At 53.5% G+C, this 261,360-nt stretch overlaps 2 protein-coding genes across 4 annotated transcripts; both read right to left on the bottom strand.

Annotated features, from left to right (window-relative positions):
* Positions 1-21,238: 21,238 nt before the first annotated feature.
* On the bottom strand, positions 21,239-45,057 carry SREK1 (splicing regulatory glutamic acid and lysine rich protein 1). Its single transcript, XM_029059977.1, has 13 exons — positions 44,836-45,057; positions 38,711-38,844; positions 32,507-32,622; positions 31,370-31,564; positions 31,062-31,240; positions 29,607-29,737; positions 28,959-29,073; positions 27,411-27,530; positions 26,016-26,237; positions 25,071-25,238; positions 24,102-24,197; positions 22,859-23,003; positions 21,239-22,685 (listed from the first exon to the last, which is right to left on the bottom strand). The coding sequence occupies exons 1-13, from the start codon at positions 44,988-44,990 to the stop codon at positions 22,515-22,517; spliced, it is 1,947 nt and encodes a 648-aa protein (XP_028915810.1). The 5' UTR covers positions 44,991-45,057; the 3' UTR covers positions 21,239-22,514.
* Positions 45,058-48,491: 3,434 nt separating this feature from the next.
* Positions 48,492-198,005, bottom strand: ERBIN (erbb2 interacting protein). 3 transcript variants are annotated; one of them, XM_029058874.2, is made up of 28 exons: positions 197,592-198,005; positions 143,513-143,609; positions 126,732-126,782; positions 125,767-125,964; positions 124,026-124,143; positions 112,316-112,394; positions 109,177-109,266; positions 106,026-106,082; positions 101,589-101,652; positions 98,889-98,963; positions 96,850-96,994; positions 95,218-95,290; positions 91,124-91,253; positions 90,428-90,543; positions 88,233-88,302; positions 86,093-86,192; positions 80,317-80,438; positions 79,616-79,786; positions 77,840-78,022; positions 74,366-74,480; positions 73,337-73,523; positions 70,062-71,625; positions 63,335-63,481; positions 61,365-61,487; positions 59,079-59,288; positions 56,675-56,767; positions 55,467-55,541; positions 48,492-51,956 (listed from the first exon to the last, which is right to left on the bottom strand). In XM_029058874.2, exons 4-28 carry the CDS (start codon positions 125,953-125,955, stop codon positions 51,849-51,851), a joined length of 4,404 nt encoding a protein of 1,467 aa, XP_028914707.1. In that variant the 5' UTR covers positions 125,956-125,964; positions 126,732-126,782; positions 143,513-143,609; positions 197,592-198,005; the 3' UTR covers positions 48,492-51,848. The 3 variants fall into 3 exon arrangements, with proteins under 3 accessions (XP_028914707.1, XP_028914713.1, XP_028914718.1); XM_029058880.2 differs by lacking the exon at positions 197,592-198,005 and adding an exon at positions 176,005-176,093; XM_029058885.2 differs by lacking the exon at positions 63,335-63,481 and having other exon boundaries at positions 197,592-198,003.
* Between the last annotated feature and the right edge of the window lie 63,355 nt (positions 198,006-261,360).

Below are 261,360 nucleotides of genomic sequence, written 5' to 3'. Positions count from 1 at the left end.
CTAGAGGGGGAGACGGGCATTAATAATAATAATGTTGGTATTTGTTAAACGCTTACCGGGTGCCGAGCGCCGTTCTAAGCGCTGGGGGAGATACGGGGTCATCGGGTGGTCCCACGTGGGGCTCACACACTTTTAATCCCCATTCTCCAGATGAGGGAACTGAGGCCCGGAGAAGCGAAGTGACTCGCCCACAGTCGCACAGCTGACGAGCGGCAGAGCCGGGGGTCGAACCCGTGACCTCTGACTCCGAAGCCTGGGCTCTTTCCACTGAGCCGCGCTGCTTCTCCGATAAACTGTGGTATTTGTTAAGCGCTTACGATGTGCAAAGCACTGGTCTAAGCGCTGGGGGATACAAGGTGATGAGTTCGTCCCACGTGGGGCTCACAGTTTTAATCCCCGTTTGACAGATGAGGTCACTGAGGCACAGAGAAGTGAAGGGACTTGCCCAAGGGGTCACACGGCTGACTAGCGGCGGAGCCGGGACTAGAACCCGTGATCTCTGACTCCCGAGCCCGCGCTCTTTCCACTGAGCCACGCTGTGACTTGCCCAAGGTGCTCTGAGTGAATAATTTAGAATTTAATAGGTCATTTATAAGGAAGTGTAATTTAGCATTCATTCAGTTATATTTCTTGAGCTCTTACTGTGTGTACTGGAATGATGATTATTATTATGGTATTTGTCAATAATGATAATGTTGGTATCTGTTAAGCGCTCACTACGCGCCGAGCACCGTTCTAAGCGCTGGGGGAGACACAGGGGCATCAGGTGGTCCCACGTGGGGCTCACGGTCTTCATCCCCATTTGACAGATGAGGGAACTGAGGCCCAGAGAAGTGAATAATAATAATGTTGGTATCTGTTAAGCGCTTACTACGCGCCGAGCGCCGTTCTAAGCGCTGGGGGAGATCCAGGGTCATCGGGTCGTCCCACGTGAGGCTCACGGTCTTCATCCCCATTTGACAGATGAGGGAACTGAGGCCCAGAGAAGTGACTTGCCCACGGTCCCACAAGCACATACTACGTGCCAGGCACTGTACTAAGCGCTGGGATAGAAGCAAACCGGGTTGGACACAGTCCCCGTCCCACGTGGGGCTCACGGTCCCGCTCCCCGCTTTACAGATGAGGCAACTGAGGCCCAGAGAGGGGACGCGATTTGCCCGAGGTTGCACAGCAGACAAGCGGCAGAGCCGGGATTCGACTTTGACCTTCGGCCTTCCGGCCCCGTTCTCTCTCCACTACGCCGGGCTGATTCTTCTCCACCGTGCCATTCATTCATTCAATCGTATTTATTGAGCGCTCACTCTGTGCAGAGCACTGGACTAAGCGCTTGGAATGGACAATTCGGCAACAGAGAGAGACCATCCCCGCCCGATGACGGGCTCCCGGTCTAACCATGCTACTTCACTTCTCTGTGCCTCAGTTCCCTCATCTTTTTAATGGGGGTTAAGACTGTGAGCCCCACGTGGGACAAGCTGATTCTCCCGTGTCTCCCCCAGCGCTTAGAACAGTGCTCTGCACATAGTAAGCGCTTAACAGATACCAACATTATTATTATTATTCCCTCATCTGTCAAATGGGGATTAACTGTGAGCCTCCCGTGGGACGACCCGATGGCCCTGTATCTCCCCCAGCGCTTAGAACGGTGCTCGGCGCACAGTAAGCGCTTAACAGATACCGACATTATTATTATTATTATTACTTCACGCTGTGCTAAGCGCTTGGGAGAATACAATACAACAATAAACAGATACATTCCTTTCCCACAATGAGAAGGGGAGACAGACATTAATAAGATGGATGAACGAATGAATTAATAGGAATAAAGAAGTAATTTATAATAAAGTTATATATCGTATGAGAGGCAGCGGGGCTCAGTGGAAAGAGCCCGGGCTTGGGAGTCAGAGGTCGTGGGTTCTAATCCCGGCTCTGCCACTTATCAGCTCTGTGACTCTGGGCACGTCACTTCACTTCTCTGGGCCTCATTTACCGCGTCTGTAAAATGGGGATGAAGACTGTGAGTCCCACGTGGGACAACCTGATTAACTAGTATCTACCCCAGGGCTAAGAGCAGTGCTTGGCACATAGTAAGCACTTAAGAAAACCCATCATTATTATTATTACTATTATCATTAATAATAATGAATAAAATAAGTAATTGAGCCAGTTGTTAGACTGTGAGCCCGTTGTTAGACTTTGAGCCCGTCGTGGGGCCGGGATGGTCTCCATCTGTTGCCGAATTGTCCATTCCAAGCGCTTAGTACAGTGCTCTGCCCACAGTAGGCGCTCAATAAATACGCCTGACTGAATGAATAAATATTTTCTCCTCATCTCTCAGAAGGCGCACCCCCAGGGTTGGATCTGATTCTCTTGTGTCTACCCCAGTGCTTGGCACAAAGGAAACTCTTCATCATAACATTCTTATGGTATTTCTCAACCGACTGCATTTACGGAGCACCCGCCGCGTGCACAACACTCCGCGAAGTGCTTGGGAGAGGACAGTGGAACACGTAAGTGTGTGTGCTGAGCCATAAGACCGTTGGTAGTGGGAATGAAGGATTCAAGGCCGTCGGTGATGGGGACGAAGGATATTATCGCGCTCTGCCTGGGGCTCTGCCGGGAGCCTCGTGGAAGATCAGTCCCTGCTCGTCGGATTGAAGAATTTCCTCAAATCCCCGACGGGTTTAGAAAAAGGCAGAGCCACTTGTCAGCTGTGCGACTGCGGGCGAGTCACTTCACTTCTCTGTGCCTCCGTTCCCTCATCCGTAAAATGGGGATTAACCGTGAGCCTCGCGTGGGACGACCCGATGACCCCGTATCTCCCCCAGCGCTTAGAACGGTGCTCGGCGCATAGTAAGCGCTTTAACCAACACCAACATTATTTTTATTATTATTTGTTATAATAATATAATATAATATAATTAATAATAATAATATAATTATTATTATATTATATTATATTATTATATTGTATTATATTATATATTATATATAATATAATATATAATATAATATAATATATAATATAATATAATATATAATAAAATATTAATATTATATTATTATTAATTATAATATAATAATATAATAAAAATAATGATATTTATTATTATTATTATTTGGCCGATCTCCGGCCATCTCTGAGGATATGGGATGAGAGGCTCTGTCTTTCTCTTTGGAAATCCAGCCTGCCTGTGTCTCCCTTCCGACCCAGCCTACGGCCCGAGGGACTTGAAAATCTGCCCTGCCCTGAACGCTCGATTTGGATGACACTAATTGGTTTGATTAATGGGTTTTTTTTCATGGTATTTAAGCGCTTACTGGGTGCCTGGCCTTGTACCGGGTGCTGAGGCGGGTAGAAGATAATCAGGCTGGACCCAGTCCCCATCCCACATGGGGTTCGCTCTCTTAGTCCCCATTTTACAGATGAGGAAACCGAGACACAAAGGAGTTACATTTTAGGGATTTTTTTTTTTAAATGCCATTTAACGGTGTTTTAGCGCAGGAGTAGATTCGAGCTGGCCGCGGTCCCCGTCCCACACGAGACCCACGGTTTTAATCCCCATTTTACAGATGAGGCCCAGAGAAATGAAGTGACTCGCCCAAGGTCCCACAGCAGGCGAGTGGGGGAGTCGGGATTAGAACCCAGGTCCTTCTGGCTCCCGGGCCTGTGCTCTATCCACTAGGCCATGTTGTCCTTGCCCAAAGTCACACAGCTGATATTTGCCCTGTAGCCTCTAAGCTCAGTGGGGGCAGCGATCGTGTCTGCCAACTCTGGTCTGTCGCACTCTCCCAAACGCTTAGTACAGTGCTCCAGTTCCCTCATCTGTCAAATGGGGATGAAGACTGGGAGCCACATGAGGGACAACCTGATGACCCCGTATCTCCCCCAGCGCTTAGAACGGTGCTCTGCACGTAGTAAGCGCTTAACGGATACCAAAGTTATTGTTTCTCTCTGTCTCCCGTGCTAGGTTGTAAGCTCCTTGAGGGTAGTCATCGTGCCTTCTTACCCTGTTGCGCTTTTCCAAGCACTGCAACTGTGAGCTTCGTGTGGGACGGAGACTGACCTGAACACCTTGTATCTACCCCACCATTTAGTAGTAGTTGAAGTATTTATTGAGTAGTTGCTGTGTGCAGAGCATTCTACAAAGTGCTGAGACAATTAACTGGTGGGAATAGACACGGTCCTGTCCCTCGTCGTGCTCACGATAGAACATAATTATATGATTATCGTCATATTTATTATATATTTTTATCTTTATATAATGTTAGATATTGTTATCATGTATCATTATCACAGTTATTATAATTCTATCCATTGCTATTCTCGTCTGTCCGTCTCCCCGATTAGACCGTAAGCCCGTCTGAGGGCAGGGACTGTCTCTATCGGTTGCCGATTTGTACATCCCAAGCGCTTGGTACAGTGCTCTGCACATAGTGAGCGCTCAATAAATACTATTGAATGAATGAATGCTCTAGACGCGGTTAACACCCAATAAATACCGCTGATCGATGTGGTAGAGCTGGGATTAAAACTCAGGGCCTCTGATTCCCAAACCTGTGTTCTGCCGCGATGGAAAAATTCAAGAAACTGCTCCTACCGTACGAGTAGGTTCCTTTGAGAGGGAACACGTCTACCAGCTCTGTTCTAGCGTCCTTTCCCAGAGCTTAGCACAGTGCTCCGCACACTTGTCTTGCCCTATGCCGTCGGGTCGTTTCCGGCCCACGGCGACACCACGGACGCGTCTCTCCATCCGCGGTCGTCCCGGTAGTGGATCCACGGAGTTTTCTTGGTCGAGATCCGGCGGCGGTTGACCGCCGCCTCTTTCCGCGCGGTAGACTCGAGTCTCCACCCTCGACTCCGGCACGGGGGAGTCTTGCACAGAGTAAGAGCTCAATAAATGCCACTGATGACGATAGAACGCGATCCAGCCGGGTGGGAAGAATGGGGAGGGCGTGCGGGGCCGGTCAAGGTGCGTTTCTGCTACATTTCTCCATTTCTGACTGCCCTGGACCCAACGGGACTTCGTGTGTCTTTGTGTGTTTGCAATTTTACAGAAAAAGAGGAACAGGCGATGAAGCCTTCTCCTGTCTGCCAGTGAGCCCGAGCGCCTCGTGTTTGCCACGCTTTGGAGAGTGCATCAGGAGTCATTCGTTCATTCGATCGTATTGAGCGCTCACTGGGTGCAGAGCGCTGTACTAAGCGCTTGGAAAGTACAATTCGGCAACAGGTAGAGACAGTCTCAAGGGTCCACTTCCCATTCTCTTCCTTCTCCTGAGTTTCTTTTCTTCTTTTTTTCTCCTGTGCCCTAAATTCTTATACGACCCCCACCTGACACGTCCCCCGTTTTGCGGTGGCAAAGAAGTGGGGCAATTATGCAAGTATAATTGAGAAGCGCTTAGTACAGTGCTCTGCACATGGTAAGCGCTCAATAAATGCTACTGAATGAATGAATGAATGAATAAGCGCTCAATAAATACGATTGAATGAGAAGCCACACGGCCTGGAGGAAAGAGCCCAGGCCTGGGAGTCAGAGGGCCCGGGTTCTAATCCCGACTCCACCGCTTGTCTGTGGTGGGACCTTGGGCAAGTCACTTCACTTTCATTCATTCATTCAATAGTATTCATTGAGCGCTTACTATGTGCAGAGCACTGGACTTAGCGCTTGGAACGAACAAGTCGGCAACAGATAGAGACGGTCCCTGCCGTCTGACGGGCTTACTCTCTGCGCCTCAGTTATTTCATCTGTAAAATGGGGCTCAAGACTGCGAACCCCCCAACCTGGTTAGTTTCTACATAAGCCAGCGCTTGGTTCAGTGTCCGGCACATAGTAAGTGTTTCGCAAATACCATAATAAAATTGATGTCCGCTTTCGATCAGTAGCCCTTACTGAATGCCTACCGTGTCTGCTTTCGGGAGACTAGCTAGAAGCTTCGGCAGGGTGACCGGTAGGGATGTCACCAGGCAAGCTGGAGTCCGTAGGCGATGCCCGGCACGGTGGTCGCCCCACGGGAGGTGTGGGGCCCGGCGTTCCGCCCGGCGCGGCGCTCCGTCCACAGACGGGGCCCGGCCCGGCCCCGTGGTTGCTGACGGTGTTGATGGCCCCGGGTCCGCGGTTCATTAATGCGTCCCCGGTGGGAGAGCCCCCCGTGAGCCCCCTCAGTCTTCCCCGGGTACAGACAGAAAGGGTTTCAGAACCGTGTAGTCCCCCGGGCTCGGTGGGGACGGACACCCGGCCGGTAACGCTCCCCCCCGGGCCCCCCTTTCCAGATGCCCTCTGCTTAGGCGTCGAATGCCACTGAAACCCAAGCTTCCCCTGCTCAGAATCCTTCCCCCGTCAGCTGGGCATGCTGCACTCCAAGGAGGCTGACCCCCCGGCCGGGCCCTGGGCCAGCAGAGGTCACGCCGAGCGAGATATGTCCAGATCTGTGATTTCGTTCATTTACCTATTATTATTATTATTGTTGTTGTATTGTTAAGCACTTACTATGTGCCAAACACTCTTATAATAATAATGATGGTATTTATTATGTGCTGACTTCATGCCAAGCACTGTTCTGAGCGCTGGGGTAGGTATAAGGTGATAATGATGTTGGTATTTGTTGAGCGCTTACTATGGGCAGAGCACTGTTCTAAGCGCTGGGGGAGATGCGGAGTAATCAGGTTGTCCCACGGGAGGCTCACGGTTCATCCCCATTTGACAGATGAGGGAACCGAGGCCCAGAGAAGCGAAGTGACTCGCCCACAGTCACACGGCTGACAAGTGGCAGAGCGGGGAGTCGAACCCATGACCTCTGACTCCGAAGCCCGGGCTCTTTCCACTGAGCCCCGCTGCTTCCCCAGCGTGATCCGGTTGTCCCACGTGGGGCTCACAGTCTTCATCCCCATTTTACAGATGAGGTAACTGAGGCACAGAGAAGTGAAGTAATAATAATAATGGTATTTGTTAAGCGCTTACTATGTGCAAAGCACTGTTCTAAGTGCTGGGGGTGATACCAGGTGATCAGGTGGTCCCACGTGGGGCTCACAGTCTTCATCCCCATTTTACAGACGAGGGAACTGAGGCATAGAAAAGTGAAGTGACTTGCCCAAAGTCCCACAGCTGACAAGCGGAGGAGCCGGGATTAGAACCCATGACCACTGACTCACAAGCCCGGGCTCTTTCCACTGAGCCACACTGACTTGCCCAAGGTGACACAGCAGACAAGCGGTGCAGCCGGGATTAGAACCCACATCCTCTGACTCCCAAGCCTGTCTCTTGCCACTAAGCCCCACTGCTTCTCTATTTCTATTAATGTCTGCCTCCCCCTCTAGACTGTAAGCTCATTGTGGGCAGAGAATGTGTCTGTTTTACCGTTCTGTTGTACTCTCCCAAGCGCTTAGTACAGTGCTCTGCACACAGTAAGTGCTCAATAAATAAGATTGACTGTCTACGTAGTTATTGTATTGATTAAGCATTTCCTCTGTGCCAAGTACCGTATCAAGTGCTGGGGGAGGCACAAGATAATCCACAGTCCCCGTCCCGGACGGGGCTCGCAATCTATTAATAATAATAGCCGTATTTAAGCGCTTACTATGTGCCAAGCACTGTTCTAAACACTGGGTCGGATTCAAAGTACTTAGTCGGTGTTCACTGGATATCATTCTCGGCCCTTAGCCGTGGGCTAGTTGGTGTTTACTAGCCCACTGGTTGGACACGGTCCCGTCCCACATGGGACTCACAGTCGTAATCCCCATTTGACAGAGGAGGTCACTGAGGCCCAGAGAAGTGACCTGCCCCAGGTCACATAGCAGACATGGGGCAGAACCGGGATTAGAACCCACGTCCTCTGACTCCCAAGCCCGGGCTCTTTCCGAGGGTCGGGTACCTTATCCCCATTTGACCGATGATAATAATGTTATAATAATAATGTTGGTATTTGTTAAGCGCTTACTATGTGCAGAGCACTGTTCTAAGCGCCGGGGTAGACACAGGGGAATCAGGTTGTCCCACTTGGGGCTCACAGTCTTCATCCCCATTTTACAGATGAGGGAACTGAGGCACAGAGAAGTTAAGTGACTCGCCCACAGTCACACAGCTGACAAGTGGCAGAGCTGGGATTCGAACTCATGAGCCCTGACTCCAAAGCCCGTGCTCTTTCCACAGCGCCACGCTGCTTCTCCAACCACGGAGGCCGAGAGAGGTGAGGTGACTGGTCACACAGCAGGCCGGGGCAGAGCAGGGATAATAATAATAATAATAATAATGTCGGTATTTGTTAAGCGCTTACTATGTGCAGAGCACTGTTCTAGGCGCTGGGGGAGATACAGGGTCATCAGGTTGTCCCACGTGAGGCTCACAGTCTTAATCCCCATTTTACAGATGAGGGAACTGAGGCCCAGAGAAGTGAAGTGACTTGCCCACAGTCACACAGCTGCCAATAATAATAATAATAATGTTGGTATTTATTAAGCGCTTACTATGTGCAGAGCACTGTTCTAAGCACTGGGGGAGATACAGGGTAATCGGGTTGTCCCACGTGAGGCTCACAATCTTAATCCCCATTTTACAGATGAGGGAACTGAGGCACCGAGAAGTGAAGTGACTTGCCCACAGTCCCACGGCTGCCAAGTGGGCAGAGCCGGGATTCGAACCCATGACCTCTGACCTCCAAGCCCGGGCTCTTTCCACTGAGCCACGCTGCTTCAGATGAGATGAGAATTAGAATCACCGGGTCACCAGTCTCCTTGTCGGGCCAGGGGTTGCCCCGACTCCTTTGTTTCCAATTTATGGCGCCTAGGAGTTCACGTGCATTTAGAAGCCGTAATGAAAGTTTATATGAATGAAATAGGAAAACGAATAAGCTGTCTTGGCCAATCTTCTCCAGCCGAGATCAGCAATTACTCCTGATAAAGCAATCAAGGGCTTGAATGAGAAAAGCTTTCGCTTAATGCAGTTAAATATGAATTTTCAGCTTCAAAGACTCTTCCCAGCAGCTGCCTTTCCTCGTCTCAAAAAAAAAAAAAAAGATGTTTTCAAAGTCATCCCCAGTCATTTTGATAAGTTACATCTTCCTGTCATTCCAGCACATTTAATGTAAAATTAGACTTATGGGCAAATAGAGGGAAAATTTATAAGACAGCAAAATCATCCTGACACCGTGCAGAGCCCCGCTGGATTTAATAATGAATTCCTCGTGAAGGGCTCCATTTAGAAGAGGATCAGCAAGGATCACGTTCGGGCCCTCGGTGACCCGTATGACCCATCGGAACCCAGCTGCTGCTGGGTGCAGGACACTGTGCTAAGCGCTTGGGAGACGACGGTAGCGTTTGGAGCCGTGATCCCGGATCTCAAGGAGTTTACAATCTAGAGGGGAAGACAGACATCAACTCGCTCCCTTTGCTCCTCCCCCGGCTCCCAGGCCCACAGCGCTTATGTATTACTCCCTTCCCCTCCCCTCAGCACTGTGCTCATCTGCTCATTTGTCTATATTTTTATTACCTTATTTATTTTGCTAATGAGATGTCCATCCCCTCGATTCTATTTATTGCTATTGTTTTTGTCCGTCTCCCCCGATTAGACTTTGAGCCCATCAGTGGGCAGGGATGGTCTCTATCTGTTGCCGAATTGTCCGTTCCGAGCGCTTAGTACAGTGCTCTGCACATAGAAAGCGCTCCATAAATACTATTGAATGAATGAATGAATATCTATCGTTTTATTTATTTGTACTGATGTCAGTCTCCCCCTCCTCGAGACTGTCAGCTCGTTGTGGGCAGGGAATGTCACCGTTTACTGTTGTATGGTACTTTCCCAAGCGCTTAGTACAGTCCTCTGCAACAGAGTAAGCCCTTGAATAAATACCATTAGATGAACGAATGCGTGAACTAATTTACAGATTGATAGATAAGGAAGAGGGGATGTGCACGCAAGTTAATAAATAAGTAAACCTAAGCCTCAGGCCTGCTCATTAATCCCCCTGCCTCTTGTTCGTTCATTCGTTCGTTCATTCGATCGTATTTATTGAGCGCTTACTGTGTACGGAGCACTGTACTAAGCGCTTAGAAAGTGCAATTCAGCAACAGATAAAGACAAATCCTTCCAACAACGGGCTCGCGGTCTAGAAGCAGGGAGAAAGACAGCGAAATAAATAAATAGGCTCTTGTTTCTCCCCACTCCAGTTCATACCTCACTCTGTTCCCCAGATAATTTTTCTACGAAAATGTTCGGTCCACGTCTCCCCATTCCTCACGAACTTCCTAATTTTTCGACAAAAACGTTCAGTCTACGTCTTCCCATTCCTCATGAACCTCCTAATTTTTCGACAGAAACGTTCCGTCCACATCTCCCCACTCCTCACAGACATCCAGTGGCTGCCCATCCACTTCCGCAGCCAACGGAAACTCCTTACCATCCGGTCTTAGAAGCGCTCAGTAAATACCACTGATGGAGCGGTTCGCCCTCTCCTACCTACCCGAAGCAGCACGGGCTAGTGGTTGAAACCCAGGCCTGGGAGTCAGACGGGCCCGAGTTCTAATTCCGGCTCCGCCAGCCGTCCATCAGTCAATCAATCGTATTTATTGAGCACTTGAGCGGGACATGGTGCTAAGCACTTGGGTGAGTACCACACAATTATGACAGACACATTCCCTCTCCACAACGAGTTTACAGCTTCTGTGTGATCTCGGGGAGACGCGGACCGAACGATTTTGTCGAAAAATTAGGAGGTTCGTGAGGAATGGGGAGAGACGTGGACCGAACATTTTTGTCGAAAAATTAGGAGGTTCGTGAGGAATGGGGAGAGACGTGGACCGAACATTTCTGTAGAAAAATAAGGAGGTTCGTGAGGAATGGGGAGACGTGGACTGAACATTTTTGTAGAAAAATGATCTGGGCAACAGAGTGAGGTATGAACTGGAGTGGGGAGAAACAACTTAACTTCTCTCTGCCCCGATTACCCAATCTGTAAAATGGGGGTTAAGACCGTGAGCCCCATGTGGGACAGGGACTTTGTCCAGTCTGATTACCTCGTATCTACCCCAGGGGTCAGGCCAGTGCTTGGCACATGGTAAACACTTAACAAATACCATTTAACAAAAAATACCATAAAAAAATAAATCTCTTACTACAGCCCAGTTGACACGCAGCTCCTCTAGAGCCACTGCGCCCGGATCTCCTCTGTCTCACCGCCTACCCCTTGCTCACGACGTCCTTCTGGCCTGCAATTCCCTCTCCTTCCATATACATCAGACCATCACCATCCCCATCTTTAAACCCTTATCAGGTCACATCTCCTCCAAGAAGCCTTCCCTGATTTAGGTTTCTTTCCCTGACTCTCTCTCTCTCTCTCTGTGTCATCTTTCCACTTAGATCTGTACCCCTGGGTCACTTCCCCCGAACCTCAGCCCCACTGCTCTTACGTACATAGCTGTCATTTATTTATATTAATGTCTGTCTCCCCTTCTAGATTGCAACTTCCTTGTGGACAGGGAACGTGTCTACCAACTCTGTTGTATTGCCCTCTCCCAACCGCTTAGTGCAGTGCCCTGCACGCAGTTAGCACTCAATAAATAGGATCGAATGAATTCATAAATCGACGAAACCCACTTGCTGGCCCCAGTGGTTTAGCCGCCACCCCCCCACCCGGGGAATGACCACTGTTTCTGAGAGCAAAATGATTCGGCTCACTCTAATAAATAATGGTAATAATAATGTCGGTATTTGTTAAACGCTTACTATGTGCAGAGCACTGTTCTAAGCACTGGGGGAGATACAGGGGAATCGGGTCGTCCCACGTGAGGCTCGCGGTTAATCCCCATTTTCCAGATGAGGTAACCGAGGCCCAGAGAGGTGAAGTGACCTGCCCACAGTCACACAGCTGACAAGTGGCGGAGTCGGGATTAGAACCCACGTCCTCTGACTCCCAAGCCCGGGCTCTTTCCACTGAGCCAAGCGGCTTCTCTAAGCACAGCTACTAACCCCAGAGCGGGCTCCGGCCCGAGGGGGCTTCGTAGACAAGAAAACAAACCTCCCTGAAGAAGAGAAGAAGTTTAGGTAAAAGTGCGGCCAGAAGTAAGTGAATTTTCGACGAGGAGAGAGTGGACACGTTTGTTATAGTCAGTGATCGTATTCACTGAGCGCTTACTGTGTGCAGAGCACTGTCCTAAGCGCTTGGGAGAGGACGATACAATAATAGACACATTATTGTGCCCCAAACGAGCCTACGGTCTAGAAGGCTGACTTCGGTCAGATATTTGACCACAAACACCCGCCTTCCGTATAATGTCGTCACCTATCCCGGGCACGTGGATAATATAATCGGCTCCTGGCCTAGTGGAAAGAGCACGGGCCCGGGAGTCGCAAGTCCTGGGTTCTAATCTAATCCCGGCTCCACCAGTTACCGGCTGTGCGGCCTCGTGCAGGTCACTCGGCTTCTCCGTGCCTCGATTCCTCAGCTACGTCATGGAGATCCAATCCCCGTTCCCCCTCCCGCTTGGACTGTGAGCACCACGTGGGACGGGGACTGCGTCGGATCCCATTATCTCGTATCAGGCCCGGCGTTTAGTATAGTGCTTGGCACACAGTAAGCCCTTAATAAACACCATTGTGATCGTCATTTTCCTACGGGAAGTCACTCATCGTCCTCGGGCTCCCTGAACCTGGAACGCCACCCACGCTTGCTCCGGTCCCGGGGATGCCCGTCCTCACGGCTTCGCTTCCATCTTGGGCAGAGGGGAGCTGGGGCCTTTCCTTACCGCCCTGCCCCCCTCTCCAGCCCACTCGCTTACCGCCCTGAGCTGGCCCGGACACCGGACGTCGTCGTTCTGGAAGTTGGGCCCGAGGGCAGACTAAGAGGTCTCCCAGTGGAGAGGTTTCACCGAAGACTCTGACGCAGAGAGCTCCTGGGGAGAAAAGAAGCTGAAAGATGGCTACATTTCTGGGAAATGGGCTAAAGGAGCGGGATTTATATGGCTCGGCTAAAAGGACCTTCGGAATTCGTGCCTGATGCCAGGAGAGCAATCCTCTGAGACCCGCTGAGGCCGAAAACAGAGCGCCGGGCTCAGGGTGGAAAAATCTCAGCGGCCAAATTCTCCATCCTGACCGTCTGCCTCTTCCTCGTGAGCAAACCTCTTGGGACATAATAATGTTGGTATTTGTTAAGCGCTTACTATGTGCAGAGCACCTTTCTAAGCGCCGGAGTAGATACAGGGTCATCAGGTTGTCCCACGTGAGGCTCCCAGTCTTCATCCCCATTTTCCAGATGAGGGAACCGAGGCACAGAGAAGTAAAGTGACTTGCCCACAGTCACACAGCCGACAGGTGGCAGAGCGGGGATTAGAACCCAGGACCTTGTGACTCCCAGGCCCGGGCTCTATCCACTAGGCCATGCCGCTTCTCTGTGCAGCAGGCAGGCGGGTCTGCGGCGGGGGGCGTGAGCAGCCCAAAGCCGAGGGCAGGCCCGGAGAGTGGGTAAGCCGGGTCTGGACCGGGCTTCCACCACGGGCCCCAACACGTGTCACCTGGACCTGGGCCTCCACCACGCGGCTAAACACGTGTGACGTGGGCCCAGGCCCCCACCACGAGCCGGGACACGTGAAACCCTCCGGCGGCAGGAGCGAAGGAGGCCGGGAGGGGCTCCGGGAGCTCAGAAGAGGTCAGCGAGGCCGGGAGGGGCCGTCGGGCCGTGGTAACCCAATCCCCCTCCGACCTCCCAGATGGATAGACGAGGATCCTCTAGTCCTCCGGCCACGAGACCGCTTCGTGGCCACGACGCTCTCTGGACCTCCGGCGGGGAAGGGGTTGGGGAAGCCCGGAGCTCGCGAGCCTCTTCGTGCTTTCCCCTCCGGCTACAGAGCTCCGCCAGGCCACGGGGACCGATCCGGTTGGCTTACTGCAGGAGGTTTATAAACACGTGCGTGTAGAAGCGATACTTCTATATCGGGGGGGGGGGGGGGGGGGAGCCGGAGGGACCGAGAAACAATTTGGAAGCGCGGCCCGTCTTTCCAATCAGCTACCACGGCAGCTGGTGTTGACGGCAATTCGGCCATCTGTTTTTCTCAGCCGTAAGGGATCGCGACGTTCCCCCGAACACGCGTGCACACGCGCACCTACACCTGATCCAGCCTGACCGAAGTCCCGGTAGCCACCGTGACTAGAAGCCTGGCTTGGGCCCGGGACGCCGCCCTAGTCACCGTCCCGGCAACGTTTCAGGAAGGCCTTCCGAGCCGCAGAGACGTTTCCTCTGAAAATAATAGAATATTTCATTCAAGTTTCCCCTCCTGCTAATCTCAGCCTTCCTGCTTCTCTCCGGGGAACCCGAGTGACTCGTTCCGAAGGAAAACACGCCCTGCTCCTGGTCGACCGAATCAAAGGCCGTTTGTCTCAGGTGACTGAAGAGGGATTAGGCTGGAAGGGGACTAAGAGCCGTCATGAAATTGTTGGCAGATGTCAGCGACCGGGGGGGGGGTTAAGTACAGTCCCCACTATCACCAGCACATGGACAAGAGCTCGTTGTGGCAGGGACTGTGTCTATCATCTCTTTTGTACGCTCCCCAGCGCTCACTACAGTGCTCTGCACACAGTACGTGTTCAATAAATACCAGTGATCGATTGAAGAAGGACAGGAAGCAAGTTTCCTGAATTCGGGTGCCGTCGGAGGAGGGAGAGGTCCGAGCCCCTGCCTCAGTTAGGGTGGACCGAAAGGAAAAATCATCAGAGAAGGAAAAGAGCAAGGAACCTGTCTGCTGCGTGACCTTGGGCAAGTCACTTAACTCCTCACCACTGACTTTAAAGCCCTCAATCACCTTTTATTATCATCATTATTATCATGGTATCTGTTAAGCACTTACTGTGTCCTCAGGTGGCTACAAATTGGGTTGGACGCAGTCCCTGTCCCACGTAGAGCTCACAGTCTCATTCATTCAATAGTATTTATTGAGCGCTTACTATGTGCAGAGCACTGTACTGAGCGCTTGGAAGGGACAGATCGGTAACAGACAGAGACGGCCCCCGCCCTTCGACGGGCTTACGGTCTCATCGGGGGAGAGGGACGGACAAAAACAATAGCGATAAATAGAATCGAGGGGATGACCGTGTCATTAAAACAATAGCAAATAAATAGAATCGAGGTGATGTACATCTCATTAACAAAATAAATAGGGTAATGACAAAATAAATAGGGTAATGACAAAGTTAAGTAGGGTAATGGCAAAATAAATAGGGTAATGGCAAAATAAATAGGGTAATAGTCTCATTCCCCAATTTACAGATGAGGAAACTGAGGCAGAGAGAAGTGAAATGACTTGCCCCAGGTCACACAGCAGATAAGTGGCAGTGTCGGCATTAGAACCCAGGACCTTCTGATTCCCAGACTTGCGCTCTACCCATCAAGCCACGCCGCTTCTCATCTTGCCCCCTCCTACCTCAGCTCGCTACTCTCCTACTCGAGCCCAGCCCGCACGCTTCGCTCCTCTAATGCCGACCTTCGCCCTGGGCCTCCGTCTCATCTATCGCACCCACCACCTCCCACCACCTGCCTCCGGCCTGGATTGAGTTGTCTTATTTTTTGCCCTTCCGTCTCCCCCGATCAATAATGTTGGTATCTGTTAAGCGCTTACTATGTGCCGAGCACTGTTCTAAGCGCTGGGGTAGACACAGGGGAATCAGGTTGTCCCCCGTGGGGCTCACGGTCTTCATCCCCATTTTCCAGATGAGGGAACTGAGGCCCAGAGAAGTGAAGCGACTTGCCCACGGTCACACGGCCGACAGGTGGCAGAGCTGGGATTCGAACTCATGGGCCCTGACTCCAAAGCCCGTGATCTTTCCACTGAGCCACGCTGCTTCTCGTGATCAGACCGTGAGCCCGTCGTTGGGCAGGGACCGTCTCTATCTGTTGCCGATTTGTCCATTCCAAGAGCTTAGTACGGCGCTCTGCACATAGTCAGCGCTCAATAAATACCATTGAATGAATGAATAAAGTACACCAGCTCTCCTCTCACGGTTGCGAGCCTGTCCGGATGGAACCCGGCAGGAGTTCGGAGGAAATGGCGGTGGGAAGCAGGGGGTGGGGGCGTTGAAAAGAGCTTCCCTCCGTGCAAGGGGAGGGGGACGGGTGCGAACCCCGCATTCTAGGAGAACCAATGTGCTTCCGGAGAAGCAGTGTGGCCTTGAGGCTAGAGCGCGGCCTGGGACTCGGAAGGTCGTGGGTTCTAATCCCGGACTCCGCCACTCCTCTGTTGTGTGACCTTGGGCAAGTCGTTTTGCTCCTTTGTGCCTCAGTTTCCTCATCTGTAATATGGGGATTCATAATAATAATAATAATGGCATTTGTTAAGCACTTACTATGTGCTGAGCATTGTTCTAAGCGCTGGGGTAGATACAAGGCAATCAGGTTGTCCCACGTGGGGCTCCATCCCCTTTTCACAAATTAACACTGCAAGTCCTACGTGGGACAGGGACTGTGTCCAATCTGATTATCTTGCATCTACCCCAGCGCTTAGAAGGGCGTCTGGCACATAGTAAGCGCTTAACAAATGTCATTATGATGATGATGCTCTCACGCTGTGAAAGCAGCGTGGCTCAGTTGAAAGAACCCGGGCTTGGGAGTCGGAGGTCATGGGTTCCAATCCCTACTCCGCCACTTGTCTGCTGTGTGACTTTGGGCAAGTCACCTACCTTCTCTGGGCCTCAGTCACCTCCTCTGTAAGGCTCAGTGGAAAGAGCCCGGGCTTGGGAGTCAGAGGTCATGGGTTCTAATCCCGACTCTGCCGCTTGCCCTCTGTGTGACTGTGAGCAAGTCACTTCACTTCTCTGGGCCTCAGTTACCTCAGCTGGAAAATGGGGATTAAAACTGTGAGCCCCATGTAGGGCATCCTGATCACCTTGTAACCCCCAGCCCCCAGTGTTTAGAACAGTGCTTTGCACATAGTAAGCGCTTAACAAATACCACCAGTATTTTTATTATTTGTACATATTTATCATTCAATTCATTTTATTAATGATGTGTATATATCTACAATTCTATTCATTTATATCGACGCTATTGATGCCTGTCTACTTGTTTTGTTGTCTGTCTCCCCCCTTCTAGACTTTGAGCCCGCTGTTGGGCAGGGATTGTCTCTATCTGTGGCCGAATTGGACTTTCCAAATGCTTAGTACAGTGCTCTGCACACAGTACGCGCTCAATAAATATGATTAGAGAAGCAGCGTGGCTCAGTGGAAAGAGCACGGGCATGGGACTCAGAGGTCATGGATTCGAATCCCGGCTCCGGCACTTGTCAGCTGTGTGACTGTGGGCAAGCCACTTCACTTCTCGGTGCCTCGGTTCCCTCGTCTGTCAAATGGGGATGAAGACTGTGAGCCTCACGAGGGACAACCCCGATGACCCTGTATCTCCCCCAGCGCTTAGAACAGTGCCCCGCACATGGTAAGCGCTTAACAAATACCGACGTTATTATTATTATGATTAAAGGAATCTCTCTGGCCGCTCATTCTCAGTCTCTTTCGTGGGCTCCTCCTCTGCCTCCCACCCCCTAACTCTGGGGGTCCCTCAAGGTTCAGTTCTGGGTCCCCTTCTAGGCTCCATCTACACCCACTCCCTTAGAGAACTCACTCGCTCCCATGACTTCAACAACCACCTGTACACAGATAAGAATAATACTAATAATTATAGTATTTGTTAAGCGCTTACTATCTGCCAGGCACTGTACTAAATGCCGGGATGGATACAAGCAAATGGGGTGGGATATAGTTCTTTGTCCCACATGGGGGTCACAGTCTCAATCCCCATTTTATAGATGAGGGAACTGAGGCCCAGAGAAGCAGCGTGGCTCAGTGGAAAGAGCACGGGCTTTGGAGTCAGGGCTCATGAGTTCGAATCCCAGCTCTGCCACTTGTCGGCTGTGTGACTGTGGGCGAGTCGCTTAACTTCTCTGGGCCTCAGTTCCCTCATCTGTAAAATGGGGATGAAGACTGGGAGCCCCACGTGGGACAACCTGATTCCCCTATGTCTACCCCAGCGCTTAGAACAGTGCTCGGCACATAGTAAGCGCTTAACAAATACCAACATTATTAACATTATTATAAGTGCAGTGATTTGCCCAAGGGCACGCAGCAGACAAGTGGCGGATGATTCCCAAATCTACACCTCCAGCCGTGACCTCTCTCCTTCTCTGGAGTCTCGCATTTCCTCCTCCTGCCTTCAAGACATCTCTACTTGGATGCCCTGCCTTCACCTCAAACTTAGGTCTGAAACAGAACCCTTATCTTCCCACCCAAACCCTGTCCTCCCCCTGACTTTCCCATCACCTTAGACGGCACCACCATCCGTCCTGTCTCTCGAGCCCAGAACCCTGGCGTTATCCTCGACTCCTCGTTCTCATTCAACCCACATATTTAATCTATCACTAAACCCTGCCGGTCCCACCTTCATTACATGGCTCAAATCCACCTTTTTCTCTCCATCCAAACACCTCTCCCTTCCCACCTTGATCAGCCTCCTCGCTGACCTCCTTGCCTCCTGTCTCTCCCCGCCCCGGTGGGTACTTCACTCTGCGTCCCCGGATCGTCTTTCTACGAAAACATTCGGTCCATCGGAACGATGATCCCGAAGGCAGAGGGAGATAGACTGAGCGCTTGAGAGGCCCTTCCACCGGTAGTTGCCCTCTCCCTCCCTCACCCCACCACCCGACCCGCTCCTGCTTCGGCCTTGGGGGGGGGGGGGTTTGAGTAAGGAGGGAGTTCAGGCCTTAGCAGCTTATTTTGGAGGAGCGGCACGTTACACGGAAAAGAATTCAGGGAGGTGTGGACAACGTCCTCCAGGCGAGCTCATAGTAGGCCGGTTCTCCCCCTGTAGTTGGGGTGATAACTGGGGGGTACAGCGGGGTCAGGGAAGAGTATTTTTAGGTAGAAGGGCGGATTTGGAAGCGGAGGGGAAACTTCGGAGAGCAAATGGGTCAAGATGGCAGTCGGGGAGGGAAGGAACAAGTGTTTTAATATAATAAGAAGGGATGGGGTGGGAGGGGCGGTGCGAAAGGAGACGGGAGATCTCGAGAGACGACCGGGAAGGATGAGGGGAGGGAGGAGATCTCACCTGATGGTTTCGGTTTTGTCCATACAGTAGATGGCGGTGTCACCGGGGGGCGAGGGATGGGCGAGGCAGGAGCCCTGGGAGAGATAAAAGTCAGAAATACTTGACGCCATTAATGCCATCTGTGACCCTTGGCACTCACGGGCAGAGTTTCGGGTTGTTGGTTGCCGGCTACGGTTGCGTCAGCCGCACCTTCCCTCTCAACTCTTCTATCTATTGCACGTCTCCCCTCAGGAGAGTGTAAGCTCCTCGAGGGTGAGGTCTTTGATGATGATGACGGTATTTAAGTGCTTACTACGCGTCCTGCACCGGTTCAAATGCTGAGGTAGATGATGATAATTACGGTATTGGTTAAGTGCTTACTATGTGGCCACTGTATTAAGCGCTGGGGTGGATGGAAGCAAATGGGGTTGAACACAGTCCCTGTTCCGCATGGGGCCGAGTCTCAATCCCCATTTTACAGATGAGGGAGCCGAGGTCCAGAGAAGTGAAGGTCACCCAGCGGACGAGTGGCGGAGCCGGGATTAGAACCCATGACGGGGACATGGGACCGTGACCTTCTGATTCCCAGGCCCGTGCTATTCCATCGCCTGGAGCCTTTTGATGAAACGCCCGTCATTTTAAAATCCGCCACCATCTCCTGAACAGGGGGAGCCGCGGGGGGCATGTTAAGACAAGTTCTATTTAAAAAAAAACTAATGAGTGGAAGTGCGGCCGCATCATCAGACATTTCTGGACTGGTATATGGACCACTGGCTATTGGTTCAGCCCACACCTCCATCCCTTGGCCAGAAAAGGGGTGGGCCCCCCTCTGTCACCTTCATTCATTCAATCCTACTTATTGAGTGCCTACTGTATGCAGAGCACTGTACTAAGTGCTTGGGAAGTACAATTAGCATCCCACAGCCCCGGGATCCAGCACCCAACAGGCCGCTCCGCCAACTCTCGCCAACAAAGGGAGGGAGAGAGAATCGGGGGTCTGGAGTTCCTTCCCTTGAAGCCCACTCCTCGGGAACGAATCGGTCAGTGATGCAGCTGGGTTGGAATCGCCACCCGAAAGCGGAGGAATGGGATGAGAATCTGAGCCTGGCGGGGCAGAGGGCCTTGCTTTCCCAGGGAACAGAGAGGTGCGACGCGGCGCGCCCAGGGCCCGAGCCTGATGGGAGAAACCGGACGCCAAGGGAACGCGGGCCGGGATCGGAGAAGCCGAGATCGGAGGCGACCCACGTAGAGCCAAAAGCAGGGAAGAAGGGGCGGCGGAAGCCCCCACGGGCCCTGCTCGGGGTCAGCGGAAGAGGCCAGTCTACCACCTGCGCAGCGGCAACCCCTGATTTTTTTTGGAGGGCGCAGGGGACGCGCAGGGGAAGACCGGGACCCGGCCCGGAGGCTCCCGGCTCTGACGCCCGCGGACGTTCAGGTTGGGCCTCGGAAAAAGCCGGGAGCTAAATCTGGGCTTCCGTCTTCCCGCGTCGCCCCAAGAGGAATTCCTTCCGGGCAGGAGGAGTCGCTTCCTGTCGGCTCAGTGGGCGCTCGCCGGCCGAGAACCCCGCCGTCTCCCCGTGTCGCCCATCGAGGGGGCAGGGGGTCGTTACCGGCCTCGCCCCGGACCGGCAGCTTGCTGCCCTCCGTTCCGGACAACCCAGACTTTACGGCCAAACGGGACGCGACATGGAACCGGCCCATCTCCAAACCATTTCCGGTTCCTGTCTGAGGGCGCTCTCTCTCCCAAAGAGCTCCGCCACTCTGAACAGAGACGCCGTGCCCGCCGCCAGCCAAGCTGCCGCTTCCAGAGCAACGCGGCCTTTCTCCGAGGGCCCCGTCTCCGCCCGCTCCGGGAGGGGGGAGTGGACGGCCAGGAGTCCGTCGCGGAGACCCCGCCGCCGGCCGGACCCTCAAGGACCCTCGACCAGCGGAGTGGAGTCGTGACGGCGCGTCCCCGGGGAGGAAGCCTGGCTGGGGCTGCGAGTTCCGGGCCCCGCTCCCGCTGTCCGGTGGCGGCGGGCCCTCATTTCTGCAAAGGACCCTTCCCGCCTTTCCCTCGAACAACCCAACTCCAAAAGAGAGCGGCGACCTGAACCGAATGGAATCGGCGAACCCTCGGTCCGCCCTCCCCGACGGGGGGGGGGGGGGCCCACAGAACGCGGATGCGCTGCCGAAGCAAAGAGAAAGGCTTCCCTCTAAAATATTCCAACTTTATTGGGGAAACGATACTAAAAATAACAAGGATTCCAGCAGCCTCCGGTGAGGCAGGGCTGCTTCCAGACTCCAGACGGCGTCGGCCACGCTCCCTTACGCCGTCGCCAGACGGAACACGCCGGAGCCGACCGACCGCCTCTGCTTTACACGGTAAAGCGTTTACGAGGGCCCGGCCGGCGGCCTCCACGTCCCCGGCCCGTGCGGCGAACCGGCCCTCGGACGGCGGGCCCTCGTCACCCCGGAGACACCCCCCTCCGCCTTCCCGCCCCGCTCCCCCGGCCCTTCCGACTCCTAGAGGGAAATCTTCTCCGGAGGTAAGGCAACTGAGTAGTTTGACTGCATTTAAATCGTATTAAGGACAAAGGGCCCTCGAATTAGAACTGAGCTCAATTTCAGGGGCAGGCCTGATCTTCCAGGAAGATCGGACACCGAGAACAGCTGCGACCAGGCCAGCTTTGCCCCTGCCGTGCCGTCCCCTTCCTCGTCCCCTTCCTCGGTGATCTTTTGCCCCTTCGGGAATGACCGGTTTGGACCCTTCGAACTGCCCCGCGGCTCCGGTTTCTGCTGCCCCAGATGTACCGAGCAGGGGCTCCGTATCCTCTGCCTTCACTTAAATCAAAGACCGGTCCTTCGCCCGCCCCTTCTAGGACCGGGGGTGGGGTGGAACGGGAGGCGGGAACGATCCCCCCGCCCCCGACTCGAACCGTATCTTTGTCTGCGTCTCCGTTCATCACGGCCGCTGCCCTGGTTCGGGGCGGAGCGGCACAACTCCGGGGCCGAGGATCCGACGGGGCGCCTTTTCCGGAAGCGGGCCGTCTGTGGCGGCGTGGACGCACGGGGCACGCTGGCTGCAACGCTGAAGGGACGGGGGAGGGAGGGGGGAAGAGGAGCGGGGGGGAGGGTGGTTTACGCACTTGTCACGGACAACGGACGGCGTTGTGTATTTCGAGCACATCATCCAACGATATACACCAGTTAAAAAAAGGAAAACCATACAAAACCCGCCCACCAGCGGTCCTGTGCTAGCCTCCGTCGTGTGCTCTCTCTCTCTGTGTGTCTCCGGCTGGGTGGGCAGCGGTTGGGGGCCGAGGCCGGTCAGCCGCCGGGGAACCGGCTGCGGTCGGGCCCGCCGGCCGGCGCCCCCGCTCTCGGCCGCATCTCTCGCGGAGAGCAGAAGGCTCTGGCCGCCCCTCCCCGCGGTCCCTCCCCCCCCCGTCCCTCCCCGGTTCAGTTCGGGGTGCGGCCGGGAGCCGGCCCTATACAGCGTTCGTGGTCCCCGATGGGCTCTCTTGGCTGGACTGGCAGTTGCCGTTCTGCTGCTGCGTCTGGACCTCGTCGGGCCCGGGGGTCTGGGGGCGGTCGGCTTCTGTGCCCACGGCCGGAGGCGGGGGAGGCGGGGGCGGCGGCTCCTTGCTGTGGTCTCGCTCCTGCCGACGAGGTCAGAGGTTACGCTCTGCCCCGCTCCGCCCCCCCCCCCCCCCGAGCTCATCACGGACAACCGGAGCCCGGGCCGGGCCCTCCCGGCTCCATCCCACCTCCGCGGGGGAAGACGAGGCCGCCGAGGGTCGGCCGGGCCCCGGCCGCCCTTCCCCCTCCTCACCTTGAGCGGGGCCGTGCTCTTCTCCGCCTTCTCTTTCCGCTCCTTCTCTCTGCCGCTCTTCTTCTTCGACGCCGCCGAGCCGTCCCGCTCTCTCCGGTCGCTGCTTTGGTCCTTTTCTTTCTCCCTCTTTTTTTCCTTTTTGTTTCTGTTTCGTAAAACGGACCACAATGGGGTAGGGTTAACGTCCCATTTCTTTCCCTTCTTGCCTTCGCGGCGCGCTGCTCTGACTCAAAATCCCAGTCCCCCGGCAGAGAGAGAGCCGATCTCTGCCGGGCAGGGGAGCGAGTCCGTCCAGGAGAGCCTCTGGGAGGGAAGTCTCGGCGGGAAGAGAATCGTTTCCGTCCAAAACCGGCTTGGGAGGTGGGCCCCGGATCAATCCCCATATGGGACCGATGTTAATTACGGCGGGGGGCAGGAGAGAAATACGACAACACAAACCGCTCAGTACCGGGTCCTTGGAAAATGGTCTGGGGGGGGGTCTCATCAATGTGGAACCTGTCCTAACCTGGTACTCCAAAGGCTCGAATCATTCCAGAGAGCCAAAAACTCTGGCCCGGGCTGGCTTTCTAAGTGGCCAAACACAACATAATCGTGGAACCGAGGAAAGTGATACGGTGTGATTCGAAAAAAAAAATAAGTAATGCCAAATAAATCCAAAGGAGGACTTTTGGATGGGGCAAGCGAGCTACATTCGAACGGCTCGCAGGCCGAGGCGGGCCCAGACGACAGCCAGTGGTCGGCGGGGCGAGCTCCCCGGGGGAACGGGAAGGGGACGGAGGCGCGCTCTGGGTGGAGCCCGCGGGACAGCAGGCGGCGGGAACGCCGGCCAGGCGGGAGAAGCAGCACGGCCTAGTGGACGGAGCCAGGGCCTGGGAGTCACAAGGACCTGGGTTCTAATCCCGGCTCCGCCACCCGTCTGCCGCATGACCTCGGGCAGGCCACTGCACTTCTTTAGACTTCAGCTATCTCACCCGTACAACGGAAATTAGGAATGTGAGTCCCGTGTGGGACGGGGACCGTGTCCAGCTTGATTAGCCCGAATCTATCCCAGCGTCCGGCACAAAGTCAGCACCTAACAAATTCCTTTAAAGAAAAAATGAGTTGTATCGGCTCAGTCTGAGAGCCAACCTGGCACGGACAGCTGACTCTCCGATCCGGATTTCCTCGGCCCCACCCCTAACCCGGCCACCGGCTCTGCCCGTCACCTCCATCGCGCCCACCCCGCCCGCCCGTCCCTCCTTACCTGCGTGGAGACGGCGATCTGGAAGACTTCCTCCTTACAGTTTTGGATGCCTTAGGGGACCTGGAGGCGCTCCTGCTCTTCCTCCGCCGCCGTTCTCTGCGAACCGAAGACCACAGCGTCCCAGGCTTGCCCCCAAACCCGCCCCCCGGGGTTCTGAGGTCGGCTGCCCTCTTCCTCCTCCTCATCTCCCCGACGCCGTGGAAGGCTGGGGACCCGGACTCTGGAGAGCCCCCCCGCCGCCATCGAGGAATGCCGTTTGGAGGCGGACAAAGACGGAGGTCTTCCCCTCGGCGCTCGTCGTTTCCGACCGGAGAACCCGGGCCCAGGGAGGCTCGTCTTGCTCAGATCCACCCAAGAGACTCGGGCCTTCTCTCCCTGACCCCAGCCCTTCCCCGCCTCCTCCGCCAACTTGAGCTACGGGGGCCACCCTCCCAACTCTTGTCCCAGAATCAGGCCAGGGCCATCCAGGGCCACGCTCCAGGCTGAAGCCACTGGACCTGGGGTTCCCCCGGTCCCAAACCACCCCCGCTCCCCTCGACAAAGATGGACTAGCAGAAGCAAACGTGGACAGACGTGAGGGTGTAGAGGGCTGTGGCCAGCCCAACGCCTAATCTAGATTCGCTTCTTTACAGGGTCCCCGCTGAACTTCCGGAAAAGCTCACACGATTTCTCAAATGCTCCTGGGCAGAAAGAGGAGCCAAGGAGCGTCGGGCCCTCTCCCCTGGCCCTGGGGATGTTACCATCCTCACGTATCCTAACGGCAACCAGGGGAAGGCAGCACGCTGGGTGACCTGAAGCACGCTGCCTAACCTCTCTGGGCCTCGGTTTCCTCATCTGTAGAATGGGGATGAGATCCTCCACTCCGCCTCTCTCAACTGGACACGAGTCCCCGGACACACTGAGACATTCAGAGAAAGGGCGGCTGTGGGAATCCTGGCCCGGGACTTTTCGGACCAGAGCCGGGCTGACCTGCTGGCACTCCGGGATCGCCGCGCGGCGTTGTGGCTTTTGGGAGGCGTCCGCGACTTCTTCTCCTTCTTTCTCTTGTCGTCTCGCTCTCTCGATTTTTCCTTTTCTCTTTCCTTCTCTTTGTCGAGCTCCTTGTCCTTCTCTTTGTCACGCTCCTTTTCCTGCTCTCTTTCTTTGTCCTTTTCCTTCTCTCTCTCCCGGTCTCGTTCTCGATCTTTATTCTTCGCCCGCTCCTTTTCTTTGTCTTTATCTCTTTCCTTCTCTTTGTCTTTCTCTCTCTCCTTTTCCTTGTCCCGCTCTTTCTCCCTGTCTTTCTCCCTCTCTTTCTCCTTGTCCCGCTCCTTCTCCCTGTCTTTATCCCTCTCTTTCTCCTTGTCCCGCTCCTTCTCCCTGTCTTTTTCTCGTTCCCTCTCCCTGTCCTTTTCTCGCTCCTTCTCCTTGTTCCTTTCCCGCTCCTTCTCCTTGGACCTATCCCGCTCTTTCTCCTTGTCTCTATCTCGCTCCTTCTCCTTGTCCCTTTCTCGCTCCTTCTCCTTGTCCCTATCCCGCTCCTTCTCCTTGTCCCTGTCCCGCTCCTTGTCCCTATCCCGCTCCTTCTCCTTGTCCCTGTCCCGCTCCTTCTCCTTGTCCCTTTCTCGCTCCTTCTCCTTGTCCCTATCCCGCTCCTTCTCCTTGTCCCTATCCCGTTCCTTCTCCTTGTCCCTATCCCGTTCCTTCTCCTTGTCCCTATCCCGCTCCTTGTCCCTATCCCGTTCCTTCTCCTTGTCCCTATCCCGCTCCTTCTCCTTGTCCCTATCCCGCTCCTTCTCCTTGTCCCTATCCCGCTCCTTCTCCTTGTCCCTATCCCGCTCCTTCTCCTTGTCCCTATCCCGCTCCTTCTCCTTGTCCCTATCTCGCTCCTTCTCCTTGTCCCTATCTCGCTCCTTCTCCTTGTCCCTATCTCGCTCCTTCTCCTTGTCCCTATCTCGCTCCTTCTCCTTGTCCCTTTCTCGCTCCTTCTCCTTGTCTCTATCCCGCTCCTTCTCCTTGTCCCTTTCTCGCTCCTTCTCCTTGTCCCTGTCTCGTTCCTTATCCCTTTCTCGCTCCTTCTCCTTGTCCCGATCTTTTTCTTTCACCTTTTCTTTTTCCTTGATCTTGTCACGATTTTCTTTGTCTTTTTTCTTGTCCCTACGGGAAACACATTTTACACAGTCACCCAAGGTTTCTGACAAAAAGCAGAGGCTCGGACACAGATCCGTGCGCAAACCGCCGCGGTCAAGAGCCTCAGCGGGACACTCGGCCACCCAACCGACCCCACCCGCGGCCCCCGAGTGCCGGGTGGGTCATCACTAAAAACCAAAGTAAGTGTACGGCCCCAGCCTGGGTTGGGTGCTCGTCTAACACTGTGCAGTTTCTCAGGCGATGAGACAAAGGGGATGATGAACTGGGGAAGTTTCGCAGGGCCACTGTGGGAGGTGGGGGTGGGGTGAGGCTGCCTCCCCAGGGGCAAAATGGGCAGATTCCCAACCCCGAAGCCAGTCCAGGGTCAGGGCGCCGGTTCACACGTTGGTGTCCCAATGAAAGGTTTTCCCGGTTGTCCTTCTGGGCCCAGCGAGAGAAAGCGGCCATGCCGGTCTACGTTAGCAGCGAGGCCCAGGGCAAGAGCCCGGACCCGGGAACCAGGAGGCCTGGGTTCTAGTTCCCACTCTGCCATCCGCCTGCGATCTGAGGCGAGTCAGTTAACTCGTCTGTCATACGGGGATGACATCCCCAATTCTCCCTCCCCCTTCGACGGTGAGCCCCATGCCGGACGGGGGCTGTGTCCAATCTTTTCTTTAAAAGTATCTGTTAAGCACTTACTGCGCGCCAGGCACTGTTCTAAGTGCTGGGGTAGATACACCCTAATCACGTTGGACACAGTCTCTGTCCCACAAGGGGCTCACAGTCTTAATCCCCATTTTACAGATGAGCTAACAGGTCCAGAGAAGTGAAGCGACTTACCCAAAGTCTCACAGCAGACAAGTGGCGGAGCTGAGATTAGAACCCAGATCCCTTCTGACTCCCAGGTCCGTGATCCATCCAGTAGGCCACGCTGCTTCTCTGATTATTTTCTATCTACCCCGGCACTCGGTGGAGCGCTCAATCCTTAGAAGGCGCTTAACGGTAACGTTCTCCTTCTCCTACCTGCTGTCGTCACCATCATCCCAGTGTCCCGAGGAACAGCGGGACAGTGACCCATCGGTGGGGAACACCGGGCCACCGCCAACGTCCCTTCGGTCCAGCTAGCCCGGGCCCCGTCCGATGCCCAAAGGACCCCTCATCCACCGAAAGCACGGGCATCCGCCCTCCCGCCGGGCTCACCGGGACCGAGAGCGAGACCGCGACCGCCGCCTCTCGTTGGATTTGGAGCGCTTCTTGGGGGGGCTCTTGGACCGCCGTCGATCCTTCTGTCGGGAGTGGGACCGTGTGTGGGAGCTGCTCCTGCGGCAGAAAACAGCAGAACACAAACGTGGGGCCTCGGGGCTTTGCAAACCCCTGCCCAAGTGAGAGATTCACACCGAACCACCACCCTCCCCTTCTGTGGCGTGTTTGAAAAATCAACTCAAGATCTTATTCGGCAGTTGGGGGGGTCAAAGGCTCCCTCCACGCCTAGGGGGGCAACCAGGAAAGGAGAAACCCCAGGCCGGTTCTCTCTGAAGTCGGCCCGTTGACCAAAGGGCCGGTGCTGAGCCCCTGCAACGTGGATCCAACCCGCTGACGGCCCCAGTGCGATGCCCAGGGAAGCCCGGGGTGACCCATTTCCCTCTTCGGCCTCACGCTGCTCCGGGGACCCGTGGGAAGCTCTCGGGACCGGGCTGCCTCCCGAGGGGACCCCGGAGACCCCGACACTTCCCCTCGCCCAGGGGTTCCTGGGCTCCAGCTGGCCAACAGTCAGCCTGAGCGGGCCAGCTGAATTTCAGGCCACCTTTGCGCACGTAGAGCCCTCACACCGGCAGTGGGCACGGGAGACAGCTGGGAGCCCCCACGGCTGCCGAGAACCGGGCAAGTTAAGTGGGCTCGGCCATCGCCCTACATTATTTTCAACGGGTCGAGGCTTCCCCTCCACCACCGCTTGGACTTCTGGGGGCCGCCTCCTCTCCTCCTGCTATTGCCCAGGCTTTTTTCGAAGCCCAGCCGGTCCCAGAGACCCAGGAGCGCTGCCCGACGTCACCCAACGAGAACCCTGGGACCAAGGAGACGATGGGCTCGCTTGACCCGTCTCCAGATAGCCAGAGGGAAGGATTATGGACAGGCTTCACTGAGGGCTGGGAGCTCAAGCCACCCTTCCTGAAAAGGTCAGTCCTCTACCCTCGCCCCCCATGACCTCCGCAGCCTTCCCAAGAGCTGGGCAGCTGTGCTGGCCACTGGATGGTATTCCTTGAGTGTCCCTGTGGGTAGGATCCTGCACTGAACACAAATCAGAGGTACGGCCCCATCTCCAGCCCACCCGGAACTTTGATTTTCTCCGGGAAGGAGGACCACAGAGTCTTTACCGATAAGACCGGTCGGAATGACTAAAAGCCTGACTGAATAGACCGGGATGCCGAAATGCTGAGGTCAGAGCGTATGAATAAAGGCAGCTGGAGGTGGCGGCCCGTCTTCCCGGCCAAACTCTCACCAGCCCCAGGTGCCCAAGAGTCACCTCCGACACAAACGCGGCTAGAGGTGCCCAAGTTGGACCCTCCGAGTAGAACTAGAGGCGCGATCGGCTGAACGGCCCCTCCTTTATTCCCGCGATGCTGTCTGTGAACGTTTCTGCGTCGTTTCACCCGGTTTGGGGAGGCAGCTCCTTGTGGGCATGGAAGGAGCCCCAGGTGCTCAGTACAGTCCAGAGCCGACGGCCCGGTCCGGGTTGGGGGTCCCGCTTACCTGCGGGTGGAGTGGGATCTTTTCCTCCGTGCCCGGGACTTGGAGCTAGAGCGGGATTTGGAACGCGTGTGCGAGCGAGATCGGCCGCCTTTCCTCTCGCTGTTCTTCCCGGACTCTGAGAGGAAAAAAACCCTGGCACGTCAGGGTGGTCCACCCCGGCCCCCAGAACCACCTGGCCGCCCCCTGGGGTACCCGGGCCACCTCAGATCATTCTCCTCCCCGGCAGGGTGGGGATCGGATCCGATCGCTGGTCTCCCTCCCTCCCTCCCTCCGGGTCTCGCCCGATTTCCTTCTCTCGTCTCAACCCCAGCGCCCTGGGACCCAAGAAACCACCGATATCCAAACCACCCGTCATCGAAACCACCCTAACGGACATTTCCGGTGGGCTCAGATCCCTGGAGAGTTGCTTTCCCGGTTTTGTGCAACCGGTGGGCATTCGGGTTCGGTCAGTGCCTGAGGTCCTCAGGAATCAGAGTCTCAAAACCCCTTTGCGTTTCGAGAGTCCGCACAAATAGCTCTTGGGTCCGGCGAGACATCGGGCAAGAGCCAGATCCCACTCCCAGGAGCTCGACAAGTTGACCGCATCGACGCCCGGTGCCCTCTGGGTTGGTGGCCGGCCTGGGGGAGGGGAGTCCCCCCGCACCTCACCTGGCTCGATGGCTGCGGAGATGAAGGATTGGGCCTCGCGCACTCTCTTCATCACCTCCTCCAGCTCCTTGGCGGCCGCCTGTGGCGTCAGCTCCGGGGGCTTGACGATGGCGTTGTTGGAGTGGTTGATTCTGGGCGGGCGGTGGAGAATCTGGTCGGCGGGCGGCCGCGCCCCAGGCGGGCCGAGCCACCCAATTCCTGGCACCCCAGGTCTCCCCCAGAGGAAAGGGCCATTTCCCGAAGCCAAACAGCAAGTGGCAGAAACGGCGAGAAGCAAACCCCTGGCGGCTGACGGGGCCCGAGGCAAGAGGCGGGGCAGCGAATCAGGCTGCAGCCTGGAGAAACCCGGATGCAACCTGGAACCCCGCTCTCCCGTCCAGCCGAGAAGCGTGGAAGAGTTCCTTCCCCCGGCCCGAGAAGGATGCACGCGTCTTACGGGCCCCCCGACCGATTAAGGCCGTGATTTTTTCCTTCTCCCGGCCACAGTCGGAGAGACTGTCCGAGCCGCGTGCGTGCGTACAGATTTGAACGGCGGGGCCGGGAGCTGACTGCCGGCCTTACGGCCGGCCCGGGGGACAGTGCCGAGTGAGGCAGCCGAGAGGAATGGGACACGACGCAATGGATAACTCCAGGCCAGTCTCCTCCCCTCTTCAAAGCTCTACTGAGAGCTCACCTCCTCCGGGAGGCCTTCCCACGCCGAGCCCCCCCCTTTCTCTCTGCTCCCCCTCTCTTCCCCTCCCCCCACCCTCTGCTCTTCCCCCTTTCCCTCCCCTCAGCGTGGTGCTCATCTGTATATATCATTTATCCTATTTATTTTGTTAATGAGGTGGATAACTCCTCGATTCTATTTATCTTGATGATGTTATCTTGTTCTGTTCTGTTTGGCTTTACCATCTGTCTCCCCCGTTTAGACTGTGAGCCCTTCACTGGGCAGGGGCGGTCTCATCTGTTGCCCAACTGTACGCTCCAAGCGCTCAGTACAGTGCCCTGCACATAGTAAGCGCTCAATAAACACTACTGAATGAACGGACAAATCCACCCCCCCCCCCGAGTCTCCACCGGCCGGCGCCCGGGAAGTGGACCAGTGTCGGGCGTCGCCATCACCCAGGCCTGGGAGCCCGCCCACTGAGCCCACCCAGGGAAGCCCGGCGGCGGGTTTCCGGTTCAAACGGGGGGGGGGGGGGGCGGAGGCTGGAATGCAAGAAATCCCACCTAGAATTCTCCTCTTGTAGCCTGGAAGCCTTAAGGGCGGGCATCCTCCACCACCTCCCCAACCCCTAACCGCCATTCAGGTTACACCCGCTGTACGGCCTTCAAACTCTCTGCCGTGCTGGCCCGGGGCCTTTCCGAGTCCTACGTACTTCCTGCAAAGTCCCCGCCGCCACCCCACACGTCCAGGCTGAGGGCCTAGCGAGCCCAGCGCGAGGGAGCGGGGCGACACCGACGGGTTCTTACTTGAGCGGCCGGTCTCCGAACATGACGCCGTTGAAGGCCAGGGCTCGGGGCACGGAGTTCTGGTCGGCAAACTCCACAAACGCAAAGCGGGTCGGCTGGGTCTCGTCCCCGGCCATCCGCACGAACTTCACCTCTCCCACTTGCTTAAAGAACTCGAGCAGCTGATCGGCCGTGGTCGTCTACGCGGGGAGGGAGAGAGAGGCGGGGGGAGGCGGAGGTGCGTTTACCCGGCAGCGCCGGCCGGGGAGGGCGGACGCGAGGGCGCGGGAGGGGAGAGGGCGGAGGCGGGGGCCGCTCCCGGTCATTACCTGGGAATTCAGGTTGCCAACGTAGACGGTCCTCCTGATCTCGTCGATTTTGGAAGGGTCCACGTTCCCCATCAGCGGCGGCTGGGGGATCTCTCCAAGGTTGGCGATGTTGGGATCCAACGAGGCCGCGGCCGCCGCCGCCGCCGCGGCCGCCGCCGCCGGGATGGCTCCCAAGCTGCTCAGCGAGACGCTGAGCTGGAGGAGGCAGGCCACACATGCACACAAACGCAGACGCGGCCCCGTCACTCACGGGCACCACCTCGCCCGGCCCCTAAGTCGCCGCCTCGCTTAGGGCCAGCGGTCCCGCCCGGCCCACGCCACTGCTCTGTTCGTTTCGGAGCCCCCGGGGCGCGCCCGGCCCCGACCCTCCCGAGGCCGGGACCCCGGCTGAAGGGGCTCCGGGACGCCGCTCTCCCCACCTCCCGCGCGAGCGTTCCCAACGGTGGCTACCTGGCCCTCGGAGGGGATCGTCAGAGAGAGAAAAAGCCCGTTCTGCCCACTCTCAGCTGGCAGGAGGGAACGAGGAAAAGCCCGATTCGGGAGGGACCTCATCTTGGACCCCCACCACGGTCTCAAAGGGCGCGGAGGGGACCCTGGGCCAAGAACCGGGAGGCTGAAATCAGACCTCGGGCCCGAGCCCCATGGGGAGGCGGTAAGGAGGCTGAGGCACGGCTGACTCCTCCAGAGCCTGCAGCTGACCCCTGGGCTACTGACCCTACAACTCCCCGAATCCCCGGGGGTGGGGAGGACACGGGACAGGGACGACCTCCTCGGGTACGGCTCCCCTTCCCTCCCAGGACTCAGGCGGGAGCCGTGTCCAATCTGCCCGGGCTCGGAGCAGGGAAGGGATCCTCCCTCCCGACATCTCAGGAAGCGGAGCGGAGGCAGCCGCAAGGCGGGAGGAGGGAGGCGTCGGGACTGCGAACGCTACCGCGTTCGCCCAAGCGGTCGCCAGGAAGCGCGCTCCACGAATATTACCGCCCGAGCAAGGACGAGGACCGCTCCCGCGCATGCAGGCGTCAAAAAACTTACAGAGAAGCTCCCCGGCGGCCGGGTGTGGCGACAGAGGGGTCCACGGCCCGTCGCGCTCGAGCAGACCCCCGCGGGCCCCTCTCTCCGGCCCCGGGGGCCACTCACCGTCGTCAGGGGGTTCGGCGTCGGGATGGGAAGCAGCCCGGCCCCGGGCATCAGGCTGGTCACGGTGGGGGCGGGAGCCAGCAGGGACAGGGCCTTGGACTCCTCGGGGATCTTCCCTGCAGAGGCAAGAGGGCCGGGTCAGCGCGGGCGGAGGCCCCGCGTCCACTTTTACTCTAGCCGTTTTACCGCTACCCTCGCTCTTAAAAAATAATAACCACAAATGAATCTATCTACCGGACCCTTACAAAGAAACAAACGAGAACTTAAGTCTTTCCTTCTACCTTGCTCGACTAGGAAAAATAAAAGTGAGCAAAAACTTCAAAGACTAACAATCTCATGAATGGATTAATACTTTAAAAACGGAATAATGCAGACAAGTATTGAACGCTTTGAGCTATGGGTCACCTGTACGGGAAACTTAATGTTCATGAACCAAACGATACCAAGCATGGACGCGTTCCCAGGACGGTGTGTTCGCGGTGATCGAAAGTTGTGTTACACAAGACAACCGTTCGTGTTGGCTGCATCACTAATAGCACACAGAACATCAGATACAGAAAAGAAGAACATTTTTTAAAGTTTAATCCCCAGAAATGGCAAATCACCAAATTAGTTTCTTTTTAAAAAGGAAAGAAAGATTACCAAAAATAAAAATAAAAAAAACCAAAACAAAAGAGAAAAGGGAAAAAAAAAAAACCAAATATGAGCCAATCGAAATTCTGCCCTGGAAGCAGCGGCCTGGTCCTGCCGTGGGAGCTGTCTGCTGGTGGCGTGAGCCCCGGAGGGGCCTCCTCTTCCCGCCCCCCGCCCCCGGCCGCCCCCCGCCCCCGACGAGAAGCTGGTGCTCGGGACCCCGGTGGGGAGTCCCGAGGGAGAGTCCGGTGCGGGGACGGGGTGGAAGGGGTGACAGGGGCAGGGAGGGAAAGGGAAGCCTAAAAAATTAAAAGTTTGAAAGTGACGGGAAGACCGGGGGGAGCGCGCGGGGCCCGCAGCCAGCTCCCAGCCCCCGGGCCCCGGGGGGACTGGACGGCTTGGTAAGAGGGCAGGGGACGACCACGGAATGAAAATGTTCTCGTTACGGGGAAACGCCTTCGAAACTTTCATTTTCTGGGTTTAGAAGGAAAGAAAACAACAACAACAAAAAAACTCCCCCCGGTTTTCCTAAGGCGGGATTTCTGTTTGAGGTGCTGAATGGGGAACGTTCGCGAGCAGTCCGCTCCACGGTGACTTCCCATTTCGGACAAGCCGGAGGTGACCTCCTGACCGAGGGCGGCTGGAGACTCCTCTCGACGACTCCCTCCCCCCGGCGCCAGGCACTCGAGGCCAGGGCCTGGGTGCTCCATCCCCCACCCCCGGGGAAAGACTGATCGTTCAAGGAGTCTGTCCCGGAGGGCTCGTCCGAGCCCTCCGCCGACCCCGACCGGCCGAGGGGATGTACGCTCCGAGACGAGAGACGCTCCGGGCTGAAACGGGCCCCGCGGAGCGTGTTTCTGCCACCATCGTCCTGGATTTTCGGGCTACGGTCCGCCCGGGGTCGGGGGGGACGGCCCAGGTGGTCAAAAATCTCCCCGACTGGACGCCGGCCAACGCCTGACCTCCGGCGGGTGGCGGTTTTGAGTGACTGCCCCCGTGGTGGAATTCGAGCTTCCTTGGAAACCGATATTTCCACTTTTAAGTCCAACTGGGATCACTCTTCTGCTCGAGAGGAGAGTGGCAGAGAAGCGGCGGGGCAGGCCGCCGGCTCCCGCCCCGAAACGGAACGTGCCACGGAGTCGAGCCAACGGTGGTGACTCTGGGCAGCGAGGCGGAGTCCGTCCTCCTCTGCCCGGCCCCAGACTTGGCCGGGCGGCAGCCCTTGCCAGCGGAAGGCGGCACTGCGGACCCCGCGAGTCCGAGGGCGGGCAATCCAGCCCTCGAGGCCCAGGCGGGGCAAAGCCCGATTCAGCCCCCGTGGAGAACCGCTCCATCCCGGGAGGAAAGGGGGGCGGGGGAGGCCCTGCCTTCCGACCGCCCTCGAAGCCCTGACTGCGTTCGGGCCCACCGAAAATCGCCAATGCTAGAAAACTCCCCCCGGCAGGAAGTTCCACTTTTCTGGCGGTTGTTTCCGCAGGGTCGGCGGCCAGCAAAAACAAGGCGCACGGGCCTCGGGGGCCCGCGGCACGTCCGAACCGTGTCCGTTTACGGACTCAAACGACCCGCCGCTATCGGATACGACCGACCACTGAGTGATGAGTGTCAGCGATGTACTTGGAGTGGGCAGCCAGAAGAGGAAGAGGGTCTTGGCACGGATCAAGAAGGAAACCGGATCTTTTTCCCTTCTTAAGAATCCCTCATCCCTAGTTGAGAGATGGGGGGGGATGCGGGGGAGGGTCGGAATGGTTGCAGTAATAAACCAGGATGGTCCTGGAGGTTCCGCTGCCCTAAAGTCACTCCTCTCCTATTTCTTCCCCATGACATATGGGATTGGGGGGGGGGGGGGGACCCCCAAAAACCAAACACGCTTCCGTGACTCAGTTCCCAAGAAGCGGGACCGGAAAGTCGGCTCTGAAAACGTTTAAGTGGGCAAGAGGGAAAGAGAAATGGAAATCGGGGAATTGGCACGCCCTGCGCTCCTCGGGGCAGCGAGGGAAGACAGCCTGGGCCGCAAAATAAGAGTAAGGTCCTGCCAGCGTCTGGAATCCATTTACGCAAACACGCTGCACTCGGAAGACTTCTCAAGTCCTAAAGCCACACGGAAACACACTCGCGCGCGCACGCTCCCCTGCAACGTCACCGGCGCTCCCCACTCTTTCGGAGCACCCCGTCCAACTCCGCTGGGCCAAGGGGGTGCCCGAGCGGAAGGCCGCAGTGACCCCACGGTTCGCCCGAGCCGGCTCCCGCCCGCGGCCTCCGGGAGGACCGGCCCCCGACGCCCCGTCCGCTCCTAACCCGCTCTTTTCGGGCCCGGAGAGCCCGGGCGCGAAGAGGGGGTCGCGGTCGGTGGCCTGCAGCCGTGCGGGGGATCCCTACTGGTCTGGGAGGGAGAGGGTGAGAGGGAGGAGGGGGGGATTCCCGGGCCCCGCCGGCCGGCTCGTTACGGGAGATGCGGTGGTGGAGCGCGCTTCACCGAGAACGGGAGGCGTCTCGGGGACCCTCGTCGCCGCCGCAGCGCTGCCAGCCCGGGGCCGTCCGTCGGCCGGGAGGCGCCGATCGAGCCCGGCCCGGACCGAGCCCCGCGGCTCGAAATCCGAGTCCTGCGTCCAGTCGACGTCCGTGCGCCCGCCGGCCGCCTTCCATGTCCGCTTAGGCGAGACATCGCGGGCCCTTCGGGCGACGCCACGTGCCCGGAACCGGAAAAGCCGGGTCCCAGGTTTAGAGCGAGAGAGAGCGAATGAAACAAAAAAAACAAAAACCAAAAAAAACAAAAAACAAAAAGAAAAAAAGAAAAAAAAAAGGGACAAAAGAAAGGCAAAGAAACGAAAGGAAAACAATAAAAACAGAGACAGGGCGTCCATCTTCAGCGGGCCAGACTCCGATCGCATTTCCCCCATGAAGGCTTCACGGGACGGCACGTTTAGTGGCAGGGCAAACAGTGCCTGGCTCAGGCACGTGAAACGGGTCTGCCTTGGCAAGGCTAGTCATCTAATAATGCACAGATATCACACAGAGAAAACATACAAAACCAAATTAATAGGCAAAATCCAGCTCCCAGAAGAAAAGCGGGGGGGGACGGGGAGGGGCGCAGAGTTCGGATGGGCGGGACCCGGTCTCGGCCGTCTCGCGGAGAGGTCGGGGAGGCGGGCGGGTTCCTCCCCTCCGGCCGCTCGTCCGGACCTCGGCGGGCGGCGGCGGCGAGCCACGGGCGCCTCGGGAACCAACCCAGGGCTCTCGGGGCCCAGCCGTGCTCGCGGGGGGGGGGAGTCGAGGGGACGCCCCCCACCCCCCAAGGGTCCACTCTCTGCGCGCGCGTTGCCCGCGTCTGCGGATGGCTCGTTCGGCCGACCGCGCAGAGATGAGGACCCTGTGGTCGACGGGCACGTGGGGCCCGCCGGGACCTAGGCCACCTCTACCGGTCGGCCTTCCCGGCCACGGTCCCGGGAAGGGGCGGGGGCCGTGGGCCGGGAGCTGAGGCCGGGGGGGTGGGGGGGGGGATGGTCTGCCGTGCCGTGGGCACGCTCCCCGACCGTTTGTTCCGGTTCTCTGCGGACTCGGTCTCCCCGGGGCCCAACGGGAAACACCTCTAGGCGCCCGGGATCGCGTCCCCTCGCACCCACGATGACCAGACACCGAGGGGACGCCGGGAGAGGGCGGTGCCGTCGGTCCCACCGGCGCGCCGACGGCGGGCGCCGAGGGTCGGGCCTGCACCCGCCCCGCCCCCCGCCGTCAGAGCGGAAGCTCCTCGCGGGCAGGGCACCCGCCCCGTGCCTCCGTGGCCCGAGCGTGTGGTGAAACAGCTCTGTCGCCACCACCGGCGCTCTTCCCTCCGATCCAGCCGTGCGAGATGGCGCTAAGGACCACGGCTTTGGGCCGCTGGGAGGGCGGGGACGGGACGGGGACGGATTCTTTCAGGGTGAAGAGGAGCTGGGACCCGTTCCCGGTGAGCCCCACATTCTCGCCCGGGGGCCTCTTCGGAGGGTGCGGTGTTTTCTTCCTCCGTCCCAGGCCCGGTTCAGCCCCCCCGCTTGAGTGGCGGGGCTTCATCTCCCGCCCCCGCCCCTCGGCGTCCCACCCCCCCGTCGTTCGGGCCGGGAGAGCCGTTCCGCAAAGGGGTATCCGGGCACTCGGGGATCTGGTTCTCCCCGCGGTGGCCGGGGCGGTCTGCTACACACTTTGAAGCTTACCAGATATAAGCCCAGAAGGCAGAACCCAAGGGTTCCAACTATACCCGAAGGGCTCTATTGAACCAACTCAATCAGACTTCTGATATCTGTGACATCATAGAATGGTGTGTCCTGGAGCAAGTATAAAAATCTGACAGGGTCATTAGACATTCATGGAGCCAAAAGTAATTATTTCTCGTTCGCATTAAAAAAAATAAAATAAAATAAAAAAGAAGTTACATCATTTCCGTGCCATGCTCCCTTAATACAGATAAGTCATTCACTCAACACTTCAGGAACAGCGGGTGCCGTCTTTCGCCCCAGAGGCCGGTGGATTTTTCTAAGGTGGCCGGGGCAGTTCTGATGGGTGCGTTTGTGTGTACGTGTGTGTACACGTACAGTCCAAGCCCTTTGGCGGGGTACGTTCAGATGCGTACCCACACATACGCACAAACCCACACATACACCCAGCCCGATTTTTGGTCAAAGACTCGAAAAGTTACGGTCACAGAAGAACTGCAGTTTGGGGTTCGATTCGCTACGCGTAATTACAAGGAAGAATCACAAGTCCCGGGGAATCCTCCTCCTCTCGAGCTATATAAAAGCAACACATAAGCCCTCGGTGAACGCTAACTTTACGACTTTCGACTCTGATAACATCCACGGGTGAACTTTTGGGAGAACGCTCTTTAGGAGAAACTTTTCGACTACAGAGCAAGCCTGTGGAAAACGAAAAGGGCACTGGGGTTTGGTACGGTTTCAACGGGCCTACTGAATAAGAAACATTCTCCCCGTCACGACAGGCGGTAGAGGGGTCTGGACAAAGAGCTGTGAGGTGACAAATCCGCATCTGTCGGAACTATGAACGCAGACGACTCCGGAAATCCCAAACTGGCAAAGCGCGCGCACTCTGCTCTTTTTCTCCGAGGGTTTCAGCCCTGAGACCTGGAAGCCCGAGAGAGGGGGAGGCTTTCCCACCCGAGTACCCAAAAGAAACTCAGTGGGAGAGGAGATAACCTTTACTGGCCCCGGGTTCCTAGCTCTCTTATTCTTTCAGATCTCTCTCTTGCCGCATCTCTCTCGCTCTCTCCCAGTTTCTCTCCGCTACCTGCACGGCGGTGACCGAGATCTACGTGCGTCGCCTGGCGGTGGCTCGCTTTAAACTTCCAGAGCCGTACATCTAAACGCACTCTAAGACGAGGACTGGAAAAGTGAAAATTCAATTTATTATCTGGGTGGGGCGGGGGCAGGCAGTTGTACCCTTCTCTAACCCTCCGGTCTACCCTGCGGGGGACCCGGGGAAACAGCACCGGCCGCTTGCCAATTTTGGGGGAAGCCCGAGGGCGCTAACACACAGGACGGACGGAGACCAACACACACAAAGGAACGTCGGAGATATACCAACCTTCTGCACAGGGCACAACTATCAGAGCTCTGTCAATAAAAACCGTATTAGTTAGATGCTGGGCCACACCAACACTCGATGGGTCGCGAAACTTAACATAACATACTTTGGAGGAAAAAGCAAGAGGCGCGTTGCTGAAAGATAAAAGAGAAAAGACATTAGTCGCACGAATAAGTTTGGGGGTCCGCTTTCCCAGGGTCGGGGCCGGGGGTGGGGGCGATGGGCTGGGTCCCCGGGGCCCGCGGCCGGAGCCGGTGGCTGCCACCCGGGTCTCCCCGGGAATTTCCCACCCTCCGCCCCCGACTCGTCCCAACTGCCCCGTCCGACGCGCGGCCGGCCCGCCCCGGGGGCGGCTGTTTCGGGGAGGGGGTGAGCGTCCGCAGAAACCGGGCAGCGGGCTTCATCGCCGGCCAACAACAGACGGCAGGCGGGGGGCCAAATGGCGCCCACCCCCGCCCCCCGTCTCCGCTAAAACAACCGGACGATACTCAACAGGGAACGGCATTCGAGCGGACGAGGATCTCGGGCTCGTTTTATAAAAGGCCTGACTGGGGGAGCTCCGTTTACAATCTACCTCCCGGCATTTCCTCCGAGGAGGGTCGTTTTGCAGACCCGCTGTACCTCAGCAATAAACGCATTCCTGTGAAAGGCAGGAAATGTCACTGCCTCCACCGTGAGACTCCATGGGGAAAAAGAGGCTTCATGCTTTTGGAGGGGATTAAAGAGGCCTTCGTCTGCAGCGCTGTGGTTCTAACGTTAATTTAGACTTCTTCCCTTCCAGGATGAATGAATGTTTTTAAGGGTTAAAAAAAAAAAAAAGGTACCTCTCACTGAATGGCGAGCGTACGTGTTCTCTAACCCCTATGTGAGGTAAAAAAAAAATCCATTTAAAAATCTGGGATCATTTTGGAATTGAATCAAAGGCATTACGTGGCTTTGTAATAGGGCGATAAGGATCTTCTGTTTCCTACAATTTTTTTTTTAAGGTATTTGTTAAGCGCTATGTGCCGGGCACTGTACTGAGCGCTGGGGTAGATACAAGCTAATCAGGTCGGGCCCGGTCCGTGTCCCCCGCGGGGTTCTCGGCCCTAATCCCCATTTTACAGATGAGGTAACTGAGGCCCAGACAGGTGAAGTGACTTAACCAAAATCACATAACAGAGGAGTTGGCAGCAGAACTCGGGTCTTTTGACGCCCAGGCCTGAGCTCTACCCACCAGGCCACGCCGCTGCAGGAGGACAGTGTGAAATTGGGGTAGCCTTTCATTTCTGGGGGGGGTGGAGGAAGGGGGAGGTCTAAGCAAGACAGTGCGAGCAGTCTCCACACCTGACTCCGGAATATCGTTGAACACCGAATTCTTCCTTTCAGAAGATAAACAACGTTATCTGGGTGGAGGCGATAGAGGCCTATTTTCCCAGGGATTGACAAATTCGTGCCTGCACGGTTTCATGGCACGAAGCAGATATAAAACACGCAAGCAAACGACAGCACCGAGGGGATTAGGGGTTTCGTCGAAAACTCTACGTAAAGACTAAGGGTGAATACACCGAACGCCATAAACGCTCAATGGGAATGCGAGAGTTTAGGGACTAAAAGCCAAATTTGTTGCCTTTCCCTCTGATGGAAGGTCAGGAGTTGCAAACCACGATACCAAGAGGAAATAAAAGGTGGTCTGACGAATAATCACGGCACACACTAAGGAATAATAATACTGAGGCTGGTAGTCGTTGAGCGCTTACTATGGGTCGAGCACTCTTCTAAGTGCTGGGGTAGATACAAGCTACTCAGTCCCTGTCCCACTTGGGGCTCCAAATTTTAATCCCCATTTTAATAATGTTGGTATTTGTTAAGCGCTTACTATGCGCAGAGCACCGTTCTAAGCGCTGGGGGAGATACAGGGTGATCGGGTCGTCCCACGTGAGGCTCACGGTCTTCACCCCCATTTTCCAGATGAGGGAACTGAGGCCCCGAGAAGTGAAGCGACTCGCCCACAGTCACCCAGCTGACAAGTGGCAGAGCCGGGATTCGAACCCATGACCTCTGACCCCCAAGCCCGGGCCCTTGCCACTGAGCTATGCTGCGAGGTCACTGAGGCACAGAGAAGTGAAGTGACTTGTCCGAGGTCACTCAGCGGACAAGTGGCGGGGCCGGGATCGGAACCCAAGTTCTTCTGACTCCCAGGCCCGGGCTCGACCCGCCGGGCCGCGCTCCTTCCCCTAAGGGCTCCCTATTGACCAAGCACTGAGGCCGAAGCAGGATCAACAGGTGGGGAAACGTCTGGCTCCCCGGGACCCCGAGGGAGAAGGAAGCTCATCTCCCCATTCTCCAGAGGAGAAAAAGGAGGCCCAGCAAGGTCCCGAGCGACTTGCCCGAGGTCAGGAAAAGTTGGAATTGGAAGCCGGGTGTTCTCACACCGGGTCGTGTGTTCCCTCCGCTCGCCCCCGCCGCCTCTGAACAGAGACTCCTGACCATTTTACCTCCCGTGACATCTTACTTCCTCAGTGGACGGTCACCTCTCCTCGTCCCCTAAGTAAAATCCAGTAGGGCAAAGATGACTTAAAATCAGGGCTGCCTGGGAGGCCATTTTGGAAATCCTCCCCCCCCAGACAGGGAAGCCGCTTCTCCCAACAGGCCATTTTTAAACAAATGAAACCCGAGACGACCCTCTAAACTGTCTTTTCATCGCAAGGCAATTCGCTTGGCAGCCTGTCCCGTTCGTAAAGGCGGAGGCTTCCCTGAGAGGCCGAGAGGAGAGAGCGCTTCCTCCTGTTGTCGTGTTTATTTATTTTTTTTTTGACTACGTTGGCTTTAATTCCGGGACGACTGTTCCTTCCTCTCCCACCTCCTGGGGCTCTGCGAGAGGGGAGGAATCGGGATGCAATACGATCTGGGAGTGACGCCCTCGTAAAGAGAACCGGCTTGAAGACGGTGAGGTGCGGTCACCTCCGCCGGCCCCAAACCCGCCCGGGGCCTGGGGATTCGGCCGGCACGGAGCTTCCCGTGGAGTCTTCCCGCCGGGGAAGGGCTTTCCGCTCTGCTTCCCGCCAGTCGGGCAGAGGGATGCCGGGGGAGGGACCGGGAGATACCGATAAAGGAAGGCAACTGTTGGGAAGTGACTGGGGAGAGGGGCTTCCTTGGCCCACCCCCACTTCCCCACCCCGCCCCGACACCCGTGTGTGCGAGAGCCGGTGTGCCCCGGCCCGCCGGCTTGGGTGTAAAAGCGCCTGTGCATTCCACTCGGCGTAATAATGATGTGGGTATTTGTTAAGCGCTTACGACGCGCCGAGCACCGTTCTAAGCGCTGGGGGAGATACGGGGTCATCGGGTTGTCCCACGTGAGGCTCACGGTTAATCCCCCTTTTACAGATGAGGCGTACTCTCTCTGTGCGCCGGCCACTCCACTTCCACTCCCAGTTTGTGTATTTGTGGGCACCCCACTTCCAGCCCACCTCCGGGGGTGCGCGCCAAGATCCGCACGCACATCCTTCCCGCCCATCCGAACGGCTACCACGTCGGGACGGTCGCTCATCCTCTCCCGACTGGACGTCTGCGGCGGCCTCCTTTCCGACCTCCCAACTTTCCGTCTCTCCCGCTTCAGTCTATCCTTCCCTCTGCTGCCGGATGATCTTTCTACGGAAAGGCTCTGGGCACGTCACTCCCCTCCTCAAAAACCTCCAGTGGTTGTCAATCGACCTCCATATCGAGCAAAAATGCCTCACTGTTGGCTTCCAGGCCGTCCATCCCCCGGCCCCCTCCTACCTCCCTTCCCTTCTCTCCTTCTCCATCGCAGCCCGCGCGCTCCGCTCCTCTGCCCCCGCTCACCTCCTCGCCGTCCCCCGTCCTCGCCCGTCCCCCCGCCGTCCCGGAACGCCCTCCCTCCTCACCTCCGCCCAACTCACTCTCTTCCCCTCTTCAAAGCCCACCTGAGAGCTCACCTCCTCCGGGAGGCCTTCCCACCCTGAGCCCTCCCTTTCCGTCCGCTCCTCCTCCCCTCCACATTCCCCTTCCTCCCTCTGCTCTACCCCCTCCCCCCCCTCACAGCACTTGTGTATTTTTGTACATCTCTATAATTCTATTTATTTACCTGAACGCCTGTTTACTTGATGCATATACATCTATAATTCTATTTATTTACACTGATGCCACTGATGCCCGTTTACCTGTTTCGATGTCTGTCTTCCCCCTTCTGGACTTCGAGTCCCACGTGGGCAGGGACGGTCTCTCTTTACTGCTGACGTGTACTTTCCAAGCGCTTAGTACAGTGCTCTGCCCCCGGTAAGCGCTCGGTAAATAAGACTGAATAAATGAATGCTTTGTGCATTCCACTTCCACAATGCCAGTGTGTGCTCGTTGCATTCCACTTTCGTTCATTCGATCGTATTTATTGAGCGCTTACTGCGTGCAGAGCCCTGTACTAAGCACTTGGAAGGTACATTTCGGCAAGAGAGAGGGACCATCTCTACCCAGCAACGGGCTCACAGCCTAGAAGGGGGAGACACACCACAAAACAAGTAGATGGGCATCGATATCATCACAGTATATAGAACCATAGAGAAATAGACATCATTAGTAAAACAGACAATACATATGGGCAAATATGCACAGTGCCGTGAGGTGGGGAAGGGGGTAGAGCAGAGGGAGGGAGTGAATGGGGAGGGCTCAGTGTGGGAAGGCCTCCCGGAGGAGGTGAGCTCTCAGTAGGGCTCTGAAGAGGGGAAGAGACTGAGTTGGGCGGCGGTGAGGAGGGAGGCCGTTCCGGGACGGCGGGGGGACGTGGCCCGGGGGTCGACGGCGGGACGGGCGGGAACGGGGGACGGCGAGGAGGTGGGCGGGGGGAAGAGGAGCGGAGCGTGCGGGGTGGGCTTGCGGAAGGAGAGAAGGGAGGACAGGTAGGAAGGGGCGAGGGGATGGAGAGTTCTGAATAATAATAATAATGTTGGTATCTGTTCAGCGCTTACTATGTGCCCAGCACTAAGCACTGAGGTAGATATAGGGTCATCAGGTTGTCCCACTTGAGGCTCCCAGTCTTCATCCCCATTTCCCAGATGAGGTCACTGAGGCCCAGAGAAGTGAAGTGACTTGCCCAAAGTCACACAGCTGACAGGTGGCGGGGCCGGGATTGAGACTCACGACCTCTGACTCCTAAACCCGGGCTCTTTCCGCTGAGCCGCCCTGCTTCTCTCTTTCGAAGCCAAAAGCCACCTGCACTCCCAGTCTGCCTGGGTGCTCGTGCACTCCACCTGCACCCCTCGGGTCTGTGTGAGTGTGAGCTGGTGCATTCCACCCGCACCCCTCGGGTCTGTGTGAGTGTGAGCTGGTGCATTCCACCCGCACCCCTTGGGTCTGTGTGTGAGCTGGTGCATTCCCCCTGCACCCCTCAGGTCTGTGTGAGTGTGAGCTGGTGCATTCCACCCGCCCCCCCTCGGTTCTGTGTGAGTGTGTGCGCGTGCATTCCACCTACACCCCTCGGGTCTGTGTGAGTGTATGTTCGTGCATTCCACCCACACCCCTCGAGGCTGTGTGAATGCACAGCCCGTGCACTCCCAGTCTAGGCGTGTGCTCCTGCTGGTGCACTCCAAACCCACCCCCGGCGTGGGTGCGGGCCTCCCCCAGCCCGGGGGCCAAGCGCTTAGCACAGTGCAGGGCACCCACTAAGCGCTCGATACAGAGGACCGGAGAAATGCACCAAATAGGCGGGGAGGGCGGCCTCCGGGCAAGTCACGTGACCGGGGGGGGGGGGCCCTCAAGCGCCAGTTCAACGCGGCGGCCGCTAGGGGGGGCGCGCGCTCGCTACCGCCCCGGAGGAGTCACGTGACGGGGGCCGCCCGGGCCACTTGAACTTGGCGGCCGCTAGGGGGCGTTCGCCACCGCCCCCGGGGAGTCACGTGACGGGGGCCGCTCGGGCCAATCGAACGCGGTGGCCGCTAGGGGGCGCGCGCACCGCCCCCCGGGGGAGTCACGTGACGGGGGCCGCACGCGCCAATCGACCCCGGCGGCCGGGGAGGGGGAGTCACGTGACGGGCGCCTTGGCGCGCGAGCTCAACATGGCGGACGGGGAAGGGGGGGGCGCGCGCACGCGTGCGGGCCCGGAGGGGGGAGGGGCAGGGCCGGCGGGGGGGCCTTACTCCGGGGGGTAGAGCCGCAGCTCTTCGATGTCTCCCAGGAAGGTGAAGAGGGTCCGCATCTGGTCGCTGGTCACCGCCGCGGACAGGTTGGTCACCTGGATCACCGCCGTGGGCGTCAGGCCGAAGCCCAGGCCCAGCCCGAAGCCGCTATTCATCCCGGGGCCGCTGGAGGAGGAGGAGGAGCCGGAGCCGCCGCCGCCGCCGCCGCCTTCCCGCTCCCTGACGTCGCCGACGGAGCCCGGGGGGCAGGGGGGGGAGGGGAGCCGGGGGAGAGGGGGCTGGCGCGCAGGCGCCGGCGTCAGCGCGCAGGCGCGACGGCGCCGGCCGCTCTAGCCGCCCGCCGACTCTATGGTCCCCGCCGCGCTCTCCTCCCGCTCCTCCCCCCGGCTCGTCGCCACGGCAACCGGCGCCGGTCACGTGGTCCGGAGCCGCGCGCCCGAGGGCGGGAAAGAGGGGGAGGGGTGGGTGTGAAGAGAAGGCCCAAGAAAGATGGCGGCGGCCCGGGCCTGAGAGGTCCTCCCAGGCCCCTCCTTTATTAGTCATAATCACAATAAATAATCATAATAATGAGGGCATTTGTTAAACCCTTACTCTGCGCCAAGCACTGTTCTAAGCGCTGGGGGGGATCCAAGGTCATCGGGTTGTCCCACGTGGGGCTCCCAGGCGTTATCCCCCTTTGACAGATGAGGAAACTGAGGCACAGAGAAGCGAAGGGGCTTGCCCAAAGTCACACAGCAGACAGGTGGCGGAGGCGGGATTAGAATCCACGACCTCTGACTCCCAAGCCCCGGGCTCTTGCCACCGAGCCACGCTGCTTCTCTAGGGCGGCGGCCCGGGGGGCCTGGGAGGCGCTCACAAGCCCGTCGGTTATTGGTTGTAATAATAAATAATCATAATAATGAGGGTATTTGTTAAACATCTACTCTGCGCCAAGCACTGGGGGGGGGATACAAGGTGATCAGGTTGTCCCACGTGGGGCTCACAGTCTTCATCCCCATTTGACAGATGAGGGAACTGAGGCCCAGAGAAGTGATGTGGCTTGCCCAAAGTCGCACAGCTGACAAGAGAGAAGCTCAGTAAATACGATTGAAGGAAGGCAGGATTAGAACCCAAGACCTCTGACTCGCAGGCCCGGGCCCGCTCCTCTGAGCCACGCTGCTTCTCTGTGTGTGAGGGGAAGGAACAATAATAATGGCAGGAGCAGTGTGGCCTGGTGGATAGAGCCCAGGCCTGGGAGTCAGAAGGTCGTGGGTTATTAATCATAATAATATTAAATATTAATTATTAGAGAAGCAGCGTGGCTCAGTGGAAAGAGCCAGGGCTTGAGAGACAGAGGGCATGGGTTATTAACCATCATATTCATTATTAATATTATTAGAGAAGCAGCGTGGCTCAGTGGAAAGAGGCAGGGCTTGGGAGTCAGAGGGCGTGGGTTCAAATCCCAGCTCCGCCGCTTGTCAGCTGTGTGGCTCTGGGCAAGTCACTTCACTTCTCAGGGCCTCAGTGACCTCATCTGGAAAATGGGCATGAAGACTGTGAGCCCCACGTGGGGCAACCTGATCACCTTGTATCCTCCCCAGCGCTTAGAACAGTGCTTTGCACATAGTAAGCACTTAAAAATTGCCACTATTATTATTATTGTTATTGGCAGAGCTGGGACTAGACTCCCAGACCCACGCTCGTTACACCGAGCCCCACTCCCCCACCGTTTAGTCTGATGATGATCAATAAATATTTCTCAGCTCATTAGACCAAATCCACTAGACACAGGAAGTGCTCAGTAAATACCACTGATGGAGGCAGGGGCCGCGTCCGGCCGATTATCTAGATCTACCCCCAGCATTATCACCGTGCTTTGGCCCAGCGGAAGCACTTAATAAATATCGTTATTACTATAGAGCAAGGGCCTGGGAGTCAGAAGGTCATGGGTTCTAATCCCGGCTCCACTTGTCCGCGGTGTGACCTTGGGCGAGTCACTTCACGTCTCTGGGCCTCGGTTCCCTCATCTGTAAGATGGAGATTGAAACTGTGGTGGGGCAGGGACTGTGTCCAATCCCATTTGCTTGTATCCACCAGTGCTCAGTACGGGGCCTGGCACATAGTAAGCGCTTACTACTACTATTATTCTTCTTAATAATACCGGGGGGTACCAGGGGGCTGAACCACGGCAAGTTTGCATCCTGTCAGTAAACCTCACCAAAGCTAAAGTTTGGCCCATGAAGGGTGGGTGACTGGGCCCAGGTCGGGAACCCAGCGAGGCCCCCGTCACCGTCTTAGCAAATACCGTAGAAAAGAGAAAGGATTTGGCGGGGCTTCGTGACCACATTTCTAGGAATTGGGTCTCTGACCCCCGGCAACCTCTTCTCCCTCCGTCATGAAGGGAGGGTCTCCCGGTGCCCTCGGTGGGGCCGGGTGGCATCTTCTGGGGCCGGGGTTTCGCCCCAGGGGTCACCCGTCGCCCCTCTCCCTCACCTGCAACGGAGGGTCCCCCTCTAGCGAGAACACCACCGAGGAGGGCGATTCCCCGGGCGGGCCGTCCGAGCCCCCGGCCGCGTTTCATCGGTGCCACCTGCCATCGCCGCCCCTCAAGGTGAAAACGTGCCTCCACTCGGAACCGCTTGCCGGGGCCGGGATTAGAACCCACGACCTTCTGACTCGCCCGCTCTCGACCACGGCAACGCCTGTGCCGCCCGCCAGCAGTCAACCGACTCCGTGGCTTCTGGGCTTCGCGTGGGCCTTGGCTAAGAGCCACGCCGATTCCGGTTCTCATCCCCGCTCCGCCGCTTGCCGGCTGTGTGACTCTGGGCGAGTCACTTCACTTCTCCGGGCCTCAGTTCCCTCATCTGGAAAATGGGGATGAAAACCGTGAGCCCCACGTGGGACAACCTGATCACCTTGTATCCCCCCCAGCGCTTCGAGCAGGGCTTGGCACATAGTAAGCGCTTAACAAGTACCACCGTTTTTATTCTAATCCCGCTTCCACCACTCATCTGCTGTGTGCCAGTCACTTCACTGGGCCTCAGTCACCTCAGCTGTAAAATGGGGATTGAGATCGGGAGCGCCATTTGGGACAGGGACTGTGTCCAACCTACGCTTGTACCCACCCCCGCGCTTAGTACAGTGCCTAGCACACAGATATCACAATTAAGCAGCGTGGCTCAGTGGAAAGAGCATGGGCTTGGGAGTCAGAGGTCGTGGGTTCTAATCCCGGCTCCGCCACTTGTCAGCTGTGTGACTGTGGGCAAGTCACTTCACTTCTCTGTGCCTCAGTTACCTCATCTGTAAAAGGGGGATTAACTGTGAGCCTCACATGGGACGACCCGATGACCTTGTATCTACCCCGGCGCTTAGAACGGTGCTCTGCAAATAGTAAGCGCTTAACAAATACCAACATTATTATTATCATTTGGCCAACTCCCTTTCCTCCCAGCAACCTAGACTTCCGTCCATCTTTCAGCCTAAGGGAGACCCCCCAGCCTCCTTCTCTCTCCCCCCACCCTCCCACCCCCCTACGAGGCTTGCAAAGTGAAGGCGAACGCACTTTCCAGAAACCGCTCCCGAAACGCAAGGTGGGGTGGGGAAATCTTCAGTGAAACTGATGGGGGGGGCTACGTGGGCGCACGCCCACCGCCCGCTTGTCAAAACGAAGCCACAGAGTCTTAAACGGCATTAGTTTATTACCTATCCTCCAGGGGTTACTTCGGAAAGACTCTAATTATATACAAAAATTTGGAATGTTGAATAAATGCTGATCGATAAAAAAATTACATAGCTGTGGCCGCGGGATTTTTGAAAAATAAAAAGGAGTAACAGCAAATGAATTATCCAAGGCTTGATTCTGGGTTGCTTATTGCTATGTTCAGAGGATGCTTTCAAGTATATACACATTTGCAAAACTCCAGTCCAAAAAGTCAGAAAAGTATTTACATAATAAATACGTGGGGGATTTCATAATTTCTCTGTCGGTCGAACTGATTCTTTAACGAACTGGTCACGAAGCCGGAATCGGCGCAGACGCTTCCACAGGTTGAATAGGGGACTCGTTTCACTCGATTTTCACTAGTTTCAAAGCCAGGCCGGAAACGTGACGTAGCGCTATGAAGCGCTAAGCGAGTTCCGTCTGGATTTAAACCCTTCCGTCCCGTGCCCGTCGGGATGAGGTATCCGCAGTCTTTTCTCACTCGATCGGGGCTGGACGCCACGGAAACCTTCCCCCCCTTCCTCCCAAACTGGGATTCCAACCCAATACCGTCACCTCGTCCCCCGTTTTCACTTTACTGTAACCCTCTAGTCTCCCAACTCCTCGGCCCGCCCCCCTCCCCCCCCAGACGGCGTTGCCGATGGCCGGGAAGCAGGCCGTGGCGGCCACGGGGCGGGACGCCCCGCCGAGGATTTCCTAACCTACGCCTCCGCGCCAGTCCTTTCCCGGGACCCAACTCTGGGGACGGCTCCCCGGCGCATGGAAGCGCCCCGCACCTTCCCAGGGTGGGAGCCGGCCGACGGAGGGGCGTCGGAGCCTTCGTCGGGTTCGGTTCTACGGCCCCTCTCGGCCACTCTTCCCAGACCACACGATTCCATCGAGACCAGATCGGTAAAGAATCAGTTCTGCCCGGGGCATCTTTCCCTCCCTCAAATGACCACCCCGTCCCCACCGGGTGGGGAGGGGGCCATCTGGCCAAGTTCAATCAGAAGGGTCCCGAGGCGTCCCAGCGGATCCCGCCGATTCCCTTTTAAAAGGCCGACTGTGATTAAGAGCAATGAGGACGCGGCGAGGCTTAGCCGATGTCAAACGGAAGTTAGAGAATCTGAGGATATGGCGGACATTGAGATCTGCATCGCAGAAGCTGTGTTTGTCTTCTTTAGCGGTTGCTGCACACAGACGATAAGTGGTTTTTTTTTTTTTTTATCAAAATACGGCACATTTCCGCTAATATATCCAAAAGAAGAAAATCAATTCCTATGTAAATAGTACTGAAAAATCAACTAAAAGGAGTTAAAATATACAAAGAGGTTGTTAAAGGGTCTCAATTAAAACGACTCAAACTATACAGTCCAATAAGTCGTCGATAACATCTTTGAAAGAAGTGCAATAATCGAGTTTTCGTATCTCCAAAGTACTCCCCTTTGATTTCGGCTAGACGGGAAGGCGAATCGCTCAGTCAGCCTCCCGTCTCTCAGAAACCAAGCGGGTCGAAATCCTCTCCCTAGCCATATTTAAAAAAAAAAAAAAAAAAAAAAAAGCCACCTTTGTGGCCACCGGGGTCGATGGAGCTTGCCGGGGCAAAACCACCGATGCATATTCAACCCTAACGGGCCCGCGATGACTGAACGCTGCCCTCGCAGAGGTGAACCGTTAGCCCCAACGAAAAACAAAAGGCAAACGAAACGGTTCTCGGTCTTCTGGGGCACCTGGCCGCGATCTCAACACCAGGGCCGTCATCCGGCCTTACCCTCGCTCGTTGCCTCCCCTCCATTACAGGGGAGAAAGCGGAACGTGAAGTTCGGGTTTCTGGTCGACGAAACCGATAACCATCCGGTCGGGGCCTCGACCCGGCGACGGGGAAGCGGGGCAGCCGGGGAAACGTCGTCGTCCCGTGAGTGGAGCGAGAGCGGCACTCCAGTGATCCCCCTCAGGGTCTCGTTCGCATTTCGCCAACAGCCCTTTATCATCAAAAACCGAAGCAGGCTGGGCGGGTCTCGGCCATCGGTCCCCCTCCTGTCCGCTCCTCTTCTCGGGGACTCTCCGGTCCTGCCTCGCAGCTCCCCCGGACTCGCTTTGGTCACTAGCTCCACGCCAGCTGCTTCCGTCCGGTTGGACGCTCCGATGCCGGACCAAACCCGGACTTGCTCCGTTTGTTAGCTTTTCTGACCCGCCTTGCTCTGTTTGTTCTGCGGCTTGGCTTTGAGCCGAAAAATGGGCCTTTTTGGTTTTTTGGGGGGGAGGTTTGCGTTAAAAAAGAAAAAAAAGAGATAAATAACCTCGATACGGACGACTGATTTAAAAACAGACCACAGTTTGTACAAAATTGGGGTTTTCCATGGCAGTGGAGGATTGCCGGACACTGATCCACGGTACGGTTAATGAAAACGGGCTGGTGACTGGAAAAAAAAGAACAACAAAAAATAAAAAATAAAATCCTTCAGGGACAGCCGATCGTTATGGTAAAGTGTGTCCCGCGGAGCTCACAGAAATGTCAGGATAGTCTTTCCTTGAAAAAGGTCAGGAAGCTTTTATTGCATTGATCTGTCGGCAGAAGACAGATTACCAGATGCCGTTTTCTCTTTCTCGTCTCTTCCGGACTTCCCTAGGAAAACCCCGTTCTATCTGGCCAGGGATTTAAAAGAACAAAACCAAAAACAGACTCAAACCAGCACCACCTTCGCTTACCCATTCTTCTACTCACTGTGCGCCCAGCAACCCCAACGTCCCTCATCTCTGACACGCAACTACGGAAGGGGTTTCCGCAGAACCCTTTCGAATCGGGCGACTGAAAAATCAAGGCCAAACGGTCGCCGGCCGGACTGGCAGACCGACGGGCGGACGGACGGCCCCCGCCACCCGTTTCCCGGCCGGAGCTGAGGCTCCCCAAAAGCCTGGCCCGCAGTTCAGTCATGGGGGCGAATTATCCAAAAATAAACTGACATCTGTACAAAAAACGACCACGACACAGGTCAGTGCTTGTGGGCTGGGGGAACGGGGAAGGGGATGGGGCCGGGAGGGCAGGGGGAGATCCTCCAAGGCGATAGCAGTTAAAAAACACCCGGCAGGGTGGAGCCGTCCAGGACCTGGGGAGGTGGTGGGGTTCGGGGGCGGGGGGTTCCACGCGGCCATCCCGCGTGTTCACCACAGTGGTTCGTCCCCTCCGATCACGAGTTGCGGATCTCGCTGCTGTACAGATTTTGAGCATGATTTCCTCACGTTCCTTTTCAGATAGAAAAATAATTAAAATTATTCAGTTTCCCGTGAGGGGCGTGCAGAACGGCTGGCTGGCGTCTCCCCTTGCCCGCTTTACTTAGGAGGGGATCTCTCGGACGACGGTGAGCTCCACCGTGTTCTGGAAAGTTTTTAGCAAGGACACTGCTTGGCCGTGGTCTAGGTTGATGAAGCTGTAGCCATTGGCCTGGAAAAAAAGAACACGGCAGAATTGAGAGAGCGTGCCCCCGTTTCCCGTCACGGTCAAACGTCTCCGTGAGGGAAGACCCGCCTCTGAAGCTACGATAGTCACGGAAGCAGCCCTGGCGTAGCGGATAGAGCCCGGGCCTGGGGGTCAGAAGGTCGTGGGTTCTAATCCCGGCCCCGCCACCTGTCTGCTCTGTGACCTTGGGCAAGTCACTTCACTTCGCTGGGCCTCAGTTCCCTCATCTGGAATGTGGGGATTGAGACTGTGAGCCCCACGTGGGACAGGGACTGGATCCACCCCAGCGCTTAGGACAGTGCCTGGCACCTAATTAAGTGTTTAAGAATTACCATTATCATTATTCTCTGGGCCTCAGTGACCTCACCTGTAAAATGGGGATAGAGACTGTGAACCCCCTGTGGGACAGCGACTGCGTCCAACTCGATCTGCTTGCCTCCACCCCGGCGCTCAATACAGTGCCTAGCACAAAGTAAGTGCTTAACGAACACCCTAATTATTGAGAAGCAATGTGGCTTAGTGGGTGGAGCGAGGACCTGGGAGCCAGAAGGTCGTGGGTTCTAATCCCGGCCCCGCCATACGTCTGCTGCGTGACCTGGGGAAAGCCGCTTAACTTCTCTGGGCCTCGGTTACCTCACCTGTAAAATGGGGATTTAGACTGTGAACCCTATGTGGGAGAGGGATTGTGTCCAACCTAACAGGCAACTCCCCTAGCGCTTAGAACAGTGGTCGGCACACCGTACGAGCTTAACAAGTACCATCATTATTATTATTACTTAAAAAACTCCTTTTCTGCCAGAAATCCTGGAGTGAACTGACCCCTATCCCCCCCGCCAGTCCACCTCAAGTGTAAAAGTAAGATCGGCCGGATTAACCTGTAAGGGGTGAGAGTCCGAGAACGACCGGTGTCCGGCGGTTCATTCTCATTCCCTAAGAGGAGTCGGTTGAGGGAAGGAGGTATGAGCAGGGAGGGAAGAAAGGCTCTCCCACTTTAAACTCGATAAGGTGGTGGGCTGCTCGCTCGCCCAAGGCAAACGCCACAAACCGCCCATCTTTTAAAGCCCCTCCCGGAGGAACCCACCTGACTGTGGTCCACCTGAAGCCCGCTGCGCTCCCCCTGCCCAAATTCCATCGAGGCCAGTGACGTTCGCGGTTTGGAGAGGAACGGCAGGAGGGAGAGGGGTGATAACTGGAGGGAGCCTAGGGGGTCAAGGGAGGGTTTGGGACTTTTTTTAGGACTGGGGAGACATGGGGGCGTTCGAAAGCACTAAGAAACCACCGGAGAGCGAATAATAATAACGATGGCATTTGTTAAGCACTCACTATGTACCAAGCACTGTTCGAAGCGCTGTGGGGGATACAGGTAATCAGGTTGTCCCACTTGAGGCTCACAGTCTTCATCCCCATTTTACCGATGAGGTAACTGAGGCCCAGAGAAGTGAAGTGACTCGCCCATGTCACACAGCTGACAAGCGGCGGAGCCGGGATGAGAACCCACGACCTCCGACTCCCAGGCCTGTGCTCTTTCCACTGAGCCACGCTGCTTCGCTAGCTGAAGTCGGGGGCAGGTGTTCTGATGAGGTGCGAAGGAATGGGGTCGGACGCGCAGGTGGAGGGATGCGGATTTTGAGTATCTTGAGAGTCTGCTGGGAAAGATGGGAGAGTTGAAGGAGGGTCTGGAGAGGGGAGGGTCTCGTTGGCCAATACTGCCTTCCGCTCTCAGTCTATCGAAAGGAAGCAGGGCCTTTCGTCTCCTCCCTAGGGCCCCCACCCCCGGCCCGCTCCGGACAGCGCTGGGCCAGAGAGAAAAGCCGCTCCCACGAGCTCTCGGATCCTTCCATCCCCTTCGAGGCTTTGAGCCCGTCTTGTGTATTGGTTTGGGTGCCGTTCTCATGCTCCATCCTCCCTGACGCGTCCGTCTCCAATCCGCCTCCCCACTTCATCGATCAATGGAATTTACTGAGCCTTTACCGTGTGCAGAGCAGGGTATTAAGCGCTTGGGAGGGGACATGAGAACTTAAACTCTTAGACTGTGAGTCCTCCCGAGGGTAAAGGGACGGTGGCTAATTCCCGCCAGGATATTCCTTCCCAGGGCTTAGTACAGTGCTCTGCGCACGCTTAGAAAATACTATCACCCCTCCTCCTCCTCAAGCTGTCGTCCCAGAGCACTCGATCCCTTCCAAAAGCCGGGAAGGGGAGTGGGGAGAGGGGTATCCGCTCACCAGGACTAACCACCCGAGACTACCTTGGCACTGGCCCTCCACCTTCCCTCCCACCCCGGCCATCTCATCAACAAATCCCCCGACGGTATTTACAATTACTGTGTGCAGAGCACTGTACTAAGTACTAAGAGTACAATATATCAGAGTTGGGAGCCACGTTCCCACAGTGAGCCCTCGCCTTCTGCTACACTGGACATCCGGCGCTCAGAACAGTGCTTTGCACATAGTAAGCGCTTAAATGCCATCATTATCATCGGTGCCAAAACGGGGGAGAGTGTGAGCGGGTGGGTGGGAGGGGAGGGGGAAGATTTTAGGGGGCTAGTGTGGGGCCGCACATCCCCCTGTGGTGGCGATTCATTAATTCAATCGTATTTATGGAGCACTTACTGTGTGCAGAGCACTAGCCTAAGCTCTTGGAAGGCACCATTCGGCAACAGATAGAGACGATCCCTGCCCAGCGACAGGCTCACGGTCTAAAAATCCTGGTTTGGTCGGGCACTGGTGACGTGACTGAGGTTGTTTTTTAATGGAATACAGTTTCACTACCCTGGTCGTTTCCACCTCGGGCTTGTAAGCGGCAGCAGGGTCTGGTGGATAGAGCCCGGGCCTGGGAGTCAACAGGACCTGGGTTCTAATCCCGGGCTCTGCCACTTGTCTGCTGTCTGACCCTGGGCAAGTCGCTTCACTTCTCCGGGCCTCAGTTCCCTCCTCTGTAAAATGGGGATTAAGACCGTGAGTCCCATGTGGGACAGGGACTGTGTCCAACCTGATTAGCCTGTATCTACCCCAGCGCTCAGTACAGGGCTGGACACATAGTAAGCGCTTAACAAAAACCATTAAAAAGAAGAAGAATGAATTCAACTGGCTAGCCCGCCGACAGGTAACGGGCAAACAAGCTTCCGACGAACCGCCGGCTACTGAGAGGAACGTTCCCCGATGGGCTCCGGGAGCACCATATTGGGCGGGAGGTGCTGGGGCCTCCAGCGGGTACTGGCCCCAGTGCCCCCGCCCGTCCCAGTGGAGAACCGCGGCGGGAGTCCCGGTCACTCGGCGGGGGAGGGCTCCTGGAGAGGCGAGTCGAGCCGGGTGGGCTGGAGGGTGCCCCCATCCCCGCCCCCCCCTCCCCCCAAACACCCCCTAGAGCTGGGGGAGCCAGCGCCGGGGCGGCGAGGCCCTCCGCAGTCGACGAGCAGAGGCTCCCGCTCAGAAACCCTCTGAAGAACCAAAGTGAGGATCAGAAGAACGTCATCGAGAGGCTGGGGTTTGGCTCTACCTGGATGATCTTATCTCCCGGCTGCAGGAGCTTCGAGGCTGGTCCTTCCGGCTGCACCCTGGTTACAAAGATTCCCTTGAACCACGGGAAAAAAAAAAGAGGAGATAGAAGTGAAAATGAGGCGTCAGATACTCAAGGAGCAAAGTGACCCAATCCTTTAAGTTTAGATGACGGATTACTGTGTCGTTCTCCTTGCTGCCTCCCATCGCTCCCCACTCCAGCCCAAACTTCACTCTGCTGCCCGGATCATTTTTCTACAAAAGCCTTCAGGACACGTTTCCTCACTCCTCAAGAACCTCCAGTGGTCGCCCATCCACCTTCTCACCAGATAGAAACTCCTCACCGTCGGCTTTAAAGCAGTCGATCCCCTTGCTCCTTCCTACCTCCCTTTGCTGCTCTCCTACCCGACCCCAGCCCTCACACTTCCCTCCTCTCATGCCAACCTACTTCACTGGACCTCGATCTCATCTATCTCGCTGCTGACGCCTCGCCCACGTCCTGCCCCTGGCCCGGAACGCCCTCCCTCTTCACATCCGACGGACGGTTACTCTCCTCACCTTCAAAGCCTTATTGGAAGCACATCTCCTCCAAGAGGCCTTCCCTTAGTAAGCCCTCATTTCCCCTTCTCCTACTCTCTTCTTCGTCACCCTGATATGCTCCCTTTATACATACACACACAAGCACACACACCCGCCCCACTGCACTTACGTACATGGCTGTATTTTATTAATATTAACGTCGATCTCCCCATCTAGGCCGTGAGCTCCCTGTGGACAGGGAATGTGCGTTATATCGCTGTAGCGTACTCTCCCAAGCGCTTAGTACAGTGCTCTGCACACAGTGAACACTCAATAAATATGACCGATTGACGGACGCCGGGGATCCTTGGGAGCACAGAGAAAGGCCACCTGTCCTTCCGGCTCTGCCGGCCCCTGCCGGCCCTACAGAATTCCCGTGGTCACCGAGCACCTGTAAGTGACCTGGACGGCCAATTCCCAGACAGAGGCAGCTTGGGAAATGAGAAGCAGTTGGGAAAACTGAATGAGAGGAGCTCCCCTCTCCCCGCACCCGGGAGGCGAGCTCCGCTGTGTTGAGGTATCTGACCTGGCCTCGGGGGATCTGTCCCCACGTTACCGCGCTACGGCTTTCATTTACGGACGCTCGGAAGGCGCGGCGGAGCCACGAGAACGGGAGACACACACACTCACATCGTCGTCGGGTCTGAACGGGTTTCCTCTCCCTCCGACGCCTCCTGATATACTGAATCCAAGCTCCGGATCCTTCTCGACTCGCACTCGAATCTGAGTTTCGGTGACAGTGAAAGAGACTGTTATCGACAGCGACCCTCCAGAGAGACGTACACCACAGCCAGGGCAAAAATCACTTGGTGACACCTGAATCTGGCTGACCAGGGTCGATTACTGACCATCGCCTCATCTTCGTCCCTCCCATTCCGTCGGTGAGCCCGGCGGTGGACAGAATCCACCCCACACGTGTCACAGTGCCCACACCTAACAAATACCATCCTTATTATTACAGATTACTTGGGGGTAAACCCTACTCCCTCCTACTTGAGACTGTAAGCCCCAAGTGGGTCAGGGACCGTGTCCAACCGGAATATCTTCTCTCTACTCTGGCTCTTAGGACACTGCCTGCCGCAGAACAAGTGCTTAACAAAAACCACAGTTATTATTTTAACCCAACAATACAAAACCTGCGGGGTCCTAAAATTCATCCCGGTACTGACATGCTGATGCGAAGATAAAGAGGCTAATAATATATCTAGTTAAGATGCCAGTGAATTAATGGCACAAATGGGTTCTAAAACGCCCAGCCTTTACATTAGAAGATAGTGATGTCCCCGAGGATCTTCTTAGAGTGATTCTTTTGTAAGCTGGTGTAAAAATAATTTTCAGGCCACTTAAGCAGGGACACAGATAGCTGAGGCACATAGAAATCTCCCCGCAGAGTCACTCCAAAACACACGTCGCCCTTCCACTCAGGGCATGGGGGGGGGCGCGACTTCCTCCTCAGTGTCCCTAGACGGTTCTGGAAAGGGAAGATCCTATCTTGGATGGGAATCCGTGTTTTCCAAAAGCGAAGAATTTTAGAAGCCAACGGCCTCCTCCCAGCTAGGAAGCTCGGGCGAGGAACTGAACTTGGAGATCTACTGAGTCTGCCCGGCACTTCCGGCCAGAAGTCGACCTTCCGAACGACGGCACTGCCTCGCCCTCACATCTTCCCCTGATGTCGCACCTCACCCCCGGTTGGTCCCGCTGACCGAGTGACAGCTTTTGAAGCTGGGGTCTAGCTGCGATTTCCAGACGTTCGTATCTTGAGGAGGAACTGGGGGATCGAACCCAACACCAAAATCTTTTTTCCGCTTGAGATCGTTTGGTGTACGGAGGTGTGATCGACCCCCTGCCTCCTCTATGCCCTCCCTCTCCTTTCCCTGAACCCCAGATCTGCCCACTGCTCCCTCTTGAAGCTAACGGGGAAAGAACACAGGCTCACAGAGAAGTACTGTGGCCTAGCAGATAGAGCAGCACGGAGCAGTGGACGGAGCACGGGCCTGGGAGTCAGATGATCACGGGTTCTGGTCACGGGTTCTAATCCCGGCTCCACCACTCCTCCGCCCTGTGACCTTGGGCAAGTCACTTCACTTCTCTGTGCCTCAGATGTCTCATCTTTAAAGTGGGGATCGAGACTGTGTCCAACCCCATTAGCCTGTATCCACCCCGGTGCTTGGTGCAGTGCCTCGCACATAGCAAGCGCTTAACAAATACCAAAATTATTATTAGAGATCACGGGCCCGGTAGTCCGGAGGACCTGGGTGCTAATTCCAGCTCCGCCACTTGTCTGCTGCGTGACCTGGGGCAAGTTACTTCACTTCTCTGGGCCTCGGTCATCTCATCTGTAAAATGGCGATTAGGACCGGGAGCCCCACGTGGGAGAGGGACCACATCCATCCAGGGGTAAATTCAGCTTCTACCCCAGCGCTTAGTACTGTGCCTGGCACAGAGTAAATGATTCACAAATCCACCCCCCCCCGCCCAAAATAAAAGTGCAAGCAGACTGAAGCATCAGTTATTTCCCGAGGGACTCAGGAAGAGGGGTGTTAAGAAAACCGACGAGAGAATCATCCATGCCTTCCCAGAATCCTGGTATTCTGGGGCAGTGAAAACCCTCCCCTCCCCCCAACCCTCTGCTCCTCCCGCTTCCCCTCCCCTCAGCACTGCGCTCATTTGTATATATTATTTATTACCCTATTTATTTTGTTAATGAGGTGTCCTTCCCCTTGATTCTATTAATCTTGATGATGATGTTTTGTTTTGTTCTGTTTCGCTTTGCTGTCCGTCTCCCCCGTTTAGACTGTGAGCCCGTCACTGGCAGGGATGGTCTCTATCTGTTGCCAAACTGTACAGTCCGAGCGCTTAGGACAGTGTTCCGCACATAGTAAGCGCTCAGTAAATACTACTGAATGAAGGAATGAATGAATGGAAAGCGTCTTCGCCATGCCCTCACTCAGACGGGAACCACCGGCTCAAGGCCATACATTTCCCCCTCCTCAGGCACCGCCTCCCCGTTCCCAGGCGTGGGCGTGATTCTTACCTCTTGCTTTGCCAGCTCGTGGCCCGGCCTCGGAGAACATGGGGGCTGCGTATACGGCGGCTGGTGGGCCACTTTCAGCATCAAGTAATCGATCAGCTGCTCTCTGGAGGGATGCCTTGCCACCGGTGCCGGAGGAGCGGGGTGATGGACTAGGCTGTAATTTGAGGGAGGCCTCGCGGGCTGGCACATCTGTCCATTCGATAAAGGCAACTAGAGGAAACGGAAAGGGTCCCAAAATGACCGGCGGTCGTCTCTGATTCATCCCTTGGGTTGCGGGCTTGAGTTACCGCTTCTAGAACATTACGATGTTCTCTGGGTTTTAGCATTATAAAAACATAACGCATGTGCCATTTAGCTATTCTCTTACATCTGGTAGCGAGCAAATGCATTTCTGGCTCTTTCTGGTTTTTAATTTTAGCAGAAAAGCTTTCAATCTCAGCAAATATTTTTTAAAGATACCCAGGTCTCACTGATCGAAACCCGATAAAAGGACTCTCCCATCTGCTAGGACTTCTGCTTCTCGTTCGATCACGTGAATGGGGCGATGCTTTTTTCTCCAATCCGTACTTATTAAACACACTTTTTCTCCTGACCTTAGTTTTTTCCCTCCAAACCAAGACTAAAGAAGAGATTTGCTTGGACAATTGTTTGATTTTCCCTATACTGACTGACTTTTTCTCTCTCCAGCTATTCCTCCCCAAACGGGCACAAGAATTTGGCAAAACTTTCAGCACAGTCATAGATGTAGTCAGAGTCAGATGCCAAACCAATTTCATATCCCTAAATATAGTGAACTTGCACTTCTAAAGTCCTTAACCTTTATTCTCTCGAGTCTGTTGGCCACAACTGAACAAATCGTTTCACGTGTCGGTCTCCGCTAAAGCTCAACGAACCACTCCGGGGACTAACCGGCCTTTCACTGAGAAGGAGCGGCGGATCGTGAGATGATTTGAAAAAACTAGTTTGATGCAAGCTGGGAGGCAATCAGCTCTACAAAAAATGTCACGGTAGATGATCCGTGCCCAATTGAGCCTTTCAGCGGGAACAGGCAACTTCTCGACAAAAAGCCCCGTGGGAGAGGCAGAGCAGGAGGCTCCTCTCGGACCCAACCTTCCCTGAAAACCCAAAAGCGACAGGAGGCAATAACGCAGGGTCCAAGTTCAGCTTCAGGAAGCCGGGAAGCTACCGGCTTAGGCTGAGGAAGCGCTACCGCCTCACCGGATTCCAGAACTAGGAAGAAAATCCCGAGGCTGTGGGCGAGGAACATGGATGACTCCGGAGAAGGCACGGTCGTCGGGCCTGCCTACGCTAAACCCCTTCTCCCTCACAGGTCTCGCTCTGCTGAAGGCTCCTTCCGACTGGCTTCCGTGGGCTGACACCTGGAGGATGGCCCGCCCCGGCTCAATTCGGGGCCCACCTCGGCACTAGGGGACGGCCCCCCGAGCTCCCCCTGAACACCGCCTCCTGCTAGAACCCGTTAAAGTCACCGCCTTTTCCTCACAGGCCCCGGCACCTTTCCGTCCAGTTAGCGAGTCTGTTTCAAAGACCCTCGCTGGCAGGTGAGTGAGGAAAGATCGATTTTCAAATCGGAAGCGTGTGATGCAAGGAAAGGCTGAGCGGGAGATCGTCGACAAACCCGGGAAGGGCGGAGAGAGAAGACAAATGAGTTTCGGGCCAGGGGCCTAGATTTTCATCCAAGCTTGATGTGGGCTACCGGTATACCCCAGTTTGGCTCTTCGGGCGGGAATCGTGGGCATTGAGCGACAGCTCACGGGAAGGGAGGGCAGGTGGGCGGGCAGATCTCTCCCCCGGCTATCGGTGCCGCTCGGCACGCCCCTCCGTCCAAGGCTCTCGGCAACTTCTAAGCTAGGAGAGACCCCGTGAATACCACCGCTTAGAGCCTCCACCTAAACGCTTAGTATCGTCCTCCGCACACGGGAAGCGCTCAACAAATACCACTGATTGATTCATCAGATCAAAGGCCCCGTAAGGTGAAAAGACCGCGGGGCTCAGATCCACGGCCGGTAGCTGCATTCCGTCCTAGCAGCCGTAGGTGCTCTGAGTTCATAATTATTCCTTCACCGATATCTTCCACCGCCTCATCTCTCATCCCCCTGCACTGAGTCCCTGGGGGCCTCGAGCTCCTTCCCACGCAGCCACTCAATTTCTGAAACCAAGTCCCCCGAGCAACGGAGAACTAGCCCTCAGAGCTAACCGCGCCCTTGCGTTTCCAAGGAGGAACAACCCGGGAAGGAGGGCGTGCTCACGGACACCCTCGATACCTACTTTCTTCAGGGCGTCTGCGGGAACCTCTTTGAGACTCAGGGGAGCAGAAGAGTAGCTCTGATGTCCTGAAATGAAGATGTCGTCCAGGGCCGATGGATCGCCTGGGCCGGGGGCCTGGGGATGCTGGAGAGAAGATGGGGAGAATAAAGAGTAAGCGTATGAGACGGTGGGCAAGAACCAACGACCTAGCGAGTGTCGGAAGGTGGCTCGGCGGCGGGCGGAGGGGCAGTGTGCCCATCACGTAACGCCGCGCTCCACGTTGGACGTCCCTACCCTCGGAACCCCAGCAAACGGCTAAGCCGACAAACGTTCTGCTCTGCAAAGGGTCTTCCGTGCGGCAGCCGTCAACTGCGCTTCTAACGGCAGCGACGAGGGATGGGCCTATTTCGATCGTTTTCTTTTGGCTCGGCTAATTTCAACGGTAACGCTGTTAAGCCGGAAACTGGTGTTTAAATAGAGAAGGTAAATCCTAATCATCAAGGCTAAGTCTTACCGGTTTTCGTTTCACGTAAAAGATAGACATGTGCTACTGTTAAAAATTGGAGGCGTCAGCCCAAGCCCTCGGTTCTGAGGCAGAAACGAACCTGATTTCATGGGCCGCGTTCAAAACCGGCAGACTTAACCTGAGACTGTAGGCGTTACCTAGATTCTACTAGGGTTGAACGAACACACGTCACCAAAATCATCTAGCGGACTATTTTCAAAACCCGTTCTCCTGTTCCAGATACTGATGTGACCGTTTTCAAACAGCCTCACTGTCGGGTTTGCATCTTTACACAGGAAGCTGTTTGAGAAGGTTTGGTTCTCTGATCTTTGCAGGACGCTGATCTGGTGGTAATTAGCGCCCCGCGACAAGAGCACAATAGGTTTGGGTTCGGAGCGTCTCCGCCCCGTGCGGTTCATCGACACCCCACCAAGGGAAAGGAGACCCAGTTCTTTGAAAGATCTCTCTGGTTCTAGTCGTTCCTAAACGGGGCGACTAAGATGGCCGAGGCGAGGTGAGAATTTGAGTTCAGCAGTGACTCTAGCTGTCCCGCTACTGATTCCCAGGTGGGTTTCCCTCCCCCAACCCACCCCCAGACAGGGCTGCTTCTTTTCTCCCGAGGCTCCAACTCTTCCCTCCCTGGTCCCCTTCCCCAAGATTCTTTCGAAATGCATCCACTCTGACCCAGCGGAGGAGTTGGGTAGGAGGGAGGGAGATGCCGACGTGTAAAAAGAATTTACGATAGCACTGTGCAAGGGCCAGGGTTCTGCCGAGCAGGCTCCTGTAAGGCTGAACACGAAACAGGAGGCGCGTCCACAACTGGACACCAGAGAATAGTTATATTAATAACAACGACCGTGGCGTTTCCTAAGCGCTTACTAGGTGTCAAGCACTGTACGAAGCGCTGGGGGTAGATTCAAGATAACCAGGTCCCACACGGGGCGCACAGTCTAAGTAGGGGGGACAACAGGTTGGACACCGTTTCAGTCCCACGTGGGGCTCCCCGTCGTAATCCCCATTTCGCAGATGAGGGAACCGAGGTCCCGAGAAGTGACGTGACTTGCCCGAGGTCACAGAGTAGACAAGCGGTGGAGCCAGGATGAAGAGTTCTTTCCATTAGGCCACACTGCTTCTGAGAAAAGCCCTCAGTCAACAGGGCAAGAAGGGCTTTCTCTGCAGAATCCCAAGACTCTTCCCGAGCCCCCCGAGAGAAAGGCAGCCTTCCAGCCTCTTTCTCATGGCCACGCAGAGTCGGACATGAAGAGCGTCATTCAAATTTCCTCCCATCCCGCAGCGGCCCGGGGTCGGAATCGAAAAGAGAACAGGGGATTCCTTGGAGAGTTCAAAATCAGGGTCTGTTTGGGTTTACTGGGGGGGAGTTTTGTCCCCAGAAAGGAAAGGAACAGCCCCGAAAGCCCGCTCGACATTTTCCTCCTTTTTCCTCCCTCCTGTGGACGTGCCCGGCCGGCCTACTGCAGGTACTCACACGAAAAACGTGCCCACCAGAACTTCTTCCGTCTGCACCACTCAAGGCAACGCTGCCCTGGCTGCCGTGCAGATCCCTAGAGCTGCCAGAGGGGAAGCTGCTGCTTACTGCAGCGTAATTGGAATTAAAGGACCTCGACAGCATGCTCTGAATAAAGAGGGACAGAGTGGACAGAGGTTAGTGCCGCATGCAACACCCACAGGACAGCTGTTATCTACATACACTCGCAGGCGTGTCTGCTCCCTGTCATGCCACGGTGATGTCATGCCCACGCAACCTGCCCAGTGCCACTGCAAAATCATTCCGGCCCGCATTTCTCCTGAGCAGACACGCGGTCACATGCGTTACACACACGGAGTACGTGGAAATAAGTCAGTTCGCACGTCTGGACACGAAAGAAAACCATACAGGCTTGTTGCTTAATTTACACCGCCGTTTTCTTCTCTCCTGACACATTTTGTAAATTATACTGTCAGAAAGCGGAAAGTTGACACAACACCGATCAATACACATGGAAATGCATTCTTCCCTCCAGTTCCCTTACTGCTTATGAAAATAACGACAAGATTTTTTTTATCATCTCTAATCATTTCTGTTCCAGTCGCACTGAAGGAAAATGTGTCGATCGACAGACGGGTTGAATCTCCCTTCCTCTCTCTCTCTCTCTCTCTCTCTCTCTCTCTTTCTCTATTTCCATCGCGTGAACAATTTTATTCCCCGGGCAGAGAACTGAATCTGAGAAGTGAAATTTTTGAAGTCCTGGAATTTGCCTACGGAAAAGTTGGGAGTTCTGGCTGAGGTTGCAGGAAGGGAGAGAGCACCGATTTCCCACTGGAAACTTTGATGGCGGTGAAAGTAGAGTTGGAGGAGAAGGCAGGGGGTAGGGGGTGGAGCACGCAGATAAAATTCCAGCTTGTCCCGGCAGCCGCAGAGACTTGGCTGGGTGAAACTTGGCTGGGTGAAACCGGCTACCCCTTCTGCAGGCAATCAACCCCTCTCCCGTTGAGAGCCGCCAAGCGTAGAGACTGGCAGTGGGGCGGCAAAAGTGAGTGGCAGAGGGCGGTGCCCAGGCTCTCGCCCTGCCAACCGACCACCGCCTCAGCGCTTGGGCGCTGACAACCCCTCGGCCCCCTCAGGACAGATCCATCTACAAGTCCCCGCTTCGTTCCCAGGTTTCAGCAGAAACAGTCTCCCTGACACCCTAAGCCCGCTGTGGGCAGGGAACGTCTCTACCAACTCCGTTGTAGTTTGATAATAATAATAATAATTAGGCTATTTGTTAAGCGCTCACTAGGTGCAGAGCACCGTTCTAAGCGCTGGGGAAGACACGGGGTTATCAGATTGTCCCACTTGGGGCTCACTTTTTTTAATCCCCATTTTTAAAGATGAGGGAACTGAGGCCCGGAGAAGTTAAGTGACTTCCCCAAGGTCACACGGCAGACAAGTGGCGACCTCTGACTCCCAAGCCCAGGCTCTTTCCACTAAGCCACGCCGCTTCTCTAAATTTACTCTCTTAAGCGTTTAGGACAGTGCCCTGCACACGGTAAGCACACGATAAATACCATTACTTGATCTGGGGGCTCGCCTAGTGAAGCAACTACTGATTCACTTAGCCATCTTTCCATTCCTCTTCTCCTGTTTGTTCGCCGAATCGTATTTATTGAGCGCTTACTGTGCGCAGCGCTCGGGAGAGGACAAAACAACAATAAGACACACATTCCCTGCCCACAACAAGCTTACGGTCTCAGGCGGGGGGGGGGGGGGGGGAGGGCGCAGACATTAATGCACAAAAAAATGACAGATATGTTAAGCGCTTACTATGTGCAGAGCACTGTTCTAAGCGCTGGGGTGGACACAGGGGAATCAGGTTGTCCCACGTGGGGCTCACGGTCTTAATCCCCATTTTACAGATGAGGTAACTGAGGCCCGGAGAAGTGAAGTGACTTGCCCACAGTCACACGGCTGACAAGTGGCAGAGCCGGGAATCGGACCCATGACCTCCGACCCCAAAGCCCGGGCTCCTTCCACTGAGCCACGCTGATGGTGTGGGGTCGGGAGGGGGAAGAAAAGATAATAATAATGTTGGTATTTGTTAAGCGCTTACTATGTGCCGAGCACTGTTCTAAGCGCTGGGGTAGACATAGGGGAATCAGGTTGTCCCACGTGGGGCTCACAGTCTTCATCCCCATTTTACAGATGAGGGAACTGAGGCACCGAGAAGTTAAGTGACTCGCCCACAGTCACACGGCCGACAAGTGGCAGAGCTGGGATTCGAACTCATGAGCCCTGACTCCAAAGCCCACGCTCTTTCCACTGAGCCACGCTGCTTCTCAGAGGGAAGAGGGAGCAAGTGAGGGCGATGCAGAAGAGAGTGGGAGAAGAAGAGGAAGGCGGGGGCTTAGTTAGACCTCCTGGAGGAGCTGGGCCCTCGGTAAGATTCATCTCCTCCCAGAGAAGCCTTTAATACCCGTAAAGAATTTAGTGGCTGTTTCCGTCTTTAGAGCCAAGCTCCTTGAGGGTAAGGATCGTGTCTTGAGCCTTCACTATGCCCTCCCCCGTGCTCAGTGTAGTATTCGTCCAAAACTCTCTTCCCCTCTGCAAAACCCTACTGAGAGCTCACCTCCTCCAGGAGGCCTTCCCCCACTGAGCCCTCCCTTTCCCTCCAGCCCTCCTCATTCCCCCTCCTCCCTCCCTCTGCTCTACCCCCTTCCCCTCCCCACAGCACTTGTGTCTATTTGTATATATTATTTCTCTATTTTATTAATGATGTGCATAGATCTATGATTCTGTTTATCATCTATTTTGATGGTATCGATGCCTACTTGTTTTGTTCTGCTGTCCGTGTCCCCCTTTTAGACTGCGAGCCCACTGTCGGGCAGGGATTGTCTCTATCTGTTGCCGAACGGTACAGTCCAAGCATTTAGTACAGTGCTCTGCACACAGTAAGCGCTCGATAAATACGACCGAACGAACAGATGCTCGATACATACGACTGATTCAAAAGGGCCGTCGACTAAACCTAAACTATCCTGGCTCAGGGGGCAAATTTCAATCCTCTAGGACAAGCTGAGCTGATTTTCACAACTGCACCATTAAGTGTCTCGCTCTTTCTAGATGACGGTCCTTCATACTTTTGCACTGTACTCTCCCATGCGCTTAATACTGTGCCCCACACTCAGTAAGCACTCAATAAATGATTGAATGAATGAATGACTATTCAAAGACGATCCCACTGACGGTGAAATTCAGATGTGGGATCCAGAGTCTGGGCCAGACTGGGCCCCTAAAAGGGCTGTCCCCTGGCGAGTTGCTATATTTCGTGTCTGTACGGCGCTAAGCGCTTAGTACAGCGCTTCGCACACAGTACGCCTTCAATCGATCCGATCGCACGAACGCATGTCTGTCGCACGGGTGCCGTCGAGTGTCTCGTGGCTCTTCAAAAGCACATCTACCGCCACCCTCTCGGAAAGATTCTGGAGCCCGACCCCGTGCCAGTGTCCTCCTTCGTGGACCTATGCGAAGATGGACTTCTGAATGCGTCCCCGCTCCGAAACGGAGTGGAACGGAACCCATGACACGTACGGGGTTACCGTTACCCCTTTCCTCGCTCTTACATACGCTCCTCGCTTCGAACCCCACCCTGGGGAAGGCTGCTGGCTCCAAGCCCGCCTTTCCTATGCTACACAGTCTTGGCCAGGTAACTCCATGTCCCGGGAAATATCACCGATAGACTGGCGGTCTCACTGGCACCTCCGTCTAGCTCAACAGGACCTCCAGATGGCCGGCGGGAATCTAGTCGGGAAACCCCGTCTGCGCATCGCTCGGCCGACAGTTCACACCGGAATCCTGGAAGGGACGCTGGGGGTGTAGGACGGAGGGGGAGAAGGGGACAAGACCTATAGTCCGGATGACGCTGAAATGAGGAACGTTCCCATCTAGCTCAATTCTTAAAGTTTCTTACAACGGACGCTATTTGGGGTCATTACGGGCCTCCGACATAGGCGCCGTTAGTAAACCAAAATGGCAATGGCCACCCTAATCCCTGCTCTGGATAACTCAGAAATTAGACGAAATTAAGCGACCTTAAAATCAGAGAAGCGGTGTGCCCTGGTGGAAGGAGCACGGGCCTGGGATTCAGAGGACCCGAGTGCTGGGATTCTGGCTCTGCCGCTTAGTAGCCGTGTGACTCTGAGCGGGTCACAACTTCTCCGGGCCTCAGTTTCCTCATCTGCACAAGGGGGATTCAACACCCGTTCTCCTTCGCCTTTAGACTGTGAGCCCCATCTGGGATGGAGATCGGCTCCGCCTCGATAATCCTGTAACTATCCCAGTGCCTTTGCACAATGCTGAGAAGAGGCAATTTTATTATCTCGAATGCAACACTTGGGGAAGGAATGAGAATGCATACCGCTATTAAATTTTACTGCACTTTCCCCGAGCGCTCGGTACAAAGCTTGGCCCACCGATCGATGGATTAATAGACAAAGAGGCCTTCCGACCTAATACAGGTCTCATCACCGGCAAAATGTATTGTGGGTTTCTGTTGACTGGTCTGGGCACTTCCCCTCACTCCAGCTCCTGACAAACACAAGCAAAGCCAGAAAAAGGGGAGAAATGCATACCAGAGAGGGATAGTTAATCACTCCTTAGGATGATTCTCCCAGGCCAGTGACAGGAGGATACATGTACCTACCCCAGGGCTCGGAAGAGCATCTGACACCTAATGAGTGCTTAACAAATACCATAAAAAAATTTAAAAAAACCCCCAAAGACGGCTCCTTCTCATTTTGGTCAAAGAGATCTGTTGAACCCCGCCCATCTGAAATGGAATTTTAGGTCCAGGCGGGAGCAGGTATCTATCCCGGGGCTCAACCCAGAATAAGTACTGAACGAATGCTATTACGACATTATTATTATTATTATTACTGTTACTGTAATTGGGGAACCACAAAAATGATCTTCAGGGGTGGAGAGGAGAGGAAAAACGGAATGGTAATTTGGTTTAAAGAAAATGTCTGAGTTCAGTTAGAGGTCAGGATAGGACTCGAAGGGGAACACGTCTACCAAGGCCGTAACGCCGTACTCTCCCAAGTGCGTGGTACGGGGCTCTACGCTCGTTAAGCAGTCGATAAATACGATCGATTGACTGACTGCACATTTTCTCAGTGTGCACGTGATTCTAATCGAGTACTACGGGGCTGCTCGTGAACAGGAGTGTGGTATTAACATTCATCAGCAGGGAGCCCTTTCCCATCGGAAGTAGAGCCAAATACTGAGTCTAAATATCGAGCGGGTCGAGTCTAAACACCCCGAGTGCTTTAAAGCACTCCATCACCTTGCCCACTCCCACCTCACCTCGCTACTCTTCTATTTCGACTCAACCCACATGCTTCGCTCCGCTAATGCCAACCTCCATCTCGTCCATCTCGCCCCCGACCCCTCGCACACGTCCTGCCCCCGGCCTGGAACCCCCTCCCTCTTCATATCCAACAGACAGTGACTCTCCCCACCTTCAAGTCTTTCTGAAGCCCCATCTCCTCCACGAGGCCTTCCCTGCCTAAGCCCTCCTTTGCTCTTCTCCCACTCCCTTCTGTGTCACCCTGACTCGCTCCCTTTATTCATCCCCTCCCAGCCCCACAGCACGTACGTACCCCAGCGCTCGGAACAGTGCCTGACACACAGCCGTACAGTAAGCGCTTAACAAGTACTATAATTATTATTATTTACGGTAACCTTATTTACAGTAATGTCTTTCTCCCCCTCTAGATTTGTAAGCTGGTTGGGGGCAGGGACTGTGTCTGTTACACTGTTACGCTGTCCTCTCCCAAGTGCTTGATACAGTGTTCTGCACACAGCACGTGCTCAATAAACACGACTGACTAAAAGGGACACCGATGACCTAAAACTCGGTATCCACTGAAATTACCCTATGGACTTGTCCCTGAAATTCTAAGCTGTAATTTCAAAAACGTTTGGAAACCACCGATCCCACAGTCCATGCGTTACAGCTCCTTTGCCACTTCTAAGGATGGGAAATCGAAGTGTGTGGAGAGACGAAATTAGAAGAGCTACAACTCACAAATGCCGCCCTTCTACGGAGTCGAGTGACCCAGAACGCATATGGAAATTAAAGAAATCAGCCATCAGGACCATTTTGGAGGGCCTGCTTCTGCTCAGCCCGCAGTGACGGAAAGCAGCGGATGGGAAAGCGGCTGACAGCGGGTCGGCAGTCCAGGCTGCCGAGACAAACCCCGAGCAGAGGTCCCGGGGGGTCGGGCCCCGGCCTCCAGGGACCCAGTGTCCGTGCGAGGAGCCTCGGGCGGGGGAGACGGCGGGGCCCTGGGATCACCTGGCCGGCGAGGACCGGGTGGGAGCCCCAGTTTCCCAGGATTGGGAGCGGCCCGGGGCAGGTGGACGGGGGGCGGAGGTCGGGGGGTATCCCAAGGACGGCGGGAATGGCGGCTTTCTCTATACGCTCACTCACTGCCCTCGTGTGAGTCTTTCCTTTTCTTTCCCCTCCCCTCCCCGAGCCAGTTCTGAAAAGTCAGGGTCTCCCCCGACCCCGTCCCCGCCGGTGACCCGGCCCCTCCCGCGCGGCCCTCCGGACGGGGAGCGCGACCCGACCTCCGCTCCTCCGGGCTCCAGGCTGTCGGCCCGGCTCGGAGGGGAACCCCGAGAGATCACTCGAAACGGGCGAGGCGGGAGAGCCGAGGCGAACCGCCGTTACCTTCTCTAATTTCTTGGCCTCGATGTGTCGCAGCACCTGTTCCCGCCAGTCGTGGGGGACTCTGTTCTTTCCCGGAGGGTCTAGGAGAGAATGCTCCGAGCCCACCCTGGCGTTGGGCCTTTTGGAGGGGCTAGTCCGCGAGTAGCTGAAGTCGCCGACCGACATAGTTCTCTCCGGGATCTCGCCGACGGAGGGCCGGGCGCTCTGCGGCCTGGGCGCGCCGGGCCCGTCGACGCTGTAGGTCCGGGCCGAGAGGGGTCGTTGGCAGGCCGGCGTGACGGGCGGGGCCCGCCCCATGGGGTGCAGTTCCCGGTAGGTCAGGTACTCCCCTTCGGGAATGGGGGCCCGCCGGGTGGGGTCCGGCTCCCCCGGGTTCCCCGACGCGGTCGAGGACACGCTGCCCTGCCTCTGCAGGGCGCTCCGGGGGGCCCTGGGCACCAGCCTGTCGCCCGGGGCGACCGCCCACGGCTCCCCGTGCCGGGGCGGCCCCGACCTCTGGTGCGCGGCGTAGGCGGCGCTGGCCCGCACGTTGTTGTGGTTGGAGAAGTTGAGGTTGGCGGCGTGCTTGGCGTAGCCGGGGCCGTCGGGGCCGTCGGAGCGGGGGAGGCGGGGAGGCGGCAGGCCGGCCGGCTCCGTCTGGGGATTCGGCCTGGGGTGCCAGAGGGCGTCCTTGCCCGGGGCGTGGCTGCTGTACTGGACGTTGTACTGGGGGGGCCCGTGGGGCGGTGCCCCGCCCGCTCCGGGGCCCCTCACCACGGCGGCCTCTTCGGGGTTGTGGTTCGAATCGAACCTGAACGCCGTCTTGGCGCAGGACGCCAGGTCGGAGGAGGAGGAGGAGGAGGAGCCCGGGAAGACCTGCAGGGGCCGGTCGCACAGAAGGGTGGCCGATCTGCTCCGCACGATGTTCTTGCCCTCGGTCCCGCCCGCCGCCGCCGCCGTCCCCGCCCTGGGGGCCGAGCCGGGCTGCTGGGGCCCGCCGTGGTCGCCGAGGATGTCGTAGATCCTCAGGGCCCCGGGCTCCATGTCGGTCACGCTGTGCGACTTGACGACCGAGCCGGGGGGCCCGCGGCGCCGCGGCGACAGGTCCTCGCTGCTTTTGGAAACGCCCGGGTCCGCGGAGGGCTCGGGGTCGAGGGCCGGGCCCCGCCGGGGGTCGGCCCTCCTCGCGGGTCGAGCCGACTCCTCGGGAAGCCCGTTCGCCTCGCTCCCGGAAGGCGGGTCGGGATATCGGTCGCCATTTTCTAAGGGGGCGGTCTCTCCTCCGGCGTTACTGTTTAAAAACCCCTTCCCGCACCCGACGCCCTGGGCCGCCTTGGCCCTTTCCGCCGCCTCGTCGTTATCGCACGTCTGAACGTTCATGTTGATCCGGTCTAACGCGATGGATTCTCCCGAGGGGGTCTTCAGGTCGACCCCTTGCTCGGTGAGGGTCAGCCTCTCCTCGATGTTCAAGTCCAATTCTGTCAGGCCGATGACTCTTCCCTCTCGCGTGTTGAACTTTTCTTCGGTTGAGCTATTGATGTCACTTCCGTTCTGGAAAAGACTATTGAAATTTTCATCTTCTTGCCTGAAAACAAAGCACTCGAATTAATGCAGAAACTCTCTCAGGGAGAAAAGCCCCACCCGGCCACAGCTCCTGAGTGAGCCCTAAGATCTCACGCCAAAACCCATACCCCGCACCCCTAAGCAGAGTAGTTCGCTCCACCGTCGGTGGTTACGGGCGTCGGGCAAAGCTTAGGTGACGGGAAGTTCTCCCGCTCTAGACTCCAAGCTCCTTGGGAGTGGGGAACGTGTTTACCGACGCTGTTACACCGCACTCTCCCAAGCACTCGGGGCGGTGCTCTGCACAGGGTCAGTGCTCGATAAATACCACTCGCTGACTGGAAAGTTACAAATGACTCCGAAACCACGGGTCTGGGAGTCGGAGGACCCGGTTCTAATCCCGGCACTGCCGCTTTAGCCCCAAGTCACTTCACTTCTCTGGGCCTCATTTCCCTCACCTGTAAAATGGGGATTAAGACTGTGAGCCCCCATATGGGACAGGGACTGTGTCCAACTTGATTAGCTTGGATCTCCCCCAGCGCTTAGGACGGTGCCTGGCACATAGTAAGCGCTTAAATGCTATAGGAAAAAAAAAGGTTCAGGGTCACTTCTAAACCAGTCATTTCTGAATCTCCACATTATCTTTGGGAGATGGGTTTTACCTATCCTACCATTTTCAGATGGGCCAGTGGTAGGACAGGACGTCAACCGGGATGTCTAAGACCCCGAGGAACAGCTGAAGGAGAGACCAGAGAACACCGAGTCTACGGTCGCCTCGGTCACCCCCGGCTTGTTAACCCAACTGCTCCCCCAAACCGCATCCGGAACAATTCTCTCCACGCTGAAGAGCTCCCGGCGGGTCCTTCCTTTGGAGTAGACAATGACGCGTCCCAGACTTCGGCTGTACTTCCCCCAGCTCACGGTATTGTATCGGACCCTGCGCTTAAGGAACCCCCTTATTGCTAAGAAGGATACTAGTAACTGTGGTACTTGGTAAGCGCTCACTGCGTGGCAAGCACTGGACTACGTGCCGGGATGGATACATGATAATCAGGTCCTTAAAGGGGGTTACAGTCGTAATTAGCAGTGGGGCTCAGTGGAAAGAGCCTGGGCTTCGGAGACAGAGGTCATGGGTTCGACTCCCGGCTCTGCCACTTGTCAGCTGTGGGACTGTGGGCGAGTCGCTTCACTTCTCTGGGCCTCGGTTCCCTCATCTGTCAAATGGGGATTAACTGTGAGCCTCACGTGGGACAACCTGACTACCCTGGATCTACCCCAGCGCTTAGAACAGTGCTCGGCACGTAGTAGGCGCTTAACAAATACCAACACTAATTAGGAGGGAGAACAGGTACTGAATCCCCATTTTGCAGACGAGAGAACTGAGGTACAGAGAAGTGAGGTGACTTGCCCAAGGTCACGGAGCAGGTAAGGGGCAGAGCCGGGATTAGAACCCAGGGCCTCTGACTCCCAGGCCACTGGGCCACGCTGCTTCTCTGAATCCTACCTAAATGAAACGGATTATCCGTGAGCCTTGGCGTGGACGTGCTAAGGATTCCTCCTCCGTCTTCCCCTCGTGCCCCTTGGCGTCTCCCGGGGGGAGACCCAATGAAATGCCGTGAGAGAAATATTACAAAATCGCTCCGTAAAAAGAGGTAACCGGTCCTGAAACGATGCCGCCGCCGCCGCCGGGGTTCGGCGGGGCCCTTTGCCTTCCCTTTGCCCGCCCGCTGGCGTACCTGATTTGGGAAATGAGAGCGCCGGGAGTTCTCCCCTTCACCGGAGAGCGCAGCGAAGCGTCGTGGCTACTGTCGGTGTTGAGAGAGACCGAGTCCGACATCCGAGAGGGGGAGGAACAATTGCTGTTGTTCTGATTGCTGTTGTGGGTGGCCTCATCTGATAACGAATCCGCATCTTGACTTTCATCTGAAACAGAGTCACATCCCAACAGCTCGCTAAAACTAGTGTCGAGGCTCGCTGGGCTACCGAGAGGGCCGTGCCGCTGCCGTGGCCGTCGTGAACGCTTCCTCTCCCACAGAAGGGCCCTGTTCCCCACAAGGAATCGCTTGGCCACGGTGGCGACGGCCGACGGCTGCGGCCTTCTGGCGGGCAGGCTGCTGGCTAACGCAGCTCCGAACCCAGCCGGGGGACAGAGCCGTTATTTTTTTATTTACACTAATGTCTTCCCCTCTAGACTGAAAGCTCGTCGTGGGCAGGGATCCTGTCCCTACCGACTCTGATATTCAGTACTCTCCCAAGCGCTTAGTCCAGTTCTCTGCCCGCAATCAACGCTCAACAAATACGACTGACTGGTCCATCCGAACGCACATCCAACACCCGGAGACAAGGCGGGACGTGATTTTGACCCTCACGCTGAAAAGCGGGGACCAAGGCCTTCCACTTCTACTGTGCTGCTGCGTAGACTACGCGACCCTCGGTAGGCATTCAATAAACGCTCCTGCTGCTGCTGATGGTAAAAAGGGGGAGGGTGACGGATGAAAGCTGGGGAGGCTACTGGATGTGTTTATCGATGCCGACGTAGGCGGGCAATCAGGCTTTTTCTTTCCACAGTGAGAAAGGAAATGGACCTCTTCCTAGATTAACTGCTGGGCGGACCCACAGGCCTGGGAAACACCGGTCGGGTCTAAATGGACATTTGTAAGTTAATGGTTTTCGTGCCGCTAACGCTCACTAGACGAGAGAACTCCGGCCGGACCGTTTCAGTTTCCACCGCCGCTATTTTCCATCCCCTGGCTTCACCGCCTCACCTTTCTTATTACTGCCGAGGGCTACGACTTTTGGCTGGTTCATGGACGTCTCGATCAGCGGCGGCCGCATCTCAGCCATTTTCATTTCTTCATCCGAAGAAAGTTCTTCGGATCCCTGTTAAAAGAGGGAAATGTATTCTGGCGTAAAACCCTCCCCGCCGCTAAACTCCCCCCACCTGGAAAGGAATGGATGCCACTCGGGAAGGAGGCAATCCCAAATTAAGTTCGAGTGAAATCGCATTAAGGTTGAGCGTGGAAACAACAACAAACCCCAACGTGACATACGGCAGAACCAAAGCTGCTCAAACTGAACAGAACAGTCAATGAACAGAGCTCACGGCTTTTAGAAACAGAGACTTTTTCCTGGCTCAGGCTGTGGGTTCGCCCGGCCGGGAAGCATCACGAACACCGCGTAAGCGAGTGCCGAAGCTGCAGTCCCAGGGCAGTATGGTCTCCTGGAAGAGAGAAGAGCGTGGGCCCGAGAATCGGGACACCCGGATTCTAATCCTAGCTTTCCGAAGCAGTTAATCAACAGATGGTATTTACGGAGCGCCGACTGTCTGCGGAACACAGCGGGGGCAGAGCACTTCACTAGCGCTCCCGTGGCTGGCTCTGTGATCTTGGGCAAGTCGCTTAGCCTCTCTGGTTCTCATAGAAAATGGGGATAAAAGAACCTAATAACCTTACAGGGATGCATGAGAATACCCTGAGTTTAGCTGATGTGAAGCACTTTGGAAAAAGAGAAGTACTGACTATCCTATAGACCGGGTATTATCATCATCATTGTTATTTTTAAAATGGCACCTGTTAAGCACTTACTATATTTCAAGCACTCTTCTAAGCACTGAGGTGGATCCGAGAAAATCAGGTCCCACACGGGGCTCACAGTCTAAATGGAAGATAGTAGGATTTAATCCCCATTTTGCAGAAGAGGGACCCGAGGCCCACAGAAGTGAAGTGACTTGTCCGAGGTCACTCGGGAAGCAAACGGCAGAGCCGGGATTAGAACCCAGGTCCGCTGACTCCCAAGCCTGGGTTCTCTCCTCTAGGCCACGCTGCTTATTACCATTACTGTCATTATTATTCCTCTGAAGAAAAATGATTCACTTTGTGCAAGGAAATAACTCCCGGTAACAAGGGCTTTAATGAGTTTCATGTCCAAGATCCAGAAGGCACTCCGACACGCCCGGATCTGCCCGGGAGCACATCTGTCACGACGTGCTTAGCCTTCGTCTGGCACCGAGGGCCTGTCTGGATTCGGTGCGGAGCCGAGCCGGACACCGACGGTACTCCGCGGTGAGAGCTTCCCTGAACGCAGGGGGCTCTGAGGGAACGCGATCCCCACCCGACTGAAGATGGGGGACAACTGGAAGACGCCGTTGGCTCTTTGCCTAAGAAGGAGAGGGAAGAAACCCACTCGGGCGAGTTTCGCCCTGGCCAACGGAGGACCCCCTGATCCTGAACCCAGAGGCCCTGGAAAAGCCCCCGTTAACCTCCGGCGCGGGGTGTGCTCCGAAGAGGCAGCCCACAGTCCAGGGAGGAGCCCAGGATGGAAGGAGAGAGGAAGATCTGGGGAAGAGGCGGACCCTTAAGGGGTCACCCCGGAGAGAAACTACAGAGGCCCAAGGTCGTGCACGTTGGGTGGAGACCCGGGGTGTGGAGGCCGGGTTGCTCTGTGCGCAGCAGAATCTAAGAGGGACGATCACACCGGGTGACGACAACTGCGCGCGTGACAACGCAGTGCGCGGGGAGGGTGTAGGAGGGGGCAGGAAGTTTGGGCCAGCTGTCTGCCCGTCTGCCTGCCCGGGGGGCGGAAGAGGAGGAAGGGGTGTCCGTTGTCGGTGAGGCCTTGACGGCCCCACTTCCCAAACCCCAGCTGTGACAGGGACAGCTGGGGGGGGGGGGGATTCAAACCCCGGGCTCAAAGAGCACCGGGCGGGCCGGAACCGGGACCCAGCGAATGAATCAGCTTTTAAAAGATGGGGGCGGGGAAAGATTTGCCGAAGGGCTTCAGTGAAAATGAAACGCTCTAAACAATCATTCTAGGGCTCTTCCCTCAAGCCCCCCAGGACAAAGTCAGAACGACCCGTAGGCTGCAGATGGTTCTAAACAAAGTCAAATACCTGACAGAGGTCAAAAGGTATCAAAGGGCGTGAAATAACTGCTCAAGGTAAGTGGCCGCAAGGCTGTTTGGAGAAAAGCCCCGTGAATGTTGTCGTTCTCCCTTTCTGAAGGACCGCCGGACGGCGGGCCCGGAAACACCCCCGGGGGCTCCTGCGAGGCTCCCGGACCTCTCCGCCTGGTCCGGTCAGGATGGCTGGATGGGCAGGAGAGAGGCGGGTAGACATCCAAGCCTTCCTGAGCTCATCGTAACTCCGTCGACCTGAAGACGTCTTCCATGGGAACACGGGCCGGGCTCCAGGCCTCTGGACAACATCCAGTTCCTGGCTGGGTTCATCACGACCCTTAGCAGGAAGCCGGTCGGGTCATTCGAGACCGCTCCTCGGCTGTAAAAATCTCCCCTCCCCCTCGGCCGGCGGACGGAGACGGGAGGCCGTGCGCGCAATTCAGCCGCCCTCTGTTTCACGGCCACGCGCCCTCCACCTCTGATCGTTCCGAGGGTGAAACACGGCCTTTATTTCGATTCTGAGCTCCGGTGCCCACGGTGAGCTGGACGAGAGGGGCGGACTCCAGGGTTAATAACTCCAAAGCACGAATCTAGGCTCTGTACCTAATTAACTGACCCTTTCTGTTCTTTAACCTATTTCTCGACAGAGATCAGCTCGGCGGGGTTTTAAGGCAATGCCATTCTCCGCGGTGCTCGGGTGGTTAGCCATAAGACTCGCTCCACTTCTGGCTGTGGACGCTGTCCTTGGCTACATCACTTCAGCTTTCTGAATCTCAGTTTCCTCATCTGTAACACGCAGGAGGTGGAGAATGTTATTTTGAGACAAAAAACCTCTGACCTCTTCAAAAGAAAGGGGCAGCATGATTTCACTTCTTAAGAAAAACATCACTCAAGGGCCCGCCAATTTCTGAAAAATGTAGCTCTGGCCAAAAGTTCAGGAAAGAGTGGCCCGGAGAGTCAAAAGAAATAAACACCACGGACCAGGCAGGGGTCGGCAAAGAAGAACCACAATCGAATCACTCGTCGAGAGTCCTTTCCCTTCCCCACCCCGCTCATTTGAGGTGTGAGAAATGCAGGACGCGGCTAGTCTTCAAATAATTTTCAACAGTTCTCCCTTCCTCTCAATTCTCCTAGCAGCCACGCATTTCCAGCCCAACCTGGAAAAACAGGTCCTTTGTTGAAAGTCGGCGCGTTCACCCCTAAAACCCGTTGCCACGTCAGCTGGGCGCCGCGAGCCTCTGGGCAATCTGTTTATTCATTAACAGGACATTTCCCACTCTGCCAAATGAGCCGCTGTGCTATTTCTCAGGCAAAAGCCACGTAACGCTAGAGAAACGGTCCCTTACCTCCACCGTGCCTTCTTGGCTGATGCTCGTTCTGGGGCTCCCGGGGGCTTTCGCGTTGGCATCGGTCTCCGGGTTTTCCGGGCTCTTTTCGGCTTCTGCTTCACTTGCCTTCTGCACACAGTTTCCCATCGGGTGCTGCTCCCTGTCTTCTGTTTGTCCTTTGACTGGGATCCCTTCTGAAGTCTAATAAGAGAAAAAAGCTCATGGAGAAATGTTTATGATAATAATAACGATGGTGACGATGGTTTGTTAGGTGCTACGTGCCAAGCACCGTTCTAAGCACTGGGGTAGGTATGAGTTGATCGGGACGGACGCAGTCCCTGGCCCACACGTTATCACGGTCTAAGGAGGATGGAGAACAGGTGTCGACTCCCCATTTTACAGCTGAGGAAAATGAGGCCCAGAAAAGTCAAGTGACTTGCCCAAGGTCACCCAGCAGGCCAAGCGACAGAGTCGGGATTAGAACCCTGCTCCCCTGACTCCCAGATCCGGGCTCTTTCCTCTAGGCCAGGCTGCTCCTGAGAGGCTCCCGGGAAGCACCATGGCCTAATAATGTTGGTATTTTTTTTTTGATATTTGTTAATCGCTACGCGCCGAGCACTGTTCTAAGTGCTGGGGTCGATACAAGATAATCAGGTTGTCCCACAAAGTGCTCACAGTCTTCATCCCCATTTTACAGACGAGGGGCCTGAGGCACAGAGAAGCTAAGTGACTTGCCCAAGGTCACACAGCTGGCAAGCGGCGGACTGGGGAATAGAACCCGTGACCTCTGACTCCCAAGCCCCGGCTCTTTCCACTGAGCCACGCTGCTTCTCTGACGCCCAGGCCTTGCGGGTAGAGCCCAGGCCTGGAAGTCAGAAGGTCATGGATTCTACTCCCGGCACCGCCATTTGCCTGCCATGGGGCCTTGGGCAAGCCACCTAACTTCTCTGCCCCTCAGTTACCTCATCTGTAAAACGGGGACTAAAAGTGTGAGCCCCATGAGGGACAGGGACTGCATCCTCCCCAGGGCTTAGTACAGTACTTGCCAACTAAAAAAACGCTTAACAAATTCCAAAATTATTAGTATTAAGCTTACTACACTTGGACAAAAATAAAAAAACCCCTTTTCAAACAAGTTTTACCCCAGGTTTATCCGATTATTTGGGTAGATCTCCAGGGGAAAATGAAGCCCCTGCTACTGTACTGCTATTGTTCTTGTCTATCCGTCTCCCCCAATTAGACCGTAAGCCCGTCAAAGGGCAGGGACTGTCTCTACCTGTCGCCGATCTGTACATTCCAAGCGCTTAGTACAGTGCTCTGCACATTAATGAATGAAGCCCTGGTGAGCCGGCGGGCCGGGGCGGAGGGGAAAGGGGTGCCACGTTTACGGGAGGAGGAGAGGAAGGTTTACAAAGTTTTGAGAAGCAGCGTGGCTCAGTGGAAAGAGCACGGGCTTTGGAGTCAGAGGTCATGGGTTCAAATCCCGGCTCGGCCACTCGTCAGCTGTGTGACTTTGGGCGAGTCACTTAGTTTCTCGGTGCCTCAGTTACCTCATCTGTAAAATGGGGATTAAGACTGTGAGCCCCAAGTGGGACAACCTGATTCCCCAGTGTCTACCCCAGCGCTCAGAACAGTGCTCGGCACATAGTAAGCGCTTAACAGATACCAACATTATTATTATTATTATTATTATCGAATCTGCAGGCAAAGGGGGAAAGGAGGCAGTCGTTTGAAGATCTGAGTCGGCTTTTGTCTGTCCTCTGTCTCAGCTGCGATCTGACGCGACTTTCTAACCTTTACACCTGCATCTTTTACTCCAACTTGCTGGTCTTCTGGTGCTTTTGAATCCTTCCCGGACTCTTCCGCTGTTTCCTCCTTTAATCTGTGGACGATGGTCTGAACTGTTTTGACCATGTTCTTGAGTTCGTCTGGGTAGGGGGTTGGATATCTCTTTAAGTTTCCCTCCTGTAACCAAAAAAAAAAAAAAGAGGAAAAAGATCAAAGTTACACTGGAGAGATGGTGGAAGAGTGATGAAAAGTCAGCCGTCAGTGGGACAGAATCAACTCGATTCATCTCGGTTCTTTGAGTTTGAGATCATAGGAAAAAGCAGGGAAGCCGGGCGAGCGCCTAAAAGAACGGCGGCTCCGCCGTCGACAAGGGGACGGGGGGTGGGCTCGGTGTCCCCTAAGCCGGTTCTGGTTTTTTGTTTTGTTTTTTAAACACTTCAGCAGCCGCGGCAGTTCACTCACGCATCACCGCTAGCCACACGGTGACAGATGTTCCGTCTCGGCAACGCGCCGATGTCATCACGTGGCTCCGCTTACTCGAAAGGTCTCCGTGCCCTTTGGGAACCTTTTTTGAAAAATCGGAGGCGGGGGACGACGGGGGGCTTGGGGGTCCAAGTGAGAGGCTCCCGGCCGCCGCCTGCGCGGACGCTCGGGAACCTGGGCCCCGCAAGAGACCGAGGCTCCCCCGGCGCGGAGGGAATACTGACCCTGGGAGGTGCCTCTCTTTCGTCTTTGTCCTCGTCACACTCGAACGCCACTTGAGCTCGTTGCTTCCTTTGTTCCTCCCACAGGGAAGGATTAAAGCTTTCGTTATCCGATACGAACATAACTACAGAGAAAAGGAAATTATTCAGGCAAATACTACGGACTGTAGTTCCAAGAAGCCATTTCCTACTCATCATTAATTCTTGAGGGCGTATCACTCATAAGCACCTGAAGAGTAAGGAACGGGAAGGGCCAGACAGGTTTTTCCTCCTCTCTCTCCCTCACCTCAAAGCCACTGGCCAGCACCATTGGGAAATTGCCTTATTTTCTTAACGTCGACCGCACCGACACCAATCGAGAAGGAAAATCCTTCCCGAATCCTCTCTCTCGGTCCCCGCATACCATTCCAAGAGGGGCTCTCTCATCCACCATCTGACCGTCACCGAACACGGCCGACGCTGGATTCGGCCAGGGGTCTGATTCAAGAATGACTCGACCAAGTTTGACTGATTTCTGCTAGGTCCGCAGACGGCCCGGGTAGCTGAAAACAGCCAACTCCCAAAGGCCGGAATTCATCATCGGTGGATGATTTTAACAGGCCCAGAGGAGGAAGGAGAGCAATTACGTTACAGCGTATACATAGCTAAAGGGGAACTGCACTGATTGCATAACCCATAAAAACCCAGGCATACTTTATTTGCCTGATGAGATGAATCAACGGGTGCGATGTAAATTACGTCCAGGCTCAAAAAATTTAAAAGAAAATTGCAAGTCCCCCATAAAATTCATCTTTGGAGAGTCCATTTCCAAAGAGAAATCAGATTTTTCCTCCTTCCCGAATAAGAACAAGAGACAGACGTTGAATAAATATCATAATGCTAATAACGTTGGTATTTGTTTAGCGCTTACTAGGCGCCAAGCACGGTTCTAAGCGCTGGGGTAGACACAGGGGAATCAGGTTGTCCCACGTGGGGCTCACAGTCTTAATCCCCATTTTACAGACGAGGTAACTGAGGCACCGAGAAGTGAAGCGACTCGCCCAAAGTCACACAGCCGACGAGTGGTCGAGCCGGCATTCGAACCCACGACCGCTGACTCCGAAGCCCGTACTCCTTCCACTGAGCCACGCCGCTTCTATGAAAATATGAAACCGTGGTAGCGAGTAGCTTGGACAGATACCCCAAGGGAACAAGGTCCAAGGGTGATAGGTGTGCCCCAAATAAGCTAGCTGAACCGACAAAATATACGGAATCAATGATATTCATTTATTCATTCATCCACTCACCCGACGCCCACACTGTGATAGCCACCCGGGACTGGCCCAGAGGAATTTCAGCCGATAGGCTTTTTTTTTTTTTAAAAGAAACCCGACAAGGGGCGTGTACTTAGCACCATTTGCCAAAAGGACCTTCTAGGACAAACAAAATTAAAACCAGATCCTGGAGGAGTTTGGGAGGGTACCAGCCACGCCAGACAGCCCTCGCCCACGCCCTGAGAGAAACCGGGCTGGGCGGACGGAAGCCCCACGGCAGGCACAGGAAGATGTGAAAACCCACGGAGAAACATTCATTCATTCATTAGTATTTACTGAGCGCTTACTATGTGCAGAGCACTGTACTGAGCCCTCGGAATGGACAAATCGGCAACAGATAGAGACAATCCCTGCCCAAAGACGGGCTCACAGTCTACCCCTGATGACCCTGCATCTCCCCCAGCGCTCGGAACAGTGCTCTGCACATAGTAGGCGCTTAACAAATCCCAACAATATTATGTACCTCAGTTACCTCATCTGTCAGATGGGGATTACGACTGTGAGCCCCATGCGGGACGGGGATTCTGTCGAACCCTATTTGCTGGTATTCACTCCGGTGCTTAGGACGGTGCCTGGCACAGAGAATCGCTTAGCAAATTTCACAATTATTATTCTTATTATATTTCTACGGTGGGGCTGGCCTCACTGAGGCCCGGTTGGCCTCTTCTGCGGCGAGCCGGCACCATCGCCAACCCAAAAATCACTGGGAGTTCCCAAGATGGGGAGGAGCGTCGGCTCTGCCCACGTCCCTCTTCTCACTGCCACTCGGCTCCCTCTCATCGAGACGCTACCCAGAGGGAGCAGAAAGGCCGGGCAAGGAGGGGAAACGGCGCCGACGGAATCCAACTCTGGCCGGCACGCAACCGGCTGCTCTTCTGGGTTCTGGCAGCACCCGCCAGAATTCAGTTGCCTCCTCCAATACTTCCAAGTTCAGCCTCTTTCGGCGGGTCGGGGGTGTGTGCCAAAACTCTTCCAGGTTGCCCGGGTCCCGCAGTTGGATGTGTTCCCCCCTGGGAAAATGTGTTTATGGTGTTTTGCGGAAGAAGGATTACACACCTTCGGGGGAGACCAATTAGAGATCTGATGGCACAATAATGAGAGAGTGAACTTCAAGAATAACTTCTTGGCCCAAAGCTGTCCACCGTACTCTTAGCTAGGACCCCTAGATGGTAAAATCATTCATTCAGTAGTATTTACTGAGCGCTTACTACGTGCAGAGCACTGTACCAAGCGCTTGGAATGGACGATTCGGCTTCAGATAGAGACGATCCCTGCCCAGTGACGGGCTTAAATCACTGCAGGCGGGGAATGTGTCTGTCGATTGTTATGCTGTACCCGCCCAAGTGGCTTTCACAGCGTAAGCGCTCAATAAATACCACCGAATGAAAGGTCTTATTCACTGTCCCGTCTCTGGGAAGTACAGAGGGGGAAGTATTACTGCCCCCCTCTCCCTCTGGATTGTAAACTCTTGGTGGGCAGGGAATATGTCTTACCGACTCTCTGTACTGGATTCTCTTGAGCGCTTAGTACAGTGCTCTGCACACAGTAAGCGCTCAACAAATACCACCGATTGATGAATTTAACTGAGGGGAAAAAGTGATTGACCCACGGAGAAGATCATCTGCCCCAAACGGCCCCAAATCCAACAATAATACCCCAAACATAAATTACGGGCGGACAGAACAGCACCGTCTCTCCGCCCCCTTACTGATATTAATCATAATAATGACGGCATTTGTTAAGCGCTTACTATGTGCCAAGCACTGTTCTAAGCGCTGATATTATTTTATTAACGAAGTGTATATCCCCTTGATTCTATTTATTGCTTTTTTTTGGTCCGTCTATCTCTCGCGACTAGACTGTAAGCCCGTCAACGGGCAGGGATTGTCTCTATCTGTTGCCAAATTGTCCATTCCAAGCGCTTGGTACAGTGCTCTGCACAGAGTAAGCGCTCAACAAATACTATGGAATGAATGAATAAATGAATGAATATTATTCCAGTGGGTACCAGAGCAGAGAGGACAATCTCATCCCGAGTTGTCTTTTCACACCAGAAGCTACTCAAAAGATAGACGGACAATACGGAGGCAACCGGAAAGAGGATAATCCCAAGAAAACTCTAAAAGAGGCAAAACGGAAATTCTCCTTAAGGTCGGACTCGCTGCTATCATTCACATGACCGGGGTTTGCCGGGGGCCGATTCTCTGACCAGAGCATTTGATTCCCCAGATGGAAGTTCTGAGAGTCAAATGAGTCTAAGGTGAGACTTATAATAATGTTGGTATCTGTTAAGCGCTCACTACGGGCAGAGCACCGTTCTAAGCGCTGGGGGAGATACAGGGTCATCAGGTTGTCCCACGTGAGGCTCGCAGTCGTCACCCCCATTTGACAGATGAGGTCACTGGGGCACAGAGAAGTGAAGTGACTTGCCCACAGTCACACAGCGGACAGGCAGAGCCGGGATTCGAACCCATGACCTCTGACTCCCAAGCCCGGGCTCTTTCCGCTGAGCCACGCTAGATCCCTATCACTAGACTAGAAAACCGATGAATGCCACCGTAGTGTCTTCTTCAGCGTTCGCTTCAACTTTCCTTGCTTGGAGAGCGGGGTAAATGAGATGGGGATTTAATGGGAGATTCTACAAGACAAAAGGAATCAGAAGAAACCATCCTTTTCCAGAACGTCTGATAAATCTGGTAACGTGAGAGAGGGTGCGACTGAAACCTGAAGAAAAAAAGACCTCGAAATGAGAGAGCAAGGCTCGGATTGAGCTTTCTCAAGCGGCAAGAATTAGGAAACACCGAAACCCCTCGGAGGGCACGTGAGGTCAGCCTCAATAGCCTGCCATCTTCCCTGCCTTCTCCTCTGAAATGAAGTTTCGCAACATTCAATGCCACGTCATCCTCCGCCCTCACCCAAGTGGGACTCGAACCTCGGCTCAAGGCCAAAGGCAGACGAGTCTGGCGGCGTTTTTGCTCAGTTCTCTTCCCCCCTCCCTTTGTGATCATCTGTTTCTCCCTTTCCAAACGGCGCTGGAGAGGGGAACTGTCCCCCTCAAAAAACTCCTGGCCTCGTGTGACCGAAAAAGCCCAAGTAGCTTTCCAACCTCCCCGGCACATGTCCGCGGCTGAATTACCCTTCTGTCACCTTGGCCAGGATGCTGTCGATCAATCAACAGCATTTATTCGACGCTTCCTGTACGCAGAGCGCTGTCCTAAAAGCGCCTGAGCGTCGGTAGACACGTTCCCTGCCCACGGCACGCTGACGGGCTAGAGGGGGAGAGAGCCGTTCATATGAGAGGGTCATTTAGGGATATGTACACTCCAGTGCTATGGGGCTGAGGGTGGGGTGAATACCGAATGCCCAAAGGACACAGATCTGAAGTCATCAGACGACGACCTAGGCGACGATCCCGCCTGTCCACAGCCCGACTGGATACGCGGCGGAAGACGTGGCGTCAGAAGAAACACCGCGCGTGGAGAGGCGGCAGCCGGAGGCGGCAGCCGTGGGACTCTTCTGTCCCGGGAGACTCTTCAAGAACCCGACCCCCGTGTTCTCAGAAAGCCCACTGTACTTCATGGCACTGCACGCGACGCAGAGCACTTTCACTTCCGTGTCCGTCCTCCCCTCTGGACTGTGAGCTCCTTGTGGGCAGGGATCGTTCTGACAAATTGCTCTTTGGGTTGTTGGTTTTTGGGTTTGTTTTTTTTCAATGGGATTTGTTAAGCGCTCACTATGTGCCAGGCACTGTACCACGCGCTGGGGAAGATACAATAATCAAGTTGGATTGTGAGCCTGCACAGGGCTCACCATCTTTATCCCCAGTTTACAGATGAGGTAACTTGAGGCCCCAGAGCAGTGAAGTGACTTGCTTAAGGCCACACAGCAGACAAGTGGTGGGGCCGGGATTAGAACCCAAGTCCTTCTGACTCCCGGGCCCGCGCTCTCCCCACTAGACCACGCTGCTTCTCGTCTTATCCTTCTTGTACTGTCCTCTCCCAAACGCTTAGTACAGTCCCCTCTGCTCAATCAATACCACCGACGGATCGATGTGGAACGTAAACATTTTGGAAGTTATATCACTGAACGGGGCCCGCTCTCTTCAAAGCTTCTCCCATCCCTGCTCAAAAGGGACCGTGCAAGGTTTCGCGGTCTGCTACGTTCCGCCTGGGACGCCGGTGCTTTCTCTGTGAGCCCCACGTGGGACAACCTGACTCCCCTGTGTCCACCCCAGCGCTTAGAACGGTGATCTGCACATAGTAAGCGCTTAACAAATACCAACATCATTAAACCAACGGCCTCTGACCCGACCAACCTTCTCCGGAAGTCGCTGTCGCGATCTCAACCAATTCATTTCTGGTGGACCCTCACAATTCCTTGCACGCTAGCCAAGTCTCTGAAATCCACCTAACGTTTCCTTCTTCGCTTTTCTCGGAGGGGAATAATCAGTTTGAATCGATCCTTACCCTCCTCGGTCCTCGGCTGCTGGGGGAACATGTAGTTAGTGAGCACGGTCTTCTGGGTCTCTGGATCGGTCTCTTTCTGAAGCGGTATCAGTGGTTTGGACTACGAAAAGAAAGGCGGTTACAAGGTGAGGGACAGCATTTAGTTGGCACTCGCTGGGCGCCAAGCACTGGGCGTAACTCTGGGATAGACTGAAGACCGGGCCCAGAGAAAGGGGGAGACGGGTATTACGGTGGCCAGAGAGGGGCAGTGACTTGCCCAGAGCCACCCAGCTGGCCAGTGGCAGAGCTCGGCCTAGAGAACCTGGGTCTCCCGACCGCCGCTTCCCTGCCCTTTCCACTGGCCACACTCTCTCCCAGGCAATTATTTTCAAATAACCTTCATCCCGACACACGGTCCGAGACTTCCCGGTCGAGGCAGATGCAACTGCTTGGAAATTTTTTTCCGCGCAGTAGGACCACGGACAGAGGGCCGACGAAACGCGCTGAACATTTTATCTTTATATTTGCCACCCGACGAAAGACAGCGTTCACAGAACCATAAAGCTGAAACATAAATCCGCCTTCATACGGGGCGCCTAAGGCAAAATGATAGAATACTGTACGGACTTTGGATTTCGTAACGTCTTTCTGACGGGAAGGGAAGGACTGGGCTGAGATCGGCCAAGATTAAAGTATATCCTTGAAACTAAAAACAAATTCTGACATTTATTTTAGGAATAGAACCAACTTCATTGTTCAGCCTCTGGCAAAACTATTTCATTATCCTCATGTTTTAGAGGGGAATTAATACCGCAGCCCCATTTAGCAGTGAGAACGTGTGGGTTAATCGTTACAAAGTACTTGGAAAATTCAAAGCGCCAAGTTAATGCTAAACATCTCTCTGATTTAATCGCCGACATCAAAACGCTTCATTCTGTGCCCTCTGAAACTACGTCGCCGCCCACCAGTAAAAACGCATCTATACGCCCACCCACGGCGAATAATCAGGACAAAATCCTTAAAGGGTGAGACCCTGGTATTAACCCCGTGTTAGGTTTGGGGAAACTGGGACCCGTTTTAACAAGCGTGCGTAAGGCCAGAGGGTGAATCGAAGGAAGAGGACTGGCGGTATTTTGTAACTGACTACAAATACTAGCTTCGGTCATTTCATGGAGAGAAGGAAAATACCAGGAGCCCGGAGGAAGACAGAAACACCCATCACGCCAGAGCGAGGGGAGGAGCGTGGACCGAAGGGAGACGGGAGGAAAATCAGGGAAGAACTTCGAGAAGAGGGGCAGTGAGTGAGGAGTCTCGAAGGGAGGCAGTGGAGATCCAAAGACAGATGTAGAAAGAAGAGGGAAATCACGCCCTTGACCCCTACAGAAGAGATCGACCAACCAGTGGCATTTACTGAGTCCGGTGCACTGCGCTAAGTGCTCGGGAAAGTACGCTACAACAGAGGTGGGTGACACGTTCTCTGCCTCCAAGGAGCTTACAGTCTAGAGGGAGAGACAGGCGACGACACAAATAAATAGAAATCTTCCAAGGAGGCCACCCCGGAAAGGAGAGGGAAAATGCCGGGGCCAAAAGGCCCCAGGTGGCCGGCTGCAGTCCAGGGCTCGTCTGGAAGTTGCCCGGGAAGGCTACTCTTTGAGGACAGTCGAGCAAAACCTAGCAAAATCAGAAATATGAACCTCATTTTCCCAGTTTCTCCAGGATCGTGTCGAGCGTGACTACATTAAAAGCTATGGCCGACTCAAGGCCTGGAACAGTACCATTCCTCCAATCCGACACTGGCGCGCGCACGCACGCCCCTTCCGCCCCCCCCCCCACGCCCACCCCCCGAGCTTTCATAAGAGGAAAGCAGACTGGACTGGATTTTTCTTCACCGAGTCACGGTTCTGTGGGCTGAAAGCTCCTCGTGGGCGGGGATCGTGCGCCCTGCACACGGCAAGCGCTCAGTCGACGCCGACTGATTGGCAATCGACTCTTTTGCGATAGGCTTCAGAATCTGCCCCCAAAAGCCAAGCGAGCTTGGAGTCTTCTGACCCCGTCAAAAAAGGGACATTCGGCTTCCCCTCAACTGCCTTCCGCAAAACTGACCGTGGACAGTTAAGTCGCGGCCATTCTCTCGAAATACGTTCAAAAGGAGAATACCCACCTGATTGTCGGAGAGCCACATGGCAGTCAGCTGCTGAAGCTTTGTAAAACTAAAGGGCAAATTCTTCAGCCTAGCGGAAAGAAACAAATGACAATTTACAATGGGAAAATGTAAATCGAGCGTGGGGGTTGAACCTCGGTGGTTTATTAGGCAACAATTATCCACTTGTAGTACATAAAAACTGCAGGACCCAGGAAGAGAATACGGTTCCAGAAGGAGTTACATCTGGAGAGACGGACGGGAGGAGGGCCGGGCCCCCACGCCGAGGAGCTCTGCCTGGGAGAAATGCAGGCGGCCCCTTGACGCTGTGAAGCAGCGTGATTTAGTGGACAGAACACGGGCCCGAGAGGCAGGTCCTGGGTTCTAATCCCGGCTCTGCCACGTCTGCTGTGTGACCTGGGCTAAGTCACTTAACTGCTCCTTGCCTCAGTCATCTCATCTGTAAAACGGGGCTTAAGAGAGTGAGCTCCACGTGGGACAGGGACCGGGTCCGACCCGATCAACTTAGAACGTTGCTTGGCACATAAAACACACAGGAGAAGCAGCGTGGCTCAGTGGAAAGAGCACGGGCTTTGGAGTCAGGGCTCATGAGTTCGAATCCCAGCTCTGCCACTTGTCGGCTGTGTGACTGTGGGCGAGTCGCTTAACTTCTCTGGGCCTCAGTTCCCTCATCTGTAAAATGGGGATGAAGACTGGGAGCCCCACGTGGGACAACCTGATTCCCCTATGTCTACCCCAGCGCTTAGAACAGTGCTCGGCACATAGTAAGCGCTTAACAAATACCAACATTATTAATAAACGCCATAATTATTATTATTTCTACTGGGCTGTCCTCTGCCTCCTAACCTCATTCTGAGTTTACAAGCCAACTGTTCTTTCGAATTGACTCTGGAGGCAGTTTTTGGTTTCCCAGCCTTGGAAAGTTAATGTGTTACGGCAAAGAACGTCACATGATCAATTATTTGAAAGGGCATTGGGATAAAATTCTATTTTGGGGTCTAAACTTTACAAGAGAACACCACCGCTTCGCACCACTCAGAAACAACTCATTTAAGAGCAGGGCATTATGTCCACATGTGACATTTTGGGGCGGCTACTACGTTGGGACATAACAAAAACATCAACTGAAATCAGTCTGGCCCCAAAAGATCAGGAAGCTGTTTTGGGGAAGCATGCCTGTCTTGCAGGCAGCAACTTTCCAATGCTCTCAGATTCAGACAGACTTTCTCGCCGTCCCGCCCTTCCCCTCGAAGGTCAGGGTGGAAGTGGGAAGCGGGGACGACGACAGCCAGGATGGTGGCCCCTTGGCGGAGGAGGGCTGGCTCTGAGAGTGCGGGGGGCCTGGTCGGAAAGGGCCAGTGAATGGCGGCCTAGGGGCCAAGCCAGTTCCTCTTCATGGACATGGAATGAGGATGGGGCCAAGGACACCAACCGGCTCCGGTGTCTTCCCGGCGGGATGACTGATGCCGCCGGGAAGGCTGACTCTGGACGCTGCTGGGTCCAGGCACCGATCCTGGGAGCCTCAACTTGCGCTGGCCCCCCAAAATGCCACGTGGGCCAATCAATCGTCGTATTTACTGAGCGCTTACTGCCTGCAGCGCAATGTACTGAGAGCCTGGGAGGAGACCAAACCAAATGGCTGTGGCTTTTCCAACAAGAAACACGAAATCCTGGGCGGGACGGGAGGAAGAGGGGAGAGGGAAGGGCCGGGCCCTGAGGAGATCCAACGGCCAGGGGGTGAGGGGACGCTCTGCCCGCACAGGTTTCCAGCTGTGGGGAGCGAAGCCTTGGTTTCGACCCACCGTTTTGGGGCTGAACTCCCAGCTCCGCTCAGCCCTGGTCTCCCAAACGTGGCAATTTTCAGTAGCACAGTGACATCACGCAGATCTGCCCTCAAAACGTCCAGAATCAGTCACGAATTTATACAGGGGCACTGGGATTTCTCCCTCCAAGCAATCTCAGAAAACCATCCCGTACCTACCATCAGAAACTTTTGACAGTTGCTGTCCGGGAAAATGAATCCTATTTTTAAACTTCTGCCCTATTGACCGAGGGGAAACTGAAGATGGGATTTCACATCACTTACACCTTTTGGGGGTGGGGGTGGGGGTGGGGGAGCAATTTCGATGATGAAAATGCTTAATTCCGCTCATCAGGGGTTAGCTAGACGAATTAAGAGGCTCGGCATCACGAACCTATTGTCGCTCAGATTGATGACTTTTAATTTCTGCATATCACCCATTTCCTCAGGAAGAGTCTCGAGTTTATTCGAATGGAGAAACAACACGGTTACATTCTTCCAGCTTCCAATCTGAAAGAGCCGATCAAAAATGATTTCAGTTTTCAGTGCGTGTGGGTAACTCGACCGTACCCTCCCGGCCACCTGGTACAGTGTTCTGCACAAGAGTGAGTGCTCAATAAACACCATTAATCGACTACTTGGCCAGGAAGATTTCATAATCGACACATACGACCTCTCCCCGATTTCGATGAAGAACTTCAAATTTAGAGCAGACTTTTCGGTCGTCTCTTTCGACATTTACTTTCCAACACCAATACCATCTAGCCGTATCTTCCGCTTAAAAAAAGAGCTCAAAGTGAAAAGACCTTAATGGCTGTAAAATTCCGGGCAGAAGAAAATACACCAGTAAAAAGAAAGATCAGTTCACAACTCCCAACCGGAATTGCACGGTCCAAGGGCAGTGCTCCAGGAATTACAAAAACCCACACAAAATCTTAGCCCAAAGCGGCACAGTCGCGCCCTCTAGACCGTGAGCTCCATGTGGGCAGGGAATGTGTCTGTCTGTTGTAGTACCGTACCCTCCCAACGCTCTGTACGGTGCTTTGCACACCGAAAGCGCTCAATAAATACGAATGGACGAATGGAGTACCTCCGGAGGCAACTGTTGTAAAAAATTGTGGTCAGCAGCGAAGGTCCTAATGTTAGTCAGCTGCCCAACGGATGGCGGAAAAGCTTCGATTTCATTGAAACTACAGTCCAATTCTTCTATTGAGATCAGCCTGGGAAGTGGAAAACGAAAAATCAAAGCGGGTTCGGAAGGAAGCTGACAACACGGTCGATCGCCCGCTCGCTCCCCGGGACCTACGCTCCGGCAGGTTCTCCGCTTCCCAAGCTTCCTTCAGAGTCGTCCGGCGGGCTTTCGTCCGAGGCACGTCCGCCCCGAATCCCACCTGCTGCTGCATTCATTTATTAATATTAAAGTCTCTCTCCCCTTCTAGGATGTAAGCTCAGTGTGGGCGGGGAAATGTGTCCGTTTATTGTTCCTTTGTACTCTCCCAAGTGCTTAGTACAGTGCTTTGAACACAGTAAGCTCTGAATAAGTACAACTGAATGAACGGGCACTCAATTTAAACGAAGGACACATCAAAGCTAACAAGGATTTCAAGACATTTGCCCAAATTCCCTTCAGGAATGATCGGTTCTCCTCGGGGGTGTCCCAGTCCTAGGGCTGTTTGGTCTTCGCAATTTGAGAGGGGACAAGGTGGGGTCAATCACCGATGATCTGGGACCACACAGATGATGTGGGAGAAGCACCGTGGCTTAGCGGGAAGAGCCTGGGCTTGAGAGTCAGAGGCCGTGGGTTCTAATCCCGACTCTGCCGCTTGTCTGCTGTGCGACCTTGGGTAAGCCACTTAATTTCTCCGTGTCGCCGTTACTTCATCGGTAAAACGGGGATTAAGACGGTGAGCCCCACGTGGGACGACCTGATTACCTTGTATCCTCCCAGCGCTTAGAACGGTGCTTTGCACGTAGTAAGCGCTTAACAAATGCCATCATTATTATTATCGTATCTACCCCAGCGCTTAGAACAGGGTTGGCGCATAGTAAGCGCTTTAACAAATACCATAATAATAATACTATGAACAATTCAACTCTCTTCCTGAAGTAAGCGAGCAGATACCTACACGGCCCACCTTCAACAGAAAATTCCCAATCGGCCCCCACGCTTTGGATTCTGTAGAGGACTGATTGTAAAGGGTCCCAGGGCGGTCCAGAAGGGTCCGGGAAATTCAGGGCCCTTCTGGGAGCGGAGGAGGAGGGTGCCATTTCACCAGCTTCGGTCCGAGACCAAACCAAATGGCTGTGGGCTTTCCAAAAAGCAACCCAAAACCCTCGGCGGGAAGGGGAGGAAGAGACGGGCTTGAGGAGATCCAGAGCTGAGGCGGGACCTCGAGGAGGGGAACGGACTACGGACTACGGACATGGGCTACGGACTTGGAGCGCGTCACGGGGCAGGTCGCTGTGCTCCATTCTCCTCTCTCCACGATGCCGGGCGCTGCTATGCCCCCGCTTCGCCGTTAGCCAGACCCTGAGCGGCTGCCCTTCCGGGGAGGGGACTGGGCTAGCTTGAGGGCGTGGCTGGGGCCACCGACCTCTAACCGGCCCGGGAGGGGGGGACGGCACCCAAGCCCTTCTGTTGAAGCGATGGAGGCAGGGGCACAGAGAGCCCAGGCTCCGGATTCTCCGGGCACCTGCCCCTCGGCTGCCACTAGATGCGTCCTTCGGATTTGGAATTTGCACTCACGCGAGGGGGCTAATTTGATACAGAGAGAGAGTGGGGAGGGAGGGTCGGGTGCCTCGTGGAAAGCTCACGGGACCGGGAATCAGGCGATCCAAGCTCGATCGCCGTGTGGGGCAGGGCCTACGTCTGATCTGATAACCGTACGTCTACCTCAGGGCTCAGCACGACACCCGACGCGGAGGAAGCGCCTATTATCATCGTTATTAAGAAGGGCCCTCGAGACCCACCCAAAGCCCTTCTATGTGTAGCGACTTGCTAGTATCTCATCTTCCGCCCCACGGCATCGATCATATTTACTGAGCGCTCACTCTGTGCAGAGCACTGTATTAACCGCTTGACGTACAGATGAGAAGCAGCGTGGCTCAGTGGAAAGAGCCCGGGCTTGGGAGGCAGAGATCATGGGTTCGAATCCCGGCTCTGCCACTTGGCAGCTGTGTGACTTGCCCACAGTTGAGTCACTTCACTTCTCTGTGCCTCAGTTCCCTCATCTGTAAAATGGGGATTAACTGTGAACCTCACGTGGGACAACCTGATGACCCTGCATCTACCCCAGCGCTTAGAACGGGGCTCTGCACATAGGAAGCGCTTAACAAATACCAACATTAATGAAGACTGATGTACAGATCCGTAATTTACGTACATTAACTGTCTCCCCCTCTAGACTGTAGGATTCCTGCGGGCAGGGAATGAGCTTAACAACTCTGACGTACTGTCCTCTCCCAAGTGCCCAATACAGTGCTCTGCACACAGTAAGGACTCGATAAACACCACTGATGGATGGACTTACACACCCTACTATTTAAACATTAACTACATACATCTCCATTTCCCCTTCTTCCTCCCATCTGGGATTTATTTTGCGTCTGTCTTCACTTAAATTCGACCGGTTGCTTCCAGCCCCCGCCAACCTGTGGGCGAAAGACCCGAGACTGCAGTGTCCCCGGACCCCGAGCCTGAGTCACACAAGGCACGAGGCCACCTCCTCTCACACAACCCGCGGCGGGCAGGCCACCGGGAGTAGCGTAATTCTAACTCCCGAGAACGAGAAATGACGGATACCCCTGAGCCGCTGGGTGCGGCCCATCTGCCGCAATCGTAAACGTTCGGAAGGCCGGGGGGATTTAATAGACGGTAAACCGAAAATGAAAGGCTCACCAGACGTTCGGAAACAGCCAACCTGAAAGTCTCTAAGGCATTTAAGGAAACGAAACCCACAACTCCACACTGTAGCAATTTACTTCAGCAAGTCTAGGATTACTTTGCTCTCTGGAGGTGCTTCGACTTTCTCAGGATGATATGGGTGATGTCATTCGAGGAAAGAGGCGAGTCTTCTAATCTATGAACTCAAATCTCACGCTGAGAAAGAGAGGACCGACTGATGGCTGACTGATTGATACAGGGAGGATCCTGCAAGTACCCAGTAGCCCGTGAGGTTTGACTTTCCAAATCAGATAAGGAAATTAGACGGCTTTTTCTCTAGCTCCTCTACTTGTATGGCCTATAATTATAACTGCCCTTAATTTACTAATTTAATGAGCAAGGATGACGAGCAAGACACCCGGGATCAAAATACACAGGCCGATTTTTCTACAGGCGCTTTGTCGGCAGAAACGAAACGAGTCGGGCTACTGGCGTCTACCACCCAACGCTTGCATTCTCCCCCAGATGTGATCTGAGATCAGAACAAAAATCAAACGGGGTTGGAACCGAGGCCGATTCCGTTCCTGATGGATTCCAGATGGGGAAAAATCGGCCGAACGAGGTCTCGGGATAAAGTGAGACTGTGCTGCCAGTGAAAAGGAGCTTGACTGAACTTGCAGGGACCTGACGACCTTCCTTCTGTTCCGCCCGGGATGCGGCCTAAGGCCCTCGGGGAAATATAGGGCCTAGCGTGGCCACGACTTCAACCTCTTCCTGGAAAACTAAGAGAGGAGTCAGGCGGTGCAAGAAGAACCCAGAGAGAGAGAGAGAGAGAGAGAGCTGAGGAACCCGAATCGCTCTCCTCGAAGAAGAGAAGATGGTCAAGCTGCCCACGGGGCTCTGAGAGGTTTTCACTGAAGAGAGCTGAGACCACCGGGTTTCCATCCCATGGCCAGAAAGGACAGGTGGGAACGGGCTCACCTCTCGTTGTGGGCGGGGAATGCTGTTGTACTGTACTCTCCCAAGCGCTTAGTACACTGCTTTGCACCCAGTAAGCGCTCAATAAATCCCACTGAATGAATGAATCGGAAACACCGTGAATGGCGACTACGGATAAGTAAAAGCTGGGCAGTAGCAGGCCATTCAACCCTGGACTGGATTCCCGAGGGACGTGGGTCCTTTGAATAGGACACAGGTTGCCACTCCCCTGCCTGAGGGCGATTGGGGAGTGTGAATCTCAACTGAATGCAGAGATAAAACCCAGGACTTATTAACAAAACACTACTTAACAAAATACTTACCCCCCTATGGAGTCCGGTAGGTACATTAACTGGTTTTCGTCAATTTTTAGTGTTGTCAATTTTTTTAATGAACCTGTTGTGGGCGGGGGGAGGGGGAGAAAGAATGAGAATAAGAGAACATGAGGTGGACTTCCATCTCAAAAAGAAAGTTGCACGTACGGGCAGCTTCCGAAAATCAGTGGTACTTTTCGCAGAGCCGAGCGGCCCTCTCTGTGTCACCAAGAACTAGCAGATACAAGACGCCCAGCGCCTTGTTGGGAGACCTTTCACACTTTAGTCATTCCAGGCACCAGCTGGCGCTTGCAGGGATCACGAAACCATTTGGGCCACCGTAGGATTCATGAAATGGTCGGGCGTCCGTCCGCTCTCCCCCGTTAGACCTTCTACCCTTACACGCTCCAAGAGCTCATCACAGGCCTCGACCCGTAACCGGCTCTTAACACGCTGACCGCCACAGAGGGTGTTTCACCCGTGCAGGGACAAACCTGAAAAACGGACTGGGAAGCTGGAAAGAGGGAAAGGAAGAAAAGCAGTCTTAGAGATCACCCGAGAAGCGGTGTGACCTGGTGGGAAAGAGCAAGGTCCTCGGAGTCGGAGCACCTGGGCTCCGATCCCGGCTCTGTCGCTTGTCCGCTGAGTCACTCAGGGGGAGTCATTGAACTTTTCTGTGCTTCGGTTCCCTCATCCGTAAAACGGGGATTAGGGCTATGAGCCTCAAGTGGAACACGGACTGACTGTGTCCAACCTGATTAGTTTGTCTCTGCCCCAGGACTTAGTACGGTGCCTGGCACATAGTAAACACTTAAATACCATAAAAAAAAAAAAAATCCACTTCTGTTAAAGTCCAAAGTCAGAGAGCTCTGACTACCTGAGGGCTCAAGATAAAAAGGACAGCGTGGACTTTTTACCCAGTAATTGAAGGCTTAACTGAGCTCACTGGAACAGACTTTACGTTTGTGACTTTCTTATGAAAGATGAGACTGCAATCTGGAGGGAAAGGGGAAGCTGCACCAAAAAAACCAAAAACCATAAAAAATAATCAACTAATCAACCCCTCCTCGGAACTCCTCCCTCGTTTCCTGGCTGCCGGCCAGGACCAGTCGCCGATGGGATATAGGGACCCAATCGATGAGCTCCCGCGGATGACCGCCTCCGCAGCGGGAGGGGCAGGGAAAGCCATCGGCCGAGCGAGCGCTGCCGTCAGCAGGACTTGCCCAAGCGTTGCCGCGGGGGGCTGGCACTGATGCTCAGGCTCCCTTGCCCGGGATGTGAAGGCCAGACGGCACGCCCGGCGATAAAAGGGAGCCCGACCCAGCGTAAATCGGAGCTCTCCGAAACAGGGCCGGTGGAAATCTCGTTCGCTCTGCTGAAGCGGGCCGGTCACTTTTACCTCGCACGCTGGGCTGACAGGTGAAAGAGTCTCTTCAGTTCAAACGGAACCAAGAGAAAGCCCGCCTGGTTCGAGCCAAAGGAATCACAATACCACAGTCCAAGCCCACGGCCTTTACGTTTCCAAACGTCTACAGCTAAAGAGGGGGGCTCTGAAGCCAAGATGTGTAGGCTACCTAGATTTCAGAGCTCTGAGCCACAGTAAGATAGATACCCCCGCGTTAATCAGAAGGCAGAACCAACCGATGGACTCCGGCAGTTGTTGAAGTGAATTGCTCGACAGTAGCAAATCCTGCAGGCTTTCACAGCCGGAAACACCTTCTTCAACCATTTCGATGCTGTTCTTAGAAACATCCAGGTACGTCAGCTGTTTCAAGTTTCCAAGGAACTGTAGGGAAGAAGCAGAGGTTAGGCTGATGTCATCTACCACAAACGCCTGCATCTTGGACCGGGAACTTCTCTAAAAGCCACACCCAGGTGGCTCCCGCTCTTTTTTTTGGTTTTTAATATTTGTTGAGCACTTACTATGTGCCAGGCACCGTACTAAGCGCTGGGGTAGAGACAAGCTAATCAGGTTGGACATGGTCCCCGACCCCCATGGGGCTTCACGGACTTAATCCCCATTCTACAGATGAAGAAAGTGAAGCACAGAGAAGCGGTTTGCCCGAGGTCACACAGCAGAAAAGGGGAAGGGCCGGGATTAGAACTCACGTCCTCTAACTCCCAGGCCCGGACTCTTTCCACTAAGCCACGCTGCTTCCCCGTTCCCAGGCAGCCTGGGGGGAGAGGGAGGACTGGCCCGAAGGACTGCCATGGGCCCCATCCACCCAGAAGGGTTCCGGGGTGGGGGTGGGGGGGACGCACATGACGACGACATCATCCTCAGATAGAGCTGGACCTTGGAGAAACTCCGCAACGACCCTGCGGAACCAAGGGCTCCTCCGATCACCAGGACTGCACTGGGTAATCCTCCGATTACCACGACCCCTCTGCTTGGTCTTGTACCCCGAGGACCCCGACCCTGGTTAGGATCGGGGGGTGGGGAGTGGAAGGGGATCCGTCGGGAGGGCCCCACGGCCAATGCGCGTCGGCTGATGTGGACAAGAAATTTTGGCAACACACCATCTGATCTCTCGGTTCTGGGGTGCAGGCTATAAACTGGATTTTTTTTTTTTGGTGGCCTCATAATAATAATGATCATAAGGATGGCGTCAAACACTTACTCTCAATCAGTGGTATTTACTGAGCACTTACTTACTCTCAATCAGTGGTATTTACTGAGCACTTACTGTGTGCAGAGCACTGTACTAAGGGCTTGGGCGAGTAATAATAACGTTGGTATTTGTTAAGCGCTTACTATAGTGCAAAGCACTGTTCTGAGCGCTGGGTTAGATACAGGGTAATCGGGTTGTCCCACGTGAGGCTCACAGTTAATCCCCATTTTAGAGATGAGGTAACTGAGGCACAGAGAAGTTCAGTGACTTGCCCAAAGTCACACTGCTGACAAGTGGCAGAGCCGGCATTCAAACTCATGACCTCTGACTCCCAAGCCCGGGCTCTTTCCAGTGAGCCACGCTGCTTCTCTACAATTCAACATAAGCCCACCACTGTGCTAGATGCTGGACAGAGGTAAAATAATCAGATTGGACGCGGTTCTTATTCCCCTTGGGGCTCACTCAGAGGGAGAGAGAGTAGGTACTTAATCTCCATTTTACAGACGAGGAAAAGTGACTCGTCCAAGGTCACGCAGCAGATAAGTGGGGGACCAGGGACCAGAATTCAAGTCTCCTGACTCCCAGCCCCCCGTTCTTTCCGTTGAGCCGCGCGGCTCTGCCGGAATGCTGAAGCACCCCAGGGGCGTGACTAGCTCACAAGGTAAGAACGACCGGAAAAATTACTTTTTGCCGAAGTACAGACAATCTGTGACGATGGTCTGAATGGCTATTCCATGTGCATTTTTAGATTAGATCGACGAAGCACAGAGGGAAGTCCGAGAACGGGGCCGAATCCAGGGTAACGTCATATGTAAGAACTCTTTCCGGCACAGAAAAACGAATATCTCAAGTTACACTAAAATGCCTTAAACGATGGCAAACAAAAGAGGACGGCAGGGGCAGTGTTTTCAGAAGCACAGCTGGGAAGGTAAAACGACTGTTTTACTTTAAAGTAATAAAATAGGGGGTCAAACTGGAGTGCTAAAGCATCTGTGTTTCTTTAGAGTAAAAACCCTCTAAGAAAGGTGAATGTTTAAGAGAGAATATTTAGTAACATAAGATACCTACCCCTGGGATAAAAGACAGTCTATTGCCATCCATCCAAAATTCTTTGAGCCCACTCAGTTGTTCAAGTACTTCAGGCTGTTTGAAAGTAAAACAAAAAACAGAGGGGACAAAAAGCCCGATTAAGATGCAGGTAACAGATAAATCACACCGAAAAAGCATCTCTTAAGCTGAATACTGAAGTGACATTTATTTTCAGAGGTTCGGAGAAAATGAATTGGAAAAAGAAGCGATTTGAATTCCTAAGGGAAAAATATGAGACTTCGTCAACCAGAATACGACTCTGTTGGCCCTACCACAACGAACTGCGGTTCCACGGGGCATTTCTATTAGGAAATCCGAAATACCTGACAAACCAAACGGTCCGGGCTAATTCCCGACACCTCGTAAAGGATGTGGGTGGCCAGGATCGACTTTTGACAGAAGAGACGACCAAAGGCTTGAGAGCCGACCGGCTGGTTGTCATCTGACAGCACTGCTTCCCAGTCACCGGCTCCGTCTCCTCCCTCCGGGTCCCGGCTCTGGGAGGGCGGCACTCTCATCCCCTCTTCTCTGCAGGCGTCGCTGGGGGCAGAGGCCTTCCCTGACTGCGCCCTCCTTTCCTCTTCTCCCGCTCCCTTCTGTCTCACCCCAACTTGCTCCCTTCATTCATCCCCCGTCACAGCACTTGCACATATCTGTAAAGTATTTATTTATATTAACGTTTGCCTCCACTTCCAGACTGTGATCTCACTGTGGGCAGGGGTGTGTCTGTTTACTGTCATAGAGTACTCTTCCAAGCTGTGTGACTGTGGGCAAGTCACTTAACTTCTCTGGGCCTCAGTTACCTCAGCTGTAAAATGGGGATTAACTGTGAGCCCCACGGGGGACAACACGATTCCCCTGTATCCACCCCGGCGCTCAGAACAGTGCTCTGCACACAGTAAGCGCTTAACAGATACCAACATTACATTACAAGCGCTCAGTACAGTGCTCGGCACACAGTAAGCGTGAAAAAAACGACTAAGGTCACAACCACCTAGGAGACGACCAGTTGCGTGCAAACGCCTGCCCTTGGCCCAGAAGTGGGGCCTGTCGGACGGGAGCTGAGAAAAGGTGGTCTGTACCTTGGCCCCGCCCAGTCAGTGAGGCTCTCCCGGGGTCTGTAGGGAAGGGGAGCAGGGCAGGGGGTCATCTCTGCTCCTCTCCACCCGGGACGTTACTCCTACACGCGATGAGCCGATTCCCTCCCCGCCCTCACCGCACAGGGAGACGGCAGGCTGTAAAACCCCGAGGAGGGGGACAGAGCCTCATCCCCGTCTCATCCTGTCACAGAGGGATGCTAGCCCGCTACCCAGTTGGGGTCCCTCTGGACTCCCCAGGGGCCTCCCGGAGGCCTACGAACTGGGGTACGGGGAAAGGGCACGAGCAGGCCAGCGCCGTTCCTCCACTGGATGAGGGAGAGCGCCTCTTTCCCTTTTTCAGGGGACCTATTAAGTGCTTACTAGGTGCCAGGCACTGCGCTAAGAACTGCGGTAGGTACGAGCGGATGGGGTTGGACACGATCCCTGTCCCACGTGGGGCTCACGGTCTTCAACCTCCTTTTACAGAAGAGGGAACTGAGGCCTAGAGAGGTGAAGTGACACATGGTGGAGCCAGGCTGAGAACCCAAGTCCTCTGACTCTCAGGCCCGTGCCCTTTCCACCAGGCAACCGCCCTGCTTCTCCCGGAGCCTGGGGCCGAGGGACTGGGACAACGGGCGCCTCGGTTGGGAGAGTCGGGCCGGATGACAACGTGGAGTGAGGTGGCCCTGGGGTTCGGCTCTCTCGACGGGCCTGGGGACGCACCCCCGGTTCGGCCGCTTCTTGTCCTCTTTTCAGAGTGATATCGCTGTCTCCCAAGACTCCGGAGCCGGGAGGGGCCTTTGTCCAGCCTGTAAGGGATGAGCTTGGACCCCCGAGGACCTGAACCAAGGCAGAAGCTTTCAGAAAGGCCGGCCTCTCTATGGCCATCCTCGAGATTTAGGCTTCTTCTGGGCATTCCGAGTAGCTGCTTGAGGGATATTCGGGACCGGGCTCCGTAGGTTCGGATCTGCCGTAATCCGGCTTCTCGCCAAGCGTCTTGGATGAAACACTGATCAGGAACAGGGGACCCTCCTACACGCTTTCTTGCTACAACACAACCCCCGCATTATAGGTGAGAGGGGCGACTATGACAAATGTAAAAACGATGTTCCGCTGGGCAACCACTTCTACCGTGGACTTACATGACCATACTTGGCAAAGAAAGGATTGGAGCTCAAAGATTCCCCAGAAAAGAATCGGCTACAACCACAGGCTCAGATTTTTAATGAGCAGGGCACGTACGCACGTGCGCTCTCTTTCTCTTTTTCTCTCCCCCTCTTTCCTTTCCTAAACAGTTCTTCCAGTGAAGAGTCTTTCGGTCATGGGTCTCTCGAAAAGGGGAGCTTGGGACGATTTTCCGGTGCAGTTCTCCCAAAGGGTAAAGGTTTTGTGAGGGGAAAGGAGGAGGATAGAAATCAGGCTATCATCATCATTATTTCAAAACACGTCCCCTAGATCAGAAAGCGGTCAGCGATGGTCGGAACTTCTTTAGAAACAGACTCTGAGCTGATTTTGCCATGTTCTTCTTGACTAAAAATACATTTCAAGGTAAAGGGGCGTGAGGAAAGATGCCAAATATGCTAGTTGGGCCCAAACTCACCACTTCTGAGAATTCATTACTTCCCAAATCCAGTCTCTCCAGTTGAGTCAGTCTGTTCATAGTTCTGTTCAAAAAAAAAAAAAAAACGGATGAGAATGGGACCGTCTTTCCAAGTTCATTACAGTAGGGAATGAAGACTTAATGTTCTAGAAATACCGCAGAGTGATTCTGTAGCACAGGGTGGGTTCTTATATGCCGTTTAATCGAACATTCACAATTACTGAACCCTCCAAGTCACATACATCAAGTTCCTGATAATTAAATTCAACCTGCATAAATTGTGGTCAGCGGGGGCCTTGCGCAAAATGCAATCGTATCTGTGGTGACTGTTGAGCAAAAAAGCGGAAGCGCCAAAGTGACAGTCTCCTCTCGGTTTGATCCACAGAAAGGAAGCTGGCTTAGGTTGCCGCTCGCGCTCACACACGACTGATCGTCTGCACGCTGTGAGACCCGGAACGACTTGGGCTCCCTCTGACAGAAGGGGTGGATCACACAACGCCTGCGGGAGGCCGGTGGGACACGGGGTACGTGAAATAGTCCCTCCACTTGAGCTATCCATCTCCCCCTCCCAATCAACTTCCATAATCCCCAGAAAAGAAGGCTGCCGGCTTTCCGTTTCAGACCGAAGCCGGACATCGATTCCATTCGGGGGAAGGGAAACAGAACGCGACCCTCTGGACTGAGTCGGTGACGTGAAGTTCTAAATCAGAGCGAAATAAGTCTCTCTCGCTCGCTTCCCCCACCTGATCTGACCAGGACCTCTCGGCAACTCCCCGGGCCGGAACAGCGAAGGAACCTGGTTGGCTCGACACTGAAATGATGCGAGAGCTGCCCTTTCATCTGCCTTAGTACACATGGGAACATCGATCCGCTTCCCATGAAACTGGTTCTTTCCCTGTGCCACAAATTGATGGTGCCACGGTGCCCACGCCCCAGGCCGTGGTGGGTACCGGCCCCCGGGGCGGTCAGCGGTCGGACCCGGTCTTCCAGCCTGGCTCATCCCTAGTCTCCGACAAGCCTCGAGAGTTTCCGGTCTGGGTGGGAAAGGCCCCCGGGGGGGTTGGTTCTGGGACCTATTGGCTTTTCGTCGCCTGGTTCCTCCCAGTCCTCCTCCCACCTTTCGACTTCTGCTCCTTTCACCCCCATCTTCAAAATGTGAAGTTGGCATCTCTGGCACCGCAGTACCTACTGTCCACAGTAGAATGTTTGTGGGAAATTGAAAAAAATAAAATAGAAATAATGATCAAGGTCAACAAGAGCATTTATTAAGGATCTACTGTAGGCCACGCTCCAATCACGTGCCAGGTCGGGGGGCTGGGGGCGGAGAGGTATCGAGCAGTAGAAACAGAAGCTGTGTTCCCTGTCCCTGCAGAGCTCCCAGAAGGCACCCCAGCCTTCCCACCCATCCCTGATAATAACAACATTGGTACTTGTTAAGCGCTTCCTCTGGGCAGAGCACTGTTCTAAGCGCTGGGGTAGATACAGGGGAATCAGGTTGTCCCCGTCAGGCTCACAGTCTTCATCCCCATTTGACAGGTGGGAACCGAGGCACCGAAAAGTGAAGTGACTTGCCCACAGGCACATAACTGACAAGTGGCAGAGCCGGGATTCGAACCCCTGACCTCTGACTCCCAAGCCCGGATTCTTTCCACTGAGCCACGCTGCTTCTCTAATCCCTGATCTCCCCCGAGGGTGGCGTCGGGATCTTCCTCACAATCCTGGGCGCCAGTTAAAACAGAGGGCAGGCCATATTGCTACCTGTGGGTATTACTGAGAAGCAGCGCGGCTCAGTGGAAAGAGCCCGGGCTGGGGAGTCAGAGGTCATGGGTTCGAATCCTGGATCTGCCACTCGTCAGCTGTGGGACTGTGGGCAAGTCACTTTACTTCTCTGGGTCTCGGGGACCTCATCTGTAAAATGGGGATTAAATGGAAGCCTCACGTGGGACAACCCGATTACCCCGTATCTCCCCCAGCGCGTAGAACGGTGATCTGCACATAGTAAGCGCTTAACAAATGCCAACATTATTATTATTATTTAGCAACTGTCAGCCAGGAAGGATGCCCTAGAAGCTAGGGGACTCTCCCGCTGCCTTACCTCCCTACGTCCGGCCCAGCCGGGGCACAACTAGGCTCAGATGTAACCACAAACACCAGCTCCCACGCCACGGGAGAAAAGTTGAATGACCGACAGGAAGAAGTCCTTCCTTACGGGAAGCCGAAATGGAAAAGGAAACCAGTACTAGTATGTTCGAAGCCCTTACCGCGTGCAGAGTACTGTGCTGGGCGCTGGGAAAGAACGCACAGTCGGGAATCACACAAGGTCCCCGCCCCTCGGAAAGGAGTTCGAGAGGAACCGGACCCAGACCTTCGGCGCGCTGTGGACGGGCAACGGGTCTACCGGCTCCGTGGCAGGGTGCTCTCCCAGTGCTCTGCACTCAGTAAGCGCTCAATAAATACCACTGATGAGGATGATATGCCGCTGACTGACTGACCGACCGGAAACCAGGAGGACCGAGCACCTAGACGTATTCCGAGGAAACCGAAGGGAACGGCGCAGATCGCAGCGCTACTAACCATTTGGGGGGAGCCCCTGGGAATTGGAAAACGCAATATTAAGGCCATCTTTTAAAGGAGAAAGGACGGGGCCCTAGTAAATTACATACAAGCCAATGGAAAAATTACAGACTAGTCCATGGAACCTAATAATAATAACAATAACAGTACTTGTTAAGCGCTTACTACGTGCCAAGCACCTTTCTAAGCGCCGGGGTAGATACAAGTTAATCAGGTTGGATCCGGTCCCTGTTCCACACTGGGCTCACACTCTTACTCCCCATTTTTTACAGTTGAGGCAACGGAGGCACAGAGAAGTTAAGTGACTAGCCCAAGGTCACACAGGAGACAAGTGCCGGAGCCGGGATTAGAACCCGTGACCTTCTGACTCCCGGGCCCGGGCTCTAGCCACTACACCCCGCTGCAACGTCAAAAGGTGGAAAGAGAGGAAACCGAATCACTCCATCTGCAACCTAGGGGAAGAGACGCTCCTACAAAGTAACTGACAAGGCTTTGGGATATCCAAGCTGTAGCTCCTTGTGGGAAAGGAGCCCGTCCACCAATTCTACCGCATTATTCTCTCCCAAGCGCCTAACGCGGTGCTCAGCCCACAGGAAGCGCTCCAGAAATAGCACCGCCTGAGGTTTAGGTGACTTTCGGTTCCAAGGACCGCGCCGATTACCGAGGATGAGTGCTTCCTGTCTCCCACGCAGCATCAGAGACCGTCAGAAAAAGAAACAGGAAGGCAGAGCCACGATAAACACGCGGGCCCTTGTCCAAAAACCGAGGCACGGAAGCGTCCCGCGACCCAACCGCCATCACCTGCCCGCGAAGACCGAGGATGTATGTGTACACCTGCTCGTAGGCAAAAGGGACGAAAAACCTGCGACCTTGAGAGCCTACTACTTTCATTCAGTCGTATTTCCTGAGCGTTTACTGTGTGCGGAGCACTGTACTAAGAGCTTGGTACTTCCTGAACTCGTCCTCTTAGGCCGTAAGCTCGTTGTGGGCAAGGAATGTGTCCGTTACACTGCTGTGCTGAACTTTCCCAGGCGCTTAGAACAGTGCCCTGCACAGGGTAAGCGCTGAATGAATACGACCGCTGAACTGCGCGCACAGTAAGAGCTCAATAAATACCATTAATTGACGGATTGATCGACTCGAAGAACGCACGTATCTTGCAATATGAGGTTTTATAATACTCGCCGGGAAGCTCGGGGGCCGGGGGAGAATGACCTAAGGGAAGGCGATCGTTTACGGTAATATAAACCTAGAGTGATTTCGGGAAGTCATACTGGGTAAGCCCATCAATGGGCAGGGACTGTCTCTATCTGTTGCCGAATTGTACATTCCAAGCGCTTAGTACAGTGCTCTGCACATAGAAAGCGCTCAATAAATACGCCTGGACGAATACTTGAATTAGAACCTTTTCTCATTGTTTGTCCTTCACTGCAAACGATCAACCACGAAAACTAACGCAGGCCCATGAGCTAAAGGGATGGGGGAAGTCGGGTTATGCCTAAAAGACAACGTATACAAACGAGAAATTATTTACTTATTCATTCGATCGTATTTATTGAGCGCTGTGTGCAGAGCACCGTACTAAGCGCTCGGGAGAGTACAATACAAGAATAAACAGACCCGTTCCCTGCCCACAACGAGCTTCTGAAGATATATGCTCACACGGCAGACCCGGAATATTGTAACTAGCAAAAGGGAAAAAAAAAATCTGGAGCACTGACAAGTAGGTAACAGAGCAATAGCTTAAAGCGGCCATTTTGCTGGAAGAAAATGTGACCAATGACTCTTTCATTTTAGCTGAAAAGTACTGTACAAAAATTACGTATTCTAAAAAAAATTCAAAATCATACAGCCGCTACTTACTTGGGTAACATTTTTAACTGGTTCTCTCTCAGTTCCAATATCTGGAGTTTAGTTAATCTGTAAAACACAAAGGATAATCCATCGGCGTAAAATAAAAATCAAGGAACTACATTTGCTTTGGAACAAAAGAACATCGTTTTCATTCTAAAGGACAAAGACCAGAGCAAATTGGGATAAGCTTTCACTCTGTGATTTATCATTCAAGTGAATCAGTGCCAAAATGAGTTTGATTACATATCTGTGACACGGGTGTGTGCGCACTGATCAAACAAATGGCACTTCCATTAGCCTGGCTGTGCAGGTGCGTCCTGGGTGTGTGACAGGATTCCAAGGAACACGATCCTTCCCTGGAATTTCTGACCTCGACGAAGGCTCTGTGAGCCTGGCCTTAACTGTGACTTTTGAAAACGGTGGTTACTTTTCCAACTCTCTGCGTTTACCTTGTCCTCCTCACTTGGGAGTTACTTAGCACACTGGTCCTCGCAGAACGTTACTCGGGGGATTTTATTCCTCTCCGGACAACTCAACAGGGGAAGTCAGCCTGACCCTCCCCGTTTGGGAAATGAAGACAACCCCTGGCCATAAGCAGCGCGGCTCAGTGGCGAGAGCCCGGGCTTGGGAGTCAGAGGTCATGGGTTCGAATCCCGGCTCCGCCACTTGTCAGCTGGCTGACTTCGGGCACGTCACTTCACTTCTGTGGCCCTCAGTTACCTCATCCGGAAAATGGGGACGAAGCCTGTGAGCCCCATGAGGGACAACCTGATCACCTTGTATCCCCTCGGTGCTTAGAACAGTGCTTTGCACATAGTAAGCACTTAACAAATACCAACATTATTATTATTATAAGGAAGGAGGAGTCCCCGGCCCCCTCCCTAGCAAATCCGTGACCCCCTCAGCCGGGGCTGAAATGCAGGGCTCCATTCCCCGGGTTCCGACTCCCTCTGCCTTTCCCGGTGGAAGTCTGGCCCCGCCGTGCCCTGGTTACGTACTTGGGCGTCTCCCTCCCTTGCCCGTCTCCCTCCATCCCCTTTAGATTCCTTAAAGACGGGGTCAGTCTCACACCACCGGCTCAGGGAGAAGGGCTACCGTGCGGGGAGGGGGAATCGAGCCCCGTTTCTGAGCCCATCCAGGGAGGCTGGAGGGGCACGTACGTTCATATCTGTAATCTATTCCTCTTAATGTCTGTCTCCCGCTCTAGACCGTGAGCTCATGGGCAGGAAATGTGTCTGTTTATCGTTATACTGTACTCTTCCAAGCGCTTAGCACAGTGCTCCGCACCCTGTAATCGCTCAATAAGTACGACCGAATGAATGAGTGGGTGGATCCAAAGCCCTTCTCAACCCACTTACGCACTCCGCTGCAGGCTAGTTGTCCACCGGTCAGTTTGCCATTTCTCAGGAGAAAATCTGTGCATTTTGAAACGTGACGTGCTGAAGTGTCTTAGCAGGAATGCCACAAAATAACTGTTCTCACGTAGACTTTCTCCTAAGGACATAACTCCAAATGGACGCGGGTGCCAAATATTTTGCCCAGACACTTCTATTCCGTACACTTAAAATCTGACCAGTCTGGCAGCTCTCGGTGTTTGTCAGTCAGCAAGCAAACCTCACGTGACTTCAGCGACACTATAATGCCTGTGCTGCCGAATCATAAAATTACACCAGGTCTCTGACTGTGGCTTGGACTCAAGAACTGCCTCAAACAAAATGACGGAAAAACAAACACGAAAAGACCCGAACAAAACAAAGAGAAAAAAAAAAAAACCACTGTATGTGTTCTGTCGTTTTTAGCCCCACTCCATCTGTAGGTGGATCTTCTAAACAGAGGGACTTCCTGAATCCTAAAAGAAACTATTTTCAGACTGAAGTTACCAGTAATTGTTCTTCTAAACCCTCAATATTCTTACGGGGAAACAAATCAATTAAAAACACAATTCTGATTAGTTTTCATACAAACACGTGGGAAAACATCACTTACTTGATGGTCTCTTGTCTCGGTAATAAGACTCTCATGTAGGTAACTTAAAGCATCAGACCCTCAAAGAGGAGAGGTTTGCCAGGGAACCAAAGGCAGATTTCTTATTATTTATTCTTATTAATGATAATCAGCAGTGTTAGGGTACTGGTTAAGTGCTTACTATGCGCCGAGCACTGTTCCAAGCGCTGGGGTAAATATGGGTTGGACACAGTGGGACTCACAGTCTAAGTATGCATGGAAAGGGTCAGTGCTTTTCCAAAATAGTCTTTTACCGTCATTTATTTGGACAAACCAGAATCTAAAATTTCTCCATTCGTTCATTCATTCAATCGTATTTAATGAGCGCTTACTATGTGCAGAGCACTGTACTAAGCGCTTGGAACGATTCAGCAACAGATAGAGACGATCCCTGCCCAATGACGGGCTCGCATTCAAGGAGCAATCTTTTCCGTGGCAAACCTTCTTCTCAACATTCCCTCCCCGCCGAGGGTCTACTTTTCGCTTGCATTTCTAAGGATAGAAAATGGTCCTGAGAAAAGGTAATTTACAAATGATGCCACGCTGATCGTTGGGAAAGTTCAGGGATAAGAATAGAAAAAGTTCAATGACAGGGACGGGGGGGGGGGGGGGGGGGGCGAGCTTCCCCGCAGTAAACGTTATTCTACAGATTCAAGATACAAATTTGAAAAGTTCAAAATGCAGAACTTCGGAAGGCCATTTAAATGGCAAAAGGGAAAAGGGGGGAGACAACTCAGCCCAAAAGGGCGAATTTCAGCAAGGTGGAAGGAGACTGCTAAGGAGTTCGATTCCCATCCCTGGCACAAACTCGGCCTTAACCTCCTTCTCTTTGCTGACCTTTAACTGAAGAGAGTAAGGTAATGTCAAATGAAGGACAATTTTCAAACACGAACACCGACCCGCTTCATTTATCTAACGAGCTCAGTAACTAGTTTATGTTTTGTATAAACAGTGTAAGTCGGACCACGTGGACTCTTTCTCTTTCACATACACTGCCTGCCTACTGTGCAAATGATCGTGTGGGTTTTTTTTTCTGTGCTGATTCAGTAGGTTCCAGGGTAACAAGAGGCCCTCCAGGTCTCTCTTTAGAAATGGTAGCCATCAAAATAAAAACAATGCTGACTTAGGTAAGTTAAAAAAAAAAAATTCAACTTACCTGCCAAAATTGGCTGGCAAGAACTCCAGAAATGCATCGTTTAGGTAGAGCTGGGTTAGGTTCAACAGTTGGGAAAATCCATCGGGAAGCCTACGAAAACAACACGTTTCACTCATCGAGTCACCCGTTTTTTTTCTTTTAGGAGCGACAGCGCGGTGAGAATGCCTTCTCTCTCTTCCAGCGACAGCAGGAGTCCAATGCAGTTCAGAGTATGGTCACTAATTATCCTAGTAGCCCTTCTGTGCAAAGACTTTCCGATAACTACATATTACCATTGCGTTCTATTATATTTAAAGACACCCTCTTTGCCTCTAGTTGTTTGTGAAGGGGCAAGGACACATTAGTTTTTACACGGTCCAGAAGAGCGACTAGTGTCATTATGAGATTACGTTGGTAGAAATGATATTAATGATGATAATAATAACAAAGAACAATTTAATTTGCCACATGCCAAGCACGGGACCAGGAGCTGGGGCAGATAGGCCTCTAGAATTTGTCTCCCAATTCTGCTATATTTTATGCACTCTCCCAAGCACTCACTGTCAGCACTCGACAACTATCGGCTGGTTCACACATACGACACAATCGGGTCGGACGCAGTTCCTGTCCCACGGGGACTCACAAGTCTGAGGGGGGATGGTGAGGGAGAAGAGGTAGTGAATCCCCATTATTCAGATGAGGAAACCGAGGCACAGAGCAGTCAAGTGACTTGCTCAAGGCCACAGACCAGGCAAGGGACAGCGCTGGGACTAGAACCCAGGCCCCCTGACTCCCGGGCCCGTGCTCTTCCCCTTAGACCCCGCCGTTTCTCAAGGGAGACAAGAAAAAGGGAAGATGAGGGAGATGACACTCTAAGCCACCTGCGCTAGTGGGTCTAAAAGGAATTGATTATTTGCCATTCAGTCTGGTTGGACGCATACTCTCACGGGCAGTGAAAACGAGAAGTAGGACGATCTGTAAAAGAACAAATATAGACTGGCTCGCTGCCTTCTGGCTGGAACGTGACAGCACAATCGGGGACCGCTTCACCCGACATCGCAAGTCCTTCCGGAAACGGGGCCGGGCGCCGAAAAAGCAGTCGAGCACCTGTCCGAGGAGTCACACGCAGCGAGCACGTCCATGGGAAACCGCCCTATCTTGGGGGTTCGTTCATGCATTCATTCGGTAGTATCTACTGAGCGCTCACTACGTGCAGAGCACTGTCTTAAGCGCTTGAAACGTACAATTCGGCAGCAGTTATTGACAATCCCTGCCCAATGACGGGCTCACAGTCTAAACGGGGGATCTCCCCCGTTGCGCTCTCCGAGCGCTGGAGGTGCAGAATTTATTCTGACAGCCACGGATTATCTATTTTATGAATTTAATAAATTCATTGAGTACAGTTCATTTATTCATATCCCCATCTGTCTCCCCCACAGATTATAAGCTCATTATGGGCAGGCAGCGGGTCTACCAACTCTGTTGGACTGTACTCTCCCAAGTGCTTAGTACAGTGCTTTGCACAAGGGGAGTACTCAGTAAATATCCCTGAGAGAGAGCACAGACCCGCACCCGCGCCCCTAGAATGGCAGGAAGGAGGTTGGCTTTGCTGAATTGCCCCACGACAATTCCATGACGAACACACGCCTACCGCTTAGGTACGGATGCGCACTGGAATCTCTGATTCTCCCTCCGGCTCGTGGTGCTTACTGGGCTCCACAGCTCGGGGCACCGAGGAGCGAATCACATTCTTTGGGCCAGAACCCCTGAAACCGGGCCCATTCCGCTATTTTCCATTCCAAAAACACCACTCAGAGGTGAACGTGCTGGGTAGACCGCCCGGAGCCCGACGGCCGTGCTCTTGGAAAGAGGCTCAAAAATCATTTCTCCGGAACCTAAGAATCAGGCTGTGGGCAGACTCTTCCCAAAACGATCTGCTGTCAAGTGTCTCAGGTCTTGCGCCTCAAATAGGTTTGGGAGACGAAGGTTTAGGGGAAGCTGGGCTCTCGTCGGCCCCCACCCCCGTCTCTGAGTCCTGTTTCTTCCGCCTCAAGGCCTCAGAGCGGGCGTTGTCCTTGACAAGCCCGGCCGCCACTAGCCCGGGGCTGTGCTCCTGGCAGGGGAAGCCCGTCGCAGAGGAGGAGGAGGAACTGGAGGAGGAGAGGAGGGGGAGGAGGAGGAGGAGGAGGAGGAGGAGGGGGCTCCACAGACTCGGCTTCCCGGGGAAAGCGCCGGCCTCTCCCTATTAGACACCCCCGGCGTTTCCAATTCCTCACCCCAGAGAAATGGACGGCCGGGCTCGAGACAAGCAGGGCTTGGCCAGGCAGGCCAGGAGTCCAGCAGGCCACTGTCAGAGGGCCGGGTCCTTCCGAACAGAAATCGTCTTCCCCGGCCCCTCCCCCAAGAGTCATTATTGCCCCCGCTGGGGGCTCGGCTGCCGGAGCCTTACTGGAACTCTCGTTGGCACTTACTGGGCAACTGGCTGATTTTCTTTCAATCCCACGCTATTCCCTCCCCCGAAACTGGCCCCTGGCAGAGTCCGCTGAAGTCCAGCTCATCCAACTCTGGCTGACGGGGTGATCTGCCAGGTCTCCCGATACATTTGAACCACGGCTTGCAAATTGGGTTCTCCTGACGGTGGGCGGCACGCCGAGGCTGTACCGCGTGGGGATCGAGCCCGTGACCGACTATCCTGTGCTTCCGTGGCTTCTACAAGGATCGTTTTTCTCCTGTTCTTCCCCTCTGGGGGACTAAAAAAAAACCCAACCAATTTCATTTTGTGATATTTAAAACATCTGTTCTGTAGTAAAGAAGAAACTAGAAATCTCGCTCGAAAGGATCGGAAAAAATCCCTGGATCGGCGACTCCGGTCTTGCCAAGAACGGCTCTACGAGAAAACCCAGCCCTTTGAGATGAGGCCTCCTTGCCGGGAGTGAACCAGACAACTTGGAAAGACACATGAACCCAGCCAGCCGACCCAGCCGGGGTGAGGGAACATTGTGGTTCCTGAACGTTACGGGAGAAACCGTCGACGCCGAAGGACGACCTCCGACACGGTGGCCAGGAGGAAGGAGAACGGTGACTGGACGGATGGCCTGCGGAATCACCGACGGCTGCCCGTAGCCATGAGGGAAGAAGGGACACCGGGAAGAGCACTTACTTTGAGATGGGGTTGACGCTGGCCTCGACAATCGTCAAAACTTTACAGTTCTTGATATTTTCTGGAAACTCCTGTATCCCTGGAAAATGAATATCGGAGAAGATGTTTACCGGTCTCTAAGACAGCTGCCGAGACTAAAGTGATGAACTGAAAGTCAACTGGCGCGTGCTTAAACGGACACCTAAACCAAGAGTGAAAAGGAGCGTACGAGAAAACTGACGCTTATCGTAATCTCCCCAAAAATTCACTGATTCTTCAGGGTTCGTGCTTTTATTTTTATCTCCTCTGGTAGGGCGTACACTCCTTGGGGGCACGAAATGTGTCACTCTGTTTTTCTGGACCGCACCTGGTACGGAGCCCCGCACCAAGTGGGTGCTGAATAAATGCTTCTACTGTTACTAAATACTAGATACTAAAAATACTACATAGCAGATGCTAAAAATTTGCACTCCAAAATGGCTAGAACTCCCAGAGGGGAAGGGAGGGAATGAGGTGGGGAGGGAGAGGGAGAGTGTGGGTGTGTAAGCTTGTTGTGGGCAGGGAATGCGTCTACCAACTCTGTTATGGTGTAGTCTCCCAAGCACCCAGAGCAGCGCTCCGCAAGCAGTAAGCGCTCAATAACTACAATGGACTGATTGTACGTGCGGTCATGGATGTGTGTGGTGGGGGGGGGGGCATTATTCCTAAAAACACGTACCTCCTTTTGATGCCATCGATATGGCGTCTGTTGAATTCACAGACATACATTATGGGGCAACCCATCACAAACGATCAAGCAAATATTTACAGCTCAAAAAGCACACGAGGCCTAACGAAACTGCTCGCGCCACAGAAATGAGAACAAACTAAGTAAACTATTCGCTTTGGGCCTACTAAAGTAATACTTAACGCACACAAAGGTGCATTTCACAAACTGCAGCCTAAGGGTCGAAGACAGAGTTGAATGCACCTCAAAGCGGTGAGGGGTTTAAAGTTCCCACACTTGGTAACCGTCGCTTAGTACAGTGCTCCGCGCATAGTCAGTGCTCAGAAAGTGTCATCGATTGACGGCTTGTACGTCTGGACAAGCGCTGATGCGAAACAACATCTCCAACCGCCTCGCTTTAAGAATGAATGGCCAATAAAAAAGGCTCCTTTTGTTCAGAACGCGACTTCGCACGCAAAGGTTCGACAACGGCGCTCCGCGTGGTAGAGTCATACGCGGCCGTGGGTGTCCGGACAAGCAGTTGCGCACCGTGTAATATCCGCCGGGGAGCTCAAACGATTCTGATAATTGCTGATCTGGCCCGGTGACTTGACCTCAATGGTTTGGCAGCAGAGAACCCTGAAGGAAGGCCCCCAAGTCGCGTGAGCCTCTCACCCCCCTTCCCAGCTTTCCCCTTCAGGGCGGCAACGGGCCAGGCCCAAGAGCAGGAGAAGCCACAAGGATCCCGAGCCACACGTCCACCACCAACTAGCCACGCAAGCTGGGCGACCGTGGCCTGGACGTCTGAGAGCCCGCTCCGGTCGCCCGCCCTGGGAAGCTGCCCGCGCCAGCGAGCCGGCCCAACAGGGGACGAGGGGAAAAAGAGGGCATCTCCCGCTCCGCTCGGAACCCTCGCTACTCCGGAGGCGGAGACCCCGGCCACCACCGCCCGCTAGTCCGGGGCACGGCATCTGCGCCGGCCTGGCTTTGGGAATCTCCCGCGCCCGTCGCACCGTGCTTCGACCCTGCGCGCCTACGCGGTTGGTCAGAAACCGCCGGACCGACAGGGACGAGAGAGCGAGACCGGCCCGGCTCGTTACACGAGGATGAAAACTCGTTCCCCTTCAGAGCGTCTCGGGCCTGAAGTCTTCACGCCCGGAACGCGGCAGGTGGCCCCACGACGGCCTGCCTCCGCCGAGCCTCTGCCGACCGCCCCCGCTCCTCCGCGCTGCACGTCAGCTAGTCGGCCGACTCGTTTGGAACGCTATTTAATACGGCGACGTTCACTACTTTTCAACGGGCCGCCCGCAGGTCGACCGTCTTCGATACGGCCCCCGCCCTCTCGGCCGCGGACGCCGGGGAGCGCGCCACCCCGATGCTACGAGGCCTCGCCGCAGTTCGGACGGCTCGCTCTCGATCCGCGATCGCAGTCGGCCCCCGGCCCCCCGACTCGGGTCTCCGAGGCCGGCCCGCCCCCCACCACCGTCTCTTAACTCGCCCATCCTCCCCACCCATCCACCCAATCTTCACCTCCCTGACCGGCTTCTTCCCGCCTTCGGCCTGGCCCCTTCCTATCTCGTCCACACTACAGCCAAAGATATCTTTCTCCCGTTTCATCCTGCTCCTAACTTTCCCCTTCCCAAAGGTTGAGGGGCTCCCAGTGCCTGCTCCAATCAAATCCCAGCTCCCGCCCAGGAACTTTAAAGCTGTTCCACGCCACGTCCCGTCCCCATCTGTCATCTTTTTCTCCGCGGCCCCTACCTCCACCCCTTCCCTCTCGGGGCCCCGGGAGGCCTCCGCCTTCTCTTCCTCTCCGCTTTACCGAACGGCATCCTTCCCCTCCACGAAGAATTCACCCGCTCCAGTGAGCCTTCCTCAAGTAATCCACGTCGCCGAATTCCACTAAGCGGCGTGGCTTCGTGGAAAGAGCCCGGGCTTGGGAGTCAGAAGTCGTGAGTTCTAATCCCGGCTGCGCCGCTTAGCAGCTGTGTGACCTCGGGCGAGTCACTTAACGTCTCTGTGCCTCAGTCACCTCATCTGTAAAATGGGGATTAAGACCGTCAGACCCATGTGGGACAACCGCATTCCCCTGTATCTACCCCAGTGCTCAGAACAGGGCTTGGGACGTAGCAAGCGCTTAACAGATATCGTCGTCATCATCATCATCAATATCCCTATACTCTTCCAAGCGCCTCGTACAGTGCTCCGCATACAGTCAGTGCTCGATAAATCCCACTGATCGACTCGAGTAACTCTTGGGAACAACAAAATGCTTTCATTTGAAGTGCTGCACAACCACTCCGGGTCTGCCCTGTCGAGACATCTCATCACAGTAGGTGTGCATCTGCTCACATGCCAACGGACGAGAGCTTCTGCGCCTTGAAGAAAATGCAGGAGCCAAACAAACTTACTCCAGATACGACCGACTTAAAAGTCGTTTCTACTGAAAAACAAAAAAAAATCTCATTTCCAGGTCCTTGCCTCATCTAACCCCGATGCGGGAGCTAACGCACGTAAACCCCGCGGTGCCTTAACGTGCTCATTATCAATTCACGTCTCACGAAAGAAGACATTACTTAGATTATTTAGATACCCAAATACCAGGATACCTAACTCCTCCCAGTAGCATTTACGGCAGGCGGGGAACTCGATGTCCTCCGAGGAAAGAACCGCGGGATTAAAGGTGACATTATGTGGGTGGTGAACTTTCCATCGTCGGTTCAGTGAGCGTTTACCCACCGGGCCTAGCAGCCGAGAGCTCGGTTGGCAGTAACTTCCAGACGAAGGAAAGAAAACTCCCCACCAGAAACAATCCCCGTACTGCAAAGGCCCATTTTCATGACGGCACTGAAGAGAGAGGTTGACTTTAAATGCATTTTCCCATCACGTGTAGATTTTGAGGTGATATTTTTCAGGCATGCTTTGGCCGGGAAAAAATGAAAAGCTCCCAGGAATATTCCGGGACCAAAGAGGTTTTTTTCATAGTATCTGTTGGGTGCTTACAGTGAGGCAGGCACTCCACTAAGCGCTGGGGTAGATATGAGCTAATCAGGTTGGACGCAGTCCGTGTCCGACGAGGGGCTCACGGTCTCAATCCTCGTTTTACAGATGAGCTAACCGAGACCCGGAGAAGTGAAGTGACTCGCCCACAGTCACACAGCTGACTGTGGTGGCAGGGCCGGGATTTGAACCCATGACTTCTGACTCCCAAGCCAGGGCTCTTTCCACCGAGCCACCCTGCTTCTCTGAGATCATCAGTCCGCACTGGCGATGTGCGATGCCCACCTTCCGCACAACGATCCACGTGGAGCCTGGGGAATCGGGGCACGGGGAGGAGGGCCGGTCCCCGCCCCCGGATCAGTTCTTGAATAATAATAATTGTGGTACTTGTTAAGCGCTTACTATGTGCCAAGCACTTTCCTAAAAGCGCCGGGGTAGATACAGGCTCATCAGATTGGACGCAGTCCCGGTCCCAAGTGGGGCTCACGGTCTCAATGCCCATTTTACAGATGAGGCACGGGGAAGTTAAGTGACTTGCCCAAGGTCACACCTCCGACTCCCAAGCCCACGCGCTCTCGCCACTAGGCCACGCTGCTGCCCGACACCTGAAACTCCGGAAGACGACCTCCTGCTCTCCGACTGCAACGACGACTATTCGGTTCCAGGTCCTTTCAGAAAAGCAGTGCCGTCAGACGACCGGATGGAAAATTTGCCCATCTGAATCTACGTCAACACGGCCCCGTTTCTCTCCCCCTTAGGAAAAAGGAAGGACAAACAGCTTCCTCTATCGGCTGTGAGAAAACTGGCTGCTAAAGTACTGGCAACTTCTTCTTGCCCTGCCTTTTCCCGGTCTCTGTTCCCTTTTTCTAACACTCTACAGCCTCTCCCCTCTCCTCGTCTCCCTTTCCTTCCAGCCCAAATGGATTCCTTTTGAATTTTGGGGGGGTACTAAGTAAGCGCTTACTCCGAGCGTCTCTATCTGTTGCCGAATTGTCCACTCCAAGCGCTTAGTCCAGTGCTCCGCACGTAGTAAGCGCTCAATAAATACTACTGAATGAATGAATGAGGCACTGTACCCGGTCCCTGTCCCACATAGAGCTCATAGTCCTAATCCCCATTTTACAGATGAAGTAACTGAAACCCAGAGAAGTGAAAAACAAAAATAAATACTAAATGGTGGCATTTGTTAAGCGCTTACTATGTGCAGAGCACTGTTCTAAGCGCTGGGGGATACGAGGTGATCGGATCGTCCCGCGGGGGGTTCAGAATTTTAATCCCCATTTTACAGAGGAGGTAACTCAGGGCCAGAAAAGTGAAGTGATTTACCCAAAGTCACGCAGCTGGCAAGCGGCGGAGTCGGGATTAGAACCCACGACCTCTGACTCCCAAGCCCGGGCTCTTTCCTCAGAGCCAGGCTGCTTCTCTTAAGTCAAATGACTTACCCAAGGTCACGCAGCAGAGAAGGGGCAGAGGTGGGATTAGAAGCCAGGCCCGTGCTCCTTCCACTAGGCCACGCTGCTTCTCCGTAGCGCTTCCCCGGGACCAAAAATTGACGAAATTTTTAACCCCCTACCATGTTTTTGGCTAAATCCTTCTCTGCCTCCTGATGCTTCCATCGGTCAATCATCGGTATTTACTGAGCGCTTACTGTGCCTTTATGGTCTGTCATTCCGAATTCCTCTAAATGTGCAGAGGAATTCCTAGCAGGGGCGCTTTCTTTATTTTGGATTAATAATGCTCAGTTCCAGCAGAGCGATGAGAAGCGGCATGGCGGAGTGGAAAGACCCCAGCCCTGGGAGTCAGAAGGTACTGGGTTCTAATCTTCACTCTGCCACTTGTCTGCTATGTGATCTTGGACAGGTCACTTCACTTCTCCGGGCCTCAGTTCCCTCATCTGTAAAACAGGGATTAAGAGTGTGAGCCCCGTGCGGGACAGGGACCGCGTCCAACCCAATTTGTTTATATCCACTCCAGTGCTTAGTTCAGTGCCTGGCACCTAAGTGAGCACTCAGCAAATACCAACATTAGCATTTTCATTGCTATCAGGGCGCCGCGTGACGACGGGCACTTTTTAATAAGCATCGTCCCTGCTCTCTGAAATCAAATATACCTTGCAAAGTCCGGATCCTTTTTTCCAACTATTTGTCTAAAAGTCTTACAAGTATTTGCTTTGTTCTGTTTTGCTTTGCTGTCCGTCTCCCCCGTTTAGACCGCGAGCCCGGTACCGGGCAGGGATGGTCTCTATCCGTTGCCGAACTGTACATTCCAAGCGCTCGGTACAGTGCTCTGCAAATAGTAAGCGTACGATACATACGACTGAATGAAGGAAGGAAAACGAACGACTATCACATGTCCCAACGCTTTCCGATCCGCCACGGCAGTACGCCGGGCAGCCAGCTCCGGACACCCACGGTCACTGGCCGGGGCAGGGAGGCCGACGTCTCTCTGCTGACTGGTTTTTATATCTGCTGACACCAAAGCAGAGGTTCGCACTTTCGACGTCAACGTGTCAAAAGCGCGATCTTGCCCCGGACTCGACTACCGGTTTAAGCGAGACGGGGTTTCTTTTCCCCCCGTGGGGCGCTCGGAAACTATAGCAGCGTCAATCAGCTGCGTGACCTCGAGCTTGTTCCTTTAACTCTCCCTGACTGTGAAACGGTAACATCGCTCGCTTCTCCTGGACGATGAACCCGTTCTTTGCTCCCGGCACCTTGCCGCTGGGGAGAAGAATAATAATAATAATAACGTTGGTATTTGTTAAGCGCTTACTATGTGCCGAGCACTGTTCTAAGCCCTGGGGAGATTCAGGGTCATCAGGATGTCCCTTGTGAGGCTCACAGTCTTAATCCCCGTTTTCCAGCTGAGGGAACTGAGGCACCGAGCAGCGAAGTGACTTGCCCGCAGTCACACAGCTGACGGGTGGGCGGAGCCGGGATCAGAACCCATCACCTCTGACTCCTGAGCCCGGGCTCTTTCCACTGAGCCACGCTGCTTCTCTGGGAAGGGGGAGAATGGGAGGAGAGGCTCACAGTTTTACAACTCTCGTGGTGGGAGAGTCGTTTGCGAGGTTTTATGACTGCCTGAATTGGGTGAAGTAGGCGTGAACACGTTTCTCAAGGAAAAAGGTCAGAGAATCTGGCTCCGGCAGGATCTCTGTAGAGAGGCCCGGGCGGAGAGGAGTCGCTAATAGGACAGAGTTGCCTGTCTCTCGGGCCGGAGTCCCGCGCTCATCCTGCAACCTGTCCGCCCTTGACCCACCCCCAACTCACCTCAAGATTCGAGCACCTGCCGACGTCACCTCCCGAAACGACAGCCCGCTAGGCTGCGAAGAAGCCACTGCCAAAGCCATCTTCCAACCTCAACCACGTGAGAGACGAGGCAGTTCTACGCACCGCATCGGAAGCTCTCTGCTACATAGGGCCACAGGCCGCACTGGCTACCAAAAAAGGGAGTCCGCTTGTTTTGGGGATTAATACCGTATTCACTCCGTTAGCTAGGAAGTTCCAGCCCCCCGCCCCAGATTTTGAGGAGGAAATTCAAGGTGATTTTGCCAAGCAGTGACAGTGGCATGCCCTGGGGTAGGAAAAATAATAATAATAATAATAATTACGGTATTTGTTAAGCGCTAACTACGTGCAGAGCACCGTTCTAAGCGCTGGGGTGGATACAGGGGGATCAGATTGTCCCACCTGGGGCTCACATTTTTTAGTCCCCATTTTTGCAGATGAGGTCACTGAGGCCCAGAGAAGTTAAGTGACTTGCCCAAGGTCACACAGCTGACTCCCAAGCCCGGGCTCTTTCCACTAAGCCACGCTACCTCTCAGGGGGGTCAGGACATTGGCGGGCATGGGACCACGAAGGTTTCTTCTCTGAAACGTGAGTCGCGCATGCCGGGGGAGACGGAATCTGTCACCAGCTGCGGTCGGTTCTATCGTCACCACATCCCTAGAATCCGCTCTCTCCTCTCCATCCCAACTGCTACCAGTCTGATCCCGGCACTCATCATCTCCTGCCTCGACTACCGCCATCAGCCTCCTCGCTGACCTCCTTTCGCTCCTCACTCCAGTCTTTATTTGACCCCGCCGCCCGGACCATTTTCCTAAAAAGTCAGTTAACCCATGTCTCCCCATTCCTCAGAGAAGCGGGGTGGCTCAGTGGAAAGAGCCCGGGCTTGCGAGTCAGAGGTCATGGCTTCGAATCCCGGCTCTGCCACTTGGCAGCTGTGTGACCGTGGGCAAGTCACTTCTCTGGGCCTCAGTTCCCTCATCTGGAAAATGGGGATTAACTGTGAGCCTCACGTGGGACAACCTGACGACCCTGGATCTACCCCAGGGCCTAGAACAGTGCTCTGCACCCAGTAAGCGCTTAACAAATACCAACGTTATTATTATTATTAAAAACCTCCGGTGGTTGTCCATTCAGCTCCACATCCAACAGAAAGTCCTAGCCATTGGCTTTAAGGCGCTAACTTCACTCTCCCCCGATCCTACCTTACGTCGCTGATCTACTTGTTTTGTTTTGCTCTGATGTCTGCCTCCCCGGTTTAGACTGTGAGCCCGTCACTGGGCAGGGATTGTCTCTATCTGTTGCCGAATTGTACATTCTAAGCGCTTAGTACAGTGCGCTGCACAGAGTAAGCGCCCAACAGATACGACCGAATGAATGAATATTACAACCCAGGCCGCACACCTGGCTCCTCTAATGCCGACCTAATAATAATAATAATGATGTTGGTATTTGTTAAGCGCTTACTTTGTGCAGAGCACTGTTCTAAGCGCTGGGATAGATGCAGGGTCATCAGGTTGTCCCACGGGAGGCTCACAGTTAATCCCCATTTTACAGATGAGGGAACCGAGGCACAGAGAAGTTAAGTGACTCGCCCACGGTCACACGGCCGACAGGTGGCCGAGCCGGGAATTGAACCCATGACCTCTGACTTCCAAGCCGGGGCTCTTTCCACCGAGCCACGCCGCTTCTCTGCACCTCGATCTCAGCTACCTCACCACCAGACACCTTGCCCCTCGTCCTTCCTCTGGTCTGGCATTCCCTCCCTCCCTCCCTCTCTGCATCCAACAGACCTCCACTCTCCCCACTTTCAAAGCCACCTTAAAATCACACCTCCAAGGAGGCGACTCTACTCGCTCTCCTTTCGAGGTCCCCAGTGCGTGTGGATCCGGTCCTTTTAAGCACCTGATATTCTTCCCCTCTCCAATGAATCGCCGCCTTACCGCGGCAGGAGGGCCAGCGTACGCTGACGAATTTTAGAGTTACGCTACACGGGGTTACCCGTAACGGAAAGGTCTAAGCCGAAGCATCAAAGTCGATTCACCTGTGCTGGGCAGCAGCGGGCTAGGAAAGAGTCAGAGGTGGATAACAATAATGATGCCGATGGCATTTGTTCAGCGCTTCCTACGTGCCAAGCACTGTTCTAAGCACTGGGGTAGATACAAGGCAATGAGGTTGTCCCACGTGGGGCTCACAGTCTTAATCCCCATTTTACACCTGAGGTAACTGAGGCACAGAGAAGTGAAGTGACTCGCCCTGGGTCACACAGCTGATAAGTGGCAGAGGCGGGATTAGAACCCACGACCTCGGACCCCCAAGCCCGGGCTCCTTCCACGGAACCACGCTGCTTCTCAAAACCTCGTTCAAAGACAACGGCGGAGACTCGAGACTTAAAGGCGCGGAAGGCGGCGACGGTAAACCGCTTCCGTACCCTTCCCGAGAAAACTCTACGGCTACGCATTCCAGAATGACTTTACGGCAGAAGACGGGACGTTCTGGAGAAGGTAGGTCCGTGGAGTCGCTATGGAGCGGAAGTGACTCGAAGGCATTTGACCAAGAGCAAGATTCCGCCCACCCTCGGCACCCAGGGGTGTAGCCTCACATCCGGCCATCTCTCTTACCTGTAATTTATTTTAACATTTGGCTGCCCACCGTAGTAGACTGCCAGCTCCTGGGGTAGGGATCGTGTCTACCAACTCTACTGTACTCTACTCTCCCAAGCAGTGCTCTGCGCAGAATAAGCATCCAATAAATACCATTAATCTAGTGGAGGGCTGCTTACAGACTCTCCCCAACCCCGGAAGGAACTGCTTACTGCAAAAGGAACCGCTTACTACGACACACCCCACAGAGAACGCGAGGAAGCATATCGGGAAGGCAGGAATCGTGTCTACCAACTCTACTGCCCGGCATTCTCCCAAGAGCTCAGTACAGTGCCCTACTGAGAGCTCACCTCCTCCGAGCGGCCTTCCCAGACTGAGCTTCCCCTTTTCCCTCTGCTCCCTCTCTGCCCTCCCCTTCACCTCCCCTCAGCCAAGCCCCCTTTCCCTCTGCTCCTTCCCCTCCCCTCAGCACTGTGCTCGTTTGTAGATATTTTTATTACCGTATTTATTTTGTTAATGAGGTGTCCACCCCCTGGATTCCATTTATCGTGATTACGTCGGCCTGCTTTTGTCCGTCCGTCTCCCCCGATGAGACCGTGAGCCCGTCGATGGGCAGGGATGGTCTCTATCTGTTGCCCAATTGTACACTCCAAGCGCTTAGTACGGCGCTCTGCACAGAGTAAGCACTCAATAAAAAAAAAAATACCTCGAATACAGTGGCCTACTGTAAGGGCAATCGTAACTGTAACGGTTAAGATTTCAAGGAATACCACTGACTGACTGCTTGTAGAACACCGAGCAAAAGTCCCAAGGCCTGGTTCTGACGAGATTTATGGCAACGGGAGGGACCTTCAACGCGTTTCCCCTCCTTGTTGAAGGTGGTCCATTTGGGAAAAGACAGTAAGCCTCCCTTACTGGCGATGGCTTACTTTTAAAGGACGATTCGGTGCATCCCCTCTCCTCTCGCCAACCACGATACATTGGGAGCTACTTGAAGGCAGAGAGAGAGAGAGAGAGAGAGAGAGACGTCGTCGTGCCACCTTTTCAGGATCGTTACTCAGCACCGACATTTAATAAACAAGTCACTCGATTACATCCAGTTCAAGTACGATCCCAGGGGAAGCCACGCTCGGCGGCCTCGACGCTTCCGGACGTCCCAAGACGAAGGCGAGACCACGCGCTTCGGTAAAAATTAACCAAGCTACCCTAGGCTGAAGCTTGAGAGCTTTACGAAAATACCGGCTGCAAAAAACGGGTTCGAGTCGCCCCGATGAACCTCTGATACGGCAAGAATTCATACAACTCCCCTCGACATCTCTTCACGTGAACCCTTGCTCTCTCCAGAGATGAGCCCACCGCCGGCACTCTGGGTCACCTTGTTCTCCGAGGTTTTGCTTATTCTGTAAATCTATTAAGGGGAAATGAAACATTACTTTCTTGCCCAACGTGCCTATCGTAGCAAGCTAAGGATTTATTATTTCCCTTTCTCCAGCAGTCCGTAGCAGAAGCTGAAGTTAATATTTGGTGGTGATAGGGGCACCGTCAGTGCTAATTAAAAGCAAACACCTTGATTTTGACTATTCCCCAGATTCAGAGGGCAGCACTTCATTCCAAAATTCAACCACCACCACCTATTTTCTTTACGGTCTCCGTTAGGCGCTTACTAAGTGCTGGGCACTGTACTGAGGGCTGGGCTAGACGCAAGCTAATTGGGTTGGAAACAGATCCCGTCCCCCATGGGGCTCACAGTCTCGATCCCCATTTTACAGATGAGGTAACTGAGCCACAGAGAAATGAAGGGACTCTCTCCCAAGGTCGCACCGCGGGCAAGTGGCGAAGCCGGGATGAGAACCCAGGTCCTCCTGACTCCTGGGCCCGGGTTCTCGGCCACTGCCATAAGCACTGTGGAATTTAAGTGACGGAAGGGTTGCTGCCTAAGAGGGAGGTCCCCAGAAATCTCCTTCAAGTGGATGATCCCTTCGATAAAGCGACCCGAAGACCATTATTCATCCTGGTCATCCGCATTACCCCTCTCGCTGCCCAACCTACGAGCTGCCGTCAGTAAAACGGACGTGCCTCGCCTCCGCCGTGTCCTTGACTCTGTCTAGCTGTAGAAATAAAAAATAAAAGAACTTACCATTCTTGCTGACATCCAGTTCCCTGAGATTAATGAGATTGGCAATGGATGCTGGCAATGTTGTTAAATCGTTGTCTGGCAGACTCAGTTTGTGCAGAGACTGACAGTTAAAAAGTTGCTAGTGAAAAAAATGGAGAAAGGAGCCGTGAGCGTCTTGGGCTTTGCTTCGTAAAAGACCGTTTCCATTCCTTTCCGACTCCTTATCTGCCCTCCGCCTCTGACTAGGTTATTAGCGATCTGACCACAGAGCTCATCCGGGCCCGGCGAAGAGACGGGCCGCGGCTCCCCCGTCGCCGGGCCGACGGCCACGGGGTGACTTCTTAGCCTCTCGAGCCCGGCAGCCCGAGTCCCGGGGTCGGAGGATCCCGGCCGGGCCGGCCGCGGGTCCGGAGCCCGGACAGAAGGGCCCGAGACCGCCACCCCGGGGGGGGGCGCATTTTCTTCTGTGCACGGGGGCTGACACCTCACCCGGGATCGGGCCTATCGGTAGCGTTTACAGAGGGCGGGGAGCAGAGTACCCACGCCAGCTCACATTCGGTGCGGACGCACATCTCTCGCATACGAACACACGTACGCACCGAGAGGACGGACGGGCCGGAGCCCGTACACCCATCCGCCCAGGGATCACACGGGGCAGAGGACCCGACCCTCCTTCACTTCCCTCTCCCCCCCCCCCCCCCCCCCCCCCCCCCCCCCCCGTGCCTTTAGAGCACCGGGAAAGCCGTGGAAGTTTCCGCGCTCGGGGCCGCTTTTCCGAGCACGGTAGTCCTCTGTCAATTTTGCTATTAGACCTCGCGGTCGTTGCCGTGCGTCGGCTCTAACCGCGCCTACTCATTCCGGCCGCTGACCCTTCCCGCCGAGCGAGGAGAAGTCAGAGACAAAGAGCCGACCGGGGGGCTCGAAGCCAACGGTCAGCAGTCTCTGCTTCCCGGGGAGAGGAAGGGGCAACCGCTGGAGGTTCTCGAAGAGCGGGGCGACGGTTGCACAACGATGTTTGGAAAAAATGGTCTGGGCAGCCGACTGACCCGTGGACGCGTCGTCGAGTCGGCACCTAAGAGCCCGGGCCGGTGTGGTCACCGTTTGGATAGAGAGGAAGGGATGGATCGCGTCCGGCTTCCTTCTCCAGCTCTTAGGACCCGGGTTTCCGCACTGCACGGGATGAAGATGGTCTACGAACCCAGGTCCTCTGGCTCCCGGGCCTTCTCCCCGCACGAAACGGGAGGCTGGTCTAATCCTCGACTAGCCTAAGTGGGACTCGATCCCGGCCTTCCGCCTCGGCCTGGCCGTGGGCAGCAGCTGGGGGTCTGAGGCATCACCCCGGCGTCCATCTAAGACAGGAGCCGCTGGGACCTTGGGCGTCTCCCCATCTCTCCCAAACTGGCCCGTATTCGGGCTTTGCTTCCGCTTCAGCTGGCCCTCTTCCCGTGCGACAAAACCGGTCCATTTGGAGTTCCGACATGGGCGCCCCATGACGCTCGGCTGGCACCACCCGCCCTGCCACCCCAGCAGATGAGCTGGCTCCCAAAAGTCTGCTTCCTTCCAGGTTCACTTCACCCCAGTCTACTGGAGCGCAGACTTTTTTCTTCGTTTTTGTCAAAGGTATCTGTCCGGTGCTTACTATGCGTCGACCACTGTTCTAAGCGGTGGGGCAGATAAAAACTAATCGGGTTGGGCGCAGTCCAGGTGCCATTTGGGGCTCACTGGCGAACCAACCGGTGGAAAGGGCCAGAAAGGCACCTACCTTGGGAAGCTCTTCGATCTGATTCGCATCCAAATAGAGTTCTTCTAAGGTCTTTTCGAAAGTGAAAATCTCCTTGGGCACCTGCTCCAGGCTGCAATGGGAGTAATCTAGAGTGGTGACCGTTTCTTCTTCCCCGCGCAGACAACGACACGGTACCAAGCGCACGAACAGGTTCCGCTTTGTCGTCATCTTCAGGCACTGCAAAAGCCAAAGCGAGCAGAACCGTAAACCCCGGCGGCGAAAAATCTCAAACGGGCAGGTAAGACATTCGGTAATTTCCGAGTCTTCGCAATCGGAACTTGTTAACAGCGGACGGCATCCCGTAGACGGGAAGAGAGAGTCCGCTCGGCTAGCCTTCGTTTCCATTTCATCCAGGTCTAACGTGTGGCGTCCGAAAAGAAATTCACAAGCTTTTCGCTCCTCGGACCGGCTGGCCTATAAAATCTGATGGGCGACCCGGATCCTCTGCTCCGCTAAGAGCGAAATGCCTAGAGGCAGGGGCTAGAACCGAGGAGCGCCCTAAATCCCCTCAGCTCTAAATTTCCACGATGCTCTGAACTCTTTTCTAGGTTTACGACGGGTTTCACTTCCTAAATACTAAAACCCCGCCTGCTACAAAACAACAGGCAAATAATACATCTGGAATTTGTCAACTGCGCTTCGAAAACTTGAAATTCTCCATCGGGCTTCCTTCCGTGGTATAGTCTTTCAGGCAGTGTGAGCGCCACCCCATCTGCGAATATTCACCTATGACTTAACCCTCTCCAAAGATATTGTTAACCTTAACATTTGGCCAGAAGAGCCCAGTGGAAAATACTTCGGATACGCGACGCGGGGAGTAACGGAGCGCCGATCTCCAAAGCGGACAGAGTTTTTCCATACCGATTAAGAGCCGAAACGCAGACCTGATCTGAACCAAAGCGCAGGCTCCGATCCTGAATTTGAGAGAAACTCAGGATACTCACCACCGGGCTGTGTTTCTCTCTCTGAGGCTTCTGTGCTGAATTCCCAACATTCTGCGGAAACAAAATGACATAGAAGTTTAAGAATTCGAAAAATCTCTATGAGCAGGTGTGCTTTTCTTTCACGAGGGAGCAGTCGAGATCCCTCTTTTTATCTCACGGCGAAGAGGAGAATCGAAAGACACCGATACAATTCACTGACGTTCACAGCCTCATCTAGAATTAGTGTCCGATTGGATGACGGGCCTTGAAAATAACAGAAGTACAACTTCATCATCTACTGCTGTTTGCCTGGGATTTCACCAGCCGATCAATGCCGGGCTACTTCTAACCTAATTTTTGCAAAGCGGAAGTGATGGGCTTAAAATCATCTTTAGAGCCTACAGATCGGGACCACAATATTCTAATAATAATAATAATAACGTTGGCATTTGTTAAGCGCTTACTATGTGCCGCGCACCGTTCTAAGCCCCGGGGGAGATACAGGATAATCAGGTCGTCCCCCCGTGAGACTCACAGTCTTCATCCCCATTTTACAGATGAGGTAACTGAGGCACAGAGAAGGAGGAGGCCAATGCCGCCGAGAACAGGTGGCTCAGGATGTGGAGGGCACGAGGAATGGCCACTAGGAACGACCGCTCCACAAAGAAAGCCATCGCCCTTAAGATGGGGGTGGAGAAAATGTGCTTTCACTTAGAAAAATGGAGGGCAACTGATGCAAATAAAAAAACCTGTCGGGACTGGGGATTTGGTGCGATGCTAATAAGGATAACGTTGGTATTTGTTAAGCCCTTACTATGTGCTGCGCAGTGTTCTAAGCGCTGGGGGAGATGCAGGGTCATCAGATCGTCCCTTGGGAGGCTCACGGTCTTCATTCCCACTTTACGGACGAGGGAACCGACGCCCAGAGAAGTGAAGTGACTCGCCCACAGTCCCACAGCTGACAAGTGGCAGAGCCGACAGTCGAACCCATGACCTCTGCCTCCCAAGCCCTGGCTCTCTCCACTGAGCCGCGCTGCTTCGTGCTGTACGATTTCAGCGTCCCTTGCCGGAAAAAGTGACCGGGATTCTGAAATTAACGGGGCCCACCAACCCCCAAGCTATCATTAACGCGGTGCACAGCTAATACGAAAGAACCGCGGAGCGCCAGCCGCCGTCGCAGAGCACAGTGACAACGGGCCGGCTTTCCGAGCGTGGAGCGGCACTGTTCTGTTCTGGAGATGACAGGCTTTCCGCTCTTATTTTTCGCACCTTTGAAGCGGAGGAGGACCGCTGTGTGCATAAAATGCGTCTGACGGGCTCATAGCAAGAGCTCACGCTGCCAAGGTCTCATTAATATTTTAGGAGTTATCTATAAGGGGTGAAACATATCTAACACACAAGTCTTAAAGCTTAGAAAATAGAGTTCATTCATTCATTCAATAGTATTTATTGAGCGCTTGCTATGTGCAGAGCACTGGACTAAGCGCTCGACGGTCCCCGCCCTCTGACGGGCTCACGGTCTGACCGGGGGAGACGGACAGACGAGAACGATAGCAGTAAATAGAATCGAGGGGGTGAACGTGTCATTAAAACAAATGCAAATGAATAGAATCAAGGCGATGTACATTTCGTTAACAAAATAAATAGGGTAACGAAAATATATACAGTTGCGACGGAGGCCCCCGATTGCCCCACCCACCGACCTCAGACTTGGAAAACATCGTTTCATCAGGATTTCGGTGGTCCCTGATTCCCCTCATGTAGAGAAGCGGCGTGGTTCGGTGGAAAGAGCCCGGGCTTGGGAGGCAGAAGTCACGGGTTCGAATCCCATCTCCGCCAACCTGTCTGCTGGGTGACCGCGGGCAAGTCGCCTCACATCTCTGGGCCTCAGTTCCCTCACTGTAAAACGGGGATTAAGACCGGGAGCCTCACGAGGGGCAACCCCGATGACCCTCTATCTCCCCCAGCCCTTAGAACAGTGCTCGGCACATAGTACGCGCTTCACCAACACGCACGTTATTATCAAATTCAAACTTCAGATCCCCGTTTCCAAATCCTTGACCGATCTGCCACGGCTCCCTCACCAGCACCAACAGCCTCCTGGCGGTTTCCCAGGCCCGTAACAGGAGGGTCCTTTCGCTAGACTCTTCAATCCTGCAATCGATCGGATCGGGGGTATTTACTGAGCACTTACTGCGTGCAGAGCGCCGTCCTAAGCGCTTCGGAGAGTCGGTGGACACGTTCCCCGCCCACAGTGGGCTCACGGTCTAAAGGGAATACCGACAGATCACCTTCCCCGCCCAGCCTTTCCCCCGATCCGTCTCCCCAGTACCACGGCCTCTTCCTAGCAGAATCTTTCCTCCGACCGCCGCAGTCTCATCGACCCCTCTCTCTTCGGCCCGCCCGGGGCTCCGAGGCCTTGGCATTTATTTACGCATCTCTCTTTCGGGAAGCAGCGCGGCTCAGCGGAAAGAGCCCGGGCTTGAGAGTCGGAGGTCACGGGTGGGAATCCCGGCTCCACCACCCGTCGGCTGTGGGACTGTGGGCGAGTCACTTCACTTCTCTGGGCCTCGGTTCCCCCGTCTGGAAAATGGGGACGAAGACCGTGAGCCTCACGTGGGACGACCTCATTCCCCTGTGTCTCCCCCAGCGCTCAGAAGGGTGCTCTGCACATTGTAAGCGTTTAACAGATACCGCCGTCATTATTTTCAGGTGTCCAGGTGTCACACTTAGGTCTTGGGTTTGCCGACATTCTAATCAACCACGGCCACAGAAGGCGGCCTTTTTGCTTCTCTCGCGGCCGTGCGTTTTCATCCTCTCCCTCTTCTTTCCCTTCGATTCCTTTATCTCCTCTATTTCCTTTCTGCTAACGTTTCGCCTTCCCTCTTGGTCTTTTCCCAGCTTTTCCTTCCGAGGAGCGGCACGACCCGGCGGGAAGGACACGGGCCCTGGGAGCCGGAGGACCTCGGCAAGTGACCTGCTCCGTGACCTCGGGCGAGTCGCTTCACTCGTCCGCGCCTCGGTCTCCTCACTTTCCCAATGGGGATTCGATGCCCGTCCTCTCTCCGCCTTTAGACCGTGAGCCCAACAAACCTGTATCCACACCGGGGGCTTTGGAACGGTGCTTGACACACGGTAAGCGCTCAACCAATACTGTAATACCAGCGGGGCTCGGTGGAAAGAGCACGGGCTTTGGGGGTGGTAGGTCACGGGTTCGAATCCCGGCTCTGCCACCTGTCAGCTGGGTGACCGGGGGCGAGTCACTTAACTTCTCTGGGCCTCGGTTCCCTCATCTGGAAAATGGGGGTGAAGACCGTGAGCCCCACGTGGGCCGACCTGAGTCCCGTGTCTACCCCAGCGCTCAGAACAGTGCTCGGCACAGGGTAACAGACAAATTAACAAACACCAACATTATTATTATAACGTCGAACCGTCCTCTCCCAAGTGCTCGGCACCCAGTGAGCGCTCGACACGTACCACCGAACGACTGATCCACCTGCCCTCGGCACCTTCCGCCCGCCCGCCCACCAGATTACGGGCCCGACGGGGGAAAAGACCTGGGCTCCGGACCTTCCGAAACACAACCTCATCCACTGCAGTTTATATCCGAGGAACCAACGGTGGGCTGACGTGGGATGCGGAATTCAAGAATTCGGGATCCAAGAGCCAACGCAACCTCTCGGCGAGCGGTGGCTAGCGGCAAATGAGAGCCGGGCCTAGGGCTTTACGAGCAGCCGGAGGCCCGAGCCAAGGAGGGACCCGTGCGCGCTGTGTAGAACGGGCCGTCACGAAGCACCTTGGGGCGGCTCAGCGGAAAGAGCCCGGGCTTGGGAGGCAGAGGTCATGGGTTCGAATCCCGGCCCCGCCCCTTGGCCGCTGGGTGACCGCGGGCGGGTCACTTCCCTGGGCCGCGGTGACCTCAGCTGTAAAATGGGGATTAACCGTGAGCCTCGTGTAGGACGACCTGAGTACCCCGTACCTCCCCCAGTGCTTAGAACGGTGCTCTGCACCTAGAAGCGGCGCGGCTCAGTGGGGAGAGCCCGGGTCTGGGAGGCAGAGGTCATGGGTTCGCATTCCGGCTCGGCCGCTTGGCAGCTTCACTTCTCTGAGCCTCAGTGACCTCCTCTGTCAAATGGGGATTCACTGGGACAACCCGATGACCCTGTATCTCCCCCAGCGCTTAGAACGGTGCTCTGCACACAGTAAGCGCTTAACAAATACCAACGTTATCATTATTATTATTATTACTGGTTTCGTTTTCCTGTCCGACTCCCTCTTCTAGACCGTGAGCCCCTTACCGGGTGGGGACTGTATCGGTCGCCGAACTGTACATCCAAGCGCTCGGTACAGCGCTCTGCCTGCAGCGAGCGCCCCATAGATATGGTTGAATGAACGAATGCCTGCTGTGTACCCTGGGCAAGCTGCTTCTTTCCTCTGGACCTCCAGGTACCTCATCTGTAAAATGGGGAATGAAATGGGAGTGAGCTCCGCGCGGGACAACCCGCGTCCAACCTGACTGCCTCGTATTTCTATCCCAGCGCCTAGTAACAGCGATAACAATGATGATACCGTAGTTGTTAAGCGCTTACTATGTGGGAAGCAGCGTGGCTCTGCGGAAAGAGCCCGGGCTTGGGAGTCCGAGGTCATGGGTTCGAATCTCCGCTCCGCCACTTGTCAGCTGTGTGACCGTGGGCGAGTCACTTCACTGGGCCTCAGTTCTTCATCTGTCAAATGGGGAGTCGGACAGGAAGACGAAACGAGTAATGATAATAATAATAATGATAATAATGTTGGTATTTGTTAAGCGCTTGCTATGTGCAGAGCACCGTTCTAAGCGCTGGGGTAGACGCAGGGAAATCAGGTCGTCCCACGTGGGGCTCACAGTCCTCATCCCCATTTTACAGACGAGGTAACGGAGGCACGGAGAAGTTAAATGACTCGCCCACAGTCACGCAGCCGACGAGTGGCCGAGCCGGAATGCGAACCCATGACCTCTGACTCCAAAGCCCGTGCTCTTTCCACTGCGTCACACCGCCTCAAATACCAACGTTACTATTACGTGCCAAGCACTGTTCTGAGTGCAGGGGTAGGTGCACGTTCAGCAGGTTGGATCCAGTCCCTGTCCCGCACGAGGCTCTCACGCTCAATCCCCGCAGGTTGTCCTACACGGAGCTCACCGTTTAAGTGGGGTCACCGAGGCGCAGGGAAGCGAAGGGACTCGCCCAGGGTCGCACAGCAGACAAGTGACCGAGCTGGGATTAGAACCCAGATCCTTCTGACGCCCAGGCCCGTGCTCTACCCGCTGAGCCACGTCACATCCCGGGACGGTGCTCGGCCCAAATCAAGTCCTTGACACCACAACTCTAACTGCTTGTCGCCAACCGTCGGGCGCATCGGGACCGTCGTGGATCCAAACCGTACGTGCGACATTTCGGGAGCCATTAAACGGCGGGGGCGGGAGGCGAACGGGGGATAGTCGAAGCCTATTTTTCTCAGCCCGACCATCGTTAGTTCTGCAGTGAAGGAAATCCGCTTGGCGCTTCGATGTGGCACGCTACGACTCAGGTTCATCACGCACCCCCGAAGGCTTATCGAGGCGAGGAGAAACGCTAACCGCACGTCGCTTCGAAATGCGCAAGATGTCCGCCGTTCAGTTGCGGCCACGCCAGCCGATGAGGCACGACCATCTGCTTCTTCGGACACCTGGCCACCTGGCATCGAAACGTTTCGTACTCCAATGAGGTTTATCTGCAGATTGAGCAAACTGCCCAACGGAACACTTTCTAAACGTCTCGCCGAGCGTTACCGAAACATCTCAATCAGAGAGGACGGTGAGCTCTTTCCTGATGAAATCACAGGGCTTCTGTAGTGCCCTCGGAAGATTTACAGGCTTTCGGGACGGTTCGGGGGCTGCAGTCCGCTCTGCCAGCCACCTCCTTGAAGACCCACGGGCTAAAAGACATAATCTTCACATCTCGTGCTCAGAGGAGCAGCGGGGCTCAGGGGCAAGAGCCCGGGCTCGGGAGTTCGAATCCCGGCTCCGCCGCTCGTCAGCTGTGTGACTGTGGGCGGGTCACTTCACTTCTCTGGGCCTCGGTGCCCTCATCCGGAAAACGGGGATGAAGACCGGGAGCCTCGCGTGGGACGACCCGATGACCCTGTATCTCCCCCAGCGCTTAGGACGGTGCTCTGCACATAGGAAGCGCTTAAATACCGACATTATTATTATGATCCCGGATCCGTCGCTCGCCAGCCGTGCGACTCTGGGCAAGTCGCTTCACTTCTCTGGGCCTCGGTTCCCTCAGCTGTAAGATGGGGATGAAGACTGGGGGCCCCACGGGGGACAACTTGATTACCCTGTACGTACCCCAGCGCTCAGGACGGTGCTCGGCACATAGTGAGTGCTTAACAAATACCAACGTTATCATCATCGTTAATTTAGAGGTGAAACTGATGTAGATGATGCCGGTAAAGTGCCTGGGCTACAGCAACTGATCTTGACCTTTCCCAGCTCCCAAATCGAGAGTGAACATGTTTCTACAGATGATATCATTTCTGGGCACCTAAGGCTCGTCAATTATTTCAGCTCTCTCGTCCTAAATCTATCTGCGCTCTCATCTGCCGTACCCTTGTTTCCGCCTCCCGACTGCACTCTCTGTAAATCATCTGAGCCTGCCGCCTCCCCCGTTAAATTGCAGGCCCCTAGAGGGAAGCTATCGTGCCTTTTTCTTAAAAATAATAGTAATAATAATGATAATAATAATGTTGGTATTTGTTAAGCGCTTACTTTGTGCAGAGCGCCGTCCTAAGCGCTGGGGGAGATACGGGGTCATCGGGTCGTCCCACGGGAGGCTCACGGTTAATCCCTATTTTACAGGTGAGGGCACTGAGGCCCAGAGAAGTGAAGTGACTCGCCCACGGTCCCACAGCTGACGAGTGGCGCCGCCGGAATTCGAACCCAGGACCTCTGCCTCCCGAGCCCGGGCTCTTTCCGCCGAGCCACGCTGCTTCTCCGCTTCTTCCGGGGTGCCCTCCAAATCAACCGGTGGTATTTACTGAGTGTGCGCTGAGTGCAGAGCACTCAACTAAGCGCTCAGGAGAGTACGACCCGGCAGAGTCCGTAGACACGTTCCCTGCCCGTGACGAGCTTACGAGAGCCCTCGGCCAACTCCGGGATGAATAAATAGCATCGATCAAAACCATCGACGACAGACACGGCCCCTTAAATAGGATTAACAGCTTACGTCACGAAAAGGAGCTGTATAAATATACACGCGCGTACACGGAACGATACGCTACGGAAAGTCTGGCAGACGCTGACTTGGGGCTCGCTTGAATCCAGACACTTCAGACACGATAATGATAGCGATGATGGCATCTCTTAAGCGCTCACTATGTGCGATGCACTGTTCTAAGCGCTGGGGGCGGGGATAGAAGGTGATCAGGTTGTCCCACGTGGGGTTCACGGTCTTAATCCGCATTTGACGGATGAGGGAGCTGAGGCCCACAGAAGTTAAGCCCACAGTCACACAGCTGACAAGTGGCGGAGGCGGGATTAGAGGGGCGGGGGTCGTGGGTTCGAATCCCGGCTGTGTGGCCGTGGGCGAGTCGCTTCACTTCTCTGGGCCTCGGTGACCTCATCTGGAAAATGGGGAATCAAGACTGCGAACCCCAAGTGGGCCGACCTGACGACCCTGTATCTACCCCAGCGTTCAGAACGGTGCTCGGCGCACAGTGAGCGCTTTACCAGTACCAACGCTATCATCGTTAAGTGGCTCGGATCTTCCTCGGCGCTCAGAACGGCGTTCGACGCGCAGTTCGAGCATTAAAAGAGAAAAGCCGTTCTACTTCGACCCACCCCGACGGTGGCACGGACAGGGCCTTCCGGGCTGCCTGGTACCCGACGGCCCCCGCCCCACAGATGCCCGTCTGCTATTCAGGCGGGCGGCTCCCGGCCCGCGGGTCCGAATACAGGGCTCGATTTTCCTCCAAGAGAAGTCCCTTACAACAGCCTCCCCTCTGGAGCGCACGTGAAGATTTCTGCAATTTGTCTTCTTTTCACTCCCTGGCACTTGGGAGTCTCGTGACTGCACGATCCACTTTCAGGGCTGAGAAGGAGCCTTCGTCGCTTGGCAGCACCGGCGGCGCGGCCACCGAAGGGCAAGTGGCCACCGGACCATTATGTCGGAGTCAACTCTGCTCCGTCCCCTGGCCCCGCGCCCGTGCCCGCAGCCGGCTGCTGGGGACGGGCCAGAGGGCCACCCTCCCCTAACCGCTCCGGCCCCGCGGCCGAAAGAGCGCGGCTGGGTTCCACCGGGTTCCCGGCGCGGCCAGGAATTCGGACGGTCGCAAGGAACTGGGGGCGAGCGGCAAGCTGACCGCCCGTAACTGGGGCTTCGATACCCGTTCTCCCTCCGTCTCAGACACGTGGGACAGGGACCGGGTCCCACAGGCACACGTTCCATCAACCCCGGCGCCTGGCACGGTGAGCACGGTGAGCACCTAAATCCGGCTAGGGAACGAGCAGGAATGAAGACAGAGCTTCCGAATGAAGATAACATCCACCCGAGTCTCCGGAGAGGTTCAGGGGAGGGTCCGTTGTCGGCCAACGGTCCCCTCTTCCTCTCCCCACCGTCTTCCGCAACCCCTGCATCCGTTCATTCGTATTTATCCGGCGTTTACTGTGCGCGAAGCACTGTACCGGGAACACGGGAGAGCAAAACGTAACAGTGAACGGTCGCGGTCCCCGCCCGCAGTGGGCTTACGGTCTACGGACAAGCTACAGAGACTCCCTCTCTCTGGGGTCTCTTCTCATTCATTCATTCGATAGTATTTACTGAGCGCTTACTATGTGCACAGCACTGGACTGAGCGCTTGGGATGTACAATTCGGCAACAGAGAGGGACCATCCCCGCCCGAGGACGGGCTCCTCCCGGAGAGCCGGACTGTAGACCCTAGACCGATTTTTATTTAAAATGATGTTGCTATTTAAGCGCTTACCATGTGCAGAGCACTGTTCTAAGCACTGGGGGAGATATAGGGTGATCGGGGTGTCCCACGGGAGGCTCGCAGTCTTACTCCCCATTTTCCAGATGAGGGACCTGAGGCACAACGAGGTGGAGTGACTTGCCCACAGTCAGCCAGCTGACAAGTGGCAGAGCCGGGATTCGAACCCGAGACCTCTGCCTCCCAAGCCCGGGCTCTTTCCACTGAGCCAATGATCTCCACGTCCCAATAAGTGAGAGAGGCGAGCCCCTCCACATCTCCCTCCTCATCCATCCCTGGGATTCCTTTGTTCTAACAAAGGTATTTTGCCGGGCAAATCATTTCTGTCGCTCAGCTTTTTCAACGAAGCCAGCGCCGCCTTCTCCAATCCCAAGTGACAGAGCCCGCTGCCGCCGGGACAACCTGGGGGCCAGATTCTTCATTCACTCATTCATTCGATATTCATCGAGCGCTTGCTATGTGCAGAGCACCGTACTAAGCGCTCGGAACGGACAAATCGGTAACAGATAGCGACGGTCCCCGCCCTCTGACGGGCGCACGGTCCGATCGGGGGAGACGGACGGACGGGAACGATAGCGATAAACAGAATCGAGGGGATGAACATCTCGTTAAAACAGTAGCAAACCGCCACGGCTGACAGAGGAGGAGAGCGGGTTCGACAGCAAGTAACCGATCGGACGCTTTACGTACCCACAGGCGCCTGCCGAGCGGGGTACGGCGGGGGCAGACCGACGACGGGTCGGGGCGCGGAAGCGGTCCCGGTCCCGCCCGTCGCCCTCCCACGAGCCCAACGTAAAGTGACTTTGAAAATCGGGGTGTCCCCGACCTCCATCGCCGCCTTCCCGCCCACCGCAGGGGGTCCGCTCCCGGCGGGCTCCTCGCATCCTGCTCCGGGCATAAGAGCCGTCGGCGCGCGCGTCGGACCCCTCCGTCCCCAGCGGTTCCGTGCATCCGCTTGTGCTGTGTTTCCGCGTTTCATCCCTCCGGCCGGGCCGGCCTCCGATGCCAGCTCTGCCACTTGTCAGCTGTGTGACTGCGGGCAAGTCACTTCACTTCTCTGGGCCTCAGTTCTCTCATCTGGAAAAGGGGGATGAAGACCGGGAACCCCACGGGGGACAACCCGATGACCCTGTATCTCCTCCAGCGCTCAGAAGAGTGCTCTGCACATAATAAGTGCTTAACAGATACCAACATCATTATTATTATCCCTTCTCCCACACTCCACTTCGATCGCGAGCCCCCGGCGCGACCGCATCCGTGACCGCTTCCCACCCGGGCGGTCTCTCCCGGCCCGCCATCCAACGTCCCACACGCGGTGGGCGCTCAATAAATCCGGCCGCTACTCCCGGCGGCTGGCGCCGTGGGCCCCGGTCACGGGAAACTCCATCCGGGGCTGACCCTCGCGCCCCAGAAACGGGGCAGGGAGGGATGTCGGGAACGGGTCCGTCTGCCGTCGTACCGAACTCTCCCAAGGGCTCGGCACGGCGTGCCGCACACGTTAAGCGCCCATGAGATACCACGGAACCGACGAACCTGCGGTTCTGTACCCGCCGCGCTCTCGGGGAAACTCTGCGAGTGGGGAGACCTCGAAGCCGATGGGAGCTCGGGGGAACATTCATTCATTCACTCAACAGTAGTTACTGAGCGCTTACTATGTGCCGAGCACCGGACTAAGCGCTTGGAACGGACGACTCGGCAACAGATAGAGACGATCCCTGCCCACTGACGGGCTTACGGTCTGATTCCCACCTGGGTATTCCCTCCTCGCTCTTAGGCACGCTCCCTCTTCTAAAGGCTCGAGCTTACAGTCCGACGTCAAGGGGAAAGAAATGACGATCACGGCGGGGATAACGACGACGATTCAGGGTGCGTCTTTCTTCTGCCCCCTCTAGCCGACACGTACTCGAAGAATTATAAAACTACTGAAGGGTCTTCCCCCTACCAGTGATTTACTCCGGATCCGTCTCCCCAGGCGAGGCGGTAAACCCCCGGGGCCCAGAGCTGGTGTCTCCAAACGACTGTTCTCTCCCAGATGCCCGGCAAAATGCACGCTTTCAATACTGTCGGTTGCTCGCCTTCCCCGTGCGCCACGATCGCTCAGCGGCAGGTATCGAGCACTCACTACGTGCAGAGCACGGCAGAGGAGCAGCGCGGCTCTGTGCAAAGAGCCCGGGCTCGAATCCCGGCTCTGCCGCTTGGCAGCTGTGTGACTGTGGGCGAGTCGCTTCGCTTCTCCGGGCCTCAGTTCCCTCATCTGGAAAATGGGGACGAAGACTGGGAGCTCTCGGCGTGTTGACTCCGAGGAGGCTGGCGGCGGAGCGTTGGCTGCCCCCGGGACCCTATGCCGGGCTCCCTCTCTAGACCCCCTGCCCTCCCACCTGAACTGGCTCCTGGGTTCCCTCCCAGCTGACATTCAGAAAGGAGCCCAGTTCGAGCTTTCCAGCTGCCAACAGCCGCAGGGCAGCCGTAGACCCCCCGACGACTCGCTCGGCGTCTCTCCGGGATGGAGGGGGGGGGGGTCCCCTCTAGACTGTAAGCTCACCGTGGGCAGGGAACGGGTCTGATATATGGCTGTACTGTACTCTCCTAAGCGCCCGGTACGGAGCTCCGCACACAGGAAGCGCTCAAATACGACTGACACGCACGCTCCTGGAACGCGGAAAATCGGGATGTTGCATTTACTCTCTACCGTGCTAGAATTTAAGGTTTTTTTAGTAGTATTCGTTAAGTGTTCACTACGTGTACGGCTGAACTGTACTCGCCTAAGCGCTTAGTACGGAGCTCCGCACACAGGAAGCGCTCAAATAGGACTGACACGCACGCTCCTGGAACGCGGAAAATCGGGATGTTGCATTTACTCTCTACCGTGCTAGAATTTAAGGTTTTTTTAGTAGTATTCGTTAAGTGTTCAGTACGTGTACGGCTGTACTGTACTCTCCTAAGCGCTTAGTACGGAGCTCCGCACACAGGAAGCGCTCAAATAGGACTGACACGCACGCTCCTGGAACGCGGAAAAGTCGGGATGTTGCATTTACTCTCTACCGTGCTAGGATTTAGGGTGTTTTTTTTTTTATAGTATTTGTTAAGCGCTCACTACGTGCCAGGCCACGGACTTAGGTTTCCCCCAGAGGCATTTTTTAATTTTATGGTGTCTGTTAAGCATTTACTGTGTGCCAAGCACTGAACTAAGCACTGGGGTAGATACAAACTAATCAGGTTGGACATAATCTCTGTCCTACATGAGGCTCACAGCGTCAATCCCATTTTACAGATGAGGCCCTGAAAAGCCAAGTGGTCACGAGGTCACCGCAGACAAGTGGCAGGGCCGGGATTAGAACCCAGGTCCTCCTGACTCCCAGGTCCGTGCTCTACCCACTAGGTCATGCTGCTAATAAACATTTTTGGATGGGGAACAATCACCCGCGAAAGCCGATCCAGACAACGTACACACACCGAGAGAGATGTATGTGGCGTCCCTCTTTTTTTATTTATAGAAGACGGAGCTTAAGAGCAGGGAACTGATTCTTAAAACGTCCCACCCGACGCTCGAAGCGATACTTTGAACACTTCCCAGATGAGAAACAGAGCAGGCGGCGCAAGCCGTACGACGCACTGAGTACCTGGAGGAATTTTTGAACCATGACAATAATAACGTCGGTATCTGCTAAGCGCTTATTACGTGCAGAGCACTGTTCTAAGCGCTGGGGGAGACACAGGGTCATGAGACCGTCCCACGTGAGGCTCACGGTTTTAACCCCCGTTTTACAGACCAGGTAACCGAGGCCCAGAGAAGTGAAGTGACTCGCCTACAGTCACACAGCTGACGGGGGGCTGAGCCGGCATTCGAACCCATGACCTCTGACTCCCCAGGCCGTGCTCTTTCCACTGAGCCACGCCAACGATCCCACGGTAACGGCCCCCACTTGGCCAAACCGGAAAGAAGATCTCGAACCATTTCAGACCCCGCCTGGGGGGTGATCAAACTGAAGCGAGGGGAGTTTTACAGTCCGTCCCTCAAAGAGCAGGGCATCTGGGGAGAGACCCAAGGGGCTCGGCGAAGACCAGGCTCGCAGCCTATCCGGAAAGCTCGATCCGTTCGTTCGATCGTATTTACGGAGCGCTTACTCTGTGCACAGCACTGGACCGGGCGCTTGGAACGTACCATTCGGCCACAGACAGAGACGATCCCTGCCCCGCGACGGGCTCCCAGTTGACCGCGGGAGCGATCGACCCCGGCTTCTTCTCGTGAGCCGCGGAGCTATTTCGTCGCGCTCCTTCGCAGGCGGCATCGTTCCGGAAAGTATCTTCCATTCCGTCGAGCTTCCCGCGGACACGTGCCGTCTGCCACCGAGAAAGGATCTGCTCCGTGGCATGATCTCATCTCACCGGGGGAGCCGAACGCCGCAGCTTAACAGCGCGGCTTCGGCCAATTTAGAAAGCTTACGTTTTGGCTCGGGGATCCCAGCCATCTAATCCGACGAGTGGGGGCTACGCGCCTTCGGCCGACGAATCTCCACCTACTCCGTTACGAGGAGGAGATGCGAAATGGCGCTTTCACGGAGCCGCTTTTAAATAAACGATGGCTGACCCGAGGCAGGTCTACCGACTCGTATTTTCCTAGGCAACGGCATTCTGTTCCGCGTTTAAATGGCAAATGAGCCAACGCTTTAAATCAAGCCCATAGAAAGACAACTTCTAAAAAACACACCGTGTCCTGAACAGGTTTTACCGGCTGGCGGCAAACTGATTAAAAATCGCTAACGAAGGAATCCAACCCTCCCAGGCATAAGCGTGAACAGACCCCATCGCGCAGCAATGAGGGGGACTGGGCAGGGGGAGATACGGGAGAAAGGGTTTGGCAGCGGCTAACTTTAATAATAATAATAATAATAATAATAATGGTATTGGTTAAGCGCTTCCTATGTGCAGAGCACTGTTCTACGCACCGGGGCAGATAGAGGGTAATCAGATTGTCCCACGTGGGGCTCGCATTTTTTAATCCCCGTTTAACAGATGAGGTAACCGAGGCACAGAGAAATGAAGTGAGTTGCCCAAAGACACACAGCTGACAAGCGGTGGAGCCGGGATTAGAACCCACAGCCTCTGACTCCCAAGCCCGGGCTCTTTCCATTGAGCCAGGCTGCTTTCATGGTATTTGTGAAGCGCTTACTACGTGCCACACACGGTACTAAGCGCTGGGGCAGATTCAAGCTCCTCAGGTTAGACACAGTCACACGGGGCTCACGGTCTCTAACCCCCATTTTCCAGATGAGGGAACCGAAGCCCAGAGACTCGCCCAAGGCCAAACAGCAAACGGCGGAGGCAGAATTAGAACCCAGGCCCTCTGACTCCCAGGCCCTTAATCTTTCCACTAGGCCAGTTCTCGGCGGGGGAAATGGTCTCACGCTTGGCTCCCGGATATGCGGCAACGGCTTCCGGCGGCAATTTCCAACACCGCGTCCCACGAGGCCCGGGCACTGGCTCTCAGCGCTCAGTACAGTGCGCGGCACACAGTCAGCGCTTCATAAATACGATCAGTACTCCCACCCCGGCAATCGGCCGGCCCGGAAACAGCATTTACGGAGCAGTGCAGAGAACGCCGTCCTCGGGGCTTGGAAGAGTACGGCGGAATTAGAATAATAACGTCGGTATTTGTGAAGCGCTTACTATGTGCAGAGCACTGTTCTAAGCGCTGGGGGAGACACAGGGGAATCAGGTTGCCCCACGTGGGGCTCACAGTCTTAATCCCCATTTGACAGATGAGGTCACTGAGGCACAGAGAAGTGAAGTGACTCGCCCACAATCACACGGCTGACGAGTGGCAGGGCTGGGATTCGAACTCATGACCTCTGACTCCAAAGCCCATGCTCTTTCCACTGAGCCATGCTTAGAAGACCCGACCCCGGCCCTCCGAGACCCCGCTGCTCCGCCATCGACCTCGAATGGTTTGGAACGGCCGCGGACCGCCGGGGGTCGGTAAAAGCAGACGCAGCGACCGGCTGCCGTCGTCGGAGACGGGCCGGGGGGCCGGAGAGACCACCGGTCCACCCCAAGGGCGGCATCTCTGTCCTCGGGACGTGCGCCATTCTTCGGTAGGACGGGAACCCCAAGGGGGAAAACCGAGAGAGGCCCCAAGGCGCTGTGAGGAACAGACGCGATACATGGAATTATGTATTATAAATTCTTTATTTCTTACAGTCTTCTGGACTGTGAGTTCGTTGTGGGCTGGGAACGTTTCTCCGCACACGGTAAGCACTCAGTAAATACCGCCGAATGAATGACCGTGAGCCTCATGTGGGATATGGATTCCCTCTTATCCGATTAATAATGATGATGTCGGTATCTGTTAAGCGCTTACTATGTGCAGAGCACTGTTCTAAGCGCTGGGCTGTTCTGAGCCATTACCTTGTATCTACACCGGGGTGGGTACAAGCCTCTCCCCCGATCAGACCGTGAGCCCGTCACTGGGCAGGGATCGTCTCTCTCTGTTGTCGAATCGTACATTCCGAGCGCTTAGTAAGTGCCCTGCACATAGTAAGTGCTCAATAGATACTACTGAATGAATGAATGCTTAGAATAGTGCCCGGCACACATTAAGCGCTTAACAAACACCCTTAAAAAAAAAGCAAAAAAGCAGGGGTAAGGGTGTGAGTAAGGGAGAACAGGAGTTGAGTCCCCATTTCACAGACGGGGAAACGGAGGCCCAGAGCGGTGAGGTGATTTACCCCAGGTAACCCAGCAGGCCAATCGGTGGTAGAGCCGGAATTAGAACTCAGGTTCTCCGCCACCCAGGCCTGGGCTCTGCCCGTTAGGCCAGCCTGCTCTTGCCCCACCGTGGAAAGGGTCCGGAGTCTCGTTGGGTGCAGCTGGTGCCAGCCGCTGTTACTCCGGTGGGCCCTCGTTCTCGTCGCGCCGGCCGAGTGCCGACGAACCCCGGACCGAGACTGCTCCCCTTCTACCCCTCTCCCGAGTGCTCAGAACAGCGTTTCGCACACCGCAGACGTTCCACGGATACGACAGATTCTGTTAACTGGGGACTGACTCCGAAGCCTCACGTCCTAAAGGAAGCAGGGCTTCCTCGGCATTTCTGCGTATGCCGGGGGGGGGTCTGCTGGAATGTCAAGCATCCATTTGGCAATCCGGCTTACGGAAAGGAACGACAGTCCTGAAAAAACCCGGATGCTGTATGTGACGGGAAAAAAGGAAGTCCAATTAAAAAAACCCCAAATTCCTCCAACCTTTGAAACGCTTGAAACATAACCAATTTCGCCTGTCTTTAAAACGAAGCCGGCTCACTCCATACTGTACCTTTTGAAACCCCACCGACCCATACCTTCAGCATCCTCTTCTGATTAAATCCCAACTAGAGATACCCAATAGAAAACAGGGCCTTTAGAGCTTACGTCGGTTTTCTGAATAACCTGTGGAAGCAGCATGCCCTAGTGGACAGAGCACGGGCCTGGGAGTCACGGGGCCTGGGTTCTAATCTCGGATCCACCACTTGGCTGCGTGACCTCGGACAAATCACTTCGCTTCTCTGGGCCCCGGTTCCCTCATCTGGAAAATGGGGATTTAGATCGCGAGCCCCGTGTGGGACGGGGACCGTGTCTGACCCGATTATTTTGTATCCAACCCGGTCACTTATTACGATGCCTGGCATAGAGTGAGCACTTAAATACCACTTTCAAAAAAAAAAAAAAAGACCAAGAAGCCCACAGGAGACCCCCAGTACATATCAAGCCATCCGCCACCTTCGCCCCACGGACAGTGAAATCAGCGTCAGCCGAGACACCTACCCGATCACGCCAACCCGTGGCTCTGTTCACCCGGCGTCAGCTCGCGATCTTGGGCCTCGCATTTAGCAGAAGGTGGGACGATTCAATCTCCCTGTAACTGTGGGGAAAAACAAAGCAAAACAACAACAAAAAAAAAAAACCAATCAATCAGTGGTATTTATGGAGTGTTCCCGGGCAAGCACGTAGGAGAGTATAATACAATACAGCTGTGAGACGCGATCCCTGCCCTCAAGAAGCTTAACCGTCTTGGTGAGGACACAGACGTTAAAATAGATTAGGGATAAGGAAAGGAGTAGCGTAGAATAGAGTGGAGTTGTGGGGACCACCAGAGTTTTTCGGAGGTTAAAAACAAAAACAAAATCCCTACACGCGAAAGCGATAAGTGTGAATAACCCTCTGGTTCCTTCATCGCTGCGGGACATCTTTCCATCACGCTATGAAAATCCATAGTTGGGACAACGTGTTGCCCGCCGGAGTCGCTTTCCCCAAACTGAGAAGCTTCCCCCGGCAGGCCCGCTGCCCTTGGGGGCCAAGACCCGGCCACAGTCAGTCGATCGATCCTTTCTAGTGAGCACTTACTGTGTACGAAGCACTGTACTAAGCGCTCGGCAGAGTTCGGTATAACAACATCACAGACACAACCCCTGCCCACAGCGAGCTTACAGTCTAGAGGGGCAAGACAGACATGAATGTAAATAAATAAATTAAGGACGCGGACGTAAGTGCCGGGGGGCCGGGAGGGAGGACGAATGAAAGGAGCGAGTCAGGGCGACGCAGAAGGGAGTGGGAGAAGAGGAAGGGGGGGGGCGCAGTCGGAGAAGGCTTCTTAGAGGTGATGGGCCTTCAAAAAGGCTTTGAGGGTGGGGAGAGTCACTATCTGGCAGATATGAGGGAGGGAGGGCGTTCCGGGCCAGAGGCGGGATGTGGGCGAGAGGTCGGTGGCGAGATAGACGAGATCAAGAGAGGCTAGAAGCGCCCTGCCCTCCAAACTGCTGCTTCTCGTTGTCGTGCCAGGACAGTAGACAGAAAGAGCCCGCACCTGGGGGGTCAGAGGACCTGGGCTCTAATCCATGCCCTGCCAACTGCTGGCAGCGTGACCTTGGGCAAGTCACTTCACTTCTCTGGGCCACAGGTACCTCATCCTGGTGTATCATAATAACAGTAATAGCAGTAATAAATGGTGGTATTTGTTAAACACTTACTACGTGCCAGGCTCTGAACTAAGCACTCGGATGGAGACGGGCAAATTGGGTCGGACACGGTCCCTATCCCATGGGGTTCGCTGGTTTAATCCCCATTTTACAGATTAGGTAACTGAGGTACAGAGAAGTGAAGTGCCTTGTCACACGGCAGCCATGCGGGAGAGCTGGGATTAGCAGTCAGGGCCTTCCGACTCCCGGGCCCTAGGGGGAGGGAATTCCAGGCAGGAGGAGGGGTGGGAGCCAAGGGAGTGAAGAACAAGTCCCATTTAGAAGGAGAGTTTTGGAGGAACGGCAAGTTTGAGAGAGGGAGAAAAAGGCAGGGCAGGAAAGGGGCAGTGTCGATCGAGGGGCTTCGAGCTAACGGTCGGAGGCTTCTTTCGGCTAAGAGAAGAATGAGGTATTCCCGAGGACCTTCCGAGGAGAGGAGCGGAGAGACCAGGTGCAGAATCCCGTTCTCGAAAGAAAATCCGGGCAGCCCAACAAGAAAGCCGAGCCCCGACCTAAAACCGTTTCCATTCTGAAGGCTGGAAACGTTCCGAGCGGGGTCTGGGGGAGGGTGTGAATTTGTTTTCGAAAAGGACCTCTTTCCTCATTTCTCCTTTAAAGGCTTGAGAAACGGGAGCCGGGATAGCGCGAAAGTAACAGGAGGGGGGAGAGCGAGCAATGGGCACGGGATGGCCGAGGGAGTGAGCGGGAGAACACAGAAGGAGGACCTCAGAGTCGAAGCAGCAAACCCAGTACTTGTTTCATCCATTTCTTCTTCTCAGGAGCCCCTGACGAAGACTGTTATCTTTCCACCTCTCATTCCGGCCTGTTTCCCGCCCCGGTGGCTGGCCGGCTCTTTCGTTCATTCATTCCATCGTATTTATTGAGCGCTTACTAGGTGCAGAGCACTGCACTAAGCGCTTGGAATGGACAATCCGGCAACAGATACACTCCCCGCCCACTGACGGGACTTACGGTCTAATCGGGGGAGACGGACGGACAAAAACAATAGCAATAAAGGTCCTCTACCTGCCCTGACCGGGCGGGGCCCACAACACTAACTCTTCCCCTGGAAAAAAGACAGCGAGTGCCCCACCGAAGACACAGCCCGCCAAAAATTTCAATGGAATTATCTCCGGTTTTTCTCCTCAGATAGAAAAGGCTAACGTCGCAGGTAATGATAACGATAACTGTGCTACGCGCAAAGCGTCTACTATGTGGCAAACCCCGTATTAAGTGCTGGGATAGATGCAAGTGAATCAGGTTGGGCACAGCGCCTGCCCCACCCGGGGCTCCCGGTCCAAGGGGGAGGAAGGACAGGGACTGATTCCCCATTACACAGATGAGGAAAATGAGCCGCGGCGAGTGAAGGGACTTGCCCGAGGTCACCCAGCTTGCAAGGGGGCAGAGCCGGCTTTAGAACCCAGGACCTCCGACTCCCAGGCCCGTCTTCTTTCCGCTAACTAGGACGCGCTGCTTCCCCGTGGATTTTCCCCCCATTTCCCTTGCTAATCCCCTTCGTCCTCTGATACGACGTGGGTAACAATAATGAGGATGATAACGTTGGTATCTGTTAAGCGCTTACTCTGTGCAGAGCACTGTTCCAAGCGCCGGGAGAGATACAGGGTCATCGGGTCGTCCCACGTGAGGCTCACAGTTAATCCCCATTTTACAGACGAGGGAACTGAGGCACCGAGAAGTGAAGTGACTCGCCCACAGTCACAAAGCTGACAAGTGGCGGAGCGGGAATTTGAACCCATGACCTCTGACTCCCAAGCCCGGGCTCTTTCCACTGAGCCACGCCGCTTCTGCTTGCTGGCAGCATCGCATGACCCTGACTGAGGAAAGCCCACGTTGGACCATTTGGGGCGTGTCTAATAATAATAATAATAATGACGATGATGGTGTTCGTTAAGCACTTACTCCGTGCCAGGCACTGTACTAAGCACTGGGGTGGGTACAAGTCTCTCCCCTGATGAGACCGTGAGCCCGTCACTGGGCAGGGATGGTCTCTATCTGTTGCCGAACTGTCCGTTCCAAGCGCTCAGTACAGAGCTCTGCACATAGTAAGCGCTCAATAAAGACTATTGAACGAATGAATGAAAGTAAATCGAATTGGCTACAGTCCCTGGCCCCCGTGGGGCTCCCAAGTCTCAATGCCCATGTCACGGATGAGTGACGGACACAGAGGAAGTGAAGTGACTTGCCCGAGGTCACACCGCAGACAAGTGGTGGAGCCGGGATTCGAAACCATGACCTTCCGACTCCCAGGCCCGGGCTCCATTCGTCAATCAGTCGTACCTATTGAGCGCTCACTGCGTGCAGAGCACCGTACTGAGCGTTTGGAAAGTACCGTGCAGCAGTAAAGAGAGAACAATCCCCGCGCACAGTGAGGTCACAAGCTAGACGGGGTGGGGGAGACGGACATCGGTAGGAGTGAACAGACATCACTGTAAATAAATAAAACGACAGATCTCTACGTAAGTGCTGTGGGGCGGGGAGAGGCCGGGAAGGGCGAAGGGAGCGAGGCAGGGCGGAGCAGAAGGGGGTGGGAGAGGCCTACGCGTGACTGTCCCATCTGCCACCAAATCGCCGGCTATTCATTCATTCAATAATATTTATCGAGCGCTCACTATGTGCAGAGCACCGTACTAAGCGCTTGGAATGGACAAATCGGTAACAGAGAGAGACGGTCCCTGCCCTCCGACGGACAGACAGACAAGAACAATGGCAACAGATAGAATCGAGGGGCAGAACATCTCATTAAAACTAGCAAATAAATAGACTCGAGGTGATGTCCATCTCATTAACAAAATAAATAGGGTGATGAAGATATATCCGGTCGAGCGGACGAGTACGGTGCCGAGGGGAGGGGGAGGAGCAGAGGGAAAGGGGGGAGGAGAGGGTTTAGCTGCGGAGAGGTGAAGGGGGGGGTAGAGGGAGCAGAGGGAAAAGGGGAGCTCAGTCTGGGAAGGCCTCTTGGAGGAGGTGAGCTTTAAGTAGGGTTGTGAAGAAGGGAAGAGAATCAGTTTGGCGGAGGTGAGGACGAAGGGCGTTCCAGGGCCGCGCCGGCCTCGCGCGGTCGGAAACCCGTGCCCTCCGTCCACGGTGGCGCCCCGCCCAGATCCCGGGTGAAGACCCGCGCCCCGGCGGAACTCAACGCCCGGGCTCCCGTCCAGGGGGAGGAACCGAGCCGGGAAGGAGAAAGAAGAGGCCCGGACCAACCGACGAGACGAGCTGCACGGACGGCGGTGGCGGGCCCGACGTGGACCGGCCAAATTCTCGGGTTGCGATGTAGGTTTCGGGGACCCCACCCTAGGCGGGGACGCCCAGGCTGGCCGTCACATCGCCACGGGGGTGGAGACGGCTGCCTCCCGCCCTCCTCCGCCTCGGATGCTCCTCCCCCGGGATCAACCCTCCTGCCCTCCAAATTCTCATTCATTCACTCAGCCGGTTGTACTTCTTGAGTGCTTACTGCGTGCGGAGCCCTGTTCCGAGCGCTCCGGAACGGCTCGGCCGAGGGACGGCGACCCTCGCTTCCGACGCTCACTTGAACGGTGGGGTCCCGAGGCCGAGGGACGGGGGGCGAGGCGGGAACCCAAGACGGAACGACCTGGGAATGCGGCCCTCGACCGGTCGCTGGTCTACACTCCGGCCAGGCCCCGCAAAGGGAGAAGCGGTGGGCCTGGAAGTCAGGAGGACCCGCGTTCCGATCCCGGCTCCGCCACGCGTCTGCCGTGTGACCTAGGCAGAGTCACTCCGCTTCTCTGGGCCTCAGTTACCTCGCCTGTAAAACGGGGATGAAGGCTGTCAGCCCCATGAGGGACAGAGACCGTGTCCAACCCCGTTAGCTTGTCTCCGCCCTAGGGCTTAGTGCAGTGCCTGGCACCTAGTAAGGATTTAAGGAATACCAAAAAATTTAAAAAAAAAAGCCTCTGGGGGGAAAACCTAAGACCATGGCTTTCTCCCCTGCCTCCCCCCTCCCACCGGCCCCGGTTAGGCCACTCCCCGCTTTTTGGACCTGTTGTCTTCGGTTCCCTCCCTTCCCCTCTCTGACTGGCCCTTCTCGCTCCGCTGGGCCACCGTCACCATCCTAGGCCCCCTCATCTGCCCTCCCTCCCCGGCGGCTCCGTTCCGACCCCAAGGGGGGGGGGGGTCGGACGTGGATGGAACCGAGTCGAACTAGACGAGACCCATCGGGCAGGCTTGGCGGACTGTCCCTCTCGCTGACCACACCCGCTGCCGTCCCGGAGCCAGGCCCGTACCGGGCCAGCCCACGCGGAGGCTTGACTGCGAAACCAAGGGCCCCCCCCAAATCCGGCCCCGTCCCGCTCTTCTCTGCCGCGTCTCAGTTTAATAATAATGTTGGTATTTGTTAAGCGCTTACTATGTGCCGAGCACTGTTCTAAGCGCTGGGGTAGACACAGGGGAATCAGGTTGTCCGACGTGGGGCTCACAGTCTTAATCCCCATTTTACGGATGAGGGAACTGAGGCACAGAGAAGTTAAGTGACTTGCCCACAGTCACACAGCCGACAAGTGGCAGAGCTGGGAGTCGAACTCCAAAGCCCGTGCTCTTTCCACTGAGCCACGGTGTTTCTGCGCACACCGCCCTGGACGAAACCCGCTCCGGTCCGGGGAAACCGCAGGGTGGGTCGGCAGACCCCCGCCCATCTTGCTCGTCTCGACGACGCGGGCCCGGAGCCGCGGCCCTTCCACCGGCCTTCCACTCTGGCCGGGGGGCAGAGAGCCGGTAGTCGGCACATTCGTCCCTTTGGCCCTGGGCAAACGATCCCAGCAGGTTGCCCAAGTGGCATAAGAGACACACGACCGGGAGGCACACGTGCGAGAAGGCGGGTGGGCATACACAAACACACTCACGCCTCTCCCACTGCAAGAAAGATGGAAAATACCTAACTCAGAGGTCCCCAACAGCACCCTCAGAAACACCCGGGACGTGGCCGGTTTTCGGTATTTCCTAATCTCCAATTCTGGTCACCTGAAGCATAAAGCGCTCATGACCCAGTTCCCGCGGCCACGGAATTCGGCGCCTCTCCCCGACTCCCGCCCCGGGTTTCGGCTCTGTGCTCGGGGGCCCGACGCCGGCGCCGTCACACGCCGGAATCTCCCGGGATCCGGCCAGAATGGCGGCCACCGGGGAGACCGGTGGCATCTTTCCCACCTGGCTCTCCCTCCTCTTCCTGAACCTATGTCCTGGCCCCTGCAAGATCCACCCACCAGCTAGATCTCCCTCAGAAATGAGTAGGGGTCCATTGACCAATTTTGCTTCCTTTCATCTCCTTTAACGACGTGCTAAATTATCAGGAGGATTTAGCCGCTTGAGGCTCAGGGCGTGAAGCTCGGCCTGCAAACCACCGTGTCCTGGCAGTGGCGGCCGGCGGTGGCGGAAGGTCCGAGGGAGAGGGGAGGGGGGAGGGAGGAAGGGAGGGGGAGTCCCCGCCAGCATTTAACTGGGAGGAACCCACAGGATGGGCTTCAAGTCAGAGGAAATGCCCAGAGGGCAGACGCGCTACTCGCCAATGCCATCCAACAGAAAAAGGTGTTGGACCGGGCTTGCCCTCCGGCAGGGCGGCCCCCCCGTGAAGCTTGCCCACCCACCTCGGGCGGTTCCAACCTCCGGTGTCCCGGAGGGAGCCTCGCTTACGACCTACCGCTACCCGGGCAGAAACGAGGTCTTCCCCGGGTCCCTGGGGTCGGAAACCGTGGGTTTGGGAACGGCCCGGGCCCTTAATGGGTTCTTCTGGCCACCTGTCAGATTCTCAGAGGCCAGGCACAGCTGACGAGCGATGGACTGCCCAATCTTCCGGGGGTTGTTTTTTTCTGTCGGTTTACTTTTTATGGGTATTTGTTGATCGCTTACTACAATAATAATAATAATAATAACGTTGGTATTTGTTAAGCGCTTACTATGTGCACAGCACCGTTCTAAGCGCTGGGGGAGATACAGGGTCATCGGGTTGTCCCACGTGAGGCTCCCAGACTTAATCCCCATTTTACAGATGAGGGAACTGACGGTCAGAGAAGTGAAGTGACTTGCCCCCGGTCACATAAATGACAAGTGGCAGAGCCGGCATTCGAACCTGTGACCACTACGTACCACACGGCATGGCACGGTGGATCGAGCCCAGACCCGGGAGTCAGAATGTCATGGGTTCTCATCCCGGCTCCGCCACTTGTCTGTTCTGAGATCTTGGGCAAGTCACCTCACTTTTCTACACTTCGGCTACCACGCCTATAAAATAGAGATTGAGAATGTGAGCCCCACGTGTGATAGGGTTTGTTCGGTGAACTAAACCCCAGCGATGAGTTCAGTGCCTGGCCCACAGTAAGTGCTTTGTTATCATTATTATTATTATTACACACTGGGGCAGATACAAGCTAGTCAGATTGGACACAATCCACGTCCCACATGGGACTCACAGCGCAAATCCCCATTTTCCAGATGAGGTAACGGAGGCCCAGAAGTGAAGTGACTTCCCCAAGGTCACACGGCAGACAAGTGGCAGAACCACATTAGAACCCAGGCCCTTCTGATTCCCAGGCTTGTGCTCTACCCGCTGGGCCACACTGCTTCTCCACTTTTCTACAGTCAGTACTGCCTGGGCTGTCTAAAACTCATCAAATCCCCTGCCCCTGCAGAAATCTCGATTTAAAGATTCTGGAAACAAGGGACAATTAATGATCTACTTTAGAAGGCAGCACAGAGAGACCCCGGTTGCCGGACGATGCCTCCACTGAGCAACGCTGAATGCTAATAATCACTGTGGTATTTGTTAAGCCCTCACTAAGTGCCAAGCACTGTTCTAAGCGCTCGGGTGGATACGAGCAAATGGCACTGAATACGTACATGGAGAATGCCGGATCGAGCCAAACGCAGCACGATCCTGAGTTGTCTTTCCCGGACGAAAAGGGAAGGCCGACCGCACGATTTCAGTCACCGAAAATTTTCAAGCTCCATGGGTCCTGGGGGCCCCCGTCGCCCCCGGGGACAGAATTCCCGGCTGCGGAAGGTGCCGGTCTGATGAAGCCACAGCTCCGCCTACCGTCACGTGCAGGCCCGAGCTGACCCGGCCTCCTCCCACCTGGCCACTCACCGCTCCGGACTCTACCGGAGCACCCGAACCGGGCCGGATCGCTTCCAATACGGCGTTCCGTTTTGGGATGCGAGCGGCCGTCCCTGAGCCCTTCGGTCATCTCCGGGCTCCGACTTCTCCCAGGCCTGCGTCGGCTACTCGCTCTAGCCCCCCGGTGCTTAGCCTACAGAGGGTTCTGGGTCGCCCTGTTTAACAACCCGCTGTCCCTTGTCGACCCTCGAGATCGTGGATGCCAACGGCAAGAAGGCAAGTGCGGTCTGATCTCACTCGGGGATTGCTTCCACGGACTCTCCCCCGCCCCCCGGTTCCCCAGAGACCACAGAGATCACACGTCCGTCCTCAAAAGAACCAACTGCAGAATCTTTGCCAAGGAGGGAATTGGGATACGAAGTCCATAAAATCTCCAAGCAGGGCTGAGTGGGTTTACTCATTTCATTTGATGAAACTATTCCATTTTTCGGCTCCGCTCTCTATCCTTCGCACTAAATAACAAAAAGTGAACCAAGTTCCTCCCCGACCACACTGGAAACCCAGCTGGGGGAAGGTCTGCCCAGGACCCTGGGTGCACCGGGAGAGGTTTTTTTGGGTGGCGGGGGGATGTTGGTGATGGGAAGGGGAGGAGATGACATCCTGAAGGGGAAGGACTCTCAAAGCAGGAAAAAAACAGCTCTTTACCTCCAGTGACGGACTTTATAATTAGGACAGTCCGGTTCCCCCCACTCGGTCTCCTTAAACCCATCTATCTCCCTTGAAACGCTCTCTCCCACTCAGAAAACAACCTACTCCCTTAAGTCTCCTCTCTCCTAAAGCTGCTTGCTTTTTACATTTTTCCCAGAACGTCCCACGTCAACTTTCATATTCTCGTAATTCCTCCGTGGCCCTGGTTACTACCCTCATTCCCCATTACCAAAATAATCTGGACAGTATTCAAGTTTCTTTGACTTTGCCTAGTTTTTCTTTTAGCTACCTATTTCCCTAGGGCATTTCTCTTCGGCACGATTCTTTACCTCCCCTCTCCTGTCGCAAGTAAATACCACTTCATTTTCAACGTACCAATGAAAAAGCCACTTGTCTTATTTGCACTCCTCTGTGTTTTTTTTTTTCCCTGCCCGCAAGACCACTAGAGCCTCAAGCGACAGCTTAAAATAAGCAACCATGAAGAAACATTTCTTATCCAAGAACATGACGCACGTCCATGAGAACGAAGGCTGGGCCTGCTGCACGGGAAGCAGAACGACCCTGTCATTTCACCTCTTTCGGAGCCGAACGGGTGTCCCTCCGGTAGGCTTCCTTAGAGGAGCTTTGCTGATTTTATAGGCTTCGCTTTCCAGCTACTAGACTTGAGGCAGAAAACTGGCAAAAGCCAACTTCCTAAAGTAGAAATGAGTCATGTCTCTGGCAGGAAATGGAATGTATTCCAAATAACCCCCTTTATCTTGGTAAAAGGCCACTTCAGGGGTGGACGGGTGGGTGGGTGTGCAAGAGAGAGAGTGTGTGTGTGCTGGGGGAAGGAAACAGACGGTCATTAACAGTTTTAAGCCAGCACATCACTTAAAGTCCTAGAAGGGTGAGAAACTCCCCCAGAGAAATTCAAAATTCCCTCAAAAAACACACAATTGCTCACACCGTGATAACAATTATACTGACTGTATCTTTTATGTGCTTACCGTGTGTCAAGCTCTGTTCTAAACGCTGGGATAGATAGAGCTAATCGGGTAGGACACGGTTCAAATACGGGTACAGCTGAACTCTGCCCCGGTGAAGTTCTAATCTCAGATCGGTACGCTCGAACCCAATTTCGGTTTGAGATGCCAAAAAACAGGGGGGTTCCCCACAGAACCACAGCGGGCTACAGGCTGGAGTTGGCCAACTATTGGGAAAAAATAAAAGCAGCTCCAATTCGAGAAGTTCACGTAGGCTGCTCGACCTACCCATGTATCCAAATTTATCCAGGGATGGGTTCCTCCACAAAGCTGTCTGGAATAAGAGGGACCGAGGGAGGGAGGGAGGGAGAGGTGCGGGGCAAACTATTATTAACTTGGGGAAGAGTCACTCGAGAGGAAGGCTGGCGGTCACCCTGAGTTCTGAGCTCCGTGGTCTAATCCCTGGATTTCCTGGGGCTCGAGGAAATCATCGACACGACCGAGGCCCAGATGCAGAAATGCCGCCGGATGGGAAATGGCTCTCCGCACAGACTGGAGCCTGGGGGGGGGGGGGGGGGGGGGGGCGGGTCCCGTGGACCGAAGACAGGTTGCCATCCCGCCCCGATGTGGTAAAACCGAGCGACTGTCCGGGACCGAATTCCTTCACCTGCCAAATGAGAGTATACGGTGGCAGGGAGAGGAGGAGAACGACAAGAAATCAAAAACCCATGTGAAATCGTATCCAACGAGGATATTTTTCAATAACGTACCATCTGCGGGCCCCTAGGCAGCCGTACGGCGCTGTGGACACAGAAGGCTTTCAAGAAACAGTGATGATGAGTCGCCTAAATTATTTCTCCCGTTTCTTTTCCTCGCCATTCCTTTCCTCCTCATTCATACTGCTTTCTCATTCATTCTCCCCGCCCCAGCTCTCCCTCAGTGATGCCAACATTCGTCGATTAGGCTTCCCTCAGTCGGGGGCAGTGAAAATTCAACTGTCTGGAATGGACAGAAACAATCTGAATAGCAAGACGGTTGTTCCAGGCTGGGTTTCTGATTTTCATCCAGTGTTACCGGCCATCCATCAGTCAACGGTGCTTACTGAGCGCGTACGGAACACAGTACTAAGTGCTTGGGAGAGTACAACAGAACTGGCGGACACGTCCCCCGTCCACGATACGGTCTAGGGTCAATCAGCACCGTTTCTGGAACGCCTTCGGTGTGCAAGGCACTCACTCTATCGAGCGCTTGGGTGAGTACAACAGAGTAAGCAAACGTGATCTTTTGCCTTCCAGAACAGACTTGGAAGCGGTCTAGTGTACAATCTAGAGCACGCCCACCACGCCCGTGAGGAGTCGTGGGGAAGGCGGGGGTCTGGAGATTACTCAGAGTCAGGTATTCACCTCAATTTCTCGGATGACTCCTGAAAACCGAGGGGGAAAGTGAGTGATGACGACGACGACGAAGACGATGGTGGTGTTTGTTGAGCGCTTACCACGTGCCAGGCACGGGGGTGGATACAAACAAATCGGGTCGGACGCCGTCCCTGTCCCACGTGGGGCTCACGGTCTTGATCCTCATTTTAGAGATGAGGTAACTGAGGCCCACGGTGACTTGCCCAAGGTCACACAGGAGACAAGAGGCGGAGCCGGGATTAGAACCCAGGACTTGCTGACTTTCTGCCAGGCTCGGGCTCTCTCCGCTCCGCCATGCTAGAAAGGGGAGGTCACGAATGAGACGGAGTCGAGGCTGAATGGCGTCCGTCGGCCCGAGAGTAGGGAGCTCCCCGAGGCCCCTTTCCCCGTCGCCAACCCGCCCGGTCCGGTGACCCCGCGGCTGCGTTATCGGACCCCGGGCGGCCACACGGGTCTGGGGCCGGGGCCGACCGACACGCCGGCCTTCCCGGGGCTCTCGTGACGTGGAACGCGTGGCTCTTTCCTGTCTCTCCCGCTTCCGAGCTCCTCCTCACACCCTCCCTTCGAGCCTGGAGAAGCAGCACGGCCTAGCGGCTAGAGCCTGGGAGTCGGAAGGACCGGGTGCTGTGTGACCGTGGGCAAGTCGCCTTACTTCTCTGGGCCTCGGTCACCTCATCTGTAAAATGGGAGTTGAGACTGGGAGTCCAGTGTGGGACGGGGACTGTGTCCAACCCATTTACTCTGTATCCACCCCAGAGCTTAGTACAGGGCCCGGCACATAGTAAGCGCTTCACAAATACCACAGTCGTCATCATCTCCCCTGGACCCCTCCATGTCTAGGAGACCGTTGCTCTCCCCATCTTCAAAGCCCTTCTGAAATGACACCTCCTTCAGGAGGCCCTCCCTGATTCATCTTCCATCTCCCCACCCTACACTGCCCCGTCGGCCACTTCGGCACCTCCAAGACACCTGAGCACTTGAACCTCCACCCACGGCAAAAGACTTACGTCCGTAGCTTTACACTCTAATACCTCTTCCTTCCCGTCGCTTATTTTAACGTCTGCCTTCCCCGCTAGCATGAAAGCTCCACCCGGGCAGGGATCCGCACTACTAACCCTGCTGGATTCCTCCAGACGCTCAGTGCAGTGCTCCGCAGAGAGTCTGCACCCGATAAATACCACCGATAGCCTAAAGACCACTCGATTCTAGCATAGCAATTAGGACACCCTTTCTGGGACGCTTTGAATTGGTGCATGCGGAGGCACATTTGGTTTCATTTCCCCTCTATAAGAGGAAGTTGAAAAAAACAAAACTGTCTTCTGCCCTTTGGAAACAATTTAACTCGTCTTCATTTCTGAGCCCGAAATTGGCAACGGATGGCGTAAAATGAATTCCTGAATCAGAGAGGAAGAGAAAATGCTATCAGGACTATGGCCCCGGTAACTCTAAAGGCTGTACTTTTCTTTGCCTGCTTCGGTCTTCAAACGTCTGCAAATAATAATGAGGATAAATAGGGTCTGTATTAAGTGCTGACTACATGCACTAGGGCAGATACAAAATCATCTCATCAGCTACAGCACCTCCCCTCCCTGGGACCCCCGGTCCAGGGGCAAGGAGGGCAGATATCCGCTCTTCTTTCGACAGGTGAGGAAGACCAGAGAGGTGAGCGGTAGAGTTGGGACTCAAGCCCTGGTCTCAACTTCCAGTCCTACGCTCGCTCGCTCCACAGGCAAGGGTGAGCAGAAAACTTTCCCGTCAACCTCCTACCTCTACCTGTGCCAAACAAACAACCGGGCTCCAAATGTCCCCAAAGCTCGCTGAACCTCTACGATTTGAGGGTCCCCGCCGGAGCGGCACCAGATGATCCGGTGGGGCGATGTCACCTCCTGTCCCAGCCACTCCGGCGTCCCCTCCCTTGTCACCCCGCCCGGCTTCCCAGCCTGGCCCCGGGCCAGAGTTTCCACCATCCGTGCCCGGCCCAGGTCCGGGACCCGACCTGCGTCGGCCCGTCCCACCGAGGGAGCGCCGGCCAGGCCTCGGTCACGCCCGCGAGCTTTATCCGGCTTCTCCCGAGGGGGTCTCGCCGCCGCGTCCCCGGCCTTTCTTCTCGGGCTCGGGCACAACTTCCCCGTGCAGCCCCCGAGAGCTGGGCGAGGCAGCGGGAGGGAGCGACCCAGCAGCTCCCCTCGGTCGATGCCCCGTTGTCCCGACCGGAGCCTGGGATATGAAACCGGAGGCTGACCTTGCCCTCCGGCAACCTGGGCACCCCTCTGCAAACGGAGGACGACTACGTGAATAATGCTCCCATCACTCGATCGTATTTACTGAGCACTTAGCGTGTGTAGAGAGTACAACGCAACAGTGTTGGCAACATTCCCTGCCCACAACGAGCTTTCGGTCCCTATAAAGTCAACAGACGCCAAGAATGGGCTTGGAACAAAGGGGATTGTTAAGATCCCACATCTTGTTCCACGTCACCGATTCAACTACCTGTCGGGGAAAACCACCGTAGACTACGCCACTCCCCAGATACCACTTGCTTGTTAAAAATCAGTGGATTTCTACACGCTGTCGAAAGACCTCGATAACGACAGTCAGGATTCAGAGCATTTTCCTCTGAAGAGCAAAATGCTTTCAAATGGCTTTCGCTCGTCCCCTCAACAGATGATTAATTTACTGATCTTTCTGACACCCCGGTGAGAGAAACATTAATTAATGCCATGGTTTTACAGACGAGGGAACCGAACTTCTTTCAGGTCTGAAAGGGGTCCGGATGGGAATCTGTAAGCTGGCGATGCCCAAGGTTCTACCGGGCAACCTCTTCTCTACCTTAGTAGTTCAGATGCTCAAAGCCAGGAAAAGGCAGAAGAAAAAACAGCTGAGTGATTTTGCATTTTCTCCGCCGATTGGAGGGAAGTGCTGTTATTTACAGGATGTGGTTCTGACTGAAAGACACCCATTCTAAAGAGAGGTCGTGTGCACTTAGAGAACCTAATTTAGAAAAGTAATTCGAAATCCAAGATAGTCTTTTTAAACGAGCAAAACTGAGACAATTTCCTAAAACCTACTACGGAGGGAACCATTTTTTAAAGCCTCCAAATTTTAAAATTCATTTTCTAAAAGCGTCCATTTCACTGTGAATCATTAACAGCTAAAGCTATAATGAAATTACTCATTTCACTACAAAATACTGCTTATTACTGACATCTCTGCTGTGTCTCTCCACCGCACGTTTCTTATTGAGCACATTTTAACAGTTGCTCGAGAACCCCCTTCTCTCCGACTCAGAACAAAATTTCTTCGCAGTAACCATTTAAAACAAAAAAAAGACAAGTTAGAGAAAATTCTAACTCCCATCCAACCTCATAAAATCACCACTTCAGCGTTGTTTTAGGGCCAGCTTCAAATTGTCTTAAGAAGAAGTTTTAGACCAATAAAACAGCTGGTAAATCAATTGCCGAATGCCCGCTGTGTCACATTCGTAAATTTACAATTTTACAATCTATAAAGTTCTGAGAGGATTTTTCTACTGTTTCTCAAAGATGACACTTAGTAGTAGTGTTGGGTACTTACTATGTGCCAAACACTGGGGTAGAAACAAGATGCAAACCTATTCTCCCTCCTAGATTGTCAGCTCAATGCAGGAGAGGGACGGTGCCCAACCTAATTAAACTTGTATCTACTCCTGCGCTTAGAACAGTGCTTGGCACATAGTAAGGGCTTAACAAATACCTTTTTTTTTTTAAATGAAAAAAGCCCGGTCGGGCACGGTCCCGGGGCCACATAATCTAAATCAATTGTATTTATTGAGCGCTTACTGAGTACGAAATAACAGAGTTAGGAGACACATTCGCTGCCCACGACGAGCTTAGAGGGGGAATCTAGAGACTCCCAATCTAGTCTAATTTTACCCATCTAAAGACGGCAGAGTCCTTTTTTGTTCTTTTTGAACGAGTAAGAGCCCAAACGAGCCGTATATGGTGCTTAGGATGTAAAGCAGAACAGTTTCCGAGGTTAACGGATGGCTTTTCTTGACCCCTACGAACAACACTTCTCTTTAAGTAGCTCTGCCTAAGCTCTCTGAATGAGTACCTACTGTTTTTTTTTATATACTGGGACTGAGCTTGTAAGCCTCTTCAAATATTGATATCACACTTGCTTCTCCCTTTATCTAATCCCAAAATGGTCAGAAGTAACATCTCTCAGTTTTAAATAAGTAATTAGCACTTAGTAGACTTGGTACTGAATTGAATTTTTAATTACTTCCTCGGTTCCTCTCACCGGCTTCAAAACCAGTCAAGACGTCTTGCAGAACAAAGGCCGACTATAAATATCCATACTTCCTAAGTTGGGTAGATGATGAGGACCTAGAAAAAAGGCTGGACTCGGTGGTGTCCTAAATTCAATCCAGGCTATCCAGGATCCCGCCCCAGTCAATCGACGGTATTTACCGAGTGTGCAGAGCACCGTACTAAACGCAATTCAACAGAATTAGCTGACATTCCCTGCCCACAGGGAGCACAGAGTCTACAGGGGGAGGACATTAAAATAAATGACAGATATGTGCGTAAGTCCTGGGGGGGGGGAGAGGTTGGGGTGAATATCAAGTGCTTCAAGGGGACGGTTCTACGTGCCCGGGCGATAAAGGAGCGGGAGTAGGGGAAATGAGGGCTTAATCGGGGAAGAGATGGAGGAGATGTGATTTTAATAAAGCTCTGAAGGTGGGGAGAGTAGTGGTCTGGCGTATTTGGAGGGGTGGAGGGAAAGGGGAGAGATCCAGGCCAGAAGTAGGACGTGGGCAGAGGGTCGGCCGCGAGCCGGACGAGAGGGAGGAAGAGTGAGCCGGCTGGCACTGGAGGAGCGAAAGGTGAGGGTTGGATCATAGAAGGAAAACAGCAAGGTACCTTAAGAGTAATTATGGTATTTATTAAGCGCTTACCATCTGCCACGCCCCGTACCAAACACTGGGATCCAAGCAAATCGGGTTGGACACCACCCCTGTCCCACGGGGGGCTCACGGTCTCCATCCCCATTTTACAGATGAGGGAACTGAGGTCCGGAGAAGTGAAGCGACTTGCCCAAGGCCACACGGCGGACAAGTGGCAGAGCCGGGAGTAGAACCCAAGACCGGTCTGACCCCCCAGGCCCGTTCTCTACCCACCTTGCCAGGCTGCTCGGTAGGAGGGGACGAGCTGATTGAGTGCTTTAAAGCCAACGGTAAGGAGTTTCCGCCTGATGCTAGAGGGTCTTGAGGAGCGCGGGGAGACGCGGAGTCCACGTTTGATAGAAAAATGATCTGGCGAAGCAGAGTGAACTAAGGACTGGAGAGGGGAGAGACAGGAGGCAAGGAGGTCAGCGAGGAGGCTGATGCAGTCGTCAGAGTGGATAAGATAATCAGTCATATTTACTGAGCGCTTACTGGGTGCAGGGTACTTCACTAGGCGCTTGGGAGAGTACAATATAAGAGTTGGCGGACATGTTCCGTGCCCACGAGGACCTTACAGTCTAGCGGGGGAGAGAGACATGAATACAGATAAATTAGAGATACGTACATAAATGTAGTGGGACCGAGGGAGGAGTGAATAAAGCAGAGAGGCAGCATGGCTCAGTGGCAAGAGCCCGGGCTTGGGAGTCAGACGTCGTGGGTTCTAATCCCAGCTCCGCCACTTGTCAGCTGTGTGACTTTGGGCAAGCCGCTTCACTTCTCGGTGCCTCAGTTCCCTCATCTGTAAAATGGGGATGAAGACTGCGAGCCCCACGTGAGACAACCTGATCGCCTTGTAACTACCCCAGCGCTCAGAACAGTGCTGGGCATATGGTAAGCGCTTAACAAATACCAACATTATTATCATCAGCTGGGTGACTTTGGGCAAGTCGCTTCACTTCTCTGGGCCCCAGTGATCTCACCTGTAAAATGAGGATGAAGACTGTGAGCCCCACGTGGGACAACCCGATTGCCTCGTATCTACCCCAGCGCTTAGAAGAGTGCTGGGCACATGATAAGCGCTTAACAAATACCACTATGATTATTAAAGTGTACAAATCCAGGTGTGAAGGCGACGCAGAAGGGAGAGGGAGTAGGAAAACTGAGAGCTTGGTTGGAGGAGGCTTCTAGGAGAAGATGGGATTTTAAGAAAGCTTTGAAGGTGCGGGAGAGCGATCATTCAGACCGTCAAGGTAGGTGCTTAGCTCAACACAGTAGCAGTTTGGATGGAGAGAAAAGGGTGGACTTTGGCGATGTTTTGAAGGAAGAACCAATAGGATTTGATAATAATAATAACTATGCTATTTGTTAAGCACTTACTATGTGCCAGGCACTTTACTAAGGGCTGGGGAGGCTATAAAATAATCGGGATGGACAGTCCCTGTCCCACATGAGGCTCCCAGTCTCAATCTCCAGAGAAGCGAAGTGACTTGTCCAAGTTCACACTGCAGAAAAGCGGCAGAACCGGAATTAGAACCCATGACCCTCTGATTCCCCAGGCCCGGGCTCTCTCCACTACGCCAGGCCGCTTCCACAGGGAGAATACGTGTGTTGAATGAGAAAGGGAGATGAGTCGAGGATAACGCCAAGATTACAGGTTCGGGAGACAGAGAGGACGGCGGCGCTGTCTCCCGTGACGTATACTGCACGAAGCGTTCGGTACAAGTGTTGTCAGACACGAAGTCTGGACTACAAGGAGCTGTGAGTATTACTGAAGAGCCCGAGGTGTTTCCTTCAAGAACCCAGGCAAGCCTGGTCCCTCAGCTGACTCTCAGGGTCGCTGATCCTCAGGAAGCGTCAGCCGAGAGGGGGAAAGGGAAGGGAGATGTGGAGCGGAAGGGAGAGAAGCCTGGCGGGGAACTCCGCCAACAACAGGAGGGACGACCGCGACGGTAAAGACCACCCGCTGTAACGACGCCGACATCCCGGCTGCCGGAGAGGAGCGGGGATCGCGTCAGAGCTGACGGGTCAAGAGGGGGAAGACAGAGGGTCGCAGAAAAGCAGTGGGGCGCCCGAAAGAGAGCCGACTGGCGCCAAATCAAACTGGGCGAGGATCCCCTCGAGGGCCAGGAGGAGGAGGAGGAAGGAAAAAGGCACGGACAGGATGGCAACGGAAAAAGCAGTTGAGACAGGATAAGAGCCACGGGAAAGGGGAAGCTCGGGGACCGACTATGCCATCTGAAGAAACGCACCCATCAAACCCTCGGGCCATTCGTCAGATAAATGGCCTCTTGGAAAGGAGACCGGGCCCGCAGGCGACAGCGTCTCTCCAGCCAATAGGTCCTCTCGATGCATTCGCCGGAGGGGAGGGGTTCCAACCTCCATGTTGGCGAAATGCAGAAGATGCTCCATTTCTGGGACGCTCCTCCCTCTCGGGGCCCACAACTGCTGAGCCCACACCTCCTCTCCAACCCCTGAGGATTCCCCCAAAACCTAAAGAAATGGCACCCGAGCCCAAATCCTCGGCGAGGAAACAACCGCCCTACAAACCACTTCGGCCAGATGGAGACCAGGGTAGGAAGAATGTTTGAATCGGTGGGCTCTGTATCTCTGAGACCTCAGAGATTCTCCGTCCGGTGGCCCCGGACTGCACCGCTTCTCCCAGCCAGCCGTCTCACCGTGCGAGTCGCTGGACGTGGGGAGGGACTGGGGGAAGGGAGTGTGGATTACTCAGTGCAGATCATCCCCGCTTCTGCAAAAAACCAAGTCAAGCCCAGATCCCGGCCGGCGATAAGATCTCTTTTCCCCCCCGCAACAGGCGGCGTCTGGGCAACGCTCACTGAACGGTAAGGGGCCCGGGTGAGGGAACGGTGTTCAAGAAGTTCTCTCTCAGACACGCAGGCCGGCGACAGGGTTTGGCTTCAAACCGAAGGTCGACTTTACCGCGATGGACATTCTTCAATCACGACTTTAAAAGTAACCCATCCGGGGACCAAGATCCGACGACACCGAAGGGGCCTGCCCCCTTCTCTCTGCCTTCCCAGAGCCAACCCGGGTCAGGAGGCCAGGGGTGTTGGGGGGAGGACAAAGAGGGCCTTTGCCCCCCTCTCCCTCCACCCATCGATCGACCGATCTCAGACTCTGTCCCTTCCCCGGACCGAACTACAAGCTATAGACACTATCACGTTCAAAGGTCACACAGGGTAGGGAGGAAAACTCTGGAAACGGGCCCATCTCTCTCTAGCTGTGGGATGCCAGCCAACCGGACAGGAATCCTCCCTCGGTCTCCCTCGGGGTTCAAAGGAAGGCCCGGAGGAGGGAGGAAATGGCCACCGTCCACGGTAACATGGATCCCAGAAAAAAAGCGAGCAAGCGAGAGGGACAGTGGGTCTGCCCTCAACCTCCGGCTAAGATTCTCAGAGAATCCAAGGCCGTTTCTCCAGAAAGGTATCGCCACGGTCTGACAATAAAACTCCTTCCGGGTGTCACCCTGCCATTAAACAGAGACTGGACAGCGATAAAGTCTCAGAGACCACTTGAACGCCATCCAGTCTAAGCTCTACCGGGAACTAGACGGCAGGCACCTGAAGGAAAACCTTCCCTAAAAGCCCAAAAAATGACAATTTCAAGCCGATTAAGCTCTTACTCCTCACACACACAGCGACTTCACGGTGTAGGGTGGAAGAAAGCGAAAGTTGCTTCCGACGTAAACTGGATGCCCAAACCCACGAACAGGTGGTGAAATAGAGCATAAAAATAAATTGTGTTAACATATGTCCCTAATGTGGTAGTTTACTGTAAATATAGGAGGAAAAAAAAAATCCTTGGATCAATTCCCTTTCTATACAGAAGCCCGTTTTAACAGACTCGACGCTCAGACTGAGTGAATTGTTTTTTCTATGTAGCATGAAATGTAACTTCGTGCTCACGTCTCTCAACTGAAGAACTATTATCTTGAGTACACTGCAGTGAATTGGCAACCAATTGCAGAGCCTTGTCCCCTCCAGATAGGAAAACGGACTGGAATGAATCAATCAATGGTATTTATTGAGCGCTTACTGTGTGCGGAATGAATGCGGCCTTAAGTCAAAGAAATTCCCCGTTCGAGGGCGCCACCCCTCCCCCTCCCCGCCCCTCCGCCAACTACTTCCCAGATTGCAATAGAACACAAGGGAAGACAGAGGAGAAAAACTCTTCTCCTCCAGAAATGAAAAATTCAATCCCGATGGCTAGGAGCCCTCGGCCAAAGGGAAACTGCGGCGCAAATCTTCCGCATCCGCATACTTCGGAAGGAAGAGGGTCCCGGTCCACTTCCTCCCGGGGGCTGACACGACGACTTACGGAAAACTAGCAGAAAGACCTGGATTTCCACATTTTAGCTAGAGAGCCGAGCTGGGGCCTCCGAAAGACTCCCAGGACTGTATAGCAGGGGGTCCCCTTAATCACTTCACGCATTTGTTCCTTTTTCATCATCTTCCGCTTCGGGGATATTCCCCAGACGCTTCCTAGCCGTCACTTTAGGGGCAAGCAAACCAGGCCGTCGACTGTAAGGGGCCGTTCGCTGGTGGGGGGGGGGGGGGTCTGTCCAGTCCTATCTCAAGTGAGCGGAGGAGAAGGCGGAAGGGAAAGGAACACAGTTTGAGGAACGTACCGATGCATCACTACTGCACCGGCCAGCAGTTCCGCTTCCGCCCCTCCGGGACTCCGGGCAGCCTAGGGCAAACTTCTGCCCTCCTCCTCTTCCTCTTCTTCCTCCTCATCTCAGTCACACGGGAGACCCAGAGCTTTGCTCCACGGCGCTTGGCAGGACGGCCGGTCCGAAACTCTCGACGGCCCGGACCCCTCTTCCCCCACCCGTCCCCGGGGCACGGTCCACCGAGTCCCGACGGCACGAAGACTTGGGACCGGAGGTGCCAGTGACCGCCCCGCCTTCCCACCCCTCCGACCCGGATTTGCAAGTCCGTCCGTCGCGGCTCATCTTCCCCCGGGCCTCTCCTGGTGTCCAGGGGGTCTCAGATGGTGATCCCGGTGGAATAACCCTGGGGGAACCATCAGAGGATAGAAAAGGTTCATCTCGAGCAGGAAGGAAGGGACTGCTGCAGGGAGACTGGACTGTCAGCTTGTTGCGGGCGGGGACCGTGTCCGCCAGCTCTGTTGTACTGTATTCTCCCCAGGGCTTCCTACGGTGCTCTGCACACGGTAAGCGCTCAATATATACCACTGACTCAATGGGAGTTGGTTCTGCCGCTCCGGGGGTTTGGGGAGCGGTTCGGTGACCTGGGGCGGCCCGCCCAGCCCGGCAAGGACTGAAAAGAAATCTGTGACCGGTGCCCGGGCCCATGGAGTTCCGACGTGTCCGCAGCTCTTCCCGGGACGGACCAGAAACAGCACCGTGGGAGCGCCGACAGGGGCCCGGTGGCCCGTCCGTGATATCCGGGAGCAATGCCACCGACCCAAACGCCACCCCTCACCGTCCCCCACTCGGATTTCCTCCGTGGGTGGCCAGGGTGCCCCCGGTTGCCCCCGGAAGTCACAGTAATGATGGGATGAAGTGATGAAGCAGCGTGGCCTAGTGGATAGAGCGTGGGCCTCGGCGTCAGAAGGCCCTGGGTTCTAGTCCCGGCTCCGCCACGCGACTGTTGTTAGGACCTTAGCACTTCACTTTCCTGGGCCTCGGTTCCCTCATCTGTCAAATGGGGATTAAGCCCGCGAGCCCCATGTGGGACAGGGACTGTGTCCGACCTGATTAGCTTGTATCTACCCCAGCGCTTAGAACGGTGCTTGACACACAGTAAGCGCTTAACATATACCAATATTATTATTTTCTGGACTGGCGGCACAGCTCCCTAGACTTCGGGGGGGGGGGGGGGGGCGAGGGGAAACAACAAAATGGGCAGGGGGGAGCTGGATTTCCCAGCTGCCCTGGACTGGACTCAGTTCCGAAAGGATCACCAAAATCAAGATCCTACCGTCTGTTTCCTTCTACCCTGACTCTGCAGATGAAAAGAGCAGAGGAACGGCCATCCGAGGCCGGTAGGCAGAGTTACAATAACAAGAGGTGGTCATCTCCCACCCCCTCGCCCCTCGGGTCCCGCCAAAAGAAGGCAGGGTGGGATCAAAAGTCAGAGAGAGTCCGTTGCCTCTCACGGATCAGGGGAGCCTCCTGTAACTCCAAAGCAACTAAGCTCCAGGAGATCATTCATTCATTCATTCAATAGTATTTATTGAGCGCTTACTATGTGCAGAGCACTGTACTAAGCGCTTGGAATGTACAAATCGGTCACAGATAGAGACGGTCCCCGGCCTCTGTCGGGCTTACGGTCTAATCGGAGGAGACGGACAGACAAGATCACCTACGCTTAGTCCCGCGCTCTGCCAACGACAAGCGCTCGATAAATACGACTGACCGACGAAGGAGAGCGGGCTCCGTCCAGGTTGGGATTTTGCCGACGGACCGATCGACCCAGACGGACACGCACACAAAACCCAGTTACGAAGCACTATAAAGTACGAGCCGCTCCTCGACGTTTACCCAATACAGTCTTTCGACTTATGAAAAGTCTCCATTTTCCACTGACTTCTGATGCATCCCACTCCGAGTTTGCCAAGGATGAAGCCACAGCGGGAGGAGGTTTTTAGGGGACGGAGAATCGACCGCCGGAGAAAATCTGGAAGTTCTTCTTCGGGGCAGCAGTGTTTCCTAGGCCCCTTGCTCTAAAATGCGGGTGATGAAAAAGAAAAACCACCAAAAAAAAAAAAAAACCCCACTCAACAGATTCAGTTACAGCAGAAACGACCCAGATTTCCACACTGCCTGGGAATATACGCCGCTCTGGCGCTTCCGGAGAACGTGTACTTCCTCCTCTATGGTTTTACACGCTTGGCATCGCAAACGAGAAGTGTTTGTGACACTGTTACTCACTGTAGGCTGAGAAAAATCACTCCCACTCAACTTCCTATGAAAATCCTGAGTAGATTGAGAAACTCAGACTGTGAGCCATATGTGGGACAGGGACTGGGTCCAACCCGATTACTCCAGCGCTCAGCACAGTGTTCGACGGCACAGTAAGCGCTCGACAAAATACCACAATAGTAATAAATGTATAGACTGCTATTCCCCGCGTCTGCAGAAGAGGCTTCAAAACAGATCCTCTGACCAATTCTCACTAATCTAACATTCACATGAAACTGAAAATTACCAGCAGTATCTAAACTTAGCAGCTCTGTGTATTTCCATCGAATTCCGAAACAGGAGAAGCATCATCCAAACTCGGGAGGCTTTCTAAAATAAGCGTTCCTCTCCAGGAAATACGATCGGCCATCAAAACGTGATCGGTGGTGTCGCTTCGGACTTCATTTCGAGATTGCTAAAAGGCAAACAGATGCAATTCGGAGAAAGCTGACGGTTCTCGCTACAGAACAACGGTAAGAGTGAGAATCCTGGCCGAGACTGTAAGCTCCCTGCGGGTGGGGAATAATAATAATAATAATAATAATAATGTTGGTATTTGTTAAGCGCTTACTATGTGCAGAGCACTATTCTGAGCGCTGGGGGAGATACAGAGGAATCAGGTTGTCCCACGTGGGGCTCACAGTCTTCATCCCCATTTTGCAGATGAGGTAACTGAGGCACAGAGAAGTGAAGTGACTCGCCCACAGTCACACAGCTGACAAATGGTAGAGCCGGCATTCGAACCCATGACCTCGGACTCCCAAGCCCGGGCTCTTTCCACCGAGCCACGTCTGCTAACTCTGTTGCACTGTTCTCTCCCTAGTGCTTAGTTCAGTGCTCTGCACACAGTAAGCGCTCAGTAAATACGACCGAATGAACTGAATAGCACCAATCGTTCGATGGTATTTACCGAACACCTACCGTGTGCAGACCACTGTATTAAGCGCTCAGGAGAGGACACTTTAATGGAGTCGGCAGACACGTTCTCTGCCCACACGAGCTTCCCGTCAGAGGACTGTGTTTCTACATCACAGAGCGACATGGCGTAGGGGCCAGGGCACGGGTCTGGGAATCAGAAGGTCAAGGGTTCTAATCCTGCTCTGCCACTTGTCTGCCGTGTGACTCTGGGCCAGTCAATTCACTTCTCCGCGCCTCAGTCACCTCATCTGGAAAATGGGGATGGAGACCCTGAGCCCCACGGGGGACGGGGACCGTGTCCAAGCCGATTTGCTTGTATCCACTCCAGCGCTTAGTACGGGGCCTGTGCCTTCACCAGCTCTTAAAAAATACCAGTTATTATTATGCCATTCAAAATCAAAACCCACAAAATTTCGCTGAGAGAGGCCGGAGTCCAAGGTGATTAACCCCAAATAGGGAAGATGGAAAATGAGGACAGGGCGTCCCGCGGCATACGAGAATGATGGGAAAGTTATTTATTCTTTCATTCACTCGTATTTATTGAGCGCTTACTGTGTGCAGAGCACTGCACTAAGAGTTTGGCAAAGCACGACACAACAACCCACAGTGACATCCCCTCACCACAACGAACTTACAGTCTAGAAGGGGGAGACAGACAGCAATACTGAGGTCTCCGTTAAAGGCTTACTACGTGCCACGCGCTGTACTGAGCGCTGGGGAAGATCCAAGCAGCGTGGCTCAGCGGAAAGAGCCCGGGCTTGGGAGTGGGAGGTCGTGGGTTCTAATCCCGGATCCGCCGCTTGTCAGCTGTGTGACTTTGGGCAAGTCACTTCACTTCTCTGGGCCTCAGTTCCCTCGTCTGGAAAATGGGGATTAACACTGTGAGCCCCACGGGGGGACAACCTGATCATCTTGTATCTCTCCCAGCACTTAGAACAGGGTTTGGCACACAGCGCTTAACAAACACCATCATTATAGAGAAGCAGTGTGGCTCAGTGGAAAAAGCCCGGGCTTGGGAGTCACAGGTCATGGGTCAGAATCCCGCCTCCGCCGCTTGTCAGCTGTGTGACTTTGGGCAAGTCACTTCACTTCTCTGGGCCTCAGTTACCTCATCTGTAAACTGGGGACTAAGACTGTGAGCCCCCTTGGGACAACCTGATCACCTTGTATCCCCCTCCAGCGCTGAGAACAGTGCTTCGCACATAGTGAGCGCTTTAACATCATTATTATCCAAGAGAATCAGGTCGGATAAAGTCCCGGTCCCAGATGAAGGTCACCGTGGGACGGGGAGTCCTCGCTACAGCTTCCGTGCCAGAGAGGGGTACAGCCCACGTGCTGGGAGGCGCTGTCACCGGCCACGCTCCACGCTTCTGGAGATCTCGAGGAGACAGCTGGTAAATAAACAGCCCCGGAACCCAAACGGAAAATTTAAAACCGTTCATGCGACTGTACAGATGAACGGGAAAAACTCGTTTCCTCGGAAGGGATCAGAAGAAAGACTCGATCCCCACTTCTGCGCCGGCCCGGGAGAAGGCCCCACCTCGTTGGGTTTACGATGACGGAAGCGGCTAAGACGGCTGCCGGGTGCCGCCTCGGCCAACTCTGCATCCGGGGCCGACCGATTCTGTTACGTTGTACGCCCCAAGCGCTTACTACAGTGCTCCGCACAGTTTGGCCCTCAATACATACCGCCGATTGCCTGATTCGGCCCCAGCCGGCGGCCACCGGGTGCTCCTGTCTACGGATCGACGGTATTTACTGAGCGCTTGCTGCACGCAGGGCACTGTATTAAGCGCTCGGGAGGGTCCGATACGGAGTAGGTGGGCACGATCCCGCCCACCAGGAGCTTCTGGTTAGCGGGGAGAAGACAGGCGCTAAAATAAATTACAGAAGGAGAGGTCCATAAAGGCTAACATCCTGCAGCCCCACACAACTGTCTGCTCAGTTCGGGGCCAAGAAGAATACACCAATAAAATAATTTCTCATCCCGGAGCATACCTTCCCTACAGCCACACCAGACGCTGCATGTTTTATGCAGTGAATCACTTGTTTATTTATACAACTTAATAAGTGAACTTTGCCCTTTTCCCGGTTGCCCTGCTTTCTGCGGGTCCACCCTGCATTTTCCTGGCCCCTGGAGTTCACCCTCTTAGAGGCAACACCAATCTGCGCTCATCTGTATATATTGTTACCCTATTTATTGTGTTAATGAGGTGTACCTCCCCCGATTCAATTTCTCTTGATGATGTTGTCATGTTTTTGTTCCGTTTTGTTTCGCTCTGCTGTCTGCCTCCCCCATTTAGCCCGGGAGCCCGTCACTGGGCAGGGATGGTCTCTATCTGTTGCCCGACTGTCCATTCCAAGCGCTTACTGAAGTGCTCTGCACATAGTAAGCGCTCAATAAACAGGACTGAATGAATGAATCTTACTCTCCGTAACAACGTTTGGCCCATTTGACCGTCCGAGACAAGCACACCAGTTCCAAAGCTCTAAGCATTTTCATTTTGGGCTTCAGATTCCCTCTGCACTCTGGTAGTTCATTTTCTTCAACTACCAAGTCTGTCCTCTGCTTTCTTCATCCGCATTCGTCGCTCAGTGGAAAGAGTCAGGGCTTGGGAGTCTGAGGTCATGAGTTCGAATCCCAGCTCTGCCACTTGTCAGCTGGGTGACTGTGGGCGAGTCACTTCACTTCTCTGTGGCTCGGTTACCTCATCTGTAAAAGGGGGATTAACTGCGAGCCTCACATGGGACAACCTGATGACCCTGTTATCTACCCCGGCGCTTAGAACAGTGCTCTGCACATAGGAAGCGCTTAACAAATACCAACATTATTAGTATTATCATCATTATTATTATTCGCCAGTTGGGATCACCTATGTCGCCAAAGGTGCCTCTGAAAACCCTCCCCATGGACTGGCCGTGCCCCCTTCCATCTCCCGTGGACGGCCCCCCACCCGTCGCGATTCACATCGCCGACGAGAGTCGCTTCCGCTTCCCACAGGAAAATCCTTCACCTGACAGACCTCTCGTGTCGGACTCAACGGACCTGACCCCCACGCTCCGATCACGCCCCCTCACGAGGAACCCTACGCACCTCCGTACATCTCCGGAGTCTATTTATTTCTAGTCGTGGCCGTCTCCCCCTCTAGACCGAAAGCTCCTGGGGGGGGCGGAGAAAGTGTCTACCAACTGTTCTACTGCACTCTCCCAAGTGCTCGGGAGAGCGTTTCCACAGCGGAAGCGCGGAGAGCGGTATTCCCAGACCACAGCCCACTTGGTGGATCACGAGCCGTACGGAAACCCCGACGTGGCTCAGGGACTCTCCCAAAATCTTCTGCGGCCGCCCTGTCCTCCAGCCCTTTCCCCGATGGGGTGGTGGGGTGGGCAGAAGAGGGGAGGCGTCTCACCAAGGACACACCCCTCCGCGACTGAGGCAGCCACACAGTAGTTACCAGGGCACACGGCCACTAGCCGCTTGCCAGCTGTGTGACTTTGGGCAAGTCACTTCACTTCTCCGGGCCTCAGTTACCCCATCTGTAAAATGGGGACGAAGACCGGGAACCCCACGTGGGACAACCTGATCACCTTGTATCTCCCCCCAACAGCTTAGAAGAGTGCTTTGCACGTAGTAAGCGCTTAACAAATACCACCATTAAAGGGCAGCCCTCGGGTACGGTGGGCCTCGAGGGAGGGTGATTCTGAACCAGGCAGGCCTACACCTGGCCTACACCTCGACGAGCCGGACGCATACGCACGAACACACACCTCTCGCTCTCTCCCCGCACCGCCCCCCGCTCCCGTTCGGGGGAAACGTGATGACACCGGACCCCCTCACGCATCAGGAAAACCGGGACAAGAGGCCGGCCCGCCTCCCAAGTCCACCGACAAGCGGGAAGCGGAGCGACGGACCGGGGGAACGCCTGGGAAGTAGCCCCGTTCCCGGTGAGGCGCGGCGCCCTCTCCAGCCCCACTTCCCGGGAGCTTTCCCGCTCCCGGGGCCGGGGGAGGGGAGGGGGGAGGCGCGCTGGGCTGCCGAAAGGCTTCGGCTCGACTGGCCGAGCAGGTCAGAGCAGGTAAGGGAGCTGCAGGATCGCTGACAGCACCACACCTCGCCACCAGAAACTACTACTTGCTCAAGTGGAGAACGAAACAGAACAGAAAGACTCCCTCCCTCCCCCACAGACCTGCAGTTTACCCAAATGGCTGAACGTCACCTTCCGCTGTTCCCAGTTCACTCTGGAATCACCTGTACGAGGCCCGTTCTCCTTCCCCCTTACACTGGGAGCCCCACGGGGGACAGGGACTGGGTCCAACCTGATTAACCTGTCCCTCCCCGGGGCTTAATACAGTGCTCGGCACACAGTAAGCGCTGAACAAATGCCTCCTTTCTCATTATTATTTGCCTCATCTCCGTCAGGTCTCCCTGAGGTGCAGGGAGGGGCACAACCCGGCCCCCTTTTCCGCCTTTCGGGGGATGGGAAAGGACTGAGTGGACCACCTCTGGGTAGCTAATTCTCGAGGATTCAAGGCTCCTCAGATCCCCCGAAGGCCACCTCCACTCCCCACCCCCCGGGACGTCGACGGAACGTGCCGGCGCTCGAACCGAACCCGTAACAGAGCGTTCCTCCCGAGCTCATCCCCGGAAAACCACGTTCCTGCCGACGGTCACCTCCGCCCACGAAACCGGCCGACGGTGAACTCTCCTCACAGGACCTCCTTATCTCCCGGATCCTCCGACGGGGCGGACCTTTCCCGGCCTAAGTTCCCGCCCAAGATAGGGCCGAGTACGGCAGAAACCGATCACGGCACCCTCCCCACCTCTTCCTCCGGCCCCGGGAACGAAGGCGAAGAGGGTGTGCCGCTCCCTGGACGGGCTTCGGTCCATTATCTGGTCAGGGGCGGCGGACCTTAACCTTAATCTGCCTTTTACGCCTATCGACGCCGGCCCGAAAGGGAAGTCTCTCCCGCTGGCTCTCAGAAGGCGCCCGTGTAACCCTCGGATGAGCGGAATCAATCCGCTCACGTAGGGTTCGGATCTAATCTGCCTTGGGTGAAGCAGACCCGGGCGAGTGAGAGGCAGGGGACCTCGGCTTTTCTATCTCTTCCACCCTTTCCGAGCTCACTGCCTCGGTGGCCCCGTAGTGCTTGGCTTACGGTTGTAGAGTGAGTGCCCTTAATAAATATTTAACTGTGATCACGATGACGCGTTCTTTGGGTGGTCATGCCAACTGCGGTGGAAGAGCTACTTCCTCGGGAAGAGAGGACATCGTCTAGTTGCCGTGAAAAGCCAGCTTGCTTTCTGTTTGCTTAATGGCATCTGTTACACACTTACTGTGCCAGGCGCTGTATTAAGCGCTGGGGTAGGTACGAGGTAGTCAGGTGGGACACGGTCCCTGTCCCACTTGGGGCTCACAGTCTTTATCCCCATTTTGCAGATGAGCTGAGGCACAGAGAAGCAAAGTGACTTGCCCGAGGTCACGCAGCCGACGCGGTATTTGGTAGGGTATGGTTTTTCCTGGTATCTGCTAGGCGCTCATTAGGTGCCAGGCACCGTACTAAGCACTGGGGTAGATCCCGGTTTATCGGGTTGGACGAGTTCATCGGGTTTTCTACCCACGCTCCGCACAACCCGCCAAGACCCCATGCAACCTCCAAGGGAGGATACGATCCGGTCGACCACGGTCTTCCGAGACCAGATCCCGTGAACCCCATTACTCACGGCACTTGGGGAGAGGAGCAAATTCCGGGTTGAAGCTCCTGGTCCCAGAATTTAAAATGCCGGCGCTCCCCAGCGATAACTGTAGCGTTAATCGCGCCATCAAAGGACGTCATCGACGTCGAAGAGCGCACGGGTAATTCAGCATCTTTTCGGCCAACCTCAGGCACAAAGGAAGTACCCCAATCGCCTATCAGGTGAGTCATTTTGAGAATCGAAAGGGCAGGGTACAGGAATGCTTAATCATAAACGAAAAGGCATCCTGAGCCTGCCCCAAAGGTCAATTACGGTGTATTCATAATAAACATTATGGAATTAGGGAAAACGAAAACCCATTTTTGTGGCGCCCTGGGCCTCACCCCACCGCCCAGCCTCCGACCGCCAGCCGGACCCGCGTTAGCCTTGCGGGGGGCAAGGGAGTGGCTACCGAATCAGATCTATACCTACTCCCTTGGTCGCCTGAGTCTCCCTCGTGGCTTCCAAACCTTCCTATCTGCACCCACGGAGTCTCAGCTTTAGCTCTCCAGCCTAGCCTGAGCTCCTCTTCTCCACGCCCGCATCTCACACGATCTGTGGAACATTTATTTTCTTAATAACAACGACTGTGCTATTTGTTAAGCACCTGTCAAGCACTGTCCTAAGCGCTGGGGTAGATACAAGGCAATCAGGTTGTCCCACATGGGGCTCACGGTCTTAATCCCCATTTTCAGATGAGGGAACTGAGGCGCAGAGAAGTGAAGTGAGTTGCCCACGGTCACACAGCAGGGAAGTGGTGGGTACCTTTCTCCCGCTGACAATTAATCGTACTTATTGACACTTACTGGGTGCAGAGCACTGTACTAAGCGCTTGGAAGAGGACAGTATAACCGAGCTGGTAGACGTTTCCTGCCCACAATGAGTTTACAGTCTAGAGTCTAGATTAAACATGCGCAAGGAGGAGCTCCTGGTCTTCTCCGCGGATTTACCGGGTCACCAGCTCGGTCATCTGCAACCCATTTCTACATCCTCCACGGCCCCTCACGACTGAACTCAACGCTTCTCCCGCCACCGCATCTCCTGGATCTTTGCTCTCCCACCATCCCCACCCCACAGCACGTCTTTCCCGGCCAGGATAATCCACTCTAAATACAGCTGCCAAAAACTGGCAGGGGGGATGGTCCAAAGAAGAACCAATCCCTCATCTAGGCCTCGGGATCCTAGATGCGGGGGGACTTCTCTCGTACGTATACACGCACACACAACACACCAGTTTCCGTGTCCCCAAAAAGCCACTGCATCTTTTTCTCAAGCTGCAGGCGCTTCGTCACCCACAGCGTTTCTCAAGTCCCTGTGGGCTAGGTGTCCGTAAGCCCACAAAATGGGTACGGTCTAACGCGAGGACTTTCACACTCGCAAATCGGCCGTCGACTCGTGTGACGGTGACGCCCTCCGACACCGCCCGTAACCGCTGCGTTTGGAGGCGGGGCAGGGGGAACGGGCTGTCGCTGCCACGAACCCGAGGGGGTGGTCTGCACGCCCTCTAACGTTGTGGGCCCCGGCCGACCCACCCAGCGCTCCGCTGCTTCCACGTCGCGGACCCTCTGGAGTCTAACGATGAGGCGGTTCTCCATCAATCGGTGGTATTCACCGAGCACTCGCTGCGTGCAGAGCACCGCAGTAAGCACTTGGGAGAGTACGACAGAGCGGAGTCGGCAGCCACGAAACCGGCGCGCCGGCTAGATTCTCCAAGTGGCTTCTTCCACCCGACAAGCACAACCAGCCCACGATCCCAGCACGAAGACCGGCGAGGACCCTAGGGGGCCGAGCCTGAGGCCGCTTCGGCCGCAGCCCGCGACGCAACGGAGCAGCCGCCTCGTCGGCCCGTCGGCGACCCGCCACCTTTCTCCCTCGGGCAGCGAGGACACCACAGCGGCTGCTTGGGGTCTCCGGGGGAGGAGCCGCCAAAGGGGCTGGAGGGGAGAGGGCAACCCGGAGGGTTGCAGACCTGGCCTGCCCCGGCCGTTGACGTGGGAAAGGGCTAGTTCTCTCCCCCTCCGCTCCCTCCTCGCGCCACGGGAGTGTGGTCACCGAGGGCGCGGTTAAGCACGCCAGGCTCACGCAGAGTCTGAAGAGCTGCCTCTCTGAATCTGAGGCAACAGGAAAGGCTTCCTTACACTTTACACAACTGTAGAGTCGTAGTAAGAATAATAATCGTGATCTCTGTTTAGCGCTTACTCTGTGTCAAACACTACTAAGCGCTGGGGTAGATATAAGATGACCAGATCCGGCGCCTGGCACAGTAAGTGCTTCGCAGATACCATTATTATTATTACTATCCCACGTGGGACTCACAGTCTAAGTAGGAGGAACAACAGGCCCTGAACCCCCCCCCCCATTCTGCAGATGAGGGAACTGAGGCACGGAGAAGGTAAGAACCCGGCCCAAGGTCACACAGCAGACAAGTGGCGGAGACGGGATTAGAACCCAGGTCCTCTGAGCTTACGGTGCCAGGCCTGTGCTCCTTCCACTAGGTCACTATAAGCTTCTAACTGTGCGCTTACTCATAGCTACTGTCTCATCCAGGAGCATCATCGCCAAACTGAATCAAAAGGAGGCACGTGGAGGAGAAGAAAAAAGAGCTTACCAACAACTTCTACTGAATTCAGCCACTGGTTTGGTTGGGAGCTTTGCATAAATAGCAGCGTGGCTCAGTGGAAAGAGCATGGGCTTGGGAGTCGGCGGTCAAGGGTTCGAATCCGGAATCTGCCACTTGTCAGCTGTGTGACTGTGGGCAAGTCACTTCACTTCTCTGGGCCTCGGTTACCTCATCTGGAAAATGGGGATGAAGACCGTGAGCCTCACGTGGGACGACCTGATGACCCTGTATCTACCCCAGCGCTTAGAAGGGTGCTGTGCACATAGTAAGTGCTTAACGGATACAACATTATTATAAATAAAAATCACACATCTGAATATCTAGGAAAACCTTTCCACGCCGTTGGCTATTAGACTCTTGTCTGAAGTTGGTGCTTGATTTTTCAAAAGGGGAGAAAAATCCTAACTGAGTCGCTTATGTCCCTTGACATTTAGGAAGGCAGACAGGTGAATGACAGCAGTCCTGAAGTCCGTACATCGTGAGGCACTACCTGGGCAGCCCGTCCGGCCAGCAAACCCTCGGAGCTATCTGCTCCGCTCTTGCCCGCTCTCTGACGACACCACCCCCCACCAGTTCCCCACCGGGACTGAAGAACCCCTAAATGTGGGCCTTCTGGACTCCGTGACTCTTTGACACCTGTCCCTTTCCCCGGGGGCTCTCTGCAGCCTAGCCCCTGAAAGCCCTTCCCCACGCTCGCAAACTAAAGCCAACACCTAAACACCCACAAGCGCCGAGGCGATGACTGTTGGCTTCCAGACTGCTCGCGTGGCTAGCTATATAACCTCCAGGCTGAGAAGCAGCCTGGCCCAGTCAGGAGACCCCGGTTCTAATCCTGGCCCCGCCACTTGCCCGCTGTGGGAACTCGGGCAAGACACTGCACTTCTCTGTGTCTCGGTTTCCTCTTCCGTGAAATGGGAATTCAATACCGTGAGCCCCTTGTGGGCCAGGGACCGTGTCCGACCCAGTGCTTAGAACGGCGCCAGACGCGTCGCGAGCGCTGAACACAAAGCACGACTATTACCGCTTGATTTCAGGCTCCCAAAGCCAGGGTTACACTCCCACAGCCAAGGGAGAGAGGGGACAAGAAAATGCTTTCGAGGGGTCCTCGTATAAATTCAATCTTAATAAAGGTAAACTCCCCCCCTTCCAAAAAACCCAGTATTTTGGGAGATGCTGGCCAGGAATTCCCCAATCGGAGGAGTAATTCAATATACTCACTCCAGCTTTTTTGAATGTCTGTCACCTAAAAGGAAACAGAGCAGCAGAAGCAACTGTTTAAGACGTCTCACCCCACCCTTTCCTTCGATACATGGGAACGTAAGAACCTATTAAGGCGGCCGCTTTCCTGACTGGGCAAAAAATGCATGTCTCCTTTCAGGAGATGTGCTGACGATTTAACCGTTCAGTCGACCGTCTATTTTGATACCTGGGAGAAAGGCCATTTTCGAAGAGGGATACTTCAAAAAGCTCGATTAAAAAGTGACAGCATTCCCTCTCCTGTCACCTCAGTCCAGGAGAGCCCCAAGTTCTCCTTTGGAGAAATTCCCGGGGAGGAACCGTGCCGAAAGCCACCCAAGTTTCAGCAGGGGGTGGCTCCCAACCCCCGTCAAGGCCGGCCCGCGGGAGACGCACCTTCAGAGTCAGTGAATCGATCGTATTTGGGCACTTACTGTGTGCAGAGCACCGTACTAAGCGCTTGGGAGAGAGTGCGCAAGAACAGACACATTCTCTGCCCGCAGTGAGCTTAGAGTCCAGAGCAAAGAGCAGGCCGATTTCTCCCTCCTCAGCCCTAAAGGAGATGCTCCAACGCGCACCTGACAGGAAAGTCACCAAACGGAGAGGGGCAGGCAGCCAGAAACCCAGCGCGCTCTCTCTCCCTCGTCTTTATGGCGGAAGAGGTGGAGAACGTGGCAGGCCTCCTCACAGGTTCCTAGAGGAAAAATGGGGACGGGGTGGGCCTCGCTTTCTGAATGAACCCCGAGGTCAAAGGCAGTTCTGGAGGCGCACAGTCCGAGTCGAAGGCCACGCGGGATGGGACACTGCCAGTCGGGTGCCAGGCCGGCAAAGCGCCTTAAAGACCAACGTGTATTCGGCAGCTGGACCCCTGGCACCAGCCGTCACGTCCCTCCTGCCCCTCTGACGGGACCCCACGTGGGATCCAAGCACCTTAGGGAGGAAGGGGGAGATGACGGCAGGTGTCCGGAGAAGGTTCCTGGCCGCAATCAAGCTGGTCACCCCTTTAAATCACCTCACTCCTCTGACCCGGTTCCTCTGTACCAACCGCCCGATCGATTAATCCAACAATCCATCAGTCGTATTTACAGAGCGCTTACTGTGTGCAGAGCACTGTACTCAGATGTTGGGAGAGCACAAGGCAATCGATCGACCGTATCCACTGGGCGCTTATGGTGTACCACAGCATAAACTAGCAGGAAGGCCAGTTTAGAAAATGGTTTGATCAATGCTCCCGGTTTTGCTCGAAGCACACAGGGCATCCGGCTCGCTGGGTCTGTCGACGCCACCCTTTATAGCCTGGTTAGATCATTCGGGGTGGGGAAATAATGTCGCGGATGTGAAGCTAAAAGGAACGATAAAATGGAGCGCAGACCATCCCTCCCCAGGCATCTCCTCCTCACCCATCCACTGTTTCCAGCAGCTTGTGACAGACAGCAAGCAGGCACGCCCAGAGGCGGGACCACCTCCCCGTCAGCTGGGTGGACACGGGGGCCGGCCGGGCCTCGGCGCCAACCGCCCCACGGTCTAGTTGGCAGCTGCCGTGGGTTCGACGGGGTTGGGAAGCATTAGAGGGGACCCGAGGGACGGGCCCGAGAGGATGGCCTGTTTCTCTAGCACATCAGCTCTTTAATAATAATAATGTTGGTATTTGTTAAGCGCTTATTATGTGCAGAGCACTGTTCTAAGCGCTGGGGGAGATACAGGGTGATCAGGTTGTCCCACGTGAGGCTCACGGTTAATCCCCATTTTACAGATGAGGTAACTGAGGCCCAGGGAAGTGAAGCGACTCGCCCACAGTCACACAGCTGACAAGTGGCAGAGCCGGGAGTCGAACCTATGACCTCTGACTCCGAAGCCCGGGCTCTTTCCACTGAGCCACGCTGCTTTAATAGGCAGGGAGCGTGTCTGCTAATTCTGAACTGGATTCTCCCAAGTGTTTAGTACAGCGCTCGGCTCAAGACTGTAAGCTCGTCCTCTAGAAGTAAGCGCTCAATAAATACGTTTGAATGAGTGAATAAATCCCAGTGATTGATTCTCAGGCTATCTCCACCCCAGCCTTCTTCCCCTGTGTGGCTGGGGAGGGCAGGGGGACGGGCTTAGATTGTGGCAGCCTGTACCGGGACCCGGCAACTGCCCTGTTCTTCCAGAGACGCCCCACGGATGCCCGGGTTGGATCACGGCCGCGAGCCAACGCGGACGAGATGCCGCCGGTTTGGTGGGCGAGGCCCAGGGCTCTAAACCAGGTGCTGCAGATAACCCCACACCCCCGAGACTGCATCAGCGACATCTTCACCATCTTGGACAAGTCACTTAACCTCTCTGGGTCTCAGTTACTTCATCTGTAAAATGAGGATGAAGACTGTGAGCCCCAAATGGGACAGGGACTGTGTCCAAACTAATTAGACGGTAGCTACTCAGCATTTAGAACAGTGCTTGACACATAGAGAAGCAGCGTGGCTCAGTGGAAAGAGCACGGGCTCTGGAGTCAGAGGTCATGGGTTCGACTCCCGGCTCTGCCACTTGTCACTGCCACTTGTGTCTACCCCGGCGCTTAGAACAGTGCTCTGCACATAGTGAGCGCTTAACAAATACCAACGTTATTATTATTATTATTATTATGGTGAGCATTATTACTATTGTCATTACTATTATTCATCCTTCCTGATACCAACTTGAAATACTTTGCTTTCCCAAGGGTTCTCTCCCATCCTGTTTTCTAAACCACCACCGGCGCTATGAGTCAAAAACTGTTTCCTCTTCGGTTGACACCGGCCAGGATAAACGCGAGTGGCGTGAAGAACGGGCAGGGGAAGCCGGCGACCAGGCCACACGCTGCTCTGGGCCCGTAGTGGGCCCTGCTCTGAGTCACCCAAAACCCAATTTAGGACGGTGGAAGAGGAGGGAAGCGAGGACCGGAAGCCGTGGCTTAGTCCCCCTTGTTCTGATTCAGTCGATGGTGGCTATTGAGCGCCTTACTGTATGCAGAGCACTGTACTAAGTGTTTGGGAGAGGACAATACAACAGAGTTGGAGGACACGTTCCCTGTCCTCGACGAGCTTGTCGCCGCCCTGGCTTTCAAAATCTCTCTCCAAATAGAGGAAGCGACGTGGCCTAGTGCATAGAGCACGGGCCTGAAATCAGAAGGTCGTGAGTTTTATTCCCGGCTACGCCACCTGTCTGCTGCGTGGCCTCGGGCGACTCACTTCACTTCTCTGGGCCTTAGTTACCCCATCTGCAAAATGGGGATTAAGACCGCGAGCCTCAAGAGGGACAGGGATTGTGTCCGACCCTATCTGCTCGTATCCACCGCGGCGATTAGTCCAGTGCTCCGTACGCAGTAAGCACTTAAATACCGCAACTATTAAATATGAGAGCTCCCCCCCACCGCCACTGAAAACTTTCCTAGTTCCCATCAAAAATGGCAGATCGCAGCCTCCCACGCTCCAACTTACTGCGTGTGCCTGGGAGAGGACGGTATTACAGAGTCGGTAGATGCGTTCCCGGCCCTCAAGAAACTACCAGAGGGCTGACTTTCTCACTCCTACTTTCTCCCCCCATTCTTCCAGCTCCTCTCCTAGTTTCTCTCCCTCTCCCATCGTCCCTCCTGCCAGTCACCTTTGCTTCCGCTGACGAATGCAAACGTAACGCACGATTCCGGAATTCGTGGGCGGGGAAGCACCGTGCGCGATAGCCTTCCGAACCCAGGCAAAGTCCTGGCTGGGAGTGGGCCGGTCTGACGTTTGCCCTTTAGCCCTCTTCTCTGCACCGAGCCTAAGAAACAGGAAGTGACCTTGGAAAATACGGAGAACACTGTTTCCCATTACCTCGGGATGGATTCCTTGTTAAAAAAAAAAAAAACAAACAAAACACAAAACCTGAGGTCTTTTCCTTAGGAAAATCTGAATTTATACTCAAAGTAGTGCGTAATGTCATGCACTTTACAAAATATATATAAATGGGATATCATTTAAGGATTGTGCAGATATCCTTTCTCTGCTGAGGGTTGTCCTGGGCACCGTACAGGATAAAGGGGAAAATTCCTTCCTGCCCTCGAGGAGTGTACACTCTTCTCAGTTTGAGCCCGCGCCGCGCTCCCACCTGATGCAGGGCACTGTACTAGGCACTTGGGAAGTACGGAATAAAGAGCTGATCCATTCCCTGCCCACAGGGAGCTTCCACTCTAATGGGGGAAGACAGGCCTATAAACATCTACATCTCTGACTGATGCTGAATTTTTCCTCGAAGGCCTAATTTAGAAGCGCCTCTTGTTTTCAGACCTGAGCTCTTTTCAGGTCTTGACAGAGTTCTTCTCCAAGAACAAAAACACAGTTATCTGTGTTGAAGTGAATGAACTTCGCTCCTCTACCCCATCAGCATCACCCAAGTTGCAGTTCTGTGCTGGGTAATTCATCAGTCAGTGGCACTTGAGTGCTTTCTGTGTGCAGAGAGCACTTATTAAGGGCTCGGGAGGGTACGCGACAATGGAACTGGTAGACAGGTCCCCTGCCCGCAGTCTAGAAAGGAAGACAGACATTAATCCCCCAAAATTGCCGATATGTCCAGAACGTACTAAACGCTTGGGAGAGTACAATACAACAGAGTTGGCAGAGGCGTTCTCTGCCGGCAAGGAGTTTACAGTCTAGAGGGCAAGAGAGGTGCTTAATCTAAATAAATTAGGGATTCGTCCTTAAGTGCTGTGGGGCTGAGGCTGCTTAAAAGGTAGAGATCCAATTCCCGCTCAGAGGTACTACGCTAACTTCCCAGGAGAGCATCTCCTTTCCAGCTCCGTCCCCCGGCCGGGTCAACGCCGGCGGGCGTGGGGATCTTCACGGAGGAGAAGATTCACGCCAGGGTGCAACCAACGGCTCACAGATTCTACCCCGGAGCGGCCGCTCGGGCCCAGGAACCCACCCCGTGCGGAGACCGAGCGGGCCCCGTGAATCTCGCTTCTCGCCATCCAACCCAAGATCCCGGGGGTCCCCCGGGAGCAGTGCCATCCCCTGGGCGGCCGGGCGGCCCCTGCCAGGCCGGGCGTAGAAAGAGCTTTCCCCCGGGGGCCTCTGGGCTCCCGTTGGGGAAACAGGACTTGGGAATATGACGAGTCTTCCCAGGAGGGCAGAGGCAAACCACCGTTCTGAGGAATAATTATAATAATGATGGTATCTGTTAAGCGCTCACTACGTGCCACGCACTGTGCTGGGGTAGATACAAGGTAATCAGGTCGTCCCCCGAGGGGGTCAGTGATAATCCGCATTTTACAGATGAGAGAACTGAGGCTCGGAGAAGTGAAATGCCTTGCCCAAGGTCACCCAGCAGACAAGTGGCGGAACCACTAAGCCACAGTGCTTCTCTAGTACGAGCTCTATCGACGGGGTGGCGCCCTGCCGTCGAGCATATTATGGAAAAGCCCGATCAGCACAGCAGTCACTACTTCCGTCTCTGCAGACTTTCTGGAAAGTAAAGGAAAAAGGGCATTTTTTTTTTGCCCAAGGATTTCTTCTCAGACCCTCCTTTTTACTCCCCTATGTCTCCTGGGGTAAATTGCCTATTTTTTAGCAAACGGATAAACGTACTTGCATTGAAAGTCCAGGAGAGAAAGCCCTTAAACATTATTTCTTCTCATTTTACATATTTCCCTTAGACCGGGTGAACGTAAACACTTTCCGCCGACCCTATTTCAAGTTCAATTTCAGAACTGCCCATTTTTGCCCAAGTGGGTGGTGGGGGAGGGCTGGGGGGTGGGGAGGAGACAGCCACATCATGAGCAGGAGGCCTTTCACGAGATCGCGTAGAGATGCAGATCTTCCGTTTCTGAGTAAATGCGGCAAGCGTTCAACAGGAAGCAGAGACAAAATGAACGGTGGGGACACACCCTCAGATCCGTGGGAACCAATAGGCGTGTGGAGACTAGAAGGAGGCGAAGGGAATCGGGAAATGTGCCCGCGCTGCGGGCTCGGAGAAGCTGCTTGAGCCCTTGGGAGACTCACTGGGGAACCGTGGGAATATCGATTTCGGGGTCTGAACGGGGCATCCTTGGGGCGCCATCGATTCTCCTGCCTCGGACTCTCCCGAACGCTTAGTACGGTGCTCTGCCCATCGTAAGCGCTCAACAGATACCCTTGATTGATCGATCAGTCCTACTCTGACCCTCAATTCTTCATATAGCAAAAAGTGAAATAACACCGAGTGGGAAAACCAAATAAAATAAGGGCGTGGACGGGTTTTGGGGTGTTGTTTTTAACCAACCAAGATAGCTGGTTTAAGCTAACAGAAATTCCAATGAACCCATGTGTTCAATCTTGTTTTATTGAGCAAGAATTATAGAACAAGACAAGGGAACCAGCAAAAATACTTCTTATTTCAGATCTATTACTGTGGAGAAAGTGTCAGGAGTAAAAACTGCAAACTATTTTTGGGTTTTTTTTTTTCCATTTACAAACCAACAAAGTGATCAAGTGAAAATCTGTTGCAATCTATTTCTAATATCCTACGGGACAGGTGATGGACAAAAAAAAAAAAAAACCGAGGCAAAACTCGGAGCAGATTCCGAAGGAGCTCAGTCGGCCTCTTGGGTGGCAGAGTTAGAAACCCACGGAACCTGAAGAGCGGTTTCCACGACAATTCAATTATCCCTGCTAAACCCTAATTTGGTGGCTAGAGAGCAGATCTGCAAAGCAACTGCAGGAGGACAAAAATAAATACAAAAACAGAATCACCAAAGCCTCAACCGATTAAAACGGGGAAAAAAAAGTTCACTCTCCAGAGCCTAATGCGATTTCTTTTGTGAACAAAAACTGCCTAATCACGCTTCAGTTACTGAGCTTTACTTCATTCATTCATTATTCGCTCCTATTTATTGAGCACTTACTGTGTGCCAAGCACTGTCCTAAGCACTTGAGTACAGTATGACAACAGGTACATTCCCGCCTACAGTGAGCTCAAAGACTAGAGGGGGAGAAAGCCATTAATATAGATAATTAAATATTTGAGGTGAAATCTTTACACAGGTCCCTCGGATGGCGGGACTCCCCAGTGCTCTGCCCGCTCAGAGAATCAGCAGCAGGCGGAAGAGGTAAAGGTATCTATTGAGCGCCCGGTGGTTACGATGCACCGTACTGAGCACTTGGGAAGCAGAAAACAGAGAAGGGATACTCTCCCGGCCCACGAGGAGCTGCCCCTCAGTTTCAGGGAACAAAGTCCAACCATATTCTCACACAGCAAGAAAACCACGCAGCCGTCCTCACCCGACCACGTTCGGGTACGGAAGCCGTTCCTCCCGACACAGGCCCGCGTCGGACAAACCATCCCTAATTCCCTAGCGGCGTTCCGGCCACAACACCTGTCAAAAAGACGCAATACGGCGGAACAGGGTGCATTCGAATTTCTTATTAGCATTAATGCAGTAATAATAATTGTGGCATTTAAGTACTTATTATGTACAGGCACCGTACTAAGCATTGGAGCAGAGGCAAGATCATTGGGTTGGACACAGTCCCTGTCCCACCTGGGGGGGTCACAGTTTTAATCCCCATTTTACAGATGAGGTAGCTGAGGCACAGAGAAGTCACGCGACTTGCCCAAGGTCACACAGCCGCGAAGCGGAAGAACCGACATCAGAACCCAGGTCCCCCGGCTCCCGGGCCCGTGTTCTTTCGACTAGGCCAGCTGCTCAGTAATAAGAGTTAGAGACGCTGGAGTTCCCCTACAGTGAGACATGGAAAATCAAACGAAAACACCCCCACTCCAAAACAACCTAACTGCTACTCAGCCTGAAGACGAATGATAAAAAAAGAAATCTGCCTATTCGTCGGCATCTCATCTTCGCTACTGGGCCCCCCCGCCGGCGCCCTGGGTGAAAATATGAGCCGAAAAATCCATTCCAGATACTGGTTGGGTGACTTCATTATTCTGCTTTCGTCTTCGCCGCCGGTGAAACACTCTCAACTGAAAGCACGCACTTCCTGAGCGGTCGCTTCTGACTGAAAGCTGAAAGGGACATTTATCACACTGCGACGAGAACGAGGCTGACGGGCCGGCCGTTGGCTCACAGGGCCACGTACCTGGCGGGGCCTCCTCCGGGCCCGCAGAGCTCAACCGCGGGCAAGGAGCCGCCACGGGGGAAGCTCCGGGACGGGAACGGCAGGCCCCCGAAGAGATGCTGAGGAACGGCGGGGCCTAATGGAAAGGGCCCAGGAGTCGGAGGGCCTGGCCTCTAATCTCGGCTCTGCCGGTCGCCCTCTGGGGGAGTGGCCTTGGGCGAGTCACTTCGCTTCTCTGGGCCTCAGTTTCCTCACCCATCAAATGGGGCTCCCCTATCTGCTCTCTTTCCCGCTTAGACCGTGAGCCCCCATAAATAGTAATAAACAGAAGAGCCCCGTAAATAACAGTAGTAATAACGTAAAGTGATGCGTGAAGGGCGGAGGTGATGCGACGGGGCCGAGGTCGCGGTTGGGAGGCTACCTCACTGGGAAGGAAAAGATAATCACGGAGAGTCTCCTGGAGGAGGTGGGGTTTCTGAAAGGCTTTGGAGGTCGGGGAGGCAGGGGGTGCCGGGGTCCGGTGGACTTGAAGGGAGAGCGCTTCCCAGGCCATGAGGCAAAGGGAAATCCTCGATTCTAAATGGACAGAGAATTAGAGGGCACGGCCCAAAGCGGCGGCGTAACCCAGTGGAAAGAGCCCGGGGACTCGGGTTCAAATCTCAGCTCCACCGCTTGCCTGCTGTGTGACCTGGAGCAGGTACCTGGGCCTCAGTTACCTCATCTGTAAAATGGGGATTAAATCCCGCTCCCCTTGACTTACACCGTGAGCACCAGGTGGGGACAGGGATCGTGTCCAACCTGACGATCTCGTACCCAGCCCAGCGCTTAGTACGGTCCCTGGCCCGTACGAAGCGCTTCACGGGCATGATCAAAAAGAAATGAGGCAGAAACAGATTTCCGAAGAGAAAAGGAGGAGGAACTGAGTTTGGGGAACGAGGAAAAGAATGGGGGGTCGCCGGGAGACACACCGCACAGAAGCAACAATACAATGGCGACCCAAACAGGGAGAAGCGGGTATCCACCCTGGCGCTGCCCCGCTCCCCAACCGGAGCCCAGAAACCCCCCCAAGAGGGGCAGCAGGGGTCTTCCTTCTCCTGCCCCGCCCCGAGGGTCCCGCTGGGCCCAGAGGACCAGTGAACCGCCCCCCTTTCTCAGAACAGGGAGGAGAAAGGGAAAGGACTCAGTTATCGGGAGCCTCCACCTGCCCCCAGGAACATCCGCTGAAGCAATTATCCATCTGGACCAGGTGGGCTGGGCGGAGAACGATGGTAAAGGGCTCAGTGGAAGGAGCCCGGGCTTGGGGTCGGAGGTCGTGGGTTCTAATTCCGGCTCTGTTGCTTGTCAGCTGTGGGACTAGATTAGACTGTAAGCCCGTCACTGGGCAGCGATTGTCTCTATCTGTTGCCGATTTGTACATTCCAAGCGCTTAGTACAGTGCTCTGCACATATTAGGCGCTCAATAAATACTATCGAATGAATGAAAGTCACTTCGCTTCTCTGGGCCTCAGTGACCTCATCTGGAAAATGGGGATTAAGACTGTGAGCCTCATGTGTGACAACCTGATCACCTTGTAGCCCCCCCAGCGCTTGGAACAGTGCTTGGCACATAGGAAGCGCTTAACAAATGCCATCATTATTATTATTATTAGAACCTGGATCCCGGGAATCTGAGAGATGCTGCCACTGGGCCAAACTAACCATCCAGGACATCAATCGATCAACCAATCAGTTAATTGACGGTTTTGTTTTTATGGTATCAGTTAAGCACTTACTATGTGCCGGGCACCCTTCTAAGCGCCGGGGTAGATCCAAGGAGATCAGGTTGGACACAGTCCACGACCCAACTGGGGTTCAGTCTTAATCCCCATTTTAGGGATGAGGGAAGCGTGGCGCAGAGAAGTGACTTGCCCGAGGTCACACGGCAGACGAGGGACGGGGCCGCGACTAGAACCCGGGTCCTTCTGACTCCCGGGTCCGCGCCCTCTCCACCGGGCCACGTTGCTCTTCAGCACTTGAGCGCTGACTGCATGCAGAGCGCTGTACTGAGCGCTCGGGAGAGTACGATACAACGGGATTGGCAGACAAGCTGCCCACGGGGAGCTTAAGGGCTAGAGGGGGAAAGCGGCGGTGAGCTTAGTGGGAGGGTGGCCGCTGCCCTCCCGGGAGCCGGTCGGGGATGAGCCGACTGCCATCCCCAGCGAGCCTATCCGCTCCCGACTTTCCCTCTAGAAACCCAAGTGGATCTGCATTCCTGACGAGAGGAAGAGGGATGAGCTCGGAACGAAACGCGTCAGGGAAGCTTGCTTTGAGCAAAGAGGTAAAGAAGCCCTTCAACGTGCCTCAGCCTCACCCACCAGGCTCACGTCACGCCAAGAGAAGGTGGGCCAAGGCACTTAGAAAGGTGAAGGGAGAAACTCCCGCACGGAGGGGAGAATGAGGCCCTCGTTCACCGGATTTGGGAAAGGTTCTTGGAAAAAAAAAAAAAAAGTCAGGTCAGGCGCACAAAATGGCGATTCACACCAGGCGAAAGCGCCCCGGGGTCCTTCGAAGTGCTTTAAAACTTCACACAGTTCCATTTTTCTCTGGGAAGCAAGTCCGATACCCAGTTTTGTTTAGAACCTGATGGACTGCCAAGCTTTTCAAAGCGAAGTAATAAAGGCGGTGTTTAATAAAGACGCCAGTAGGGTAGGCACCCGGGCCGCGACTCCTCGGGGGCCGAGGGGGAGACCGGCCCGTGGGGTCGGCACCGAACTCGGACAAGCCGGCCGACGGGTTGGCCCTTGGGGCTTTCCGGTGGGTAGGCAGCCGGGGCAGGGCCGGAGTGACCAAGGGGGAGAGGGAGTCCAGAGGGAGGTTCCGGTCGACGGGAAAAAAAAGCAGAGGACACCGCAGCCTTCTTCTCCTCGTTCCTCCTCACGGCCCCACGCTGGGGTCTGGTGGGCCAAGGGTCGAGGCATTGGATCCGAGCTCTGGAGCTGCTGAGCGGGTGACAAGTGTCCCGGGCACTGACTTCCTCTTCCTCCCCCTCTTCTCTCTCCCGTTCCTTCCCGGCCACCTCTCACTTCCCTATTTCCTCAGAAGCCCTGCCCCCAAATTCACCCCCACCATTCAAAATGAAAAGTTGGAACTGTCTGAACCCTAAACCACCCAGAGAGACACTGAGCCCCAGTTGGGGATGGGGACGGGGTTGGGTTAGGGAGTGCTGCTCAGACTAGGTAGTTCAGAACGAGCGGTGCTTGGAAGTGGTAACCGTAGGGTAATCGATCAGCTCCTCTCTCTTTCTTATCCACTCTCTTCTCCCACAGGACCCCAGCTCGCGCTCCGTGGTCCTCTGGAGCCGACCTGCTCGACATGACTCCAACCTGTCACTCGTGGCCTCCCCTCTTTAGATCAAGAGATCCCTGTCCTTCCTGTCTTTCGAGTCTTTGGGAATTACACCTCTTCCTGGAGACCTTCCCAGACTTAATTTCTCTCATCTCCCTACCTTAATAGCCCCTCGATGGTCACTTTCAGCCCTTCCACGCCATCTAAACACCCAAGTGCTCACCACACCTCTCCACCACACCCAGCAACCGTGTCCGTATCGCAAACGCTCTACTACATCCTTCTACCTGTAGAAGACAGGCTGGGGTCACTGAAGACACAGTTTGGGGTCGCAAATGCTCTACTACGTCCTTCTACCTGTAGTTTAAATATCTGTCCGGTCCTCACTAGATTGAAAGCTCCTTGAGGGCTGACATTTCCCTGATTAAACCCTCCCCTCCTCTTCTCCCACTCCCTTCTGCACCTCTCTTGTTCCTTCATTCATCCTCCCTCCCAGACCCACAGCACATATGTATGTATCTGTAATTTATCCACTTATTTATTCTTATTAATACGTCTCCCCCCAGACTGTGAGCAGGAACGTGTCTGTTGTTACACTGTACTCTCCCAAGCGCTTAATCCAGTGCTTTGCCCACTCTCAATAAATACGACCGAACGGATGAACATTAATGCGTACCAATTCTATTTTACTGTCCCTGTGCAAGTACTCAATAGATGCTACAGAAAGCTGGATGGAAGGAACTGAGCAGGGGAAGTGAAATGCAAATGGCGGTCAAAGAAGGAAGTGAGAGAAAGACAGCATCTGCCCAAGGAATACATAACTCAGGGCATCGGCATAGAAGCCAAACTCTCCTAAGACAGAGATAGGGCGTTGAAGAAATGAAAACAGAAGCCAGCCGAACAAAAATGAATCAATAGGATAAGGGGGACGCTACGGCGGACAGGTGCCCAGAAGAAATAGAAGAAGAGAAACACGTCGTAGAGTGAACCGTAGAGAAACATAAAAAGGAAAACAGAAGGAAGCTGAGGGTAGGAAAGTGCAAGAGCGCTAATCTTAAAAGATGACAAACAAACAACTGAGGAAGGATGTAAATCCCATTGGGCAGAGAGCAGGACACGTGGTTCATCGGCCTCGCATCTACTACACCATGACGCGTTTCCAAAGGTTAATCAACTCATCACCGGGATTTATTGAGTGCCAAGCATAGCACCGTACTGGACAACTGGGTGTGTACCAATGAAACAAAAGACGCACAGTAGAGAAGCAGCGTGGCCTAGTGGAGAGAGTCCGAGCCGGGGAGTCGGAATGACCTGGGTTCTAATCTCGACTCCGCCGCTGGTCTGCCGTGTAACCTCGGGCAAGTCCCGAGGCCTCGGTCGCCTCATCTGTCAAATGGGAATTAAGACCGTGAGCCCTACGTGTGACACGAACTAAGTTTACCCAATTTATTGTATCGATCCCAGAGCTTAGTACAGTGCCGGCCACATAGTGTTTAACAAACACCATTACCATCATTATTATCATAGCAACTGTCCTCGAGACGTTTACCGTCTAATGGGGGAGACGGGCCCAAAATGATTTACACAGGGGAGCAGAGGAGAACAGAGAGACGGACCCTTGAATAACTAGATGAGAACTTACGATGCGATCGATACGAAGGGGCTCTGGGCGCTGAGGAGGGGCCCGCCCCCGGCGTGTCCGCTCATTCCATCGTATTTACGGAGCGCTTACTGTGTGCAAGGCACTGTATCAAGCAGCGTGGATAGGCAGTAAGGCCTAGTGGAAAGAGCATGAGTCTGGGAGTCAGAGGATGTGGATTCTAATCCCGACTCTGCCACCTGTCTGTTGTGTTCGCCGCTCGGCCCCCTCCATCCCTGCTGAGAAAAGCTCCGCGGTAACCGCCGCCTTCCCACCCACCACCAACCATCCCCGCTTCCTGCAGGCTCCTGGCCGGGGGAAAAAAAGCGTTCCCTCCCACCCTGGGTTCCTCCGTGCCTGCCGAGACTCTGAGGCTCTTTTGCGAATTCGTTTGGGGTCCTGATGTGTCTGTCCCTCATCCGCCTCCCTGCTCCAACTCTTCGACAGGGACTGTGGCTAATTCAGTAGTATTTCATTAATAATGTTAATAATAACGTTGGTATTTGTTAAGCGCTTACTATGTGCAGAGCACTGTTCTAAGCGCTGGGGTAGATACAGGGTGATCGGGTTGTCCCACATGAGGCGCACAGTCTTAATCCCCATTTTACAGATGAGGTAACTGAGGCACCGAGAAGTTAAGTGACTCGCCCACAGTCACACAGCTGACAAGTAGCGGAGCCGAGATTCGAACCCATGACATCTGACTCCCCAGCCCGTGCTCTTTCCACTGAGCCACGCTTTGAGCGCTTACTATGCGCAGAGCACTGTACTAAGCGCTTGGAATGTACGATTCGGCAACAGATAGAGACAATCCCTGCCCACTGACGGGTTTACAGTCTAATTCCCACCTGGATAATCCCTCTTCGCTGTTAGTACAGTGCTCGGCACACGGTTAGCGCTTAATACATTCAACTGCTATTGCTTCTACTGTTAATTACTTCTTGGGGAGGACTTCCCTCCTGGAGGAGGCGGGATCTCAGGAGGATTTTTGACAATGGAGAGGGCGGTGTATTCCGGTGAGTTAGAAGGGGAGGGAGTTCCCGGTGGGGTAAGGGGCTGGAGACCTGAAAGAAGCAGGCAGGACAAAGGGTCACTTCGGAGAAAGGATATTAGACCAAACCGAAGCAGCATAAATAAAGGTGGAGAAAAATGAAAGGCAGGCTCGGAGGAATGGGATTACATCGCAGGTTACCAAAGAATCAGCCAAACCGCAGACGGGCGCTTACTAAATGCATACTTTCACTCCGTCGGTCAGTCGGTCGTATCTATTGAACGCTTACTCTGATCAGAGGTTCTGAACCACAGAGATAGGTTTTGCGAGCATTGCCATTATTAGTTATTACAGGTGATTCTCAAACTAGTCGGTTACTTATATCCACAGGGCCACAGAAAAACAGTGTATGGATCGCCTTTATTTGCACACCCCTTGACCCAATTTGGGTTTCTCTTTCCTTACACACTAAACTTCCTTCACCCCATTTCCATCCGTCTCCCACCCCACCTGCCTGCCAAACTCTCTCTTCTCCCCTCTACCTGCCCACTTATGCTGCTCCGAGCTTTTTTTTAAAAAATGGTATCTGTGAAGTGCTTACATTGTGCCAGACACTGCACTATGTGCTGGGCTTCATCTCTGTTTAGATTCCTCCCCTCATCCAACAGGGAGCCTGTTACGGAAATAATTCACGTTCAAAGGACAGACACCAAAGAAAATACTAAAAACTTTCCACTCTCTTCATAATAAGAGGAACTGTGGTATTTGTTAAGTGCTTAATATGTGCCAGAGTAATGATATTATGGTATTTGTTAAGCGCTTACTTACTACGTACTACGCACTGGGGTAGATACATGGTAAATCGGGTTGGACGCAGTCCCTGTCGCACATAGGGCTCACAGTCTTAATCCCCATTTTACAGATGAGGTTACCGGGGCACTGAGAAGTGAACTGACTTGCCCAAGCTCACACAGTAGACAAGATGCACGATTAGAACCCAGATCCTCCAACTCCCGGGCTTGCGCTCTTTCCCTTAGGCCGACTGCTTATCCATGCTGCTTGGGTCTTTTTGTTCTACTGTACTCTCCCAAGTGCTCAGTGCAGTGCTCTGCACACAGTAAGTGCTCACTAAATATCACTGACTGACTGAACTAATAGTAATAACAATAATAATAATAACGATGGTATTTGTTAAGTGCTTACTTACGCGTCAAGCACTGTTCTAGGCGCTGGGGTAGATACGGTTGATTGTATCCACTCCAGCGCTTAGAAGTGTTTGGCGTAAAGTAAGCGCTTAACAAATGCTACAGATATCGTTATTATTAGAGAAGCAGCGTGGCTCAGCGGAAAGAGCACGGGCTTGCAAGTCAGAGGTCATGGGTTCGAATCCCTGCTCTGCCATTTGTCAGCTGTGTGACTGTGGGTAAGTCACTTCACTTCTCTGTGCCTCAGTTACCTTATCTGTAAAATGGGGATGAAGACTGTGAGCCTCACGTAGGACAACCTGATGACCCTGTATCTCCCCCATCGCTTAGAACGGTGCTCTGCACAGAGTAAGCGCTTAACAAATACCAACATTATTACGAGCTAATCAGGTTGGAGACCATCCCTGTCCCACCTGGGGCTCACAGTCTTAGTCCCCATTTAGCATATGGATAACTAAGGCCCAAAGAAGTGAAGTGACTTGCCCAAGGTCACCCAGCGGACAAGCGGCGGAGCGGGGAGGAGAAGCCAGATCCTTCTGACTCCTAGGCCGGGTCTCTATCCACTAGGCCGTGCTGTCAGTTACGGTCTTGGCCAACCCCACCTTAAGAAGAACTCGACTAGACTGTGAGCCCGTCAATGGCCAGGGACTGTCTCTATCTGTTGCCGAATTGTCCATTCCAAGCGCTCAGTACAGTGCTCTGCACATAGTAAGCGCTCAATAAATACTACTGAATGAATGAAGAACTAGCAAAAGGGACCGCGGGCCTCAACCGACGCGTGCCCGGGCGCACAGCCACCTCTCCTGCCGGTAGAGAAGCAGCGTGGCTCAGTGGAAAGAGCGCGGGCTTGGGAGTCAGAGGTCGTGGGTTCTAATCTCGGCTCCGCCGCCTGTCAGCTGTGTGACTTTGGGCAAGTCGCTTCACTTCTCTGGGCCTCAGTGACCTCATCTGTAAAACAGGGATGAAGACTGTGAGCCCCACGTGGAACAACCTCATTACCTTGTATCCACCCCATGGTTAGAACAGTGCTTGGCACATAGTAAGCACTTAACAAATGCCATTATTATCATTATTATCACGCCACGTTTTATGCCGACAGAGGGGTTCCGGGAGGCGGTCGGAGGGAGACGTTCCCTGATTCTCCCAGGAGCCCTCTACCCAACACATACTGTGAGAACCCACCCGAAAAATGAACGGCAACGTTCGATGTTTATAATAATAATAACGGTGGTATTTGTTAAGCGCTTACTATGTGCAAAGCAACGTTCCAAGCGCTGGGGGGATACGAGGTGAACAGGTTGTCCCATGTGGGGCTCACGGTTTTTAATCCCCATTTTTCAGATGAGGTAACTGAGGCACAGAGAGGTGAGGTGACTTGCCCAAAGTCACACAGCTGGCAAGCAGTGGAGCCGGGAATCGAACCCATGACCTCTGACTCCCAAGCCCGGATTCTTTCCACTGAGCCACGCTGCTTCTCTGGAAAGGCACACGAAGGGCGAACTCCTCGGCAAGGGTTTTAAACCCATCGAGAGGTTTTAAACGTGCTGTTTACTATTCTTCACTTTGGTGAAAACCCACGCTCACCTCAAGGTGACGCGTCACGTCCCAGAGGAAGTTGAACACACTCGATCCTCCTGCACGGCGGGGTTCACGTCCCGGACGGATTCTACGTCAAGGAAAACCCAAGCCGGAGGACGTGAACCTCCGCCGAAACCTCACGCACGCACACAGCCGGACATCGCGCCGCCTTCGGCCGAGGCGGACGCGGGCAGGAAGAAGGTGCCTTGATTTCCCCCCGGCCTTCTGGCCGAAATACAACTTAAGCAATCAAGGCGGAGCAGCTTCGCAACCGAAATTCGGGGCAGTTTGCTCGCAAATCGCTGAAAGGTCTTTAATCCTCCACTCGTGCACGCACAAATCAACCGGCACGGTGGGGGATCGAACTGAATTATACGGCTCGGTCGGTATTTTCGACAACGGGCTAAAATTCACCAAGAATACCTTCAGCGGCGATTTGACAGCAGCTTGGGGGATGGGAGGGGATTTCTGCATATTAAACAAAAGCAGAATAGAGACTAAAAATGTCAGGACACGTACGTACGTGAGCCCTACGCTTCAATGACATGAAAACCTGAAAAGGATCCAAACATCTGCTCGCTGAGGATCCCAGGGCAATATTACTATTAAAAGATGCTTCCAAATAGTTTTAACAGAATTTAGAGCTTGTCGGGAGTAATATCAACTAAATTCCAATCTCCTTCAATAGTTTTCAGGGTTCTCTGGTATGAACTCGGAGTTTCTCCTTTAATAATGTTTAGGGTTCTTGAGTATGAACTCGGAGCTTATACGCAGTGGGAAACCATGTTTTCATTAGGAATAAAGGCCATTCATTAGATGTAAGCTGTACCATCGGGACAAATCACCGGTTTTTAAAGTCGCCGCTTCGACGCCGAGTCTCTATTTCCGGTTTACTCCCGTCACCGAGGAAGCACCTACCAATTGGGCAGCCGGTAAAACCGACCAAGGAGGCTAAAGGCGATATACGGTGAGCACACTGGTTCACGGTATGGTTTCGCAGGCTTCCAGTCTTCTGCTTCGAAGTTCCCACCGTAGGGAAATTCAGCTTGGGGAAGCACTCGCTCTTTGTAAAAGGATTATTCTTTTCGGCTCCGCGGCGTCCATATAAGGAAGCTGAAGTTCAATGCCATCTATTTGATTCGGTCTTTTCAGATGCCCAAGAATAACCCCCTTGGCTGCCTAATGATATATTCAAAGCGGCTAAGCGGCTCACTTAACACGTTCTCCCACCCCTTGATCGAGCTCGCTTCAACGGACGGGAACCATCGGCCGCTGACTCACAACCTTTCTAACCTCAAGGAAAGTCGCTGATCTCTCCCTCCGTTAATAACAGTGTCGGTATTTAAGCGCTTACTATGCGTAGAGCACTGTTCTAAGCGCTGGGGGAGATAATCAGGTTGTCCCACGTGAGGCTCACAGTCTTCCTCCCCATCTTACAGATGAGGTCACTGAGGCCCAGAGAAGTGAAGTGACTTGCCCACCGTCACCCAGCTGACAAGTGGCAGAGCCGGGATTCGGACCCGTGCCCTCTGCCTCCCAAACCCGGGCTCCTTCCACTGAGCCGCGCTGCTTCTCCGTCGCCCACCTTACTGACGCAGCGGGGCACGGGCTCGGCTGAACCGGGCTGGCGGAGAGGAATTCAGAGATCATTTTGTGTTTGCTAAATATATTGACTGAACTGGGTTCACTTTGGAGAAGAGGCCAAAAAAAAAAAAAATGGGGATTTTGAAAGCCAAGTTTATTTTTTTTTCCGTTCTTCTCTCCCTCCCCCTTGAGTAAACATTTTATCTCCTTCTCCCCCAAATGCATCCAACAACACTAACAGAGGCCTTGCCAGATTAAACCCTCTTTTCCCCTGCTCTTTCTCCCTTCTGCCTCGCCTACGCACTTGAATCTGATCCCTTTAAACACTTGATACTCACCTCAACCTCCATCTCCACGGCACTTACGGACATGTGTCGGTAATTTATTTCTTCAGACTAATCTCCGTCTCCCCCTTTAGATTCTTAAGCTCCTTGTGGCCAGGGAATGTGTCTGTTTTTTATATAGTACACTGCTAAGTGGTTAGTACAGTGCTCTGGGCCCGGTAAAGTGCTCAAAAAACGCGACCGACAGACCGACCGAAAGAGCAATTTACGTTTCCGAGGAAGCGTGTTTCCGACGGCCCCGGTGGATGATCGAACCCGCGGGGCTGTTTTACAGCTGTACACAAGTTTTCAGAAGAGCCAAACCCACACTAACCACACACTAAAACATCACTCTGCCGGGATTAGCAATTTCGGTTTGCAGCGACCCAGCGGGGAGGGCAAACGGGGCAAGACCCGTGGCACTCGGGACGGGGAGGAGGAGGGTATTCCAGACGGCTTCGGCCACGCCGGGCCGGACCCCGAGCCGGGCTGCCCGCCGCGGTCGCTCACTGGACTCGATTTCAAATCTTGCGCCCGAAAGACGACGCGTCCCAAGTCAAAGAGGGTTCGGCGGCCAACGGGCTCCCAACTCCGCCGCTCCGGGAAGATCCAGTTCCCAACTCACGCCGGGGCTACGGATTTTTGCTTCCCCTCCGGAGAATTACGCTCCGTCACGCAGAGGAATGTTATCAAAGGGAAAGCCGGGGAAAGCTACGGGGCGCCCGGCCCGACTCTCTCCGGAAGGCCGCCGCGTCCCCGGCTTTATCTTCTCCCGGTTTCTCCGACTGCACGCGAGCACGGGGAGGGTGGGGGGAGAGAAATCAAAAAGGCACCGCCCTATTTTCTTCCGATCCATGGGTCACGTAAGCTCACTGTGGGCAGGGAATGCGTCGACCGACCATCGACTCTCGCCCGAACGTCTAGCCCGGTGCTCCGCACCCGGTCGGCACGCGATAAATCCCATCGATCGACGTCGACTCCAACCAGAGGCTCTTCAAGGGCAAACCCCCTCCTCCAACCCCGAGGACTGGCTCCCTTCCCAACCTCGGCCACCCCGTCGCAGTCGCTCGTTCTGTCGGATGATCGCTGGCGAACGATCGCGCCTCTGCGGCGCGTACTGTGCGCTAAGCACTGCCACCGAGCGCTTGGGAGAGCGCGCCGTAACACCAAAGCCGGTCCCTGCCCACCGGCGTTTAGTCCGGCGTGCGGCACGAGGCGGCTGCTCAACAGATACCACCGATCGATCGATCGACCGATTGACGGGCGGCCTTTCCGTGGGCGTCTTGAATACCACGGACATTTCCAGCCCCTTTTCGCCCCCGGATGGGAGAAGTTTCGCTTCTGGACCTCCCGCTGAACAAAGGAACTTTTCTCGACGACTCCGACAGCGGGAGAGGGAAAGGGGGGGAATGAAAAAAAGCCTCCCCCTCCCCAAAACCCCATTTTCGACCCCGGCGGTTTCGGGTGGAAAAAGGGAATCACCCGAGGACGGTGAGCCGGTTCTGATGGTGGAGATTCCCAGCCGTGTGGCAGGGATTTGGGAAAAGGGAATGGGAAGAGGAGGGACGCACCTACAGCCCCCCACCCCGACCGTGCCCCCTCTTCCAAGGCGACCCCACCGTGCCCTTTGACCCCGGGGTCGCAGGGGCTTCTTACCTTCCTCGCCCTTCTCAGGCTCCGCCGGACATCACCACCTTTCCCTCCGCAACACGCTGCGCTCCCAGCCGGTCTTCTCCCCCGTCCCCCGAACCGGGGGATTATTGGGGTGTCGGCGGGGGCCCCCCCCCCCCGGCTGGCTTTCCTGGCGGCCCAGTCTCGGTTGGCAGGACTTTCCTTCCCCCACCCCGGCTAATAAAATTTTTTAAAAAAGTTTTCTCTTTTGTTCCCCCCCCCTTTCCTCCGTCTTCTGCTCCCCCCACTCGGGTGGGATTTCGGGGTGAAAGGCGCTTCCTGCCTGGGAGAGGGGCAGGATCCCAGCTCCGGGAACCCGGAAAACCAGCTCCACCCGGGCTCCGGAGGAGGAGGAGGAGGAGAGGGGGGAGGGGAACGGGAAAGGGGGAGGAGGAAAGGGGAGGGAAGAGGGATGGGGTGGGGCGGGTCCCGGGCTCGCCGAGGACGGCTGGCGGCCGGTCCTGGCCAGGCCCGCCGACCCCGAGGGATGCTGGGAGGAGAGGCAAGAGCAGGAGCCCCGAGGGCTTCTGGGAGTCGGGGCAACAGTCCGAGCCCCGGGGGCTGCTGGGAGCCGCCTTTCTGTCTGCCTGCCCCCGTCTGCCTGCCCCGGCTGTCAATCTGTCTGTCTGCCTGCCTGTCAATCAATCCGCCGTTCCCCGCCCTCCCTCCTCGGCGGGGCCGACCCTGCGCACCGCCGGCCGCGGGGCGGGGGAGCGCGAGGCCCGCGCCGAGGGGGGAGGGGAGCGGAGGGCGGGGCCGCTCGCGCCCGCCGCGGGCCGCCGCCCAATCAGCGCCGCGGACGGGCCCGGCGGCAGCCAATGGCGGGCGGAGGCGGCCCAGGTGAGGGGGCGGGGCCCGGGGGAGGCGGCCCCGCCCCCTCGGCTCGCGCCTCGCTCGGGGGGCCGCGCGCGAGTGCGCGCGAGCGCGCGCGCGCGCGCTCCCTCCTTCAGAAGGCGGGAAGGAGGCGCGAGGCGTCGCCTCCAGCCTCCCTCCCCAGGCTGGGGCGGCCATCGCTGCCCTTTGTTCATTCACTAGTACTTATTGAGCAAATACTAATATTTATAGTAATAATAAATAGTAGCAATAATGTTGGTATTTGTTAAGCTTACTGTGCTAAGCGCTGGGGTAGATACAGGGTCATCAGGTTGTCCCACGTGGGGCTCCCAGTCTTCATCCCCATTTTACAGATGAGGGCACTGAGGCCCAAGGAAGCGAAGTGACTTGCCCACAGTCCCCCAGCTGACAAGTGGCAGAGCGGGGATTCGAACCCAGGACCTCTGACTCCAAAGCCCGGGCTCTTTCCACTGAGCCATGCTGCTTCAATAGTAATAATAATGTTGGTATTTGTGAAGCGCTTACTATGCGCAGAGCACTGTTCTAAGCGCTGCGGGAGACACAGGGGAATCAGGCTGTCCCACGTGGGGCTCACAGTCTTCATCCCCATTTTACAGATGAGGGAACTGAGGCCCAGAGAAGTGAAGTGACTCACCCACAGTCCCACAGCTGACAAGTGGCAGAGCTGGGATTCGAACCCATGACCTCGGACTCCAAAGCCCGGGCTCTTTCCACTGAGCCACGCTGCTGCTTCAATACTAATAATAATAATTCATTCATTCAATAGTATTTATTGAGTGCTTACTATGTGCAGAGCACTGTATTAAGCGCTTGGAATGGACAAGTCGGCAACAGATAGAGACGGTCCCTGCCCTTTGACGGGCTTACGGTCTTATCGGAGTAACAATGTTGGTATTTGTTAAGCGCTTACTATGTGCCAAGCACTGTTCTAAGCGCTGGGGTAGACGCAGGGTAATCAGGTTGTCCCACGTGAGGCTCACAGTCTTAATCCCCATTTTACAGATGAGGTAACTGAGGCACAGAGAAGTTAAGTGACTTGCCCAGAGTCACACAGTGGTGCAGAGCACTGTGCTAAGCGCTTCCTGACCACCTCCCCCGGCCAGTCACCCCCTCCCCGGCCCACCCCTGGTCATAGAAGGCCCAGTCGAAAGGCCGCCTTTCTCAGCCTCATTCGGAGCCATGCGCTGCCCTCGACTTGGCACCTTAGGTTCTAGGTTTCATCTTTACGGAGCACTTACTGGGTGCAGGACACTGTGCTAAGCGCTGGGGAGAGGACGATGCAACAATAAACACATTCCCTGCCCAGCTTTAAGGCTCTTTTTTCTCCCTGCCACGCAAAATACGAAGTTGGCGTCGCTGACGGAATGCAAAATTTGGGAAGCAGCATGGCCCAGGGGATAGGTCATGGGTTCTAATTCTGGCTCCGCCACTTGTCAGCTGGGTGACTGGGGAAGTCACTTCACTTCTCGGTGCCTCAGTTACCAGAGAAGCAGCACAGCGCAGTGGGAAGAGCCCAGGCTTGGGAGTCAGAGGTCATGGGTTCAAATCCCGGCTCTGCCTCTTGTCAGCTGGGTGACTGTGGGCAAGTCACTTACCTTCTCCGGGCCTCAGTTACCGCCTCTGGAAAATGGGGATGAAATCTGAGCCTCACGTGGGACAACCTGATGACCCTATTTCTACCCCAGCGCTTAGATCAGTGCTTTGCAAATAGTAAGCGCTTAACAAATACCAACATTATTATTATTATCATTACCTCACCTGTAAAATGGGGATTAAGATTGTGAGCCTCACGTGGGACAACCTGTTTACCTTGTATCTTCCCCAGAGCTTAGAACAGTGCTTGGCATAGAGTAAGCGCTTAACAAATACCATTTGAGAAGCGGCGTGGCTCAGTGGAAAGAGCCCGGGCTTTGGAGTCATAGGTCGTGGGTTCTAATCCCGGCTCCGCCGCTTATCAGCTGTGTGACTTTGGGCAAGTCACTCAACTCCTCTGTGCCTCAGTGACCTCATCTATAAATGGGGATGAAAACTGTGAGCCCCACGTTGGACAACCTGATCACCTTGTATCCCCCAGTGGTTAGAACAGCACACATAGTAAGCGCTTAACAAATACCCCCATTTATTTATTTTAATTCCGGCTCTGCCACTTGTCTGCTGTGTGACCTTAGGCGGGTCGCTTCACTTCTCTGTGCCTCAATTCCCTCATCTATAAAATGGGAATTAAGACCGTGAGCCCTATGTGAACCCTGCCCTATCCCACTGTGTCCATCCCGATTTCCTTTTATCTACACCAGAGCTTAGAACAGTGCTTGGCCCATAGTAAGTGCTTAACAACTATCATTCATTCATTCATTCAATAGTATTTATTGAGCGCTTACTATGTGCAGAGCACTGTACTAAGCTCTTGGAATGAACAAGTCGGCAACAGATAGAGACGGTCCCTGCCGTCTGACGGGCTTACGGTCTAATCGGGGGAGACGGACAGACGAGAACAATGGCGATAAATAGAGTCGAGGGGAAGAACATCTCGTAAAAACAATGGCAACTAAATAGAATCAAGGCGATGTACATTTCATTAACAAAATAAATAGGGTAATGGAAATATACACAGTTGATATATCATGATGATGATGATAAGGCTAAGTCTGTAAGCCTGTCAGTGGGCAGGGATTGTCTCTCTCTGTTGCCGAATTGTCCATTCCAAGCGCTTAGTACAGTGCTCTGCACATAGTAAGCGCTCAATAAATACTATTGAATGAATAAGTCTACCTTGGTTCCATTACCTGCCTTATTTCTGGACCTCAGCAGACCACTAACTGAGCTCTGCTGTTTAAAAGCCTCAGGGAGCTATTTATTTCCAACTGCTTCATTTTTTCATATCTCTTTGTCCTTCTAGGGCGGGAGTTTCCTCGGCCCAGCACTTTCACTCCTTCTTATCGATTGACACTGTTCTCATTTGTCGTTCTTGATCTTTTTCAAGGAGCGACTGAGGGTCCACTCTGACAGCACGCTGTGCTAAATGAGCACCGTAGAGTTCCACCGAAAAGACCGGCGGGTCCTCGTCCCGACTCCAGGGCAAGTCAGAACCAACACAGAAACCCTAAATTGAAAGAAAGTCATCTCAAGCGAACTGACCGTCAGAGATACACCCCAAATTGCCCAATTTTTCTTGGGTAAAAGGAAAAGGAGCAGCCGTCTGGACACGGAAATAGCGAACGGGAGTCAAGCCGATGTCAGTCAGTGATCAGTCGGGTTTTTTGAGAGCTTACTGGGTGCAGATGTCCTTGGAGTAGAGCAGATGCCCAGCCAGAATGGGTGGAAATGGGAAAACACACCCTCCGTCTTATCCTCTAAGTTTGTTGTGGATAGGGAATGTGTTGTTTATTGTTAAATTCTACTCTCCCAAATGTTTAGGACAGTGCTCTGCACACAATAAGGGCTCGATAAATACGACTGAATGAATGAATGAGTGAATCCATCGTTGCTGAAAACTAGAGGGAACAAGGGGAGGGGCTGGTCATTCACAAGAAGCGGCGTGGCTCAGTGGAAAGAGCCTGGGCTTCGGAGTCAGAGGTCATGGGTTCGACTCCCGGATCTGCCACTTGTCAGCTGTGTGACTGTGGGCGAGTCACTTCACTTCTCTGGGCCTCAGTTCCCTCATCTGTAAAATGAGGATTAACTATGAGCCTCACGTGGGACAACCTGATTACCCTGTAGCGGTAAGCACGGTAGCCCAGCGCTTAGAACAGTGCTCTGCACATAGTAAGCGCTTAACAAATACCAACATTACTATTATTATTATTCATTCAGTCAGTCGTATTTATTGAGAGCTTACTGTGTGCAGGGCACCGTACTAAGCGCTTGGGAGACTACGGTATAGCAATAATTCCCTGCCCACACATTCCCTGCCCACAGCGAGCTTCCAGTCCAACGGGTCGGGAAGATCCCACCCTAAGAAGCAGCAGGGCGAAATGGATAGAGCACGGACCTGGGAGTCTGAAGGTCATGGGTTCTAATCCCGGTTCCTCCACTTGTCTGCTGTGAGACCTTAGTCAAGTATTCTCCTGCCTCTTCTTGCCGCTGCTGTTCATCACACCTCCCAGCCCTACAACACCCGTCTTCATATCTGTAATGTATTTATTCATTTATTTATTTCTGTTAATAATAATGGTATTTGTTAAGCGCTTACTATGCGCCGAGGGTGAGATATAAGGCAATCGGGTTGCCCCCCGTGGGGCTCGCCGTCTTCATCCCCATTTTACAGATGAGGTAACCGAGGCCCAGAGATGCGAAGTGACTTGCCCATAGTCACCCAGCTGACAAGCGACGGAGCCGGGATTAGAACCCAAGACCTCTGACTCCCAAGCCCGGGCTCTTTCCACTGAGCCCCGCCGCTCTAGACCGTGAGCCCGTTGTAGGCAGGGAATGTGTCTGTTTATTGTTATTCTCTACTCTCCCAAGCGCTTAGTATAGTGCACTGCACAGAGTGAGCGCTCAACAAATACGATTGAAAGAATAAATGAGCGCTGTTGCTGGGGCATTTCTTCCCGGGCACCCGGCCGGGGCACGAACTCTGTGGAGACCATGGTGGCCTCAGAGGCGGGAGCTAGTTCGAGTCCTCGCTTCTTTGACCGCTGCCGTGGATCGGCTTCTTGTGAGACTTCCCGCAGAGACGGGGCAGAGCAGGAAAGCAGAGAAGCCGCCACCGTGGCCTTCGTGGCCCGCGGGGCTGGGAGCTCGTCGTCATTCTAAGGCATGGCCCGACCCAAATGGTGGGAATAGGAAAACAAATATTTTACAAAGTGAAGCCATATGGGTCTGGTCTGGGAAGCCTTCTTGGGAGAAAAGGGGATTTTTATGAAATTCTGGGGGCAGAAAGAATGCGGTTTGGCAGAAGCAAGGCCAGGACTGGGGAGGAATCCTGGCGGGAGACCAAAGGGGAGACTCCGGCCTCAGCCCCCAAGGTCCACGATCTCCAAGAATGGGGAGTCCTAGGACTGCGTGGCCAAGCCTCCCGGCCCCTCCCTGAAGGAAAGGAGCGGAGTTTCCTCTTCTCTGGGAAGAAAGCCTTCTTTTTCCAACTGGGGAAGCCAAGTCCCCTTTCCACTCAGCCTAAATAACAACGCGATTATTATTTTTTTAAGGACATTTGTTAAGCGCTCACTATGTGCTTAGAACAGTGCTTTGCACATAGTAAGCGCTTAATAAATGCCATTATTATCATTATGTGCCAGGCACTGTACTTAAGCCCTGGGGTAGATACAAGCTAAGCAAGTTGGACCCGGTCCATGTTCCACATGGAGCTCACAGTCTCAATCATTTAATGGGGCTGACAGTCTTAATCACTTCACTTCTCTGTGCCTCAGTTGCCTCATCTGTAAAATGGGGATTAAGACTGTTAGCTTCATGTGGGACAACCTGATTACCCTGTATACCCCAGCGCTTAGGACAGTGCTCTGCACATAGTAAGCGCTTAACAAATACCAACATTATTAATCCCCATTTTACAGGTGAGGGAACGAGGTACAGAAGAATTAAGTGACTTCCCCAAGGTCACGCAGCAGACAACTGGCGGAGCCGGGATTAGAACCCATGACCTTCTGACTCCCAGGCCCGGGCTCTATCCACTAGGCCACGCTGCTTTCTCGTTCGATTCTAGTTTCTCCATTGTGCTGACTCCTGGGGAACATCAGAAAAAGGCCTCTACAGGTGATCAAAGCACATTATTGAGAATATGTGGAGGCACCGTGGTCTAGTGGATTGTGCTTGAGACTAAGAATGGGGTGACCTCTAGTCCCAGCTGTGCCACTGTCCTGCTTGTAATGGGCACATCATTTCACCTCTCCAGGCCTCGATTTCCCAATACGGAAAATAGGGATAGATTGTGAGCCCCGTGTGGGACAGAGGCCATGTCCAAACTTCTTATCTTGGATTCTTGCCGGGACTCGGCACGTGGTAAACACTGAATAAGCAGCGGGGCTTAGTGGATAGGGCACAAGCTTGGGAGTCAGAAGGACCTGAGTTAATAATAATAATACTAATAATAATGGTATTTGTTAAGCGCTTACTACGTGACAAGCATTGTTCAAGCGCTGGGATAGATACAAGGTCATCAGGTTGTCCCACGTGGGGCTCACAGTCTTCCTCCCCATTTTACAGGTGAGGTAACGGAGGCATGGAGAATAATAATGTTGGTATTTGTTAAGCGCTTACAATGTGCCGAGCACTGTTTTAAGCACTGGGGTAGATACAGGATAATGAGGTTGTCCCACGTGGAGCTCACAGTCTTCATCCCCATTTTCCAGATGAGGTAACTGAGGCACAGAGAAGTGACTTACCCAAAGTCACACAGCTGACAAATGGCAGAGTCAGGATTAGAACCCACAACCTCTGACTCCCAAGCCCGGGCCCTTTCCGCTAAGCCACTCTGGGTTCTAATCCCGACTCTGCCACAGGTCTGCGGTGTGACCTTGGGCAAGTCGCTTCACTTTTCTGGGCCTCAGTTCCCTCTTCTGTAAAATGGGGATGAAGAGTGTGAACCCTGTGTGGGACAGGGACTGTGTCCAACCTGATTGACTTGTATCGACCCCAGTGCTTGGCCCATAGTAAGCGATTAACAAGTACCGTTATTATTATTGCTATTAATAATAATAATTATAAATACTATAATTATTATTGAATTTCAAATTCCTTGAACTCAGCTGCCCTTCCCTTAGCTCATACCGTTCAGCATTAGGTAGATTATAATTGGACTGTAAACTCCTTTAGACTGTAAGCTCATTGTGGGCAGGAATCGGGGCTTACCAACTGTTTCATTGCACTCTCCCAAGGGTTTAGTACAGTGCTTTGCGCACAGGAAGCGCTCCGTAAATACGATTGATAGGTAGCAGCTGTGGGGCATCTCTCATATGTGCAAAGCTCTGCACTAGAAGCTTGAGAGAATGCAATAAAAATAGAACTCACCCCTTCCCGCAATAATAATATAATACTGTTGGTATTTGTTAAGCGCTTACTATGTGCAGAGCACTGTTCTAAGCGCTGGGGGAGATACAGAGTAATGAGGTCGTCCCACGTGAGGCTCACAGTTAATCCCCATTTTACAGATGAGGTAACTGAGGCCCAGAGAAGTGAATGACTCGCCCACAGTCACACAGCTGACAAGCGGCAGAGCCGGGAGTCGAACCCATGACCTCTGACTCCTCAGCCCTGGCTCTTTCCACTGAGCCACGCTGCTTCTAACGGAGGAGACGGGCCGACAGAAAACATAGAATTTCAATAGCAAGAATAACAGAAAAAAGACTTGATGAAGTATATAAATCAATGTATCCCCAAGAGAGAAGTTTGTCTAGTGGATAGAGCACAGGCCTGGGAGTCAGAAGTACCTGGGTTCTCATCCCAGCCCCGCCACTTGTCTGCTGGGTGACCTCGGGCGAGTCCCTTACCTTCTCTGTGCCTCAATCACCTCATCTGCAAAATGGGATTAAAGCCGTGAGCCCCACGTGGGACAGGGACTGTGTCCAGTCGGATTTGCTCCTATCCAACCGCCGCCTCGCACGTAGTAAGTACTTGACGAATACCACAATTATTAAACGGCTTGGGGGAAAGGCTTCTGGAGGGGAGAGGGTTTCTAAGAGGCTTTGAAGATGGGGGAGGTTGTGGTCTAGCAGATTTGAAGGAGGAGGCAGTTCCAGGATGGGGGAAGGGTGGGAGAACGGGTCGTAAAAAGGAGAGTGGAAAGCAAGTCTAGACCCAGCCCTGAACAATTCATCCCCAGATCGACCCGCTTTCCAGCGCGTTCAGTCTTTGTGCTTTGAGGAACCTGGTATGGGAGACAACCCATCAGTCGATTAACTAAGGGCATATATTGAGCACTTATTGCATGCAGAGCACTGTTCTAAGCGCCTGGGTGAGTACGTATAACAAAGTCGGTAGACACATTCTCTGAGAGACTGATAGTGGAAAGGGCAGCATACTGAATAGTCAAGAACGCATCTGATCATCTGTGTAGAAATATTATATATTAGGTTAGATCTGGAAAGGGGAATTTGGGAATCATCTGTGTAGAAATATTATATAATTATATATTATATCTAGTATACAATTTATATTATAGAATATATTATGTTATTTATATTATATGCCATATATACTATTTTATTTATTGTATATTATATTGTGCTATAACAATAATTATATTTATATGTTATATGCTAGATATTATATAATATATAAATAACACGATATATAATATTTCTACACAGATGATTCCCAAATTCCCCTTTCCAGATCTAACCTATCTCCTTCTCTGCAGTCTATCTTGCCTCCAGGACATCTTTACCTGTATATCCCACCAACACCAAAACAGAACTCTTCATCTTCCCACCCGAACCCCCTGATCTCCCCGTCTTTCCCATCATTATAGACAACACCACTATACTCCCTCTTGCACGCCTATGACCTCGACATTATCCTTGACTCATCTCTCTCATTCAACCCATAAATTCAGTCTGTCACCAAATCCTGTCGGTTCGACCTTCACACCCGCTAAAACTCCCCCTTTCCTCTCCATTCAAACTGCTTCCACGTTAATCCATGCGCTTCTCCTCTCCCGCCTCGATGACCGCATCAGCCTCCTTGCTGACGTCCCGGCCTCTCGTCTCTCCCCACTCCAGGCCATACTTCACGCTGCTGCCCGGATCACTTTTCTACAGAAACGTTCAGTCCGTCTCCCCACTCCTCAAGAACCTCCAGTGGTTGCCCATCTACCTCCACCTCAAACAGAAACTCCACACCATTGACTTTAAAGCACTCCATCAGCTCACCCCCTCCTACCTTATCTAGCTCATTTCCTACTCCCTCTCCCTTCTCCGATGCGCTTAGATCTGTCCCCTCAGCCCCACGGCACTTTACGGACGTATCCGTAATTTATTTATTTACATTAATGTCTGCTTCCTCCTCCAAACTGTAAGCTCCTCGTGGGCAGGGGACATGTCTACCAACTCTGTCGCATTATACTCTCCCAAGCGCTTAGTAGAGTGCTCTGCACCCAGTAAATACTACTGAGTGATTTTATAAATACATTCATTCGTTCGTATTTATTGAGCGCTTACTGTGTAATAATAATGATGGCATTTGTTAAGCGCTTACTGTGTACAAAGCATCGTTCTAAGCGATGGAGAGGATGCAAGGTGATCAGGTTGTCCCACGTGGGGCTCACAGTCAATCCCCATTTACAGATGAGGTAACTGAGGCCCAGAGAAGTGAAGTGACTTGCCCCAAGTCACACACCTGACAAGTGGCGGAGCCAGGATTTGAACCCATGACCTCTGACTCCCAAGCCCGTGTTCTTTCCACTGAGCCAAGCTGTTTCTCTGCAGAGCACTGTACTAAACACCGGGGAGAATACAATATAACAATAAATAGACACATCCCCTGCCCACTGTGAGCTTACAGCCTATAGAGATGGATTTAAACCCCGTGGCAATTTACGAGATTGATTTTAAAATAATTTTATGTTCAGCTAGAATGCCACAGCTATACATGTCAGGCGAATATCACAACTGTGAAGGGCATCTATGGAGGACCAGTACGTTGCCTAATTCCTGAATTCGGTAATCTTGGCCTGCGGGGGAAGAGGCCTGGGAATTCAGTCATCTTGGACTGCGAGCCCCGTGTGGGAAGAGGCCTGGGTCCGATCTGATTATCCTGTATTTACCCCCGCACTGGCACAGAGTAAGCGCTCGGTGCGAACCGTAACTAAACAATTCAGAAAGAAAGGCTATTCGTTTCGGTCGCTAACGACCGTGCCAATGCAGTACGAACAGTGTGTCGGCAATGAGAAAAATCTTTCAGCCACCCTGCCTGGCAGCGGCAACCCGGCCTCTCTACCTCGTGATTTAGAGGTTAGCTGCCTGGGCAAGTCCTTCCCAAGATGGACTTCACTTCTCGATTGTGACTAAACGAAGAAAGAGAGTGTCTTAAAGCCAGAATGCCCAAGTCCTGCAATGAAACCCTATTTAAGGTTGACAACAATTAACTGGGGATAGAACACCCATCTCCAGTACGGTATTAATAATTAATAGTGATGGTTTTTGTTAAACCCTTACTAGGTGCCAGGCACTCTTCCAAGCACTGGGGTGAACACGAGCAAATCGGGTTGGACACAGTCCCTGTCGCACGTGGGGCTCACGGTCTCCATCCCCATTTTACAGATGAGCTGCCAGAGGCCCAGAGAATAATGTTGGTATTTGTTAAGCGCTTTCTATTGGCTCAGTGGAAAGAGTCTGGACTTGGGAGTCAGAGGTCAGAGGTTCGAATCCCGGCTCTGCCACTTGTCAGCTGTGTGACTGTGAGCGAGTCACTTCACTTCTCTGTGCCTCAGTTAACTCATCTGTAAAATGAGGATTAACTGTGAGCCTCACATGGGACAACCTGATGACCCTGTATCTCCCCCAGCGCTCTGCACATAGTAAGCAGTGCTTAACAAATACCAACAGTATTATTATTATTATGTGTAGAGCACTGTTCTAAGTGCTGGGGTAGATACAGGGTAATCAGATTGACCCACGTGAGGCTCACAGTCTTCATCCCCATTTTACAGATGAGGTAACTGAGGCACAGAGAAGTTAAGGGACTTGCCCACAGTCACCCAGCTGACAAGTGGCAGAGCTGGGATTCGAACCCATGACCTCTGACTCCCAAGCCCGGGCTCTTTCCACTGAGCTACGCTGCTTCTCTAGTTCTGAGTGTCAATAATGATAATTTCAGAAACGCCACCTCATCCACGAGTGTACCGATGTTCATGAGGCTGTTAGGAGCTCCTCAGAGCGTTTAAAAAGTTGTGTTTATTAGAACGTAAACGCCTTGGAGGCAGGAAACGTATCTGATCCATTTGTTTATTCATCACTCAGTCCGGTGCTAGACGAATAAGGGTGTTTGACAGACAGTATTTGATATTCCAAAGCCCACAACAGAATTAGAACATCTGCTTACCTTCCACGACGGGAGATCAGAAATGGAGAGCTGGCTTGCGGTATTTAACTGGGGCTGCGTCTAACACTGATAATGTGAACACGCGTAAACTCTATTGCTCGGTCCCAAGCACTTATTACATTTCTCTGCAGAAAGTAGACACTTAATAAATCTTACTGATTGATTGAGAGAGGGAGAGTGTGTGCGTGTATATTTGAGGAGGTGAGGGATGGGTGTGTAGAGAGGGCGCTGTGTATGTTTGTGTGAGGGCTGTCTGGGAAGGCGAAGGATGGGTGTGTTTTGTGAGGGTGCTTTGAGGAGGGGAGGGATGGATGTGAGGAAAATTGCCTCTCTATCTTTGCTTCACTGCCTCTCTCCATCTCTCTATGAACGGATAACCAAGAAGCTAAAATGATTCAGAACGGTAGCAACAGGAGGAGCCGAAGGGTATGGATCGGTTAATAGGCAGGGACCGATTTGGGGGGTTCATTCATTCAATCATATCATTTATCAAGCGCTTACTGGATGCAGAGCACCGTACTAAGTGCTTGAAATATACAACTGGGCATCAGATAGAGACCATCCCTGCCCAAAAATGGGCTCCCAGTCTAAAAGGGGGAGACAGACAGCAAAACGAGACAAGTAGACAGGCATCACTACCATCAAAATGGATAAATAGAATCATGGCTATATACACATCATTAATAAAATAGAGTAATAAGTAATATGTGTAAATATACACAACTGCTATGGGGAAGGGAAGGGGGTAGAGCAGAGGGAGGGAGTAGGGGCGATGGGGAGGGGAGGAGGGGCAGCGGGAAAGGGAGGGCTCAGTCTGGGAAGGCCTTCTGGAGGAGGTGAGCTGAGATGTCTCAGACAGGACAGATTTGGGGTTGATGGATGCTTAAGGCCTCTCGTCTCCTTTTTTCCCAGCCCTGTGGTGAGGAAGTGGTCAGTGACACTCAGGGAAATTCTTACTCTAGGGTAGGATATAATTAGCTATATGATAAGCTATTTCCAAGGGGGGTATAGAGATCATTAGGTGTATGAGGCTCGGTAACAAAAATTAGTTCACAGTGAAGATAAAAATAACAATCATAATAATAATAATAATAACTGGGGTATTTGTTAAGCTCTTACTATGTGCCATGCACTCTACGAGGCACCAGGATAGAAGATCATCAGGTCAGACACAGTCCCTCTCCCATGTCGGGGTTCTGCCTAAGGAGGAAGGGAAAGTTTTAAAGACAGTCAGTCGATCGTATTTATTGTGTACTAAGCACTTGGGAGAGTACAACAGACACGTTCCCTGCCCACGACGAGCCTACAGTCTAAAGGGGGAGACAGTAATAGAAATAAATGAAATTACAGATTTGAATCTAAGTGCTGTGGGGCCGGGAGAGGGGAAGAACAAAGGGAGCAAGTCAGGGCAACACAGAAGGGAGTGGAAGAAAAGGAAAAGAGGGCTTAGTCAGGGAAGGCCTCTTGGAGGAGATGGGCCTTTAATAAAGCTTTGAAGGAGGGGCAGAGTAATTGTCTGTGGGATATGAGGAAGGAGGACATTCCAGGCCAGGGGCAGGATGTGAGCGAGAGGTTGGCGGCGAGATAGACGAGATCGGGACCCAGTGAGAAGGTTAGCATTAGAGGAGCGAAATGCCCGGGCCGCTTTGTCGTAGGAGGGTAGCAAGGTGAGATAGGAGGGGAGAAGTTGATTGAGTGCTTTAAAGCTGATGGTAAGGAGTTTCTGTTTCAGGAGGATGTGGATGAGCAACCACTGGAGATTCTTGAGGAGTGGGGAGTCACGGACTGAACATTTCTGTAGAAAAATGATCCGGGCAGCAGAGTGAAATACGGACTGGAGTGGGGAGAGACAGGAGGCTGGGAGGTCAGCGAGGAGGCCGATACGGTCAGCGAGGAGGAACAGGGTAAGTGCTTGGATTAACGCGGTAGCAATTAGGATGGAGAGGAAAGGGTGGGTTTTAGCCATGTTGTGAAGGTGGGACCGACAGGACGTAGTGATGGATTGAATGTGTGGGTCAAATGGGAGAGAGGAGTGGAGCTGTGTGTCGTACTCCTGGAACGGACCTCACGGCCCACAGGCGACGGGCGACTCACTGAGCGGGAGATGATCTGGACAGAGAACGGGCAAAAGAGAGGCTCAGACCAGCCACCCCTCCAGCTTCTCTGCCATTCATTCATTCATTCAATAGTATTTATTGAGCGCTTACTATGTGCAGAGCACTGGACTAAGCGCTTGGAATGGATAATTCGGCAACAGATAGAGACCATCCCTGCCCGATGATGGGCTTAGAGTCTAATCGGGGGAGACAGACGGACAAAAACAAGACAACATAATCACGATAGATAGAATCAAGGGGATGTACACCTCATTAACAAAATAAATAGGGTAATAAAAATATGTACAAATGAACACAGTGCTGAGGGGAGGGCAAGGGAGAGGGGGAGGAGCAGAGGGAAAGGGGGCTTAGCTGATGGGAGTTGAAGGGGGAAAGGGGGAGGGAGCAGAGGACAGAGGGGGAGCAGAGAGGGAGCAGAGGGAAAAAGGGAAGCTCAGTGTGGGAAGGCCTCCTGGAGGAGGTGAGCTCTCAGTTGGGCTTTGAAGAGGGGGAGAGAGTTAGTTTGGCAGAGGTGAGGAGGGAGGGTGTTCCAGGACAGCGGTTGGACGCGGGCCAGAGGTCGACGGCAGGATAGGCGTGAACGGGGGACGGTGAGGAGGTGAGCGGCAGAGGAGCGGAGCGTGAGGGGTGGGCAGTAGAAAGAGAGAAGGGAGGTGAGGTAGAAGGGGGCAAGGTGATGGACAGCCTTGTAGCCTAGAGTGAGAAGTTTTTGTTTCGTGTGGAGGTCGATAGGCAACCACTGGAGGTTTTTAAGGAGGGGAGTGACAGGCCCAGAGCGTTTCTGCAGGAAGATGATCCGGGCAGCGCAATGAAGAATAGGCTGGAGATTCTTTGGCCCCCATCTTTGGGGTGAGGCTTTTCTTAAGTGTCTTTCGAGAGAAAGAAACAACCTCACTTTCCAGTCTGGGGAAAGACAGGATGAGGAGAAGCAGAAATTGACCTGCTAATATTAAGCCTGAGTGTTCCGAGCATGGGGCGAGGCGCTGGTATTTTGTCTCCATTTTCCAAGCTGAGGAGACTCAGAGAAATTAAATGAGGTCAGCACCAGCAGCAAGTGGGAAAGTTGGAAGTAGGCCCAGGGCTCTTTCCAGTAGGCCACATTCGCCGGTCTCGCTGGATCTAATCCATCTCCATACAGGGCATTCACTGCACCCAGGGGGTCCTCAGCTAATATCATGACTATTCCACCTACGGCTTCCTCGGGCTCAGCAAAGCAGAGAAGCCGGAGCAGGGGAACCAGCCTTGAAAAGAGATCTCTCACTGAGAAGGATTTCATGGAAGGTTTTGACATTTTCCCATGCCTCACGTTCCTTTTTTTTCATTTCCTGTGTCTGCACCCTCTATAACCTGGGGTAGGCAGGTTCCTCATCGGTCTTATACAATGTCACTGGTTCATGTTTCTGCACTTTGACTACCTGCTCTTATTGCCGCCATTTCTGACTCTCATCTGCTCAGCTTCCCCCAGCCCCTTCATCCGCCTCCCGAGAAATGACTCACGAGTTATTTCCGTCCCGTCCTAATGCGCTCTTTTCTGACCAGACCCAAGATATGCCAAAGGCACAGAGAGGGTTCAAATCCGCATCCCTGTGGCACTCCAAACTCTTCCTCGAAGAGACCGTCTCTTCTACGGACACCAACTGAGGTTTCTCATTCCATCTCAAGCCCCCGCCCAACTTCGTAAATTATCCTTGTGAAATGTCTTACGTGATAAGATTCAAAATGTTTCATTTTTATTAAACACTACGTGCCAGGCACTGTACTAGAGAAGCAGCGTGGCGTAGTGGAAAGAGCACGGGCTTTGGAGTCAGGGCTCATGAGTTCGAATCCCAGCTCTGCCACTTGTCAGCTGTGTGACTGTGGGCAAGTCACTTAACTTCTCTGTGCCTCAGTTCCCTCATCTGTAAAATGGGGATTAAGACTGTGAGCCCCACGTGGGACAACCTGATTCCCCCGTGTTTACCCCAGCGCTTAGAACAGTGCTCTGCACATAGTAAGCGCTTAACAAATACCAACATTAACATTACTAGGTGCTGGGGTAGATACAAGTTAATTAGGCAGGACACGGTCCCTGTCCCCCTGGGGCTCACCCTCTTAACCCCTATTTTACAGATGAGGTAACCGAGACCCAGGGAAGTGAAATGACTTGCCCCCAGTCTCCTGAAATGCCACCAAGATGGGGCTGGAGCCACCCATCAGTTGGAGGTGGGACTGGCGATGGTGCCAGGGCACCCAGGACCCGGGATGTGAGGCTGGTGACGAGAGAAAATCTCCCACACTCTTGCTCGCCATACACACGGGGTTGGAGTCGGGCATCTTTTCTGCCCCCTTGCCATACAGGGGCATCTGGCTTGGATGCCAATGGTTCCGGGGAGAAAGTTAGGTCCCAGCCCCCAGCGGAATCAATCAATCATATTTAATAATAATAATAATGTTGATATTTGTTAAGCGCTTACTATGTACCAAGCACTGTTCTAAGCTCTGGGGTAGATAGAGGGTAATCGGTTGTCCCACGTGAGGCTCACAGTCTTAATCCCTATTTTACAGATGAGGGAACTGAGGCACTGAGAAGTGAAGTGACTGTCCCAACGTCACACTGCTGAGAGGTGGCAGAGCCGGGATTAGAACCCACTGCCTCTGACTCCAAAGCCTGTACTCTTTCCACTGAGCCATGATTTACTGAGCGCTTACTGTGGGCAGAACCTGCACTAAGCACTTGGGAGAGTTCAATAGTACCACATAATAAAGTTAATAGCCATATTCCCTTCCAGTAATGAGCTCACAGTCTAGAAGGTAGTGGATAGAATATGGGCCTGGGAGTCAGAAGATCATGGGTTCTAATCCTGGCTCTGCCACTTGTTTGTTGTGTGACTGTGGGCAAGTCACTTCACTTCTCTGGGCCTCAGTTACCTCATCTGTTAAACGGGGATTGAGACTGCGAGTCCCACATGGGACAGGGACTGTGTCCAACCCTATTTGCTTGTATCCACCCCAGCAGTTAGTACAGTGCCTGGAACACAGTAAGCACTTAACAGTTGCCATAGTTATTATTATTATGTAGAGGCAGACATTAATAGACACATATAAGTCATGGCTAAGGACATAAGTGCCGCGGGGCCGAGGAAGGGGTGGATAAGGGGTGACACAGAAGGGAGAGTGAAACGAGGAAATGAGAGTTTCGTCAGGGAAGACCTCTTGGAGGAGATGGGCCTTCAATAAGCCTTTGAGCACTAACGTTGTGCTTTCAGGAGTGGGGATGGGTAGGAAGGGGTTAAACCAACATCCATGTAATAATAATGTTGGTATTTGTTAAGCGCTTACTATGTGCAGAGCACTGTTCTAAGCGCTGGGGTAGATACGGGGTCATCAGTTTGTCCCACGTGAGGCTCACAGTCTTCATCCCCATTTTTACAGATGAGGGAACTGAGGCCCAGAGAAGTTAAGTGACTTGCCCACAGTCACACAGCTGACGAGTGGCAGAGCCGGGTTTCGAAACCATGACCTCTGGCTCCCAAGCCCGGGCTCTTTCCACTGAGCCGCGCTGCTCCTCTTAATGACCCTGGGCTCCTTGAGGGCAGGGATCAGGCTTTTCTATTCTGTTGTACTCTCCTGAGCGCTCATTACAGTGCTCTGCAAATTCATTCAATAGCATTTATTGAGCGCTTACTATGTGCAGAGCACTGTACTAAGCGCTTGGAATGGACAATTCGGCAACAGAGAGAGACAATCCCTGCCCATTGACGGGCTTACAGACTTAGCCTTATCATCATCGTCATCACGATAGCCGTTAAGCACTTACTATGTGCCAAGCGCTATTCTAAGCTCTGGGGTAAATACGAGGAAATCGGGATGGACACAGTAGGATAGGGTAGGGCTCACATAGGGCTCACGGTCTTAATCCCCATTTTTTAAATGAGGAAACTGAGGCACAGAGAAGTGAAGCGACCTGCCTAAGGTCACACAGCAGACAAATGGCAGAGCCGGAATTAAAATAAAGTAAATAAATGGTGGTATCTGTTAAGCATTTACTATGTGTGCCGTTCTGAGCGTGGGGGATACAAGGTGATCAGGTTGTCCCACGTGGGGCTTACAGTTTTCATCCCCATTTTACAGATGAGGTCACTGAGGCAAACGGCGAGCGCTCAATAATTGGCCAGAAGTTCCTCTTGTCCTCTTGTTCTTCTTTGTCTCCTTGTCCCCACCCTTGCGAAGCCCCAGGCTGGCTGGATCCGGGAAGATCACGGGGTTCAGTCCATTCCTGGCCTCTGTCCATCCGTCCATCCGTCCGTCAGTGTCTCCACTGGACTGGGTGGAGTCCCGGAATTCTTCCGGGGCTTAAACTTCCTGCCTCGGGAGCTGAGTCGCACTTGGCAATCCGTCCTCAAGGCTCCTTTGTGAGCCCTGGCACGAATCCTCTCCGATTTCCTCATGCCAACCACTTCGTCTGCCAAGAGATCATCCCCGGTCCCAGGTCCAATTCCCATTGTTGAGACTCTCCGTCCAAGGCCCCCGACCTGCCTACTGTCACAACGGCAGTCGATCAATCGATGGTATTTATTGAGCACCTACCACGTGCAGGGTACTGTGCTGAGCGCTTGGGAGACTACACGATGATAAAGCTGGCCATCCCTGCTCAGAAGCAGTTTATAGTCTTCAGGGAGAGAACTCCGGGAAATCTTCATTTCATCCTCCATCTTTTCCATCTCCCAAACCCCCTTAGTTTCACCGGGTTGTTTTTCCGGCTCTCCGGTGAACAGACGTCTCGCCCCTCCTTATTCCTTACGGGATCCCATTTCTTCCTTCCCTGTCCGTCGGCGAGGACCTCGGCACCGCATTCGTAATTCTTGCTCTCCGGCACACAGAGCCCGGTGCGAGGGTTGCATGAATTCCACTTGGGTCGGTTTCTGGCTTGGCTCCAGGACTTGATGGTTTCTATTTCACTCATCACTTCCCAAGTTCTCTCCTCCCTCAAATTCAATGTGCTCTACCCCTCCCTTCTCCCCATTCAAAATCCTCCTCTGGTGCATAATTGGGGGATTATTCATTCCGGAACGTACAGCTGATACTTGCTCTGCCTACACCTGCAGTCATCGCATCTTTTGTCGTCCTGAAAACGGAGCAGTTCCGGCCTGATTCTCCTCCCCCCGCCGGGGTCTGAGGTGGGGGAGGGTGTGGGGCAGGGGAAGGAAAAGCCCAGCATGCTCCCCGTCAGATCGGATGGGTCGAGAAAGAAGCCAGACGGAGCCCAAAATGAGCCCAGACGACTCAAAAAGAACGCAGAGAGACCGCGGAGAGGATCCAGAGAGATCCTTTCTTGAGATAAAGCATGGAGTAGCGGCTACAGCCCGGGCCTGGGAGTCAGAAGGTCTTGGGTTCCAATCCCCGCTCTGCCACTTGTCTGCTGGGTGGCCTTGGGTACTTCACTTCCCTGCGGCTCAGTCACCTCAACATTCGTCCCCTCGGTCGTATTCACTGAGCGCTTACTGTGTGCAGAGACTGTACTGAGCACTTGGGAGAGTACAATATAACAATAAAAGGATACATTCCCTTGCTCCGTGTGGGCAGGGAATGTGTCTGGCTATTGTTATATTGTCTGAAAAATGGGGACAGGGACTGTGTCCAACTTGTATCCACTCCAGCACTTAGTACAGTGCCTGGCACGTAGTAAGCACTTAATAATAAAATAATGATAAGAGCTCTTGTTAAACTCAGCAAATTCCATTATTATTATTATTATTATTATTATCCCTGCTAAGAATTCACATGCAACACAAATAGATCGCAGACATAGATCCTGAAGTCCTACTTCTCCTTTCCTATTGGTCATCATCTGGGCCTTTTGTATGTGATAAACTCCTTACGGGTAAGGACTCTCGACCCCTCCTCTCTTGGATTGTCCTCCGTACGGAGGCATGGAGCTCCGTACACGATAAGCGCTCAATAAATCCCACTGACTGATCCATCGTATTTTTGTTCACCTTTCCTCTCTTGTCTGTTGCAAACACTCCCCCCACCACCTCCGTTCTTAGATTGCCAGCCCCTCGAAGACCAGGGACCATGTCTAGGTCTCATCCGTATATTTATTTCCCGGCACTCGGTACAGTCCTTTGCACGAAGCAAGGGTTCAGTAACTACTACGAAACCCATTTTGAATCCAGGCTGGACCCAGACAGAACTGACTCCCCAGCGGCCCGCAAACGCCACGGTGAAAGCTGCCAGGTGAATAGGGGACCCCGGGCGAGGCGGAAAGGAGGGGTGACACTTGGACCTTTTATGGTAAACTTCCTGGGTGGGGGTCCAGCACTGGAGGAGGGTCCTGGGGATCATAGGTGGGGGAACCTGTTGGGGAGGGTTTGGGTGGGCGGTCCCTGAAGCAGCGTGACCCAGCGAGGGTGGTCCAAGGGGGCCGAAATCCCCAAATGGAGGGCCACAGGCCCGGATCTCAGCGCGGGAGGATCCAGGGCCTGATCCCCTCGGGGTTGGCATTCTCGGCCTCCCGGCTCAGCCTCTCTACTTCGGCCAACCGGCCCTTCCTCCCGGAGTCACCGAGCCGACCCGGTCGCCTTCCCGCCCCCTTCCAGAGGCTCGGATCAGGCGACTACCTCCTCCCGGTCGCAGCCTTGAAATCGTGCTTCGGAGGATCCTGGCTGGACCAGTAGGACACTTGGAGGCCTCCTTGGATTTTCCGAAAGTGGTGGGAGGGGAGGCGTGGTTCAGCGCTCTTTCTAAGAACTGTTTTTCCTGAGTTGGAAAGGATTTACAAAAAATTAAAAGCTCCTTTCAGAGATCTCAACGGTGGGACAGAATCAACAGAACTGACTGAGCGTTTACTGATTTGCTGAGCACTGTCCTGAGAGTCTACTAGATGGGGAGCACTCTCCTGAGCATCCCCTGGATGCAGAGCACTGTCCTTGGAGTCTATTGTGTGTGATCAATAAATCAGTAAATTTCAATAAATCAATCTATCAGTGGTATTTATTTAGCACTGACTGATTGTAGATTGTACTAGGTGCTTGGGAAAGTGCAAAATGATTGAGTTGATAGGATGTAATTCCTATTGACAAAGAGTTTACAATTTACAGAGGGTGATAGACGCTAAAATAGATTCCTGACATGGCAAGTAGTAGAGAAGCATCATTTCCTAGTGGCAAGAGCCCAGGCTTCGGAGTCAGAGGTCTTGGGTTCTAATTCCGGCTCCGCCGCTTGTGAGCTTGGGTGACCTCGGGCAAGTCATTTAACTTCTCTGTGCCTCAGTTCCCTCATCTCTAAAATGGGAATTGAGACTGTGAGCCCCACGGGGGACAACCTGATGACCTTGTATCTACCCCAGCTCTTAGAACAGTGCTTGGCACATAGTAAGTGATTAACAAATACCATAATAATAATTATTATTATAGCGTTGAAGGGTATTTACATAAGTGCTGCGGGGCTGAACGCTGTACTGTCTACTGAGTGCAGAACACTGTACTGAGCACCTACTGTGTGCGGAGTGCTGTCCTCACAGCTGTTTTAAGTGGTGGGGGAAAAGGGTAAAGCAGGCAGTCACCAAGGCCACCAGTTTTTCAGCGTCTCCACCCTGGAGTCTTTTCCACCTTTTGGAGATCATTCATTCATCCATTCATTCAATCGTGTTTATCGGGTGCTTATTGTGTGCAGAGCACTGTACTTAGAGCTTGGGAGAGGACAATAGAACCATCTAACGGACATATAATAATAATAATAATAACGATGTTGGTATTTGTTAAGTGCTTACAACGCGCTGAGCACTGTTCTAAGCGCTGGGGTAGATACAGGGTAATCAGGTTGTCCCACGTGAGGCTCACAGTTAACCCCCATTTTACAGATGAGGGGGAATGGGGAGGGGAGGAGGAGCAGAGGGAAAGGGAGGGCTCGGTCTGGGAAGGCCTCCTGGAGGAGGTGAGCTCTCAGTAGGGCTTTGAAGAGGGGACGAGAGCTTGTTAAGAGTCTACTATGTGCCTGGCACTGTACTAAGCACCGGGGCGGATACAAACAAATCAGATTGGACACAGTCCCTGTCCCTCGTGGGGCTCACAATATCACTCCTCGTTTTACAGATGAGGCATAGACAGTAATAATAATGATGAAGGTATTTGTTAAATGCTTACTATGAGCCAAGCACTGTTCTAAGCGCTGGGGGAAAATACAAGGTAATAGGGTACACATCCCTACCCACAATGAGCTTACGGTCCAGAGAGGGAGACGGACATTAACATTCACTCGTCCGGGCCCTGTTGAGAGAGCGCTCGGCCCTCAAAGCCTCCCTGGGCCTTGTCAGGAGCTGGGGCTCCTGAATAAAGAGAAGCAGCCCCAGGCGAAGCAGCGTGGCTCCGTGGAAAGAGCCCGGGCTTGGGAGTCAGAGGTCATGGGTTCGAATCCCGCCTCTGCCACTTGTCAGCTGTGGGACTGTGGGCAAGTCACTTCAGTTCTCCCATCTGTAAAATGGGGATGAAGACTGTGAGCCTCACGTGGGACAACCTGATTACCCTGTATCTACCCCAGCGCTCTGCACATAGTAAGCGCTTAACAAATACCAACATTATTATTAGTAAAGTCTCTTCTCCGTCTCAAAGATCTCCGTGACGCTTTCCATTCAGCCACATCAAAAGACGGACGGAAAAACGTCCGCCGTTCATTTGTTCCAGCGTGTCAGAAGAAGGTGGTTGTTCAAGATTTTAAAGCACCATGTCATGTACGAAAGAGTCTACTTCTCATCATGACAGCCGTTTGGCACTGAGGTAATAAAAATAATAATGACGATGATAATGATATTTGTTAAGCGCTTACTATGTGCCAAGCACTGTCCTAAGCGCGGGGGAGATACAAGGTCATCAGGCTATCCCACGTGGGGCTCACAGTCTTAATCCCCATTTTACAGATGAGGGAACTGAGGCACAGAGAAGTGAAGTGACTTGCCCAAAGTCACACAGCTGACAAGTGGCGGAGCTGGAATTAGAACCGACAACCCTCAGATCACAGGGCCTGGGCTCTGTCCACTTTGCCAATGCTGCTTCTCTATAATCATGATTGGAATTGTTAAGCACTTACTACGTTCTAAGCCCTGGATAGTTACAAGGTCATCAGGTTGTCCCACGTGGTGCTCACAGTCTTCGTGCCCATTTTCCAGGTGAGGTAACCGAGGCAGAAAGAATAATAATAATCATGGCATTTGTTGAGCACTTACTATGTGCCAAGCACTGTTCTAAGCACCGGAATAGATACAAGGTTATAAGGTTATCCCATATGAGTAAAAAGTGACTTGCCCAAGGTCACACAGCCGACAAGTGGCGGAGCCGGGATTCGAACCCACTATCTCTGACCCCCAAGCCCGGGCTCTTTCCGCTAGGCCGCGCTGCTTCTCGGTGCTTTCTAACCAACTTTCTTCGGCACACACTTTGTACACAATTGGCAATACAGTTCTCTGCACACGGTAGGGGCCCAATACAGTTCTCTGCACAAAGCTGGCACTCAGTACAGTCCTCTGCACACAGTAGAGGCCCAATACAGTTCTCTGCACAAAGCTGGCACTCAGTACAGTCCTCTGTACACAGTAAGGGGGCCGGTAGAGGGTTCTGAGCTCAGTGAGATGGAGCATGGCCCGGTGGATAGAGCACGGTACCTGAGTTCTAATTCCGGCTCCTCTGCTTGCCTGCTGTGTGACCTTGGGAAAATCACTTCACTTCTCCGGGCCTCGGTTACCTCATCTATTAAAGGAGAATTAAGACCGTGAGCCCCGTGTGGGAAATGGATCGTGTCCATCCTGATTAACTTGTATCTACTCCGGTGCTTAGTACAGTCCTGGGCACATAGTAAGCACTAATAAATACCATTAAAAAATAAATATCATTTAAAAACGTAGTAACTAGAGAGCTGTCTACGTGCATTGGGTGCACAATACGTGTTCTACACACAGTAGGAGTTCAACAGATACTATAATCATGATAATTGTGGTATTTTTTAAGCGCTTACTATGTGCCAAGGACTGTTGTAAGCGCTGGGGGAGATACAGGGTAATCAAGTTGTCCCATGTGGGGCTCACACTTTGAATCCCCATTTTACAGATGAGGTAACTGCGGCACAGAGAAGTTAAGTGACTTGTCCAAGACCACACAGCAGACAAGTGGCGGAGGCGGGATTAGAACCCACGACCTCTGACTCCCAAGCCCGGGCTCTTTCCACAAAGCCACGCTGCTTCCCACTGAATGGTGCCCTAATACACAGTAGTGTTAAATCTGTGGTAATTTTGCGTGTTTTAGAAGCATTTCAGATACCTGGGAATATTTGCTGCTCGGAACTGGTTGTCGTAGCCCAATTATCTGACTGGGAACCTGGAGTTCCTCGCCTCCGAGGCCCGGCTACGCGAGCCTCCGTTTCCTTTTTCCGTTTTTCACGAGTAAGGGTTATAGGGTCGAGGCTCCGGGGAGGCTTTGTTACGCCCTGTAGTTGGCAAGCATCCCCACCCCTCGCCCCCACCCCTCCGACGAGCCACATTCCTCATGGAAATATCACGGGCCTGGGAGTCAGAGGATGTGGGTTCTAATCCCGGCTCTGCCCCGAGTCTCCCGTGTGACCTCGGGCAAGTCGCTACACTTCTCAGTGCCTCAGTTCCCTCATCGGTAAAATGGGGATTGAGACTGTCAGCCCTATGTGGAACAGGGACTGTGTCCAACTTGATTACCCCTGCACTTAGAACAGCCCTTAGCACATCGCGCTTAACAGATACCACAGTTATTATTATTATCATGACTCTGGGGAATTTCGACCGCCATGGAGAATTTGCCTCTGATTTATGTTCTGCATTTGGTGTCTCTTAAAATAATGGTCACCGCTGGGCCCTGGGGTACAGCCAGAAAACTAAGCTTCCTCCCGAGAAGCGTGGATGAGGGGGACCAGCAATAGCGTGCGTCAATAGTGGACCGAGATCACGCAAGGGCACGTGTTTCCTCATCTGTAAAACAGGGAGTCGGGGCCCGTTCGCCCTCCTCCTTAGACGGAGCCCCGTGTGGGACAAGGACTGTGTCCTACCTGATGAACTCCTATCTCCCCCAGAGCTTAACTTGGAGCTTGACACATCTAAATGCTTAACAGAGATGATAAATTATTCATCTACATTAATCTCTGTCTCCCCATCTAGACAGCAAGTTTGCTGTGGGCCGGGAATGTGTCTACCTACTCTGTTGCACTGTGGTCTCCCAAGGGCTCGGGACGGTGCTCTGCACACAGTAAGTGCTCAATAAATTGCTGGTGATGATAATAAAAATAATAAGAGTGGTAATAATGCGGCATTCTCCTGGACCCGCATGTAACACGAGGACGCCCTGCAGAGAGTCTTGTGCTCCTCTGCCCGAGAGGACACCCACACCGTTCCTGAAAGCTCATTGTGGGAAGGGAATGTGTCTGTTCATTGTTGGATTGTACTCTCCCAAGCCCTTAGCACAGTGCTCTGCACCCAGTAAGCGCTCAGTAAATCGATTGACCGACCTAGAGTGTTTCTCTGGGCGAGGGCGGCCATCCCTGACCTCCGGAGCTCGCAGTAGGGTTTTGAAGAGGGGAAGAGAGTTAGTTTGGCGGAAGTGAGGAGGGAGGGCAGCAATAGCTTGTCCGGATGCCTTTGTAGCTGCTACTGCTGCTTGACTCTCCCCTCCTCCCAACCCACCCTCCGCAACAGATATGAAGCAGCGTGGCTTAGTGGAAAGAGCCCGGAGTCAGAGGTCGTGGGTTCTAATCCCGGCTCCGCCACCTAACACCTGTGTGACTTTGGGCAAGTCACTCCACCTCTCTGGCCCTCAGTTTCCTCATCTGTAAAATGCGGATTCAAACTGTGAGCCCCACGTGGGACAACCTGATTATCCTGTATCTACCCCCGAGCTTAGAACAGTGCTCGGTACATAGTAAGCGCTTAACAAATACCAACATTATTATTATTCCCCCAGCACTTAGAACAGTGTTTGGCACATAGTAAGTGCTTAACAAATACCATCATCATCATCGTTAGATAATTGGACACCAATCATGCCACTGTCTGCCTCTTTAGACAGACTAAAGAAACCAGTTGGATCCCTAGTCTATATCTCCATTTTTTTCTCTCTCTCTCCCCACCGATCTCTTAGGATGAAATATTTACTCCAGGTTCTCTCCCCTGCCCCCTAACCCTCTTCCCCCCAACCCCCGAGGATGGCAGCCCTGAGGCAATAGACCTGTGTACCCCATCTTCGTCTTCCCGAGGAACCGTCAGCAAGAAAATACATCTCCGGACAAAGAATGAAAAGAAGCAGCGTGGTCTAGTGGGCAGAGCCTGGGCCTGGGAGTCAGAAGGACCTAGGTTCTAATCCTGGCTCTGCCAACTTGTCCGCTGTGGGACCTTGGACACGCCACTTCACTTCTTGGGGCCTCAGTTCCCTCATCTGTAAAATGAGGGCTGAGACTGCGAGCCCCACGTGGGATAGGGACTGTGACCAACCGGATTACCTTGAATCTACCTCAGTGCTTAGATCGGTGCCTGGCACATAGGAAGCACTTAGCAAATACCATTATATTTGACAGTTACTCTCCCCTGCTTCAAAGCCTTAATGAAGGCACACCACCACCCCCGGATGCCTTCCCTAAGCCCCCCCCCTTCCTCTTTTCCCACCCCCTTCTGTGTCACCCTGACTTGCTCCCACTGTTCTTCCCCCCGATAAGCGTCAGAATCAGGATTAGAACTCATGACCTTCTTATTCCCGGGTTGGCGCTCTATCTGTTGTAATGTACGGCTTCATGCCGCTCCTAGCTTTTTCAAACAGCCCGGAGCATCCGCCAGGACCCGAGAACTTCCGAGCGGGGCCGTGAAGAGCCAAGAGTTTCCAGGAGGGGCTTGGGAGGTTCCCTCCCCAGCCTCCCTTCCATCCTCCCCCCGACCCCGATCTCCCCTCGGCCCTGACCTCAGGTTCCTGGCGAAGAGCGGCTGCTTAGACTTGAGGCCCTTCCGGAGAGAGATCCTCAGCGCTTCGATGTGCGGGGGCCGCTGAGAGTAACGGGAGGGAGGCTCGTCGGTCATGGATGGTTTGAGCTGCAGAGCCGAGGTTCGGAGCTCGAAGGAAAAGAGATGATAAGCAGGGTTTGGCCGGATCTAAGGGAGCCAAAGGAGAAGACTGAGAGAGGAAACACTGACAGGGAGAAAGCAAAGCCTTTAGTACAGTGCTTTGCACATATAAGAGCTCAGAAAGTACCACACTGAATGAATTCAGGCAACAGTGGGGAGCTTGGCACTTTCTTTAGCGAGAAGCAGTGTGGCCTAATGGAAAGAGCCCGGGACTGGGAGACAGGGGCCCTGGGTTCTAATCCCAGCACTGCCACTTGCCTGCTGCTGGACCTTGGGCGATTCACTTAACTTCTCTGTGCCTCAGTTTCCTCAACGGTGAAATGGGGATTCTCCCTCCTGCCTAGGCTGTGGGTCAGGGACGGTGTCCGACCTCATTAACTTGGCTCTACCCCAGAGGTCAGCTTGGTGTTTGGCACATAATAAGTACTTAACAGATGCCAGGATTATTATTATAACAAAGCCTCTTAAGCCAATAGACTGCACGTATTAGTAGTCTAATACTAATAATAATAGTGGCATTTGTTGTCGAGGGGCGAATGTGTGCTGAACACTATACTGAGCACTTGACTGAGTACGATAGAGGAGGAAGACGCAGTTCTGGCCCTCAGGAGCTTACAGTCTATCAGGAACAATTTAGTGTCGTAGATAGAGCGGAGCTATGAGCCAACTTACACGCGACGGTGTCCGCGGGGCTGGGCATTTCCAAAATAAACATTTCGTCAAGGTACTTGATTTTTCTCCGAGCCAATGTAAAACTTTTGCAGGTCCTCCCTTCCTCCTCTTTTATTTATCTTCCAGTCGACGCTAATCTCTTTGGCCTTCACCCTAGAAGCCAACCACTCGATCTCGTTTTAACGCATTGCATTCCGATCCCATGATGGGGGATTTCAGCTCTGCGGGCTGTTGATTGATGGTTTCAGCCGGCCGGACCGAGACAGGCAACCGCAGCTGGGCGGTTCTGGCCCGTTTCCCGGCCCGCCTCTGCAGGCAGGTCGGGCCGAGCGGGAAGCAGAGCTCTGTCTTCCTTTCCCTTCGGCAGCTGGAGGCTCATCGGCCCGGGGAGGTGATTTGGCTGGTCACCCGGGGTGGGGGGACACCGCCACCGTCCCAGACTTCCACGTTTTTGCAGCACATCAGTCAGTCGATCGTATTTATTGAGCGCTGACTGTGTGCAGAGCGCTGCATTAAGCGCCTGGGAGAGTACAATATAACGACAAACGGACTCGTTCCCTCCCCGCAACGAGTTTACAGTCATTCAGTTAGCCTTCCCTCGCTCTCAACTCTCTATCTGTTGCCGAATTGTACATTCCAAGCGCTTAGTACAGTGCTCTGCACACAGTAAGCGCTCAATAAATACTATTGAATGAATGAATGAACTCTCCCACCCTAATCCCACCGTTCACTTCTTTCCCCTGGCCTGTAAGACTTATCCCCCAACCAACTACCCAGCTTCACCAAATCTGATCCTTTCCCTCCCTCAAAGCCTTCCTAAAAAGACACCTCCTCCAGAAAGCATTCCCCGATCAATCTCCCCACCTCCCTTCAGCCACTTCAGCACTGAAGACTTTATCCGTTCAACAGTTTTATAGTAACTCTCTTATTGTGAACAATTTTGTCCATATAAGCCTTTTGGGTCCAGCATTAGAATTTATCTTACAGATGGTTCTCTTATCCCGAACCATTTTGTCAATTTGTCGTCTCCGGCATTAAATCGCAAGCTCCCTAAAGATGACATCTTTTCATTCTTTAGCGTGAGCCGTGCGGGTGCTCAGAACAGGCTCAGCACCCAGTAGGCCTCCAGTCCATTCTGCTTTCTGACCCCAAATACTAAATGTTGTCCTGCTCCTAAACCCTCGTAGTTTCCTGATCCTAAGCCCTCGTAGTTTCCTAACGAGTGACAGAAGTCAACAGGACAATCCAATGCACTTATTATTAATAACATAAATAATAATAATACCTGTGGTGTTTGTTAAGCGCTTACTATATGCCGGGCACTGACTAAGCACAGTGCTGTGCACATGGTAAGTGCTCAATAAGTATGATTGAATGAAAGAATATAAGATAATTGAGTTGGACACCGTCCCTGTCCCACTTGGGGCTCACAGTCTTAATCCCCATATTACAGAGGAGGTCACTGAGGCCTAGAGAGGTGAAGCGACTTGCCCAAGGCTACACAGTAGACAAGTGGTGGAGCTGAGATTAGAACCCAGGTCCTTCTGAGTCCCAGTCCTGTGCTCTATCCACTAGGCTCCCTAATCTGAGGCCTATATCCTGGCAAGTCTGTATGCCTGTTTTAGGGAGGACCCTCCTGACTTTGGTGGGAGAGGCTGGTGGGAGAGAATTGGCATTTCCGCGCTCAATCCTGCTTGAGGGTCCGCTCAATCTTAATTCCCCGTGAAAGACAGCCTCAATCGATCAATCAATCGATCGATGGCATTTATTGATCGCTTACTATATGCCGAGCACTGTACTAAGCGCTTGGGAGAGTACAGTACAACAGGGTTAGCAGACACGCTCCCTGCCCGCAAAGAGTTTACAGACCAGAGGGGAGGCCGACATTGATAGGAATAAATGAGTAATTTATAATTTATAATATGTAATTTAAAGCCTCGGCTGAGACCTAATTTATTTCCGGGACTAACTGTAGGAACGTCAGAGTTACAGAAGGATGAAAAGCCCCGTGGCCTAGTGGAAAGATCATTAGGACTTGGGTTCTAATCTCAACTCCACCACTCATCTGCTGTGACCTGGGGCAAGTCACTTGGCTTCTCTAGGCCTGAGTTCCCTCAGATGTAAAACGGGGATTACGACTGCGAGCCTCATGTGGGACATCGAATGTGTCCAACTTGACTGGCTTATATCTACCCAGTACTCAGTACAGGGCCTGGCACTTAGTAAGTGCTTTATACTGTAAAAAAGAAAAGAAAAAAGAAAGAAAGAGATCCTCATCAGAGCACTTCATTCGTGGGCTCTTCATCTCGGCCTGGTTTGGGGAGTTTACAACCACCCCTGAAAGTCAGCAGCTATAATCCATTCCATTAATTACATATTTGGTGCTTGCAGCTAACACGACCATTTCCTGAGGAACCACGGGTAAACAATCACCTGTCATTTTTGTAATAATAATAATAGTGATAAGAATAATATTTTGAATCTGTGCAGTGTTATATTTTCCCTCAGCGCTTTCACATCAGTGATCTCATTTTTTATCCTCAGAACAGCCCCGGGAGGCAGGGAGAGACAGGGATCTTTATTCCCATAGTAATGAGAAGAGAAGCAGCATGGTTCAGTTGGAAGGGCCCGGGCTTGGGAGTCAGAGGTCATGGGTTCTAATCCCGGCTCAGCAACTTGTCAGCTGTGTGACTGTGGGCAAGTCATTTCACTTTTCTGGGCCTCAGTTCCCCATCTGTATAATGGGGATTAGGAGCCCCACGTGGGACAACCTGATCACCTTGTATCCTCCCCAGCGCTTTGAACAGTGCGTTCGGCACATAGTAAGCGCTTAACAAATGCCATCATTATTATTAATGAGTTATGGTAAGCAGCATGGTGTAGTGGTTAGAACAAGGGCCTGAGAGTCAGAAGGACCTCGGTTCTAATCCCGACTCTGCCACTTGCCTCCTGAGTGATCTTGGGCAAGTCGCTTCACTTCTCTGGGCCTCAGTTACCTCTTCTGTAAAACAGGGATTAAGAATGTGAGCCTCATGTGGGACAGGGACCGCGTCTAACCCGATAGGCTTGAATCCACTCCAGCACTTAGAACGGTCCCTGACGCATAGTAAGCACTTAACAGATCCCATCATCATCATCATCATTATTCCCACTGTGCCGCTTACCTTTTGCCTGTGTCAAAAGAAAACAGCTTCAGCCGGGAAGCTAAATTTAGGACGTCAGGCTGACAGAGATGTCAGCTGGGTCAGCTGGGTGATTTCTCGGTGTGCCCAAAAGAAACGAAGAAACGAACACCCTGTCCTGGTGGGTTGTAAAGTGACTCTGCCTCGGAGAGGATCGCTCCCTCCCCGACTTCTTTCTCCATCTAGAATCCTTCACCCCAGAGATTGACCGATTCTACCCCCTCTAGACCGTAAACTCACTGTGGGCACGGAACGTGTGTACCAACTCGGACTGTGAGCCCGTCATTGGGCAGGGATTGTCTCTATCTGTTGCCGAATTGTACATTCCACACACCTGTACTCTCCCAAGCGCCTAGCAAAGTATTCTGCATACAGTAAGCGCTCAATAAGCAGCTTGGCTCAGTCAATAGAGCACGGGCCTGGTTCTAATCCCGGCTCTGCCGCATGTCTGTTGTGTGACCTTGGCTGTACTAAGAGCACCCGGCAGGCAGAGACGGTCACCCGCAGGAGTGGGCAGACAGGCCGATGCGGGACCCGCGGGCCCCGACCACTGCCATGTATATATAGACGTTGTGCCGCAGGTGTTTGCTGTTGGCGGCCCCTGGGGCCGTCACCACGTCTCCCTTCTCACCTCACGTTCCCCTCAGAGCGTCTTCTCCTGAAGAGCCGGCCCTCTCTTTTCTGGGTGATGGCGGCGGGCCAATGGGTCCTCCTGAGGCAGCGGTCCCCCAGCCAGCTGTTGGGATGGTGGGGATCATGTCTATTACTCTAATCCAACATCTAGTATAGTCCTCTGCACACAGGAGGTGCTCAGTAGATACTTTTGACTGATTGATTACTGCATCTTCAAAACACTTCGTCCGAGGGTGCCCTTTGCCGGACTTGGGCCCTCCCTGTCCACGGGGCCCTTTTGAAGTCTCACCTCTTCCGGGAGCCCTTCCCTGATAAAGTTGTCCTCTCCTCGGGTCATAGACCTCATTTTCCACCTCGGCACTTTCACTCCAGCTCCATACTTTTCACTCTGCCTCACCGGTAGCGATTCTGTCCGCGCTCACCCTGCTATTTCAACACTCCCTCAGTTACATTTTCTTTCCTTCTTTCCTTCCTTCTTGCTTTCTTTCTTTTTCCGTCTTTCCTTCTTTCCTTCTTTCCTTCTTTCCTTCTTTCTTTCTTTCTTTCTTTCTTTCTTTCTTTCTTTCTTTCTTTCTTTCTTTCTTTCTTTCTTTCTTTCTTTTTCTTTCTCTCTATTTATTGAGTGCTAATTAGCTTATTAATACTGTACTAAGCTCTTGGGAGACTACAAAAGAACAAGAAGCAGACACATTCCCTTCCCACAACGAGCTTACAAACTAGAGGGGGAGACAGACATGAATATAAATAATTAAATGACCGATCTGGACATAAGTGCTGTGGGGCTGGGCGGGGGGATGAATAAAGGGAGCAAGTCAGGGCAACGCAGAAGGGAGTGGGAGAAGCAGAAAGGAGGGCTTAGGGAAGACCTCTTGGAGGAGATGGGCCTTCAATAAAGGTTTGAAGTCAGGGAGAGTTTTCCATTTCTTTTCTTCTATCTGTAAAGTCTTTTGTGTCTGTCTCTCCAGTTAGACTGTAAGCTCCTGGAGGGTGGGGATCATGTCTACTACTCTAATCCAACATCTAGTATAGTCCTCTGCACACAGGAGGTGCTCAGTAGGTACTTTTGACTGATTGATTACTGCATCTTCAAAACACTTTCTCCTCAAATGGAAGAATTCTGATTTTAGAGACTCCTTACCCCTCTCACATTCATTCATTCAATAGTATTTATTGAGCGCTTACTATGTGCAGAACATCGTACTAAGCGCTTGGGATGAACAAGTCGGCAACAGATAGAGATAGTCCCTGCCGTTTGACGGGCTTACGGTCTAATCGGGGGAGATGGACGGACAGAACGATGGCGATAAACAGAGTCGAGGGGAAGAACATCTCGTAAAAACCGATGGCGACTAAATAGAATCGAGGCAATGTACAATTCATTAACAAAATAAATAGGGTAATGAAAATATATACAGTTGAGCAGATGAGTACAGTGCTGTGGGGATGGGAAGGGAGATGTGGAGGAGCAGAGGGAAAAGGGGAAAAAGAGGGTTTAGCTGCGGAGAGGTGAAGGGGGGGTGGCAGAGGGAGTAGAGGGAGAAGAGGAGCTCAGTCTGGGAAGGCCTCTCGGAGGAGGTGAGTTTTAAGTAGGGTTTTGAAGAGGGAAAGAGAATCAGTTCGGCGGAGGTGAGGAGGGAGGGCGTTCCGGGACCGCGGGAGGACGCGGCCCGGGGGTCGACGGCGGGACGGGCGAGACCGAGGGACGGCGAGGAGGTGGGCGGCAGAGGAGCGGAGCGTGCGGGGTGGGCGGTAGAAAGAAAGGGAGGAGAGGTAGGAAGGGGCAAGGTGACGGAGAGCCTCGAAGCCTAGAGTGAGGAGTTTTTGTTTGGAGCGGAGGTCGATAGGCAACCACTGGAGTTGTTTAAGAAGGGGAGTGACATGCCCAGATCGTTTCTGCGGGAAGATGAGCCGGGCGGCGGAGTGAAGAATAGACCGAAGTGGGGCGAGAGAGGAGGAAGGAAGGTCAGAGAGAAGGCCGACACAGTGGTCTAGCCGGGATATAATGAGAGCCCGTAGCAGTAAGGTAGCCGTTTGGGTGGAGAGGAAACGGCGGATCTTGGCGATATTGTAGAGGTGAAACCGGCAGGTCTCGGTAACGGATAGGATGCGTGGGGTGAACGAGAGAGACGAGTCAAGGATGACACCGAGATCGCGGGCCCGAGAGACGGGAAGGACGGCCGTGCCATCGACGGTGATAGAGAAGTCTGGGAGAGGACTGGGTTTGGGAGGGAAGATGAGGAGCTCAGTCTCGCTCATGTTGAGTTTTAGGTGGCGGGCCGACATCCAGGTGGAGACGTCCCGGAGGCGGGAGGAGATGCAAGCCCGAAGGGAGGGGGAGAGGACAGGGGCGGAGATGTAGATCTGCGTTCCAACCCTTCAAAAAGTGGGTCTCATGGGATAGCCCCAAAATTAACTGTAGCACCTGCTGTCCCTGTTTGATGCTTCTGCCTTTAAAGCTACAGCAATGGGTAACCTGGAGATGGGTGTTAACTGGGGTAAAAGTGAGGGCGAATTAAAAGTGAGGGTGAATGTTAATGGTGATTAACATGATCGCCAGGCTTATCTTCGCAGACACATGCTTTTCCAGCTAATTAGGCCAGAGACATCAACTAACTTAATCAGCAGTTTAGGGAGGGGGATAAAGCCCTCCTAAAACCATCCAAACTTCCCGTCGCTTTGGGAGAGAGTCTCTGATTAGCCAGTTTTTCCAGGTCGCCAGTGATAATGCTTGGTTCCTCACGTTTCCTCTTCTATAGGAAGGTAGAGGGAGAACTTTTCAATTGAGTGAGAAGGAATGATAGCAAATAGGACAATCCCCATACCAGGCCAACTTCATCATCATCATCATAACGAATAGTTAAGCATTTACTATGTGCCTGGCACTGTACTAAGCACTGGGGTAGATGTGAGCAAATCGGGTGGGACAAAGATCCTGTCCCAGGGGCTCACAGTCTTGATCCCCACTTTACGATCAGGTAACTAAGGCCTAGAGAAGCGAAGTGACTTGCTCCAGGTCACACAGCAGACAAGTGGCGGAACCAGGATTAGAACCCAGGATTAGTGCTACGGACTCCCAGGCCCGGGCTCTATCCGCTAGGCCACATCGCTTCCCAATCAATAAATCAATCAACGATACGTACCTCCTGGATGCAGAGCACTCTCTGAAGCACTTTGGGGGTTACAGCTGGAGGGACACTCAGGTATCCTCCCCACAAGTGGTTTACACTCTAATGGGGGTAACAAAGAACCAAATTATTTTCAAGTAGAGGGGGCGGACCCCCCCTTCCAAGTCCAGCCAGGGTACTGGACTGGTCCTCAGCAGGACAGGAGGGGAGAGAGGTCCCCGTTGGGTCAGGGGTCGGTCCGAGGCCAGGAAGCCGACCCCGACAGCTGCACTTTGGTTATTCTAAGCGCCACCGTCGGTCAGCTGTCCCACTGCCGGTCAGGGGCAGGTCTCAGGCCTCGGCCCCTCCCTTGGACAACAAAGACCCAGCAAGGTCGTCAGCCCCAAGAGCCTGCTGGAGAGAGCTGGAATCCCGAGGCCTCTGGCTGACCCGGAGATGCTCCGGTAGGGGAAACGCCTCCGAGTCAGGGCGCTTTATAAAAATAATACTAACTGTAAAGCACTTATTATGTGCCTGGCACTGTACTAAATGCTGGGGTGGATACAAGCCAATCAGGTTGGACACAGTCCCAGGTTGGCTCACAGTTTTAATCCCCATTTTACAGATGAGGGAACTGAGGCCTAGAGAAGTGAAATGACTCACCTAAGGTCACACAGCAGACACGTGGTGGAGCTGGGCTTAGAACCCATGACTTTCTGACTCCCAGGTCTGGGCTTTATAATAATAATAATGATGGTATTTGTTAAGCGCTTACGATGTGCCAAGCACTGTTCTAAGCGCTGGGGTAGATATAAGGTAGTCAGTTGGGGCTCACATACTTAATCCCCATTTTACAGATGAGGTCGCTGAGGCCCAGAGAATGAAGCGACTTGCCCAAGGTCACACAGCAGACAAGTGGCGGAGTCCGGATTAGAACCCGTGACCTTCTGACTCCCAGGCCCGGGCTCCCTCCACTAGGCCATGCTGCTTCTCTGGCACTATCCTCATCATCTGTAGATTTCCTGAGTGCTCTCTGTGCCCAGAGTATTGAACTGGGCACTTAATGAGTGCAGAAGAGTATGGGATGCCTATGGGATGCCTATTTGGTACAGAGCACAGTACTAGGTGACTACTGAGAGTAGGGATCGTCTCTGTTGCCGAACTGAACTTTCCAAGCACTTAGTACGGTGCCCTGCACACAGTAAGCGCTCAGTAAATAAGATTGAATGATTGAATTGGGAGCCCTGTTCTGGACGCCTACTAAGTACCAAAGTCCTTTACTTAGGCCAACTGTGGACAGTGTACTAGGGGAAGTAATCATTCAATCATTCTTTCATTCAATAGTATCTATTGAGCGCTTACTATGTGCAGAGCACTGGACTAAGCCCTTGGAATGTACCATTTGGCAACAGATAGAGACAATCCCTGCCCAGTGATGGGCTCACAGTCTAATCGACCGATCAGTCAGTGGTATTTACTGAGTGCTCACTGAGGGCAGAGCTCTGTACTAGGCATTTATTGTAAGCAGAGTCCTGTTCTGGGTGCCTGCTAAGTACCAAAGTGCTTTACTTCTGCGTACTGTGGGGAGAGCTCTCGGGAAAATAATCCCTCAATCAGTCAAGCAGTGTGGGGAAGTAGGGAGGCCTAGTGGAAAGAGCAAAGGGCTGGGAGTCAGAGAGCCTGGGTTCTATTCCAGGTTCTGCCCCTTGTCTGGGTGACCTTGGGCAAGTCGGTTCATTTCTCTGGGCTTCAGTTACCCCCATCTATAAAATGGGGATCAAATCCTCCTCCTTCCAACTTGGATCTTGAGCTCCACGGGGGACTGGGACTGCGTCCCCCGATGATCTTGAATCTACCCCAGCACTTAGGACGGTGCTAAGTACCATAAAAAAGAATTGTTATTTATTGAGTGCTTCCTGTTTGTAGAACACTGTACAACAGAAGTAAAAGACCCAGACCCTGCCTTCCAGGGAGCTTACAATCTTAAGGCTTCATGGGCCAGAGACCTTTTGAATCCGCCGCTGATGAACTCTGTTGGAAATTTGACTGCGGTTTAGCCAAGAAAAATCAGCGATTCTCCCAGACACTCTGCCTCTTTCCATCAGTAGTTACTGAACATTCCCCACAGTTCTCCTGTGCTCCTGCCCCGAGGGGGACTAGGAAGTAATTTTGTTTGAAATCGCAAATTAGAGGCACTGCTAATTTTAACCTGTTCGGCTCCCATATGATTATCACAATTAAAGCCGAAAACTCGTAGGCGTTCCCGTCCGGCCTGCATTCGGGGTTATAAAACGCCGCAGTCTGAACCTTCGCCTGAACCACGGCGTTGTCACTTCACTTCTCTGTGCCTCAGTGATCTCCTCTGTAAAATGGGGATTGAAACCCCAAGACCTCTGTGGGACATGACTGTGTCCAACGTGAATGGCTGGGATCTACCCCAGCGCTTAGTACAGTGCCTGGCCCAGAGTAAATGCTTAGCAGATACTATTTAGGAAAAAAAAAAAACCAAGAGGGACAAAAATACACTTTTACATTGCAGTTCCCATTTGCTGTCCCCTGATGCCAAGAGGTTGAAAGGTGGTGGTTTTCTTGAGTGAAATTAAAAACCGGACCAGGGTGGTATTCACTGGTAATACATTTTTTAAAGTGTAAAATTTGGGTTGATAACAATAATAATGATAATTGTTCATTCAGTTGTACCTACTGAGCGCTTACTGTGTGCCGAGCACTATACTAAACACTTGGGATAGTACAATATAACAATAAAAGGACTCATTCCCTGCCCACGACTTAAGTGTTTACTATGTGCCAAGCACTATACTAAGCGCTGGGGTAGACCCAAGATAAATGAATCAGTCAGTCACATTTATTTAGTGCTTACAGTGTGCAGAACACTGTAATAGGTACTTGGGAGAGTACAATACAAGAATAAACAGACAAATTCCCAGACGCCCACGGCACTTATCTATATATCGGTATATAGATCTTTAATTGATTTATTTCTTTCATATTCATATCTGTCTCTCTCTCTAGACGGTAAGCTCGGTGGGAACAGGAATGTGTCTGTTTGTTCTTCTACTGCACTCTCCCAACCACTTGGTCCATTGCTTTGCACCCAGTAAGCGCTCAGTAAATACGATTGAATGAAAATTCCCTGCCCACAACGAGCTTACGGTCTAGAGGGGGAGATAGACATTCATATAAATAAATAACTACAGGTATGGACAGGTATGGACAGGTATGCCGTGCTGCTGGGGGAGGGGGAGGATGAACTAAGGGAGCAAGTCAGGGCCCAGCCCCGTCCCACTTGGGGCTCACGGTCGGAAAAGGTTGTGGCTTGTTAACTCCCTGTTAGTTATCTCCCACTCGGCCTTTCTGCTCCTCAGCCGGTTCCAAACCACTCTATTACCGGAGCTAACCCTAAAGCAGGAAAGAGAATTGGGCTCCAGGGGATGATGCCAAGAGAGGTGTGGAGTCAAAGGGGGCCGACTCCCATTTTTGGAAATTAATTTGTGTCCGTCTCCCCTCTTAGACTGCAAGATGTTTGAGGGCAGGGACTGCATCTTCTAATTCTTGTTCTCCTCCAAGCACTTGGTAGACTTCTCCACATCCAGCATGTTCTCATATATATATTCATTCATTCATTCGATAGTATTTATTGAGCGCTTACTATGTGCAGAGCACTGTACTAAGCACTTGGAATGTACAAATCGGCAACAGATAGAGACAGTCCCTGCCCACCGATGGGTTTACAGTCTAATCGGGGGAGACGGACAGACAAAAACAATAGCAATAAATAGAATCAAGGGGATGTACATCTCATTAAAACAACAGCAATAAATAGAAGCAAGGTGGTATTTGTTAAGCACTTACTCTGTGCAGAGCACCGTTCTAAGCGCTGGGGGAGATACAGGGTCATCAGGTTGTCCCATGTGAGGGTCACAGTTAATCCCCATTTTACAGATGAGGTAACTGAGGCCCAGAGAAGTGAAGTAACTTGCCCACAGTCACCCAGCTGACAAGTGGCAGAGCTGGGATTCAAAACCTTGACCGCTGACTCCCAAGCCCGAGCTCTTTCCACTGAGCCACGCTGCTTCTCTAGTAAATATACTTAGTAAATACTACTGATTGACTGAGTCATCTTAGTGTCTTAGGGAAGCAGCGTGGCCGAGAAGCAGCGTGCCCGAGTGGAAAGAGCCTGGGCCCGGGAGGGAGAGGACCTCGGTTCTAACCCCGGTTCCGCCACTTGCCTGTTTGGCGACCGTGAGCGAGACGCTTCACTTCTCTGGGCCTCAGTTCCCTCATCTGCGAAGTGGGGATCCAATACCTGTGCTCCCTCCTACTTAGACCGTGAGCTCTGTGTGGGACCTGATTATCTTGTTTCTACTCCAGTGCTTAGTACAGTGTCTGGCACATAGTCAGCACTTAACAAAAATCTCAATTATTATTATTGGTAATAATAATAATATCAGGATTCTGTAAGGGGGAGAGGCTCGTTCCAACTTTATGGTGTGACTACTTGGGGAGGGAAAATGGTGACTTTTGGGGGGGGGAGTGAAAGGGGGCTGGGGTGGGGGGGAACCGGCAGATGGATTCTTTCAACTCCTCTCTGAAGTACGGAGGGCTGGTCAGGGGCCTGGCGGGGGAACGAGACTGGGACTCCCGCCCACGTGTGGAAAACAATGGTTTTGGCGCAAAAGCTGGGAGCAGGGGGACACTGGCCGGTCCCCGTCACACCAAGGAGCTGGCGACCATGTGGGCAAAGGTGGAAATGGGAGGAGAGGTGGACCAAAGGAACAGGTCCAGGGAACTGGGGAGAGGAGAGGCAGGAAGGAGGCAGGTGGAGAGGGAGAAGGAAAAGAAGAGGTAGAGGGAGAAGGAGAGAGAGTCCCTTTGTTCTTCCCCCCTCCCAGCCCCACAGCACTTGTATACAGATCTATAATTTATTTATTTCTAATAATAATAATAATGTTGGTATTTGTTAAGCGCTCACTATGTGCCGAGCACTGTTCTAAGCGCTGGGGTAGACACAGGGGAATCAGGTTGTCCCACGTGGGGCTCACAGTCTTAATCCCTATTTTACAGATGAGGGAACTGAGGCACAGAGAAGTTAAGTGACTCGCCCACAGTCACACAGCCGACAAGTGGCAGAGCTGGGATTCGAACTCATGAGCCCTGACTCCAAAGCCCGTGCTCTTTCCACTGAGCCACGCTGCTTTCTACTGATGCCTGTTTCCCTGCCCAGACTGTAAGCTCATTGTGGGCAGGGAACATGTCTGTTTATTGTTCTATTATACTCTCCCAAGTGCCTACTACAGTGCTCTGCACACAGTAAGCACTCAGTAAATATCACTGAATGAATGAATGAGAGAGAGAAAGACACAGGTCTCTTTTTATTTCCCCGCTGAGCCCAGGAGAAGATCTATCCCCCCTCCTCACCCCCGCCTCCTTCACAAAACTGCTCCCGGGCAGCTTTCGCCTCTGTGGCTCAGGGACAGAAGGGCAGGGGCGGTCGGTCTCAGAGCGAGGCCCCGGGCGGGACGGGACTTTCTGGTGACCAGCCAGCATCCCTGCTGGGTCAGGGTGGCCGTTCTGAAAAGGTCAAACCACTTTGGCGTGACTTTCTCCTCAATCCTCCCAATCTCCCTGGCAGGGAAGTGGCCCAGAAGGCTGAGAGAATGACAGTATCCAGGCTTGCCAGAGCCCCCGCTGGGGGCAGAGCGCTGTACTGGACAGCTACTGCGTGCCGGGCTCTGTGCTCACAATATGATTACAATTGCACAATATTACAAGCCCACAATATGCTCACAGTCTAGAAGTGGGAGACAGACATCAGTAATAATAATTGTGATATTTGTTAAGCGCTATGTGCCAGGGGCGGATACAAGCAAATTGGGTTGGACATACACCCTGTCCTACATGGGGCCCACAGTCTTAATCCCATTTTACAGATGAGGGAACTGAGGCACAGAGAAGTAAAGTGACTTGCCTAAGGCCACGCAGCAGAGAAGTGGCGGCGCTGGGATTAGAATCCATGGCCTTCTGACTCCCAGGCCCATGCTCTATCCATTAGGCGATGCTGCTTCCATACAATCAGTACAAATAAACAGACGCCGATACAAATAAATAAAAATGACAGATATATACATAAGCGCTGTGGGGCTGGGAGTGGGGAAGAACAAAGGGAGCGAGTCAGGGCGATGCAGAAGGGAGTGAGAGCTGAGGAAAAGTGGGGCTTAGTCTGGGAAGGCCTCTTGGAGGAGACGGGCCTTCAGTAAAGCTTTGAAGGGGGGAAGGGGGAGAGTAATTGTCTGGAGGATTTGAGGAGGGAGGGTGTTCAGGCCAGAGGCAGGATGTGGGCCGGGGGTCGGTGGCGAGAAAGGCGAGATGGAGGCCCAGCGAGAAGGTTAGCACTAGAGGAGCGAAGTGTGCGGGCTGGGTTGTGGAAGGAGAGAAGTGAGGTGAGGTGAGAGGGGGCAAGGTGAGGGACTGCTTTAAAGCCAAAGGTGAGGAGTTTTTTGTTAGATGTGGAAGCATAACAATAAGCAGCCGCATTCTCTTCCCACAACCAGCTTACAGTCCAGAGGGTAGTGCTCAAGATATTTATTGAAAGCCCAACATTTATTGAAGATATTTATTGAAAGCTACTCTCCACCTGAGTTCTTCCCTTCAGTGGGATTCAGCACGACGTGTGGCTAGAGCACGGGCCTGGGAGTCAGGAGGTCATGGGTTCTAAACCCGACTCCACCACTTGTCTGCTGTGTGACCTTGGGCCAGCCCACTGAGTGCATGCCCTGTACTAAGCGTTTGGGAAAGTATCAACAGTAGCATGAAACGTGTTTCCTGCCCAGAGGGAGCTGACACGAAAAAGGGGGACCAGAATTACAGGTTGGGGAGCAGGGGGAGGCCTTTGTTCCCGTGGATCAGGCAGGAGGAGGGAGGGAGGGAGGAAGGCAGCTGGTGGCAGGTGGGTTCCCCAAGACCTGGAGGGGCCAGAGCAGGGTGGACAAGGGCGGGGTGAATATCGAAAGTTAAGAGTGTCAGGGTAGATAGAAATAACAGACAGAAGTGGATAAACAAAACCGTGACCAACAGGGATGGGTCCCGGAGGTCCGAGGAGGCAGGCAGACCGCAGACTGCCACGACGGATTGATGAGCACGTCCAAGGTCACCCGGTGCGTGAGTGGGAGAGGAGAAGCCCACCTCTGCTCTCCTGACTCCCAAGAAAGCCACACCATCCGACACAGGGTAAGACTGAGCTGGGCCTGCTGCTCTCCACCCGAGTTCTTCCCTTCAGTGGGAATCGGCACGGCGATGTGGCTAGAGCACGGGCCTGGGAGTCAGGAGGTCGTGGGTTCCAAACCCGACTCCCCCACTTGTCTGCTGTGTGACCTTGGGCCAGTCACTTCACTTCTCTGGACCTCAGTTACCTAATCTATAAATGGTGATTACGACCGTGAGCCCCATGGGGGACAGGGACTGTGTCCAACCCGATTTGCTGTATCCACCCCAGAGCTTTATACAGAGCCTGGCACATAGTAAGTGCTTAGCAAATACCATCATTATTATCATTCGGGGCAAGAGCAGAGGGCTATGTGTCAGGAGGCCTGGGTTTTCATCCCAGCTCTGCCAATGGCTTGTGTGCAGAGCCTTGTACTGAACACTGTGCTATGTAGAACACAGTATTGGACACGTACCGGATTCAGAGCACGATGCTGTGGGACTACTGTATGCAGAGTGCTGGGCTAGTTTTGGGGGTGTTTTTTAGGTATCTGTTAAGGGTTTACTATGAACCAGGGCTCTGTACTAAGCCCTGGAGTAGACACGGGTTCCTCCGATTGGACACAGTCCCTGTCCCACCTAGGCCTCACAGTCTCAATCCCCATTTTACAGATGTGGGAACCGAGGCTCAGGGAAGTGAAGTGGCTTGCCCATGGTCACACGGCAGACAAGTGGCAGAGCTGGGATTAGAACCCAAGACCTTCTGAATTTCAGGCCTATGCTCTATTCACTAGGCCAGGCTGCTTCTCTTCTTCTCTGCTTCTCTAGTTGTCTACCATGTGTAGAGGGTTGTACTGGGGGCTGGCTAATACATAGTAAAGGACACTATTCCTGCCCTCAAGAGACATACAGTCTAATGTGGGCAAGCATGAATTGTTCACACAGAGTGGAGCAGGAAGGAAAACCTACATACAACTGGTAACATCTATTATAGCTACATAAGGACTAGGGGACTAAATAAACAGACAAATCAATCGATATGTGCCCGTATACATTATAAATTAAATATTATCAATTATTTATTGATATTTTTACTCTCCTTCTCTAGAGTGTAAGCTCACTGTGGGCAGGGATCACGTCTACCAACTCTGTTGTGTTCTCCCATCTGCTTAGTACAGTGCTCTGCACACAGAAGGACTCAATAATAATAACGTTGGCATTTGTTAAGCGCTTACTATGTGCAGAGCACTGTTCTAAGCGCTGGGGTAGACACAAGAGAATCAGGTTGTCCCACGTGGGGTTCACAGTCTTAATCCCCATTTTACAGATGAGGTAACTGAGGCACAGAGAAGTTAAGTGACTTGCCCCAAGTGACACAGCTGACAAGTGGCAGAGCTGGGATGAATAGTACTGATGAAGATGATGATGATACAGTTGGGCTAGGAGGTGGTGGTTGGGATGACGTGAGCAGGATGGTGGATAATACTAATGATGGCATTTGTTAAGTGCTCACTGTGTGCCAGGCACTGTACTAAGCACTGGGGTGGATACGAGAATATCAGTTTGGACACAGTCCCTGTCCCATGTGGGGCTTTCAGTCTCAATCCCCATTTAACAGATGAGGGAACTGAGGCCCAGAGAAGTGAAGTGTCTTGTCCAAGGCCACACAGCAGACAGGTGGCGGAGCAGGGATTAGAACCCATGACCTTCTGACTCCCAGGCATGGGCTCTGTCCACTACTCCATGCTGAATATTAGCTGGGGAAAGACTCTTGGAGGAGGAGGGGTTTGTAGAAGCTCTGAAGTTGGGGCGCCCTGGGACTGGGCCGGTGTGAAGAGGGTGGGGGGTCCGAGGGACGGGTGTGGGGGGCGGTGGAGCGAGCAAAGTTTTCGGAGATGAGAGAGCGGGGAACGAGGGCCAACCGAAGTGTCTGAACAGGGAGCCTGGCCTTGTTTGTGCACATACCACCAGCTTAACTGGTTAGCCAACTTCCTGCTAACAAGCGCCTTCTATTCAACGACCTCCTTTTACAATTCGTGTCAGAAAACATTTACATCCTTTATTCATGCACCCGATGAGGATATAGATAAGAACGTATCAAATTTTTTTTTTAATCCAACTGGGAATGTGGACATCATTACCTAAGGATCGCACTGCTTTATCCAAAGACAATGTCCTTGAAAGTATGAAAAAGAAAAATCCCCAGCTGATTTTAACGACACAGATTCACACCTCGAATTCAGTTAAGGTTAAGAAAACCTCGCTTCTCATTCACCGCCTTCTGCTTGTTTACTGAAACCAGTATAATCCTTTAAAGGGCAGAACGTTTTCCTTCAATCGGCCAAAATCCACATCCTGTAAAAACGGATTTTGTAATAAGGAGATTGACAGACCCTGAACCTGAGCTCCAGCTCTGACATTGATCTCTCTGAGGAGGCCGTGATAGATTATTAAAAGTTTGAAATATGACTTTCTCCACTAGTAAGCAGAAAGATACCACCGTAAGACCAGTTTGATGGTCGCCCCCCCCCCCCCCCGCCCCCGCCAACTTCTCTCTCCATCATCAAATTCCACCTTCCCCAACCAGCCTTCCGTGTTTACTTCCCAACACCCAAACTGATCAAAACCACTGACCATTTCTAGCCCTTGGGTACTTATTTACTGCCATCCTTAACCCTTGCACCTATACGCTAATTTAATTGCACATAAAATTGTTTATTTTGATTAACCTGGTTATAAGCATTTTCACCTTGTGTTTAAGACTTGAGGGTACTCTCCATCAGCTCTCCCCTTCCCACCTCACCTCGCTCGTCTCCTACTACAACCCAACCCACACACTTCGCTCCTCAAACTCCCGACTCCTCACTATACCACAGTTTCAGCCGTCAATGGATCACCCAACGCTCTTACTGAGCCCTTACTGAGCAAACAGCACACTACTAAGCATGTGGGACGGTAAAATATAATACAGTACACAGATGCTCTCTCTGTCCACATGGAATTTACAATTTAGAGGGGGAGATGGACATTAAAATAAATTACAGATGGATCCACCCTTTACCTATGTCCTTCCTCTGGCCCGGGACCTTCCTCCCTTTCACATGTGACAGACCAGCACTGTCTCCATGTTCAAAGCACTTCTAAAATCCTTTGTCCTCCAAGAAGTCTTCCCTGATTTACCCCTCATTTCCCCACCCTCTTCGCCCTCCCCTCTGCCACCCACCATCTTGGTTGCGCACGTACCCCTTAGCACTTTAATTCTCGGCCCACCCCAGTCCCACGACACTTTGTACCTATATCCGTTTCCCCTCCCTATAATGTATTCGAGTGTCTTTCTCCCCCTCTAGACTGTAAGCTCCTGGAGGGTGAGGGATCGTGTCTGTCAACATTACTGTACCTGATTCTCCCAGCGCTCTGCAATTCATCGCTCGATCATATTTTTTGAGCACTTAGTGTGTGCAGAGCAGTGTACTAAGCACTTAGGGGAGTATAGTACAACAAAGTTGGTAAACACATTCCCTGCCCACAAGGAGCTTACAGTCTAGAGGGAGAGATGGACAATTCAAATAAATTACGGATCTGGACGTAAGCGCCTGTGGGGCTGAGTGAAGGGTGAATAAAGGGATTCAACTGCAAGGGCCACACGGGGAGGGAAAGGGACTAGGGAAAATGAGGGTTTAGTTAGGGAAGGCCCCACAGCACTCAGTAAACGTTCCATAAATACCACCGATTGATTGTTTGTTTGTACTTTCCTAAATCCCTAGTGCAGTCTGCTGCAATCTTGTCTTGTCTTATGCCTTCGGGTTGTTTCCGACCCATAGCGACACCCCGGACACATCTCTCCCAGAAGGCCCCACCTCCATCTGCAATCGTTTCTCGGTCAAAATCCAGAAGCGGTTGACCATGGCCTCCTTCTGCGCCGTAGACTCGAGTCTCTGCCCCCGACTCTCTCCCGTACCGCTGCTGCCCGGCATGGGTGAGTTTTGACTTGTAATTCAATTGTGTCTGTTTACTGTTGTACCATACTCTTCCAAGAGCTTAGTACAGTTCTCAACAAACACAACTGAATGAACAAATGAACTACAATCATTATTATTATTATCCGGCGCTGTTTGTCCCCTGAAACGTAGGCGCGTTGTAAATCCGAACAGAATCACGTCATCGGAATAAATATACCATTCTAGCCGAAGGGCTAAGTGGACTTACGGCCATGGGTCACCCACTCACGCCTTGGGACCCGAGCCTTTGAGCTTTCGGCGCCCTGAACGTCACAGAGACAGGCTCGTTGGGCCTCCAAAGATAAAATAAGACCCCCTTGGGCCTCCAGAGATAAAATAAGACCCTTCACCTTATTCACCCAAATGGAACGTGATACGTCAGATAACCTTTCCCAGTTGTTCCCGGAGCACTGCGCTACAGTGATCTCCTCAGTCTGAGGAGATTAAGTTAGGGAAGAACCTGTTCCTATCCACTTGCCAAAAACTGCATTAAGTTTTTAGAACTGGAAATAAGGAGTCATGTTAAACAGGAAGTGTAGATTCTTTTAGGTAGAGCCCATTTTTGCCTAGCTCTATTCTAGGCTGCTTCTACCCTAGCAGAAACAAGTGAAAGGCTCATGTAAGTTCTAGGAAAACAAAGTGACATGGAGCATTCATTCGTTCAGTGGTATTTTTTGAGCACTAAGTGTGTGCAGAGCACTATACTGAGCGCTTGCAAAGTACAAAGTATGGCACGGTATGTGCAAAGGTGCCGGTACGTGCCACCACATTTTGGAAATCAATCAGAGGTATTCATTGAACGCTTACCCTGCGCAGAGCACTGTACTAAGTGTTTGGGAAAGTTCAGTACAACAGAGTGGGTAGACACGTTCCCAGCCCACGAGGAGCTGATTCACCATTTTAATAATTAATAAGCACATGGTAAAGACTTTTCGCAAATTTTCGGTTTCCTTTCCCACTGCAGAGTAGCCTGGCTCATTTTCTTTTCATTTTAAAAAGCAGATTTCCAAGTGGATATTTTAGCATTTATTCAATAGCATTTACTGGACTCCAGACTGTAAGCTCATTGTGGGCAGGAAACATGTCTGCCAGTTCTAATAATAATAATTAATGATTATAGTATTTAAGCACCTACTATATGCCAAGCACTGTTCTAATTCTGCTGTCCTGTACTGTCCCAGACGCTATTACGAGTGCTCTGCAAACATAAATCCTCGCTCAATAAATACCACTGACGATATTGAGGCCCTCCTAGATGCAAAGCACTGTATTGGGCCTACTGTTTGTATAGCCCACGTCCTACTTCTGGCCTGGAACGCCCTCCCTCCTCAACTCCGCCAATCACACTTCCCCTCTTCAAAACCCCATTGAAGGTTCACCTCCTCCAAGAGGCCCTCCCAAGTTAAGCCCCCCTTTTCCTCAGCTCCTCCTCCCCTCCCCGTTGCCCCGACTCGCTCCCTTTGCTCTACCCCACCTCCCCGTCCCTCGGCACTTGTGTATATATGTATATATCTATAATTCTATTTATTTATAGTAATGCCTGTTTACTTGTTTTCCTGTGCATATATCTATAATTCTTTTCATTTATATTGATGCCAGTTTACTTGTTGTGATGCCTGTCTCTCCCTCTGTAGACCGTAAACCCGGTGTGGACAGGGATTGTCTCTCTTTATTCCTGAATTGTACTTTCTAAGCGCTTGCTACGGTGGTCTGCGCTCAATAAATACAAATGAATGAATGAATGAGCTAGTTTGAGAAGCAGTATGGCCTAGTAGCTAGACCCCGGGCCTGGAAGTCAGAAGGTCATGGGGTCTAATTCCGGCTCTGCCACTTGTCTGCTGTGTGACCTTGGCCAAGTCACTTTACTTCTCTGTGTCTCAGTTCCCTCATCTGCAAAACGGGGATTAAGACTGTGAGCCCCATGTGGGACAGGGACTGTGTCCAACCCAATTTGCTTATATCCACCCCAGGGCTTAGGACAGTGCGTGGCACATAATAAGCGCTTAACAAATACCACAGTTATTATTATTATCACTAACTACCAAACAATCCACTGGAAACTTACCAGGTGGAGAACACTCTTGGGAATAACCAATCTAAGTTAAAGATATGGTACCTCCCCTCGAGGAGTTTACAATCCAGTGAGGGAAACAGACACTCGCTGCCTCCCTTGATGGGACATTTTTGCAAAGAACTCAGGAGGTATTCATCGAAACTATCCCAAGTAATATGGCGACCAGTCTTGGCATCCGCTAGGTAATGCTTAGGAACGTCAGGTAGGTGGTAGGGTAATGAAGACATATGGCCTGTTGGAAATAATAATGTTGGTATTTGTTAAGCGCTTATTATGTGCAGAGCACTGTTGTAAGCACTGGGGTAGATACAGGGCAATCAGGTTGCCCCACGTGAGGCTCACAGTTTTAATCCCCACTTTACAGATGAGGTAACTGAGGCCCAGAAAAGTGAAGTGACTTGCCCACAGTCATAGAGCTGACAAGTGGCAGAGCTGGAATTCGAACCCAGGACCTCTGACTCATTCATTCATTCATTCAATAGTATTTATTGAGCGCTTACTATGTGCAGAGCACTGTACTAAGCGCTTGGGATGAACAAGTTGGCAACAGTCCCTGCCGTTTGACGGGCTTACAGTCTAATCGGGGGAGATGCACAGACAAGAACAATGGCAATAAATAGAGTCGAGGGGAAGAACATCTCGTAAAAACCGATGGCGACTAAATAGAATCGAGGCGATGTACAATTCATTAACAAAATAAATAGGGCAATGGAAATATATACAGTTGAGCGGACGAGTACGGTGCTGTGGGGAAGGGAAGGGAGAGGTGGAGGAGCATAGGGAAAAGGGGAAAAAGAGGGTTTAGCTGCGGAGAGGTGAAGGGGGGGTGGCAGAGGGAGTAGAGGGAGAAGAGGAGCTCAGTCTGGGAAGGCCTCTCGGAGGAGGTGAGTTTTAAGTAGGGTTTTGAAGAGGGAAAGAGAATCAGTTCGGCGGAGGTGAGGAGGGAGGGCGTTCCGGGACCGCGGGAGGACGCGGCCCGGGGGTCGACGGCGGGACGGGCGAGACCGAGGGACGGCAAGGAGGTGGGCGGCGGAGGAGCGGAGCGTGCGGGGTGGGCGGTAGAAAGAAAGGGAGGAGAGGTAGGAAGGGGCAAGGTGATGGAGAGCCTCGAAGCCTAGAGTGAGGAGTTTTTGTTTGGAGCGGAGGTCGATAGGCAACCACTGGAGTTGTTTAAGAAGGGGAGTGACATGCCCAGATCGTTTCTGCGGGAAGATGAGCCGGGCGGCAGAGTGAAGAATAGACCGGAGCGGGGCGAGAGAGGAGGAAGGGAGGTCAGAGAGAAGGCCGACACGGTAGTCTAGCCGGGATATAACGAGAGCCCGTAGCGGTAAGGTAGCCGTTTGGGTGGAGAGGAAAGGGCGGATCTTGGCGATATTGTATAGGTGAAGACTCCCAAGCCCGGGGTCTTTCCACTGAGCCATGCTGCTTCTCTGGAATTAGGAAATGTTCCTAAATCCTGTCTCAGGCCACAGAGAATATTTTTATAAGAATTAAAGAAAAATATATATATATACTTTTCATCCCTGACTCTCTGTGGTCCCTGAGAGCCCTGTCTAATCTTTTTTCCCTGGCACCACTTACAGAAGGGCCGGGGTGTCAGTGCTGCGAGGTCATATCCTGTGTGCTAGCCTGTGACTTGAACTTTTCATTTCTCAAGAGGCAATCCGTCCTTTTTTTTTCCTTTTTTAGGGTATTTTTAAAGTGATTACTATGTGCCTGGCACTGTATTAAGCGCTGGGGTAGATACAAGCTGATCAGGTTGGACACAGTCCATGTCCCACATGGGGCTCAAGGTCTCAGTCCCCATTTTAAAGATGAGGGAACTGGGGCACAGAGAACTTCAGTGACTTGCCCAAGATCTCACGGCAGACAAGTGGAGGAGTTGGGATTAGAACCCAGATCTTCTAATTCCCAGGCCCGGACTCTACCCACTAGTCCACCCTGATTCTCTAATCAAACTACCAAAGGTTTTCACCCAGTGACTAATAATTGTGAAGCAAAATGCCTGACGCTCAGTAAGGGCTTAGCAAATATAAAAAAAGTCACTGTACTAAGCGCTGGAAGTAAGACATGCCACTTTAAGCCATCAAGGAGCTTACCATCTAATGGGATGGCGAGACAGATAAAAATTATGTACAACTACTAGGAGAAAGAGTAGTGTAAATAGATCAGGATGAAATTGCTGAACAAGGGTTGAATATAATAAACTCCACTTTTTTGATTACTAGACATCAAGCCCCCCCTCTCAGGGTCGCACCTGGAGAGTTTCCAGGACTCCACCAGTCGCGGCTACGGGAGGGAGAGTCTAGCAGAGGCCTGTCCAGTCCATCCCCAGCTTGGCCAGTGGCTAGAGAGTGGAAGGCCATCGGCTATGAGTCAAAACTCCCCCGTGCCGGGCAGCGGCGGCACGGGAGAGAGTCGAAGGTGGAGACTCGAATTTACCGCGCGGAAGGAGGCGAGGGTCAACCGTTTCCCGATTTTGACCAAGAAAACTCCGTGGATACATAACCAGAACGATTGCAGAGGGAGGTGGGGCTTTCTGGGAGAGATGTGTCCGTGGTATCGCCACGGGTCGTAAACGACTCCAAGCACAAGACAAGACATTAAGCACCGTGCTAAGAACCGGGGTAGAACCGGGGTAGATACAAAGGATCAGAGAAGCAGCATGGCTCAGTGGAAAAAGCCCTGACTTGGGAGTCAGAGGTCATGGGTTCAAATCCCTGCTCCGCCGCTTGTCAGCTGTGTGACTTTGGGCAAGTCACTTCAATTCTCTGGGCCTCAGTTCCCTCATCTATAAAATGGGGATTAAGCCCCTCGTGGGACAACCTGATCACCTTGTATCCTCCCCAGCACTTAGAACAGTGCTTTGCACGTAGTAAGCACTTAACAAATGCCATCATTATTAATATTATTAATTGGATTTCATCTCTGTCCTATCTGGAGCTCTCAATCTAAGAGGGAAGGAGATTGGACATTTTCTCCCCCTCATACGGATGAGGAAATGGAGCCCCAGAGAAGTAGTGACCTACCCGAGGTCACACAGTAGGCCAAAGGCAGAACTGGGATGCGACCCTGGGTTTTCTGACTCCTGACTTTCAGTCTCGTGCTCTTCCTTCTTGGCTCCATCTACCAATAATGATGCTCTCCATGCGTTCAGAAGTGCTCACGGCGTGTGGCGGGGCAGCAGAGACAGGCTCTCCAGAGACTGAGACGTCCCATCTACAGTCCGGGACAACTTGGTTTCCACTCAAGGTGAATGGGAGGGGGTTCCAGGGTCTCAGGTGAAGCCCCAGGAGCGAGGAAAGCCCGGGGCCGAAGGGTCGAGGAACACAAAGGGAACGTACTGGCGTAAACGGCCCCGGGCAGGCACGCGGCCCGGCCTGACGTTGGAGCCGAAAGGTCGAGAACATCCGGGCACGCCACGGGACGGAGCCATGCGTCAACCGCTCCGCCGACGGCCAGTCACGCTTCGCTCGCGGACAGGGTCTGGCTGGTTTGAACCAGTCCGCGCCGCCGTCGTGCTTCCCTCACGAACGGGGACTCGCCGGTTTGAACGCGTCGGTGCGGCCGAGGAGCCGGGGAGGGGAAACGCTGACGCTTTCCACAGGTTGCGTTGCCCCTCCAGCCGTGGGCTTGAGAGAACGGCCCGCCTCTTACCTCAAACCCTCCAGAGAGTTTGGCTCCTGCCGCGAGCAGCAGCTGACACTGGTCAGTGACCCTCTGCTCTTCGGGGACGGAAATAGCCTCTCGGTGTCTCGGCGTATAAAGTTTCAGGCCACGTCTTTGTTTGAAGACTCGGGTCTGCCCCGAGAATAATAACTCCTTGTAACTGGAGAGTGCTGGGTGTTTTTTTTAATTGTTCCTCATTTTGTCCTCAAAACATCACCGTGGGATAGGGCTCGTTATCCCCATCATACCGAGGAGGAAACTGAGGCCAAGATGGGTTAAGTGACTTACCCAAGACCCTAGACCCCGAATTTCTAAGTACCAGATTGGATGTCTTCTCAGGCTGTTTGGAATTTCCTAAGAATCAAAGCCATGGGGTTACTGGGAAGAGAATAAGATCCCAAACCGGTGCTCCTCCCGGGGGTGGGAAGCGATGCCCCACGGCTCAAGAGAAAGGATTTCCTGGGGCCGGCCTGGAGCAGTGCTCCGATAAGTGGGCCCTGAAGCCCACGGCTCTCCAACGGGCTCGAGATACAATGACGTCAAGTTACCTGAATTGAATTGTACACTCCAAGCGCTTAGTACAGCGTTCTGCACATAGTAAGCGCTCAATAGATACTATTGAATGAATGAATGAATGAATGAACCTGAAATCACATCTGCTCTGGGAGACCCAATAGCCCATGCTTCACTCTCCACCTGGGGAAGCAGAGGGGCCATTTTAGGGAAAGGGAGAAAGGGAGAGGGAGAGAGATTAGGGGAAGGGAGGGAGAGAGTGAGAGCAGCGGGGAACGCTCAGTAAATATCATTGATTGAGGATGAACCCGATTCACCCGATAAACTAATGATACAAGGGCAGCGAGGCTTCGTGGAAAGAGCACAGGGGCTGGCAGACAGGAGCGTGGTCTAGTGGAAAGAGCACGGGCCCGGGAGTCAGAAGGACCTGGGTTCTAATCCCAGGTCCGCCACTTGTCGGCTGCGTTACCTTGGGCAAGTCACTTAACTTCTCTGTGCCTCAGCGTGGCTGTGGAAAGAGCCCGGGCTTGGGAGTCAGAGGTCATGGGTTCGAATCCTGACTCTGCCACTTGTCAGCTGTGGGACTGTGGGCAAGTCACTTCACTTCTCTGGGCCTCAGTTCCCTCATCTGTAAAATGGGGATTAAGACTGTGAGCCTCACATAGGACAACCGGATTACCCTGTATTTCCCCCAGCGCTTAGAACAGTGCTCTGCACATAGTAAGCGCTTAACAAATACCAACATCATTATTATTAAAATGGGGACGAAGACCATGAGCCCCATGAGAGTCATGGATTGTGTCCAACCTGATTAGTTTTTATGGCCCCCAACACTTAGAACAGTGCTTGACACATAGTAAGTGCTTAACAAACACCATTATTATTATTATTATTTCACCAATTAAATCATATTTATTGAATACTTACTGTGTGCAGAGCACCGTACTAAGCACTTGGGAGAGTACAATACTACAATAAGCCTACCTGCCCCCAGCTAGCTCACAGTCTAGAGATTATTATTATCATAATTATCATTATTATTAAGAGCCGGGTTCCAGGCCTGGCTCCACCACCTGGCTGAGATGAGTCCTGGAGCGAGTCACTTAGCTTTTCTTGTGCCTCAGTTTCCTCATCTGTAAAATGGGGACCGAATGCCCGTTAGCGATGATAATGACGACGACGCTGCTGCTGATGGTATTTATTAAGCGCTTACTCCATACCAGGAGGGAGAACAGATATTTCTCTTTCCACTGGACCACCAGCAGGACTACGGTGGACCTCGAAAATGCGGAAGAAGTGCCTGCTATTGAGAAGGATAAGAAAATCTGCTTAACTGCCTTTTTATGCTTCTTTCGGACTCTAAAGCGCAGCCACCTCCATTGAGGCTCACGTGGCCTTTTGGGGCTGAGCCGTTGTTCCACGGTTAATTCAATTGGCCTAAATAGAAGCTGTAAAACTCTTCGGGAGGCAAGGTTGGCCAGCTGGCATTTCTGGGAAAGGATTATTCTCAGCTAGTGGACGGCGTCCGACTAGATCGTTCCTTCTCGGCCTCCAGAACTGGGGTCCTGCTTCGTCCCCGATGCTTTGGGGTCCAGGTGCGATACCTCCTCACTCAACCTTTCCTCCTACAGTGTTCCCTTTTTAAAGCTGGTTTGGGAAGCAGCAAAGAGCACAGGCCTGGGATTCGGAGGGCCCGAATTCTAATCCCGACTCTGCCGCGTGATTATTGTGTGACCTCGGCAAGAACTTAACTTCTCTGTGGCTCAGTTACCTCATCTGTAAAATGGGGATTAAATCCCCCTCCCTCCTACTTAAACTTTGAGCCCCAAGTGGGACAGGGATCTCGTCCAACCTGATTAACTTGTATCTAACCCAGAATCCAGAACGGGGCTCGGCACAAAATAAGCATTTAACAAATTACAAAAATAACAAAGTTTTAAAACATTTCCTGTGGAAAAAATGAGTTGGTCTATTGTCAAGACATTAGATGTTAAAAATCCATCGGCTAATATCAGTATCCTTGGTGCCACCGAAGCTTTTAACGAGATTGAGGAAACTCTTTCTTGTTGAACCACGGAAGCATTTTCTGGTGATTCGGTAGCATTCAACAACTCCAGACCCTCTCTGTGTTCGGCCGCCACGACGTCTCACCACGTGGAGAATCCCGGTGGCATCGGTCATCTTCGAGATCTCAGAGGTGTTTCTTCCTGCCACCGGAGTCTGCCAATGTTCACCCTACCAGCTGTCGTGCACTGCGTGCCACTGGGCACGGGGAAACCAAGCAAGAGAGTGCGAATGGCTTAGGGCAAACCGTTCTCACTACTGCAAACACCACGCCAGGGCATGGCATGGAGAAGCAGTGTGGCCTCGTGAATAGAGCACGGGCCTGGGAGTTACAAGGACCTGGATTCCAATCCCGGCTCCGCCACTTGTCTGCTGAGTGACCCTGGGCAAGTCACTTCACTTCTCTGGGCCTCAGTGACCTCGTCTGTAAAATGGGGATTAAGACTGTGAACCCCATGAGGGATAGGGACCGTGTCCAGCCAGATTAGCTTGTATCGACCCTCGCTCTTTGTACAGTGCCTGGTACATAGTAAGCGCCTAACAGATACCAAAAGAACAAGGCCCTGTTGGTAGGGGAACAAACTTTTTCCTCAACATTTTAACATCTAAGCAACGCTCACCCGAGTGGCGAGAGGCCAGGAAAGGCGTACGACTATCTCTGTGGTCGTGGAGGGTAAATGTGTGAGAGTCAGCCACCCTCATACACATGGAGGTTGTCCGCGGGCGGGGAAGTCAGAAAACCTGGCTTTTGATCCTGCCTCTGTCGCTTCACCATCTGTCAGATGGAGATTCTGTACCTGTTTTCCCTCCTACTTCGACTGGAAGCCCCACATGATTGATTATCCCTAGTGTAGCACTCGGCACATACTAAAGGCTTAACAGATATCCCAATAACTATTATTATTATTATTCTTATATAGCGTCGCCATCAGCAGGGTCATCTTCAAACCAAAGGAACACTCCACCAGCATCAACGATAACACCCCGGTTCTCTTTCCTGACAAGTAAACACCCCAGTGGTAGTGGCCGCCAATTTGGGAAGAGATGTTTACTTAGCAAGTTTTTAATTGCACACATTCCAAGCGAAAAAGCGAAGAGAATGTGCAGAAAAAGCTTGAACGTGGACCCACCCTTAACTCCTCACTCTCTTCCAACTATCCTATCTGGTCTGTTGCAAAATGCTGCCGGTTTTTCGGCCACGTTTCCTGGATGTAACACCTTCTCTCCATCCAAATGGCTTCCCTTTCCCCCGACTCCCTCTCTAGATGCTCATCAGATCTTGTTTCCCGTTCTCCTTCCTACTTAGACCGTGATCCCCATGTGGGACAGCGACGGTGTCCAATCTGCACAGAGTTTAGCTACCCCACTGGGCAAGCAGCATGGCTCAGTGGAAAGAGCACGGGCCCTGGAATCAGGACTCATGAGTTCGAATCCCAGCTCTGCCACTTGTCGGCTGTGTGACTGTGGGCAAGTCACTTAACTTCTCTGTGCCTCAGTTCCCTCATCTGTAAAATGGGGATTAAGACTGTGAGCCCCACGTGGGACAACCTGCTTCCCCTATGTCTACCCAGCGCTTAGAACAGTGCTCGGCGCATAGTAAGCGCTTAACAAATACCAACATTATTATTATTATTATTATTATAAGTACTGAACTTGGCACACAGAAAATACGCGCTTATCAAATTCCACAAGTAATTAACTAACTCCTGGCTCTTCCCTGGTCTTCCCACTCCAGTCCTCTCCTCTCTGGTCCATTCTTGACTCTGCTGCTCAAATCATTTTTCTTAATTCTGCATGTCTCCCCACTCCTTAAAAGCCTCCAGTGGTTACTCATATCTCTCCTCCTCAAGCAAAACCTCTTGAGTGCTGACTTTAAAGCACTCCATCAGCTTTCTCCACCCCTTCTCTTCTCCTACTCCATCATCAATCATCATCAGGGATATTTATTGGGTGTTTATTGTGTTGCAGAGCACTGTTACTAAGCCTTTGGGAGAGTGCAATATGACAAAATTGGTAGGCGTATTCCCTGCCCACAGAGAGCTTACAGTCTAGAGGAGGAGACCGACATTAATATTAATAATTTATAATATACGATTAATAGATATGTATTCCACCCCAGCTGACCCAGTTAGTTCTCCCCAAGCTCAACTTTTAATTGTGGCTCCTTCTTGAATCTCTCACTTCTGATACTTGACTCATTCCCTTCCTCCTTTCTAGAACTCCAAATCTGCCATACGACAGCTCTCCCCGTTTCCAAAGTCTTTCTGAAGCCCCATTTTCTCCAAGAGACCTTTCCTGACTAATTTTTGGCTCCCCGGGGAATATCCTCTCAACTACTATCTCAGCACTTTTCTCCTCACAAACCTTCCACTGCGTTTTTGCGAAAAATGATTTACATACTCTACTATTTAAGCACTTCTTCCTCCTTTCAAATTATTTTGTGTCTCCCCATTAGGATTGTAAGTTCCCTGAGAGCAGAGATCATATCTCTCACCCTTTTTGTACTCTCTCAAGTGCTTAAAGCAGTGCTTGACGCAAAATTAAGAGGATAATACATACCGTGGAGTGATTAACTACTCAAGAGAGGCTGACATTGTTAGACAGTATGGATACTATTAGTTCAGTTAGGATTCTCCAAAAGAAACACAGCTATTTGGGACTGTGTCTTCTTTAAACTGCTACTTCGCGAATCCAAGCTATTATCGTGTCTCGCACCTTGATTTTGGCATCCGCCTCCTCGTCGACCTCCCCGCATCCTGTCTCCCGCCTCTCCAGTCCATACTATTCTTTTTAAATGGTATTTGTTAAGCCCTTACTAGGTGCCAGGCACTGTACTAAGCATGGGGATAGATACAGCTGATGAGAAGAGAGGTGACCTTCCCAAGGACAAGTAAACAAGTGGTGGAGCTGGGTGAGTCAGAGGTCATGGGTTCGAATCCCGCCTCTGCCACTTGTCAGCTGTGTGACTGTGGGCAAGTCACTTTACTTCTCTGGGCCTCAGTTACCTCATCTGTAAAATGGGGATTAAGACTGTGAGCTTCACGTGGGACAACCTGATCACCTTGTATCCCCCCCCAGTGCTTAGAACAGTGTCCTGCACATAGTAAGCACTTAAAAAAATCAACATTATTATTATTATTAAAACCTGGTCCTTCTGACTCCCAGGCCCATGTCCTATCCACTAAGCCAGGCTACTTCAGGCTGTTGCCTGGACCATTTTTCTGAAAAACCATTCACTCCAATATCTCCCTACTCCTCAGAAAACTCCAGTGGTTGCCCACCCAACTCTGCATCAAGCAAAAAACTCCTTACTTAAGGCACTTTAAGACACTCAATCAACTTATTTCTTCCTACCTTGCCTCTCCGTTCTCCTACCATAGTCCAATCTGCACCCTGCACTTCTCTAACGCCAACCTACTCCCTGTACCTTGATCTCATCAATCTCGCCGCTGACCCTGGGCCCACATTCTCCCTCAGGCCTGGAACTTACTCCCCTTCCTATCCGACAGTCCACCGCTCTCCTCACCTTCAAAAGCAGCATGGCATAGCGGATAGAACACGGGCCTGGGAGTCAGAAGGTCATGGGTTCTAGTCTCAGCTCTGCCACTTGTCTGCTGAGTGACCTTAGGCAAGTCATTTTACTTTTCTGTGCCTCAGTGACCTCATCTGTAAAATGGGGATCGAGACTGTGAATCCTCCGTGGGACAGGGACTGTGTCTAACTCGATTTGCTTGTATCCATCCCAGCAATTAGTAGAGTGCACGCCACATAATAAGCACTTAACAAATACCATTATTATTATTATTCAAAACCCTAAAAATCTCATCTTCTCCAAGAGGCCTTCCCAGACTAAACCCTCATTTCCCCTATCTGCCCCGCTCCCTGCATCGGCCAGTCCTTTGGCCGTGTACCCCTTAAGCACTTCTCTATTCACCCCAGCCCCACAGCGCTTTCGTAAATATCCTTATACTCTATTTCCCCTATCTATAATTTATTTTAACATCTGTAAAGTTTGTAGACTGTAAGCTCCAAGTGGGCATGGATCACATCTATTAATTCTATTGTACTGTGCTTTCTCAGGTGCTTAGTACAGCGATGTGAACATAATGAGCTTGGGAGTCAGAGGTCATGGGTTCGAATCCTGGCTCTGCCACTTGTCAGCTGTGTGACTGTGGGCAAGTCACTTCACTTCTCTGTGCCTCAGTGACCTCATCTGTAAAATGGGAATGAAGACTGTGAGCCTCATGAGGGACAACTTGATTACCCTGTATCTACCCCAGCGCTTAGAACAGTGGTCTGCACATAGTAAGCGCTTAACAAATACCAACATTATTATAATGAGCGCTCAATAAATACCATCAACTGATCTAAATGGAAGTGATTGCAAAAAAAACGGTGAATACAGTACACAGTATTTTCTAGCAGTGACCAGCGGTGGTTTTTCAGTCACGCCAGGCTCAGCACTGGATGATTTTACTAGGCAGCGCCATTACGAAAAGGAAAAGGTGGATTTATCTCTGGAATTTCAATACCGGGCACAAACTTTCTTCACCGCTAGCTACATACTCCCATACCAAAATTATGAGTTTGGTTTTGGAGATCATAAACCTATGCAAATCAAACCAAGGGATAGGAAGGTTCTTACTAAAAAGGATAAATCTTCAATGTTTATACAGTGAACCACGAAGACTTTACTCGGCGGCTACACTAGTATTTCAAAAAGAAATGTGAGACTTGGAACGATATTTTCATTTTTATCTCCCTTAGGAGATCAGCAGAGAAGGTTGCCGCTAAAGAAGAACATCACACATATAAGAGACAAAGTTACTTCCCATCTTAACTGCCGGCCACTGTTCTAAATGCAACTTACAAAGTGATCCTGTGTCAACTGTGTGCCGTGGGTTGGAATTCAGCGAATCCTCTGGGAATTAGATTCGATTCAGTGTTTCGAGGCAGTGCCGGGACAACTTCAAAATCGACTGCTAATCCAAGGACTTGAAACTTTGGCCATTACCTAAAGGCTTCAGAAGCATCAATCAATGGGTCGTATTTATTGAGCGCTTTCTGGGTGCAAAGCACTATGCTAAGAGCTTGGGAGAGTACAATGTAACAATATAACGGACACATTCTCTGCCGAGGAGACCTTCAGCAAAGGCCGCCAAGACTCCAAACAACCTCTCTCTCCGCGTCCCCGGCCTCCGCACACCTCATTAGAGTGTAAGCGCCTGGTGGGTAGAGAACACATTATTTGATAATGATGGTATTTGTGAAGCGCTTGCTATATGCAAAGCACTGTTCTCGTTGTGTTCTTTCCCAAGTGCTTAGGGGAAAGCATTGATCCTAGTGGGTGCTCAATAAATACTATTACTACGGCTAGGATCCTGTCTGAGTCTTGGATTCCCCCACCTGGGATCACCTCCCTATTTCTTCCACCGACGACTGAATGAACGAATGATGGTATTTTTTAAGCCTTAATATGTGCTAAGCGCCGTAGCTCAAGACAGGTTTCCCTGCCTAGACTCTAATGGACTCTGCATCCTGGCGACTGACCCCTAAGGAGAATTTGGCAGCTGTCATTCAAGCCCCATGTACTTTAACACTCACCCGAGAAGCAGCAGGGCCTAGTGGAAAGATCACGGGCCTGAGAGTCAGAGGGTCTGGGTTCTATACCTGCCGCATGTCTGCTGTGTGACCTCGGGCAAGTCACTTCACTTCTCTGGATCTCAGCGACCTCATCTGGAAAATGGGGATTACGACCGTGAGCTCCGTACAGGACAGGGACTGGGTCCCACCTGATTACCTCGTATCTACCCCAGTGCTCTGAACAGTGCTCGGCACATGGTAAGCACCAACATCACTATTACGGGATTGGGACGGTAAGCTCCACGTGGGACGGGGACTGTGTACAAGCCGATTAGCTTGCCTCTCTTCCCGTGTTTAGAAGAGTGCCTGGCACATAGCGCCTACCAAATACCCAAAAAACAACTAAAATTCACCGCTGATAGTGGTGACCTGGCCAGAGAGACCAGGTGCTGCCGTGGCCCCGGCTGCTATTAATAAAAGGCGACCCTGCAGGAAGTGCCTGCCACCGGTTCTTCCGAAACAGGAGAGCGAACCAGAGCCCGCTCGAAAATGTCCAGCCTGAACCCCCGCAGTTAGCCAATTATTGGTGAAACCGCATGTCACGGCCAAGCCTAATTAGACATCAAGGACGAGGCTGCCGCCTCTCTCGTTAGCAGCTCCCCCCGGCGCAGGCCAAACTGTGTTTTCGGTTCCATGGCGACTCCAGTGAAGCACGAGGCCACCCAGCAAAATGACTGAGGGAGCTGTGACTTGATCAACATTATTATTTTGAGGCTCTGCTGATGCAGCAGAAGCCAATGGAGGTAGCCTGGATGGGGAGGAATTGTTGACTGAAAGTCACATGGCTGAGAGGAAAAAGGATGTCCCCAAGAGCCCGGACGCCCACGTTCCGGTCCCCGCTCTGCCACTGGCCTGTAGTGTGACCTCGGGCAGCAACGTGGCCTACCTGCTGCTCACCACTGGCTTCAAAGCCGTCCATCCCCTCGCCTCCTCCTACCTCACCTCTCCTCTCTCCCACTGCAACCCAGGCCGCACACTTCGCTTCTCTATCGCTCAACTTATCACTGGGCCTCGTTCTCGCCTGTCCCGCCGCCGACCCCTGGTCCACGTCCTGCCTCTGGCCTGGAACGCCCTCCCTCCTCAAATCCGATAGACAATTACTCTCTCTCATCCCCTTCGAAGCCTTATTGAAGGCCCATCTCCTCCAGGAGGCCTTCCTTGACTAAGCCCCCTCTTTCCTCTTCTCCCACTCCCTTCCGCGTCACTCTGACTTGCTCTCTTTGTTCTTCCCCCATCTCAGCCCCGCAGCACTTATGTAAATATCTGTCATTTATTTATTTCTGTTAATGTCTGTCTCCCCTCTCTATACTGTAAGCTCACTGTGGGCAGGGAATGTGTCTGTTTATTGTTGTACTGTCCTCTCCCAAGCATTCAGTACAGTGCTCTGAAGACAGTAAGCACTCAATAAATATGACTGAATGAATGAGTGAACACTGGACAGAGCATGGGCCCAGGAATCAGAAGGACATGAGTTCTAATCTGAGCTCTGCCATCTGTCTGCTGTGTGACCTTGGGCAAGTCAATTCCCTTCTCTGTGCCTTAGTTACCTCATCTGTAAAATGGGGATAAAGACTGTGAGCCTTATATGGGACAGGGACTGTGTCCAACCCAACTAACTTGTATCTACGCCAGCACTTAGTAGAGAGCCTGGTAAGTGCTTAACGTACACCACAATTATTATTATTATTTAATCTCTTTGGAACTCAGTTTCCTCATCTAGGAGAGCCTTGTAGCCAAATCAGCCCTTAGAAAGTCGTTAATACGGGCCATAATAAATACTTGGATGTCAGATTTCATTGGCCTTTTTGCTTTTGAGCCATTTCCTTCTTTCTCCAAGTTGCCTCTGTCAGAAGAGGGAAGGCGAGAATTTGGGCAGAAAGTGGGGATGGCTGTTGAAATTAAGCTGTGGGAGGGAGATGGGGGGCGAAAGAGGAGAGGAGAGGCCTCGATTCGGAGGAGGGGAGAAGCGGGCAGAAATGCTGAGGCCCCGGGGCTCAGTCTAATGATGATGACGGCATTTGCTAAGCGCTTACTATGTGCCAAGCACTGTTCTAAGTGCTGGGGGGATACAAGGTAATGAGGTTGTTCCATGTGGGGCTCACAGTCTTAATCCCCATTTTACAGATGAGGGAACTGAGGCCCAGAAAAGTGATGTGACTTGCCCAAAGTCACAGAGCTGATGAGTGGCAGAGCCAGGATTAGAACCCATGACCTCCGACTCCCAAGCCCGGGCTCATTCCACTGAGCCACGCTGCTTCTCAAGCCAGGGTCTAAGCCAGGGTAAGCTTCCTCTAGGAAGAGAAGCATAGGAAGACACTCTGTAATAATAATCACTGGGGTATTTGTTACGCGCTTACTATGTGCCATGCACTGTACTAAGCCCATGGCCCTAGGGTGACCCCAGAGCAGTGGACTAGCTAGGATGGGCCTCCCTGGAGCGTACACTCTCGGATACTAATAATGTTGGTATTTGTTAAGCGCTTCCTATGTGCCAAACACTGTTCTAAGCGCTGGGGTAGACACAGGGGAATCAGGTGGTCCCACGTGGGGCTCACAGTTTTAATCCCCATCTTACAGATGAGGTAACCGAGGCACCGAGAAGTGAAGTGACTTGCCCAAAGTCACACAGCTGACAAGTGGCCGAGCCGGGATTCGAACCCATGACCTCTGACTCCAAAGCCCGTGCTCTTTCCACTGAGCCACGCTGTTTCTCTAGCCCAGTTCACCCTCTCCCAACTGAGGGCCCAACAACTTTTCACGCCCTATAATCGGACAGAGCCGGCAAAATTTTCATCCTCAGAACAACTACGGAAAGGGGGAGCTTTGCACACAGTAAGTGCTCAATCTATCATTCAATTGTATTCATTGAGCACTTGCTGTGTGCAAAGCACTGTACTGAGTGCTTGGGAGAGTACAATAAAACAATAAACAGACACACTCCCTGCCCAGTGCGAGCTTACAATCTAGAGGGGGAGACAGACATTAATACAAATAAATAAATTACAGATATGGACATAGGAATCAAGGAATCATATTTTTTTAATGGTATTTAAGTGCTTGCCACACGTCAAACACGGGTCCAAGGGCTGAGTCAATCAGGTTGGACACATTCTCTGAGTCCTTATCCCACATGGGGCTCACATACGAAGTAGAGCTGAAGTTTATTGAGCGCTTACCCTGTGCAGAGCACTGTACTGAGCACTTGGGAGAGTCCAATACGACAGACTTGGTAGACATAATCTCAGTCCACAGGAGTTTCCAGGCTAGAGGGGAGGGGAGGGGACAGATGATGATGATGATGATGCTATTTATTAAGCGTTTACTATGTGTCAAGCACTCTTCTAAGCACTGGGATTGATACAAGCTAATCAGGCTGGACACGGCCCCTGTCCCTCATGGAGCTCACAGTCTCAAACCCCATTTTTTACAGATGAGGTCACTGGGGCACAGAGAAGTAAAGTGACTTGACCAAGGTCACACAGCAGACAAATGGCAGAGCCGGGATTGGAATCCAGCTCCTTCTGACTCCCAGACCCATGCTCTACTAGGCCACACCGCTTCTGGCTAAGCCATGCTGTTCCTTAATAAATACAATGACAATAATAATAATGATGGTATTTGTTAAGTGCTTACTACGTACCAAGCACTGTTCTGAGCGCTGGACCGACTGGCTGACTGACTGATAGACTGAGAAAATAAAGAAGCAGCGCTGAGTTCCCCGTGGCCTCGAGGACGGTGCCCCTCCTGCCAGCCAGGGCCGGGGATTCCAAGCGCTTACTACAGTGCTCTGCACATAGTAAGAGCTCAATAAATACTATTGAATGAATGAGGCAGTGGGGAGGGGAGGGAGGGAAACAGGTGCGGCACCGGAAACCCAGGGGCAGAAAACCATCTGGCGGAACGGGACGCGGGCCCAACCGG

This window comes from Ornithorhynchus anatinus, chromosome 1, assembly GCF_004115215.2.
Source record: "Ornithorhynchus anatinus isolate Pmale09 chromosome 1, mOrnAna1.pri.v4, whole genome shotgun sequence".
Lineage (NCBI taxonomy): Eukaryota > Metazoa > Chordata > Mammalia > Monotremata > Ornithorhynchidae > Ornithorhynchus > Ornithorhynchus anatinus.
The sequence above is the reverse complement of the archived record's forward strand: the minus strand, read 5'-3'. Positions and strand labels throughout refer to the sequence as shown.

Coding starts and splice junctions, on each gene's coding strand:
- SREK1 (XM_029059977.1), bottom strand. CDS start 44,990: ATGAATAGCGGCTTCGGGCTGGGCCTGGGCTTCGGCCTGACGCCCACG. Junction 29,074..29,606: donor CTCCGCAGCCATCGAGCCAG/GTGAGGTGCGGG, acceptor TTTTCCTCTCAG/AGTCCGGGAAGAACAGCGAG. Junction 22,686..22,858: donor AGAGCACGGCCCCGCTCAAG/GTGAGGAGGGGG, acceptor CCTCGTCGGCAG/GAGCGAGACCACAGCAAGGA.
- ERBIN (XM_029058874.2), bottom strand. CDS start 125,955: ATGACGACAAAGCGGAACCTGTTCGTGCGCTTGGTACCGTGTCGTTGT. Junction 91,254..95,217: donor CTACCGGACTCCATAGGGGG/GTAAGTATTTTG, acceptor TCCACTTCCCAG/GCTGATCTCAATAGAAGAAT. Junction 56,768..59,078: donor ACGAGCTGGCAAAGCAAGAG/GTAAGAATCACG, acceptor ACCGAAACTCAG/ATTCGAGTGCGAGTCGAGAA.